Source organism: Mauremys mutica, chromosome 7 (assembly GCF_020497125.1).
Source record: "Mauremys mutica isolate MM-2020 ecotype Southern chromosome 7, ASM2049712v1, whole genome shotgun sequence".
In the NCBI taxonomy this organism is placed as follows: domain Eukaryota; kingdom Metazoa; phylum Chordata; order Testudines; family Geoemydidae; genus Mauremys; species Mauremys mutica.
This window is the reverse complement of record NC_059078.1, coordinates 106,184,553-106,472,910: the sequence shown is the minus strand read 5'-3', so window position 1 is coordinate 106,472,910 and position 288,358 is coordinate 106,184,553. Positions and strand designations below refer to the sequence as shown.

Here is a 288,358-nt window from a genome sequence, read left to right as displayed (position 1 = left end):
GGGAGGTGGGGCTGATGAGGGGCTGCTGACGTATTACTGTGGCTCTTTGGGAATGTACATTGGTAAATTCTGGCTCCTTTTCAGGCTCAGGTTGGCTGCCCCTGCTCTATAGGCTCTGGGGTGTAAACTAGGGCAGCCCATGTGCACCAATGGCTGAACTAGCCTCCAGCAGCCCCCAAAATGGGAGCACACAAATCAGGCTTCGCACCCGTGCAGGGATGAACTGGGTTCTGTGTGTGGTTAGTGCCCTTTTTTGTTTGTTCTAGCCCCAATTCATTCTTGGTCTCAGTCTCCAGCCCAGTTCTACTTGCCACTGCTAAGTCTTCTGAATCCTGCCATGCACAGGCCAACCGACAGCAATTCCGGGCCCCAGTGCAGAACAGTCAATGGACACTTCTGGCACGGCCATGGCTTCTGCATGCCCGCCTGGCTGCCACCCAGCGCCTGTCTAGGAGCCCTGCGGCCTGCCTGGGAGATTTAAAAGGGCCCAGGGCTCCCAGCTGCAGCAGTGGTGGTGGCTGGGGGCTCCTGGGCCTTTTTAAATCACCTGGGCAATTGCACTCTTTGCCCCCGCCCCACCCCATTGGCAGACCTGTCCGTGCAAAAACGTTCCAGACCTTCAGAGTGTAGTAAATTCACACTGGACCAGTTAATCCCCACACAGAGTAAATAGGAAACAGCAAAAGCAACTAAAGTTGTTACCCAGTTAGTGTCATTTTGGTTGATTTAAAAAGGCATGAGATCTGACCAACATAAATAGGGCCTTACCAAATTCAAGGCTGTGAAAAATGCGTTGTGGACAGTGAAATCTGATCTCCCCCCGGAAAAGCTGGCTATTGTAGGAGGCAGGGGCGGCTCTAGCCATTTCGCTGCCCCAAGCACGGCAGCACGCCGCGGGGGGCGCTCTGCTGGTCGCTGGTCCCGCGGCTCCGGTGGACCTCCCACAGGGTGTGCCTGCGGCAGGTCCACCAGAGCCACGGGAGCAGCGGACCCTCCGCAGGCACGCCTGCGAGAGGTCCACCGGAGCCGCCTGCCGCCCTCCAGGCGACCGGCAGAGCACCCCCCGCAGCATGCCGCCCCAAGCATGTGCTTGGCATGCTGGGGCCTGGAGCCGCCCCTGGTAGGAGGATCGCAGTATTGCCACCCTGACTTCTGTGCTGCTGCTGGCAGCAGTGCTGCCTTCAGAGCTGGACAGCCAGAGAGCAGTGGCAGCACCCAGCTCTGAAGGCAGCACTGCCACCAGCAGAAGCGCAGAAGTGAGGGTGGCATGGTATGGGGAGACATCACTTTTTGGGGCGGGGCAGGGCCAGCCATATGGGTGGGCACTGGAATTGGGGGGCACTGTGGTCGCCCCACCTGCCACACACATACAGCCAGCCCAGGGCCTCTTTAACCTCTGAGCACTGGGAAGGAGTAGGGCTGGGGGCGCCTTGGCTGGGGCTCCTCCTGTTCACTGGGCTCCAGTTGCTAGTCCTGGCCAGGCTTTGGAGGGATGGGACTTCCTCTTCTTCTGTATGGGCCTCTTCTGAGGCTGGGTCTGACCCACCTGCGGCAGTGGCACAGACGTAAGGGTGGCAATACCATACCACGTCACTCTCACTTCTGCACTGCTGCTGATGGTGAGCAGTTGCCAGCAGTTGCCACTCTGAAGGCACAGCAATACCGTGACCTAGCAACTCCTCCTACAACCCCTTTTTGAGTCAGGACCCCCACAGTTACAACACCATGAAATTTCAGATTTAAATATCTGAAACTGTGAAATTTAAGATTTTTAAAATCCTATGACCATGAAATTTACCAAAATGGACTATGAATTTGGTAGGGCCCTAAACTTAATACTGCTTTTGGACCTGTAGTGTAGCTCCCATTAGAACAGGAAGTAGTATTTTTGTGGGGAGTTTCAGTAATTGTATGAAAGTGAATGTAAGAAGGAAAAAAAAAGGAAAATTAAACTTTTTAAATACTTTAAAAAATGCAGCAGGCCTGATCCTTAACTTCAGTGGAGCTATGCCAATTTATACGAGCTGATGATCTGGCCAATATTGGCATATTTTTGGAAGCACCTTGAAACAGATCTAGAATCTGTGATTAACTTCAGCAAGTGATTGACGAGAGGCCGAGTTCTTCCGGAGTTCTCAACTGTTTGGTCTTAATATGAGTTGAGGAACTTCCGCACCTCACAGAATCAGGCTCTAAGTCTCCAGTTCACACATCTTGCAATGATTGGTTCTTGGAAATATGCTGGTACCATCATCTGTAACTTCCTGATCAGATTCTTCTTATGATAAAAGTTCCTAATGCTAATCTGACTTGCCTAGGAGAAGGAAAGTACCTAGCACTTTTAATGCTTTTAGTGCTAAAGACTTAACTTGGGAAGCATTTCTGATAAATACTGGAAGTTAGCAGTAGGATTGAGAGATACTAGCAAGTAAAAAGGTATCAACGGAAAATCTCTTGCACAACTTACATAAAGAAACAAATGAGAACAGGTTGCATATTGAACATGTCTGGAAATAGATAACTATTTTATATAGGAAAATCATGAATCCCTAAAACTAAGAAACCTTGATCAGCATGTACAGGTTTGGCTGTTACTAACTGGTAACACTGTTCTTTATTACAGACAGTGTGCAGAAAGAGAGAGCATAGTAAAAAAGGCCTTCTATGTCAAATGTCATGGATTAACCTCATCTCCTTTCAAGTCCTAAAACAGATGATAGCGCGATCAGAAAAAGAAGACCTCAAGCATTGCTGGGAAGAATGCTGTTTAGAAGAAGCTTTGTATAAGTAGAGGTAAAAGGATGAAATTTAATAATGGGGAAAATCAGCTAGATATCAGGAGACTTCCTGACAGTAGGGTCTGTTAGCATTGTCTTCAAGTGGTGGAAACTCCATAGTTTGTGACATTTAACACTGTCAGACAAAACACTGAAATATATACCTTTGAGGAGACTCTTGCTTTGGCAGGAAAGTACAATGGGTGAGTTAATAGGGGTTTGTCTACATGGCACTGCCAAAGCACTCTAGAGGGGCGTGATTTGTAGAGCGCTCTGTGTTGCCCTCTGACTGCCTCATATAGCTCCTGCTGGTCTAAAATGTACATAGTTTGCGTTACCATAGTCCTGTGAACTAAGTACCTTTTAGAGCACACCAGCAAGGTCTTCATGGGACAGTTAGAGGGCAAAGTGTTAGTGCTTTACAAATCACATCCTCTAGAGCACTTGCTGCTCCATGTAGAGAAGCCCTAAGTCTTTTCCACCTTCAGTTTCTGTCATTGTATGAAAATGCTAGTGGATATTTCAGAATGAAATATGCATCTGCACACTCATGCAGGGTCTTCATTTCTCCAGGCAAAATCTCAAAACTACAGGTTTTCTGTTTTTTTAGAACTGGGATGTGCTTGTATTTCTGTGGTATTTGTCCTTTTTACAAAATGCTGTTGTCAGACGCTCCTGGTGTGGTGCTCTGCTCTGTTCAATGTTGATATCAATCGGCTGCGTGCGTGTGTTCCCTCTGTGTGCTGCCCCAGCTCTGCGCAGATAGCTGACACAGCAGACCCCGAGAGAACCCCCAATGACCACGGACTCTAGTAAGGTACGAAGGCACGTCGGCCAGGTTTATTGTCGAAGAGAAACACAGTCTCCAGCTCCTTGGCAAACGAAGTCCAAGGTGCTGCTAAGGTGCAGCTAGCGAGTACTTATGTGCTCCCTGGAATGGACTCAGCTCAGTCAGTGGCGGGACTTTCCACTGCCCCCCCGGCTGGACAAAGACACTGCCCCAGGGATGCATTCTTATACACAGGTACAAACAAGTTACACATCACTCCTGATGTATTGAGGTGCAACCCTTCTACGTAGCAAGGTACAACCCCTCTACGTAGTAAGGTGTCGCCTCTCACCTTGTACATGTTGGTTTGAACAAAACAACTCTACCATCATATTACCCTTTTGGCCCTGTCATTGGGATGGGTCAGCTTGTTCCTTGTTATCTGTGTGGAGTGTACAAGTATGTGAATGTTCTAATATCTGGTGTCCAGTACCTTTTAGTATGTCTCTTTTTGCAGCATCAGCCCTTTCCTTGGCAGCTTCTGTGAGCAGGGCCTGCCTCTGGCTCAGAGCTTCACTTCGCTTTATGTTAGCAAAGTCTTGTCCATTACTTTAGTTCAGGCCTTAGGCCTCATACCAGGCCTCTGATACCAAGGTTTATATCTCAGGGCCTCCTCTTACTACAGGTGCCACTGGCCAAAGAGAAAACTGAGGTAAAAACAGAAATGTATTGTAATTCAATAAAACACCTATTATAATAAACTATATTTGAAGGACTGTGAAAATAATCTAAGTGGTTAATATTGTGTATAAGGTGTATTATGTGTCCTATTCAATGAGTGCTGAAATAATAATGAGTCTAGATGACCGCGGGAACAGAATACAGATTGGAGCATGAAAGAGACTGTATAAACTTGTGTGCAAAGAGTATGGCTCTTCACCTTGTTACCTAAACTAGTCAACAGTTTTGTAAAAAATAAAAAAGTAATCTCTCTCTCGCTCTCACTGACTTTGACTCACACACACACACACACACACACACACACACACACACACACACACACACACACACACACACACACACACACACACACACACACACACACACACACACACACACACACACACCTACACCTGTAACAGGATACTGTCAAAGTTGACAGGCCCAAAGTCTAACCCCCTTCTAACAAATGCTTCTTTTAAAGTGTCGCTTGGATACTTGGACATTGTGGTGATGAACGTGGTATAAAGATATGGACAGTCCCCTCCTCCCACTAAATGGGGAACATCTATCAGTGTTAGAATTGCAGTCCTGGGGCATCAATCCAAGGTGAAGATTATTGTGTGTTTTTATGGGTGGTCATACAGGGTCTGAGCCAAAGCCCACTTAGGAAAATGAAAAGGTTTCCACTGACTTCAATGGGCTATAGTTCAGACCCACATACCATAAGTCATGTCACTTCTCCACACTCCTTTCCCTGCCTCTTCTGTTCTTTTGAACTAGCAAAGTACTGACAATGATGACCTTGAGACTCAAGATCTGTTCATAAGCATGTGGTCCTAGCCAAGGATCTTCATGAGGACAGGGCTCAGCTTTTCTAAGCCTGTTGGTATCTTGTGTAGAAATGGTCCTGTGAGTGTGACTTCACTCCAGAAGTTTATTACTAAATGCTCTCAAACAATATTTTTGTTGTTTTATCTGCACTATGTGCTTCTCATCTAGGCATTGGGTGCTTATTAGATGGTATCATACAATGCTTTCCTTTGCTCCTGATGTTTATCGCTCATGTTTTCACAGATCTCTGGTCCCTTAGTTTTGTTTGTCATAGGAGAAGGCATTCATCTCCTTTTGAAAATATATTGCCTCATTCGTGATTCTATAGGATGACTAGAATGGCACTCAAGATTTGAATCAGGATAAAACTAGTGTCTGGACAATTTTGAGAGTTCATAATTGAAGACTTATTTCTAGTGAGTTGTTTTAAATCAATCATTTTCTTATCATTTTTTGCCTTTGTGTAGAGAACTGTATTTTCTTGGTTTCAGTGTAGTTCTCTTACTACACCAGGTGTATTTTAATCTGTTTCTTGGAAGGGTAGTGCACATTTTAATTCTTCCTTCACATTCATAGAAAGAAACTTAGTACAAACAACAATCCTTCATCGTCGCAGTAAATGACTAGGTAATTTATTTATTTTGAAAATCTTTAAATCATATTGATTTGTAGGCTATAGCTAAATGCTGAGGTTTTCGTTGTATTCCTAAATTTCTTGAGTTGAAATCTTCAAGTTCCAGTGTTCTAATATAAAATTTTTGGGGTAAAGGCTTGAATTTAGTATCCATTGTTTTGGATATCACTAACTTTCCTAACACATTTATTATTTTACATATTTCTTTATTAACAATTTACACTTATTTTTTTCTCATCCAGATTACTCACCCTGAGAACTTGTAGCTGTTTTTTAAAAAAAAAATACTTAACCTTAAAATCTTCCTCCACAGACTTCATCTGTATTGATTGTTCCATCATTTCCTGCCTCATCCTACTTTTTCCCCAAACTATTTCCCCTTTTAATAAATCCTATCTTCTTCACTTCCTTTCATTTCTTTACTAGTGTTTGAATTTCATTCCTTATTATCTCTCTGTTCATCTTTCTTTCTTTGCCTTTCTAGTCCTAAACCCTGCCCATAATATATCTGATATATTTGCCTGTGCTACAAAGACAAGCTTCTTTCCAGCTATTAGAATACTTCTGATTTGAGCAAGCAATGAGTACTGTCTACATCCAAATTCCAAGCATCTGGACAAATTTAAAATGTTTCGGTTTCTTTAAATCTAGATTTACATTTTGAACATCTGTTTGTACAGAGCAAAAGGATGCATCTAGCTCTTGTGATGACCGTGCATATTGTCACTTAAAATATTAAATTTACTGAGCAACATGAATTTCTCTGATGCTCTTTCATTTTGCTAATCTTGTACTATTGAATTGGTTTATGAATTGTCACCGAGTGCAAGGTCATGGTAAAACAGCTTTCATACTGCAGAAGAAAAGGCTGTGTATAACCATGCTAAAATTAGCTTTGCTTTCCTGTTAAATATCACAGATCAGTTTAAATGGATTTCATTACCATTTTGTTTGCAAGTGTCAAAATCTCATTAATTTTAAGTCAAACTACCTAGCTTGCTGTTTCAATTTACTTTTAAATTACACATGTGCTGATCAGTCTTGAAAAGCTAAATTAAAACCTGAACTAGGGCACATCTCAAGACCACAGCTACCAGGGCCGGCTCTAGGCACCAGCAAACGAAGCACATGCATGGGGCTGCACATTTTCAAGGGCAGCATTCTGGCCATCTTTTTTTTGCTTCCGGTGGCAAAAGCCTAGAGCCGGCCCTGGCAGCAGCAGTGCGTCTGCGTGGGAGGCGCCCTGGGGCTGCTGCGGTTCACTCCGCGGGGAATCCGTGCCGCACCATGTGGCTGGAATGGGCAGGCTCCAAGTGGGGGACACTTGGGCTGGGGGCAGCCCCACATGGTGCACGGAGCCTCCGGCAGGTGCTGCAGGGTGGCTGCCCTCCCAGCGCCACAGCCGGGGCTGGGCGAAGTGGCCTGAGCCGCCCAGGAATTGCGGTAGGGCGGCCAGAAGCAGAAGCAGCGGGGCTATGGAGTGCGGGATGCTGCTGTGCAGGGCCCGCGTCCCGCTCTCCGGGGCTCCGCTCCCTCTGGGGCTCCTCAGCCCCCTGCTGGGCCGGTCCCCTGGTTCTGCCCTCCCGGGTCCCGACTGGTCCCCTGGTTCTGCCCTCCCGGGTCTTGGCCGGACCTGGAGGGACCCTGGGCCAAGGCGCAGCCCAGGAGCCCTGCTGCTTACCCTGACCCTGCCAGCGCTGGACCGGCTGGAGGCGAGGGGACAACGGCCAGAGTCATCACTGGTGGGGGGATCCCAGGGCTGGGGCAGCAGAGGGTGCGGGTAGGGTGGAGAGCCCAGCGCTGGGGCCTCAGGGCCTGGGGGGGGGGAGAGAGCCCAGGGCTGGGGTGACAGGGGGTGCGGGTGGCGGGGGAGAGAGAGCCCAGGGCTGGGCTGGGGGGCAGCCAACTTTTTTTTTTTTTTGTTTTGCTTGGGGCGGCAAAAAACCTAGAGCCAGCCCTGACAGGTACTAATCTACTGGCCGAACCCCCAAAGGATGTTTTGGGGTGTGGATTCTTGGTAACTTAAAATCTCTTTGGAAGAGAGCATGTAAAGGTGGGAGCTTAACATACTTTGAAAGGCTCCAGCCCTGCTGGCCGGGCTGCTGTAGAAGGGGGTGGTGGTGGCTCTGCCTCATCCCTGCTCACCTTTTTTGGGCTTTCTAGCACCTATGCATGCTTTTTGCCACGCTTTTCAGAGAAGTATGTCTTATACCTCGGGTGTAGTTTTTAAATAATTTTATGGGACCAATTCTTCATATTTTTGCATACTGGAACTTCCTAACATAAAATATTAGGATGCAAAGTATTCATAGTCTACTGTAGCTGCAAAAGTAGTAGTAATCAAGGCACACGTGCATTTTATTACAATGAGACTGAGTCTATTAACCTGTTTAAACAGCCTAATTTATCTGTGTCACAAAAATAAAATACAAACGCTTAAAAATGCATTGTCATCATTTGTAAGCAGCATGTATATAACTAATTTCAAGTGCTGTAGCTATCCTAATTTCTATAGTATTGGGTATAACACGGTTCAGGAATATAGTCGAGGCTGGTTCTAGATTGGAAGACCAAACCATGTTTTAACTCTGTCAGGACATTTACTTGTTGCAGTCAGGATCTCTTATCCCAATACATATTACAATGTAGATGTGACTTTAAATGTCAGTATTAAATTAAGAATTTATGCAAAGATGAAACAGCATATATGACAGGTTATTGTGGTTAACATTTGAATCAGCTTTCCAGGAGAGGACTTACTTCCATTGCATTACATGGAGTTTATTTTTTTAGTTATAAGAAGTAGTGTATATAACTTTTTATCAAAACTCAATGCTGATATGACCGATTTTTGTAACATTTTTAATGTTCAAGGAGACTGTCATGCTCCTTCCATCCTATCTCTCCTCTCATCCTCATTCCCTTGACATCAAATGATGTAATATGCAAGAAGCTTCTGTTATTCAACCCTCAGTCTACCTCACTTTTACTTCATTAAGTGTTTGGGGCAGGAAAACTCAGGGCTCAGTTGGATCCTGCTTAGATAATGCGTGTGTATACGTTGTATTTTGGCCCCATTGCACTGATAAGACACAGAAATTGCCATACTGTGTCAGATCAGATCAGTGATCCATCCAGTCCAGCCTGTATTACCAGATCCTTCAGAGGAAGTTGCAAGAAAACTTGGAGTGGACATTTATGGAACAGTCTGCCCATGGGGAAAGCAGAACTCCATCAGTTTATGCCTTGAAGCATGAAAGTTTATGCCCCTCTACATTTTAAAAATCCTATCTAATGTAACAGTGCGTAACCATGGCCACGAATCTATTAGGACAGGATGTTAGCATTGACTATTCTTGGACTACTACACTTCCTCTCTGCAGCTAGCATTGTGGAGAGGAGGATTGGTTAAAGCAATGTTGTTGGCCCTTGTGGCTGTTACAGGTTGGTGTAAATTAGAGTTGACCTCAGGCTGTTCTAGCCCAGCTCAGGGAGGAGGGCAAACACAGAGCAACATCAGGATCAGAGCAATGGAAGGGAGAGTTTTACACCACCTCTGCGCACCATCCCCTGAATTACACTCTGTTCTTTTGGCCATACATGAGGATCTAAAGTACATTGTTCTCTTTATTCCATTAAAAAAAAAGACTTCTAGGGTCATTACAGGCAGAATTGAATCACAGGGGAAAATATAAAAAATGAAAGGAGCAAGTGCATCACTGATATTAACTGAGGGTGTTAAACTTTTTCTAGAAAGGCTACAGAAAAATAACTTTGTATTACAAATTATAGATGATGTACGAATGTAGAAAAAATGAACTGGGTTCTTCAGTTTTCAGTTGGGAGAGGCGGTTGTTGACAGATCTTTCAAATGGATCCTTGTTTACCGATCTAATATGTGAATCGAATCACATGTGAACATTATGCCTTGTACATAATTAAAGTATTAAATGCTTTTTTGAAAACCACTTCAGCTATCTAAATGTGGTTTATTTTTTAGTAGAAATAAACATTTGACAGGGTTTAAGTTTCAAATGACTTGAATTGAAGCTTTCTAGTCCCAGGGCCAAGAAGGTTGTGAACTCAAATCCCAAACTGGGACTTGAATTCATACCTAATTTTGACAATCCAGTGGGGCAGTATGTAAGTGGGATTCTTACTGCCAGAAATGTCATCCTTTGGATAAAATGTTAATCTAAGATCCCTTCAGTTCCTTGCTGGTGGCTGTCTTGATGTAAGTTAAGACCATATGGTGTGTTCAGAAAGAGAGAATAGCCCTGGTGGCTTGGCCAGCATTCTCTTTCTGTCCGTGAGGTGTTGTCTATCAGCTGTTGCTGGGTGCTTAACATTTTCTGTCTGCATACATTGCAGTACTAACGCTTATATAATAAATACAATATGGAAAGCACTTTCAGATGCCTGCAGTATGAAAGGTGCTCTATCAAACTATATTTTACTCTGAGTGCTTTCATTTAATTTTGATTAGACTTTCACTTAGAGGTAAGTTGCCTATGGAATGTTGATTGGAAATGCAATCATGAGAGGAAGAATATGTTTATATTAGCCAGTTCAGTTTGAACAAATTGGGTTGTCATACGTAATAGAACAAAGGTAATTTGATTGCTGAATAAGTTGGGAGAAGTTGCTGGAAGAGCTGATGTTGCATACTATGTACTAGAAGACTTCTGAGCTTCTTTGAATGAAGGACACTCGTGCTTTGCTTTGCTTTATGAAGAGTTAGATTGTCCTTGGCCCTGCGCCTAAAGGCAAGGCATGAAAAGCCACTGTATGTTTTTGGGAGCACAACTTACTCCAAAGGGTAGGGGAGGAGACGAAGTAATAATCCCACTTCTTCTCCTGCTGGGAGAGAAACATGCTGCACCGCCTGGACAGGAGCCCAGAGCACAGGGGCACCGCCTGGACAGGGCACAGAGCCTCCTCTGCTTCCTGTGTTGGACAGAGTCTCCTTTTGACCCCGGCTCTTCTGCACCTGAGCTGGGAACAGGTTGCTTTCATCCCCCTGCATTCCCGGGGAGCAGAGGTGACGTGTGCAGGGAGGAGGTACTGGCGGTTGCTGCTGGCAGATCTGTGTCTCATTGTCTAGGATCTGATGGAGCAGTGTTGGGTATCAATTGCAGGATTATTTCCTGTTTGTTCATATCCTTCCCCTGCACATCTCCCACCCTCTAGCTCTACCTCTCCCCTCTGCCATGTTTTCCCTTGCTCTCTCCTGGCTTTCAGCCACTGCGTCCCACTTGTGTGACAGGAGAGATTATGATTTTAGGATGAGGTTATGCTCCATTTCTTGTTTACACTGAAGCCCTTTACATGAAGTATCAGACACCAACAGGAAGTTGTTCTAAAAAAAAGAAAAGTTTTATTTTTGTAATGTGAATTAGAGGTAATGGTTTCATAAACTCTTAGTTTTCTCGATTTGTTGCTTTTTTTCCCCTGTCGTCCCGCCCGTCAATATTAATCCCAATATTTACCTTGGCTGCAAAGTTAATTTTCTGCACTGATATTCACCCATTTTTATTTGTTTGGTCCTGCTTTGAGCAGCGGGTTAGACTAGATGATCTCCTGAGGTCCCTTCCAACCCTGATATTCTATGATTCTATTCTATGATTCTAAACACTGATATTACATGCTTGCTGAACTCCTTGGTTAACATTCTTAATATTCCTGTTTTGGTACTACCTGTCTCACAACTTCTCTGAAGTATTTTATTTAGCAGAGCCACTTTTATATGACTTGGCTTCTTTCTCTTGCTAACGATACATTTGTCAGTGATTGGATCAATCCATATTAGACCTTATTTATTCTCTTATTAAGCTTATTTATTCTCTTATTCTCTTATTAAGCTTCTTTCTGTAGCTGCCAGTAACTCAGACATACTATTGGGTATTTCCGAGGGTGTATGGACTGTTCCTGATATTGATCAGTTGGGGACTCAATTCCTCATTTTGCAGCCTTTCATGTTTAATTATAAAAGATATGAATAGTTCTCCATGAATGATGGTGATCTGATCCCACGAATGATACAAATGGAAGAAGGAGCATTGTACCACTAGTTACAGAATAAGTAGAGGCCTGACATAGTTCCAAGGGTTTTTGTTTAGTCATGCTTATGTCTTTAAATAAAGCCTCAATTACTCTACACAGCAGGTGCACTAGAGTATGTTAAAAAAATGTCTGCTGCTAGTTGCAGAATATCTGTCCAGGAGCTGATATTTGAATGGATGTGTATCACTAAAACTGCTATTGAGTTGCATGCTATCGTGGCAGCATTGAAAGAATGCTACTACTCTAATATTCTTGATGCCAATAATATTTGCCTAGCTGTTTACGCTTGCAAAGTGTTTTACAAACGTTAAGAGCCTGATCCTGCAAATCCTGCATAGATCAGCTGCTGATTAGTGATTCCTCACTAAAGTTGTTAAGTAAATATCCCCATTTAAACAATGGGAGAAATTGAGCCTCAAAGAGGTAAAGTGCCAGTTCCAAAGGTCCCCCATCCACTGAGAAAGTGTTAGAAGCAAGACTGGTACTGAGACATTCCTGGCTCCCACTGCTGCGGCCCGACCATTCTGCTTCTCTCTGTGGGGCAACAAAGAAATCACTCTTGCATGTGTGGGAGAAATACAACAGTTGAAATGACCAATCTCTTCTGAGAAATGTGTGTGTTGTGTTCTTAATATATCAGTATATTACTTTTCTTCATTGGAGGCAGATCTGGCTCCTATTGAAATCAAGGGGAGTTTTGCTGCTGACTTCAGTGGGAGCAGGTTCAGAGCCTAGAACTTTTTCTGCACCCAGTTTCATTAGGTATTCTTACACAACACTGCTGAATTAACATATAAATGAAATACATATTCAAACTGCTTATTTTTTTGCCATAATCAGACTGGAAAACTGATTATGGGGTTATTTTCAGACTATATTATGTAAGTGTATATAGTATACTTGGGTTTACAGGTTCATTAGCTTTCATCAGGTTCATGGCTTATTATTACATACTTCTATATTAATTTCACTTATTCACTTGTATTTGTTTCTCTCAAACAAATTCTCTTTGAATAATCTCACATGATTAAAGCCAGTTCCAAGGAGCATGGATGTATCGCTATCTTAATATTAGTGTAATTTAAGTGACTTGGAGTTTCCCAGCTTCATAGGAATACGTTATCTTGGAGTAAGGCCACTTTATAAACAGCTTTTATATGACTAAGGGCATGCTTATAAAAAATCACCAGAATAATCATTTATTCTTCTACTCTCCCCTCCCTTTCCCACTATCCTCCAGTCTGAAGTATCAATTCTGATTTATAACCAAATATTCTGAAATAAGGGCCAAAATAGTTTTTTAATGTATTATATTTAGTGTATGCATCTCAAAATAAACTTGTTAAACATACAATGTGCTTGGCCAGCAGGGACCTATTACAGGGCCCCTAGTATTAATACCTACCTCTTACATAGTGGTTTTCATCTATAGATCTCAGTCTTTTACAAAGGAGGCAGGGATCATTATCCCTATTTGACAGGTGGGGAAACTGACGCAGAGAGGGAAAGTGACTTGTGCAAGTCTAGGCTAGTGGCAGAGCTGGGAATAGAACCCAGGTCTTTGCAGTTCTAGTCCAGTGCTCTCTCCAGTAGGCTTCTGAGGTTGCTATTATTTCTATTGCAGTTGTGTCCAAAGGCCCCTTTCAGGATTGGGGCCTCATTATACAGGCAGTATAGATATAAAATAAGAACAGTTCTTGCCCTAAATAGTGACAAGATACAGCAATGGTGCGCAGAACTCAGCCTGGGCCACGGGTAGGGAGGGTGAAGATAAGTGTGATAGTAATTTAAAATATTCGGACAAGAAAGATTAATGTATGCTTCTTGGATTTGTGCTGGGAAGTATGGGATATGTTCTCAGAGTGGGGGCACTGCAGCTGAAACAATTTAAAACAGCCCCGGTGTGGTTGCAGGTGAGACTGCAGCTGTTGTCAAACTGAATCACCATGGCTAATGTGGACAAATTGAATCATTAATTCTTGAACTGGTTCTCTCCAATCAGTTCATCTTTCTATTGCTGACAGTGATTATTAGAAAGGACAGGAGAGAGGAAAATATGGGGCAACAAGCAAGGGCTATTTATTTATATGATAGGGAAAAACAGAGCTAAATTAAAAACGAAAATTAGAACACAGACAAGAATTAAATAAGCAGGAGGTGAGGCATTGTACGTTAAATGTGTGAATAAAAATAATGAACAAAATTAGGAAAGGTTGTTCTAAAATTGTAAGAAAATATATTTGGGTTGTATCCTTTCCCACTCATTGGTGTATAGATTGTCTACTACTTTATATATTAAGCTCTTTGTAGCAGAATCCTATTGTTTGTGGCTGTATAGCACATAGGTTGATTTTGGATGCCATATACCATTGGCCTAAATTTCCAACATGCTGTGCACCTTGAGCTCCCACAGTTGTTCAGCACCTCTGAAAATCAGACCACAACTCTCACGAGTTTAAAATATTGTGCCAGTTCTGACAACGGATGGGTACATGAAATGTGTACAGTGTCCCTCATACTTTTTTCTAGTGTAATGTAAAGTGTTCGTATATTCTGCGATTTAAGGTCAGCTTACTTGGGACTCTAGAGGTATGTCTACACTGCAATTAAAAACCCACGGCTGGCCCGTACCAGCTGACTTGGGCTGGGGCTGCGGGGCTTTTTAATTGCAGTGTGGACTGGAAGCCTATACTGCTATTAAACAGCCCTGCAGCACAAGCCCCACGAGCCTGAGTCAGCTGACATGGGCTAGCTGCAGGTGTCTAACTGCAGTGTAGACATATCTTCAAGGAACAGAATAGTATTCTGAATCTAGAATGGGAGTTTCAGGAAGGTTATATTTAGGTATTGCAGAATAAATATTTTACTTTAAGACTATTGCAACCCCTCTTTCAGAGGTCTTGATAATCTTTTTGATAATGTTACAGATGATATCTTTGCACATGTGTATCCACCAGTTTCAAATCCTCAACATTAAACTTTTTAAAAAAAATGTTCTTTCATTGTGTTTGGGGGATTCTGGGTCAACCAGTAGTATTTATTTGTGTTTCTATAGTGCCTAGGAGCCCTGGTCCTGGAGCAGGACCCCACTGTGCTAGATGCTGTAAAAACATAGAATAAAAAGCTGCCCTGCCCGAAAGAGCTTACAATCCAAGTATAAGACTAGGGAACAGGTGAATGCAGACAGATAGGCAGTGGAATATAAGAAAACAATGAGACACCGTGATAGACAGTGGTCTCAGTACTCCAGCAGCCCAGCTGTTCACAATTGTTTTTGTACGCATCATGGAAAAGGAGAGTTATAAGGACAATAACGAGGTAGCTTTGTAGATGTTCTAGGGAGCTTCTTCCAAGCGTCAGGGGCAGCATGGAAGAAAGCACAAAGATGCTTGTATGAAAACTTAGAAGAGGGTGAATAGAGGCTGGCATATTGGGCCAGTCAGAGTCAGGAGTACTTGATGGTGAATGAGAGCCATGAAGATTCATGAAAGTGAAGACAAGCAGCTATGTTTGATGTGATAGAGAAGCGGGAGCTAGTAGTGGGATGCAAACAGAGGATGACATGGTCAAAGCGATGGACTAGGATCAGAATCTTTGCAGCAGCATCCTGAATGGATGCGAATGGGGCAAGCTAGCATTTGTCAAGGCAAGCAAGAAGGATGTTGCAGTAATTAAAATGATGAGAGCCTGGATGTGAGTTTTAGCTGTGTGGATGGATAGGAAAGGCTGTATCTTAGAGGTGTGATGTGGAAAGAATGTGCAAGATGTAGACATTGCCCAGATGTGAGGACCTAGAGAGTGGTCCAAGCTGAAGATGACACCTGCGTTATGAGCCTGAATGACATGTGCAGGATAGTGGTGTTGGCCACAGTGATCGAGAAAGGAGATAGTGGGGAAGGCTTGGGAGAAGACTTAGCTCTGTTTTTGCCATGAGCTGGAGCTGACTGCTAGATACGCACAAGGAGATATCAGAGAGACAGGCAGAGATTTTAGTTTGGTCTGTCTGAGAGCAAAGAGCTGGAGGGAGCAAGATATGAAGGGGTAATTGAAGGCTGTGATCTTTTCAGAGATGGTGTGTGAATGATACAGAGATAGCAAGGGCCAGGGGCTGAAGGAGAAGAAGGATGGGTGTGGTGAGCAGCAGGTGGACGAGTGTTTTTGTTTTGTTTTTTTTTGTTTTGTTTTTTGTTTTTAAGCAGAGTTTGAAAAGTGCTTTGAACATACAATTGCAGACAAAGGCGGATTAGGAGTTTGTGGGGCCTTGGGCCAGAGCAAGTGGGGACCCCTCCCTACCCCTTCAACCTGCAGTCACAAACCCCCACCCCCCGGTGCTTCTGCCGGAGAGTGGTGTCAGGGTGCAGGGACTTCCCCTGCTCCCCAGCCGGAGCGCTGGGCGGGGCAACCCCCCGACCCCACTCCCTGGCTGGAGCACTGGGCAGGCGGAGTGGGGGAAGTCCCCGCTCCCCGGCTGGAGCGCCAGGAGGGCAGAGCAGGGGACGCTGCCGTGCCTCGACCCTGCTCCGTGGCAGGAGTGCCGGGCTGGTCGGGCGCACCTGTTTTTCCAGGGGCCCCCAGTTGGCCCAGTGGCTAATCCACCACTGATTGCAGGTACTCCTGATTGCAGTTGATCAGCTTCTGAATTAGGCGTGTAGCCAGCCATGATGATATAGAGGTTACAGCTGCTAATACACTGCCGCAGTAGAGGCCCAGAATACAGCAGATAACTACAGGAGAGAAATTTTCCACCCTGAAAACAAATACAAGTTAGTGAAGGCTTTCCTGTAGAAAGCCTTAGGGAATCACTCCTACCACAAATATATTTCAATGGAAAATCAGCAGAGTGTCCAACTGTGGTAATAATTTACCAGGTGTTCCAATAAAAATAATTGTAAAAGTAAATCAGGCAGATTTAATGGGGTTTTAGGGTAAAAGTAATTGTAGAAAGTTTTCCTATTTCAACACAATAGTCCAGATGCTTCCCCCAGAATACAGTACACCTGCATAACTGCTTACATGCTTATGGTTGCAGGCAGAATTTGGCCCTAAAAGTGCATAGTAGTCAAAACTAGAGCTGGTTGGAAATTTTTCAGTGAAACTCTGCTATGGGCAAAAATGCCTATTCAAAGATGCCGAAATGTTTTGCAGTAACAGCTTGGGTTTGATGTAGGGGTTTCAGGTTAAGGTGAGAGCCAGAAAGACCTGGGATCCCTGGCTCTAGTTGCGGCTCAGCTCCCAGCTCTGCAGCAGGGAGCCTGGAAGCTCTGTGAACCCTGGCATGAGCACTTATGGGCTTGTCCTCAGTGGGACTACTTACATGATGAAAGTTAAGCAGACTTTTAAGTGTTGACAGCATAAACTAGAATAAAAATAGAACAATGTCAAACGAGCATTTTGGTGGCAAAAGTGTAGGCCCAGGTGCTTTAGAATTTAGAAACACAATATTTCAAAAGCATCAGCTGGTAACCAGCTCTCATTGGCTATCACATTGTATCAAAGGGATAAATATGGAGGAACTTCTGTCCTCAAATGATAACTTAAAGAGAGAACCTGGTTTTTTTGTTTTGTCTTTCTTTTAGTACGACAGCTCAAAGAGAAGACAACCTGCTACGAGACAATGGCACCTAAAATATGGTCTATGGACCACTTGTAGTTCATAAAACCTTCCGAGTAGTTTGGAGATTAAAACATTTTGCGAACCTAGCAGTAGAGAATTGGATGTTAGGAGGGAAAGGATTATTCTTTTCTGAAGTGGTGCTATTATTTATGCAGTACTCTAAGTCCATATTAATAAAGGGAACTTAACATATACATTCTCGTATAAGGAAAGATGCTTTGAGATGTAATTTGGTAATTAAAAACACACCCACCCACCTCCCACCCAAAAAAAGCATGCTAGAAACACCATGGTAACATCTTTGCAGCTGAAGGGAGGTCCTTGTGCATTTTCATAATGTTCCTTTCTAGCAATGGAAAATAAATGCATAATACACTGAACCAATGTATGCAAACTTGCTGTGCATGCCAGCAAAATTGTAGTTGTGTTACTGTTATAAACTGCTCTGCAGATGAGATGACATAAACTATGAGAAAAATAAAGCTGGAGTGAAATGATTTTAAAAACAATCGACTTTTTTTCTGTATCATGCCCTGAGATGCTCCCAATCAGTGTAGTTCTGTTGAATAGCTGTATTATTGGAAATTGATGGCTTAATAAGATATTTTAAAAACAAAAATTGAATGCTTTGAGTTTTATAGAAAAAGAGTTTGTATTTTGACAATATTTTTAAACCACAGGTGCTAAAACCACATTTGTAGATGCTTGCTAACTGCTCAGGCTCTGACAGCAAAAATGACAAATAACCATTGTTTGATGCCCTGCAGCTTTCTCCTAATATAGCCTTTGACACTGAAGCCATTCATACTGTCTGGTTCAGGAGGTTGACAACAATCTTTAACTTTGCATAGAAACTAGAATTCGTCTCTCGGTCAGAAGCAGAAAAAGCTTAAGAAAAATGACCGTTCAGCATCCATTAGCTCCATTTTTGTCAACAGCAGGGCAGGTGTGGGGAGATGCTTTCTATCATACAAAAAGCAGGTGGTGGTACAAGCCCCTCCAGCTGCCTGGTTTTGCAGTCCTATTTTATCTTCATTTGTGATTCCATGGAAATTGACTGTTTTTAACAAACAAATGAGTTGAAAGAGGGGGGTGGGGGGTTATGATCTGGAAGTATTTTTTCCCAAGGTTCTTTGTAGTATTATACTTTTTGAAATGAGACGATTTAATTGTTGTTTTGGCCCTGCCAATGCTGATGAATCAAACACAGTGCCATAGAAATATAGTTCTTATATCCAAGGTAATGATATCTTATTTTTTTAGAGGAAATTAGTAGTGTGAATATAAGTATCTTTGTTGCCAGGGAATTTGACTTTAGAGGCATTCTAAAAATATGGAGGAAGATAGTTACTAGAACAATGCAATAAAGTAAAAAAATAAATAATATATGCTGTAACAGATATGACAATATCCCGGACAAACTGGAATGAAATTAAACAGTTTAGTATCTTTGGGGCCTATTGTGTTGAAAATGCAAACGTTTTTGTGTGTACTAATTTTGGATTGTATAGAACTTTGTTAGAAGGAATGTAGGATTTAATGCAATCTCTGGGAGATATTAGGAACGTCAAAGGATTTGTTTGGGACCATACACATAAAGTGGATTTTCTAGGAAATACTTGTGGGGGAATACAATACTCAGGGGAATACAAATGACTCATGTCGAATCCGTCCTTTTGAAACTGCATTTTGCACAGAGGCCTGTTCTCTATCTGATTTAGCTATTCACAGTCTCTTCAAAGCGCCAAACTGGATAAATGAGTGATACTTTTACTCATGAGGGCTCTTGTTCGGAGCAAAGGGTGTGATAAACTTGAAACCACAGGAAAACCCTTGGGTGGAGGTTCAAGGACTTCTGCTCCTGCTAGAGCCCAGGTTGCAGTTGAGGTTATTTCAGGTAAGCTTATTAGCATTCGTGTAGATTCTTTTATTGTTTTTAGTATGTTTTTTCTCTGTAATGCTTCCACCTTCAGAATAAAATGTGCTTGCTTATAAAGAGCAGCATGGCAACTTAAATCTTTGGCAATTACATTGTAAACTGCCTCTGAGGAGAGAAGCGAAGCAGGCCGCCTTAGGCAGACTGTCCTTTGCTGGGAATAACACAGTGAAGGCAAGGAACTGTTCAGCCTGGAAATATCAGAATGTAAAGAGACAGATCTCCACCCAAGAAAGGCAATGTCCAAGGAGCTGGAAGCCTAGAGTGGGTGCCTTTGCTGGACCATAAGGGGGAATACAGGTGCAGTTGACCTGAACTGTGACACATGCACAATTAGAAGTGAATGTTTCAAAATACTTGCTGATAAATGTTTAATGAGCTTATTTGGGTTGGTTAAATAAATGCATTACTGTAGCTTTTTCACTAATGGTTATGTAAAGGCATTAGGTAGTAGGATCTATTATCTTTGTGTGCTGCATAAGAGGGAGGAGGAGTTCCACATCAAAGTCTCAGGTTTCCTTCTTCTCCCCATACATTAGAGATGGGATTTCAAGAGGTGAGGAAGAGGAGCAGCAGCAGGAGAATGTGCCCCGCTCTTGTAGCTGCGCATGCTGGCTCCTTTGCACGGGTAGTTGTACCCAACGGATGACCTCCTGTTTCCTATCACTGGCTGGACTGAGGACCAACTGCAGAATTAAGGGTTTGCTTGCACATGTCCGAAATAGATTGCGGTTCGTTAAAGCTTGGTATTGAGTGAGGAAAAACAGGCAGGACCAGAATAACAGTGAAAAGCCAAGTGGCTGCGTTTATTTGGGGGATAATTACAACTTGGGCCGGGGGAGCAGGCAACTTTGGCTGGGATGGTATCAAAATTACAAACACACCCCAAAACACAGTAATAATACACTTTATACTGCTCACCACACCACACCAAATAGGCAGACACACCAATCACACAAGATGAGAATTGGGTTCGTCAGGGCGGTGCCCGGTGCAACACAGAGAAAGAGACCCACGGGCCACTGCCTCAGCCACCCTTGCTTTCACACTAAGGTAACCCAGAGTGTGGGTGCGGCTGCAGCTGGGCAGATTCCACTCATTCAGACCGCGGGGACAGGAACCCCTTGGTCAGCTAATCTCCAGGTGGAGACAGCTCCCAGATTCATTCACTCCGGACAAAGACAGAGCAGTGATTCACACACATAAAACAGTTTGCAATTAACAATTCAATTAACAATTCATTAACAAATAGAACAATTATACAAACTAGTTAAGCAATTGTGTAATTCTGAGCTCATTAATACAATCCTGATATCCTGAGTAGATACTTGGTACCGAGTTAGGGAGGGGAAAAATAAGAGGCTAGATAAGCTAACTGTCAGATATTAAAAAACAAATACCGCACTCCAGGCGCAGCTGACCAGCAGAACAGACACCAGAAGCATGACGAGTTGACAGGGATTGGGTCCAAACGACAACGAATCCAAACGATACGACACGAGCTAGCTATACCGGGAGGAGACCCTGTCCGAAAGGGTGATCAGGTCCTTCAGCTAACACGCGGATGCTCCACACAAATTTTGGGGGGAAACCTAGTTTTATTGAGAGGTCTCATTCCCTCGTGTCAGCATCTGATTGGCTCCCTGGTCCCTCCTCCCTTCAGGCTTCGAGCTGTTGCCACCCCACGTCGGCAGGATTTGCATACGGCACACTGGAGTTGACAAGTAAACAAACTTGACCCTTAGATGACTGGGTCCAAAAAGAGCGGGAAAGTGAGTCGCTGGGCAGAATTAACCTGACCTCCAGACGACCGGCCCCAAAAAAACAGGTTGCCGGGCAGAATCAGACCTTCACACACAGAACTAGCCTGACCTTTAGATGGCCCAGCAGGAGAGAGAGAGAAAAAAAAAGAAAACAGGAGAGCATACACAGCCAGTATTGCTGGGCAGGATTGAGTCTCTGCCCTCTCCTATACAACAAGAACCTGGTTCAAGATGGAGGCAGTCCTGTCCTTTTAACAGGACAAGATGGCTGTGGACTGACAATTGGCCATTCAACGCCATAACTTCGTATCGGATTGCGACAGCACACAGGGTGATCCTTGGTGCAGAAGGGAGAAGTAAGAGACAGGTAAAGGAGGAAAATATGATTAGCTTGCTAGTTAAAAAGCCTTGCCCATATTAAGTGCTCTTCAATCAGAAAGACCTTTGCGTTGCCTTACAACTGCTTCTACTACTTACTGAATCTACTAACTTATGAATAATGCTACATACTGCTATGTGCCAGTAGAGGGTGCCCTTTCTTTTAACTCGTATAACAGCTCCTTCTTGCTTAGCCATTTCATTCTGTTTTTAAAGTGGGTGTGATAAATTTCAAGGCCAGAAGGGACCATTATGATCATTTAGGCTTTTTCTACACTGCACTTTGATCATTAAACTTTTGTCGTTAAAACTTTTCCGCTAAGGGGTGTGAAAAAACCACCCTCCCGAATGACAAAAGTTGTAATGGCGAAAAGCGCCGGTGTGGTCAGCCCTTTGTCCGTGGGAGCCACTCTCCCCGTCGGTGAAGCCGCCACCACTCATTGGATGTAGTTGTATTTGGTTGCCAGGAGATCTCTCCCAGTGACAAAGAGCAGGTGCGCTGCTTATCTTACAGGGGCACAGCTGCAGTGACACAGCCGCACTGTTGTAAAGTGTGCAGTGTAGACTTCAGTTAAGTTCTTCAGTTAAGAATTCTCCAGGCAACCCATAAAGCGTAACTTTTTTGACTATTTTTAAGTGTTTTAAAATTGATTTTAGGTCCCTATGGTGATGTGTAAATACTTGCAGTGTGTGTTCATTCTTTGAATAGAAGTTTAGTTTTGAATCCACAAGATTTGAAGGACTTTTCTTAAATTACAACTCAACTGTTTAGTTTTCAACATATGAAAAAGTGTTTAACCAGGGCTAGACCTGGGACCAACATAATCAGACGTAAGATGTGCACTAAAATGTTTTGTTTTTTGTTTCTCCTTGTTTCTAGTTTTGTGGGGAGGATGGGATGAGGTCACATTGGGGTAGGGAAGGTGAAACTCACTGCTGGGGCACATGGACAGCAGTTGATGGGGAGGCAGTTGCTTTATTTAAAAAAATTGCAGCACCTTTTCCTTTTATATTCTTGATTTGTTTCTTGTTTTTGCCTAATTAGATTAAAAACTCTTTGGGCAAGGATTATCTATTTATACAGTTCCCCAAACTTGTGTGAGGTCTGTAGGTGCTATTGGCATGCAAATAAAAATGATCTTCATACTGGAATGCTCTATATTGCCCAGGTAGTCTGATAATTGTGGTCAGGAATTTTGATTTCAAATCAATTTAAGATTAACATGTACTGTGGTACTGCCCTAATATGGATGAAATTATTAATCCTCTCTAGGTTTCTGATGAACTCTTTGGCAGTTGGGATGAGTCTGTGTAACCCAAGTCCCTTTTAGATTTGGTGTATTTGTTTTGGCAGTGCCCGAGTGGGGAATTAGCCTGGACGCACACATTTACAAAACCTAAACAGAGTAGAAATGTTTACCTGACTTAAAATCAAACAAAACCACACACTTTTACCCTGTATTTTGCAAACATAGGATCATTGTGCTGGTGTCTGAGCACCTGAAAATGAAGTTCACTAGAAATGGAATCTAAATGCAGATGACATTGACTTGACTATTTTCATAGTCCAAACTAAAAGTTAAGCAAAAACTAGCAAATAACATGTCCCTGCCAGCAGGTATATGGGATCTTGGGGAGCAATTACCACACGAGTGGGGTGCAAAATAAACTTTATTAATAAAATGCAAAAACAGGGAAAATTCAATAGTGAGGGGTATGGGGTTTAAGGTAGACAATTGGGGAGGGGTTTCTTTTTGGTGAACAGTAAGGGGGTTTCAATAGTGGGGTACAACACAGCAGGATACAATACAGTGGGTAATCAGTTAACACTGAGGTATAAATATAACAGGTAGCTAGCAATTTCTATGTAAAAAGGTGTGTCATAGCAGCATATAACCAACTAACAGTTATGGATAAAATGTGTTAAATAACAAACAATTTTAGGTAAAAATGTGTCACAGTGGTGTAAATGTAGAATGTGAGGGGTATCAGAGAGAAAAAAGTAACCAATGGGGTTTTGTGCTAGACTTCAGCAATACAATTGAGTTTTGGCAGTAGGAGCACAGACACACAGAGAACAAGCAGGCTAGGAAGACACAGAGAACAAGCGGGGGGGGGGGTGTTTGCAGTGGGAAGACAGACAATTACAATTATACAGAACACAGCAAAAATCTTATCTATGAGCTAACTTAACCAAGACTACACAAATTAAAACACAATGCAACAATTCTCTAAGCCTAACTTACAAAGTAAATGCTAAACTTAACTTAATGGGTGCACCTTATGCTAAGGATAGTTCCAGAGGGCTGAGTGGTGTGTGTCCAGGACACAGCTCCAAAGAGGGGGGGGGTGACTGCAGCAGTGGATACAGCTGAAAACAGTCCAAGGCAAAGCCCACAGGAGCAGAACTTAGCAGCAGCACAAACTTATATTCAGTGGCAGAGTGCCACGGGGTTTAAGAGAGAGGTTTTAAAACACAGACCAAGGTTTAGCTTGAGTCTGTGTGCTGGGGAGACAGAGCCAGCAGCCAGGATGGGGGGGGGGTAAGAGAGGTTTTAGGACACAGACCAAGGTTTAGCTTGAGTCTGTGTGCTGGGGAGACAGAGCCAGCAGCTAAAATAATAAAATAAAAGTACAGAAAGTTTCACAGAGGGATTCTTACCATCCCCCAAGGCAGCAACAGAGGCAGAAGCAGCAAGAACATCAGAAGGCTCGGTACAGTCTTGATAATCAGGAGATCTCTCAGGCAGTAATTCGTTCTTCGTGGGGGGGGTTCAAAAACGGGGGTACGCTCAAAAATAAAACGAGAGCGGAGAAAGGACCCCCAGAACCCCTGGCTGATCAGACCAGGCAGCAATGCAAGAACCTTTCTGAAGTCTGTTCAAAAAATGTCTGTTTATAAAGGCAAACCCTGGCAGCTTCCCGCCAGTAACTCTGATTGGCTCCCCCTCTTACAGGTAGGAGAGAAGGCAGAGAACAAAAACTGCAGGCAGCCACCAAGACATGTTAGGACTAGTCCTGAGCCCAGAGGTATGACTCATGCCCAGGATCTTAAAAACACAATAGGTCTTGCAGCTCTGAACAGAGCCTACCCTACACCAAGCCCAGGTTTTAACAAGGTGATAACAGGACTAACCCTTTGAACAGGGCAGTGGTCCCACTTAGCATAAATGGCCATCCCTTTGAGAAGGGCAATGGCTTTTGTTGAACAACTTAAGGGGCCCTCCCTTCGAGAAGGGCAGAGGCCCTGGTAAACAACTTAACAGCCAGGGAGGGGCGGCCACAGAGGAAAACAAGAACAAAATGGAGTAAGGGGACAGCTTTAAAAAACAAAATGGAGCTGTAACAGACATAACATATTTAGAGAAAATAAATAAGAGATGGCATGAAGAGGCAGTGTTGAAATCTGAGTGAGGTTTAGGTGAGGATTTGCTGTTCTCTTTGGGTATGTCTTCGCTGCAGCTGGGAGCAAGCCTGACTCAAACTCAAGCTAGCATGCTAAAAATAGCACTGTGCATGTAATGGCTCTGGCAGAGATTCGGGCTAGCCATCTGAGCTCAGACCGGGCAGGGGGATGGGGATACAGGTGGGGTTTGAGCTTGAGAGCCGGAGCTGCATCATCTGCACTGCTATTTTTAGTGTGCTAGCTCAAGCAGAACTAGTGCATGCATGTATATCTACCTGGTCTGGGAGGTATATTCCCAGCTGCATTGTAGGCATACCTGTGATGCCCTCTTGAATGGCAGCAGTCTCATGAGCTTTCTGCTATCCAGAGACAAATTTCACAGGAATATCTGTGTTCACATTTCAGCTGAACTGGACATAGCGAATAGATCCCTTGGTTCTGGATCTCGCCTAGAACGAAAACCATAAAAGCAGGTTATAATCCAGCGATTTGAGTCTGAACATTTCTCGCCTCTCTTCCCTTCTCCCACTCTTCCAAATTTGTATGAAAGGGAATGATTTGGTCCATCTCTAAGGTAAAGTGAAAGTAAGATTTAAAAATATGATTTAACCTGACATTCCCTTTGAAGACTGTACAAATTCCTGAAGATATATTAAGGATTCATAACATGCAAAGGAAATTAAGCCTCTCAAATACAATGTTAGACCTGCATTTACCTTTATTTAATTGCCGACATCCCCCTCTTAAATCCCCCGGGCCCACATGTACTTTAATTGGTCTTGGTAATGCACAGTACAGTGCCAAGATCTTAATTTACCAGTGTTTTTAAAACAAGCAAACAAAAATCCTCCAGAACTCTCCTTTTGTTGCTCAGATTTAATTCTGTAATACTTTCTAAAATCCTGTACATGTATCCTGGCGTTCTTCAAAAATCCTGACTGAATGAAGGGACATTATTTAATACCTTGCGGTTACAACAAAATATACCATGTCACGTGTGCTAAGAGCTTAAGATGACACTAGCCAACTGCTGTTTGAGTAACGGTCTGTGCTTTTGGTACTCTTTTTTTGTTACAATATTTTTTCTCTCAGATATTTTAGTACTTTTCAAACAAAGCTCAAAACGTACCTTTTGTACCAGATTTTAACTGGCTGTGGTTAAATAAATTTAAAAAAAGGGGTGGGAAGGGACAAAACAAAATACCCAAACTGTTCTGCTCACTTGCTCAAAAGGAAAAACGTTACATTTTCTGTCTTGCAGAATATGATGTAAATATCAGAGAAATTTGTTTTATTTTAATACAGTAACTGTAACTAAAAAGCTGAAATTTTGCCAATGGTTACCCTCAGATTTTCTTTGTCATATGAACAAGAAATAGCTGCCACTGTGAGACAACTATTGGCACATTTCAATGGCAATAACTGTGCAAGTGGAATTGCATATGGTGAAAATGAGGCAGAGAAACTGTATCAAGGGAAAAGTGTTGACTGAAATCAGCAAGTTTATTGAAATTCTTTACTTTGACCTTTTAAATTGTGGGTGCAAAAATTAAAGCTGCCTCGGATACAAACTCAGGTTACTATCTCAGAGATCTTGGCAACATTAAGAGGTCATAATTTTGCATGGATGAGTTGTGCTTGATTGGCTTTCCTTTCGGTTATGCACAAAGATGCTTTCCTTCAGTGTCAGGCAGACATGCCTTCTTTCCACCTTTTGTGTTGTCAACTGAAATGTTTATTATGGATATCTTAAAGAAATACTAGTGATCTTATTTTTATGTTCTTTTTATGGTGTGTCAGTATAATGCTGGAACATATCTTCCTTCACATTTCTGCTGTGTTAGATTTTGTTTTATTTCTCGACGAAACACGTGTGCCCTCACACTGTTAGCTGCTGATATTAGTAGGCTTTCTTCTGTAGTATGTCCATTTCCTTTGGGTTATCCAGCTTGCTTACTGTGAGCATTCTGAATATATTTTTGTCTTATATCTAACAAGACAACAGGCTTTCAGGCATCATAAGTATCAGAGGCCAGCATTAAGCCAATTGTACCACTCATTTCTCTTGATTTTAAATTTCCCTTGATTACCTAATTTTGGAGGTAATTTAAGATTTTGTTCATTACCTAATTGTGAAGGCTTTATTTGGTTATGTCCATACTGGACCATATTACTGTTGCAAGGTGATCAGTTGCATGAATATATGGAGATATACCTATCTCATAGAGCTGGAAGGGACCCTGAAAGGTCATCAAGTCCAGCCCCCTGCCTTCACTAGCAGGACCAAGTACTGATTTTGCCCCAGATCCCTAAATGGCCCCCTCAAGGATTGAACTCACAACCCTGGGTTTAGCAGGCTAATGCTCAAACCACTGAGTTATCCCTCCCCCTTTTAATATTAGGGTTGGAAAGGACCTCAGGAGGTTATCTAGTCCAACCGCCTGCTCAAAGCAGGACCAATCCCCAGACATGGGCGGCAGGTTATATATTTGTGTGGGGCCCGGGCCCCAGCAATATTCAGGGCTGGGCGCCCTGCTCCAGCAATAGTTGGAGCTGGGTCTCTTCCCGCCCCCCCCCCCCCCGGTCCTGCCTGGATCGGCCACGGCCACCGCAGGTCTCCCCCCGCCGCCGCGACCCTGCCTGGAGCAGGTCCCAGCCCCCGCCTGCCACCCCCCCTCCGCGTGTTCCCCCCCCTCCGCCGCGTTGTGATGCGTCCCTGCCTGACAGAACGCAGCGCGCCTCTCCCCTGCCTGCTGCCCGGAGGGCTCCCAGCAGATTTGCTGTCTGCTGCCGCAGGGTCCTAGTGCCTGCCCTCCGCCAGTACTGGCAAGGCAGGCTGCCCTTACCCTGAGCCTCTCCAACCCCAAACCCTCAGCCCCAGCCAGAGCCCTCATTCCCCGCACCCTAATCCTCTGCCCCAGCCCTGAGCGCCCCCACATCATGAACCCCTCATCCCCTCGCACCCTAATCCTCAGCCCCAGCCAGAGCCCTCATTCCCCCCGCACCCTAATTCTCAGCCCCAGGCCTGAGCACCCCCACATCATGAACCCCTCATCCCCCTGCACCCTAATCCTCAGCCCCAGCCAGAGCCCTCATCCCCCGCACCCTAATCCTCTGCCCCAGCCCTGAGCGCCCCCACATCATGAACCCCTCATCCCCCTGCACCCTAATCCTCAGCCCCAGCCAGAGCCCTCATCCCCCGCACCCTAATCCTCTGCCCCAGCCCTGAGCGCCCCCACATCATGAACCCCTCATCCCCTCGCACTCTAATCCTCAGCCCCAGCCAGAGCCCTCATCCCCCTCACCATTATCCTCTGCCCCAGCCCTGAGCGCCCCCACATCATGAACCCCTCATCCCCCTGCACCCTAATCCTCAGCCCCAGCCAGAGCCCTCATCCCCCGCACCCTAATCCTCTGCCCCAGCCCTGAGCGCCCCCACATCATGAACCCCTCATCCCCTCGCACCCTAATCCTCTGCCCCAGCCCTGAGCGCCCCCACATCATGAACCCCTCATCCACAGCCCTCACCCCGCACTCCAACCCTCTTCCCTAGCCCTGAGCCCCCTCGCATCATGAACCCCTCATCCACAGCCCTCACCCCACAGCCCAACCCTCTTCCCTAGCCCTGAGCCCCCTCCTGCATCATGTACCCCTCATCCTCAGCCCCACAGTGCTCACCCTGCACTCCCTCCTATCCCCAAACTCCCTCCCCCTTCCCACACACCCCTTCCCAACCCCAAACTCCATCCCAAAGCCTGCACCCTTCACCTCCTCCTGCACACCCACCCCCTGCCCCAGCCCAGAGCCTGCACCCAGCACCCTTCCTGCACCCTAATCCCCAGCCCAGGATCTGCACCCCAGACCTCCCCCGCCGAGCCCCCTCCCAGAGCCTTAGGCAGGTGGGGGCGGAGTTGGGGGGGCGGAGTTGGGGGCGGGTTCTGGGCCCCACCAAAATTTTTACAAACTTGCCACCCATGTCCCCAGACAGATTTTTACCCAAGTTCCCTAAATGGCCCCTTAAGGATTGAACTCACAACAGTTCAATGCATTCACACAGCAATGCTATTACAAGAGTGTAGCTACTCCATGGTGCACTCCCTCTGCAGCTGGCTGAGCATGGCACTGGGGGACTCCCTGCCTCATCCAAGGTGGGTCTCTTTGGTTTTCCAGATACTGATCTGTGTAAGAATGGCCTACTCTTTGTTCATAGATGCACACATTTACATTTAACTGTTTTAAAATGCATATTATTTGCTTGTGCTGAGCTTATCAAGCAATCCAGATCACTCTGTATCGATGACTTGTCCTCTTCATTATTTACCATTCCCCAAGGAAGGAAGAAGGAAATTCCCTGTTACTATTTCCTCGACAATTTTTCTGATCAGGTCCCTGTAAAGAGAGAGAGCTGTAATAAACACCCAGTGATACATTTCAGAGTTTTTCCTATTTTAAAAAAACCTGTTAAGTGCATAAAGTTTTCCTTTTCTGTCTTCTTCGGCTGTGGCTCCTTCTTATTAAAATTCACCATAACTTTATGCAGTTTTGTTCAGATTGTCAGATCAGAATTGGAGATATTTTCTTAAAAATAACATGGAAACTGATTTGAAAAGAAAGACGAACACATAGGTAAACCAAAGGAATTGAATAGTAACAACAGTGCATTGGTTTTCAGCATGAAACTCAGTTTTGAGTTCTAAATTTATGCTTTTGTGGTTTTTGTAAGCGCACAGGAAAGGTGTTGTATCAAGGTACCATAGCTGACAGTGTTTACAGAACTTATGGAATGGTGGCACTGCCTAATCCATGCTTCTTTAGCTACATTATTTGATAGCTGCCCACTGACAACCTTGTTTTTGGTACAGCATTTTGTTCTCTTGGTTTCCCATCTTTATTTTTGAAAGACGTCTTGCTGTTTTAGTTTGAGATGTAAAAACTGATCTGATTGCTTGGGGAAAAATTGTTAGTCAGTGATCCCTTCAGAATGAATGTAGAATATTACCCTAAACATTTCAGAAATTCATTGAGCAATCAGGGTTATTCTCCAGATGTCTATTCTATGAGAATTTATGTAGAATTTATTGAACCATCTATTAAAACTTCCACTGTCAACTTGTTTAATAGATATTGTCCCTTCCAGAGCACAATGTGGGTTGTTAATGACAATTGTATCACTCTGACGTCTATTTAAAAAGAAAGAAATGTTTCTATCTCAGGTGACTAGGTCACCTATTCCTGTTTTATACTCTCCCCCCTCTCCCCACCCGCATGTATGTCAGAATTGCTGTTTCTCCAACATGTGACACAAGTGGTAAATCCAGTAGAGCCCCAAGATGATTACTGTATACACACATCCCTTGTAAACCAATATTTACATAAAGCATGCTGATGCCAATTTTGGGAGATTGAGTAGGATGCTTTCTCAGCTGTTGCAATTTGCACATGAGATGGAAGATGTTTTGATTAAAAAAGTTGGCTGCCTTTTTTCTTTTATTCCTGTGTGTCAAAATCAAAGCAATGTTCTACAGGCATTTTGCCATCTCCCTCTTTTGTTCAGTTTTAGAGATTTTTTTCAAGGTTAAGAATTTAGTCTTCCTTCCCCCATGTGGGAGAATTCAAGAGATGAAACAGATAAATAATACATGTAAAGGAAAATTGCTTTTTCAGACAAAAATATTCCTGACCTGCATATTTTTGATAGTGCTTATCCTTTAGTGAATATATGTAATTTCACCCAATGTTTTATTCCTAGAAATCAATGAGTATCCAACATAAACCCTGTTGGGTTTAATTTGAACTTCAGTATTTACTGATAAAAGAGCATTGGCCCCTTTTAGAAACTAGATCAGTGTCTGAACTGAATGTTCATAATAAGCCTGAAAATCCAAGGATTCTGACTTTCCACTGGAAAAAGATAATAATTGGAGATCCCTCCTAGCCCTCCCCACTGCTGATAAAATTTCAAGGATCTACATTTAAAAATGAACATGTCCCTCTAGATTTACTACTGTTTCTCAGATTAGCAGGCCTTTTAACTTACTTTTAATTATAATGACTCTCATTTATATAGAGTCTTTCATCAGAAGACTCCCAAGATACTCTGCAAACTCAGTCTGATTATATAAGTAATGCAAAAATCTATGTTAATGCAGTGTTTAGGTTTCACAATTAAGTCAGGAAATGTGAAAGTTAAGGATGAGCCCAGCTCTTGCCTGCTTTTGTGTGTATTTTGGAACAGTCTAGTGTGATCCCATAGTATTTTACAAGTCCCGTACAATGCGTTTTTAAACAACCTCACTTACATATGTGTGTGAAAAGTAATCTCTTATCACACAGATTTTTGTCCAGATTTTCAAAGTTAGGCATGCACCAAATCTATATGCATTAATATTCAGATGGTGCTTGCAAATCAGATCTTAAATGGAAGTATATTTTTGTATTCTTCCTGACAGCAGAAAGAACTTAACAAAAGAACTTAAACTTAAAAATTCATCTCTGGGCAGGAACCAATCATAGAAAATTTCAGGCCAAAGGGTGACTATTTTTAAAAGTTCTGAGCATGTGAAAACTGTGTGTTAAAATGGAAACTTATTTTACAACCCAAAATTCTGGCAGGTGATCGCATTCATTTAAACAAACAAACAAAAAAAAGTTGGCCATAATTTAATGCGAAGGTTGAGAAATCAAGGCCAATAACATTAAAATTGGTCTTGAAGCTCTACCACATTGCACATATTGTACGTTTAATGGCGTACATTAATAATCAGCATTACAGTAAAATTTATACTTGAAAGGAAATCAGGACTAGGGAATGCTACATGTGTGAACTTTCAGGATGTACATATATTAAAATTCAGAATATGCAGCCACCTCTGGATTGAAATGTTTTAACAATACACTACAACGCTAGGCCAGCTTGACAGAAGGTGAAAAATACTGTATTTTGTTGCAGAAGTTTTAAATAATGCAAACTGACAGTTGGCCTGGAGCCCCCTAACCTGGCAAACAGTGCCATGTGGTTTTTTAATAGCCGCATATCATAAATTGCTCAGTTTTGCATCCCATCTGGAAGATAACATAGTGCCCACTTGCCACCATTCTGGGGTATTTGATTTAATACTGAATATGTGGGGGTATGTACTCAATTTTCAGTTCCATTTCTAGCAGCACTGCGACTTCCTTGGAAGTCTCCCAGTCAAGTATTGATTTTGCCCAGCCTTGTCTAATTAATGCAATTTTAGGTGATACAGTTTGTCACCTTCCCCTTTATCGTATAGACCTCCAGGTCTCTGTGGTCCTTTTATTCTTCTCCAGACTTACTTTCCCTGTCATTTATATTGGATTAAGGCTTCCTGAGCCGTGCTTCAGAGATCAGAGTTCTACTGCATTTTCCCCCCGTTTTTTTCTCACTGTATGTTGAGTGTGAGAGGCAGAGCAGGGGATACCAAGTAAGAATGGAAATCTTTTAAAAGGAAGTCTTTAAGGCTTGTAAAAAATAACACCCTCTAAACAGTCTTAAACTAAGAAAGAACTAAGATAAGTGAGTAAAAAGATCTGTTTTTAAAGTTAGTCGTATTTTTTTATAAAAATCCAGTTTGCAGACAGTTCATAGTGAAGCCTTGTACTAAGAAATGGTGTGTTACAGCAGATATCCTGTTAATCATCTGTGTATTTTTGAGGATTAGTTGGAGATCAAGCAGTGATAATTTTGCCTAGCATCTAACAGCTTAGCATTTTAAAATCAATGTAAACAGAGTTTTCATTATTTCAGTTTTTGCAGTGGGTAATCCCAGACACTGATTGATTTTTTTTTTCCCTCTCGTACAAACGCAAAGAAGGGACTGAAAAGTATGGTTATAGAAAGTGGAGAAGGAGTTTTATGAATTTCTCAGTTCCACATCTAGGCCCAGGTCAGCACATGCTGAACTGTAAACATTTGTTTAAGCATTTTGCAGAATAGAAATGAATTCAAACACATGTCAATGCTTTGTTGACTTTCGTATCTTCATGACATACATTCAGGAGAAGGTGATAAAAGAAAAATGAATGCTGATTCTTCCTGGATACTGAAAAGGCATCTTTACGATGCCCAGATTCTTATTTTGATTTCTTTGTGGTAGTATAAAGTACCAACTGCTGAGCTATCAAGTTGACCTGAAATGAACTTTCCTTTCACGTTCATCTGGTCAGACACTCCTAAATTGAAATCTTTATATACCGGTAGTCCTTTCATTTGAAGCTATAATGCAGGCTGATGTAATAAAAGTACGGCTTGTTTGGGGTAGGTGTTTTCTGTTTAAATATAATTGTGTATATGTATAATTTTTAGTACATGGCAGTGAAGGAATGAACAATAAAATACAGAAAGACAAAATAGTTATTCAGACATCTTCATTTTATAGCACAGCATATCATATCTTGTAAAATTTAGTGCTGCAGTGTAAAAGGGGAAAAAAACCAAAACACTAATATATTACAGTTGTTGTTTTATAGTGGAAGAAGTTTGATTGTTTTAGGTAGGCTGAGCAGAATGCCATTTCTAACATTACACTTTTGTTGGAGGATATTGCACCAGAATGGAGAGCAGCATATTTTCCTATAATACAGTTTTTGTTTTCTAAATGAATACAGCAGTGTTCATTTATGTGGAGGAGGTATTCATGATGAGTTCACAAAACTTTCTCAGTGAATTGGGGAAAAATAGGTGCTTGTGCTCAGCAGTTCAAGTGAAGATAAGATTATTTTGTTGACTTTGAGGAAAAAGTTGGAATTATTTGAGATTTTTTTTCTCATGTATAACATTAAAATATCCTTTCTATCTGAATTTTAATGAGAATTTCTAGTATTAAATTGCCTAAGTACTAGCGTACAAGATATAAAATGGTGCTTTAAAGAAAGAATAGAGATTGTAGTGTAAATATGACAGAACTGGGGACACATATCCAAACCCCAGCTGACTTGGGAGGTAGATTACAGTGGGATTCCAATGCAAATCTGTTTTGGTTTGTCAGTTTGCCAAAGAAAAAATCCTGACCAACCTGGATTTACAGAAATCCTTTGCCCCTTTTCCTTTCCCCAGCCCCTCTTGCTCTGAAACTGCAGGTACGTCTACATGCTGTTTGGGCGCTGATTTTAACTAAATTGGTTGCATTTTTGGCGTACCTTCTGATTTGGACACTCTTATTTTGGATGAAGAGTGCCCTATTTTGACTTAGTTAAATTGGTGTGTCCACGGGCCTGACTTGACAGCTCAGCAGCAGTTCATATCCACCCCATTACATCCTCCTTAACACTCCTCTCTGCCATGATGCCTCAAAATCTGACAATGGCTGATGTGCCGAGCACATTTCATAATAATCCTAGTGCTTTCCCTGTCTGTCTGTATACGTCTGTTGTCGCTTGTTTTATACTTAGTCCCTTCCCCGAAGAATCTGTAATCTATCTTTTTATGTGTCTGTGCGCTGCATAGCCCAATAGGGCCCTTATCCCTAGTAGGAGCCCCTAGGCACTTTCTTAATAATAATAGAGTAACTAATAAAAGCTATTCACGGTATTGGTTTAGAATTTAGATGGTTATCCCATAGGCTAGGCTTAGACATAACTTTTTATGGACTGAAACAGCCAGTTACAGTGACCTGGCCTACCATTCACGGACTGACCTCAGTTCCCTGCCCCAACACTGGCTTACGCTAGCTTCTTACAATTCCCACAACTCCCTTGCCTTTCACCAAGTACATAGCTCTTCCTCTGAGGATCATACCTCAGCCTGAAACTGGTCTGCTGCTGCTTTTGTCTTTTGCTCTGATAGGCTCTGTCCCTATTGTGACGTTGCACTCTATATGATTTTATGAAAATGTTAATGAGTGTGAATATAATGTAACTGGAATATGCTTCATGCAAAAGTTCTCTTGTAAGATATCATTACAAAATTTATAATCTGAGTGGTCGTCATATTTGTATGTATGTATCATTCTTGTATCTAGTATCAGAGGGGTAGCTGTGTTAGTCTGGATCTGTAAAAGCAGCAAAGAGGACTTATAGACTAACAGACGTTTTGGAGCATGAACTTTCGTGGGTGAATACCCACTTTGTTGGATGCATGTAGTGGAAATTTCCAGGGGCAGGTATATATAAGCAAGCAAGAAGCAGACTAGAGATAACGAGTTTAGTTCAATCAGGGAGGATGAGGCTCTCTTCTAGCAGCTGAGGTGTGAAAACCAAGAGAGGAGAAACGGGTTTTGTAGTTGGCAAGCCATTCACAGTCTTTGTTTAATCCTGAGCTGATGGTGTCAAATTTGCAAATGAACTGAAGCTCAGCAGTTTCTCTTTGAAGTCTGGTCCTGAAGATTTTTGCTGCAGGATGGCCACCTTAAGATCTGCTATTGTGTGGTCAGGGAGGTTGAAGTCTTCTCCTACAGGTTTTTGTATATTGCCATTCCTAATATCTAATTTGTGTCCATATATCCTTTTCCGTAGAGACTGTCCAGTTTGGCCGATGTACATAGCAGAGGGGCATTGCTGGCATATGATGGCGTATATTACATTGGTGGATGTGCAGGTGAATGAACCGGTGATGGTGTGGCTGATCTGGTTAGGTCCTGTAATGGTGTTGCTGGTGTAGATATGTGGGCAGAGTTGGCATCGAGGTTTGTTGCATGGATTGGTTCCTGAGTTAGAGTTACTATGGTGCAGTGTGCAGTTACTGGTGAGAATATGCTTCAGGTTGGCAGGTTGTCTGTGGGCGAGGACTGGCCTGCCACCCAAGGCCTGTGAAAGTGTGCGATCATTGTCCAGGATGGGTTGTAGGTCCCTGATGATGCGTTGGAGGGGTTTTAGCTGGGGACTGTATGTGATGGCCAGTGGAGTCCTGTTGGTTTCTTTCTTGGGTTTGTCTTGCAGTAGGAGGCTTCTGGGTACACGTTGGCTCTGTTGATCTGTTTCCTTATTTCCTTGTGCGGATATTGTAGTTTTGAGAATGCTTGATGGAGATTTTGTAGGTGTTGGTCTCTGTCTGAGGGGTTAGAGCAGATATGGTTGTACCTCAGTGCTTGGCTGTAGACAATGGATCGTGTGGTGTGCCCGGGATGGAAGCTGGAGACAGGAACACTTCTTAAGCTGTTTTCAGTTAAGCCTGCAGCTTTTGGGGGACCTGGTTCAGACCTGGGTCTCTGTTTGTAGCACACTAGAGTGTCTGGCACAACCAGGCAAGGTTCTGAAGTCCCAAGCTGCCAGGGAAAACAGGCTCGGGGTAGTCCCAAAGGGGTTTCAGTGACCGAACCCATCACACCTACTTGTTCCTAGACAATTCATGCCCAGCGCTGCCCTTTTCCCCCCCCTGCAGCCCATACTGTCTCCCATTTCGCATGCAGTTACTAATGATGGCTCAGAGAGCTCTTGAGTGGAGTGTAGCTTCACCCTGGGCTACAGCAGCAACCTCCAGGAGAGTGCACCAAGTGCTGTGGCTCCTTTGAATCATGCCTGGTATAGTCTGTGGCAGGACCTTCTTGTCCAGGTGACCATTTTGGGGCAGACATCAGCCAAGTCAGTCTGTCTGGCTTGGAAGGAGATGGGGCCAGTGAATGGCTCAGTTATCTAATGAGGACCGAATGACCCTCCACTTCAATTCCAAACTCTCTCTGCCTAGTTTTCCTTCTTAACATCTGCTCAGGCCAATTTATGGTCTAGACATCTCTCATGCTACCCTGATTCCTCAAGCTGCAGTGGAACACGAGGCCTGTGAGTCAGGCAGTAGAGCGTTCTCCCCCTCCTCTTCCAAGGTGCCATTAAGGTGAATTAAACCCTAATCTTTCTACTTATGTTGGGCACCATCAGAAGTCCTCAGGCAGAGCAGGAGTACCAATCCCACCAGCACAGGCAAACTCGCCTTCCTCTTCTAGCGTGATTGGCCAATAGAGCTGAATAGATGGGCATATGGGGTAGAGTACAAATATTTTCTCTGGGCTGGCAGTCAGCCTCACAGAAAGCTACTGTAGCTGGACATCTAAAAGCAAAGGACACCAGATTCAGCTAGGAGAAAAACATTTTGAGGCATTGGTATATCATAGAAGCAGCTGTGCACAGGTTCTCCGGGATCCCTATTCTGGCTATGTTTTTTGGGGTTCCCAGCTCTTATGATGAGCACAGCCCTCTGATTGTTGGGCATCCTTCATGGATCTAAACTTTCTGGGTCCTAGGAGAAATAAATTGGGGCCCTTGTGTGAGGTTCCATGGACCCTGGCTGAAGCCTTCCCTGAATAGGTACTAAGAGTGTTCTGTGTTAAGGTCACAAATATCAGATCTGGTTTGTTGCCCCACCCATGCTATGTAAGGTTTTAAATCCCTAAAAGCAAAAAAGCCTTTAATATATTCTTTTTACCTACTCTTGCCTTACAATCTACTGCTGTCTGACATTTGATTGAGCCAAACAGCCAGTTGCAAGCCTCTTATGGTGTATAGTGGGCACCATCCTTCTGTAAATTCGTTATAGCAAAAACTTACCTATTCCCAGAGAACACTCTGAGATTCTGAATGAACTGTTAGACTGAGATTTTGTTTTATGCAGGATGTTCCAGAAAACTAAAGGAAGGGATGCTGAGAGCAATTTTTTAGTTATGACAATTCGTGTTCCAGTTTATGGATCTGAAGTGAGAACCACAGCAACTATATATTGCAGATGACTTGGCTAGCCATCTGTACCGCATCCAGTATGTGTCATTCAGGCACAGATGTTAGAAAAATGACTGTAGACGAGCAGACTCAGCCCTGCAGCACCTCCTGCTTGTGACTCCTGGGAATTAGCTCGTTCCAGCTCTGGAGCGCCCTCTGCAGGCCGGTGATCCACCTGTCCTCTGGCCCCCGTGTCCCTCCCTGGACCTGGTGCCCTTTTACATGGGGTGCTGCCCCCTGGCAGTAACCCCATTCTCTCAGGGTCTCCCCTCCCTGGGGAACCCCCACCCTCTAGCCCCACCTTGCCTCAGTATTGGCTACTGCCAGTCATTGTCTATCCCCACACTCTGGGGCAGACTGCAGTATCAGCCTACTCATCACTGGCAAGGAGGGTTTGGACCTGCTGCCTTGGCCTACCCCTGGGCTGCCTCTGCAACCCCCAGTACCTATTAGCCCAATGCTAGGCCTCAACCTGGGGCTTTCCAGGCTAGAGCTCCCCAGCTCCTCTGCCTTTCCCCAGCCCTGCTTCACTCAGGTACCTTATGTCCAGCTCCCTGCAGCCAGGCCCATCTCCCTCTATAGCTAGAGAGAGACTGTTTTGGGCTTCTGGCTCACAGCCTCTTATAGGGGCCAGCTGGGCCTGATTGGCGCATGGCCACAGTGAGCCTACTTTCCCCAATCAGCCCAGGCTTCTTGCCCCAGCCACAGCCCTCTCCTGGGCTGTTTTAACCCCTTCAGGGCAGGAGCAGGGGACCGCCCTGCTACAATGACCAAATCCAGTTCTTTCATAAGCCAGTGTAGATTGTTGTTGTCTTTGTGATTCAGGTGGTTGCTTCTTGCACCAGTTCCAAAGAGCCCAAATTAAATCAGCTTGCTAGACCAACATCAACTATCGTTCTCGGCATTTGTGCATGACACAGAATGATTTATAGTGCCATGTGATAGGACAGCACTGTGCGTCAGTATAGTGGAGTTGTATGCTTTGGGTCATTGCTATGTGGTAGGAAATCTCCTGAATCCAGTAAACAGTAGTAACATGGGCAAATCTTGAAGTCATGGCAAAATGGAAGTGGAAAGGTGGCTGCATCACTTACAGAGATGATGCCTTGTTTTAAGTTTTTCCAAGGAGCAGAATACTTTGTCCTCTGGATGGTAGGATGCTACAATCATGCTTTGAAGACATGAAAGGGGGGAAATGTACCTAGATGTGAAGTGGTTGATCAGGTTTTTTCCTCTGAAATTGTGGAGGTTCCCCCCCCCCCCTGTAAATTATACTAATTTAATAGTCACTTTGTGACTCTGCCTTGATGTTAAGCTAAATAAATTAGAATGTAGTTTCAGTGCTATAGTGTGAAACTAATGATTCTGATCAGGATGACTCATTTTGAAAGTCTCAGTTTCTAGCTAAGAGAATGCAAGTTGGAATTCTGGAGCTCTAGCTATTCCCTGATGCTTGCAACCAACGTTTGAGGATCGTTTAAGGATAATTAACAGGGTAGTCAGCTACCTCTATTATGACCTTGGAGTCTGACCTTTTTGTCTGGTAGTGATTTCATTTCTTTCATGCTAATGTGGAGGTTTCTTAATGACTGTGTGGATAACTAATTCATTCTCCATAATTACTTGTCTGAAGCATATTTAGGGTTTCAAACAGCTTCTTGTAATCTTTACACTGGGCGTCGATTCCTTCTCAGCAGATGTAAATCATAGACTTTCTGGTGGGGAAAAAGTGCTTGACAGTATCCTTGAAGGGACAAATGTAAGCTTGGATGAGCCAAAATTGTGTCTAGGCTACATTTTAAAAAAAATCAATCCCAAAATCTTTAAATTAGCTGTCATCAAGATATATGTAAATGAGTTAAGCAGTGTCAACAGTACCCAAACGTATAAAACTAACTCCAGGCACAGCGCTGATTACCAGGTATGTGCCTGCATCTGATCTAAGTTGTCGGCATCTGCTCTATTGTGAATCAGTAGCAAATGGTCAAAAGGTAAGAGACAAGCAGGGCCTGCCAACATGACAGAGGCTCTTGGAGCATTTCTCTTTTCTGATTTCCAGGGAAGTGGAGGTAGGTTTGGATGTTGTTTTGGTCCCAGTTGTGTTCTTTGCGTACCCCAAACCACCCACTGAGCCTGGTGAGAATGTGAATTGTACAAGGAATGTGGATTTGGGCCCTTGGTAAGGGTGATTATTTTCCTCTTTAATATTGGTCATGACATACTCTTATCCTGTCATGGATTATTAGACTTAACAGAAAATAACAGCTTTGCCAGTGCCTGGGAGGTAAACAGTGAAACTGTGAAACTTAGCATGGTCAGCGTATATCAGAGAGGATCAGAGTCCCAAGAGATCATTCAGAAATACGGTTTGATTACATTTCTTTTTCATCATTTCTGTAACCACCCGGAATCAAAATGGAATTGCCCGCTGGTAGAGTGTTATAACAGTAAATAGTGAAATCAATGTTGCATGAGATCTATTCCTCATTGTATTGTGAATGCTCTGCATTCTCTGCTCATTGATGATAATTCATCCATACAGTATTACTGCTCACCTAAAATACTTTTCTGGAAACTGTACTTGTGTATATACTACTTGATATGATTAACTCAGAATTAAAAAAAAATTTAAAAAAAAACCATAAAAACCCCACACGGAAATAGTGATACTTGGAATCATTTATCAAAGAGAATCAACATCTGAGTGTAATAGGGACACTAAGAGGAGAACTTATTACATAGTTAATACGGACTGCATTGCTGAATATGCACTGTTACTATAGTTATGGTACAACATTTGAAAGTTATAGCTCTTTGATACTTTAATTGTTTTAGTCTCATGAAATCCTTCAAAATCTCTTATGGTCTGAGTTTGTAAGGATAGAAACATTTTAGCTATGAAAGTAAATACAAGTTTCCATTATTTAACAGTACATATGGGATATTTCATAATTTTCGAGACATAATATTTTGTGCATGTATAAATTCTATATAATGTAATAACATTTTGAGGCAAACTTACTGTACTAGAAATTGTTCAGTGAGCTGGGATAGAAGTTGGGTTTCCTACAGCAAAAAAGCTGTTATGCCTCATATGCTTTGCTTAGCCATTCATTTTAGCTTTAGAGGATTCAAACCTTCATGCATGGCCTAAACTTTTAAAATTTTCTTTTTTTTTTTTGCCTCATAACTCAGTATATATATTTGTTTCCAGAAAGATGTTTGTCATTTTCAGTAACTGAATAGTATCAGAAGAAAACATGACAAAATAATTAATGGTGTATTTTCAGCTAGAAAAAACTGATGTCATATTTTTCAAGAAATGTTGGAAAATAATGCCTGAGTATAAACATTAGATTAAATGCCATATTTAGTGATAAATCATCATACACAAAATCATCATTACAGTTTATAATTATCACTTTTTCAGAAATTGAAAAATTAGTGCATATTCGAGTGGTCAGATTGAAATATGTGAATGACCACTGGCTTGGCACAAAACGTTCATTATTATATTTTTAACTGGTTGACTCTTATTTTCTTAGTTTTTGTTTAAAAAGCATTCTACTGGCAACATGCCTAACCAGTCTAACCATGATATGTAAGACCAGAAGCTCAAAGAGTGCTTTGGTATAATGAGTGGTCAGTTTTGAAGTTGGCAAGAGTTGGTGAGTATAACCCAAGATGATCAGTTTGTCTCTTAAGGAATATCTAAACCTGTTTGGTTTTTTTTGGAGTTTTTTTAATATGTGCTAATTAACATGTTAATTCATTAAAAATGTCTTGTGGTAAGAAAATAAAGAAGATTAAGTCTTCAATCATTTTTAATCATACATTAAATTAATAAATGTTTCTTGTAAGATGTTTTAGGGAAGAAAATGAAATGTGTGTCAGTAGAGTTTTTGTATTAATCTCAAGAAATTACCTGTTATACATTTTTGGACTTTAAAATACAAAATAGCAGTCTTTTTTGTGTGTTTGCAGATTAAAACATTAAGGGTGGTAATATTTATCTCTTTGAATACTAAATCTCTTATTGGAACTTAAATAATGCTAAGAATGAAAGAGGCTCCACACAGACTTGCTTTAAGTGAAATTTAAGCCATACGCCTTAACTGGGGTTGGAGTGATGCATGGGGCCTCCTTTAGTTCTTTGCACTAGAATAAATTTCACCCTTATAAAGTATGGTAATCTCACTGACCATAAGTCATGTCATATCCCCAAGCAGGAAACACCTGTGTAGGACTCAGGAAACGCTAATAGTTTCCTTCAGATCTTTCAGATGAGTGGGGGAAAGGTTGATCTCTGTATACTGGGAAGCAGTGTTTTACCCACTTGAAATTGAATTGAAAATGGGGATGGGAGGGGGGAGAGGGAGAGTTCGATTGTACAGGAGGGCTGAGGGCCGACAAGTGTTGAGACCATGAAGGTGAAAGTGGGCTGTATGGCACCATAGTAAAAACTGAAACTTTCCAAAGCCAGTAGTAACTGTTGCAGTAATTTTTAAACAACAGCCAAGAACTGCTCAGGAGAAAGCCAGCACGTTTTCCCAGGGCGGACTAATTTGAACTTCAGTCCCAGTGTATCTTCTATTTGTTTCCAAGATGTTCAGTCCTTTTGGACTCTTACTGAAAAAAGAATATAACAAAGCAATTAAATTTATGGCTTTTTAATGTCTTTTGAAGATTCTGTAGCTTGTACTAGCGCTGGCTAGAGTAGATGGCCTCTGTAGTGTGTATAGGAGAGATTAGCATTACACTTTTTCTGTGAGCAAAGCTTGTACTCCACTATGTCTTCCAGAGAAGTTTGTAGCTCCATCAAATGCACAAGCATCTATCTGTTTGGGGTTCAATTTACAAGCATTTAACTCTTCTAAGATGTCACAGATGCAGCTGATGTGTCTTCTATAACCTCAATTTAGAATGCATCTAGTGGCCTACCACGGACATCAAGATAACATATGCAGTGACTTAATACTTGATGCCTATTTGCATTGGTGCATTCATCAGCCATGTATGCACATATTTTGAATGTGGTGAGAGAGTTCTTCACTTTTTCAGCTGCTGAGTCTTTCACTGTTGCACCGCATGCTTCTAGACAGACAGCTGAATTTTTTTGCCAAAAGATAGCAAGCACTTGCCAGTCTTGTTTATCCTGAAGTTGGACACTGGTTCTGAACAAGTGACAATGCATTTAACACTGGCCTCCAGTTTGTAGTGTGTGGCATCTCTTGCTTAAATAGAAAGTATGATGCAACAGCCATGTTGGTTCACATAAACTGAGTTGTCTCCAGCATTCTTAACAGCCTCAATAAGTTCTTCTAAAAGTGAATTTTACAGCAACTGTCTTAAGCTTTTCTGCATGTTGATGCAGTCCAGAGGCATGGTGTTTTGCAGCCTTTTCATGTAGGTTGTCAGTATTGGCTTGGCTGATCAGTCTGGCAAACCAAGCTCTGCCACTTTTATTATATAAATCCATGATATGCTCACATCTTGAATACTGCATGCAGTTCTGGTCACCCCATCTCAAGAAAGATATATTGGAATTGGGAAAGGTACAGAGAAGGGCAACAAAAATGATTAGGGGTATGGTACAGATTACCTAGGAGAAGAAATTAAAAAGACTGAAAAATTAAAAAGACTTTTCAGCTTGGAAAAGAGACGATTAAGAGGTGATGTGATAGAGGTGATATGATAGAGGCCTAGAAAATCTTGACTGGTGTGGAGACAATGAATAAGGAAGTGTTCACTTAACACAAGAACATGGGGTTACCCAATGAAATTAATAGATAGCAAGTTTAAAACAAACCAAAGGAAGTATTTCTTCACACAATGCACAGTCACTTGTGGAACATCTTGCCGGGGATGCTGTGAAGGCCAAAATAATAACAGGGTTCAAAAATAACTAAGTTAATTCATGGAGGTTAGGTCCATCAATGACTATTAGCCAGGATGGGTAGGGATACAACACCATGCTCTGAGTGGTCCTAGCCTCTGTTTGCCAGAAGCTGGGAGTGAACGACATGGGATGGCTCACTGGATGATTCTCTGTTCTGTTCATTCCCTCTGAAGCACCTGGCATTGGCCACTGTTGGAAGACAGGACACTGGGGTAGATGGACCATTGGTCTGACCCAATATGCCCATTCTTACATAAAAATTAATTATAATAAAAAGTTTAGTACAGAAACTCCCCAAGATAATGACCTCTTGAGATAATGATGATGTGAGATAACGACCTTGGGAAATAATGCATTTTAAAAATCTTGGCCTACTCGGAAACATATATTTATGTTTCCCAGTCAAAAATCCAGTATTCTGGAGTGAAGTCACTAAAACATAGTCCAACAAACAAATACTCTGGCTACTGTTGTTCGTTGTGCCACTGTTCATTCCACTGCTCCGTCCACAACGGCCATGCACCATCACCTTCTGCTGCCATTGTGACCTGTGTGAGTTGGTCTCTCGAGGTTTCACCCAGCTCTCAGTTATTTCAGCTCTGAGTGGGGGAACCTCGCTGCTAGTGCAGTCTGGGCTGTCTCTTCCACAGAAACACTGTCCCACAGCATGTCCAAGCACATGGCAAGAAACCATGGAAGATAATGTGGACAAGTTTAATACTGTATTACCTTTGGTGGGGGGAATCTCTGGAAGTAGAGGACCGGTGATGTAGTAATAACTGGGTTAAGTTCTATTAACTGTGTTATGTAGGAAGTGAAACAGAATTGTCATAATGGTCCCTTGTACATGGGCAACGTGTGAACCGCCAGCTGGAGAAGGCAGGTGGCGGCGTGGCCCCAGCCTTCCCACCTCCTGAGCACGGGAAGGCGCATAGGGGGCAGGGTCACATCTGGCTGTATGGGGAGGCAAAGCCTCCCCCAGCCTATGCAACCCGCCCCCTCCATGTGATACTGCCTCCTCACCAGCCTTGGCATAGGGAGTGCTGGGAACAGGGCTTGAGTGCAGGGGTCTTGGGAATGAGACAAAGCGGCAACTCTGTGGCCCAAAAGGCAGCTCTAATTTAGACAGGACCCCAGGGTTGTGTAATTTACACGGGGCTCTCCAGTCCCCGGAGCAGCCCAGGACTGGGAAGGTGCAGAGATGGCTTAAGGACCCTTTTTGCTCCAGCCTTGCCCCTGGTCTTCAAGTTCTGCGCTGTGCCTCTGAGAATCTGTGACTTCAGGGATGTAGGCAGAGGGGCTTCTTTGGAAGAGATGAGACGTGGAAACCATGCTGCTGCTCCTCCTGTGCTCTCCCGATTAGTTGCTACTGGTATTCCTCCCACTCCCCCCCCCCCGCCCCCACTTGCCTTAGAGAAGGGAAGAATATGGGACCATGACTTTCATATCCATGTACTTAGTAACCCTTTGCTAAACAGTGTGCTGTACAGTACATGGCCTATTTTAGCTCAGTTTGTTTCTCTTTAATAAATATTTAAATATGATGTATTTATAGGCCTGCAAACACATGCTGCAGGTCTTAAACACTTACTTGCCTTAACCCACTTCCTGTATGAAACTAATTAATACTTAGCTGTTACACAGAGTGTGTCCCAATCAAACTTTGCCTCACCCACCTTGTCTATCATTAAAGTTGGGGGAAGGAAGTTTATTTGCAAAAAAAATTATTTTTGTGAAGTCATAACTTTAATTAAAAGTTTTTTGCTTTTGAATAAAGACCATTTTCAACATTGCATTCAAATATTTCATTTGAAAAATTTTGACCAGATATATAGTTAAACTGTGAGTGTAAATAGTTATGGGAGCAAAATTGTCTCTGCTTATTTATGAAGCAGCAAAGAATCCTGTGGCACCTTATAAACTAAGAGACGTTTTGCAGCATGAGCTTTCGTGGGTGAATACCCACTTCTTCGGATGCAAGGACCTGGGTTGGGTCGGTGGGTGCGGGGGTGACGCCCGGTCTTCCGCATGCAGCTGTCGTCTGGGGGGTTGCTGTAGGAGCGCGTGACCTTCTGGCGGCAGGAATCGGCCTGGTGTCTTTTGGGGCCGTGTCGGCCCGTCTGTCAATGGGGGTCCGGTCCTGTGGTCTGTTCGTGGCGTTGGCTCCTCTGACGGTAGAAGTGTGCGGGGCAGACCGGGAGGTGATCCCCGTTTCCCCGACGGGTGGGGTTCGCGGTGCGAGCTGACGAGTCGTGTTGGCGCCCCTTGTGGCTGGTGCTCGCAGGGTGGACCGAGGGCCGGCGTTGGTGCCCCCAGAGGCAGGGTCTTGGGCGGACATGCACGGTGGGGCACTGATTCTTCTTGGAGTGGGGTCTCGCTGGTTGGGCTTCGAGAAGGCACTGAGACGTCTCAGCTCAGAGAGCTTCCGGGCGACCTGGGACGATGTGACAAGTCTCCTGCTGGCAGGTGCTCGGGCGACGTTTCCCGCTTCGGTGGGTGCCGTCCCGACGGCAGGGCCCTGCTCCACCGGCCCGGGGACTGGAGTGGGCTTCTGACTGGCGGTTGGTCCCCCCTTACCTGTCGTGGCGGTGGGGATGCTGGTTGGGGTGCCAAAGCCGGACCATCGGTGGGGGTCGGGGTTGGAGCCCGCAGGACGTCAGCAGGGTTCACCTTCGTGATCGTGAGGGGTCCCTTGCATGTGGCGTAATGGGACTTGCATTTCTTCTGGGTCTCGAAGGGGGCATTGCAGCGGCTACACCGGAAAGCAATCTGTTTGTTGTAGGTCTTGCGAACGTGCTTGCTGAGGGCCCTGAGGGTCTGGACTCCATGGACGGGGAGGCAGAATGGGCAGAGGAGGAGGCCTGTAGGGAGTGGGTACGGGAGGTAGATGTGGTCGTCGTCCCCTGCCTCACCCTCCGTGGGGTGGACTACTGTATTCACCCACGAAAGCTCATGCTGCAAAACGTCTGTTAGTCTATAAGGTGCCACAGGATTCTTTGCTGCTTCTACAGAACCAGACTAACACGGCTACCCCTCTGATACTTATTTATGCTGGTAGGTCACATTCACAAATTGGAGGATAGTGGCTGAAGGGTTTAGTGTGGTGGCAGAAGTTAAGAGCATAGTAGGAAAGGAGGACAAATGCACAGGGCAGGATGGTATTGTGCAGAATGTACAGGAAAAATAATTGTTTGTTGAATTCAGTGGGCTATTGGAAGGATTTGTAGCCTGTTAATATTTATAATGCAGAATTATTATAGAATTACCGGTAGTTACTTCCATTTCTTTTTGATGTGCAATAAAATCAGCTACAGTAATGATGGTATAAAGCAGTATTCTGCAGACTACTTATGCACCTTCTAATTCACCCACCAGGAATGGATAATTGCTTCTGGATCACTTGGAATAAAGTGTAGCTCTGATAAACTGGCAAACATTTCTGTTGCTCCGGATTCATCTCCCTCTTTGTTCTGCCTTCTGCCCCCTTTTTGTGCTCTATTTTCTAACCTCAGTTAGTTGAATGTGAACTAGATTATGGCAAATTTCTCTGTTGTTCAAGAAGTATTTCATAGAGCTCCTTAACCAGGCACTGAAAGAGGCTATAGAGAAGAGGAGGGTTCAGTGCCAGCTGTATTCAATTGATTGAAGACAGGCGAAACTTTTAGATTGTGTATTGCTGTTATATGAAAAAGGAGATCCCTGGGTATGTTTGAGACCCCTTGGAGCCAGGTGCTGTATGAATTGCTCCTTTCAGCATTCCTTCACAAGAAGAAAAGGGCCTGTCAGAGGAGATGTAATCCTCTTACTAGATGGACATTTTTGGCATCTTCATTGGTACTACTTGGCATACAGAGAAATCAGACTGCAACCAGTTAATCCTGAATTTGTGTGCCCAAAAGTCACAAACATTTACAGGCAAAATCTTGTTCCTGCTCTGTATAAATATGTAATGTAGAAACCTAAATAATTCACAGGCATAGATTTGGAAGCTTCCTCTCCATGTCCAAACAGCACACACTTGTTTTCTCTGGGGATGCATAGGATAGATACTGGCTCTTTAGCAACTAAAGATGTTTTAAGAATAGGCATTTTGCATGAAGTAGGCTGTATTACTGATATCGTTTCATCTCTTTCCTTATTTATATATAAAAAATAATTGATTCTGCTCCTTTTACACACAGCTAGTCAGATATCCTCATCCTCCATCCCACATTTCCCTCTGTTTGCTACACCCACTTGTTAGTCTTCTTTTAATTTATATTATAATCTTTGTGGGTCAGGGACTGTATTTTACTACGTTTGTTCATTGCTCTGTACAATGGGGCCCTATTGCTGGCTGTTGACACTACTACAATACAAATAAGCTGATGTTTTGGGACAAAGTTTTAAAATCAGAGATAGAGCCTTGTGTTGGACAACTTTCTAGTTCTACATTACTGTCATTCTAAAATAATAAAGTTTTGAAAATGGAGAACAAGTGACAACTTTTTAACCTCTCCCTTTGTTTTCTTTTCTTACAGCGTATAGCTGCTTCTTTCTTCAGGTGAGTACTCTATTTTCCTTTATTTAATATTGCAACACCTGGCTGAGAACACCACATGTAATATGCTGCTGGCATTAAAAATTACTCAACTTGTGGATGAAATCAGTAACTCCAGGCTATAGTGCCACCCATGTTATATTTAATCTTATACTTTGCTATGTGGGTTACACTCTTTGTTAAGTTATATATCGGAGCCCACTATTGCTTTACTATTGAATACTCACTAAATGCATTCTTCAGAACATATCTTCAGCATGCTTAACTTTCATTAGTTTGTAGGCACTTTAAAGAAGGTATTGCGTTATCTCAGTGACACACATTTGAAAACCATTAGGGAGCACACTCAGATAATTGCATTAATGGTAATTGCTTCTTAAAATTGAGCTGCTGTTGGGAAAACTACTGAAAATGAAGTATTCTAGATCTTGATATCAGCAAAACAGTGCTGCCTTCTTTGTAATTGCATTCCTGTTGGGGGGTCAGTTGATAATAGTGTTGTGCAAAAATGGTCTTATTCTGAGGAAAAAAGAGACTTTTAATCATAACTGACTTGGTTTTTGATTGACAGGGTGGGTGTGGTAATATCTTTTATTGGATCAACTTCTGTGGTGAGAGAGAAGTTCATGCGTGACCTGTTCTCTGAAAGACTTGAAAGTCAAAATTAAATTGTGTGTGTGTGAGAGAGAGAGTGAGAGGACGCGTGCACGCAGTTCCCTTGTTGGCCGTGTTCTAGTACAGGGGTTCTCAAACTGGGGGTTGGGACCCCTCAGGGGGTCGCAAGGCTATTACATGCGGGGGGGGGTCATGAACTGTCAGCCTCCAACCCAAACCCTGCTTTGCCTTCAGCATTTATAATGGTGTTAAATATATAAAAAAGTGGTTTTAATGTATAAGGGAGGTTGCACTCAGAGGCTTGCTATATGAAAGGGGTCACCAGTACAAAAGTCTGAGAACCCAGAAAGGGATCTAGGGGTTATAGTGGACCACAAGCTGTTGCAAAAAAAGCAAACGTGATTCTGGGATGCATTAACAGGTGCGTTGTGAGCAAGACATGAGAAGTCATTCTTCCACTCTACTCTGCGTTGGTTAGGCCTCAACTGGAGTATTGTGTCCAGTTCTGGGCACCACAATTCAAGAAAGATGTGGAGAAATTGGAGAGGGTCCAGAGAAGAGCAACAAGAATGATTAAAGGTCTAGAGAGCATGACCTATGAAGGAACGCTGAAAGAATTGGGTTTGTTTAGTTTGGAAAAGAGAAGACTGAGAGGGGACATGATAGCAGTTTTCAGGTATCTAAAAGGGTGTCATAAGGAGGTGGGAGAAAACTTGTTCATTTTAGCCTCTAAGGATAGAACAAGAAGCAATGAGCTTAAACTGCAGCAAGGGAGGTTTAGGTTGGACATTAGGAAAAAGTTCCTAACTGTCAGGGTGGTTAAACATTGGAATAAACTGCCTAGGGAGGTTGTGGAATCTCCATCTCTGGAGATATTTAAGAGTACGTTAGATAAATGTCTATCAGGGATGGTCTAGACAGTATTTGGTCCTGCCTCTCGAGGTCCCTTCCAGTCCTAGAGTCTATGAATCTATGAACCCCTGTTCTAGTACTTCCATAAAATTGAAGTCAGCAATCTTTCTCATCATACTTCTACATCTGTATTTTAATATTTTGTGTGGGCTTCCAAAAGATGGTCTGAACATGATGGGCACCATTTTTCTCCAACCAACTCTTTTCTTACTAATTGACTCTTTACTAATTGTAAAGCGGGGGTGTTGCAAATGTATGTTCTCTTCTCCCAGTGGATCAGGGGACAGAGTAGAAGTGTAGCTTTTCACCAAGCTGGATAAAAATTGATGATTTTAAAAAAAATCTGTTTTTCTTATTTAAATTGAATTATTTTATTTAAATTAAAGGTTTATTTTTTAAAAATTTAATTTGACAACCTATGTTTAAGGCCTGAACTTATAACCATTTAATATTATTGTTTGTATTTAATATAAACAGTATGTATTAGCTGCCAAGTTTTAAAGAAAGTCATACCACTGAACTGGTGGAAGTAACTGGAACCTGGAAGCTAAACCAGCTTCTGACAGCAGTAGTCTGTTCTGCAGGTGCAGAGGGAACATTTTCTTTATTTCAGTTTATTCAAATAGTTTTCTTCAATGATCAGTTCATTCAAAGTTAAGAAACTAATTGGTAATTGAAAAAGTAGGAAAGCTTGTTTTCCCCTTCCCATCTATGAATGAAAACTAGATTTGAGAGGACTACATCTACTAGTTCTAACATCTTGAAGGACATGGTGACCGGAAACAATCCAGTCAATTCACTAACTACAATCAGTATTTCCTTTGTTTAATAAATCGATTAAAAATGAAGAACATGTTCTGATAAACTTTTTTTCTTATGTATCCAGCACATTTAAGGAAATGTTTTATGTAATGATAAATATAAAATAAACTTTAAAATGCTGTTTTTGTGTATTGAATTTGAATTTCCATCCAAATAGAGCTTCACACAAATTGCAAGTAAAAAAAAATTAACCATATAAATACAAAATGCATCATTCACCATTTTCTAATATAATAAAAATGTAAAAATCTGAAAAAAAATGTAAGTTAAGCTATGCAATTTCTTCAATAAATGTGCATTGATGTATTGTATCCTCCTGATTGGCAAAAAGAAGCACCAAATTTTGTGTGAAGGCCATATTTAGTTGTATATCATCATGTTTGGATGGTTACCAACCAATGAGAATCAACTTTTATTTAGGAAAATAACTTTTCTTTAGGAAAAGTACAAATGCAAAACCCAATTAAAATGATTATTTAAATTATTTTTTTCTGCTAGCTGATATAAATCATTATTTAAAATTATTTAAATTGCTTTGATTTAAATCTATCCACCCTTCTTTGCACACTTTTCTCATCCCAAAAAGAATTCTCACCAATGTTTGCCTTTTCAACCCTTATCCTTGAGATGAGGAGGGGAATGGGAGCTGCAGGAAGCGGAGCAGGCCGGGCCACCGCTTCCCGCAGCTCCCGTTAGCTGGGAATGGCGAACCGCAGCCACTGGTTGCTGCGAGCGGCCGCACCTGCGGACACTCAGGTAAACAAAGCATCTCACGGCCCACCAGGGGCTTACCCTGAACAAGCCGTGAACCAAGTTTGGGAACCACTGATCTAGATCATACTTGTTGTTATAGTACTATCTGATAGTCTGCAATGGCTTGTTGATTTTGATTGAGATTAGTCTCTATATACTAAAGCTCTGGAACTAGAAGAGCAAAAATTGAAAAGACAATGAAATAAATCAAAGTGGGCAAAGAAAATTGAAGAAATAGAAGTAGACTGAAATTAAGTTGGCAGTCCAGTTTTTTTTCTTATTTACTTTGCCAGATAACTTTCTTTGGGTGCAGGGAAGTGGATAGCATTAAATAGTCATCCTCCCAAATAAATTTATACTCCATCCCTAAATCCCTCCTTTGCCACCACACTTGCACGCTGTGTCTTAATCTTGTGCTAGGCAACTTTTTCACACTGCATTTCATTACCAGTAGCAGTCTTAGGCTCTGAGTTTGACAGAATTTGATAGCCTGATAACAAAGACAACTGCAGTTGTATGCTTCTTCAAGTACCTCCGTGACAGGAAGCAGTCTTGACTAAGAGAGGGAGACTATTTTTACTCTAGCATTATAAGCAAGCATAATATTGTAGTTCTTGATGGTAGTTCTTGAGGATGATTATGATGATAATACTTAACTCTAGAAAGAGAAGAGTTCTGCTAAAAACATACCTCTTTTGTTGTTCTGACATGAAACAAATTATATTTTTTACATGAACAAAAATAGAGAAAATGTTTTCTTTCAAAATAAGAGTGGTTAAATATTTAAAATAATGAAATCTATAAACTGCCACAAATGCCAGCATTGCAACACTATGGAGAGAATGTCTCCAGTTCTTTGACATGTTTATTCTGTATCTGCTGGTGCTAATATGAAACTGGAATGATTTTGTATATACTACATTGGAAAGATTTTCAGGGCTACTTGTAAGCATTAAAGGAGATCTGTGCATTCTCCCACTAAATAAAAAAGTAAAAGTCACATTTGACCTCAAACACAAAAAGTTGTTTGTGGGGTTTTTTTATTTATCAATACATTGTTACTGAGCAATCAAGGCCCATGCATGTTGGGTTCTGAGAATTGAGTCATGCTAAATTCCTGTTTACTGGAGTTTGGGAAGGATTTGTGTAAATGCATATGGGCTATGAAGTTCCCTGAATTTTCACTGAAAGAGTTGTTTGCACTGTTCCATGTGGAAATTGCTTTTGAATACAGTATATTTATAAACCTTGAAATATTGTATTAACACATGTAAAGGTAAACTACGTTAATAGTCTGGCAAAGACACAAAGTTATAATCATATAGTTGTGGCACCTGGCTATGCATAACCATTACTCTAGTTTCTTGACTGACTGGCCTTGCTTTTGTGGATTTGTTAAAATAATAATGTTAGATAATATTTTAATTTCTTCCAGTGCCTCGAGGAAAAAATGACTTTTATATTGGTATGAAATTATTCAATTCAGCTAGAATCGACTAGTGATATCTGTGAAAAGCCTGAGAAATCACTATACAATGAAAGGCAGACTGGCCTACAGGTTAACTATAGCAAAGTTAGTGAGCAGTGGAAAAAGAATCTAATGCAGGGATAGGCAACCTATGGCATGCATGCCGGAGGCGGCACGCGAGCTGATTTTTCAATGGCACTCACACTGCCCGGGTCCTGGCCACCGGTCTGGGGAGCTCGGCATTTTAATGTAATTTTAAATGAAGCTTCTTAAACATTTTAAAAACCTTATTTACTTTACATACAATAGTTTAGTTATATATTATAGACTTATAGAAAGAGACCTTCTAAAAACATTAAAATGTATGACTGGCACGCAAAACCTTAAATCAGAGTGAATAAATGAAGACTTGGCACAGCACTTCTAAAAGGTTGCCGAACCCTGATCTAATTGATAGAATATCAGCACAGTTGTATCTGGACTAGGCATGTGTCTAAATAATGTACAAATAGAAGGCATGGATGGGGGTGGGAGGAATACCTTTTTTTTTCTTTTTGTTACTACTTTAACTCTTGATTTGCCCAGAAACTATAGTGATGAGGACTATATTAGTATCTAGATAACTCTCACTAAACATTGGATGAATGACTTAAACCACATAAAAATCATAAATACAAAATATACAGACGATAGTTTGACAGATCTGGTAGCTACTGTCTGACACACAGGATAAAAAAAGAGAGATGCTTTCAGACAGAAACCACAAAGGCAATTCACTCAAAGAAAACTCAGCTGGTTTAGAGAATTAAAAAACAACTGTCCATTATAAACACACAGGATCTGATTTTTTTTCAGAGGTGCTGAGCACTCATAGCTACCACTGAAGTCATTGTTTGTTTTTTATCTGAATGTTGCTGTGCTGCGTGTTCTTGAAGTCTGTTGGAAGTACAGGTTCACGACACCTGAAAATCGTGTCTACGTATACAGTGGAGAGGCACAATTTATTGGTGACAGGTTTCAGAGCGGTAGCCATGTTAGTCTGTATCAGCAAAAACAACAAGGAGTCCTTGTGGCACCTTAGAAACTAACAAATTTTATTTATTTATTGGGGTTTTTTTTGTTTGTTTCAGCATATACATACTATCACGTAAACAAATCTTCATGGCCTCATCAAAGTCAATGGGAGTTTTGCCATTAGCTTCAATAGGGCCAGAATTTCACCTTTTCAATGGCTGCTTGCTAAGCTGTTTCCTTGCTCTCCTAAATGTGCTGACTTCAGTTCCACCCAGAGATGTTCTGGGGTGGTGTCTCTCTCTCTTAAAACAGAGTGGAAGTTCTCCTTCATTAGACAAAACATATGATAACTATTCCAAAAAAGTTCCAAAGAAGCAGGATTACTGATGAGCCTGAGATGCAAAATTCAAATCCAGATATGAAACTCCTCAAAGTCTGGCATGCTTATGATTCAGAAGATGACTAAGTTGCCTCTGTGCTCTCTTAAACCTGATTGGCTTATTTGGTCTTCTCACTGTATGAAAGCCTTTTAACTCTCTCAGTATATGCAATAGTTTACAAAAGCAATCCTGACACTTTAAAGTAAATCTTTCCCCAGATCGAATCGTAACTTCCCTAACTTGGAGATGAGCTCCTGGTTTATTTTTCCTGAAGGTGCAGAAGAGAAAAGGAAGCTTTTAAACACTCTGTTAGCACAATGTTACAAATTTTCTGGAACTTTTCAAGTGTAAAACATACTCTTCCCTTCCCCTATATATTTTACTGAGGGTACATCTGCACTGTGATAAAAGAACGACGGCGGCAGCCATGGCTTGCCCAGGTTAGCTGACTTGGGTTCACAGGGTGTGGGCTTCCCGGCTATAAAACTGAAGTGTAGATATTTGGGCTTGGGTTAGAGCCCAAGCTCTGAGACCCTATGAGCAGAGTGGGTATAATCAGCTGACCTGGACTCTGAGACTCCATGCTGTGGGTTTTTTATCTCAGTGGAGACGATCCTAAATGATAGAAGGAATATTTACATTGGGGATCAGCCTTGAAATTCAGTTCCATGCTTGTGAATTGTAGGAAATGTCTCAGACCTCTTGGATAGGAATGTCTTTCCAAAGGCCCATCTGAGTAGTTCTTCTAATCTGTAGAGGCTAGATGCGATAGGACTGGGAGCCAGTCAACTGGAGTAGATTTGAGCGTCCCTGACACTATGTGCATAGCATTGAGTTGAGCATCAAGAAGTTTAGTGTGACTGCTATGAGACCATACTGGTGCACAATATTCAGCTGCAGAATATAGCAAGGCAGTTGTTGTGGTTCATAAGGTCTGTGGACTGGAGCCCAATGATGTTCTGGCCAATTTTCTGATAAGCGTGACATGAGACCTGACCTTATCATGGGTGTTCTCGAGATGTTGTCGAAAGGTCAGACTCTGGTCCAGTGTTACGCCAAGATACTTTGGATTAGCTTTGTGGTTAATGCTCTCACCACAGAACTGCACATCATGTTTGGTATTAGCCATTTTATTGTTCAGATGGAAAGCAGTTACTATGGGGTTTTTTTTTATTGGGCCTAAGTTTCCAGCATTGGAAATAATCAGCCATTGTGCTAGGATCTCGAGTTAGGGTGCAGCTGATGGTATGGAGGCTTGTATGCTGAACAGCCGGGGCAATATCATCCGCATACATGAATTATCTTGACTCCATCACTGATATATCTATGGTGTATAGATTAAAAAGTACTGGGGCCAGGACATAGCCCTCAGGGATGCCCGAGTTAAGAGTTTTTGGTCTACTGATCTGGCCATTAAGGTGTACCTTAAAGCGGAGGTCCCCAGTCATTGCCACCAGGAGGCAGATCGTTTGCTGACAGTGAATAACACGGGAGACCTTGAGGAGGAGGCCCTGTCTCCAGGCAGTGTCATTGCTGAGGATAGATCAACAAGGGCAGTTCCTGTCTTCAATTTATGTTGGAATCGTACCTCAGTGTGGCTGGTAAGCTAAGCTACTTGGTCACAGCAGTTCCTCTTTGGGTGAAATCCTGCCTGCTCCACTAGGAGGATGTCTTCAATGATATCAGGCAGATGATGGAGCAGCACCCGTTCCATGAGCTTATTGGGTGGTGGGGAGTGGGAAGACATTGAGTTTCTTCTATAAAATTGGTCAGCAGCACTGGGCTAATGTATTCTGAAATAAGTTTGACAGAAAACTACTTTCAGCTGATAGAAAAAAATGAGTCCTATGCTGCTGCATTGGTTCTCAATCACTGCTACCCTGAATGGCAGAGATAAGTGAAAAAAGGAAGTCATTAGTTTAACTTAGCCAAGTTATCATATGTTTTGTCTAATGAAGGAGAACTTCCACTCTGTTTTAAGAGAGAGAGACACCACCCCAGAACATCTCTGGGTGGAACTGAAGTCAGCACATTTAGGAGAGCAAGGAAACAGCTTAGCAAGCACATACATAAGCGCACGCACACACTTATAAAATTCTGTCTCTAATATGTAATAGAAGTAACTTATTTCCTAGTTTTTTTTTTTATTACATCAAAGCATGTTTTTAGTAAACTGCTATGACTTGCTAAGCTGTCAGGTATTTCTACAGCCCTGAAGTGATCTCAATAGAAGATATAAAATGGGGACTCATTGTAAAACTACAAATCATGTGCCATTTAAAATTTTTGAATTATTCTATTGAGAAGGGAAGGGTGAGAAATCTCAGAATTTAAGGAACTATTACCTAAATCCAAGAGAGTGGTTCTCTAAGGCCCTATCCTCCAAAGGTTAACACACATGTATAACTTTAAACACACGACTAGTCCCTTTGAAGTTAGTGGGACCAGTCCTTCTTATTATTAATCATATGCATAAGTCTTTGTAGGATCAAGGTCTAGGATTTCAGATAATAGGTAGTTTTGTTTTGTGCTACAAGAAAATAGAGACCTGAGAAGGTATTTTAAATATTTATTGCTTTAATTATTATTCTCAGTATTAGAGAATTGCTGCTGCTGTGTTGTTCAAAGTATTGCTCTAACCTGCTGCTTGAAATATAAAATGAAATGTAAAAAACTTTTTTCTACCTACAATGTTACTAACCATGCATATGTAAATTACATTACTTTCATATTGAAGATGCTCCCTGATGCTATTGCTAATCTGTTTCATCAGAAAAGATTATGAAAATATAGCAAGTTTGACCACTGTTTAGTTTCCCATGCAATGGAGTTAAAAATATCATTTAATGTAAGTTGCAGTGCTTTGCTGAACCTGAAAAAATCTAAAAGGAAGTGCTTATGGTCCTCTAAAGAACAGCCTTAGGGGAGCTCTGCTCAACTGAAGCTTTTACATTTTTTCTTTAAAAAATTACTGTTTAATTAGATCTTCATACTTACTGACTCATTTGTTATGTCAGACTAAGTGAAAGGAAGATGTAATCATTCTGATATGGGAAAATCTGTAGTGATACTGCTAAATCTTTCTATTAATGAAAAAATTATGAATATTCCCCTTTCCAGTTTATTGCTAGTTAGGCTGTACAAAGCCAGAGAAATTCAATTTTGCATGGCGAGCTGCATTAAAAACTGGTGAAGATAAAACTTGCTGCCCCAGTGTGTGGTCCCCTGACCCATGGATTGGAATAGTAGCTTTAGCTCTTTCATACACTGTGTGTGGGATTCTCAGACACTGAAATCATGTGGTCATGGATCCAGTGGTCTCTCCACATTTCCTTTAGCACTAACTGGGCCCAGAGGACCTCCTCTCTTCACCTGCACAGCAGGTCTGTCCATGTTCCCCTCCCCCATATACTCAGACAGTGAGGTTCAAGTGGTAATCAGGAGCCTTCCAGTTGCTGTCTACACCTGAATGAATTTCACCCTTGATCCATAAATATGAAATGACAAGAGAACAAAATGCAATATAACTCAATGTCTGGATGATAAACTTGTTTTAGGCCTTGTCTACACAGACAGAGTTTTGTCTAAAGTCATGTCGACACTCAAAAAGCGCTATAATAAAAATTGGTATTGAATCTTCGCACTCACTCTCTTTGTCAGCAGAGCGTGTCCACAGTTGGGGCACTATCCTTGACAGTGTGAGCAATGCACTGTGGGTACTTATCCCACAGTCCACCTCAACACCTTCTGCCGCTAGGTCTTGTGGGAAGGCGGAGTGGATCACGGCGTATCTTGGGACCGGGCTCAGTGTCCCACAATGAAATGTGTTCTGTCCCAGCATTCCATGGGCTTCCAGCTTTCTTTCGTGGCATTTTTAAATGGCCTTTGTGTGCTGTGCACTCTGGCATCTTTGTGAGAAGGGATGGTGTGAAGAGTTGCCCCTCACTTTCCGGGGTGCCACTTGATATAATGGGGTCCCACTAAGCCCGCCCATTCTACCAGCCTGGGCTCCCTCACCCTGTCCTGTTGTGCCCGGCCCTCAAGCCTCCTGTAGCGCGCACACACAGGTAGGGCCACACCCAGCTGCAAAAGGACACAGGCACTGAAATCAGCTCTTTGTGGAAGACTCAGCTGGGGGATTGCCCAGTACTCAAGTGCACAGCCAAAATGGGATTGTCTTGTGCTGCACAGAAATCTGTACAGTAATGTATTCTCTGTGATTGGTGCTGCAGTGTTGCATTACATGTAGTTTTCATGAAGCAATGGTGAAATTTGGGGCCTTACATTCCAGTAACCAAATGATTAAATTGCCTGTGTATGTATTGGTAGTGCTTGCTGTCTCAGTTTTGTAGGAAATGAATAAAGATGAGTTACTCTTCAAAAACTTTGCTTTTATTGCGCAAGAAACACACACACACACACAACCACACACACACACACACACACACACACACAACCACACACACACACAACCACAAGGCATTTTTGCTGCCAAAAGTTGCATCGCAGTGTGTACGCAGTTACTTTTTTTTCGACAAAAGCCGAGGCCGGTGCAACCATTTAGGTGACCTAGGTGGTCGCCTAGGGCGCTGGGATTTGGGGGGCACCATTTTCTTCGGCAGCGACCGCAGCAGCTGGATCTTCGGCCGCCCCGGTCGCCGCTGGCATTTAGGCGGAGGGAGCTGGGGCAGGGGAGCACAGGGGGCAGCAAGTGGGGGGGGAGGGGGCAGCACGCAGGGGAATTCCCCGCCCCAGCTCACCCCTACCCCGTCTCCTCCCTGAGCACGCCGTGGCTGCTTCACTTCTCCCACCTCCCAGGCTTGCGGCGCCTAAGCTGATTGGTGCTGCAAGCCTGGGAGGCGGGAGAAGTGAAGCAGCGACGGTGTGCTCGTGCACGGCACAGGGGTGAGCTGAGGCGGGGGTGGGAGGGTGTGCCTCAGGACGGAGAGCTGCCGCGGGGAGGCGCAAGGTGGAAGTTTCGCCTAGGGCGCGAAACATTCTTGCACGGGCCCTGACAAAAGCCTTTTGTCAACAAAACTCTTTAGTGTAGACAAGGCCTTAAATTCACTGAAGTGTGTATTTTTGCATTGTAAATGGGGAGCGTTGTGGCACACAAACAGGTTTTTCTTGTCTGTGTTGCTTAGTAAGTAGAAACAGATGGCTCTGGCAGAAACAGATCTCTTGTCAGCTTCCTTTGTAAATTGGTGCCATAATTCACATTGAGACAGAGCAAACTGGAAATCTAAAAAGTATTTTGAATTTGTTACCCCACCAGGAAACAGGAAATCACTCCTAGAAGGCTCAATGAGGTGCTAAGCGCCCTCCTCTCCCAATGACTGTAGTGGTATTTGATGGTACTCAGATAAATTCTCCCTTTACAGCCGAAGTCTTTTTTTGAGTTAAATATTTGTATAGACTTTTAATTGTGGAAAAATAAAAATGAAGTTCTTGGTACTGATGATTATTGGTATCGATGCAATGCTCTGTAAAATACTGAACATATCTGAGAGGTTGCTATTAAGAATTAGGCCCCTTTGCTCATCATTGGGGCAAGGTATGAAAGGGAGCAAATAAGAAGTAAAATAGGATGACAAATGCACCAAAATGCAAGAAGGTGGGAAGTGCCAATGAGAAATGACTCTCCTTGTCTTGTCTTGGTAGTGCACAGCAGCCCCTCACCCCCAGCCCAGCCAGTTCTACTTCATTTGGCGAGAGAGACTATGGGTAGACAGTGTCAAACCAAGGGGTTTGTTTTGTTCATTTTGGGTAGGGGTTTGGCTACATCACATGAATGTATAAGCTAAAAGTTTGTCATGTAGGTCATCCCAAGCAGGTGCCAATCAACCTTGACACCACACACTTACAGAAAAGCCTATTTAAATAATATTTAAATAATATTAGGGAATGCCTGGAATAGATTGGAACTAATCTTTTTCTCTTTCTCTTTCTCTCTCTTCTCTCTCCCCGCTCCCCAGCCCCCAGTAAAGGGAAGCTTTCTTTGAATTAGGAACCCAACTTGACAGAGCTCGGAGAAGGAAATTCATTATTTTTTTAGAACCTTTACAAAATTGAATTTCTATGGGTTATGGAAAAGTCTGCTGGTGAATGATTTCATAGAGACAATGGTTTTAAGACTAGTTAAACCTGCTTGTGGCCAAGATTCCCCCCCCCCCCGTTTCTGTTATATTCTTACAGATCTATTAATCAGATACAATTTTTCTAATTTCCCTTTAGGAAGATATTCACTTAGTATAATGTAATGACCAACAGCTTCAAACCCTGCAGACATTATCTCCACTGTTACAATGATCAACATCCCCCGCAAACACACCTTTCAAGATCCATGAATCTTACACGTGCCTATCACAACATGTGGTGTACCTCATCCAGACACTGCCCCAATAACTATGTGGGTGAAACCATGCAGTCACAATGCTCTTGAATGAGCTCACCCAGGAAAATAATTAAAGACAAAAACACCACATCACCTGTGGCTGAACGCTTTTCACCAAGTAATCACTCTGTATCTGACCTATCAGATAAGTCCCCATAGTCTTTATCCTCAAAGGAAACCTGCACAATGAGCCTGAGAGCTTAATTTCATAACTTTGCTGGAGATTAAGAATAATGGACTGCATAGAAACACTGGAGTTATGACTTATTACAACAATCTATAACCCACTAACAACCCTCCTCTTGCTGTTTCCCCCTCCCCCTTTCCTTTCACTCATGTGACTGAAGGAGTGTTAACAGGCCACTTCACCTCCAATGGGCCCTTGAAATATGGGTTAACGGCTTATGCTAAACAATCTGTACTACCTTGTATTTAGCTGTGGATCTCTCTCTGCAATGGAATTTGTTGATTTTTGTAGTGCATATTGTAGCTGCAATAGACAATGGGGCTTTTAAATACCCTGAGTTTAAAAACACACATGCTGCTCTGAACAAGTAACACAAATAAATCTAGACTCAGCCTTACTGTCACCAGCTTGTCCTTGTAAAGCACTGAAAAATAATAAAGAACAAAACAAAACTCAACCCAATCAGCCAAACAATAAACAAAATAAACGAGATATTTGTTATCCTCTGTACTTTGCCAAACAACATGATCCTCAAACCCGTCGATGAGGTTGCTTTAAATCAGTGTATGTTTGGGCAAATATTTCCTAATTACAATGTTCATTTTCATGGCAAAGTAAAACAAGATTGCAAAGTGAATTAGTACATAAATTACAAATCCAGTTGTATATGTGCATTCAAGAAAAAATCTGTTTATGGTTGAATTGGATAGTGCCAGTGACAGCTCTTTTTGCAGCAGCACATTGTAGACCATTCCACAATTATAATTCATTATAAACCTTTTGTCACTGTGTCTCAGTAGGTCACAGCTGAGAATACCAAATTCAGGACAAACTGCTGAGAAATAAGGCAGACTCACCCCAAACTGGTGGTTATTCTCTCATTAGATTACACGAAACCAGTAACAGAAGTGAACTTCTCTTTCACCACGCTGGTTAAGAAGAAGCCAAAAATGCTGTCTCCTTAGGCATCCCAGCCCTTGGCTCACCACCCAGACACTAGACTCTGATGAGTGGTTACTGAAAACCAGTTTAATCAAATATAGGGTCCTTCTAATCCCAAGGGATCAGCCATTTAGCCAGGTCAATATATAAATCAGATACTCCTCAGTAATCACACCACTGCCAATCCTTTAGTAACTAAAAAGAAGAGAGTTATAAATGGTTAATAGATCATATAGAAACAAGTGTTCAGTGTGCCTAGATCAGGATCATAGCAGTAATAGAATAAACGGTTAGCTTGCAAAAGCCTCTTCCTGTAATTACTCAAACATATTGGGGGTCATCAGTCTTTGTTCAAAGCTTCCTTGCTAGAAAGCAAGTCCAGAGAAATTAAGCAGGAAATAAAGACAAAATGGAGATGTTTTAGGGGCCTTTTTTTAATATCCTTTGCCTGTCTCGAACAAAGTTTTCAGACCAGGTAGCTGGAAAATTACTGTTCTAAGATGGAGTCCAGGGTCACATGAGCATATCACATGTGCTTACATGTTTTGATGACTTACAGGGGCAGACACTGGTCCCCTGGAAACTGAGGTGTCCACAGGAAGAGCTGTCTGGGTGGGATGTGTTTCTTCTAGGGCCCGTTGTGAAAGTTAAGTGTCCTTGATGGGCTATCAATACACAGCTGTCTGGCACAAATGTAAATTGTATCTGGCGGGTGTTACCCAGGAATACAACTCATATATAAGATACTAATCCATGGCCTATATTCATATATTTAGATACAAAGATGATACATGCGTATAAAGAGGATAATCATATTCAGCAAATTATAACTTTTCCATTGACATGTTATGTGACATATTTTGTACAAGTTTTGTTGCAGTTGTATAACAGTGGTAAATCAGGAGCTGTGGAAGCTCCCTAAAAGTGGGGAACCAAGGATCCACCCCTTCCCCCCGAGGCCACGCCCCTGCCCTGTCCCTTCCCTCTGGACCCGGCCCCTGCTCTGCCCATTCTTCTGAGGCCCTGCTCCCACATTGCCTCTTCTCTCCCGCCCCCTGCCCCCGCTCGCTCATCTCCACCCTCTCCACTTGTTGCTCGCCCTTACAGCTGGTGAAAAGTAATGGGGTCATGGCTTCCTGACCCCAGCCTCTTCTGGCACCCCTGGTGGTAATATCAATGATATAAATCAGGGGTCTCAAAGTCCCGGCCCACGGGCCATCTGCAGCCGGAGAACCTCCCCCATTGGTACCCGAGGAGAGGAGAACCATGCTGCCAGCTCTGTCTGCTGCAGGTGCTGCCCCCCGCAGCGCCCCTTTGCTGCGGGAGAGGGACAGAGATACCATCACTAATCGGCAGGCAGAGTCAGCCATGGAGACAGCATCATTAGTTGCCGGGCACTCTCCAAGCTTTTCTGGCTGTGCTCACATGTTCTTAGTACCACGGTGATGGCAGCTTCTGCTGTCACCCCTGCCACTCTGACCAGTGTGAGAGCAGTACTTTAAATGTTTGTGTGTTGTTATTTTGCCATATTCCCAAAATATTCCTGAGCAAGCTAGAGAAGATGGTATAGTGATTTTTAACAGCAATGGTGATTTTTGTCAGCAGAAGCTGGATATAATTTCATGGAATTACTCCTGTAACTGGAAGGTGTTCTCCCTGCCAAACGTCATAACAATGAGAGTTTATCAGGGAATATATCACAATAATGGAAAATGTTAGTTACTACCGGCTCCCCCTTTAATAGTCACTTGAGATGTTTCCTTGGCCATATTTTAATCTTAATTTTTATTATAGACTGAATTTCGTGTCCTAAGATTACTTTAAACATCAGGCAGCTGCAATAAATAGGTCTCCTCAACTGTGTGGACTCCATAGACAATCTAAAAAAGCATTTCTGTCTCCCAAGTCCAGCAATGAGCATTTTGCCTGTTGGGTCACTTCTGGCCCCCTGGAAAAAAAAAGTTGTTTGCGTATTTCTAGTGCCAGTAGAATTTTTTTTAAATTGCATGTAGTCACTGAATACATATTGTAATGTATTATTAGCTAATTGAGAAAGTCATTTACTATGGATGTAGAGTTAGTATGCTAAATTAAAATGTCATCTCGGCTGAATGCATTGTAAAAGGTGGGGGGAAATTACATAATTTCTAACAAGTATTTGTCATGTAGCTTTTGTTTTGTTGGCTTGAGAAATAAGGGATTTCCAAAAGGGGTCACTAAGTAACATGGGTTAAATAATGCTCTTGGCAGCTGATAAACAAGTTGCACAGCTTTATGCATTTTTGCTTCTGTTGCTTTGATACAAACATTTCAATTGAGTTATAGAAATGAGCAAGCCTGGGTTGTGTATTTATAAATCCTAACATGAAACTACCACACATTACAGAAGGAACACAGTATAAGGGTACGTCCATACTACCCGCCCGGATCGATGGGTAGCGATCAACTTCTCGGAGTTCGATATATTGCGTCTCATCTAGACGCGATATATCGAACTCCGAACGCGCTCCCATCGACTCCGGAACTCCACCGCCGCGAATGGCGGTGGCGGAGTCGACGGGGGAGCCGCGGACTTTGATCCCGTGCCGTGAGGATGGGTAAGTACTTCGAACTAAGGTACTTCGAGTTCAGCTACGCTATTCGCGTAGCTGAACTTGCATACCTTAGTTCGAACCCCCCCCCAGTGTAGACCAGGCCTAACTGAGCAATACAACCAAAAAAAGTGGAGGATGGAACTTATCAAGGAACACAGTGCAGCTGTTAAGCTGGTCAGTTTTCAGATGCTTGTCCCTGAAGGATGACAGTTCCGTGAACCTCCCCTCCACTTATCTTCCTTTATCTTTCCCCAGTCCAGCCTCTGGACTCTATGCCCCCTCACCTGTTTTCCTTGCTTCACCTGTTCCAGTGTTAAGGAAGAGCTTGGGCCTCTACTGTGTTTGTAATAAGCCACAGACAACTGTTTAATTGTTATATCACCCAGTTAGCAATTGAATCTGTATCTCTGCTGATCCTGTGGAGTGTGAGGCTGTGATTTTGAAAAGCCCTGGTCTCAAACTAAGAGCATATATATGTCAATTGCAAGGCACCATACTAGAAATTTTGAAAATGGTCTTGAAAAAGCCAAACTTCAGCATTTGGGAATGAATAACTCATTATCTAGGCTTGCCAACTAGACCTGAGATTATATGTGTTTGGGGTTATATTCAATGATATAGAATATACTAACCCACAACTTGTATGCGCAGTCCATTCTATTGTCTGTATGTAAGCAGAGTCAGGATGAGCTCTACCCTGACATCTGGTGGTGAATTATGGCGAGTGTGGTAAAGAACTTAGGGGGCTGATCTTGTTTGCATAGGCACACCCACTCCACCTAGCATGAGCCCACAACAGCCCCAAGTGGTCACTTTGACAGCTGTGGGATCCCCAATTTATCAGTTATTGCGGTAGGAGGATAATGTGGTGTTACCCTGATTATGTGAATGAAGGACTATGAGACTGTTTTATGACAGAGGGTCTCACCATCAACTAAGTAGCACTCGCTAGACAAGGGACACGAGTTCCAAAACCCAGTGAATTGAGGGAGATTAGAGACAGGTGTGTGTACCTGATGGTATAGGTCCCTTTTGAGGGCCTGGCACACCAATTGCACCTCCACTCCCTCCCCCTCCCCCCCCCACTGTTGAATAGCAGAGCTAATTTTGATTCCATTAGGAGCCTAGCTAGAGGCTGCTGAGCTGAATTCACTTTGGGCCAATGGTGCACCGGCATTGGGGCTCCCTTACTACAAGTTGAAATTGCTAAGAGCTGAAACCACTAAAAGAGCTAAAATTATTGAGCTGAGATCACTGAGTGCTGTGTTAACTAGTGGGGGAGCTGAAGATATATTGCTAAGTGGCTGGCAGAGCAGTTTGCAGTACGGTTGGAGTGGCCAGCAGAGTGGAGCTGAGCAGTTTGCGGGGACAGCTGGAGTGATTCATGGGATGGCTGGTGGAGCGGAGCAGCTGGTGGAGTGGAGCGGCTTGTGGGACAGTTGGACCAGCCCATGGAACAGCGAGTGGAGCAGAGCAGTTTGTGGGGACAGCTGGAGGAGCGGAGCAGCCGGAGGAGCAGAGCCATTTGTGGTGAAGGCTGCAGCAGACCTCCACGGAGAGGTGGGGCAGTCGGCCTCGGCCCACGTAAGGTGCCCCTTAACACCCTGTGTGCCCCCTCCCCAATTCCACCCAGGTTGGGGGGGTAAAACTCTGCAGATGAACTTTTGAACTCTGGGGCAGCACTGACCAGGGACAGAGACTTTTGGGTTGTTGGACTTTGGGGTGATTTGGACTTAAGACCCTTAGGGGAAAAGGACATTGCCAAACTTACTTGGAGGTGGGTCTTTTGCTCATGGTTTGTTATGAATCCTGTTTGTGATGTTTCCCCAACGTAGTGCCTCATTGTTTCCCTCCTTTATTAAAAGGATTTTGCTACCCTCTGACTCCGTGCTTGCGAGAGGCTATGTATTGCCTCCTAGAGGCGCCCGGGGTGGGTGATGTGTAATTGTCCCAGGTCACTGGGTGGGGACTCGAGCCGGTTTTGCATTGCGTTATTGAAACGGAACCCCTGGATACTGAACCCGGCCCTTGTTGCTGCCAATTCAGAGGGGCAGAAGGGTTACGTGTACATTGATTTCTAGGTTGACTAACTTGCTTCCTTTGTAAACTATCCCCTTTTATCTTTTATTCATGGTGAGTGCATATAAATCTCAGGTAGAATTCTGATCTCTTTCCCCTGAGTTCTTGCCCTTTAAAATAACTCTCCTTTTTGTGTAGAATAGACATTAAAATGTAGTAGAAATATCAGTTTGGGAAATGGAGACAAATGGGGGAGACAGTTGGATGGACCTCACTTCCCTGAGGTGAGCCTTCAGTTTTTGTCACATGGGACAGAGGAAGCTATATGAGGGGAAGGAAGCTAGGCAAAGTGTAGCCATTCCCTAATGGGTTTTGGGAGGCTCCCTGGACAGTTTGAAGTACACAGTCCATGCAAGGAGATTTCCTTGCTGCATCTGCAGCAGAAGTAATATGTTGCTTTGGAGTGTTCATTATCATCGAACCCTTAAACACTACCCAAGACCTGTCATACTAGGGTCTCAAAATGAACTTAAGTTCCTATTCTTTTGCTACTAATAAACATTTAAACTCCTCACTCTAGCATACATAATGCTGTAATGAATGTTCATCCATATTATCTTGTTTGTGAAGTATACTATTTTAATAATTTTGGATGTCATATACAGTTTTAAAGGTTGCATTACATTAAGTAGTAGTTAGCTCAGCAAGAGTAGAAATATTTCCGTGCAACAACCTGATCATGCTTGGTTTGTATTCTGTTCACTCCCATCAGTACTGGATTTAGACGATAACCAATATGTACATTCGCAGTCACCTTGAGCTAAATTGATTCGACCTCTGTTTTTTAAAATGCACTTGACAGAAATGGGTAGCTTTCTTCAACAATTTTCAGGCTGTGTGTTACATCTTACACTTTGTATGCCTGCTACATTTAAGTAGTGCAGTTTGTTGTCTGGCAAATTGATGTCATTGACATATTGCTGCAAGGAACTGCACATGATAGGCGCTTCATTAAAAATCTAATGATTTAAAATCTAATATTTTATTCTCAGCATGGTTCTGGTAATGACTTGTAATTATTATGAAGGGGAGGAGTTTCAAATGAAGCATGGAGGTTGTAGGGGTCTTTCTGTTGCTTTGTGTCTTGTAAGATTTTAAATAGATCTTGCCAAACTTAAGACACGTATGTGTCATATCCTTAAGGAAATGTTGATGGGGAGTTTTAAAGAAAGATTTGTTCAGTCTAGTATCCTTTATTAATGAATGAAAAGAATAAATTTGTCCTGAAAATGTGTGTCCCCAAGATGAATACAAGGCTATAATTCAGTTTGATTTTTGTCCCCACTCTAAATGTGAAACAATTTGTGTAAAATCTAAAGCAGGGGTGAGCAAACTTTTTGTCCTGAGGGCCACATCTCGGTATGGAAATTGTATGCCGGGCCATGAATGCTCACGAAATTGGGGGTTGGGGTGCAGGAGGGTGTGAGGGCTCCGGCTGGGGGTGTGGGCTCTGGGGTGGGGCTGTGGATGAGGAGTTGAGGGGGTGCAGGAGGGTGCTCTGGGCTGGGACCGAGGAGTTTGGAGGGTGGGAGGGGGATCAGGGCTGGGGCAGGGGGTTGGGGCACAGGAGGGGGTCAGGCTCCAGGCAGCGCTTACTTCAAGCAGCTCCCAGAAACAGTGGCATGTCCCCTCTCCAGGTCCTATGTGGAGGAGCAGCCAGGCGGCTCTGCGCATTGCCCTGTGTGCAGGCATCGCCCCTGCAGCTCCCATTGGCTGCTGTTCCCTGGCTGCCCCTATGGGTAGGAGCCAGAGTGGGGACGTGCTGCTGCTTCCGGGAGCCATGGGGAGTGGGGCAAGACCCCGACCCTGCTCCCCAGCTAGAGTGCCGGAGCGGGGCAAGCCCCAAACCTTGCTTCCTGGCTGGAGCTCGAGGGCCGTAGTTTGCCAACCTCTGATCTAAAGGATTGGTCAGTTGCATAGACTGGTCTGGATTTCTTTAAACTGGGCTCACTTGAACAAGATGCCTTTGACTACAGCTAAATCAGGGGTGGGCAGATTACAGCCTGTGGGCCACATCCAGCCCATCAGCCGTTTAATCCAGCCCTGAAGGTCCCACTGGATAGCGAGGTCTGGGGCTTGCCGTACCTCAGCGCTCCAGCTGGGGAGCAGGGATGGGGGCTTGCCCCGGTCTGTGTGGCTCACTGAAGCAGCGGTATGTCTCCCCTCTGGCGCCTACACGTAGGGACAGCTGGGGGCTCTGCATGCTGCCCCCACCCCAAGCCCTGCCCCTGCAGCTCCTATTGGCCAATGGGAGCTGCTGGTGTGGTGTCTGCGGATGGGGCAGCACACAGAGCCGCCCAGCCGTGCCTCGACGTAGAAGCTAGAGGGTGTCATGCTGCTGCTTCTGAGATCTGCTTGAGGTAAGTACCACCCACAGCCTGCACCCCTGAAATCCTCCTGGGCTCCAACCCCCCACCCCAGCCCTGAGCCCCGTTCTGCAACCCAAACCCCTCATCCCCAGCCCCAACCCAGAGTCTGCACCCCCCAGCCAGAATCCTCTCCCCCCTCCGCGGCCCAACCCTTGCCCCAGGCCTGATCCCCTTCCTGCTCTCCTAATCCCTCGGTCCCAGCCCGGAGCACCCTCCTGTACGCAAAACCCCTCATCCCTGGCTGTACCCCAGAGCCCGCACCCCAGGTACAGCCCTCATCTCCCCCCTGCCCCAGCCCTGATCCCCCTCCTGCACCCGGAACTGCTCATTTCTGGCCCCACCCCAGAGCCCGCACCCCCACCCACTCCCCAACCCCAATTTCGTGAGCATTCGTGGCCCGCCATACAATTTCCATACCCAGATGTGGGCCTCAGGCCAAAAAGATTGCCTATCCCTGAGCTAAATGCAAGGTTATACATATAGGAACAAAGAATGCAGGTTGAGGGAATAGGAAATCATGCTTATATTTATAATTGGGGAAAAAAAACTTTTATATAATGAAGAATTCATGTCAAAGCTCCTGATGAAACTAAAAATAAATCTATTGATCTCTCAAAAATGAGATTTGCAACACTGTTTAAATTTCCCAACTCCTCTGCTGGGTATCCCTCCAGCAACAAACCTAGAACCCTGGGGCAGGGTGTGGTATAACTGCATACAGGTGCACTACAACAGTGCCCACTTGTTTTTTCCTATTCTTAAGTAGAGTATTGATATTTACAAGTACTTTCATGGCCAGCAGGATTGCAAGCAGGGAAGAGGCAAAGAGATGGGAGGAATGGTGACATGTATGACTAATATAATAAGTTTGGCACTTTTTACTCATGAGGGAATTCTGCGCTAAAAAATTAAATATTATGTGCACAATATTTTAAAATTCTGCATATTTTGTCAAAATAACACAATATATTCATACCATTTTTTTATTTACTGACAAGTATTTTGAAATAAATTACCAAAATAATTGAAAATGGTGTAATTATATTGTTGCTGTGTTTCTCTGTTATTTTCACAATTAAAATATGCAGAACTTTGCAAAATTAAATTTTTTTTTTAAATTTTTGGGGCAGAATTCCCTCAAGATTACTAGGGTTCTGTATGGCTCAATCTGGGTGCAGGGGTCTGGATGCAGGCGGAAATCTGGATGCACAGGGTCTCGGTGCAGGGTTCTGGGTGCATGGGGAATGGGAATTTGCAGGGGAGTCCAGGTGAAGGTGGTTAGGGCTCATTGGGGGGGTAGCCTGGTGGAGTGGGGTTTCGTGGGGAGGTCAGGGTGCAGCTGGTTGGAGCTCAGTGGAGTTGGGGTCCGGGTGTGGTGGGGGCTCTTGATGCATGGGGTGAGGCTCAGCAGGGTGGGGTTTGGGGGGGTTTGGTGTGTGCGGGATTCTGGGTGTGGGGGAGGGGTCACCGTACAGGGAGCTTGAGAAGGGAAAAAAACATGAGATGTTCTGGGGTTGTAAGGACCCTCACAAGAGATTGATTTAGAATGGCTGTTAAAGTGGGTCACTGAAAATCATCAGCAACAAGCCACCCTGCAGCAGCAGCTGCTGTAACAGCTCGCTGCCCAGCAGCAACAACAGCAGCAGATGAAAAGGGAATTAGCCATGTGCCAATAGGAGCAACAACAGAATGTTGTCTGCTCTGTGGGAGTCCTGGGAAAGCCATGGACCTCGAGCAGAAAACCTGATCCAATATGTCCTCCCGTTATGTGAGTGGCTTAAAAAGTTGTAGACATTTGCCTGGAAGAACCTGTAGGGGGCCCAGTAACACTAAGCAAAAGCATATAACCGAGGAGCATGGTTATGAGTATTCAAGCCAGGGGATTGAATTCCACTACTGTTGCAAAGCACAGACTGTAAGTTATTTGCCTGATGGTAGGGCCATTCCTGGTGCTGTGATGCATATGTCTTGTCAATTACAAGGTACAACACCTGGAAAAGAGAGGGGACTCCCAAATCTACTTCATCAGTGTTTCTCAAACTTTTGTATTGGTGACCCCTTTCATACAGCAAACCTATGAGTGCAACCTCCCCTTATAAATTTGTGTGTTTCCCCGGGGCCCAGTCATGAGTTAACCTGGTCCTGAGTGGACAAATGATTCAATTTATTTACTTGGGGAATTTAGACAATCTTTATCTCGTTCTCATCTACTGTTTGAAAGACAAAAATTTCTTTTCTAATGTACTAGGTGAAAATGCTTCTCTTTTTCTGAAACCAGGCAATTGCAAAGTTGTTGATATGGCTTAGAGGGTGTGAATTGTGTTGACGCCTGGTTTGTGGTGGGTGGAGGTTTTGACTGAAAACCTCAACACAAGCAAACTGATTTCTGCTGATGGCCCAAGGCACCCAGAGACTGCACTATGCAGAGAGCCCTGGAATCTATATATATAACAAATAGAAGAAAGGTAAAGTTGATAGTAATGAATATAAACAAAAAGTTATGAATTGTAGAAAATAGATAAAGGAAGCAAAGAGACACAAGGAGAAATCCATGGCCAGTAGAATTAGGGACAATAAGAAGGAGTGTTTTAAAAATGTTAGGAACAGAAAGAATCCTGACAAAGGTATTGGTCCATTACTAGATGGAAATAGTAACATTATCAATAATAATGCAGAAGAGGCAAAAATGTTCAATAAATATTTCTGTTCCATATTTTTGCGGAAAACAGATGATATAGTCTCATCATATGGTGGTAACACTCTTTCCATTCCACTAGTATCTTTGGAGGATGTTAAACAGATGCTATTAAAGTAAGACACTTTGAAATCAGGAGGTCTGGATAACTCTAATCCAAGAGTTTTAAAAGAACTGGCTGAGAAACTCACTGGACTCTTACGTTGATTTTCAATAAGTCTTCGAGCATTGGGGAAGTTTGAGAAGACTTAAATATTGTTACAACATTAGTTTTCTTTCAAACAGATAAACAGGATGTCCTGGGTAGTTATAGGCCTGTCAGCTTGACATCGATCCTGGGCAAAATAATGGAATTGCTGATATGGAACTTGATTAATAAAGAACTAAAGGGGAGTAATGTAGCTAATGCAAATCAGCATGGGTTTATGGAATATAGAGCCTGTCAACCTAACTTGATATCTTTTTTGATGAGATTACAATTTTTTTTTATAAAGGTTTTAGTGTTGACTTAATATACGTAAACTACTGTAAGTCATTTGACCTGGTACTGCATAACGTGATTAAAAAAACTAAAACAATATAAAATTAACACAGAACACATTAAATGGATTAAAAACTGGCTAACTGATAAATCTCAAAATATAATTGTGAATGGGGAGTCAACATGAAGCAGGTGTTTCCCCAGTGGAGTCCCACAGTGATCGGTTCTAGGCCCTACACTATTGAACATTTTTATCAGTGACCTGGAAGAAAATATAAAAGCATCACTGATAAAGTTTGCAGATGATACAGAAACTGGGGGAGTGGTAGATTATGAAGAGGACAGGTCACTGGTTCAGAATGATCTGTATATCGCTTGGTAAACTGGGCACAAGTAAACAATATACATTTTAATATAGCTGCATGTAAATGTATACACCTGGGAACAAAGAATGTAGGCCATACTTACACCATGGGGTACCCTTTACTGGGAAGCAGTGACTTTGAAAAAGATTTGGGGTTCCTGGTGAATAATCAGTTGAACATGAGCTCCCAATGTGATGCTGTGGCCAAAAGAGCTAATGCAATCCTGGGATGCATAAATAGAAGATTCTTAAATAAGAGTAGAGAGGTTATTTTACCTCTGTATTTGGCACCGGTGCCACTACTGCTGCAACGTTATGTCCAGATCTGGGGCCCAATTTAGGAAGGATGTTGATAAATAAGGATTCAGAGAAGAGCCATGAGAATGACTAAAGGATTAGAAAGGTAATATCTTTTATTGGACCTTCTGTTTATCTTCAGTTGATGAGAGCGACAAGCTTTCAAGTTTACACACAACTCTTCTTCAGGACTGGGAAACTAAAGAGTCACTGCTAAATACAAGATGGAACAGATGTGTTAACTACTTACGTTAAACAATAAGTCCCTTGAAATATGTCACCATCCCCTGTGATCACAGAGGTGATTTATGTCCAAAGTATTTGAGAGTGTTGGAAAAGGGGTTAATGCAAAGGCACAGTAGTGTCTTCCCACAGTCTGAGGAAAGAATTTGCTTCCTGGAACTTGAAGAAAGTTTTTTTGATGAAGATCTGAAAATGTTGCTGCATCTGTGATTTATAAGATGCAGTTTGCTTTTCCCATCTAATATTCCCACTCAGAAGTGTACAGACTTGTCAATAGATCAGACTAATGTCCACTCATTTCTCTTCCATCTTTCATTCCTTTAGAAGTGAAGAGAAATATAGAAGTTAGTATTTAAAAGGCTGTTCTTTGGATGTCTGTGTTGGGCATGTTTTAGCAAAGGACTTTGTAACTCAGTTCAGTAATTTAGAAGCTTGAGTGTGCAGTCCTACTTGCAGCCTGTAACTAACTGTGTGGGCCCCAAAGCTAAAAGCATTTAGAAAGAGAATACTGAATGAGTTTTAACAGCAGACCCAATGTTTTTCTCCTCCTTCCTCCTCCTCCTCAAACTCTACAGTAGTGACTGCTAAAATAAATAGACAACATACTCAAATAGGACATATCTGTGTATTTGGTTGTGTTATATCTAGGATACATGGTTCCGCAAAGAGGAGCCTTGTTAGAAAGCAGTTTGGGGCAAGCTGCTGCCTTGCCTTGCTGATTTGAAATTGAAAGATGGAAGAATCTAATTTAGTGTCACTGTTTAAACTGTGATGCCCTTGCAAAGCTCTGTAGCTATAGTTTTTAATATACCACATAGCAATAGTGGAGATACATTTCTAATTAATGTTGGTCATAAGGTCAGAGAGGTGGTTAAATTGTCTTGTGTTTAGAATTATAGCCTCTGGCATTTAATATGTCTAATTTAAGGACTTGCATAATGTATTAGTATACTGTAATGTTAAGCTCAGTGATGCGGCAGAATTGTGTGGTTCACTAATGAAGTTTTACATTATAGTTGTGTATACAATTTGTTCAGGAAACTGTACTATGTGAAACAAATGGGTTGATTTAAGTTTTTCATATGACTGCAATGGGAAGCAGCAGAACACGCACAGCAACTATACTGCAGCATCACCATGGCAACCATTGGAAATAATGGCACCCTTTGGGAATACTAGAGATCTCAAATTCTGTTGCAGCCAAGTATTATTATTAGTCTGTGATGATAGCACTATTAGATTATTGTTTCAAAATTCCTCATCAGTAAAAATGAATTGGAGCTGCTACTTTTCTAAAGCCTCTGGGAAGGTACTCAGAAGCAACTAATACTGTGCTGTAGGTCAGTTAAAAATAAATTTTAAAAAATGCCAGAAATAAATGACAAATATAGAGTGAACTACATTTACAGAGCTATTAGATGCAAGGCTGAAAGCTGAATAACAGATTGTGCTATGGGTCCTGAATCCTTCGAGTAGTCCCATTGAAATTAATGGATGTACTTGTGTGAGTAAGGTCTACTTCTTGTGTGTGAAGGCTTACAGGATCAAGGCCGTAGATAGAAAATATCTTGAATAATGACAAGAGAAATACTGTGCTGTTCTTCTCTGGCTGTGCTCTTTAGAGGAAAATGTATTCCTTAGTAAATGAAATAATAATAATGCTTCCTCTCCCCACTAAAAAAATCTGTACCTAATTTAAAATATGGAAGTAGGATTTGTATTTTGTTTGTTTAAATATTGGAAAATTTAGCCATGCTATTATATTTTATTTTGAGCTGTTTTTGCTAGCTTTCTGGTTTTCAGTTTACTCTATATGCATCTTTATATTCAAAAAAGTGAATGTGGTGTTTTTTGTCTTTTACTTAGGTAACTGATTTACTTTGTCTTTTTTCAAACTATTCACTATAAAATTAAAAAAAGTTTTAAATGCATTTAAGTAATTACAAGAGATGTGCTAACTGAAGCAATGCCTACTTTTGCATAGATGTATTATTTGATGCCTTACTTTGTGGTGGTAAGAAATTACGCGATATTTCTGAAAACGGTAACACATTTAATAGCCCAAGTGTGCTTTAAAGTAATAGTGCTATTTTATATATTCCTGCTGGTTTAAAATAATGTAAAGAAATTTGAACATTCTAAAGCAATCTTCACATTAATTGAAAATGAACTAGCCTGGCCAAAAGATAACTGTTTAAAAGTATGGGGTGTGGGAACTAAGTTTATGCACTCAGAGGAATAATGCCACTTTTATATTGTGTCATTCATTTATCACCTTGCTTCAAGCTGCTTCAGTTTACTGATTTGTGCCTTTGAATCTCAGGAGGTTGAGAGTAATTCCTAGTAATTCCAGTACTGCTCCCCTAAGATTCTTTTTTCAATTCTGTATTATACTGAAGGGGTTTGATTACACAGCTGGGATTCCATACTGTGTCTGCAAGCAACAAGGTTGTATTGATATGACTAGCTACATTAATTTCTACACTGCATTTATTATTGACCTCATTTCTTCTTTACTTTGTTTAATCACAGTTAATGATAGGTCTTTTTTTTTTAAGTTAGTTCAATCGAAGATTAAGAGATTCTTTCACTTTATTTACTGCTGCTGAATTTTATCTACTAAACTTTGGTTACTGTTGAGAGAGGGAGGGAAGGCATGAGAAAGCATGAGAGCCAATAGCCAGAGAATGAAAACTGTGAAGGAGATACATCTGTATATATATTTTGAACACACATCAATAGACTGGTCAGATGCTTTAAGATTTTATGCTGTGGTTGTGGATTTGACTGAATTGATCATCTAAATACTTATCAGCCTACATTTCCATGTGAGTATCTTTACAGATATTCAAGTGATAAAGGGTTGCAGTTACATTCCATCAGTTAAAGTAATGTTTATACTAGGGTAATGAATGTATCCTACAGCAATGATTTAATAATGTGCTGGCTATTTTGCTGTTCAGTATTTCGGATAATTAGCATAGTGTGTATTTTAAACTATTATTTGGTATTAAACCAATTTTTCCTGGCTTTCATTTAATCTTTCATCGTTATTTATTTGGCTTTTGTGCCACACTTACATTAGTGTTTGGCATGTATATATTAATGGATTTACATAAAACATACTTTCATTTTATTTTATGATACTCTGTATTTTTCACACATTGAAGGATTTATTTTGTAAAATGCTATGCTATAATTCAGCTGGTTTGAACAGTTTTGCTGTTATAAATTAAAAGAAGCATTTCAGTGAAACATCTGATTTTATGAAAGCTGATTTAGCCATTGAATTGGAAATTGATAGCACAATATTAAGGTTGAAATGAGAAGGGATACTAGAGTTTTTTCTCCTTGTTTCATTAAAAGTTGTTACTGTGAACTTCTATCTGGGCAATATATTTATAGTTTCATTAAAGTAAATATCATGATGTGTTTTTTTTAGTATCAAGATGCTTGATATTTGATGAACCCTTGAAGCTTGCATCCAATTAGTAGATAGACTGTCAGATACATCTGTATTTCCAGAAATATACTGTAAAAGTATCATAAACACGTTGTCTGTGCAGATAAATGCCATAACTTGCCTAATGAATAGAAATGTATATTTGTTTGTTTTTAATTTTTATGATGTATTTAGCTAGCCAGTATTTGAGATCTTTATTAAATAGACCACTAATGTGTAATTGGCATATATATGTGTGTATAATATAGCAAATTTCCCCAGAGCAGCATACAATCTGGAAAAGTTGTTTATTATATACTATTATATAACGTGATATTGATTCAAATGTAGCTTTTCTTCCATAAGGAACGTGTAACAGATTTTTATGTTGAGCTTGAAATTGTCTATCCTAAGATTATTTATAAAGAAACAGCAAAGAATCCTGTGGCACCTTATAGACTAACAGACGTTTTGCAGCATGAGCTTTCGTGGGTGAATACCCACTTCTTCGGATGCAAGTAGTGGAAATTTCCAGGGGCAGGTTTATATATGCAAGCAAGAAGCAAGCTAGAGATAACGAGGTGTACCCAGAAGCCTCCTACTGCAAGACAAACCCAAGAAAGAAACCAACAGGACTCCACTGGCCATCACATACAGTCCCCAGCTAAAACCCCTCCAGCGCATCATCAGGGACCTACAACCCATCCTGGACAATGATCGCACACTTTCACAGGCCTTGGGTGGCAGGCCAGTCCTCGCCCACAGACAACCTGCCAACCTGAAGCATATTCTCACCAGTAACTGCAGACCGCACCATAGTAACTCTAACTCAGAACCAATCCATGCAACAAACCTCGATGCCAACTCTGCCCACATATCTACACCAGCGACACCATCACAGGACCTAACCAGATCAGCCACACCATCACCGGTTCATTCACCTGCACGTCCACCAATGTAATATATGCCATCATATGCCAGCAATGCCCCTCTGCTATGTACATCGGCCAAACTGGACAGTCTCTAAGGAAAAGGATAAATGGACACAAATCAGATATTAGGAATGGCAATATACAAAAACCTGTAGGAGAACACTTCAACATCCCTGGCCACACAATAGCAGATCTTAAGGTGGCCATCCTGCAGCAAAAAAACTTCAGGACCAGACTTCAAAGAGAAACTGCTGAGCTCCAGTTCATCTGCAAATTTGACACCATCAGCTCAGGATTAAACAAAGACTGTGAATGGCTTGCCAACTACAGAACCAGTTTCTCCTCCCTTGGTTTTCACTCAGCTGCTAGAACAGGGCCTCATCCTCCCTGATTGAACTAACCTCGTTATCTCTAGCTTGCTTCTTGCTTGCATATATAAACCTGCCCCTGGAAATTTCCACTACTTGCATCCGAAGAAGTGGGTATTCACCCACGAAAGCTCATGCTGCAAAACGTCTGTTAGTCTATAAGGTGCCACAGGATTCTTTGCTGCTTCTACAGAACCAGACTAACACGGCTACCCCTCTGATACTTTATAAAGAAAGTACATATTCAGCAGTATACAGGAGATATAGATCTGGGTTAGGGTTTTGGTGACAAAACTACTATCTGTGACTAACTTCATTTGAACTCAGGCTGAAACAGTTCATGTTCCCACATTTCTTTTAATTCCTCCATTTTTTTTCATCAAAAGTTTTAAGGATATTAATGAAGCAGCAAAGAATCCTGTGGCACCTTATAGACTAACAGACGTTTTGCAGCATGAGCTTTCGTGGGTGAATACCCACTTCTTTGGATGCAAGGATATTAATGGAAGCTGTAAGATAAAGCAGGGAGTTCTCAAGTTTTCTCTGCGGGAGCCCAGGTTCAACCATTCAACAGCTCTCTTTAAATGCACTCCAGAATCCTGTGTGCTCTTCACAGGAGATGCAACCACAATTGCTACAGTTGGCACAAGCAGGAATAGTATCTTTGATGCTGCAGGCTGTCCAGTTACATGTGCATGGCTCATTCTATTTCTGCAAAATCGGAGAAAGGATTTTGAATTAGGTTTGTCATCCCCTTAACAAATAACTGCTGATGGCCACCTTTGGTGTTGCAACCCACAAACTGAGAACAACTGTGATTAAACTATTCAACTACTACTGTGGAATAGAGCTACCCCAGTTAGTCCAACCTGGATTTTCTATTAATCAAGGGTATTGTCACTTCCCCATGATAGAAAAAAGGTGGAATCCTAAAACTGCACCCATCCTTTTATACTGAGTTTTCCCCATATGTTTGCTTATTCCTGCTATGACTCTATACTGGTTCTGATAGTAACACTTGTCCTATGCTAGAAGAGTAAGGGGGTCCCATCTGACTGCAGTACCGTTCTATAATGAACCTGTCGGACAAGCAAAATCAAAGCTGTGCTCATATCATAAAATGTCTCCAAATGCAGACAGTTTCATGAATGGGAAAAATTGCTGCTATATATATCCAATATCCTTCCATCTTGGAAAGATGAAGTACACTACATTGTGGGAGAGAATTACAAGTAAAGATTAAACGATTAATTCTCTCATAGAAAGGTACTGTACTGGAACAGCATTAATGGTACATGTTCTCAAAAAGACAGTCATAAACTACAGGAAAGTGTATAAAGAGGTTTGAAGGTGAAATTAGAAGAGCAGTGGATCAGTGGCCGAGGGGAAGAGGGAGTGAGCTCTGGATGGGACAGGGAAGGAAGCAGAATGAGTGGCACGTGGCTGTCATGGGGACCAGAAGAGTGAAGTGGCATGAGCCTGTGAACAGTTTTGATAGATTGAAAGATTAAAAAGAACCTTGTGAAGAAGATGAAGGGAGGGATGTTGTGAGCTATAGTCATGTAATGTTAACAATGGACTTTACACTACCTTTTTGTTCTTTTTAATTACTGCTTTATCTTTAAATCCTTCTAAATGTCTTGACAGAAAATAAAAATCAAGTCTTGCTGAACACAAGCCATACTTCGGGAGACATGTTCATTTTAATTGGCCATTTAGAGACTCATCATGAGAGAAACATCTGTGGTTTAAAATGAAAACAATAAAACCTCAAACAATATATCTTACAAATAACTGAGAGAGAGAGAGAGAACAGTGTTGCTGTAGATTGAGCAGAGAATGTAAATGAAATGAGAAAGTAAAGTACAGACCAGTTTAAATAACTATTGCAATATTTTGTTGAAATTAAAAATATACTTTAGATTTGTAAAAGAGAGAGAGATCTCCATTAATTCTGTTAGTGTAACACATGAGCAGATGTTAGAAGTCCGGGATTTTGTCTGTTTTAGAATTAGAGATGAAGAAATAAAGCTAAAACTTTTTAGTGCAAATGTTGCATTATTAATTGAAATAGTTATAATTTGCATTCCAAACTTCTTATGTAGAGAGACAAGGTGGGCGAGGTAATATCTTTTATTGGACCAGCTTCTGTTGGTGGAAAAGGCAAGCTTCACAGAGCTCTTCTTTAGGTCTTTCGAGCTCTGTGAAGCTCAGAAGTTGGTCCAATAAAAGGTATTACCTCACCCACCTTGTGTGTGTCTCGTATCTTGGGACCAACCCAGCTACAACAGCAGTGCAAACGACATACAGGTTAGCACAATAGGATGCAACTGGTAATGGCTAGTGGTGTTTAATTTAGGGACGCTTGAGAATGTAGCCCTTTTAAGATATATTTTTAAACAAGGCAGAGCTTTTGTTGGCACTGTTCAATTTATAACTAGTATGTCAGTCCTTTCAGCAGTTTGGTTTTTCAGCCCTGGTACCTTCCAGGAAGTCGAGAGGAAGGAGGAGAGGAGGTCTTGTTGGGATTCTGGACTAGCAACTCGGATCTCGGTTCAGTTCCTGGCTCTGCCACAGACTTTCTGAGTTACCTTGGGCTCCTCAGTCACTTAAGGGCAGATTTTAAAAGGCGTGTTGGTGCTAAAGAAGGTGACTTAGGGAGTTTAAGTGCCTAGGCGCTTTTGAAAATCCCACTAAGCACCTATCTGCCTTTAGACACCTCAAATGCCTTTAAAAATCTGGCCCTTAATATCACTGTACCTTAGTTCCCCATCTGTAAAGTGGGGATTATAATTCCTCTCTCCCACTCTTTGTCGGCCTTGTCTATTTAGATTTTTGTAGGGGGTTGTTTGTTGCAATATGTTTGCATAGTGCCTAGCACAATGGAGCCTTTATCTCAGTTGGGGCTGGCATATGCTACCATAATACAAATAATTAATAAATTTATAAGTATAAATGCTCATTTCCAGAAGTGAGTATTGAGCACTGGGCGTTACTGTAAGGCTGTCAGCTCTGTCCTCAAAAGAACTAACGTGTTCAGAAACTATCTGAATCCAATTAACCTATGACATACTTTTACCAAAAATTGATAATCAGGATATTTTCTTCATGACTTATCTGTGAATGTATATAAACTATACTGTGTGAGGATTTAAGTATCTGTCTACCCCAAATAGTTATGAAGAAAATACCCTGTTTTTTAATTCTTTGCAAAAACATGTTCAAGTGTCCTTATATTCAGATCACTTTTCTGGGGAAGTCTGACCAAATAGACTTGGTCCACTAGTATAGTCTACAGATTGATCTATGATCATTACCAAAGAGATTTTGTTTCCACACCATGGCTAAGTGTTACTTTCAGACTGCTTCATTTGCAGATAAAGATCAACTTCCCTTCCACTGAGCTTTGCTTTTAGGTAGTTTTTGAAAATGCACTTGCAAAAATAGGATTGTGAATAATTCTACTTGGAGCTTTTGGAAAGTTCTTGTTGTAATGTCAGAACTACTGGCCTGTGCAAGGGTGCAGTCTGTATGAGCCACTGTCTGACTAGATCTGCTGGCCACTGCAGAGAGGTTACATTGCCTTGCTGTCACACTGTCCCCTTTAACAGGCTAGATCTGCTTCCAAGTGTTAATATGGAACTGTAGCTCTGCTCCCTGGCCATGTTGTGGCAGCCCCAGCATAGGACTTCAAGGGGACAGAAAAAAACAACGAGGAGTCCTTGTGGCACCTTAGAGACTAACACATTTATTTGGGCATAAACTTTCATGGGCTAGAACCCACTTCATCAGATGCATGAAGTGAAAAATACAGGAGCAGGTATAAATACATGAAAGGATGGGGGTTGCTTTACCAGGTGTGAGGTCAGTCTAATGAGATAAATCAATTAACAGCAGGATACCAAGGGAGGAAAAATAACTTTTGAAGTGGTAAGAGGGTGGCCCATTACAGACAGTTGACAAGAAGGTGTGAGTAACAGTAGAGAGAAATTAGTATTGTGGAAATTAAGTTTAGGTTTTGTAATGACCCAACCACTCCCCGTCTTTATTCAGGCCTAATCTGATGATATCCAGTTTGCAAATTAACTCCAGTTTGCAGCTTCACATTGGAGTCTGTTTTTGAAGGTTTTTTTGTTGAAGAATTGCCACTTAGAGGTTTGTTACTGAGTGACCAGAGAGGTTGAAGTGTTCTCCTACTGGTTTTTGAATGTTGTTATTCCTGATGTCATATTTGTGTCCATTTATTCTTTTGCATAGAGACTGTCCAGTTTGTCCAATGTACATGGCAGAGGGGCATTGCTGGCACATGATGGCATATATCACATTGATTGATGTGCAGGTGAACGAGCCCCAGATGGTGTGGCTGATGTGGTTAGGTCCTAAGAGGGTGTCCTTTGAATAGATATGTGGACAGAGTTGGCACTGGGGTTTGTAGCAGGGTTTGGTTCCTGGGTTAGTGTTTTTGTTGTATGGTGTGTGGTTGCTGGTGAGTATTTGCTTCAGGTTGCGGGGGCTGTCTGTAGGCAAGGACTGGCCTGTCTCCCAAGGTCTGTGAGAGTGAGGGATCATCCTTCAGGATAGGTTGTAGATCTTTGATGATGCGCTGGAGAGGTTTTAGTTGGGGGTTGTAGGTGACGGCTGCTGGCGTTCTGTTACTTTCTTTGTTGGGCCTGTCTTGTAGTAGGTGACTTCTCAGTACCCTTCTGGCTCTGTCAGTCTGTTTCTTCACTTCACCAGGTTGGTATTGCAATCTTAAGAATGCTTGATAGAGATTCTGTAGGTGTTTGTCTCCATCTGAGGGACTGGAGCAAATGTGGTTGTATCTTAGAACTTGGCTGTAGACAATGGATCGTGTGATGTGGACTGGATGAAAGCTGGAGGCATGTAGGTAAGTATAGCAGTCAGTAGGTTTCCGGTATAGCGTGATGATTATGTGACCATCGCTTTTTAGCACTGTAGTGCCTAGGACAGGGGTAGGCAACCTATGGCACGGGTGCCGAAGGCGGCATGCAAGCTGATTTTCAGTGGCACTCTCTCTGCCCGGGTCCTGGCCACGGGTCCAGGGGCCCCCGCATTTTAGTTTAATTTTAAATGAAGCTTCTTAAACATTTTAAAAACCTTATTTACTTTACATACAACAATAGTTTAGTTATATATTATAGACTTATAGAAAGAGACCTTCTGAAAACATTAAAATGTATTACTGGCACGTGAAACCTTAAATTAGAGTGAATAAATGAAGATTCAGCACATCACTTCTGAAAGGTTGCCGACCCCTGTACTATATCAGAGATAAGCCAAAAACTTATGAATACAAAGGGCCAGATTCTCATTAACAATTAGGACCCCATGACGGGGGAGGGTTCGAGAGCCCAGGCTCAAGCTTGAGCCCAAATGTCTACACCTCAGTTAAACAGCCTTGTAGCCTGAACCGTGTGAACTTGAGTCAGCTGAAACAGGCCACCTGCAGGTATTTAATTGCAGCATAGACATACCCTAATGGGTTTACACGTCGTCAAAAAGGCACCTCTTTAAATGTTTATAAATTGGATTTAGTTGAATTAAGTTGAGAAAGCCATAAGGAAAGAAATCTGACAGTGGAATTGCATTATAGTTATTATTCCAGTTAAGATTGCAAAACAGTTTCTAGTACAATGCTCTATTTTATAGCTTTCTGACTTTCAATAAGAAAAAAATCTTTTGAGGTTAAAATTTTCCAGGCTTGATTTCAACTCCAGAGCATATTTTAACCACAGATTTAAACATGGCGATTGCAAAAACGGCTAATATTGGAAATTTGGCATGGGTTAAATAATCCTCATTGTGATCTAATATCTTTGTTTGTTTTGAAAAAAGTAGCATTTGATTTGTTCTGAGTTATTAGACTTTGAAATTGCATACTGAACACATGTAATAGAAAATCCCTTAAATCTTCAGGAGCACACTTAAAAATAGAGGTACTGTGCATGTGTACATAGGTGTTTAAATGAACCTTTACTGGTTGGAAACCCACACTGGGTAAAATTTATGCATTCATAAGCCATAAACTCTGCTGCTGCTCTATAGCATGGATCTTATAAATTCCACAAGTCAAATCTTTGGTTTTTTGAAACCAGTTACAAGATTCAATGCCACAGTTGTGTTGTACATTTAAAATCACAAAAAAGGTACAGAAATGTTTACGTTCCAACAGCAATATTAACTTGGCTACATGGCACAGTTCTATTAATTTCTGTTCCTGGCTTTCTTCTTAAGGGGTAGATCATTTCTACACTTGGGAAGTGCAGGGAGAGATTGCTTCCTGTTTGCACCCACAAGTATGCAAATTGTCAGAAGGGGTGGAAGCAAGACTATGACCCCATTACCCACTGAAGACTAGCTTGCAAAGCTGGCTGGGATGAAAGGGATGGGAGCAAGATGTAGTAATTCACAGGAGTGATGCAGCTTGCTTTCTGCCCTGTGAACACAAGTTAAGAAGGGATTATGCCTTCTGATACAATCCTCCCTAGAACTCCTTGTTGGCTGGTGTGGTTCTGCACCAAGGTCACCACCCCAATGTGGGCCAAAGTCTAAATGTCTCAATTTTGCCATAAGTATGTAACTTGATATCTTACTCTTTTATATCATGAAATAATGTACTGTGGAGCATGCAAGATATGCAATTCAGTTACAGTAATGTTGAAATTAACACTTCCTGGTTTTTATTTTTATTTCACTTGTTTTTGGTTATTTTAACCATGCAAGCTTAACATTGCAGTAGTATCAGGTTTATTTGTATTTACTTTATATAAAGCTGAAGCTTTACAACATATGAAATCACTTGTATGGGAATTAAATGTAGATGTTTTCTCGTTTCAGCACTTTTTGTGCACTTTGTTAGAACAAACCAGTTATGGGCCTCATTCTCAATTTGGCCTGAGTCAGCTATTGGCAAATCCCACAGAGCTGTAAGCACGAGGGTTGGCACTTAACTGCAGTAAGACTTCTTGTATAAGTAAGTGTACTTGAATGGGTATGGCTTTACAGCATGGAACTCAGCTTTTGGCCCCATAGTTGATTAGTCTGTTATGGGTTGGTTGCTTTAGATATTTTGAAAAGGAAAACAGGAGAAAAAAGCCAATTTATTGACGCGTTTGTCTAGAAGTGAGATTGAACAATGTAGAGAGAAGACGACTACAATGTGAAGTAAATATCTCAGAGAAACTTAACAGGAAGTGAGGTCAGAGGGGGATTGTTTTCAGAGGTCATTGAGGATGACTCAAGAATTGGAGGACTACAATTAAAGTAAGGAAACTGTATTTGAAAGCAATAGATGACAGAGAAATCAGCATGCTGTAGGAAGGAGTTGTGAATACATATAATGCTGAAAATTCAGCTATACAAGACAAAGCCTTCTCAGCAGGCAGTAGCTATGAACATTACCCTGCAGCAATCTTATCAAACCTTGTATATTCTATGAAAAATATTTTCTGCACTTAACGATTTGTTAAGTAATATATACATTGGGCTTCCACAGTACGCAAAGCCACAAAAACTCTTTCCTCTCTCACTCCTGAATTAGATTTCATGAGCACAAGTGACATGAAAAATCTTATTTGATTTCACAGTGAGTCCTACCCATTTATAATCATTTTTTCCTTATATTTTCATAAGGATGCTCACTATGGATATAGTAGTATTGGTTCTAATTATGTAAGTACGCAGCTGACCAGAAAGCCTATTCCTAGATTACAGGATTTTTTTTTTATTAACTTAGGTTCACTTTTGAAACTAATTGATCAACAACAAATTTAGTGAAGCAACCAGAGCAACATAAATACATTTTTGGTTGTCTGTCATAATTACATATTTATCTAAGAGATCCAAAGCCTCCCATTTTGAAGTGTTCCTTTATTTGGGTAGGTGGCATATACCATTTTGGAGAGGGAGAGATCATTGACCTAAATACGTGTTTACCTGAGAGCCAAGCTGTTCCATGAAGGAGGTTTTTTAAAATAATAGTAATAAATAAGTTAAATAATAGAAAGCTTTAGTACTAAGCCATGTATGTGTTCAGAGAATATTTAAGGTCACACAAACCAACAAAAGTCCTTAACTCACACAGCTTTCCTTCCTGTTCAGCTTCCTTCCTTTACTCTTCATAGTTCATTATGAAATTCAGTATTAACTGTGAATTTTCTGAATTTTGTCACAACCGTACCATTATTTCTGACATGCCTTGAATCAGTCAGGATCAGTATTATCAGTATTAATGTAAAGAGCTAGTTTAAAGTACTATTCTAATATGCTATTGGACTGGGTGTTGCACAGAATTCACTTTGGTTCAAGCTTTAGTCAGTAATACAAAGAGGGTCTTTCTATGATGTTACAATTCAGATATAATTTTTCTGTTAAGGCTGAGAGGTGCTGGGTGCATAACTTGATTTGGCAGATGGTGGCTGGGAAACATTTTTAGTAGGAGAATATATGAAATATTTTTCTAAACTCAAGAGAAATTCAGACAAAATTATGAGAGGTTTTTAAAAAATAAAACATAAGCCTTAGTTTTCTGGCTTTCTGGTTATAAAAAATTCATAAATACGGTCCCTGAAAGACTAAGGATGCTTTCGAAACAGTTGAACCTACTAATACACTTCTTGGCTTGCATCACACGGGCCAAATTCTGAAGTCAGTGCGGTTGCATAGATGTGAGGACAAAATTTGTGTGGCACGCTATTTGTCATGGCTGGGAAGACACATTCTGCCAAGTTTGTTGCCCTCAGACTATGGGTATGGCTACACTTGCAGCTGTACAGCGCTGCCGCGCTTTGAAGTGCGAGTGTCGTCACGGCGCCAGCGCTGGGAGAGAGCTCTCCCAGCGCTGCACGTACTCCACCTCCCCGTGGGGATTAGCTTACAGCGCTGGGAGCTGAGGCACTGTTACACTGGCGCTTTACAGCGCTGTAACTTGCTGTGCTCAAGGGAGTGTTTTTTCGCACCCCTGAGCGAGAAAGTTGCAGCGCTGTAAAGCGCCAGTGTAGCCAAGGCCTATGTAGAAGAGATGTAGATGCACAGCAGTATGTTCGATTTTGCAAGCATTGGTGAATTGCAACCTTACCACTGTGTTTTTTGTTGTGTGTGTGTGTGTGTGTGTGTGTGTGTGTGTGTGTGGTGGTAGGGGGGGATGATTTAGTTTCCAACTTGTTTTTAATCTTTCTGTAATGTTTTGAAAGGCACTATACATTCCAAACACTAACAAATGTGCATGCAACTTTAACTTCAATTTAAATGGGAATGTTTATATATTTTGCCTGTATTTTTCTACTTAAACTCACTATCTTCCCTGGTCTTGTCTGCCAGCAACTTACTTTGCCTCTCCCATAAGCCTCATATTTAATCCCCTCCCTTTAGCTTGACAGTAAACTGCCTCTCCCTGCTAGGGCCTCTGCAGTTGCTGCCTTGTGATGTCTCCATCCTTTCTAGGCAGGGCCGGCTCCAGGCATCAGCCAAGCAAGCTCATGCTTGGGGCGGCAGATTCTAAGGGGCGGCATTCCGCCCAATCCTAGGGCGGCACAGCTGCCCTTTTTTTTTTTCATTCACTGCTCAGGCCCCCCTGTAGGGGGCAGCGGCGCGGACGAGAGGAGCGCTCTGTTGGGAGCCGGCTGCACACTCCGTCTTCCCCAGCCGGTGCCAGGTCTGCAGCCAGCCCAGCAGCCTGCGTCCTTCCCTCCTCGCCGACTGGAGCAGCGCGGAGTCCTCCCGGCAGGCGGCGCGGTGGTTGGGGCTGAGTGGTGAGCGCCCTGGCTGAAGGAAGCCCTGGCCGCCCCCTTCTCTCTCTCTCCCCCCACTCCCTCCCCCCCCCGCTAGCCGGGGTGCGAACTCCACTGCCCGGGACATGTCTGCAGCGCAGGGAGTCCCGCTAGCCGAAAGTTTGCGCCCTTGCTCTGGCCGCCCTGCAGGGTTTTTTTTCTTCTTGGGCAGCAAAAAAGCCAGTTCCGGCCCTGTTTCTAGGGCTGGTTCTACACATTTTTGTATAGCACTAGTTGTGGAGGCAGCAGAGTCTGTGCAGAGAGAAGCACTATGCATAGTAGTAGGATTGGGGTCTTTTCAGGGGCCAGAACTGTGCGGAGTACCCTCTGCTGGGCAGTATTGGCTCTGGAGTCACCTAACCTGTGGTGCCTGTTCTCCCAGAAGCATTTCAAATCATACACATGAGGTTAGGATGATGAAGTTTTATTAATCTATAACAAATTAAAATACTATTCCTTTTCTCTCTTTTTATGGGGACAAACTCAGTTCTTTCCCATCATAATGCATCATCTGTTGGGCATTAAAATAAAAAACACAAAGTCCAGCCATCTCAGCCCCTAAATCTAGTGAATAATAAGTCCAGTTGTCTCGGCTGCTGTTCCAGATCCATTTTTCATAAGACTAAGCAGCCTGCCCCCTTCTTCCAGCAGAACTCCACAAAATTCCCTAACCCTCGTTCCAGGGCTTCCCCTTCAGGAGCCCAGCCCCTGGCTTTGTCTCTAGCTTGTACTGAGGTCTCTTCCCCCCCATGAGCGTGGCCTGCTCCCTGTGGTCCCTTCCTACAAGAATGTCCTTGCTTGTCTGCCATTCCCTTACTGGGCTTCTAGTTCTCATCGTCCTTTTATCCCCACACCTGGGATTAAGCATCACAATTAAGCTCCTTTGCTCGTAAGGTACTCATGCCAAATGCCCTTGCTCTCCGGCCTAACTTGAAGGGTGTGCAGATTAGACACAGGTGAATTGATCCTATCTTATTATCTCATGGCCAGTCATCCTGTGCCAGGTCTAAACTTCAGTCAGAAATTGTTGTTTGAAAAGCTTTCAGATACCCTCCTCACCTTATATTGTTTTTTCTGCCACTGAATAATTTGCTGAAACTCCTTTTGGGTCAGAACAAGACTTTACATGAATAGTTTAATTTGTTTGTGTTAGGGATAGGCAAACAGGTACCAGCCATTATGAGATGGAGGGATAGAAATGGTTAGTTTTGAATTTGAAAGAGGAGTTTTACTATATTACAGCTATTATAACTAGGTTTTGAGTACTGCTAGATGGAATTAATACATATTTTTTGGTCTTTGATACAAAGAAATCATTTGATTCAGAATGTTCCAGGGTGTCTCTAAATATGTCATTCATGAAGTGTTGAAAGGTCACAGGAGCTTTGGTCAGACCAAATGGCATTACTAAGTTCCTACAGCATGTCTTCCATTTGTCTTCTGCCCTAATGCACACTAGATTGTAAGCCCTGTGGCAGTCCTGTTTGGAGAAAATTCTGGTGGACTGGACACAATCTAGCACCTCCATGACTGGGGCAGGGGATACCAGTTTCAGACCGTCACCTGGTTTAGGGCCCGATAGTCTATGCAGAAACATAGTATTCTATCCTTTTTCTTAACCAAAAGTACTGGAGTCCTAGCTGGGGAGGTGGAAAGCTGGATTAAGCCTATGGCCAAGTTTTCGTGGATGTACATGAGAAGGGCTGCCACTTCTGCCTAGATTTGTCTGTGAGGGATCTTTGCCCTGGGTTGCAGATCTATAGGGCAGTCACTGTCCTGGTGCACCGGTAGCATGTCTACATTTTAATCTTCAAAAATGCCTGCATATTCCCAAAACTTATCAGGGAGACTCAGGCTATTGGATTGGTCGCAGGAGTTTGGGATCTTTCAGCAGTGTTCAGAGGGGAAGCAGATCCTTTTCTCTTGTCAAGAGATGCAAGGTCGTTTTGCTCCAGGCAGATGATATGGAGAATTAGGGAAAAGTGTGGAGAATGGATCACACTGAATTGTAGCAATTGCCAATGACCCTGGAATATGGCTTCTGGGGTACTGATTCCTGTTGCACTGGCCCCGAGGACAGGAGTGACCCATCTATTGTCTCTACAACAACGGATGTAGCTTTAAACAGAGGAGGATTTGTAGTGCTTGAGCAGCTTCTGCATCTATGAAATTATCAGCAGTCCCAGAAGTGATCACAGCCCACTGTGAGCCTGGGCTAAATGGGGGAGAGGGCTGTCGGCTTGGGCCTCATATATGGTACATAACTGTATCTGTACTTGGAAGCAAGGGGAGGATCCGTATGTCCTGGATCAGGTTTTCTTCAAGCTCTGGGGGTTAGTTCCAAAGTGCCCAGGGTGCCCCATCCATATAGCCTGGGCTCACTTGTTTCCTGATTCCTTGCTGTTGAGGTCCATGAGGGGCAAAAAGTCAGGGCATGTTCTGGCGCGCTGCAATAAAAGCATACGTTATTGCACAGTTGCTGTTCCTCTTCTTCCAGGATTAAGCATTGGTGGCCCAGGTCAACCTGCATTGCTTCATGGCTGGGTCCTAGGTTTTTTGTCATGGGGGTAGGCGAAGTGGCAGCATGTTGGTACTTCTCTCCTCCTTTTGCTCACATAGCTAGTTGTTGATATGGAAAGAGAGAGAGGTCAATAAAAGCATCCATGCTGTTCAAGGTCTTGATGCATGCTAGTTCATCCTTTACCTCACTAAGTCCACACCGAAATTGGTTCAGTTGGGCTGCCTCGTTCTACTCAACGTCGTCTGCGAGTTGCAGGAACTGGGCTGCATATGAAGCAGCTGGACCTTGCCCTTGCTGGAGCCTCATAGCACGGCTTCTGCTGAGCGAGCATGATGAGGGTTATCAAAAATTGTGGAAAACACTCGCAGGAAGTTTGTCTGTCATTCTGGTCCTTGGGGTGGGTATTTTCTGCGGCACCTATTCTACCCAGTGTTCCTTGGATGTGGCTCTGCATGGCAGACCTGGGTTCTAACCCCATGGATCCGTATGATTCCAAGATAGACATGTCACTACTTTTCTAAATAAGATTCAGCCACGTGCAGAAATGATAATATATGTCCCACACTTGAAGAGATTTAACTGTCATGTAGCTTTTGCACCTATTGCTTCTGTGTATAATAATTACTTGCACTTGGAAAATGGACCGGACATATGTATAATGTCTGGACCTACTATAAGCAGCACACTTTTACAGCAACCTCTGAAAGGATATTGGCAAGATTACAGCCCAACTGTATTTTTGTGGCTTTATTATTTCCTGATAATATGGCAACAACAATTACTAAGTCAAAGCAGAAGTATTTAGTCAGAAGAGAATGAAACCAGGAAATTAGGAAATGAGAAGCTTCCGGTATCAGAGGCAGCCGCTAGGAAAAACTGGAAGGATAGTTCATCAGAAAACAGATGCTTTACAATGCTGGAAACTGAGAGAATGAAACTGAAGAGCCATTAGGTAACTGGATGAGATGTGCAGAAGAGAAAATTTAGACTGGATCTACAGAACATGCTCAGGAAGGTAGGAGACTTGAGATGTGGGCCTGATTAAAGACCAGGAGGAGATCAAGGCAGGATAAAGAAATTGGAGCAGGTAGGTCAGCACTTATAGGAGGAACAGGTACATCATTAATCAGAAATATAAGCACTCCTAGCTCCATGCCTTTTTGATGTACTATCATGTGTTGAGGGTGGGGCAGAACTGTGTCAGAAGACTGTTACAAATGTATATTTTACTTTTTGATCTGAGCATCTTCAGATGAGCTCAGTCTGATTTCTTACATGGAAGGGCACAATGTTATCAGGAAAGTGGACAGCATGATTGCATTAACAGGATTATTACCTATTTCTCTCCTTCCTCTTCACTCACCCCCAAAATTTCTAAGTTAGGGTGTGTCTACACTTAAAATGCTATAGCAGCACAGCTACACTGTTGCAGCTGTGCCACTGTTGTGCTTCAGTGTAGACACTACCAATGCTGATGGGATGGTTTCTCCCATCGACATAGGTAATCCACCTCCCCAAGAGGCAGTAGTTAGGTTGACAGAACAATTCTTTTGTCCACCTAGTGCTGTATACACTGGGAGCTAGGTCAGTACCGCTCTGTCTTTCAGGAAGGTGTATTTTTCATATCCCTGAGAGATGTAGCTATACCAATGTAAATTCCTAGTGTAGACCAGGCCTTAGCTCAGTTGGTAGTTCAGAAGAGTAGACGACATCCAGCATCCTACTCTTTCCAACTAAAAATGAAGATAGTGACTAATTACTTAATACTCCATTTCACCCTATGAGACCCTGAATGTTAGTTCCTCCAGGCAATGAAATCCTTATTGGAAAGCGATCGCTGGCAATACTTAAATCAGCTACTTGAAATAGATCATGAATGTGATTTCGAATTTGACATAAAAAAGTAGATCCACTGTAGAAATATATCTCAATTGATACCATAGGCAGGCACACCTAATACTGTAACCACTGAAGGATCCCTGTCTTAACCTCCATGAATAGGTACTAGCTCAAGTAATCAGGGTTTTTTCTTTCAAGAGTGAATGCACTCAGGCATTTCTGAGATGGTCAATGGTAATAATGTACTTTGTACCACCTGTGGTAATTTTTTAACATAAATTGTAGTCTTTAATGTAAACCTTTTGTGTCTTGTATAACCATTACATGCTCTTGGCACAGTCATAGCAAGGCAAAGAAAAGTACATCTAAATTGTGTACAGCTCTTTTCTCCTTTTTTTAGCTTGATGGAAGATTCATTACAGTTTACTGTATATCACATACTGGCAGCTTATGGTTATAAATGCCAGTGTCCTTTAATAGCATTCAGACAGAGGAAAATAGATGGGGTGCATCTGCATGGCATTTTTCTAAACTGTAATTCTTTCTTGTTAGTTATTTTCATATCTGTATCATACTTCCTTTAGATTGTCCACTTCACAGTCCCACTGCACACAGATTTTATTGATATAGTCAAAAACTAAATGTATGTAAGCATGGTAAGTTCAGGAGTTGCTTTGTTTTAATCGGCATTAAAATATGAGAAAATGTGTAAATCAACAAAATGTTGCAGATATTGGTCTCTGTGTGCACTATGAGCATATATTGTACTGTGTGGAAAAGGAGGAGCAGCGATCTGTTTAATGGATTTGTTTTCTTCTACTAATCCATACATCTTTCAGTCACTAGTTTGAAGAAAGCCCAGGCTGATAGACTATCTGACTGCTCTTCAGTGGTGTATGTGATGTGAGTATGGTGATCTCAATCCAGCCCAAACCAGACAAGTGATCACATCACATAGAAACATAGCTGGCACCTATGGGGTCTACGAGTCTCACTAGGAAGGCAAAGGATTGAATGGACATAAAGACTGAACTGCTTCCTACCCATCGACAATTATAGGTCAAAGTTCAAACACATTAGCTGAAGCAAGGTGTGGAAGTTTGCTACTGTGTTGCCACTTTTGTTCTGAGGCTAAATAGAAGAGGTCCTCCTCTTCTCAAAGGTTATCAATCAAGAACTTTTCATAAGTACTAGATTTACGTATAGCTTGGACAGCATCCCTTCAAACTTAATGGAAAGACTTCCATTGACTTCAACAGAGGGTGGATCAGGGCTTTAAAGAAATAAACTATGCTCTAGAAAAGCTGTTTATGCAGTTTGGGTGAAATTTGCCTCTGTGCCAAGAGCAAAAGCACTGTACTGTTTAAGTCCCACTTAAACTGTGCTTTGAGGGCATTAGTGGTACTGAAGTATTGCATAGCCCTTTTGTGGGCCCCCTTCATATGAGTGAATTTCATCCTAGTCTATCAGAGAACGATGCTCACAGCTGACATCTCCATGAGAGAATTTTTTTTTAAATAGCCTTTTTAATAACTTGCTCTTTCCCTTATCAAAAACGAAGGCTGTTTGAACAAAATTCATAAATTCAAGGACATAGTTCCAGTATTCTATGCCAGCTAGGGAAATATAGGCAATGCCTGCTCTCATTGCACTCCTTGAGTGGCTGTCCCCATATCAGCTCAAATATCCAGGAATAACAGTGTATTTATATCAGCATTTCCTCCTTTACTCGCAATTTTCCTTGTTTTACTCATTTAAACTGGTAGTTTTACACAAAATTACTAACAGTCTGGAGTGTTTAAATTATATATCCCTGTGAATTAATCTACATGAATAAATATAATCAATATGGTGGCATGAATTAGACAGATGAGACAGTTTTTTGTAACATTTCTTTACTTAACTCTACTGTTTCTCTATTAATGTTATCGTTTGCAGTAGGTTTTAGTTGAGGTCAGCATAATTGGTGATTGGCAGTATTAAAAACTACAGTTGTCATGGACACTTTATAGATTAGTAGAGAAAAATTGTTGGTCTAGATGAGAAGATAAATCTAGGCTTCCTGACAAACATCTTAGAGGAAATGTCTTCTCCAGCTTCCACTGGATATCCATACAGATTATTTAAGGGCTGTTTTCTGGCAGATCTTTTTTTTCTATTAAAAACGATCAATAAATGTGTTTAAAAATTTTAAGGCAATTCTCTGGAGCTATACATACATAAGAACAAACAAACACAAATCCAGTGTTTTGCATTTTGAATGCTATAAATGATTCAAATTGGCATGACTTGCTAAAAAACTAATAAAAATGTAGCCTTCCAAAGATTTTCAAGTAAATTGTTTTTCCTTTTAGTATTTTCTGTATGAATAGGTTTTATTATTGCTTTCTTTTTCACTTAAGTGTTATGAAAAATAGTAAATAGCTGACAAACTCTTTTTGTGGAACAATCCTAATTTGGAAATTACTGTCCCAACTAGGTAAAAGGCATTGTGACCTATAGCCACCATTAATAATCCTGACTGCAGTGCAGAGATTTTAAATAGAACCGCATAGAAAACAAACCCTCTTCCTCAAAAAGTGCCCCATTCTTTAAGAGTTTTAAGTTTCTGGAAGAGATGATTACTAAAATGAGTGGGAATAGCTCCCAAATAGTATCCCTTAGAGTACCACAGAACTGGTAAATTTGTGTATTGCAAGAGTTTCAGAAAGGACTGCCTTCCAAAGACTGTAAAATAACTTGTTTCCTACCTGACTGTTTTCTATGTTTGGTGTTGCAAACCAGATATTTTAGCCTAGCTGTAGCCCACCAAATTCGAGGTGAATTTAAAGACCTTCTCAGTTTTCCCTTTCGATGGTTTGAAATTGCTTCAGACTTCCAAAGGCAAAAGAATATTATAAAACAGAGCTTTCGAGCTTGTTTATAGATTCATAAACTTTAAGCCCAGAAGAGACCGTTATGATCCTTTGGTCTGACATGCATAAAGCAGGCCAACGAATCTGACCCAATAATTTCTGCATCACACCTATAGCTTATCTTCAAGCTATAATATATCTTTGTTTTAAAAAAAAATACTGTCTTTACTTAGCCTGCAAGTGATGGAAAATTTACCACACATTCTCAGGTAAGTTGTTCTAGTGGTTAATTGTCTTCACTGTTAAAAATTTGTACCTTATTTCTAGTGTGAATTTGTCTAGCTTCAACTTCCAGCCACTAGATAGCATATGAGGGGTAAAGTCTCTGCTGCATCTAAATTCCACTGAGTACAATAGAACAGGGGACTGTTAGCCTGTTAATACTCCAGTTCTCTGCCCAGCTGCAACCTTGAGAGCAGCTGCCTCTGGTCCACTAAATGTCAAGTAGGGATTCCAGGAGAAATTTTACTTCAGCTACTCTTTCCTCACCCCCAACATGAAGGAACAGCAGAATAATTTCAGTTTTGACTTTGATGAGGCCCCACACAGACGCATCAGTCTGCCCACATGCAACAAACTGCAGGATCAGAGTCTTAAGTAACCAAGCTAAACTCACATAGTGGCTTTAGACCCTGACCCTGCAATTTGGTGTTACTGGAGGGAATGCTTTGCCTTCACTGTCAGTTCGGCTCCACCTTTACTAAGCGCTCTACCTGCACAAAACAAGTTGCAGGATTGGGCCCTTATTTTCTAATGATGATTTATAGTCTGGCCTAAGTAAGGACTTTGGGAAGTGATGCAGGAGTATTCTGATGATGTGATGTGCATAAACCAGTACTGTGCTTAATATTGACTCATAGTGTACATATCGGCCTCAGTATAATTTATTATGACTGAGGCATATCTGTTGGTTTAATATCATATAGTTTAGCATAAATTAATATAGTGCAGATTTGATTTTGAGATCAGTGCAGATAAATAATATGTTGAGGATGTGATGTTGTTCGTATGAAAAGCTAATGAATTGTTGGTCCCCTGGAAACAGTTGCCTAATTGGATCCATGCAGGTTGACTCCCACTGAAGTCAGTGGGGATCTGTGTGGGGAAAAAAGATCCACTCTCAGGGATCAATGCACTGACTAAAAAAAATTGAATTTCTGATATCAAAACTTCTTATTTATTAAAGTTGCTGCCTCTTGGATCAAAAGTATAGTTACAAAAAGCAAATGCATCACCTGACTCGGTGAATTATTCCACAGCATCTCAGTGAAAAAAGTCTAGTAAAATGGGGCAATATCCAAATCTATGACAAAAGGTACAACATGCCAGTGTATACATATTGATAGTATTTACTTCTGTTTTATTTTTTTAGTGACAGGGAAGCCCCAGAGCTTCTTTCTGTCCCTAATAAAGCTTTGTCTTTTAGAAAGATAAATGAGAGTATCAGATGCTTACTGCATGCCCAATAGGTGAATAAATTCAGAAACAGATGTTACTCTTCAGTCCTTGTGTAATTAATGCTGCTTTATTGTAATAAAAACACCAGTCACATAACAGGTGCCCTTCAGACAATTCCATGTAACAAGTTCAACATCTGGTATATCAATTTCAGTTTGTTCCTTATATATTTAATTCACCGGTGGTATTTCTGTCCAATTCAAAGTGCCTTTGTTATAGATGTTCTTTTGTTTGGAGATGCATGATTCAGTAAATAGCTAATTAAATTAAATATATGTCTTTATGGTCTGATTTAGTACATCTGCCTTTCAATATGAATATGAGATTCAAGAAAATATTTCAGTATGTCAAGTATAATCGGTAAATGCTGGCAAACATTGATTTCACCATACAAACACCAACTGAGGAAAATATATTTCTATCAATAACAATAAAAATTTACAGAGGCAAAGTAAGGAAAATGCTGCTTGACAGCTTGAGTCAAAATCTGGTGATTTTGACTTATGACTTAGGCTTGTGATAAATGGAGTAGGGGGTGAATAGTAAAAACAGGTATGATTTGCAGCTTTAAGGCTATTTATTTTGTATATTTTGATGTGATGTTTTCTGTTTTAACCATTCATAAAGCTTTAATTTTTGAATCTCAATATCTACTGTCATTAAATAATTGTCTGACTCCCATAATTTCCTGTAATTGTGAAAAAATAAATTGATAAAAATTGAAAAAAATGCTTCAAAATAAACATTGATATCTATCAAAATTATATATTTTAAAAAATCAAATTCTGCCAAGCCTAAGTATAAGTACTTTCGATTTTCTTCTAGTGGCTAGAGTTGTATAGTATTTCCATGCTATTTCTCAACTGTAAAGCAAACATACGTCCACATTTTGCATAAATGGGGACCACAATGTGAATTTGCCAAGAAATAGCTACAGATACTTGACATAAAATGGAGTGGACGTCATCTGTTATAGGTCCAAGTGTAAGGTGTTTTGAGACCTATGCCATCTGTGGGCCACACATCCCTATTACATATGAGGTCAGTCTATGGATGTATCATAGAATGCTGTTAGCCACATTTGGTCCACAGGCTGCGGCTTGTCTACCCCGGGACAGTGCTGATAGGTGAATGCTAATACCTGTACACTGTTAAGTGAATGTTCTAGTACTGAAAAAGAACACTGAACAGTACATATATAGTATTAACATTTATTTGAGGACCATAATGCGGTGATATCTTTTTATATTTTGATAGGATTTGATTTTCTGTCTCTGATTACTCCTAATGCTAATATACCTGGATACAGAAGAAATAACATGAAGCAGCATATAGCTATGTATTTTGACTGTTTTTTGCATTTAAATACCTCTGCATCAAAAATTATTTTAAAATAAAGCACTAAAGGAATTTTATTATTAATATTAATATCTCTTTTGGTGGCTGGCCAAATCCTACAAATCACTACTTTTGTGAGTAGTTCCATTGAAGTTAATGGACTGTTAGCATGAATCAGGTTCAGCATTTCACTGGTCCAAAAATAATCTGTCAATTAACTAGTCAGATATTGGTCAAATAATGTCAGAATGGTCAGATATTTTAAAGCTTTAATTTATTAAAACAAAAACAAGTAATACTTATACTCTCAAATAAGGTTAGTTTTAGATACTTATGCTTCATTACAAAAACAAATTACTTAACTGAATTATTTTAGCTGATAAAAATGCAGAACACAATGAAATCATGTACTAAAAGAGTTATTATTACCACCATTTGTATCAATGTTAGATTGGTGTTGAAACGTGAACATTATTCAAGATTGAACAGTCACAAATGAAAAGAAAAATGAAATTAAAGAGAAATTAAAAACACATCACAATTACAGTAACTCCTCACTTAACGTTGTAGTTATGTTTCTGAAAAATGCAACTTTAAGTGAAACGATGTTAAACGAATCCAAATTTCCCATAAGATTTAATGTAAATGCTGGGGGTTAGGTTCCAAGGAAATTTTTTGGGGCAGACGAAACACATTATATACTGTACAGTACTGTACTGTGGTTGGGAAGTGCCCCTGGCCAAACAGCTGTTTAGCGTCGCTTAGGACTTTCGGGGAGGGAGGGGGAGGAGCGAAGATGCGGCTCTGGGAGGGAGCTTGGGTGTGGGAGGGGGCTCAGGGCTGGGGCAGGAGTGGGGGGGGTGAGAGCTCTGGCTGTGGGTATGGGCTCTAGGGTGGGGCCAGAGATGAGGGGTTTGGGGTATAGAAGCGGGCCCTGGGCTGGGGGGGTTTGGAGTGCAGGGGGGGACTCAGGGTTGGGATGGGGGTTGGGAGACGGGATGGGGTTCGGGGTGTGGGCTCCAGGTGGTGCTTACATCAGGCGGCTCCCGGGAAGTGGCTGGCATGTCTAGCTCTGAGGTGGAGTGGTGGCCACGGGGGCTCCGCACGCTGCCCCTGGCTGCAGGTGCTGCCCCCTGAAGCTCCCATTGGCTGTGGTGCCCTGAGCTGGAGGGACATGTCGGCCGCTTCCCGGGAGCTGCGCGGAGCTGGGCAGGGAGCCTGCTAGTCCAGGCAGTTAAAAGCTGGTGGCACAGCAGGTCAGTAGTGCTGACTGGAGCCGCCGGGGTCCCTTTTCAACTGGGTGTTCTGGTTGAAAACTCGACACCTGGTAACCCTTCTTAGAGGGCAGTCTTTAGTTTGGGTAGATCTGCAAAGGCATTTCACTCAGGCCATTTTAAGATCTGTGCATAACCCAGATCATATTCAAAATCTTTATTGCCATCTCACAAGATGAATTCTTTGGGTGTAGCCATCTGAATAATAGTGGGCTGTGGGGGAGGGATAGAAGGGGAGTGGAAGTTTAAGAACTCATTTAAATAAAAAAAGACAGTAAAAATAACTGCTTCTGTTGGCTAGAAATAAATCAATTCTAATTCTTCAGGAACATCAGATTTTGTTCAATATAGTTCAGCTGCAGGAAAAATGAACCATTATGATGTGAGTTTCTCTATTCATATATAGGACATAGAATAGGTGACAAAAGAGCTCTTTCGTGATCTCCTTGCTCCATTATGAACAGAGACATGTCTTTGTTTAGCTGTTTTATAGCCGTTGTCCAGCTATACCAAAAGAAGGACAGGAGACACTTGATATGGATTTAATTAGGCTGCAACTTTATTATTAGATGTCTGAGACTACATCTAAGTGTACAGTGCAGGCAACTCCATGTTTATCCCATAATTACCTGGGGGGCTTCCACCACTCCCCCTCTTTTTCCATCCAGGTCCCTCTAGCACATCTGTTGCTGGGGCCTTACCATCCACCCCCCTTATAGGAGGGTTAAGGTGGGCTATAAGAAAGGGGGGTTGGCTCCCTGCCATACCAATCATAGGAGCCCTGAACCAGCCCACCCCTGTTCTGTTCCTTTAACCAGCACCTCCTTTTTAAGTCTTTACCAGGCCATTTATCTGGTCACTGGATGCCTTCCCTATGCACTGGACATCTGCCCCCACACTTACCAAATAAGTTGCGACATATAGCCTACCACACCTTTTGTGCTTACCATAATAGGTCTTTCCTGACACCCACTGTGGGGAAGATGGAAAAAACCCCACTCCACCAAAGCCAGTATTGTGGTGAGGTAAAAATACCTTCCCTGCCTCCCTAAAAGGATTGACTAGTGCAATGCCCACAGCAGGTTCAAACCCGACCTGATAATCACACCTCAGGGGGATGGAGAGTGGGTGCTGCCTTGCTTGCTGTGTGGAGAAAGAGGTGTCCAATGCCAGAGCTTGCACTTTTAAAGCTTTCCGCCCTTACATTCACGGGGGATGAGTCAGTGCTGCAAAGATGACCAACACCAACTTCTTGCAGCAGTTTCTGACCTTGTTCCCCCCTACCATCTTAAAGCACTGCTGCCTTCCTCCGGCAAGCCTGGACAACATATCCACCCCACTTTAGGCGCGGTGCGGTCAGTGTTGCAAACTAGCTAGTGTAAGGAGGAGAGGTATACTTAATAGAATACAGTTCTGAAGACACCTGTATTTGTACTAGCCTCTACTGCTGAGTTAGCTTTACTAAAACTAAATTAATTTGAAACTGTTGTGTTTATCAAGCCCGATTTAAAAAAAAAGTTTTCAGGAGACAGCATTTTTTAAAAGGCACATTGAAGAATATTTACTGTTATCTAACATTAGTTCCTCTTTTCTTTTGTCTTTATGTAATAGAAGCTGACTTTTCTCCAATACAAATTTCTTTGTCTCTCCCTTTCCCCCTTCTCCCTCCATGTTGTAGATGTGAAGGGGGCTTAGGGAAGAGGAGACGATGGAGCCATTCTCCTTTTCCTGAAGTCTGCAGAAGCAGAGAATCTCCAGTAAGGTTTGGGATGCCCCCTCAATTCCCACAAGCTTATATGCACACTGAACACACTTCACCAGCTCTTAGCCTTAGATGGCCAGTCCTTGGGGACCATTCCTGACTGTCTCTGAAGTTCAATAGACTAGTTAGCTGTCTGAAGACTTTACTTTGACTATTTGAGTCTGACAGGCCTCGTTGGCTCACTGTGGGGGTCGCTGATGACTCTCCTAAGGCTCCTCAGGGTTGGGGTCTTTACCTAAAATTAGATTAAAGAGTATAGGATAATGTGTACTTAAAGCTTCATTAAAATAACCCGGTATATGACTAGATGTGAAACCAGAATGTAAAAATTGTATCTCTAGCATGTGTCAGTCAATAGCTAATCAAGACCTAACACATTTAGAGTTGTACACATTTTTCGTTCCATCATCACCATAATGTATTTCCAAATATATTAATTGCAACTCAGAATAAAACGGGTCAAACTCTGTTCTTGGATAAGTGTGTCTAGACATAACTCTTATGAGTTAAGTAGGATGGAGCCAGTTGTGTACATTTTGACTCAATGTGTTTTCACAACATTGAGTATGACAGGTCTGCAGCATTACAACATGGTCTGTTGTGAAGGCATAAAACAGAGTGATAAACCATTAGATGCATCACCAGTTCTCAACCAGGGGTACAAGTACCCTTGGGGGTATACAGATGTCTTCCAAGGGGTACATCAGCTCATCTAGATATTTGCCTAGTTTTACAACAGGCTACATAAAATGCAGTGGTGAAATTAGCACAAACTCAAATTTAATTTGACTTGTTTATACTGCTCTCTATATTATTCACTGAAATTTAAGTACAATATATATATTCTATTTGATTTATTTTATAATTATATGGTAAAAATGAGAAAGTAAGCAATTTTTCAGTAATAGTGTACTGTGACAATTTTTTATTTTTATGTCTGATTTGTAAGCAAGTGGTTTTTAAGTGAGGTGAAACTTGGGGGTACGCAAGACAGATCAGACTCCTGAAGGGGGGTACAGTAGTCTGGAAAGATTGAGAGCCACTGAGTTATATTACTGACTGAGTCATAGATTTCCTTGTGACTTTGGACAAGTCACAATCCCGTTGTTACTGAATCTACTCACTTATAAAATGGGGGAAAACGTGTTTTTCTGGTTCACAGTTTTGTTAAATCTAGAATTCATTGTTTCTATAGCTTTTTAAAATTTTCGGATGGAAGGTAGAAATTAAGGTCAAAGTATTATTTATTAGCATGCTCACATTTAGGATTTTATTCAGCTCTTGTAAGTACAGGTGACAGTCATATGATAAGAAGGCAGAAAGTATAAAAAAGATTTGAAGATCTTACTTAATATTCCACGCTAAAAAAGAAAACCAATGCTTTTACTTGCTTTCATTTGAAATTATGTTGCTTAACTCACTCAGGGGGGCTCTGTGTGCTCAAAAATGAGTTATGGGATTTTACCAAATTCACACAAAAAATTTAAAGTGTGATTATATGTTTGTTTGCAGATCTCAGTGATACAGCATATTACAATGCGTATTTTTTTCCCTAAGTATTCTATTACAATGGCTGATAACTCACTATGATACTGAAATTTAGGTATTGGCCGTACTAAAGAGAGAAAAGGAGTACAGATTTGTTTTAAGAGATTCTGTGCTAATTTGGTGTTTCACAATTCTTCCCCCCCCCCTCCCTCCCCTGCATGTAGGCCATTTCAGTTTTTAAACGGATGCATGTTCTTGCATGCCTGATTTAGACTCTGAAATCAAAACTATTAGACATGGGAAATAATTGCAATTTTTTTTTATAATTTGAAACTGGGTTCTTGTCATGGAATAAAAGAATATCTAAAAAGGTGGAATTTGGGTAGCCCTTCAAAAATATCATATTAAAATGCTGATCCACAATACTCAGAATCCAAACTATGGAGAGAGAGAATTTTTATCACTCAGCCATTACACCAAGGAAATAAGCTAGACTCTACACTCAAGAGCAAGACTAAGAAGAAAAAATGGTATTTTGATGAAATCTGACAAGGTAAGGAAGCATAATTACGCAAAAAGCAAAGGGCTTATAGCTTTAGAGTGGCTATTGTATGAATTGCATAGAGGTGATGTAGAAAACTTCATGTTGGAGTGTAATGGCTTTAAAATTTAGTAAAAATACAAATGGGCTTAATGATGAAACATTGCAGTTATGATGAGCTGCTTCTTAAGATTTCAGCTACTTAACCTTCAGACTTTAAATTCTGCATTTACAGTTAGTGGGTTAATGCCACTCAAAATCATTAAAAATTTTGATTTTGGTCAATTGTTCCTTTAAGAAAAAAAAAGTAGATAATCAGACTCTCATTGTGAAATTTTTCCTTGTTACAGACAGAGTGGTGGTGAAGTTAGAATAGTCTGTCACAGCAATTCAGATCTAAAGCAGGAATGGGAAAAGCTGTAAGGTCAGAATAAAAACAGTATTAAATGCAACTACTGTAGGAATTATACATCACTCAGAGTGCACTGGATGCAGGCCAAGCATGTTTACAGTCTTTAGGAAATGATCTGCTTCAGCAAATTAGTTCTAAGATGCTTTCTGTAGTTTACCAATAAATCAATGGAATTAGAAGTTCCTGAAGCTTGATTGGTTAGAGAAATTAGGGCAGAAAAGTTCAGGATTTGGGAGATGTCACAGCTTTGAAGACTTCAGTACACTGATGCAGTATGAATATTAGTTTTGTTTAGGCCCTAATTTGAAGTTAGATCCTCATCAGCAGACCCCTGCACCTGCGTGGAGACTCATTTAAAGGCAGTGGGGTTCCACCTGGCACCAAGGGTCTACCTGTGTGAAAATGATTGCAGGGTTGGGGTCCAGAATGGTAGAGTGGCATGCGATTACTTTGTCAAACACTATAAGGTGCTGTACATTTAAAATATCCTATCATACTTCTTTATAAAAGTTGGATTTAGTGACGGTCATTGTAGACATAAAATAAGGCCTAGCACTTGTTACACAAAAGAGTTCAGGTAAGATACTGTGTGAAACATGCTCTTTCATACTTTCATAGACATAGTCTTCTTTAGTGATCTCCTATAAATTATTTTCAGTACTGACTCATTCGGACTTTACCCAATAATTATTAAATAGCAAAGAAAGAAACAAGGGTTTGATTTAATGTTTTATATTTTTGCTCTTCAAGCAATAATAATAGCATATACACGAGTGAAAATTGCATAGCCAGAATCAGCTTTTAGCAGATTTTGTCAGATGGTAAATCCAGCATATTACCGGTATTAGTGGGCTGTTTCTGTAGGGGATGCATTTTTCTTAATAAATGGACATTGTAACAATAGAGACAACAAAAATGAAAGATGATCCATTAATAATAAAGCTAATTGCTTAAGAAAAGCAATTTAACTTAAAATGTGAAAATTTTAAATGTATCCAGTTAAAACCCTAAAGGAAGGTAATTTAGTATTTATCTACACTTGGAAGTTTATCAGAATAGAGAGACAAGGGAGGCAGACGTGAAAGCAAGCCACTACTGTCTGATACGGCGTACTGGCAAGAGCGCCGTGCCGGACTGGACCTGCTTCTCCCGCGATGATTTAAAGGGCCCAGGGCTCCAGCTGCTGCGGGGAGCCTCAGGCCCTTTAAATCACCGCTGGAGTTCCGGTAGCCAGGCTCGGGCGGTGATTTAAAGGGCCCGGAGCTCCAGCCCCTGCGCGGAGCCCCGGGCCCTTTAAAGTGTCACCCAAGCCCGGCTGCTGGAGTTCCAGCGGCGCTTTAAAGGGCCCAGGGCTCCCTGCAGCAGCAGGAGCCTCTGGCCCTTTAAATCGCTGTCGGATTCCCGGGGCTCCTGCAGCTGGGCTCGTGCGGGGATTTAAAGGGCCCAGTGCTCCTGCCAATGCAGGGAGCAGTGGGCCTTTTAAATCACCGCGGAAGTTCAGCTGCTGCTACCCCGGGGCGGCAGGGCTCTGGTGGCGATTTAAAGGGCCCAGAGCTCCGCTCGGCCCCTTTAATTTGCCTCTGAGCCCCAGGACTCCCAGCCGCCTCTGCAGCTAGAAGCACCGGGGTGATTTAAAGGTCCTGGAGCTCACAGCCGGAGCCCCAGGGCCTTTAAATCTTGAAATGCCCTGCCTCTTCCAATTGAGGCCACATCCCCACTCAGGTCTCCAGCATACCAGTATGTCCTTTAAGTTACTTTCACCCCTGAAGGGAGTGAGGTAATATCGTTTATTGAACCAGCTTCTGCTGGTGAGAGAAACAAGCTTTCCAGAATAATAATTTTGGTATAATCCCCCGTGTGGACGCTCCTATTCAGGAATAAAAGCACCTTTTTCTCATTAGCTTAAGTCACATTGGCTCCACACTGTTCACATGCAGTTTTCAAAGGTCACTTGATAAACTAGGAAGATGATTAAGTGGGTGATTGACTAGGTTCTCCCTCTTCCTGGGCCCGTGGTACATATGTGGCAGTAGGATTGCCACCATTCAATAAGGCAAACACTGAAGTAAACTTCACCTATAGCTGTCCTTCAACTCCTCCAGGAAATCCACACACTCTTTAAAAAGGCTATTTTTCCTGTCCTGGTCAAAAATGTATTGCACTGCTGATATTTATTTTTAAATCAAAAGTGGCATTTTACTTTCATAGACATCAGAATAATAAAGTCAGCATAAAAATGGGAAATGTTGTGCAAAAATACTAACAAGTTTTTGTTTCTCCATGTAACACGGTTCAATACAGTCTCTCTGCCGTACTTACTGCTATGAAGAAAGGATCCCGATGACACTGGTCCGTTTGCTCAATGTGGATACTAACACTCTGCTGTCTGATGTATTAGGGCAGTCAGGGCTATGCTTCTCTTCTTGACGCTCTGCTTGCTGGGCTTGACATCAGGTAGAGTGAGATGAATCCTGATCAACTGTGTGAAATTCCACAAGAGGTGCATGTGGGATCACAAATTGCATATTGTTTCCCTAAGGGGTAAACTAACCAGTTATTGGTGACATTTATACTCAGCTAGCAGATATGGCAATGTCCTGCAATTTCCTTGGAAGACCTTATTGTATTAAGTTTATGTATTATTGTGGGCCAGGACTGTATGTAAAATGTGACAGATATTGCAACCCATTGCGGTGTCTTTGGGGTCCATTGTTTTAAATGAATGGTTTTGTGTATGATTGTGTTCTGCTTGATGGGAGAAGGCTACCAAAGCTCCTTCAGGAACTAAAAACTGTGTGGTCATTAAGGCAACTCAGCCAGGCTGTAACTCCTCCACCTCACCCCCACAGAGGCTCATATATACTAGTTCAAACTGGAGTATCCAGAGACCGGTAGACAAAGGAAGGACTTCTGGACAAATAGTCTGAGTCTAAACTGACTCGGGGCCTTTTTTCTGAACCAACAAATGGTCAGGACTTTTTGTCGAGGGGGCAGAGGGTGGGGGTGAGAGAGAGGATCCTTGTGGAAGGGTTGGAAGGACTGACACCTACCAGAGCCTGAGGTTGTAGTTGAGATAACCTCTGGTAAGCTTTTTCGCGTGTGTGTAGGTTCTTTTCTCGTTTTTAATACATTTTCTCTGTAATGTTTTCATCTTAAAAATAAATGTGCTCGGTTGGAAGGAGCTGTGAGGTAACTTGCAACTGTGGGCAATTACTGTGTTCATAGCCTCTAGAGAGGAATCCAAGTGCAGATGCTGGTCCATTTAGGCAGTCTGGCTTGCTGGGAATATCACAGAGTAAATCAGGGAGCTGTGCAGCCTGAAAACTCCTGGTCTGGCAGGAGAGAGACATGGATCTCTACCCAAAAGACATGACACCTGGGAGCCAGGGACCTTAAGTGAGTGTCCTTAGTGGACCACGGAGGGGGAATACAGGTGCAGTTACTAACAACTTCCTCAGTTTCAGAGGAACATTTATACTGAGCTAGCTATATTCTTTCTTTGTCCATGGTTATGCAATCCCACTGATGCTCATTTTCCATCACTAACAATGGGGATAGGAGTTGTAACTGGTTGCTATTACAGACTACTGTGACTTGTTCTTGGTTCAGTAAGTGTTGAAGGTGATAATTTATAACTTTTTCTTTCATCTTAAAGTTTTAATTCATTATCTGTATATAATTTCCTCTCCTCTAGGTGCCTGTCACGCAACCTTTAAAAATTCCCCGAGGAATCAGGCTGTAAATTAGAATTTCCAAATATATAGGTTGTGTGATAAAAATGAAATTCTGAAGCTCCTTGATGTTAGTAGTGCTGTGCTAAGGCAATTTAAATATCTGTTCTGCCAAAAAGCTTATGATGAAGCTCTTTTTCCCTCACTGCCTTCAAACAGATTTTCATCTCATTGTACAATCCAAAAGCTGAAGCCCTTAAAATGTGTGCCAAAGGCACTAGTAGAAGCTTGAAGAGGAAGTAATGTTCTCTTGTTGAAACTTACATGAAAAAAGTCTATTTGTTAACCTTTCCAAGAATACTTATTTAAAAGTGTCTGATTAGCTCATGAGACTGGTAATAGAATATGAAGTCTTTCACTTCTGTTGACTAGTTTGATTCTGCCTAAGCCCTAAGGTCAGCAGTACCTACAGTAGTCATCATTTTATGGTTGTTTGGGTTGACTTAGAGCTTACCTACACTTAGTGGGGGATTGACGTGCTGTGATTGGTGCATCGGTGTTGATTTAGCGGGTCTAGTGAAGACCCGCTAAATCAACTGCCGATCTCTCTCTCGTCAATACCTGTACTCCACCTGAACGAGAACACAAGGGGAGTTGATGGGAGAGCGTCTCCTGTCGACATACCGTAGTGTGGACCCTGCGGTAAGTAGATCTAAGTGTGTCAACTTCAGCTATGTTATTCACCTAGCTGAAGTTGTGTAACTTAGATCGATCTCCCCCCACAGTGTAGACAAGGGCTCACATAACACTAATTGTTTATCTCACTCCTTCAGTTCAGAGGCATACTTCAGCTAAGATACAGCTGCAAATAGCACCCATACTGGGAGTCCTAGCAGAGAGTCCCAGGTTTAAATGGGCATGGAAAAGGAAATAGCTTTAGAGTTGTTAGTCCCATCTACACAGCAAAATGTACTGAGTCAGGATATCATGCTGGTGACATGAACTTGTTAATGCATGGTTTGGTCTTCACTGCGTGGAGATATAGATATATATATAGATAGATAGATAGATTTTTTTAAATCCCTATTTCATTGCTCCAAAATGAGAGCTGCGGTGGCCTTAAAAGTAGAACTGGGTAAACTTTTTTGAACAAAACTTTTTTCAGTGAAAAATGTAAATTTGGGGAAAACCATAATGTTTCGTGAATTCATGTTGATTTTGTCAAATTGTTTAGAAAAATTTTTTAAAACAAAACATTTTAATTTTTTTAGTTTGAAATGACTTTGTTTCAAAATTTCTTTAAATTTAAAAACATTTAAAAATGTCCAAAATCAAAACAAAACATTCTGATTTTTCAAAATTTTGTTTGACTCAATCTAATTTTTTTCCAACTCTGTTATTTGCCCAAATCATCTTTAAAAGTAGCAGGGTACAATCAAAAGAAACCCAGGAACAATGCTGTTTTTTGTTGAATTACAGAAATGCGGGTGAGGCATGGTTTGGTCTTTGTTAGTCTCTAAGGTGCCACAAGGACTCCTCATTGTTTTTGGCAGTGGGAGGGTGGGAGGATGAAGGGAAAGCCCTCTAACAAGTTGATGCCTACAGTGTGCATATTTCAAAAATAGCCCTATTACTGTACTGTACACCATCCTTGAACGCATGTACCATGACTGATATCTGAAAATGATAACCTCAAGAAGTAGCCACTGGCAAATCTGGAACCATTAGTCCCCAACTGGGTAGCATTTACCTAATTTGTGAAGAGTAAGCATTACTCTGCCTACATCATTAGCCCCCTTGCAAAGAAAGAGAAGTGAGGCTAAGCATTTGACTAACCTCCAGTGAAGGAAAGGGTAACTGGATTATTAGGTATCAGGGGTAGCCGTGTTAGTCTGTATCCACAAAAACAACAAGGAGTCCGGTGGCACCTTAAAGACACCCCATTAAGCTTTGACTGGTCTCAAATAAAAAACACCTTTCATTAGTTTAGTTTGGTGCTTTGCTTCACTCATCCCTCACATATAAAATGATTATCTCTAATTTGTGAAAATTAATCTGATATTGTTTCTACCCTTCAGAAGCTCGTTTTATTACATAGGTTGCTACATACATCAAGCAAACTACTTTCTGTAAACCAGCCTTTCACTAACTAGGAGACAATGCAGGCAGAAGCCCAGCAGCAGAGTGGGGGCTATCCAGTTTATTGCACTGAGTGTAGCATGTATGATTACCTGCCCTGTGGGCGGGTTGCGTATGTGTGCAGTCGGTGCAAGGAGCTCCTGGCCCTCAGAGACCATGTACAGACTTTGGAGGCCAGGGTGGCAGAACTGGAGGAGCTGAGAGAGGCAGAGAGGTATGTTGATGAGGCTTTCCGGGACACTGTAGAATTGTCCCACCTCCGCTTAGACAGCACCTGTGTTGTTGAGGAGGAAGAAGGGCCCAGGGAAGTAGAGCAGGCAATGGGAGCAGAGGGAAACCTTCCCGTAGTTGGGACCCTCCTTCCAGATGGTGCTGGGGTTGCCTCTCGCACTGAGGTTGCCTCTCCGGGGGAGGGAACTCCAGTTTCTAGGAAAAGGCAGGTGTTAGTTATGGGAGATTCGATTATTAGAAATGTAGATAGCTGGGTCTGTGATGACCGGGAGAACCGTATGGTGACTTGCCTGCCTGGTGCGAAGGTTGCGGATCTCTCGAGGCATCTAGATAGACTTATGTGTAGTGCTGGGGAGGAGCCGGTGGTCGTGGTACATGTAGGTACCAATGACATAGGGAAGGGTAGGAGAGATGTCCTGGAAGCCAAATTTAGGCTGCTAGGGAAGAGACTGAAATCCAGGACCTCTATGGTGGCATTTTCAGAAATGCTCCCAGTTCCACGCGCAGGGCCAGGTAGGCAGGCAGAGCTTCAGAGTCTCAATGCGTGGATGAGACGATGGTGTAGAGAGGAGGGGTTCACGTTCATTAGGAACTGGGGAAACTTCTGGGATGGGAGGAGCCTATACAGGAGAGATGGGCTCCACCTAAACCAAAGTGGAACCAGACTGCTGGCGCTAAACATTAAAAAGGTTGTAGAGCAGTTTTTAAACTAGGTGATGGGGGAAAGCCGACTGCTGCAGAGAAGCGTGTGGATCGGACACAGACTTCTCTTAGGGGAGAGTCTGATGATAGAGAATCTCCAGGTTATAGTCAGGAGCAGAGGAATGAGAAATATAATGTAAGGGCCGGATCAGATGATGAACAGTCACATAAAAAAGAATCTGGCACATCAGAAAAAGGCAGGCTAATAAACAGGGACAAGTTTTTAAAGTGCTTGTACACAAATGCCAGAAGTCTAAATAATAAGATGGGTGAACTAGAGTGCCTTGTGATAAAGGAGGATATTGATATAATAGGCATCACAGAAACCTGGTGGACTGAGAGCAATCAATGGGACACAATCATTCCGGGGTACAAAATATATCGGAAGGACAGAACAGGCCGTGCAGGGGGAGGAGTGGCACTATATGTTAAAGAAAGTGTAGATTCAAATGAAGTAAAAATCTTAAGCGAATCCACAGGTTCCATAGAGTCTCTATGGATAGAAATTTCATGCTCTAGTAAAAATATAACATTAGGGATCTATTATCGACCACCTGACCAGGACAGTAATAGTGATGATGAAATGCTAAGGGAAATTAGAGAGGCTATCAAAATTAAGAACCCAATAATAGTGGGGGATTTCAATTATCCCCATATTGACTGGGAACATTTCACTTCAGGACGAAATGCAGAGATAAAATTTCTCGATACTTTAAATGACTGCTTCATGGAGCAGCTGGTACGGGAACCCACAAGGGGCGAGGCGACTCTAGATTTAATCCTGAGTGGAGCGCAGGAGCTGGTCCAAGAGGTAACTATAGCAGGACCGCTTGGAAATAGTGACCATAATACAATAGCATTCAACATCCCTGTGGTGGGAAGAACATCCCAACTGCCTACCACTGTGGCCTTTAATTTCAAAAGGGGGAACTATACAAAAATGAGGGGGTTAGTTAGACAAAAGTTGAAAGGTACATTGACTAAAGTGAAATCCCTGCAAGTTGCGTGGGCCCTTTTTAAAGACACCATAATAGAGGCCCAACTTCAATGTATACCCCAAATTAAGAAAAACTGTAAAAGAACTAAAAAAGAGCCACCGTGGCTTAACCACCATGTAAAAGAAGCAGTGAAAGATAAAAAGACTTCCTTTAAAAAGTGGAAGTCAAATCCTAGTGAGGCAAATAGAAAGGAGCACAAACGCTGCCAACTTAAGTGCAAGAGTGTAATAAGAAAAGCCAAAGAGGAGTTTGAAGAACGGCTAGCCAAAAACTCCAAAGGTAATAACAAAATGTTTTTTAAGTACATCAGAAGCAGGAAGCCTGCTAAACAACCAGTGGGGCCCCTTGATGATGAAAATACAAAAGGAGCGCTTAAAGATGATAAAGTCATTGCGGAGAAACTAAATGGATTCTTTGCCTCAGTCTTCACGGCTGAGGATGTTAGGGAGATTCCCAAACCTGAGCTGGCGTTTGTAGGTGACAAATCTGAGGAACTGTCACAGATTGAAGTATCAGTAGAGGAGGTTTTGGAATTAATTGATAAACTCAACATTAACAAGTCACCGGGACCAGATGGCATTCACCCAAGAGTTCTGAAAGAACTCAAATGTGAAGTTGCGGAACTATTAACTAAGGTTTGTAACCTGTCCTTTAAATCGGCTTCGGTACCCAATGACTGGAAGTTAGCTAATGTAACGCCAATATTTAAAAAGGGCTCTAGGGGTGATCCCGGCAATTACAGACCGGTAAGTCTAACGTCGGTACCGGGCAAATTAGTTGAAACAATAGTAAAGAATAAAATTGTCAGACACATAGAAAAACATAAACTCTTGAGCAATAGTCAACATGGTTTCTGTAAAGGGAAATCGTGTCTTACTAATCTATTAGAGTTCTTTGAAGGGGTCAACAAACATGTGGACAAGGGGGATCCGGTGGACATAGTGTACTTAGATTTCCAGAAAGCCTTTGACAAGGTCCCTCACCAAAGGCTCTTACGTAAATTAAGCTGTCATGGGATAAAAGGAAAGGTCCTTTCATGGATTGAGAACTGGTTAAAGGACAGGGAACAAAGGGTAGGAATTAATGGTAAATTCTCAGAATGGAGAGGGGTAACTAGTGGTGTTCCCCAAGGGTCAGTCCTAGGACCAATCCTATTCAATTTATTCATAAATGATCTGGAGAAAGGGGTAAACAGTGAGGTGGCAAAGTTTGCAGATGATACTAAACTGCTCAAGATAGTTAAGACCAAAGCAGATTGTGAAGAACTTCAAAAAGATCTCACAAAACTAAGTGATTGGGCAACAAAATGGCAAATGAAATTTAATGTGGATAAATGTAAAGTAATGCACATTGGAAAAAATAACCCCAACTATACATACAACATGATGGGGGCTAATTTAGCTACAACGAGTCAGGAAAAAGATCTTGGAGTTATCGTGGATAGTTCTCTGAAGATGTCCACGCAGTGTGCAGAGGCGGTCAAAAAAGCAAACAGGATGTTAGGAATCATTAAAAAGGGGATAGAGAATAAGACTGAGAATATATTATTGCCCTTATATAAATCCATGGTACGCCCACATCTCGAATACTGTGTACAGATGTGGTCTCCTCACCTCAAAAAAGATATTCTAGCACTAGAAAAGGTTCAGAAAAGAGCAACTAAAATGATTAGGGGTTTAGAGAAGGTCCCATATGAGGAAAGATTAAAGAGGCTAGGACTCTTCAGTTTGGAAAAGAGAAGACTAAGGGGGGACATGATAGAGGTATATAAAATCATGAGTGATGTTGAGAAAGTGGATAAGGAAAAGTTATTTACTTATTCACATAATATAAGAACTAGGGGTCACCAAATGAAATTAATAGGCAGCAGGTTTAAAACAAATAAAAGGAAGTTCTTCTTCACGCAGCGCACAGTCAACTTGTGGAACTCCTTACCTGAGGAGGTTGTGAAGGCTAGGACTATAACAATGTTTAAAAGGGGACTGGATAAATTCATGGTGGCTAAGTCCATAAATGGCTATTAGCCAGGATGGGTAAGGAATGGTGTCCCTAGCCTCTGTTCGTCAGAGGATGGAGATGGATGGCAGGAGAGAGATCACTTGATCATTGCCTGTTAGGTTCACTCTCTCTGGGGCACCTGGCATTGGCCACTGTCGGTAGACAGATACTGGGCTAGATGGACCTTTGGTCTGACCCGGTATGGCCTTTCTTATGTTCTTATGTTCTAATCATTTCTGCTAGGTGCAATTCAGTGAACAGTTACATTAAATATGGATTTTTCCTTTGTTTCAATGTATCCCTTTTTAAACCTATCCTACTGTATTGCTGAGGACTTTTAAAACAAGACTGTTTGTTTATATGTGAAAAAAATGACAGTTGTACACACTGTCTTTTTAAAACCGATGTATGCTTTTGTGACTGAATTAAACTATTCAGCCCCCAGAATATTTCCAATTGACTTCCAAAGAATGCACATGCAGCAAATTGAGCTCTTGACTTCTTTTTATTTGTGGTACAGTTCTTAAATGAAGAGGTCTCTTGAAAGAGTGTTGCTTGTTTGCTGGTTGCTTATGCTGAGTAAATGCATAGCTAATCATTGCAACGCAAGTCACTTGGACAGTGCTAAATTTGAGGATCAGTCGACAGTAGGTCTGACATCTCTGTAATGGGTTGGGTTGTAAAATGAAGCTCCTTGAAGAAGAAATTAATGTCCTTCTGAATAGCTCAGGGTAATAAATTTTAGTTTCTTTCAACAGACATTTTTTTTCTTTTTTATGACACCTAGAAGAAAGAAATGAGAAAAATGTTCTTTCAGCATATACTGAACTCACCAAAAGCTTAATTCTACATCACTGCATTTTTTTCATCTGAGAAATCCTACTACTTGTGAAAAAACCCAATATCCTAATTGTTTTTATTAGATTTTGGAGATTTTTGCCTCATAAAGATGACTGTTGAGTGAAGACTGTTATTGAACGTAGAACTCTCTTTACATTTTCTTTTAATATATAAAGGAATGCCCCTTTTCCTTACCTGGTTTATTGGCACTACACATGCGGTGCAGCAGTTTACTCACATTTCCGATGTCTTGCCCACTCACAGTTGTATGCTGACAGTGTTTGAATTGAGCTTAGTGCGTGTGGTTGGCACTTAATTTGACTGCTCTTCATAAAATGTCCTGGGGATCCTTCAACTGGCAAGGCAAAGACCTGGCAAAATTCTCACATCCATACGGCACATGGTTTTTTTCACCCACTTTGTAATGTGCGTGCACACACAGACACACGTTTTCTCATTTCTTTGCTAACACCTCTACATTGTTGGCTCTGTAAATTGTGTTGAGTTTGACAGGGCAAGAGGCTGTCTGCCTGACATTTTTAACATTATTTTGCCTCTTTCATTTAAAAATGGAGTTTTCTGAACTCTTGTGATGTTTATCACAAATGTTGTAATCATAGAATATTAGGGATGGAAGGGCCCTCAGGAGGTCATCTAGTCCAACCCCCTGCTCAAAGCAGGACCAATCTCCAGACAGATTTTTATGCCAGTTCTCCAAATGGCCCCCTGAGGGATTGAACTCACAATTCTGGGTTTAACAGGCCAATGCTCAAATCACTGAGCTATTCCCTCCCCCCAAATAAGAGCCATACAACAAGGCACCACTGGGAGTAGAACCCAGGATCTCCTGTTTACTAGACAGGTGCTTTAGCCAGTTAAGTCATGGTGCCTACCTAATATTTTTGTCTGTCTTAAAGCCTCTTTTCTTTTCTTTTTTCTTTTTTAAATGAAAGTTTCTAGCCCACATAGCTTCAGAGAAAAACTGGAAAATATAATTCAAGTGTAGTCCCCAAAGGGTCACAGAACAGAAATTAAAGAAGAAATAAAAAATGATTTTTTTAAAAATGCTCATTTTTAAACTGGTCTTGTGATTTTGGAGGCCTGACTCATGATTTTTGAACATTTTAATGCTGAAAATGTTAGGTAGCAGAGTTAATCATTACTTTAGATTTTGCTTCTTTCTGTTGCTTGCTTCCTCTGCCTTTTTCCCCTGAAGTAGACTTAGTGACACCAGAAAATTCACAATGGATGTTGAAACCTCAATGAAGTGTTACATTATTAGGTTTTGAAATTTTGTGTCTCCTTACTTCCTTTACCGGCAACAGAATTAATGAAGCACAGTTGTTTCACAGGCTTTATTGCCAAATGGTAAAGGTCAAAATGCATGCAATAAAATTTTATTCCTTCCCCAAGGAGGTTTAGCTAGACACTATTTTTGATATGTTACACTCTACCATACTTTTGTAATAGCTTTTTAAAATGCAGAAGGTAAAGACATTCTGAACACACAATCATCACAAATGTGTCTGTTATCTAACATTTGGTTCAATTCATAGTTTATGTAGCAAAGAAATCTTGTCTAACTTCTTCCTTTGAACTAAGTACAATGCACAGCAGAGTCTGTTTGCTTAATTATCTTACCGATAGCCCTGGTTTTGGGTCACTTTACTTTCATTACCTTTGAGACAAACTTTTTTACTCCTTCTTCATGCCATTTATCAGAAGACATAGTTTCCACATGTGTATTTAGAGATGAATCTTGTTAGGATAGATTTGACCAAGAAGCCTTCACTAGAGGGCAGTATACAGTGTGGACCTGGTTTTCAGTCTTGGGATTCAAACTGGGAACTTACATCCCGTGTTTTGGGCACGCATCCACTTACACACCTGAGAACAAAAATGTCTGTTTTATGCACTGTTAATTTGTGCATCCAAAGTGGGATTTTGATATCTTAATAAGTTATCAACATTTAAAAACAGGGCTTTTTAAAAAGTGTTTGTGAAAATTGTCTGAGAGGTACCTATTAAAAATGTATAATTGAGATTAATTTTATCACTAGTCTGATAGAGTTATAGTCATTTCATTTAGTAATAGAATTTTGGTGTCATTACTCATTACTGTTGAATTGTCACTTGTAATTTGGGGGATCACTTATATAGGAAGAGCACAGGTGACAGAGTTTGCAAGTAGATAAACTGTTTATTGCTCTGTTAATAATTATACTATGCACTTTTAAGGTGAAATTTGTTATAGTGTATCACCGTGCCTTTGCGGGTTACAACTGAAAATACCAAATTCAAGACAAACTGCTGAGAAATAGGGCAGACTCCCTCCAAAACTGGTGGTTATTCTCCCATAAGATATACCAAACCAGCAACAAAAATAAACTTCTGTTTCACCACACTCGCTAACAAGAAGTCAGAAAAGCAGTTTTCTTGGGCATCCCAGTCCTGAGTTCAACACCCAGACACTAAACTTAAAGGTGAGTGGTTATTTAAAACCAATTTAATCAAACAAAAAGATTCTTCTGATCCCAAAGGACCAGCCACATTACCCAGGTCAATATGTAACTCAGATCTTAACCAATAATCATGCTGTTACCAATCCTTTAGTATCTAAAATCTGAAGGTTATTTATAAAAAGAAAGAAAGAAAGGTGAGAGTTAAAATTGGTTAAAGGAATCAAATACATACAATAATGGCAGATTTCCTGGATTACGCTTATAGCAGTGATGGAATAAACTGTTGGCTTGTTAAGTCTCTGGTTGCTTCCAAACCATTGGGAGGTCCTCAGTCCTTTGGTTAGAATGCTCCCGTTAGTACAAGTTCATAGTCCAGAGATTTGAGCAGGAAAGAAGCAAAATGGAGATGTTTTCAGCACCTTTTATAACTTCTCTCAAGTGAAGGGAAACCCATTGTTCTCACTGTGGAAAATTACAGGTAGCAAGATGGGTCATGTGGGCAGTCATATGTCCATGCATGATTTTGCTTAGTCATAGCAGGAAAGTCCTCCTCTCCTGTGGTCCACTGTGAGTTAAGTGCTCCTTGATGAGCCACTTAACTTGAATAGTCTCTCCCGGATGTGCACGGTAAATGCCTTGTGGGCGTTACCCCAGGAGCAAACATATTTGAAATATAGGTATAGACCCAATGCTCATAACTTCAAATACAAAAATGATACATGCATGCAAATGCATAATCATATTCAGCAAATCATAACCTTTCCATGGAAACCTTACTTGACATACTTTGTACAAGATTTGTTGCAATTATATAACAGTGGTAGCAACAATGATCTGCATGGTCATATTTTATCAGATAACATCACATAGAGTGATGGTATTTCTTGACTTTTCCTCTCCACTGATGTGGTAATTGTAAGTAGGAAAGCAGATATGTTACAGATGGTCAGTTTGGAACTTAAATGTAGACAAAACCGCAACAGCTGCAGATGAGCAACAATACCTTGTTTATTGTTTTTCTGCAGAAATTACAGATTTGACGGCTACTTTCATACAACAATTTTTAAGGTGGACTATTAAGATACACTATTCACCTGTGAATCACTAGCTGTTACAGCAGAACATAACCATTTAGCACTTCATATAGTAGATAGAAGTAATCACATAAAACTCTGGCCAGTGAGTAAGAATCAGTGACTACCAAGAAATATGTCCTCTTAAAGGACAAACAATATTGTCATGGATGTGCTGCCTTGGATTGCCAAGATGTGACCACAAGTATAGGAGTATGTTCTGGCATATTTCTTGCACTCTGATGCCAAGGACAAGCTTTTGTTTTCTCTTCAATGATATAATCTAGCTCAGGCCACAAAGTAACTTTTGGCATTTTTCCTTTACATATAATCATAGAAGTGTAACACTGGAAGGGACCTCACCAGGTCATCTAATCCAGTCTCCTGCACTAAGGCAGGACTAAGTATTATCTAGAACCATCCCTGATAGGTGTTAGTCTAACCTGTTCTTAAGAACCTCCAAAAACAGATTCAACAACCTCCTTATGTAATTTGTTCCTTTGCTTAACTACCCTTACATCAATGAAGTTTTTCCTAATGTATAACCTAAATCTCCCTTGCTGCAATTTAAGCCCATTCCTACTTCTTCTGTCATCAGTGGTTCAGGAGAACAATTTATCACCCTCCTCTGTATAACAACCGTTTATGTACTTGAAGACTGTTATCATATCCTTCCCTCAGCCTCCTTTTCTGCAGATTAAACAAATCCATTTTTTTCAATCTTTCCTTGTGTGGCACCCAGAATTGGACACAGTACTCCAGTTGGGGCCTTATCAGTGCTGAGAAGAGTGGAAGAATTACTTCTCATGTCTTGCTTACTACAATCCTGCTAATACATCCCTGACTGATGGTCACTTTTTTTGCAACTGTATTACCTTGTTGATTTATATTTAATTTGTGACCCACCACAACCCCAGATCCTTTTCTGCAGTACTCCTTCCTAGGCAGTCATTTCCCATTTTGTATTTGTGCAATTGATCATTCTTTCCTAAGTAGTGCTTTGCATTTGTCCTTATTGAATGTCACCCTCTTTATTTCAGACAGTTTCTCCAGTTTGTCAAGAACATTTTGAATTGTAATCTTGTCCTCCAAAGTACTTGCAATCCCTCTAAGCTTGGTGGTATGCACAGACTCAGGAGAGATCCCTGTGGTACGCCATTTGATATGCCCTTCCAGCTTGATTGTGAACTATTGATAACTACTTTCTGAATATGCTTTCCCAACTAGTTGTGCACCCACCTTATAGTAAATTCATCTAGACCAGTGGTGGGCAACCTGCAGCCCATCAGGCTAATTTGCTGGTGGTTCGCCAGACTATTTGTTTACATTTGCACGTCCCTCTGCAGCTCCCAGTGGCCACGGTTTGCTGTTCCCGGCCATGGGGAACTTCGAACGGACCTGAGTAGAGGCACCCAGGATTGGGTCTCCATCTGGAACAGGTGCCGGTGTAGGAGCCAAAATCGGTGTTGGCATTAGTGATGTGGCCTTCCAAAACCATGCTATTTTATAAATAATTATATCATACTCTCTTACTTTGTACTGCCCAGTGGGAAATGAAATCAGTATCTGTTATCTTAAAAGTTATGAGTAATAAAGCTAGGACCCTGTAATATTTGCTGAGCCATGGTCATGTATATGTAACGCTGACAGACCCTGGTCGTCAGTGGGCAGGATTGAACCTGGGACCTCTGGAGCTAAATGCATGAGCCTCTACTAAATGCATGAGTCTATACTGCATGAGCTAAAAGCCATATGGCTGTTGGCTAAGGCTGTAGAGCGCTCATTAATCTCTCTCTCTAAGTGGTCTGAGTGCCAGTACATGGGACAGAACACCCTACCTAGGAGGTGTGTGGGTTACATATACTCCACGATCATCAGCTTCGGCTGCTCACTAGTAGTAATCTGTCATAGTATCTGGGGCCAGTCTCTGTGGTGGATAATGATCACATGCACTAAGCCAGTGTGTGACAAATAAACATTCAGGCCATGTCTACACAAACACCTACAGTCTGGCAAGTTGGGGTGTAGATCTGCAGTGCTCCAGTGTGCTGTGCACTAACTGTCAGGTGGACCTTGCTGCTGTGCACTGAAAGTTTACCAGTATGCATTGACATACTGCAAGGGTGCAGGGTGGGGAGCTGTTTGTGTTGGGATTATTTTCAGCCAGCTCTATGAAATCAATGGCTATAGTCATCTGGAATAATACTACATAAAATCTCATTTTCCTGCTGTTTTCACATTCAGTACCAGATTGAAAAGCTATTTAATCTGCCTATTTTCTTACTTGTGAAGCCTTCACAGGCGAGTCTTCACCGAACTAGAAAAATATTAGCTAGAAAATTCTTTCCATGCTTGAATGGCAAAACTAATCTATACGAGTCTCTGTGTTGCCATATAATGTGACCTCTCCATCCTAGGGCAGTTAAAAATAGAATCTCACTTTTATATTCTTCTGGAAACCAGATACAGGTTGAAGTTTTCTATAACATGGAAATCAATGGCCAAATTCCTAACAACTTCAGTAAGACTAGGATTTCACCCAGTTTCCATCAAAGGTGATGTGGATGATTGATCTGTCAGGAGGTCAGATATTCATGTCCACTGCTTCCCATCCAATTTATTCATTTTTTATTTTTGCTTTGTCTAGTATCCCTTTGCCAACTGGATTTTCCTCCTCTGTCAGTATAATGTGAGTTATGTCTTTTCCTTCCTATGGGACACATCACATGCCCACTGAAATACCAAATCAGGATCAGCATGAGAACAGCTATCAAAGAATTCTTAGCCTTTTTAAAAAACTCTTTAACATGCCTGTGCCCAAGCCCAATATTTATACTTCATCTGTCTGATCACAAAGACCATTCAGTTCTGTAGCCTGATGAGTAATCCTTGAAAATAATGTAACTGACTCATGTTTTTTGGAACTGAAGTATCCACTTTGATGCTTGCTGGTGCCAGGTGAAGACAATTGCGAACAATCACATGAGCCAAATACTCAGCAGAGCTCTGAAAAACTTCACATCTCTTTGTGAATTCTAACACTAACCCTCTGTTAGGTTGTATCAAGATTTTGCGTGCTATGCTTCACTTGCATGATTTTGGTTGGCTACACTGTGTAACGATTGGCTCCACAGTGATTTTTTTCCTGCAATGCAGTTCTTCATCGAAAACAGAAGTATGTTTCAGTAACACACCAGTTAGATCTTTTCAACTGTGGCTTTCCTGGCAATTGCTGGCAAACTTTAAATCTTTTTAAGACACTGACCCAGTTGAGATGGCTAATCATTTTTCAGCACAAAAAGTGGGAATGTTGTTTTTTCCATGGCGTTAAATCTACACCACCCAAATCCCCAGCATAGTCCCTAGGAACCCTATGGATGTCCACAGAACAACTCTGCAACGTTCAGGAAAAGACTGAGTGTACCCTGATGTGCTCTATAAAGACTATAATGTATTGCATCCTGATACAACCATTAATGCATTTCCTATATCTGCTTCCAGCCAAACTGGAGGTCCTTTAAAGTGGAGCTCACCTTCCCCTGGATCTATGGGAAAGCCATTACATAATGAGGGTAGGTGTCTTCTCTCTTTAGTCGTCTTGCTCTGAGTTTAGGAAATGGAAAGCCTTTTTTCTTGCTATACCTTCATTACTTGTTTTTCTCATTTGCCAGTGCCAGTCTCTTACAGGCATGTTCTTCTGCCTGCAGGTGACTTCATCTTTGTGTTTCCAAATAAATAAATAAAAAGCATTTCAGGCCTTTATACCAATACATTGCTTCTCACTGAGCAAGCGTGCCACATGAGCAATATTCCTGAATACCTTTGGTTTATCTTGAAAATTCTGCTGTCTTGTGCACTTTTTGTAAATAAATTCAGCGCTTGGGATTTCCTTGCAGTAATTTCCACAGCTTCTGGCATGTGAAACCATGCTCAGATACACACTATTTCTGTATTGCCTCACTTTGTACACCAGCCTACCATGAAAAGTGTCTTTTAAGACAGCATTGAGTTCACAGTAAGTCTGTTACAATTCAGTTGCAGCCCTCCCAAGTCTGCTACAATCTGTGCAATTATTTCCCCCCATTTCTTGGTTTCTTTTATGAAACGGAAATCTCCAAGATTAACAGAGTGAAATTTTACCTTCTATCATGCTCAGGAGAGTGGGTACAAACTGGTCTTTGGCATGGCATGTGCAGTTATAAATACAATGTTTTATGTAAGCACTCTTGCTGTTCCTTATTCTCATCAAATGTTTTGAAAACCTGCCAACACCTTTATCAGTGTCCAATGTCAATTGCTTTTCAAAGGTATTCAAGAGAAGTCATTGTAAGTGCTAAAACAGATCAGCTGAAGCTCCAATTGATAGAAGGTTTCTTTACTGACCATGTAAAGTAAAAGAGAAGTTTATCAACTGTAGAATTCATCCCATTCACTCATGGAAGCTCCAGCAGTTTACCTACTGACTCCACCTTTATCCCTGACTTCATTTCAAGTTGAGGAACTGCAGAAAGTTCTTCTTCCAAGCTAATGTCTCCTATTGTATGTGTAGAGTTTTTAACTTTAGCATCATGTTGCATTATAGTGCTAACCTGCTGAAATTTATATTTCGGGTAGGCCATGTGTAATGATAAATGTAATGTAGCCTAATTTTTATTTTTATGTATTTTTTTTTTTATGAAGTGGACGACATCCAAAATAAATACCAAATTCCATTGGGGTATTCATTGCACTAAATGCAGGAATTTTCTGTGTAGAACAATGGGCTTAATATATATCCTTATCGGGTAATTACTGCTTGTTTCTTCCAGCAAGTCCTCCTCATCCTAGTACTCATCTCCATAGCAAGAAAGGACAATATGAAGTGGTAAATTAAGGCTATGGCTACACTTGCACTTGAAGCGCTAAGTGTAGTCAAAGCGCCAGCGCTGGGAGAGAGTTCTCCCAGCGCTGTCCGTACTCCATCTCCCTGTGGGGAATAACATACAGCACTGGGAGCCGCGCTCCCAGCGCTGGGGCTTTGACCACACTGGCGCTTTGCAGCGCCGCAGTTTGCAGCGCTGGAGAGGGTGTGTTTTCACACCCTGCTGCAGCGCTGCAAATTTGCAAGTGTAGCCATGGCCTAAGATGCAAGTGTGGCAAGTTGAGTCAATGTAAGTTTTGCCCTCATGTAGTCTGGATGTAAATCTTCATATGATCAACAGCAATATGTTCACCATGATGAATATATTGTATGATGGTATCAAAGGATTCAGTTTAAGTAGACATCCAATTAGACCTAGTTAATCCAATTTCTGAAAGCCAAATGTCAATAGAATATTTCAAAATAATATAGAGCAGTGCTACCAGCTGCTTACTCCTTCAGATCAAAACAAGACAAAATCTAATTCAGAGTCCTCATAGGAAAGCAGCATGTGAATGTAATGGTTATCCATCTTGTAAAAGGCCGTTGTGTGATTAGTTATCTAATCTAAGAATGGACCGTGAGAGAATAGAGCAGTATTCATGATGAACCTGTTAGTGTATTGAAACTGTAGGATAAATTGGCACAAAAAAGTAAGCATGTATCCTCACTATGTTTAGTATACTCATAGTCAAAGAATTTATAGACGAGGTATGAGCAAGCGTGTAGAAGGAGAGAAAAGAAAATGTAAGATGATGCTTAATGACCCCCTTTTTATCTGCTTTGTCATACACTTATAGCTTTATTATTTTTAAAATTATTGTTCCAACCAAATCCATTAAGTTCTCAAGAACCTTTAGGAATGGATACAAGGACTAAGGAAAGATTTTTTTAGCATTCACATTTATACAATAGCTCTAATCAAGGAGTCATTCACATTCTTTGGTTTAAAAATATATTTTTGTTATTTGCTTATTTGCCATGTTTCTCATGTTCTGATTTCTTTCTGATTGAGCCTTTTCTTTCCTCTATGCCTCATGTTATCTCACTGTATTTATCCTTCTTAAACTCTCATTCCCAAGACGAAGAAAATGTATTTTTGCTGATTGAGTTTTTTCTAAGTTTAGTAATTATTTTTTATATGTTGACACTGTAAAAGCATAAACTTGGATTATTCAATGCATGTTTTATCTTTCCCTTAATTCTGTATAAGATAGTGGAAATGCATTGATTGTTTTTGCAGCATCTGTTATTTTTTCCATCCTTCTGTCTAACTAAGAATTAATCATTAATTAAAACATTCTTTAGTAACCACAGTTGCATGTTTTTCTTGTCAATATAGGAACTCTTCTGCAGCACTTCATTGTTGTTTTGATGGAGTTTAACTTTGCAGATTTCATATCGCTGCTGGTTGTTTAAGAATTTTGGCACCTAATTTGTGATAACTGGGAGAGAGGAACTTGTAATGATTATAACAATCAGTGTGTCTTTCCTCTGAAGTTGGAGTTTTTGCTGTTGATCCCTAGGGTATGTCTATCCTACCTACCAGATTGGTGGGCAGCGATTGATCCAGCGGGGGTTGATTTATTGTGTCTAGTCTAGACACGATAAATCGATCCCTGAGTGCTCTCCCGTCAACTCCTGTACTCCGCCGCCGCAAGAGGCGCAGGCAGAATCGACGGGGGAGCAGCAGCAGTCGACTGACCGCAGTGACGACACCGTGGTGAGTAGGTCTAAGTACGTCGACTTCAGCTACATTATTCACGTAGCTGAAGTTGCGTAACTTAGATTGATTCCTCTCCTCCCCCCCCCCAGTGATGCTAGGTGGGGCCTCTAATGATTAGCGAAGGTTTGAGGAGGTTGGATCCCACTCCCTGATTTTAGCAATGGAAGGGAATGAAAGAACAGAAAACTGAATCAAACACCCCAAAAAATCTGTCAAGAGGAAGTGGAATTGATCCCACTCATTGTCCTGCCTCCCTTCCTATAACCTCCGGATGCTCTTCTGCATGAGTTTAGAATGAAGACAGTGGTATCATCCCCCTGAAAATCCACTGGAAAATTCCCAAGGGAGTTGTTAATGCTGACTATGTCCTACCAGGGATGTCAGGGCAGCAATAACTCTTAATAAACCCTGTTGTTCTCTGTGAAACTTTCCCCTGGATGTCAGGAGAAAGGAGAGCCCTGCCACCTGTCTTTTCCCTGAGCTACTAAATCATTCCCACTGAAGGGCATGGAATGCAGAGGAAACCAGCAGCTTCAGGGCCACACAGTTTTCTACATTTTGGCCCTCCTTTGCCTTTGCATGGGGAGAGTGTATGAGCTGGCAGAGATAGTATGTAAGGCCTGGTCTACACTCCGGGGGGGGGGGTGTCGAACTAAGGTACGCGACTTCAGCTACGCGACTTCAGCTACGCGAACTACCTTAGTTCGACTGACTTACCTGTCCAGACGCCGCAGGGTCGAACTCCGCGGCTCCAGGGTCGACTCCGCCACCGCCGTTCGCGGTGGTGGAGTTCCGGAGTCGACCGGAGCGCGTGGGGAGTTCGAACTATCGCGTCTTGATTAGACGCGATAGTTCAAACTCCGAGAAGTCGAACTCTCCGCGTCGACCCGCGCGGTAAGTATGGACCTACCCTAACAGACTACTTACATTGCAGCATGCAGGTTGCAAAGAAACAGATCTTTCAGTCTATTCTGAGAAGTGATATCTGGGTATCTTAGGTTAGATAATATCAGTGGACACACTGAGCTGCTGAAAGGCGATCTTGAAATTACAATTTATTTTGGCAAATCCTAAGCAGTAATACAAACAGGTGTCAAAACTGAACACATAATAAAAAAAACAGAATGGTGTTTTGATTTAAATAAGTAACAAGCCACAATACTGAATTAATTGGCTTTACCTAAAATTCTTTATACCTCTTTCATTGGAAGTTAAACACTTCAGAGAATCACTGCATAATTTTTAATAGGCATTACTCATAAAAATGAGCCTATGTAGCATAATACTGTGTACATGATATTGGAGCATATTGGTATGCTTGTGTGTGATTTGAGACCTTTGTCCTAGACTGTAGATATAGTGCCCTCTTCTGAACAAGTATATGGACAACTTGTATTTCCCGAGTTGATGAAAATGTTGCTACACTTGAAGTCTTCTTCAAAGTTCAGTGGAACAAAATGTTTTTCTCTTTTGATTCCTCTTCTCAGCTGAGTAACATTGCTAATATTGCTGATTGCAACACATTGCAAATGCAGTGTCAGAGGAAAAGTATGACAAAAACTCCTGGGATAATGGGAATCAGCTGCTGTTCCTAATCGGCCATGAATACTGAATTTATCTGCTTATGGGATTGTTGTAAATATTGCTTGTCTCTAGGTGCCATGAGAACTGCAACAGTGGTCATTCAGCACAGAGGTGAATAACTTGTCTTTGTCATGGTCCAGGTTAAAGTGTGGCTGCATATGGAGAGTACTAGGCTAAATTTCTGCTTTGTACATTAATTTATATAAATTATACTACTTCCTCAAAAGTTTTATAGTCTGGGATTCTAAGAATGTTTTAAATAGCAGTTTAAACTGAAATAAATAATTATTAAAGTATTCACATCAGTCCAGATTTTTTTTCAGTTTAACAGCATTAATTCTTGTCTCCATTTGGTTTGTGGACCACCACAATTTCCAACAGACCACTGTCACATTTTAATCACTCTTGAGTATAGTGAAATAGGGAGGGTAAGTAAGGTTGACCCCTGAATAGCATACAAGACAGCCCAGAGTAAGGCAGTTACTGTGAAAGTTATATAGTACCTTATTATACAGTCAAGCATCCTCAAAGAGATTACTTTAGATGAATCTTACACTGAAACCAAAGACTTTATGTTGGTTAATGTCATGTTATTAATTATAACGATTACAGAGTTGTTAGAATTTTTCCATTGCCGATTACTGAAATTTTAGTCACTACTGTATAGTATTTTCTGTAATTCTGTGACATTAGTGATTATCATTATGATGTGGCTTCCAGGGTGGTTGTTTTGCAGTATTCCTCACTATTGTCATAATAACTTTAGGACGTGTTGCAGAGATACACCATAGGGCCGTATCTCCCTGTGTAAATATATGTTTTGCTGTTTGTGGGGAGGGGAGAAGTTGTGTGTGGGTTGTTCTTTTTTAAGTATGTATTTTAAGAAAGATTGATGATTGAATAATTCTAGAGTTTCATTTTATCCTGTAATTATTGAGATGATCAATGAAGAGGGAACTGTAAAGAAAACTTCTACCTAACTCTAACAACGTTTTGGTTGAAGCTTTTTCCCAAGTCCAGATAGCACTCACAGCTGATGTAATATTTATGGGTCACAGCCCTCGACTCTGAGCTATGCACTTATACCCTTCCGCCAGTAAGTTTCTTTCCTGACTTTGTCTCTCATCTTCAGAGAGACAGGAAGTTTTCATAACTGATAGTGGAGCATTAATCCCTATCCATCTCTTATGCACCAGTTGACTGGGAAACATTTTTTTTTCTGAAGCCAGTAAATCTGAACTTCTCTTTATTTGAAAGCCTTCAATTAAATTATTTTAAAGCTGCTAGATTTCAGCTGTTATTTTACAACTGTCCATCTTCAAAAGGAAAATATTTTGAACCTTAATATCATAAGTCTCAGCAAATGGGGCTATTACTTTTACAGACATGTCAACCAGTTTTGCAGATAACCAGTAAATTGAACAGTACAAGTGTAGTTCTTCTTACTCTTTTCAAGTCCTGTGGCTTCACAATGACAAGAAAACATTTCACTTTGATAATGCCTCCATTTTAAATAACTATGGGTAAAAGTATATGTGTAAGTTTGCATCCTGTAGAAGATGTTACTTGAAGCTGAAGCCACCTGTTCCAAGGTGGTTGTTTTGGGTTGCTCAGAGTTGTACCAGCAACCCACAACTCTAAAGGGCTATTTGGCAGCTGTGAATCACTGCACCAGAGATGCCTCAGGCACATTGCCTTACTCCTGGCTATGCTCTTTACATAAAGGGTTAGGAGGTGTACCCACTGCACTGCTCTAGGATTCTGCCACACTGGGGAAATCCTTAGACAGATAGATTGGCTTTGGGAAGACAGATCCATTGACTTACTGACCACTTTGCTTAGCTGACCAGTACAAAATGTAGGGGTATTGTAACGCTTGGTCAGTTGTTTATACTCTGTGAATCAGTGCCGGAAGGGACCATTAGATCAGTGGTTTTCAAACTTTGGGTCACAACCGAGTACTGGGTCGCAGAATGCAAGGCACTGGGTCACCTTGCTCAGCACCCAGGGACCCTGGTGGCCAGCCAGTAAAAACTAGTAGTCCCTACCTGTCTCTACCGGGTGTGCTGCACCCCGGAAGCGGGCAGCAGCAGGTCCGGCTCCTAGGCAGGAGGGCCACGTGGCTCCGCATGTTGCCCCTGCCCCGAGCACTGGCTGGGCGGATGGTGCCTGTGGGCAAGAGCCACATGGCGCTGCTTGCGTGCCTCCGCCTAGGAGCCGGACCTGCCTCTGCACCGCAGCTGCGCCACTGACCAGGAAGTGCCGGAAGTAAGCCCATGCCCCAACCCTGGAGCCCCCTGCTCTACCTCAAACTCCTCATCCTTGACCCCACCCCAGAGCCTGCACCCCACAGCCCTGACCCCCCTCCTCCAGCCCCATCCCCTTCCCCAGCCCAGAGCTCCCTCCCACAGCCTGAACCCTTAAATTCCCGGATCTAACTCACAGCCCTTACCCCCGTACCCTAGCCCTGAGCCCCCTCCCACACCCAAATCCCTCATCCCCAGCTCTGTTGGGTCGCGGGCATCAACAAGTTTCTTCAACTGGGTCACCAGAAAAAAAGTTTGAAAACCACTGCATTAGATCATGTAGTTTGACCTCTTGTATAACATATACTATTAAATTTTTGCCTGTTACCCATGTATTGAGTCCAATCGCTCTTTGACTAAAGCATATCTACCCAGAAAGATGTCCAGTAGTGTTTAGAAGCCATCACGAGATGGAGAATCCACCAGTTTCCATCGTAGTTTGTTCTAGGGGTTAATCATCCCTACTGTTAAAAATGAGTGTTTTATTTCTTATTTTAGTTAGTCTAGCTTCAGCTGCCAGCCATTGGTTCTTGTTATGCTTTTCTCTGCTGAGATCCTGAAGATCTTTGCTATCCTTTGCTTACAGGTTCTTGTACCACAGTGGGCACTCTTACCTTGGGGTGCTGCCCCTTCTCTCAGGGGCAGACTGCAGTCTGAAGTGGCCACTCATCATCGGCAAGGGGGTTTGGACCTGCTGCCTTTCCAGCCCCAGCTGCCTCCCTGCAGCCCTAGTACCTCCCCTGGCCTTTAGCAAGGCCTCAGGCTGGGGACTTGCCAGGCCAGAGCTCCTCAGCTCTGCCTGCCTTTCCCCAGCCCTGCTCTGCCTCAGGTACCCTGCTTGCTCTCCCAGGCAGACTGGTCCGCTCTGCTCCTCCGCTGGAGCAAGAGTCTTCTCTCACTCCCTCAGCCTGTCCTTTTATCAGGGCCAGCTGTGCCCTAATTGGGTGCAACCACATCTGTGGCTGACTACCCAAACAGCCTCCCTTGGCTACTTTTAAGCTTTCCTAACCGAAGTGGGGTGACCGCTCCACTACAGTTCTCAAAATGTGTTTTTTATTACTTTCCAGTTGCTTTTCACATCTGATTCTGTGGTAGCGAGGGTCTTGAATGCTAGCTAATAAATCTTTTGTTGAATTATTTTTAAAGAATTTCTAATTAATACATGTGCTTGCTTCTTTTTTCTCTTCCATCGTAGATTAAGATTAAACAATAAGAACGCAGGAGAGAATAAAATATATTTTAAATCTTTTGTAGATTATGAATGATTTTTTTACCCTGTTTTAAGAGGAAAAAATTAATAATTTGCCTTTAAATTTTTTTCTATATTTTCTTTGCTTTACAGATCCATGATGGAACAGTCCAATTCATTCTTGATTGTTTGTATTAGTTTTCTACTTGTTGAAGCTTCAGCGCACAATGGAACCACACCATCAAATAACACAACAACAAGTAAGGAAGCATTTAATTCTTTGGGTCAGTAACGGGTAAGATTCATACTCACAAAATCCTGAATATTTCTCTGTTCCCTTTAACTCCACTGATGCACTCTCACCCATACTTTTGTTTGTTTGTTTGGTAACTTTTTATTAAGACAAAGTTACAATAAAATATCAACATAGTATATTGTACATTACTGATTACTTATTCAGGATCAGGTTAATATTCAAAGAACCGAGATAAATATTTTGGCTTGTTGGCATGCTCCTCTGTGTACACTAAATAGGGTGACCAAAAACTAAATAGCTATCCTGTTTCTGGAGCTTCTCTTGTATATTATGTACTTGGTATGAAAGTTTTTCCATTACAAGGACAGTCCATATTTTACTATACCACAATTCCATAGGAAGAGAAGTCACATTTTTCCAATAATGTGCAATCAAAGTCATACTGCTAACAATAAAAAATAACTTAATTTTGTCATTCTGTTTAAAATGTAGATCCTTTACTGGAGCATTAAGTAAGCAGGTTGGGGAGCTCTAAGAAGCTGGCATTTTGTCATGAGATGAATCTCTTAAATAATTTCCTTCTAAAATAAGTATATTTGGACATGTGATTTTGACAATTTGTGTTTTAGCAGTTAAAGCTTTAACTTTTGAATCTCAATGTCTACTGTCATTCAGTAATTATTGTCTGACACTCCCATTGTCTGTCACCCCTTCATAATTTTGCACAACTCTGAAAATTTAAATGCATAAAAATTAAAATGTACTTTAAAATAAACGTTGATATCTGTTGAAATTATAAAAAAAAATTGAATTCTTCCAAGCCTATTCTTTGTTAACCCGATTGATCACATATTTTAATTGTGATGCATAACAATAATAATAATAATTAATAATAAGCCGAATTAGGGAAAAGCTACTCCATCCCACTTAACAGGCTTTTACAAAACTGGAGAACTCACCCTTTGTCTTGTATGTTTCCATATGTATTTTAATATGCATCCTGCCATGTTGTTAATGTAATGTCAGGGTTACCAACAGAGATGCACTGAAAAAAAAATAGTACTTATGGTAGGAAATTCATCTTTATCAAGGCTACCCTACCTAGCCAAGAAATTTCATATGTATTCCATTTTTCTATGCCTTTTATTATTTTATTCCACAGTGGAAGATAATTTGTCTTTAAAAGTTTTTGTTTCTCTACATACAGGGGTTCTTAAACTGGGGGTCGCGACCCTTCAGAGGATGGAAAGGTTATTACATGGGGTTGTGAGTACATGCCTTCCAGCTAGCTAAGTCTGCTGTGAAGTCTGTGCTAGTAAGTCTGCTATGAAAAGTGATATTAACAAGGGGGTAGCACTCCAGGGGTATGCTGTGTGAAAGGGGTCGCCAGTTTAAAAAAAAAAAAAAAAGTTTGAGAAGCAATGTCTACAATACTTATTCCTAAATATTTTAAAGATTCCTTTATCCATTTTAGTTTATGTAGCTGACAACGGTTTGTTTTGATGTTTTCAGAAATATTAATTCCTAAAATTTCAGAGTACTCTGTTGAATCCCAGAGTACTAAATAGCAAGAAGATGCAACAGATGGATGTTGAACATAATGGAGAGAGGACAAGGGTGACAGCATTAGCAACACAAGGTTGCTTATATTAACAAAGTGTCAGCTGAGATTTGGAGGTGGTGGGGTTTATAGATCTTCATCCGTTTTGATTTAAAAAAAAAGGAAGTGATGAGTGAGTGAAGATGTTTTTGTGTACACACCATTTAAGAAGATCACAAGTTATTTATTTAAAATGTCTACTCTGCTGTATTTTTAGACAGTCTTAAAACAAGATAGCTTATTATATATTACTACTTCTTATGTGGAATCCCCATTACTGGAGGTTTACAACTATGGTAGCCCATTCTATATAGTCCTCTGCTAATCTCCTTTTGCTCGACCCAGGATACCACATCATCCATCCAAGATCATCTTTTTCTGCTTCATGTTCTTCTGCCATCAACTTTTCCTTCCAGTGCCTATAAACATGCATCCCTTGCTGAACTTCGTAAAATGTGCCCTGCAAATTGAATCTTTCTTTTCAAAAGATCTCTAACTAATGTTTGCTGAGTTACAGCCATCTCTAGTATTTTTCATTGGGTACGCTGTCTATCCATGATATTTTCAGAATTATTCTATAACAGGGATCGGCAACCTTTGGCACGTGGTCTGTAGGGCCAGCTGTGGCACCCCCTGGAGTGTCGCACTCATGTGTCGGTATATTAGGCCCTACGTCCTCTCAGTCCCTTCTTACCGCCCATGTTGGTTAGTCAGAGTGCCTTTCTTTGCATAGCAGGGGTGACAGTTAAATGGAGCTCTTACCGGTACGGGGCCAGCTCTGGACCCCCCAGACGGGGCGGGACCTCGGGCAGAAGGAGCAGGGCTGGGGTCAGCGTCCCCCAGCCAGCTCATTTGCGCTGCTTGGTCCGCGCTGCCTGCGGCTCCAGCGGTGATTTAAAGGGCCCGGGGCTCCGGCTGCCGCTACTGCAGCAGCCAGAGCCCCGGGCTCTTTTAAATCGCAGCCCCGGTGCAGCTACTTCTTTTGCTTTAATGTCGCTGCCCCTTTTGCGCCCCCTCCATCGGCGGCCCTGCCAGGTCGTCGCTGCCCCTTTTGCTCCCCTCTGTCGGCGGCCCTGCCAGTAGGGACCTGGCAGGGCCGCCGATGGGGGGCGCAAAAGGGGCAGCGATGTTAAAGCACTCCTGCGGCAGCACTTTAAGCAGGGTCCTTAAAGCGCTGCCGCAGCTGCGCTTTAAAGTCAGTGGTATGGGCCGGTACTGGCGGGTGCTTTGTACCAGTATGCCGTACCGGCCCGTACCGCTGTACTTTCACCCCTGTTGAATAGCAAGGGCTAGTGGCTTCATCTCTTCTGACTTCGAGCCTTAGGGTCTTGTAAATAGTTTGTTTATCATAGTTAGCATTAAGTAGTTGTTAAGTGTAGTTAGTAGTTAAACGCTAGAGTCCCAGAGGGGACTTCGCTCAGGCCGGGCATGCCCTGGTCTCCCGGCTTTAAGATCTGTGTGGACTGTAACAGGCCTATGTCTGTTAATGACCCCCTCAGCAGCTGCCTCAAGTGCTTGGGGTAGTCACATGTGAAGGACAAGTGTATTTGTAAAAATTTTGAATTCAGGACTCAGGAAGAATGGGATATTTGTTTGCGGGCTCTCCTCAGGGAGGCTTCCCTTCGTCCAGCTTCCGATCTGTGCCACCAAGACTCGCCTAGCACCTCGGCCTTGGTGCGCAGCGCACCCCCAGCACTGGATTCTGCCCGGCACCACTCCCCATCGCCCAAAAAGAAAATAAAGAAGCACAGCTCCCTGGTACTGAGCAAGTAGGGCCATGAGACATCAGGCAAAGGACCCAGTTCAGGCTGCCTCGCCACTGTGGAGCCACATGGACGTGCCTCCTTGGCCGGGGCCCTTAGCCCCTTAAAGAATTCACCACTGACTCCCGGGAGCGGTAGAAGACCCAAACTCATGGCAGCATTGACTCCTTCCCAAGCTCCCGCAGCGCCAAGAGAGCAGAGACCTCTGCCCACACCACCCGCAACGGCAAAGGCTTCCCACGAGGGCAAGCCAGCCACTAAGATCCCTCAGAGGGAAGTGGAGTTCCTCCGAGACAAGGCAGTGCTCTCCTCCATGCAGCAGATCTCCAGAATTGCAGCCCAGATCCTCTGGGGCTTGCCCTCGATCTCTGGCACCATGATTGTGGTCTCGGCCATCTTGACACAGATCACTTAAGGGGAGGCGTCGGTCTCTATATTGCTAGCACCATTCGCCCTCCCACCTGTCATCCTCTTGGCACAGATCTCAGTCGCCTGCACTGTGGGAGTGCTCCCTGTCACAACTGTGGTCCCCCTCTCTCCCTCCCCCGGGCCTGATCCCTCGATACCAGCACCAGTCCTCTCACTCCAGGAACTGGTCTCCGGTGGCAACAGTCAGCAGGCAGATGCAAGCGTCAATGGCCCCACCATGGTCACCGGAAGGGGATGCCTCCATCTCGGAAGGGCAGTTCAGCCCCTCGCCCAGACTCCACCAGCGCGATTGGACTCCTGAGGCTGCATCGACATTGATGGTGCTGCCTTGGCAGCATGGCCAGTGGCCAATGCAGGGGCTTTATTGGAGTGCATGGGGCATGCTGGTCATGATGATGCTCCCTTCGCACTTCTCATCTGCCGCTGCTTTGGAGCAACAGGTGGCAGCACCGATGGCACCGGGCATGGTGCATGAGTCATGCTCGGAGGTCAGGGTAGAGGAGACTGCACCCACCCCCAAACCCTTCCTCCCTCCTTCCCTCCCTCCCTCACAGGGGACGATGCCCTGGGGCCTCTCTTGGTGGTACAGTCGTCGTCTTCATCCCTGGATGAGGCGGTCATAGAGTCATAGACTTTAAGGTCAGAAGGGACCATTATGATAGTCTAGTCTGACCTCCTGCACAATGCAGGCCACAGACTAGCCTGTAATAAACCCCTAACCTATGTCTGAGCTATTGAAGTCCTCAAATCATGGTTTAAAGACTTCAAGGTGCCGAGAATCCTCCAGCAAGTAACCCGTGCCCCACGCTACAGAGGAAGGCAAAAAACCCCCAGGGCCTCTGTCAATCTGCCCGGGAGGAAAATTCCTTCCCGACCTCAAATATGGCGAGCAGCTAAACCCTGAGCATGTGGGCAAGACTCATCAGCCAAACACCCAGGAAAGAATTCTCTGTAGTAACTCAGATCCCACCCCATCTAACATCTAACATCGCAGGACCCTTGAGGGCCAGCCCGCCTCATGACTTTAAAGAACAACAGGGCCTGCTTCGACAAATGGCCAAGAACTTGGGCCTAGAGGTAGAGGAATCGGCCAAGCAGGCAGACACCTTGTTCAGCGTCCTCTCAGCCTCTACCCAGCCCGTGTTGCACTACCAGTGCATGACCGGGTCCTCAAAATTGCCAAGGCCCTCTGGCAAACCCCATCTTCCATCCCTCCCACCTCCCAAAGGGCTGAAAAGAAGTACTTTGTCCCGGCCAAAGACTCATACCCACCCACCTCTGGGCTTGCTGGTTGTCTCTGCGGCCAATGAAAAAAGACAAGCAGGGGCACACCAGCTCAACTCCCAAAAATAAAGAGGCTGAAAGCATCAACTAGGGCACAAGCATCATCAACGGCCTTCCTGGCACATTGTGGACCTTTTGGGGAGAAAAATTTATTCCACTACCAGCACATCATCTTACAGACCAAAAAGCTGCAGTTATGCCAGGCAGCAAAGATTAGATTGAAAGAGGAACACATTTTTTCCTTTTCCATTTGCTTAAACATGCTTAGATAGATTCACTATAGGATTAAGTATGTGTGATCAGTCCTGCTCCAGCTTCTGATGTTGGCATCTGTCCCAGTTTTCTTTCATGTGTTCCACCAGCAGTTTGCAGAACACTAGAGATTCTTCTTCTCCATTATTTAAATGTGAGGTTTTGCAACATTACAATGAATTACATGAGGATGTTGCATCTCAGCTTGTGTTATTGGTTCACAATGTGACAATCTAACACACTGTGAGACGAACTCATAGCTTTGTTTCACAACCAGTTCACCTTAGATGTAATTTTGTAATTGCAACAAAGCTGTAAATGAAATTAGGTTGAAATCTCTCTAAATCTTGAATCTTTTGATGAGAAAATAAGGGAAGGTGGTTTTTAAAAAAATTCTCTCACGCCAGTGTTTATTTTCAGTTCCTATTCTGCTTCTGCTGGTACTACAACTATACAGAAATGATATTGAAAGTACTTAGGTGATGTAATTTCAAAAGGACTTCAAGACAAGAGACTAGTTTCACTGGTGCACTCTGGCTTGCTTTCTGCTTTCCTGACCTGCAATTAATTAAATTGTAACCAATTTGCATTCCATATATAGAAACTATATTAATAATTACATTTGCAGAGTGGAACATTCAAAAACTCAGAAAATGTTGAAGCAAGGTTAAATGTGGAAAGCTGTGAGTTTTACTGCAATAAGAAACATTTTTTTCAGTATCTCTTCATAACATTGAACAATTTTGTCTCAACTTAAAAAAAAAAATTCCTTGGCTGAGGACAAGCATGACAAATTTGAGCCAGAAAAGTAAATGAATTAAAAAGTTATAAGCACCTAATGACCTTTTGTGCAACTGTAACGATATATATTGCCCCAGCATTAGTTACTAATTCTGTTACGTCTGTCAGGCAGTCTGTATTCTGTTACCATTGCTTAAATAAGTAAATCATAATAGACTCTCTGTTACCATGTGCTCCCCACGTCAGTTTGTCGCATCTATCTGCTGTCTCTCATCAGGTAGCTAGATTGGAAACTCTTGGCAGCAGGGACTGTGTTCTCATTATGAGTGTTTACAATCCTAGCACAGTGGGATACTTGAGATCTGATTGGGCCCCTAATACAGTAACTACCCACTTAACATCCTCTCGCTTAACATTGTTTTGATCTTACATCCCTGTTCAGTTACAGAACATGCTCCATTTAAAGTTGTGCAATGCTTCACTATGACATCTTTTGGCTGCCTGCTTTGTCCACAGCTGGCAGCCCCCCATCAGCTCTCCTATGCCTCTCCCCAGCTGCCGGCTGACCCCACGGATCAGCGCCTTCCCCCTCCTCCCACCCGCAGCAATCAGCTGGCTTGCGGCGTTCAGGAGGGAGGGGGGAGGAGCAAGGACTCGGCACGCAGGCTCCCCCTGCCTCCCGAATGCCGCAAGCCAGCTGATTGCCACGGGCAGGAGGCAGGGGAGGGAGGGGGGAGCCTGTGCGCCGAGTCCTCACTCCTCCCCCTCCCTCCTGCCCCCTGATTGTTGCAAGCCACCTGATTGCCACAGGCAGGAGGGAGGGGAGAGGAGTGAGGACATGGCACAAGGGTTGAGCCCCCCACCCCTGGTGCTTGCAGAGTAGGGGAAGCTGCCACTGCTGCTGCGCAACGTGCTTCTCCGAGCCTACAGCACCTTCAGTCTCCTTGCCTGCCTCATTGTCTGCAGTGCCAATGGGCTGTGCCTATGTGGGGTAAGGCGGGGGCATCTCCCAACTATAGTACTGTATTGTACTGTATGGCAAAAAAAAAAAATTTCCCTGGAACCTAACCCTCCCCCATTTACATTCATTTTTATGGGGAAATTGGATTAGCTTAACATTGTTTCACTTAAAGTTGCTTTTTTCAGGAACCTAACTACAATGGTAAGTGAGGAGTTACTGTACAAATAAAAATAGTAATCTTTTATTTCTTAAAAACATGGTGTATAAACCAAAAGAGCACATTGGCTTAATGATATCTGTTCAGTTACATTACACCTTTCAAATGTTACATTATCTTTTAATTTATTGCCAGTGATCTGTCTTCAAAACTAATTAAGACCTGTCAAATTACTGTTATTTATTATTAATGTAGTTCTATAAGTACGCATGACTCATTACAGAACATATAAAATCCTGTGATGAAATCGTAGCCTCATAGAAGTCAGTGGCAAAACTCTCATTCATTTCAGTAAAAGCAGCAGAGTGTCCTGTGGCACCTTATAGACTAACAGACATTTTGGAGCATGAGCTTTCGTGGGTGAATACCCACTTTGTCGGATGCATGATGACGAAGTGGGTATTCACCCACGAAAGCTCATGCTCCAAAATGTCTGTTAGTCTATAAGGTGCCACTGGACACTCTGCTGCTTTTACAGATCCAGACTAACACAGCTACCCCTCTGATACATTCATTTCAGTGAGGCCAGGATTTCATTCCAATTCCCTACTCCAGTCTAGTGTACATTCATGTGTATAGCAATCATTTTCAGCCCCAGAGAGGCCAGTCCTGCTGTGGTGTCCAACTCTCCTATGAGAGTAGAGAGCCCCCACAGAGGAAGCTAAGAATCAAGTATCAAGAATGCCTAGGGTTCCAGGTCGGTGAAGAGGAAAAGGCTGAGAGTCAGGCATGCCCTGCCTGGGGTTCCCACTGCATGTGCAGAGGAAGGGGAGGTTGTCATGTCCCAGCCCCACATCAGTCTTCCTCTGATGATTATAATCTTTACCAGTTCTAAGGAATACTGGCATAGATCTTCAGGATATTTGTCCTCTCCTATCTTACCTCTTTTGATGAGGAGTGAAAAGTTACCAAGGTTGGCATTTAAAGTACTATTATTGGTATCTATGTTAGTACCCACTGAAATGGATACAGCAGTTCACGTTTCAGCGCTGTTCCTTCAGGCTGTCTGAAAACTCAGGTAGACATCATTCGATTGGTTTTGCTTGTATCACATTTTTGAGTGGTTTTTCCACAATCTTAACAACTAGTGACTAGCCTTTTGTTTTAAATGAAAGCCAGGTGGATTCCAGAAGAAAAAAGATAGATGCCTGCCTGTGCTAATTCCTGCCCTCCAGTGGCACACCCCATCATAGGGGAAATGTGGGCTCTAGGACCAGGTCTTTTTGCTTTAGGGCATCCAAACATAGACCTGCGAAATCAAACGGCCTTTCTGAAATACAGTCTAGTAATTAAATAAGGAAAATGGGAAAGAGAAGTGGCTTGACACACTTGTATCACTTCTTAAACATATTAATAAAATTGGAAAAGTCAGTTTGTACAAAGAGACGCTGTTCATCTTCAAAGTTTCACACTTAAATTCAATCCAATTTTGAGTAAATGTGGATAAAAGAAAACACATATTCAGTGTTTTAATTAAATCTTAATTTAAATGATACAAGCAAGATGTGTAGTAGAAACTAAATTGGATTTTTAAGAAGTACCAAAGTCCTCATTATTTAAATATATATTAAGTACATATGTATAGAAAAAAAATGAACATTGACTGATAGACAAAAATGCATATATGGCAAAAATGCTTTCCTGTATAAAGAGCCCAAGTTAATAGGATTATGCACTTATCTCAGGCTTTCAATAGCCGTTGAACTGTGCAATAAGTCATTTTAAATCCAAAAATAAAGATTACTTGTTCCAGTGCCAAATATTCTTCATTTGAAGAGATTATTCATACAGAAGGAGCTGAAGGATAGTAACAATTCCATTTAATCCCACTGTCCTTCTGCATGTTTTCAAATTTTATGAAGGATGCAAAAGTCACCATGAAAAGTGTGTGCTAGTTTTGCTGTATGTCGGTATTCCAGAGATGTAATTAAAAAAAAATGTTTACTGACTACTTGTTAAACAGGCAGACATATAACATTTATATTAACCACTGCTCAACAAGACTAATGCCATTCTTGTCCTTGGTCAGAGAGAGAACCATATTAAAGTGTGTACTCTATTTTACAAAATATAGGTATTCTGTTCTGTCAGCATTCTCATTTGCTGAAGACAAAGCATCCCAAAAAATGTAGTAATATGCCAATAAGCCAAAACTAACCTAATTAATATTTTATTTATTTTACTGATTTGGAATTACATTTAATAAGTGTCTGTCTATTGCTCTGGGCACCTTCACAGTAGATTAAAACTTATGCTAACAAATACAATTCAACAAATAAATACAATATTTATAGTTTATAGTATTGAAATAATAACTCAGTAACCCATGATAATTGAAATGCTCTTCAGTCTTAGGGTATGTCTACACTACAAGACTATTTCGAATCAACTTAATTCGAATTTGTGGAATCGACCTTATGAAGTCGAAGTTGTGTATCCACACTAAATACACTAGTTCGACTGTGTGAGTCCACAGTAACGGGGCCAGTGTCGACTTTGGAAGCGGTGCACTGTGGGAAGCTATCCCACAGTTCCCGCACTCCCCGCTGCCCATTGGAATTCTGGGATTTCCCCCCAATGCATGCTGGGGGGAAAAATGTGTCGAGGGTGGTTTTGGGTAACTGTCATCATTGAACCGTCAATCACGCCCTCCCTCCCTCCCTGAAAGCGCCTGCGGGCAATCTGTTCGTGCACTTTTCTGCTCAGTGACAGCACGGGCGCCACAGCACTTTGAGCACGGATCCCGCTGCAGTTATGGCCATTGTCAACTCCTCGCACCTTATCGTCCACCTCTTCCACAGTTAGCTGCTGAGAAATAGGGCTACATTTCAATGGTGCTGCGAGCACTGGTGGACCATGGGGGACGTTTTACCAACATCAACGTCGGGTGGCCAGGCAAAGTTCATGACGTGCGTGTTTTCAGGAACTGTGGTCTGTTTAGACGCCTGCAGGAAGGTAGTTTCTTCCCGGACCACAAAATAAGTCTTGGGGATGTGCAGATGCCTATAGTGATCGTCGGGGACCCAGCCTACCCGCTAATGCCCTGGCTCGTGAAGCTCTGTGCAGGCGCCTTGCACAGCGACAAGGAACTCTTCAAGTACCAGCGAGCAGTGAGCAGCGTGACCTGTGACTGTTCAGTTTCTTTACAGAGAAGCTGAACCTGCCCCTGTTTCTTTACCCAGTGACTGTTGACTAGCATCTGCAGTTACATACCCCGCCCACCCCGCTTCCCCAACACACGTTTAAAAATAAAATACATGTTCCACTGTAACTTTACAAAGGTTTCTTTATTGATGACTTTGCATTACAGGGTTGAAACCGGGACACGGACTGTGCTGGGTAGGGTGTGCAGTGATGTAAAGACCGCCTGTAAACTCGAGGAATGACAGGCTCCTGCTCCCAGAGCGGTCTGCAGTGCCGGACTGGATGTTTCAACGGAGCCTGCCATCCCTTCTTTTTGGGACTCTGTGTGCGGGGGCTATGTGGCCTTTTGGCAGGGGAGGACGGATACAGATTCCTCTGCTGCGTGGCTCTGTGCTCCAGGACAGGGACCGTTGCATGAGATCTGTAACCTCCCTCCCCCGCTACAAAGTCACGTACCCCCCCACCCACACAGAACCTGCAAACCACCTCCCATACCGACCAGGGTGCGTACTGACAGCAGTGTGTGTGTGACCTGCTGCTGATCCTGCCCCCATGTCTGTACCCTGGTAAAGGTGATTGTCCTGTCCAATTACCAACCCCGTTCCCCCCCTTCAAACACAGTCTCCTCTAAAAGAACATGACGGAAACAGTAATTAACAGAAAAGTATTTTTTATCATCAACTAGACAGTTAGGGGATGAAACTGGGATGGGGGCTTGGGTGAGGCGGGAAGGAAAGGACTTCTCAAAATTTAGGGTATGAGAGCTTTTGGGTACTTGAGCACTCTGCTGGGGTGCAGTGACAGTTTACATGGCCTCTGGCGCCCCTCCTTCTGGTTATTTTGGGTGAGGGGGGTATGGGACTTTGTGGCGGGGGAGGGCGGTTGCAGATACACTGCAGGGGGGCTCTGTCCTCCTGCCTGAGGTCCTGCAGAACATGCACAAGGCGCAGGAGCATGTCCGTTTGCTCCCTCATTAGTCCAAGCAGCATTTGAGTCGCCTGCTTGTCTTCCTCACGCCACCTCTCCTCCCGTTCGCTGTGTGAGCGCTGGTACAGAGAGAGGGTCTCCCTCCACTGGCTCTGCTGGTCCGCCTCGTCTCGGGAGCACCCCATAAGTTCAGCGAACATCTCGTCCCCTGTCTTTTTCTTTCGCCGCCTAATCTTTGCCAGCCTCTGTGAGGGGGATGCTGTGGCAGGTCTGGAGACAGTCGAAGCTGTGTGATGGGAAAAAGGGAGTGAATTCCTTGCAAAGATAAATTTTTGAGAACAATGAACACAGTCTAGTCTGTCTCTGTGAATTCTGGGTTGAGATCCCAGTGTCTGATGGGGCAAAAACCATTTTCGCGGGTGGTTCTGGGTAAATGTCGTCAGTCATCCCTTCCTCCGGGAAAGGGACAGCAGACAATCATTTCAAGCCCGTTTTCCCTGGATTGCCCTGGCAGACGCCACAGCGTGGAAACCATGGAGCCTGTTTTGCCTTTTGTGCCTGTCACCGTATGTGTACTAGATGCCGCTGACAGAGGCGGTCCAGCAGCGCTACATAGCAGCATGCTTTTGCTTTTGCATGACAGCAGAGATGGTTACCAGCCATACTGTACCATCTACCATACCATAAATTGGTAATAAGATGGGCATAGTTACCAGTCCTTTTGCACTGCACCATTTGCTGCTGTCATAAGTGCCCCTGGCTGCTCTTAGCCAGGGGCGCAAAAGCCAAAATTGGGAATGACTCCCTGAGTCAATCCCTCCTTTTTGGTATCTAAAAATAGAATCAGTCCTGCCTAGAATATGGGCAAGTGTACTAGAGAACCACTGTATCAGAGAACCAGAGAGCACAGCTGCTCTGTGTCAGATCCTGCATAGATTATGAGCTGTATGCTATTCACAGGGGGTGCTCCTGCAACAACCCCACCTGTTCATTCCATTCTTCCCCAGCCTTCCTGGGCTACTATAGCATTGTCCCCCCACTTGTGTGATGAAGTAATAAAGAATGCAGGAATAAGACACAGTGACTTGTTAGTGAGAAATGAGTGGAAGGCAGCCTCCAGTTGCTATGATAGTCCAGATAGGACATTAAGGAGTGTGGAGGAGAGGAGCCCAGCATCCTGCTGCTAGTCCAGGGGCAATTGAATCTTTTCTTGACACATGAAGGGTGGGGGCTGATGAAGCTCAGCCCCCTGTTGCTATGATGACGATGGTTATCAGCCATACTGTACCATCTACCAGGAAAAATTAGGGCCAGGCGCCCTTGATCGACCTAACGGATGGTAGTCTGCATGGTTACCAGTCCTTTTGCACTGCCCCATGTGCCAATAGGCTGATGATGACAATGGATATCAGTCTTATTGTACCATCAGCCATCCATAGCGTGGGGGGAGCAAGGATGTTGGTGTTGAGTGCTGCACCATTGCGTCTATCTGCAGCATTCATTAAAGATAGGGTGACATGTAAAAGAGTCGAGAGGATTGTTTTCCCTTTCACTTCTGGGGGTGGGTGGGGGGCTGCGTAAATTGCCGAGTTATGCCCTGACCCACCGCGGACACCGTTTTTGACCCTAGAAGCATTTGGAGCTCAGCCAAGAATGCAAATCCTTTTCGGAGACAGCAGGAACTGTGGGATACCTTGCGTCCTCAGTCCCCCCTCCCTCCATGAGCGTCCATTTGATTCTTTGGGTTTCCGTTACGCTCGTCACGCAGCAGCGTGCTGAGTCTCTGCTATGCCGTCTGTCCGGGGATTTTTTAAAAATACTTTGGACCGGGTGTAACATTACAGTAATTCCCCTAATTAGATGCAGGAGTCTCCGAGCGAGATCACCCTGAGGACGGTCACTGAAGGAGATAGAGAGCGCATGCTGCGTGAAAGCCAGCACAAACCAGGGCCCTGTGCAGCCGTGCTCGGGGAGGCAATGCTCCCTGAGTACCTCATGAAAGCCTCGCGCGGAAAAGTGTGCTACCACGGAGCACCCAATAAGGCAGCTCTCCCCAGGAACCTCCTGCGGAGGCTTTTCGATTACCTCCAGGAGAGCTTCGTGGAGATCTCCCAGGAGGATTTCTGTTCTATCCCCATATATAGAGAGACCTCCTTTTCACATACTTCAGATTCCTGTTATATTAAGAATAAAAGTTTACATGGTTAAAGCACTTACCGACTGCTCCTTCCCCTGATTCAGGATCCGGGTTAATGGCCGGGGACGGTTGGTAGGGGATCTCCGTGACGGTGATGAAGAGATCCTGGCTGTCGGGGAAAGCAGCGTTGTAAGCGCTGTCGCCTGCCTCGTCCTCCACAAACCCTTCCTCATCTTCCCCGTCCGCGAACATCGCCGAGGAACTGGCCGTCGACACTGTCCCATCGTCAGAGTCCATGGTCACTGGTGGGGCAGTGGTGGCAGGCTCCGTAGCGTCCGTTTGCCGCTTTGATTTTTTGGTAGCCTTGTCTGGGGTCCTTGATTTTCATGCGGCGCTGCGTTGCATCCCGCCTGTATCCTCTGTCTCTCATGGCTTTGGAGACCTTCTCGTAGGTCTTTGCATTCCGTTTTTTGGAGCGCAGCTCCGAAAGCACAGACTCCTCGCCCCACACACTGATCAGATCCAAGAGTTCCCGGTCAGTCTATGCTGGGTCCCTCTTTCTATTCAGAGATTACATGAACTCCTCTGCTGGAGAGCTCTGCATCGCTGCCGGTGCTGCTGAGCTCGCCCCGATGTCCAACCACAAAATGAGATTCTAACTGTCCAGACAGGAAAAGGAATTCAAATTTTCCCGGGACTTTTCCTGTATGGCTGGTCAGAGCATCCAAGCTCGGACTGCTGTCCAGAGCGTCAACAGAGTGGTGCAGTGTGGGATAGCTCCCGGAGCTAGTAAGTTCGATTTGCATCCACACCTAGCCTAATTCGACATAGCCATGTCGAATTTAGCGCTACTCCCCTCGTCGGGGTGGAGTACCGAATTCGAACTAAAGAGCCCTCTAGGTCGAATTAAATGGCTTCCTGGTGTGGATGGGTGCACGGTTAATTCGAATTAACGCTGCTAAATTCGAATTAAAGTCCTAGTGTGGACCAGGCCTTAAGAGTATGTCTACACTAGAAACTCTACAGCAGCACAGCTACAGCTGCGCCTCTGAAGTGCAGTACTGTAGACACTTACTACAGAAATAGAAGGTTGGAAGTAATGTAAATGCACTATGGAATAGGTTTCAAAGCCCTTTTCACTGGTCAGTCTTTCATATTAAAGCAGTCAACAATTATCCAACAGTTCTCTCCAGTGCTAATACACCAATCTAGGCATCATCTATGGATTGAGTTACATTGAGTTACTACCCTGCTCTTTTCATGTAATAAAATGAGGCACAGTCAGAAATTCAGCATCATTAAAGGAGGTGCTGAGACAAGTTCTTGAATATTTATCAAGACAGTGCAGGAGAGTCTTGGACTCCTTGCTGAAACACACTTTCAGACTTATACTTCTTTAAAACCCAGGTTTTTTAACAAATATATTATTTAGTTGTATTGCAGCAGCGCCAAGGAGCCCAGCCACAGACCAGCACCCCATTTTGTTAGACATTTTACAAACACAGAACAAGTCTCTTTTGTTTCTTCATTCTTCCTCAGTTACTACAGACTTCATATATTGTTGTGTTATCCTTCAGTGGGTTTTGATATCTTAATTCGCTGCAGTTTCTTTCCTTGTTCCTTCTTCTATGTCCCTTCTCTGTTTTTTCCTTTCATTTTAGTATTTTTCAGTCTGCTTGACTACTTGTTTCATGTATATGTGTGCGTGTTGCTCATTACTGTCAGTCACTGCAAAAAAGCAGAAACAAGTTACTTCCATGACACTGTTGATTCCCCTGCCCCGCCAAATGTAGGTTGAGAGAGGTTATTTCGGGCCATTGCGGATTGCACCATTGGCATACATTTTTTCCACACAATAGTCACAATTCTTACTTCACAAGTTCACTCATACCTCAGGTAGATAGAGTAGCTGTATGGCTTTTAAACAAGGAGAAGAGCTTGCTGTGTGAGAATGAAGTAAATGAGCTCCAGTGTGCAGCATAGGTACACATTGACCATGCTTGCCTGTCTCCATTACACTCAAGGTGATTCTCAGAATATGGGCTGAAGATCTATTTTTATTGAGCTATCATACATTTTTAAACATAAGCACACTAAAACAGAGCTAATGCATGGAGGAGTCCATCCTATTGAATCATTCATTGTGGTCACACAGTGGATTCAAGCAGAAGGGAAGCATCTGTAGTGCTTTTTACAACACACAGGAAATTGGCTTGAACTAGCTTTCAACTTCACTTTTGAATTAGCTTTTAACTTAATTATCAAGCTCAGTTAGCAGCCAACATTATACTATCTAATTGATCTCATCTTATATATTTTTGTTTACAGGAAATGTGACAAGGTTCCTCCTCTGCCTTGGTGGGTCCCGTGCTTATTGGCACATTTGCTCGCCTCAGAGGTTCACGGCAGCCCTCAGTTTGGTCACTTTTGCTAGTGGCTCCAACCTGCTGTTCGCTCAGCTAACCTCAGCACTAGTCAGCATGGGAAAGGGAGGAGAATGATCCCCCCAGTCTTTGCTGACCCACCTAGTGGGTCAGGGGGACAGGCCAGGGCAGGGACAGCTCTATGTATTTTGCCGCCCCAAGCATGGCAGTCAGGCGGCCTTCGGCAGTACGCCTGTGGGCAGTCCGCTGGTCACGTGGATTCGGCGACGTTTCTGCGGGTGATCTGCCAGTACCGCGCCTTCGGCGTACCTGCCGCCGAAGCTACGGGACTGGAAGATCACTTGCAGAAGGCTGCCTGATTGTCACCCTCACAGCGACTGGCAGGCCGCCCCAGGCACGCGCTTGCTGCGCTGGTGCCTGGAGCTGCCTCTGGGCCAGGGATCTTCCCCTCTGGTGGGACCCATGGTCCCGGTCAACTCCTCTTGTATCAAATAGGGAGTTGGGGGGATGGGAGGGAACCCGGGCCCGCCCACTACTCTGGGTTCCAGCCCAGGGGCTTGTAGATCGCAGCTGTCTACAGTGTTTCCTGTAACAGCTGCGTGACAGCTACAACTCCCTGGGCTACTTCCCCATGGCCTCTGCCCAACACCTTCTTTATTCTTACCACAGGACCTTCCTCCTGATATCTGATGATGCTTCTACTCCTCAGTCCTCCAGCAGTACACCGTCTCACTCTCAGCTCCTTGTGGGCCTCTTGCTCCCAGCTCCTCGCATGCACCTCACTAACTGAAGTGAGATCCTTTTTAAACCAGATGACCTGATTAGCTTGCCTGTCCTAATTGATTCTAGTAGCTTCTTAATTGGCTCCAGGCGTCCTAATTAGCCTGCCTGCCATAATTGGTTCCAGCAACATCCTGATTATTCTGGAACAGCCTATTATTTTACGCAGGGAAAAGGGACCTGCATAATCTGGGGCTAATGTATCTACCTTCTATCACTCTCCTGTAGCCATCTGGCCTGATCCTGTCACAGAAAATATGAATATAACAAACAGTAGTGTACTGAACTGTAATACTTATACAAACTATCCAATTCCTGGCATGATAAAAACCAGTATAATAATAAAATGCTAATATCAGCAGACAGACAAATTTGGGTCTTAAAAAAACACAAATATTTCATTTTAGGAATTTTCTATATTTTTGTCCTGTGTTAGAAGTCATTTACAGTGTTTGGATTTAAAACAAATAGTATGTTTTATAAATGTGTGTTAGGGGAAAAATACTGTTGCTCCTTTTTGACCCGAGTGATCAGCCAAATATCAGGGTCCTGCGAGTTCACTAGCAGGAGAAATTGATGCCGGAGTCTGGTATCTATAATGCAATCCTGTTTATTTACAAAAAATGTATAAAGTCCTTTTTCTCAAAACACAGTAACAATCAAACAAAAGGAGACAGCTTCTTTGCTCCCAGCTCCCAGCTTCTTTCAGCCAACACTTAACTCAAAAACTTTCTCTCTTATCTTTTTCTTAGGGTCACACCAGTGATGAGCTGCCAAAATCTTAACAACCAGTTCCCTATAAAAAGTTCTGATTTAAGGGGGGGAACGGGAGAGGGGCCCAGGCAGGGGGACACATACTTGTGGGGCTGGGGGCCCTTGCAGGGCCTGGGGCAAATTGCCCCACTTGCCCTCCCCCCCCGGCAGCCCTAGAGCTTGCAGCCCCCTCCCCCCTTACCTTGCCGGCAGCTCAAAGCAGCAGGACGACTCCGGAGCTCAGCAGAGCTGCCCAGTTGGTGCTGGCGGCTGGGCACGCTGCAGCTGGGGGGAAGCGGGGAAAGGGCTGGGGGAGCCTCAGCCTCCCCTGCTGGGAATCCTGGGAGCAACAGGATGGTCCGGCCCACAGACTAGAGTTCTTTGCCCACCCCCTGGCCCTTTAACAACCGGTTCTCCACAGAGGTCTAATTTTAGCAACCGGTTCTTGCTAAACCGGTTCTTGTGGGAATCTGCTCCAGCTCACCACTGGGTCACACTACCAGTGCTTTTGTGGCTGCCTTCTGTTTCCTAACCTTCTGGTGATTTTCCTGCTTGTGCTTTTCCCCACCTGTCTCACCCCTCCTCAACCCGCTCTCTACTAAAATACCTACTGAAGCCCCTCTGCCACCTGGTTCAAGTTGCTGAGAGGCCTCGTGTGCCTTTTTGTTTCGGGCTGTGACATGTGCCTGTGTTCTAGTTGGAGTCCCCTGTTGTTTCAGCTGCCTGGTTCCATAAAGGAGCTTAATGCTTCTTTAGAATGATTTATATCCACCCACCCCCGAGTTTCAAAAAGATTTAACCCAACCCATAATAGTTCTATTTAACAAGTACTGGGTTGGTATCACTGAGGGTATAGCTACACTAGCAATGTTAAAGTGCTGCTGCACTCGTGTGCACCAGTGTTGGGAGAGAGCTCTCCCAGCGCTGTAAAAAAACCACCCTCACGAGGGGAGTAGCTCCCAGCACTGGTGCACTGTCTACACTGCCACTTTACAGCGCTGAAACTTGCAGTGCTGAGGGGGGTGTTTTTCACATCCTTGAGCGAGAAAGTTGCAGCGCTGTAAAGTGGCAGTGTAGACAAGGCCATCGGAAGGTGCACCCTCCTCAACACTAACCTGCCTCCATTACCATGGAAGCTCACAGCACTCGCTGTGGGGCTGTTGTAGAAGCTGAAAATAATCAGAGTGCAGTAACAGCCCAGCTGTGCCCTAGACTGCAAGGGAGTCCCCGTAGAACCATTCTTCCAGGTCCATGCCTCTCAGGGAATCTCCTTATCCTGGGGCTGATTCTACCAGCTTTCTAGCCCTTTTATACTGGTTACTTGGGTCTGAAGGGGCTGCATTGGCCAGAATTACATCCTTGCCCAAGGAGTTTATAATCTAAGGGCCTGAATCTTCGGGACCAAGCCCTTGCACCTGCTAGGCTCTACATTCAACATAAAACAGGCAGGGATGACGACAAGGTGTGGCAGAGGAGGAGGAAGAAAGATCACCAGGATACACTTATTGTTACGTATGCTGCTTTTGGTTCCTAGTTTGGTTTGATTTTGATTTTAATTAGCATACTGTAATTAGGAACAGAACGAAGCCGGGGGAACATTACAAGATAAGGAGCACTAGCACCAGAAAAAGCAAATCAGGCATCTGGAAACGTGGCAATAGTGACAAAGCGATGCAAAATCACATGGCCCAAACTTTGGGGAAAACCAGTGTCATGGCCCTAATTTCTTCTCAAAGTGGAACACTGGGTATTTCAACACATTTCTGGAAAATCCCTGGGTTTATGATTTTAAAGCTGCCATTCCAAGCAGAGTTTTACATGGTTACTGGACCACTGTTTATTATATCTGTTTGTGGTGTAATGGTTGAAAACTTTCCATGGCAATGACCAGAATGAGGATCTACAGTCAAAGTAATTTGCTTCCTCAGCATGTACTTGTCTGTGTCAGTTCCCTGCAGCAGCACTGATTAAAGAAGTAGCTTTGGTGCTACAATCATTCAGTCTGCCCTTGAAGTGTTTAATTTCTCTTACTATATAGATGGCTGTCTGGCTAAAGGCCACTGTCAGGCCTCTGAATTTATAAAAGGTCTGGGGCAAAGTAATCTTGCTCTTTAATTTCAGAATGTTTTTAGTAAATTAGCAGCCCAAACTTTGGGGAAAATACAAAATAATAAATGTGATCAACATTTAAAAAGCACGTGATACCTGCATGCAGCTCTCACACATAGTGTAAGGCTGCTGGTCTGACATCACTGTTTTGTTTAAATTCATGGGACTGTCATGGAGGACAGAGGAAGGGGACATCTGTCTTTTCCAAGCTAACTTCTTTGACATCATGTTGCCAGGCAGGAGCGGCTCTACAAATTTGGCCGCCCCAAGCAGTCATGCCCGGGAGGCGCCCCCGAGCCGCGGGAGCAGCGGACCTCCCGCGGGCATGACTGCGGAGGGTCCGCTGGTCGCGCGGCTCGGCTGGACCTCCCGCAGCTGCGGGCAGTTCGCTGGTCCGGCGGCTCCGGTTGAGCTACCGCAGTCATGCCTGCGGGAGGTCCAGCCGAGCCGCGGGACCAGTGAACCGTCCGCAGTCATGCCTGCGGGAGGTCCACTGGAGCCGCCGGCCGAGCGCCCCCTCCGCAGTCATGCCTGCGGCAGGTCCGCTGCTCCCGGGGCTCCAGTTGACCTCCCGCAGGCATGACTGCGGCAGGTCCGCCGGCCCAGCCTGCCGCCCCCCGGGAAAGGGCCGCCCCAGGTGGGTGCTTGCCCCGCTGGGCTCTGGAGCCGGCCCTGTTGCCAGGGGAGAAACAAGACTGTGATGTGGCACTCATAGAGCTGCTTAAGCCATCCTTGCCATGCTCTGTCCCTTGAAATCAGGATATGTAAGCAGGGTTGACATATACCAGTCACCATCCTGTGGCAGAAAATCTCTCAGCAGTGGTATTTCCTAATATTGCTACATGGGACTACATCTTAAGTCAATGCAGAACCTTGAGGTGGAGCAGAATGCAACCTACTTATTAAGCAGTGCTTCCTGGTGACAGTGCATGACACTTGAGCTCTGAGATCTGCTCTGGCTGCCTAATGATTTCCAGACTGAATTTGAGATGGTGTTTTTGAGCTGTAAAGCCCTAAATAGTGTGGGACACTGCTGCTTGAGAGACCACCTCTTTCCTCATGTCACACTGCTACAGCAGAGGGGTTTGAGTTGGATCCCCCTCAGTTTAAAAGGGGGATGACTCTAGAGGGCTCTCCATGAGGGTCTTCAGTTCTGAAACCAGCTATCTGATGTGGTCCAAATTAGCCCAAGAAGGCATACTGCAAGGCACATCCATTGGGTTGGGTGGTGCCAGAAGAAAGGGTTATGTCTGTGTCAGGGAGGGGAGTTTTGTGCTTGGGGGCGGGGGGAGAATTCCTTGAGGAGGGTTTTTTTTGTTTGTTTTTTTTGCTGTGGGAGGTGGTAAGCTGCTATTTTTTATTTTTTGTTCTTGTAACTTGTGTCAGTACATATCGTGCTTTGGGTAGACAGTCCTTTTTGTGCTCCTATAAATAAAATATCACATGTTGGGACATCCTCCACGGTACTCTCCAGCTGAATTTCCCAGTGTCTGAAGAGGGGAAGCGTATGATGGCCTCCATAACTAGAGTTGGTTATTTCATTGTTTTGTTTGTTCTCTGCTAAGCCTTAATTACTGTGCAGAAAACACTATTGTTGCTATGAATTAGTGGCTGACTGATGCACGCTCCATCTGGGTCGTGCTGCAACATAGAGATCGTGAAACCTAACAAAATAAACGTTTTATGTTTTTTTCTTGCCTATCATTTCTTGTTCTTTCATCTTACATGTCGTTTTTATGCTTTATTTCCCATATCACATTAGCCTACCAGTTTCTCTGTAATATTATGTTGATGGAGTCATTCCTTCCTAGAATAGCTTTCTACCTCAAATTATATATGCCTAAATCTTATTTTCTGTCCCAATTCCTTATCTACCCAGTGATGTAGCCTCTTTCTACATCCATATTGTATTTTCTTTTCTTCTTATCCCAGTCTATTCTTTTCTCTTCCATTTTATATAATCCTCACTCTAACATGGTCAGCTTGTACTGTGAAGCAGTACTGTGAAGTACTTAGAGCAGGAAACTGGGAGTAAGGCTCATGGGGCTTATGCTCTTCTCTGTGCATGTATGCACAGGATGTACCTGCAAAAAGAGAAGAATTCTACCTTTAGAACATGGTTTCTCTTTTCCCCCCACTGCGGGGACCTCAGGAGGTTTTGGCTGTGTGGGATTAGGAGAGTTGGATATGATTCTCCTCACTTTCTACCCCATGCGGGGAAGCAGCACAGCTAAAGCCTAGGGCTGGTGGAGTTTTTGGTTTTGTTTGAACCGCGTGGTTGTCTAGAGCATGAGATACTGTAAGTCAAACTGTGGACTACTATTAAAAGTTACTACTAGCACAAAGAAATAGAGGAAATAAAAATTCAATATTAAAATCAACTTCATTTTGCAGTATTCAGTATTGGCAAGTAGCAGCATAAGCCCTAAAACTATATGTGTAATTGATGCCAGGTACAGTAGAACCTCAGAGTTACCAACACCTCAGGAATGGAGGTTGTTTATAATGCTGAACAAAACATTATGGTTGTTCTTTCAAAAGTTTACAACTGCACATTGACTTAATGCAGTTTTGAAACTTTACCATGCAGAAGAAAAATGCTGCTTTCCCTTTTGTCAAGGTTCCTCCCCCACTCTGAACTTTAGGGTACAGATGTGGGGACCTGCATGGACACTTCTAAGCTTAATTACTAGCTTAGATCTGGTAACACTGCCACCATCCAGAAATTTTAGTGTCTGGATCACTTTCTGTCCCCCCAAAACCTTCCCCTCCCTGGGCAGCCTTGAGAGGCTTTTTCACCAAGTTCCTGGTGAACACTGATCCAACCCCTTGGATCTTAACACAAGGAGAATTTAACCATTCCCCCTCCCTTCCCCCACCAATTCCTGGTGAGTCCAGATCCAATCCCCTTGGATCTTAACACAAGGGAAAGAATCAATCAGGTTCTTAAAAAGAAAGTTTTTAATTAAAGAAAGAAAGGTAAAAATTATCTCTGTAAAATCAGGATGGAAAATACTTTACAGGGTAATCAGATTCATATAGCCCAGAGGAACCCCCTCTAGCCTTAGGTTCAAAGTTACAGTAAACAGAGGTAAAATCCTCTCAGCAAAAAAGGAACATTTACAAGTTGAGAAAACAAAAATAAGACTAACACGCCTTGCCTGGCTATTACTTACAAGTTTGAAACATGAGAGACTGATTCAGAAAGATTTGGAGAGCCTGGATTGATGTCTGTTCGCTCTTGGGACTAAGAGGGACCAACCCCCCAAACAAAGAGCACAAACAAAAGACTTCACTTCACCAAGATTTGAAAGTATCTTGTCCCCTTATGGGTCCTCTGGTCAGGTGTCAGCCAGGTTTACTGAGCTTTTTAACCCTTTACAGGTAAAAGAGACATTAACCCTTAACTATCTTATTTTTCTAGTAGTTTACTACTACTGTACAGTATTTGCCTTTTTTTTTTTTGGTCTCTGCTGATGCCTGATTGCATACCTCCAATTCCAAACGAGGTGTACGGTTGACTGATCAGTTTGTAACTCTGGTGTTCATAACTCTGAGGTTCTATTGTAGCTTGTACCAGATATGTACCAAAAGAGCACCTCGTGTGCTGTATTACATCTGTTGAGCAAAGTAAATATTCTTGACCAGATCCTCAACTAGTATAAATCGGCATAACTTCATTGACTTCACTAGAATTCTCACCCCTCCGCCTGTATCTGGTGCTCTGTACATTGCACATTAGGTGCATTACAAACCAGCAACTAGCCACCTGCAAAAGCAGCCAAACAAGAAATTATATGTCAGTCTAATGCCTGGAACCTTTGAATATAATTCTAAAATCTTGCATCAAATATCTTAGCCTGGTAAATTTATACTGGGGAGGGCGGGAGGGGAGAATATGCTTTCTCGTTCACCAGGTCTTCACACTTCTTGTAATTAACTTTGCAATTCTCTCAGTTGCTCCCACAAATATAAATGACATATTAAAGAGCTATATGCAATGTCGTTGTAGCCGTGTTGGTCCTAGGATATTAGAGAAGGTGAGTCAGGTAATATCTTTTATTGGACCAACTTCTACTGGTGAGAGAGACTTTTGAGCTACATAGAGCTCTTCCTCAGGTCTGGGAAAGGTACTTGGAATGTCACAACTAAATACAAGGTCAAACAGTTTAGCATAAGTAATAATATTCTTACAGGTCCATTAATCAGATAAAAATTTTCTAATATCCCTTCAGGAAAATACTCACCAAGTATAATGTAATGAAGAAACATGCAAAACCTACAGACATATCTCCACTGCTACAATGATCAACACCCCCCAGAACATGCCTTTCAAGATCCTACACATGCCTATCGCAACATGTGTTATACCTCATCCAGTGCACTAAGTGCCCCAGTAACAGTTATGTGGGTGAAACCAAACAGTCGCTATGCTCTTGAATGAACTCACACGGGAAAATGATAAAAGATGAAAAACATCACATCACCTGTGGGAGAACACTTTTCATGAAGTGATCGCTCTATATCTGACCTACCAGTCCTCATCCTCAATGGAAACCTGCACAACATTTTCAGAAGATGAGCTTGGAAGTTAAAATTCATGACTTTTCTTGATAATAAAAATCATGATCTTAATTAAGATACTGGATTTATAGCTCATTACAACAATCTGTAACCACTCTAACCCCATTTTTGTCCTATGACTACAGGGGTGTTTAACAGGCCACTTCAACTTGAATGGTTCTTTAGAATATGTGCTAACTAAATATGCTAAACTACCTTTTTGATCTTCTGTTTAGCTGTGACACTCAGAATACCTGTCCAAGAACTGAGGAAGAGCTTTGTATATCTTGAAAGCTTGTCTCTCTCTCACCAACAGAAGCTGGTCCAGTAAAAGATATTATCTTGCTCACCATATTCAAGAGCTGACAGTTGGTAGCACAGATTTTAAAAACATGTTCCCTTAATTGTGGGTTTCAGCTTTGTATTTATTCACTAAAAAGCATTGTTGATATTTTTTACAAATTGATACAGTCAAAACACCACACACAGCCACCAAATCTATGTTCCATGGGAACTTTGGCCCTAGAGGTAGGCCTTTTGGAAACTGTACAGTGTATTTAAATCAGTTTTTGAAAGTATTAGGTATGTTTGCCCAATTTTATCTTTGCTACACTGAGAATTCCATCACAACAATCTGTCACTCTTGGTATTATTTTTAATTTATAGAGCCTCCAGAAGTGAACAATTCACACCAGCAACTACTGACTTCAATGTTGATCCTGCTTCTTGTGTTCATCATTTTCATTCTTCTGGCTGGCTATTTTTTCAGGTAGGGAGCTGTTAAGTGCTGCACTCAAAACTAGATTGGTCATGTTTTGATATGATCTAATAAGGAAATGAAAGCGGTTCTACGTATATGCGGTAACTGAAGTCTCAGACCACAGTTTAGAGTAGCGGAGGATGCCGCATGTTGTATTTTATCATTAATCATTACCATCTGAAGATGAACAGAAAAAGTTTCTCCAGAATTACATGGTTTGTACAAGTTAATCTGGAAGAGTATTTGTTACCTTTTAAATGCAATTATTCAGATTAATTTGGTTTTGTGCAATTTAAGGTTCAGAAAACATAGGAAAGCTGTTGTGACCTCCAGTGACAAAAAGATGCCAAATGGAATCTTAGAAGAGCAAGGTAATGAAATGTTGGCTTTGTTTTTTAGAATGGATTTTACTCTCTCTGTGTGTGTGTGTGTGTGTGTGTGTGTGTGTGTGTACACTTTAATTTTGAAAGTTAAGAATTCAATTCTTTAAACTTTGAGGAGTAGTTGTATCTTTTTATTGTATCATTTTAGTGCTGGCTTTATTTATTTAAAAGAAAACAAAGAAGAAAACTTCCCTCTCTCTTCCTTCTCCTTTCTGTTTAATAATTTGCAGCTTAAAGTTGTAACTTTACCAGATTTTGTTTTTCCATGGCAATTCTCATAACTGGTTTGTTAGTGAAGGATTACTCATGACAGCTGAGTTATCTGCACCAGTTTTCATCTGAAGGAAAAAAGGATAGAAACATTTGTGTTTAAAAAAAGAAAAAAGACATATGTATGAAGAACTACTTTGTTACTCTGTGACTAGATTAAAAAGTAAAAGGTGGATGAGTGGGAAGGTACTATAAGAGAATAGCATTTTTAAAAAAAGATGAAGTCCAGAAATTGAAAATATTCACCAATACATTTTCAGATGTTTTTATTAAGAGCATAGCAAATTAGACTTAGATTTGGATCATCAAGCACAATAAAGATTAAAAGATGGCAAAGTTGTTGGGGAATTATAGGTCATCCATATATTACTCTTGCCATAATGACAAGGGAGTAAACAATTTTAAAAAAAAAGTAATCACAAGGGAGAATTACCTGCATTTTCTGTGGCTTTCATGTTGTTACGTGCAAACTGAAAAACTTCACAGTTCTAAATATAAACCAAATGAGTGTAACTTCCTGTTCAGTGTTAAATTTCCTAACATCAGTTAAAAGAGCATTGATGTTTCCAGTGTATTGAGATATACTAGCCATCAAGCAGAACGCTGTTACTCTGTAGAATGGCTACTACATGAACTATTAGGCAGCATGGTTGTTGAAAGTAGCATTGTCACTGTCTGTTTCTAGGGAAGTGTTTTGTTTTTCTTTTAAACGAAGTTTCTAATCTCAGGGAAACTTCCTCTACTATGATTTCAAAACTCTTCAACTTCACTGTTGTTTTAAAATGCAATATGTTTGCATACTGGATCTAATTTTCTAACCAGTCTACCTGTGCACAATTGTCATAAAGCTAGCAGATCTAGCTGGCTGGTTCAAGGGAATTCCTGGGTGTCAGGTGCTACACAAAATCATTCCATAGGGAGGTAATTGCTGTAAAAGAAACATGCTGGAGCACCTTAAAGTACTGATGCTTCCTATACTTTTGGTTAAAGATGCAATAGGAATGCTTCAAACAAGTCTCATGAATTTGTTACCTTCTTAAAGCAGTTTATTGAGACGAAAACACTTACCTAATTGTAGTTATTGTAAATATTACAGCATTTCTGGTGTCTGGCAAGGTGTGGCTTATTTTGGAGAAATAAAACCATTTGTAAAATAGATTTACAAATTATTTTCCTTAAATTGAGTATCTTAAACAAATTTCCCCTTCAATCCCTACATCTCCCAGCGAGTGTGAGGAACTGATAGATCCTATTGCCTCCCCATATGATGTTTCATCACATTTTTATTCTGTTACAAAGTAAAGTCAGAAACTCTAATTATTAACATTAGGACCCAAGTTTCTGGGCATTGTTTTAATCAAGGGGGTGTTCAGAGAAATCTCTCGGCTTTTTACTATATTGTTATGGAAATCAACTCTGTCATTAGTTTGACTGTAGTATAATTGTAGCCGTGTCAGTCTTAGGATGTTGGCTCAGTCAGAGATATTACCTCACCCACCTTGTCTCACTAGTTTGATTCACATTTCGTAAGAGGCATTCTGTTCCTTTTTCCAAGATGTTTCACAAAACTAATTGGCTCATCATTTGATTAATGGAAAACACCTCTACCCCGATAGAACGCAATCCGATATAACACGAATTCGGATATAACGTGGTAAAGCAGCAGGAAGCCCCGCGCCCTTTAAAGTTCCACCTGAGCCCACTGCTTTACTGCATTATCGCTGAATTCATGTGGCTCCCTGGGCCCTTTAAATCCCTACCTGAGTCCCGCTGCCAGAGCTCCGGCGGTGATTTAAAGGGACCAGGACTCCCCACAGCTGGAGCACCAGGCCCTTTAAATCCCTGACAGGGCTCTGGCAGCCAGGCTCGGGTGGTAATTTAAAGGGCCCGGGGCTCTGGCCGCTGCGGGGAGCCCTGGGCCCTTTAATTCCCTGCCCAAGCCCCACTGCCGGAGCTCCGGCAGTGATTTAAAGGGCCCGGGGCTCCCCACAGTGGCTGGAGCACCGGGCCCTTTAAATCACCGCCAGAGAAGATGGTCCAGTCCGGTGTACCGGCCCAAACCTGATATAACGCGGTCTCACCTATAAGGCGGTGAGATTTTTTGGCTCCCGAGGACCGCGTTATATCGGGGTAAAGATGTAACTAGTTGTCCCTCATTCTGAATATACATTTGACATTTATTTTCTCTGGTTTGACAGAACAGCAAAGGGTGATGCTGCTCAGCAGGTCTCCCTCTGGCCCAAAGAAGTACTTTCCTATTCCAGTGGAGCATCTGGAGGAAGAAATACGGATAAGGTCAGCAGATGATGGGAAAAGGTTTCGGGAAGAATTTAATGTAAGTCTGCTTGTTTTCTGTGTCATTTTTTATCACAGGGAAGAGACATAGGAAATCAAGAATGGATATGAACCCAAAAAATGTTGTTGGGTTTTTGTAATTAAATGTGTGTGACATTGGCACTTATAGCATGGGGAATGCTGGGCAAGTGTAACCCACACACCTTCTGAGTGTGATGTTCTCTCCCCTCTAGTGGCACTGAGACGGTCCAGGGCAGGATTGACCTTTTGTGGGCCTGGTGCCAAACATATTTGTGGGCCCCCATGTGGTTGTGATGACCCCCTTCCAATTGTGGGCCTGGCATGACATAGTAAATGTGGTATTGCCAGGATGGGGATGAAAACATTTATTCAAAACCAAAATAAGATATTTGAAGCCACACCTGATAGAGACCTCCACTCAGCCCATAGAGAACAAACTGGACTAACATCAGTGAACCCAGAATACCACTGAATTTGGTTTGTGTGGAGGGGAGTTGTTTGTTAGTTTTCTTTTTTGTTTAAACACTCAGGGCCTGCTTGGGGCCCTGAACACAAGTGCATAATTAGCACACTTATGAGCCATATTAAGCCCGGATGCAGCAGTCAGTGATATCGCACCTGCATCTTCTCACCACTGCCTCCTCTACCCAGAGTTACGTTTCGTAAATACATTTTTTGAAAGCTGCATTTTCTACTTTGGTACAAGGTTTACAAAACTTTGGGGCAGAGTGGGGGGAGGAAAATTGCTGGTTCCCATCTTTTGCAAGGAGGAAAGGCCACTGGGAGACACACACACACACACTTTACCACAAATGCTACCACAGTCCAGCCTCAAGCTCCTACCCCAACCTTCACACCTTGTCTCTCCTCCCCCCTTCCCGTCCCTCCTACTGTTCCCACCCCACACAACTAACCCCCAAAGAAAGGCTCTCCTCAATCTCCCTGCTACTGCCCACTGCCCCACACTTCCCACCCAGGGCTGTCACTTCCCTCCCTTCTACTATCTCCCAACAATGAGCCAACCCCCACCTTCAACTCAGACTTTCCTCTCCCTTCCTCCGCCCCCTGCCACACCAACCCCCACCTTAACACCTTTTTTTTTTTTTTAAATTGGAGAAATACCAATCTCCTAGAACTGGAAGGGACCTTGAAAGGTCATCGAGTCCAGCCCCCTGCTTACACTAGCAGGACCAATATTTGCCCCAGATCCCTAAGTGACCCCCTCAAGGATTAAACTCACAACCCTGGGTTTAGCAGGCCAATGCTCAAACCACTGAGCTATCCCTCCCCCCTGCTTCTCCTACACCCCCCACACAGAGTCATTACCAGCTCCCTGATTGCCGCACAACTGCCCCTTTCCCCCCAAACCGTGCTGCTCCCCCTCCCCTCCCTGGATTGCAGGGGGGCAGTTTCTGGGCATTCCCATTGGCAGGGGGCGCAGCAGCCAGCACTGACAAGCTCCACTGTCACTCCCCCCCTTGCTCCCAGGGAACACAGACAACCACCCGCCACCCTGAAGTTGCAGGGTCGAGACAGTGCCCAGGAGCCTCCAGGCATCACAGTCGCTGGGGAGCTGCACACCACCCAGGAGTCACAGTACCGCAGCTGCCTCCAGCTCCCCACTGCCCAGGAAAATGGGAGAGATTTGCAGATTGGGGGAGCCAGGAGCTCCCACCCCGTGCCCCAAGGGGGAGGGGAGGGTGCAGCGGGATTAGCGCCAGGAATCCTCTCCCTGCACCAGACCATTTCCTTGCTTGGGATTTCTTTTTGGTCCACTCCACCCACTTCAGCTGGGGCAGCTGGCAACATGGCACAGAGCATTCTGGGACTAGTAGTGCAGCTGTCTGTGGAGGTCCCAGGGCCCCAGCGGAACACAGCAGCGTGCAAACCACAACTCCCTTCCAAGTGTGGGCCTGGCACCATGGCAACACCAGAGCCATTGTAAACCGCTGAGACCACTTAGCAATTAATGAGTCTGCTCTACAGTCTTAGCTAAGAGCCAGTTGGCTTTTAGTTCATGAAGGAGAGGCTCAGGTTCAGTCCCGTCTGCTGACAACCAGGATCTGTCGGTGTTACACAAGTACAGTATAAGCTTCTCCACACAGCTTGCCAATGATCTTCATTACTCATGTTTAACACCCAGTTATTTCAGTTCTGGTCCTTAGAGATACTGCTACATGTGTTGGATTGTACAGTTGTTTAGCCATGGGGACAAATGTCCAGTAGAGCTTATGGTGGAGAACTAAATTGATTCTCATTTGTGCTCTTTCCTGAGTTTGAACACAGAAGTGTCTCAAAGTAGAACTCTAATCCACTGAGCTGTCTCTCTCTCTTTCTCTCCCTTCCTTGATGCTAAAGAGTACAGGCACCCGTTTTACTGAAAAAGTTATAAATTCTAATTAGTGTTGTGATACCGAGGCACCACATTTGGAAAAACTGAACTGTTTTATTTTATCAGAGTCTGGGATCTTAAACTCTTCTGTCTTGATGCCCTCCTCCCCCAGAGGAAGGGGAAGGAAGATAGAAAGCTCCGCAGCATTCAAGCCTCTGAGAATGACAGTCTCCCCTCTGTAGGGAGAAGCTTATGGCATAGGGGACAAGAGAGCCACGGCCTTTTAAACCAGTATAGCTCAGTGATCTTTGGGAAACTCTGCTCTTTGGGGTTCTGCTCAGATCTACGTGGCATTTGTAAGGAGTGTGAGTGCCTCCTTACAAACAGCAGTTCTCCAGTAAACCCACTTCTCAGCAGCATTATTGGCAGAGGAGCCCTGGTTCAATTGGGTGCCTGAGCAAGAAGGCTTTCCTGAAGTATTTCGCTTTGTCAGAAAGACAGCGTGTTTACTCCCCATTACCCCAGATTGACAGTTGTATGGTGTATGGTGGCTGTATAGATGGGTTTTACCCAGCTCTTGTGGAGGTAGGGGGAAGTACAGTAACTCTTCACTTTAAGTTGTCCCGGTTAACGTTGTTTCATTGTTATGTTGCTGATCAGTTAGGGAACATGCTCGTTTAAAGTTGTGCAATGCTCCACTCTTACGTTGTTTGGCTGCCTGCTTTCTCCACAGCTGGCAGCCTCCCTCCCCACAGTGCCTCCCGCCCGCCGGCAGACCCCATAGATCAGCGCCTCCCCTCCCCACTGCTGCAATCAGCTGGCTTGCGGCATTTTGGGGGCAGAAGGGAGAGGGGAGGAGCGAGGACTCAGCGTGCAGTCTGCCCCTCCCTCCCCTGCCTCCTGAATGCCACAAGCCAGCTGATTGCCCTAGGCAGGAGGCGGGGGGGAGGGAGGGGGAGCCTGCACGCTGAGTCCTCTCTTCTCCCCACTCCCTCCTGTCCCCATAACACTGCAAGCCAGCTGACTGCCCCAGGCAGGAGGGAGGGGGGAGGAGCGAGGCATTTAGAAGGGAGGGGAGGGAGGAGCGAGGATGCAGCGTGGGAAGTAAAGGGGGAGGAGGTAGGGGGGGAGAAGAGGCAGGTCAAGAACGGGAGCCTGGGGGGAGGGAGGGAGTGGGCAGGCTGAGGGTTGAGGAGCCCCGCACCAGCCCCTGGTGCTTGCAGAGTAGGGGAAGCTGCTGCTGCTGCGCAATGTGCTTCTCCGAACCTGCACACCTTCAGCCTCCTTGCCTGCCTCATTGTCTGCAGTGCCAATGGGCTGTGCCTGTGTGGGGTAAGGAAGGGGCACCTCCCAACTACAGTACTGTATTGTATGTACAGTATGTTTGTAAGCACACAGCACATGCACACTACTCCCCCCAGCGTAGTATTAAATTGCTTGTTTAAAAATTGTTTAAAACTTATATAATGCTTTTTGTCTGCCAAAAAAAAATTCCCTGGAACCTAACCCCCTTATTTACATTAATTTTTATGGGGAAATTGGATTTGCTTAACATCGTTTCACTTAGTCGCATTTTTCAGGAACTTAACTACAACGTGAAGTGAGGAGTTACTGTATTCCATGTTGGGTCCACTCCCTTCTGCAATTTCAGGGGCCATTCCACACCCACTTATTATTCATTTTCACTTCCCTCAACACCACATGGCAGAACTGAGCAGCTTAGAACCGTATATAGTATATTAAACGCAGACTCAACTGGGCCAATACGCAACTATTATTAGGGTATGTCTACACTTGCAGAGTTTTTCCACTGTAAGTTTCACCGGTGATAGGGAACCCGCAAAAGAAAAGAGCTGGTTTGTGTACTCACTTAATTCCTCAGGCATCAGAGAGTGTTTACATTAGCAGCACTTCCATCGCTGATAAGAGCAGTGCACTGAGGGCAGCTATCCCACAGTGCAGCTCTCTCCATTTTGACGATGGGCCTTGGCACGGGGGGAGGGGGATCCTGGGGCATCTTGGGTCCCTGCACAGCCTCCTCTCCCCAAACACTGATCAGCTCCGGTAGCTCTGCATTGCTCCAAGGAGGGGATTGTTTGCTCCATGGAGCAGGCATTGTCACCTGGCCAGATGATCAGTGAGCACTTGCCAAGAAAACAGGAAGGCGAATTTCAAAGGTCCCGGGCCTATACAGGGTGGGGGGTGGATATCTGTTTACCTGGCATCAGAGCAGTAGAGCTGCTGGCCAGAGTGGTCACCTAGGCACTGTGGGATATCCTCAGGAGGCTAAAAGCTCTGTAAACAAGAAGAACATGTCTTCACTTGCACATCACTGCAAAAGCATCACCAGTAAGAGCAGTATGACTCTCAGGGATGTGGTTCAGTTTCACCGCAAAAAGTCATTGATAAGTGTCGATGTTCCCACGGGTTTTGCGCAAAAAAGAGACTTTTTCCACTTTAAATGGCAAGTGTAGACATGCCCTTAGATAGCATAAGGTGGTGCCCTTAGGAGTGAAAAACAGTATTAAGTGAGCTTCATAATTGGCAGCACTTTTATTATGTTGGTGATTTGATTATGTTTGACATGTGTTTGTACTGCTGCTGCATGTGCAATGTAGTCACTATCAAATGACAGGGTTACCTGAGTAACATTTTTTTTAAATGTTAATTTAAGAAGAGTTGTATCCCAGTGCACTAGCACTTTTGTGAATTTTGACTCTCCTAATTAAAAACCCCGGTATAGTCAGTGGTGAAACCTGGCAATCTATTTTTGTTTTAAAATGTGTGTTGCTTTGCTCGTATTCTACAGTGTTCTCTAAATATGTGAACTTTTGCTTGCAAACTGAATGAGTCTGACCATCATGGTCAGAGATCTATTTATGTAGGTTCACATGCAAAGAAAGATATTAAAACATTGAGGAGAATGGTCAATGAGGTATTCTTGATGGCTTTTTAGCATTATAATAACCACACTGCTGCTTGCAGCTGCTTGCATGGAAGAGGCGGATTACATTCTATCAGTTGTTTGCTCTACACTTGGTATTGTCAGAGACCAGGATGTGAGCAGTTGTCCCTAGAGGTTGGAGCAGGAGTCATACTTAGCTCCTATTCCTGGCTCCTGTTCCAACTGCTAAGGATCAGAGCTGGAATTAGAGGCCAAGGGTCAGAGTAGGAGCAGAGTTGAAGTCATTGGTCAGAGCCAAGCTTCAAATCTGAGGCTGCAATGAGGCAAGGCCGGGGTAGGGTTGGAACAAGGCGGGAGCAAGACTGGGAATAAGCAGAAGCAGTCGCAGCCATGGGTGAATGCTTTGAACAGTCGCTGAACTGCTGCTGGGATTAAGAGCCGGTCTGTTGATTTTTCCAACCAATCAGGTGGCATACCCAATCAGGCAGCCTACTACAGGCCAGTTATGCTAATTTGGTTGCCTGGAGACTGGTTCTGCTGCAGGCCCCGCTTTCAAATTGACTCTGCTGCAAGCCCTCAAGGACAACTCTTAGTGGCCTCGGGGCCCGGTTTCTAGGGGTACCTCCAGCAAAACTTTCAGAACAGGTCCAGGGTGTGGATATTCTGTACTGGTTCCCAAGACCACTCATCCGGACTGCATCCTTCCGAGTCCACCATGTACCAGAATCTTCCCTTAATTTTCCAAGAGTTGAGGACTCAGAGGACCAAGTACTCCTCCTGTCCATGGACTGTTATGGGTGGCAGTGGAGGATTGGAGCAGTTTGGGTATGAATTCTCAGTATAGGGCTTTAAAAGTGAGATGTGAAAGATGGGTGATCTTCAAGGATTTGTGGAGCTGTAACCAGAAGGCCACTGGGTTCACCTGTTATATAATCTTGAAAGGATTCAGGTATTAACAGTCTAGTTTGGCAGATGGGCAGCTTGATTTAAGGTTCTGGGCAGAGAGCCACACCTTATCTCCTACAGCCAGATTTGGCCCGGTCTATATGATGTTTGTAGGCTTCTTTGGCAGACTGCAGGTGTTCTGTGCGCTCCCAGTGCACCCGGTATAGGTGGGCAGCTGAATCCGCAGTGGTCAGTACTGGAGATCTCATGGGCAAGTCTAGGTGGAAGTGGGTCTGAAAGCCATTGTTTGCAAAGAATGGGATATGTTGTCTTAAGGTGTGGATTGCATTGTTACATGCGAATTCAGCATAGCGTAGCAAGGGAAGCCAGTCATCCTGGTGGAAACTCAAAAGAAGGCAGTAAAGATACTGCTTCAAGATTTGACTGGCCTTTTCTGTTTGCCCATTAGTATGCCAAAGATAAGTGGATGAGAAGAGGGATTCGATGCCAAGGAGTCTGAGAAATTCCAGCTAGAGTCAGGAGATAAACTGAGACCCCCAGTCTGATAACAATGCCTGTTGTTAACCCATGGTAGCAGAAGACATTTTGCAAGAAGAACTGAGCCATGTCCCGTGTGGTAGGAACAGTATTGTACGGGTTAAAGAGTGCCATTGTTGTTAGGAGGTCGACAACAACCAGGATTACAGTGTGTCCCTGGGAGCATGGCAGTTCTACAATAAAGTCAACTGATATAGTAGATAAAGGTTGCGGAGGCATGGGCAGAGGCTGAAAGAGATGATCATGGTTTCTGGGTATAGTTGCAGGACCTTATATAATTCTTGATGTAAGCTTGTAGGCCTGTCCACCAGAAGCTCCACAAGCCCAGATTGCAGGTCTTGAATTGTCCAAAATGGCCTGCAATAGGTTCAATATCTGAAGCTTAGGTTGTCCCTCCAGAACATAAATACAGTCCTTGAGGTAGGGGAGGCCATTCTGTAGTTTTAACTAACCACATTGTTCAGGGTCTGGTGGATCTGGGTTGCAAACTGGTCATCGGTAGCAGGAAGTGGATGAGGATGGCACGGCAAAGGCACCTGGAGCCTTTGATAGGCCTTTTTTTAATGTTCAATGTAAATCTAGATAAATGAAATGAAAGTAGGATCTTGAAAGTGAGTTACAGAATTCTGCCCTATAGGTGTTTCATTTTTCTGTTTGTCCATGGAAAAAAACAGCATTCATCTGCTGCCTTTCTTCACAGCAAATAATTAAATACAAATATGTTATCCAGTTTGCTTGGGTTTTTGCACCCCCCGCCCTCAATGTGCCTTATTTATATTTATTATTATTTATTTACATAGCAGAAAGTGCGCTTGGTGCTTTGCAGACATGTATGAGGACCAGGTTACTGCCTCAGAGAATTTGATTTAAGGCCCTGATCCTGAAATTTAAGGCCCTGATTAACTTGAAGCATATCCGTAGTCCCGTTGGAGCCAATGAGATTCCTCATGTAAATACATGAGTCAGACAAAAATACAAATAGAGCACGAGAGAAGGAGTATGACATGAGGGCAGTGACTGAGCAGATATGTTTGGCATGTGTATTCTTTATCCCATTTTATTTTTCTAAGCACACTCAATGCGATTTGCCACATGTATAAATGTTGGCAGGATCAGGCCTCACTAAAAATACAGTTATAATTAAAGTGGAGATGTTGAACATTATAGTGTATAAGCATTCTTTTCTGAAAGTTATACAGGAACTCCTCACTTAAAGTCGTCCCGGTTAACGTTGTTTCGATGTTAAGTTGCTGATCAGTTAGGGAACATGCTCATTTAAAGTTGTGAAATGCTCCCTTCTAACGTTGCCTGTTTTGTCCACTGCTTGCAGGAAGAGCAGCCCGTTGCAGCTAGCTGGTGGGTGGTTGGAACCAGGGTGGACCAGCAGCCCCTCTATCAGCTTCCCCTATCAGCTCCCCACTCCCCTAAGTTCCCTATGCAGCAGCTGTCCCTCCCCCCACTGCCATGTGCTGCTCCTGCCCTCTGCCTTGGAGCTGCTCCCAGAGACTCCTGCTTACTGTATGGGGGGAGGGGGAGAAAAGGGGGGCTAATGTCAGGGTGTCTCTCCCTCCCCCCTGCTCCTGCACCCCACTTACCCCATCTTCCATAGAGCGGGTGGGGGGACACGAAGGAGGGAGGGAGCTTCTAGGCAGTAGCTGCCATCTCAGGTCTCAGCAAGCTGATTTAATTAACAAGGCAGTGTACTTAAGCCTGGGGTCAGCTACTTAAAGGGGAAATGCGCATTTTTTTCTCTCACGCACAGGGTGTGTGTCTCTGTCTTCCCTCCCGCTTTCCTGCTGCCTTGTAGAGTGTTGTGAGGGTTAACCCTTGAGAGCTCCGTCAATTGCTAGTTCATTTAGCAGGAAGGCATTCCCTGGGAAATATCCCACCCTCTGACTCCTCCACCTCAACCAAGCTTCACAATCATCATCACTGTGTACCAGTATTAAATTGTTTGTTTAAAACTTATACTCTGTGTGTGTGTATGTATGTACACCCCTCTACCCTGATATAATGCCACACGATATAACACGAATTCGGATATAACACGGTAAAGCAGCGCTCTGGTGCGGGGGGGACTGCGCACTCTGGTGGATCAAAGCAAGTTCGATGTAACGCAGTTTCACCTAAAACATGGTAAGAATTTTTGGCTCCCGAGGACAGCGTTATATCGAGGTAGAGATATGTGTGTGTGTATATATGTATTTGTACTATAAAATATAGTATTTTTTCTGGTGAAAAAAATTTCCCTGGAACCTAACCCCCTCATTTACATTAATTCTTATGGGGAAATTGGATTCACTTAACATCGTTTCACTTAAAGTCGCATTTTTCAGGAACATAACTACAACATTAAGTGAGGAGTTCCTGTAAAACATTTCACTGTGGTTTGGTTCAGGTGCCATTCAAACTCAGAGAGAAGAAAGAATGACTTTTTAAACAATGTAAACATGTTGGGCGAGATCATGGCCTCCAGATGGATCTCATATGAGAGTGAGTGCATGGGGGGAGGGGACTCAGCTGTCTTCACGGCAGAACCGCCTTCTCCAGGATTCCTCTAAGTCCTCAGGATCTGAATTGGAAAAGGGTGTGTGGACTAGGCAGGACAGATGCACCATGGGGCATGCATGTTTAATGGGGACAGATGCGCTGTGTCCCCTTGTGGAGATAGGTAGAAAAGATTAATGCTCCTTCACAGTTCAATCCCCCACCCCCCTTTAGGCAACATAGCAAGGCACCTATGGTCACAGGAAACTCTGGAAGTATGGTTCCAATGGAGACATGTTACCAGGCAGACAGGGGCTGTCAGGAGTAATGAGCAGACACAAAGCATTTGGTCTCATCATAGGAGTTGTCTCAAATGCAATGTTAACTTAAATTATAACTCGAGTGTTGCTCCTAATTTGAGTCCTGTCCACACATACAAACCCTTAACTCGTCTGTGGTGGTGCTTTTAACTTGATTTGACTGAAGAGGGGATATAGGCTAAACTTAAAGCTTGAATGAACATAACTCATCAACAACTAATACTCTCTCATGTGGATACAGTCTAGTGCTACTCAATTGCCACTGGTTATCCAGTGCCTTCCACGGTTCCCCCAGTTTGACCAAAAAGGACAGACAAGTTTTCCCATAATTTATTGGGAAAGAATTCATAGAGCAGCTTAGCTTATTGCAGCACTAAGAATCATGGGATATGTTCTCCAAAAGTCTTAGCACAACACAAGAACCAGTTCAGTACCAGTATGGACACAGCAACTTGAATGTGGTTTCTCAGTATGGCTGCTCCCTCTTGAGGTAGGCTAACTTGAGAGGAGTTACTTGAGTGTAGATAATTTGAGTGAAGACATACCCACGCATGGTCTTGTCATCCTTCGATCCTGGAGGATCCTTGTTCTGAAGGACCAAATCTTGTCTCATAAGAGAAGAATTCTTTAAGAAGTCATTGCAGAGGTTTTCTCTCCTTTTGCTATTTTCCGTGTGGCTGGGGGAGGAAAGAAGGGGTTATTGTGGGAAGAGGCAATCCAGCCCATTGCACTGTTTTTATGTGCTCTTTTAGTGAAAATGCAGCATTGTGGGACAGGATGTCCAAGAATATTTTGACTCACTTTTCAAGTTGAAAAGCACTGTTTAAAGAGGAAGTAAGTATTTTGTGCTTTATTGAAAATATTTACTGGTAATTAAGTTAGATTTTCTGGTGTTTATTAATGCAAGTCCTTTTTTATTGTTGTACATTTTAAGTTCTTCTTGAATGATTTTCATAACAGTTAAAAATTTGTGGACTTTATTTGTAGAGGGAAATAAGGGAATAAGTTTATATGCAAAAACAAAATAAATTACTTTTATTTATGTTTAAAATGTTCTAGTTAACTTTTTCTTGACCTTTTAAATAAAATGTTCATAAGTTTGTGAGTAGTGTACAGAAACCAAACACAAAAAACATGCTACTATTCCATGATGAAAATTAACACCAAAGCAATTTATATTCATCGTTATATTCATTCATTGTTCAGTCCTGAGAACTCTGCTTCATCGGTGTTTTTAAGGGGGAATTCCACATAATGCATTGCCAGAATCAGGCAGGGAGTGCTGCATTGAATGTTTCTTGAAATAGATACTCTGTCATCTTTCTCTTAAGTGATTCACATTATGTTCCGTTTGATCAAGTTCCTGAAAAAAAAAAAAAAAGCTTGAAAAAAGGGTGGGAAAAAGCAGAATTAGTGACTGTGGTTCTGAAATATAGAACTACTGCGACTGTGGTGAGAGGGCATAAAAATTGTCAGGATTGTGACATAGGCAAAGATCTTGAACCTGATTCTCATTTACACTAAGTCCATTTTATACTATTCTGGTAGCATAAAGGGGCCCTGTAGCAGGCAGTGACCCTGAATCAGCTTCTCCCAGCTGGCCCTTTAAATTACTCCCAATTGGGCTCTGTCCAGACTAGCAGCAAAATCTCTCAAATAAACAAAAATTTGGAATGAAAACTCCACATCCAAATATCCCTTTCTCCGTCCCCTCCGCCCCCGAATCCCACAGGTGTTCATGCGGGGTGGGAGTGTTTTCACATGCCCTTCCACAGTTTTGGAGGCAGTCCAGCAGGTTCCATCTCATTCTCTCTGGTCAGGGAGTTATTGCTGTCTCCTTCCTCTTCTCCCTATCCTTTTTTCTTCACATAATAATATTTTCCTGTTAATTTCCTGTTAATTAATCTCATTTTGATTGTCCTGACAAAAGCATTTATTTTCAGGTACTTAGTATGTGACTAAGAGTTTATTCACAATCCCAGGTTTTTCTGATTACTGCCAGGTTGGTTAAACTTTGGGTACCATTTCAGTCATCCTAATGGGCCAGCAGCCCCCAAGGCCATCCCTAGGCTTAGGGCATAAAGGCGATACAAACTCACCTTTGGATCCCCCTTGCCCAGGCCCTGAACTGAATGGAGTGGATGTTTGAAATTCAGTTTTCTTAACATTTTTTAACCTTCTTTGCTAATATTCAAATGTATTCATGTATTAAGATCAAATTTGATCCATACAACCAAATTTCTAAGTCAGAGCCCTGGGGCCCCACATCTTGCTGACTGGGTCACAGTATAATGAGTCATCATGTGATATGGTGTTTTCCAGTAGCAGCCTAAATTTCAATAATTTATTTACTCTCTTAAATAGCAAAAGTCACAGTGTTCTTCAAAGCTATAATTTAAAAAGTAGTGTTGAAGTTCTGAGTTATCGAAAGGTTATGAGCTATTTTAGAAAGATGAGGAAAAATCGCTTTTTTCCAAGAATTACAGTGTACTGAGAAATTACTTATCTTAGATGTAGGCCATTGTGTGTTATCGCATCTTTTCTTAAGTCCTGTGCAGCTAACATTTATTACAGGATGTTCTTGCATTTCCTTGACTTTACACATTTTCGTTGTAGTCATTGCCAGCCCGATGCATGCAAGGAACATTTGAAATGGCAAATAAAGAAGAAAACAGAGAGAAAAACAGATATCCAAACATCCTTCCTTGTAAGACTTTACAGTTTATTTTCTAAATATCAGTCAAATGTTTGGATGCCTCTTACACCAATAATGCCTGTAATGTCTGCATTCACTGAGTATACCTGAGTAAAGCTGATTAATTGACCCAAAAAATGTATTTATATGTTACCAATCACACATCTGCAAAGTAAGCTTCTTTTGGAGTGGTGTCTCTTTGGATAATAATTGCCTTCCATTAAATTTGTCTTTAATTTCAGAGGGTTTGGTATGAATCCTTAGAATCACCCCAAAATGTAAGATGGTTCTCTTGAAACTCAGTTCAGATTTGTGCAATAAAAAAGAAAAGAGCTTTGAGTATATGGGCCAAGCTTGAAGTATCTAACAAACCTTATCTATTACAAATGTTTTGCACACTATGCAAAAAGTATTGCATTCTCAGTAACCCAGTATAAGTATGGAGGTGGAGCAGGGTTTTTATAATGAAGGCTTGTTAACCTGCTATCCAAAACCTCTGTGCACTGTACAATTACAATACAATTCAAAGAGACCTCTTCACAACTACCTTAAACAAATTATTCCCTGTCTATTCACCTAAAACTCCCTTTGAAACAGATGAGCCTTGCAGCATGTCTTCAAGGTCACTGTTTGCAGGCTCTGGTGAAACAAGACTGTAAGGGACCAAAATCTTCCATAAGTTTTACATCAGCAAGGTCAGCATGATATGGCCCATATGACATTTCTGTTATATACACTGTATTGCTCAGTCTTTTATGGTATTTAATAATGGTGGAATAATAATGCAAATACTATGGTTCATAAAAGTGCAGATCTATCACTGGTTAAAGGGCTTTGTATTTTGAGAAAATTTCTGATTGATGTTAATAATATAACTTTATCTACAATACAGCCTCTAATAACAATTTCTTTCTTCTCAGATGATCATTCCAGAGTCATTCTGACCCAAATAGATGGAGTTCAATCTTCAGACTATATTAACGCTTCATACATAGATGTAAGCTAATAGTTTTTCACTTTCATTCAGATTGCTAATTTTAATTGTAAACTAAATGTCAAATAGACATTTGTCTTACAGCACATCTTGGCATTTCATTCTTTAACTAGCCATAAATTTTATTTCTGTAGGGTTACAAAGAAAAGAATAAATTTATAGCTGCTCAAGGTAATGTATTTTCCTGTCTCCATTTTTGTACTTACATGCACCAGAATGCAACCCTCCCACTCATCCCACCACTCCCTCCCCCCACACACACACTAAAAAAAACTCACAGCCCACATCAAGGTTAATATGTTACAAGATCAAAAATTCCTTCCTAAGCATAAATAAGTTGGTCTGCTAAATCATGGTCATTGAAGTGAGAGTTGTAAGTTAGACACACTAAACTGAGCCCATTGCCTGACCTACTGCACATAGTGTATCTAGAGGGAGGGGGGGATAGCTGCTGCTCATAGAAAGGTGGGACAAGCCTGCTCCCCATGCAGAGAAGTTAATTATGCATTTATGTCTCCAAGAGCTGTGGAGCATGGACTGTGTTTGAAATGCCAGCCTACTGCTGGAAATAGTCTGAGTCCACTCACCCCACCCAATCAATCCGGAAGCTAGATACACCCAACTCAGTTTCTGCCTCTACTGGGGCAGACCTATTTGATGATGATATATTACAACTGGTCAAACTTCCAGTCATGCCAGTTGGAGCTATCATGCTGGGTCTTGCAAGCAATCCTAGAGTAAATACAAAAATCCCCATTGTTTCAAGAAGTACTTAGTGATTACAGTGATTGTATAACATAGTAAATGTTTTCTGTAAATTGATAGAGTTCATATAGCTGTGCTTCAAAGAAGTGATTTTCAATGTACATATAGTGCATTTGTAAAACTGAGGCATTTACAATTAGTATATTTTCATGAGATATGAGCTGGTAACTCATGAGTGGAAGAGAAAAATGTTCTTGTGTACTGTGATATTGCTTGTTTTCTTTATGTCTCTTGAGTATAGAACTGTATTCTATGTGCAGGACCTAAACAAGAAACAGTTAATGATTTCTGGAGGCTGATATGGGAGCAGAAATCTTCAATTATTGTTATGTTAACAAACTTGAAAGAAAGAAAAGAGGTAAGTAACTTTTATTTCAGTTTTGATCCGCCTGAAATAATCCCCACATTAAGTAGCCTCTGGCTGCAATGCACTGCTTAGCATCTGACTGTTAATGGCTGTCACCACTTCCTTTTCCAGTCCTTTCTGAGGTTTTAAGTCTCTGCTAAAAATGTAGTTGTAACTTACGAAATTTCAAGCTTATAAATATTCCCTGGTGACTAATTTCCTCATAACGAATCTTTTATCATGTGCTACACTGCCTCACTGTCAGACTTTAAGTCAAAGGCAAATTGAAATGAGGGCCTTTTTTGCTTCTGCTGCAATGTATGTGAGACTGGCCTTATAGGTTGGATTGAGAATAAGAATGAATGTTGAATCGATATTACTCTCTTTTAAAAGTTTTCAGTTAAAAGAATGATTACATTCATAGTGTGATCACTACAGTTGGATATGGCGAATCTGAAAACAACCTATTTTATTGTGAAAGGCTGCATTACAACTCTGTTTGTGGTTTGCTGTTCTCACATCCATCCCCTCATTCTGGATTGTTCCTCCCCTCCCCTCCGTTCCTATTTCATATGTATCCTTCCTTGTGTATAAGTTGAACAGTAAAATTTAATGAAATTATGTAGAGTAACACTTAAGACCTCAAGATTGTTACATAATTAACTTCCCTGCTGACTCACCAGAAGTGATTTAAAAAAACGATAAGAAGCCTGATAAAAAACAAAAAAAACCCTACCAATGCACCATCACAAATTTTGCTCTTGGGCAATTTTCTTTTAAATGCCTATTTATCCTCATGGGCTAGTTAGTTAAACATTCCAAACACTCAAAAGTGCACGTTTGGAGCTTGGATTCCTCAGGCAATGTGAACTGGGGGTGCAGTGAAAGCAATATGCCAAGTTACTGAGAACAATGTACCGTGTTCTGCTGAAGAGTGACCTCTCCTGCCAGGTAAAGAGTAGTGTCGATAAACTCCAAAATAACTCCCAACAATTCCTCCTTAAGATCAAAGGATAATTATTCTAGAGGGTGAGGGTACACATCATAAGCATTGAGATAGTTAATGTGCATTAGTGGTGTTAATTAATTTACACAGCAGCTCTTTACAGTTAAATAGCTTTTCCTTATTCTGATAAAAATATATAAGTCTGATTGCGCCTAACAGCTATGAAGGAGGTACTCCCTGTTTGCATATACAAGGCCCTCTCCCTTTCCTGCAATCTTAACATTACCAGCCTTCCTGCATGGTCAAACAGCATACTCATACCAAGGCCTGACATACTAATGCTAGTGTTGTGTATTTGGTTGTCATGGTTTTGTTGCTATGGCAACTGAGTTAGATTATTATGGGCTAGCTCAACCGGTTTCAACCGGCTGAGGTGCTCTCTGTGTATATGTAAATAAAATGGAGGTTTTGGTTAGCTGCCTGCTCTCTGGCCTCAAGTGATTGCTTCCTACACCGGCTGCCCCAAGGATATAACAGCTAGTGCCCACAAATGTCACCAGATCTCATTTGAACAGATTGGAGACTCCTCATCAGGCCATAATGGTTGGTAAAATGCTTATTCCACAGAAGGAGACATATTGCTATCTTTTATCCTACTGCTAGAATCCCCATGCAACTGATGACTCTCACCCAAGGTTACCTGACTTTTCTCACCTATTAACCAGCCCTATATCTGGAGTTGGGGGTTAAAGCTGTCAGATAAATGCATGCTATCAGAAAAATAAACAAAATAAAAGGATGGAACAGTCATTGAAACAAAACAAGCAAACAAAAAAACCAAAAGCCTCCTTCCTCATGATCTGGCTTCCAAAGGAGCATGTGAAGACTCCATTCAAACCATATATTTCTTGTTGTGTAATTGTGTAATAATGCAGATAACTAACATAACTAACATTGAGAGCATTAGCACAAAACTTTAAAATCATGTCCTAGTTTAGATTAAAAAACAAAACATCCTCTAAATTAGGGCTGTCAAGCGATTAATTTTTTTAAATCATGATTAATTGTGCGATTAATCATGCTGTTAAACAGTAATAGAATACCATTTATTTAAATATTTTTGGATGTTTTCCACATTTTCATATATATTGATTTCAATTTCAACACAGAATACAAAGTGTACATATTTATATTTATTTTTTATTATAAATGCACTGTAAAAATAAAAAGTATTTTTCAGTTCACTTTATACAAGTACTGTAGTGCTCTTTATCATCTCTTTATCATGAAAGTTGAATTTACAAATGTAAAATTATGCACACACAAAAAATTGCATTCAAAAATAAAACAATGTCAAATTTTAGAGCCTACAAGTCCGCATGTCTCCTGGAATGGTGGTTGAAGCATAAAGGGATATATGAATCTTTAGCTCATCTGGCACGTATATCTTGCAACGTCAGCTACAACAGTGCTATGTGAATGTCTGTTCTCACTTTCAGGTGACATTGTACCGGGCAGCATTGTCTTCTGCACATGTAAACAAACTTGTTTGTCTAAGTGATTGGCTGAACAAGAAGTAGGACTGAGTGGACTTGTAAGCTCTAAAGTTTGACATTGTTTTGTTTTTGAGTGCAGTTATGTAACAAAAAAATCTACATTTGTAAGTTGCACTTTTACAAAAAAGAGATGGCACTACAGTACTTGTATGAGGTGAATTGAAAAATACTATTTCTTTTATCATTTTGAATCAAATGTAGAAAAACATCCAAAATATTTAATAAATTCCAATTGGCATTCTGTTGTTTAACAGTGTGATTAAAACTGCTATTTATCGTGATTAATTATAATAAAGTTAATCATGCGAGTTAACTGCGATTAACCAACAGCCTTACTCTAAATATTGATAGAGGTTTAATTTTATTACTTTAAAATAATTTTATAGCTATATGCCATCAGTAATGGAAGTAGGCACACAATGTTTAAAAGTACTAAATGTATCTACTGCATGTTTGCATAGGATAAATGTTATCAGTACTGGCCAGATCAAGGATGCTGGACTTATGGAAATATCAGAGTTTCTGTGGAAGATACTATCGTTCTCGTGGACTACACCATTCGCAAGTTTTGTATACAGTCAGTAAGTAATAGCACTCTTGCTATTCCTTAAGATTGGTTTTTATTTTATTTTTTAAAGCAAAGTATAACAGAAGTTCAGGCTTTTGTTTAAAATGAATTTAACTGGAAATTTAGTTTTTAACTAAAATTGAGTTGAAACATATATGTAGACTAAGGGAGCAGTAAGTTCATGGAATCAGTTTCCACTTGAGTTGTTGGAGTAAAAGAGAATTAATTATGCAAATATTGATGGCTGTATAGAAGAATGTGGAAGCTGTAACCTTCTTTGCCTGCGTTTGGGCTATATGGGACTTAAGTTTAAAGAGAGATCAGTCAAACTGGATCCTCTGAGTAGGTAACCATCCTTGGAAGGTATTTTCCACTGATTAATTATGTGTTATTTTGGAGGAACTTGGGAGTGTGTTTCCCCTCCTTTGTGCAAAAATATTTTTGAAGTTAGGGAAAGTTTTCAAATAATTAAAAATGTAAAAGATATTAAAATTATCTAGAGATGGAAGAGGTCTTATCACAGCCCACATGAAGGGCCAAACCAGGCAAAGAGGAGAGGGGGGGTTACAGCTCCCTGATTTTCTGCCATAGCTTGGCCCCAGCATTGGTTGGGGACTGTACATCATCTGGGGATAGCTGAAGTACATTGTGTTCTGGCCACCCTTCCTTCCCTCTCTTGACATGCCCCGTGCACCAGGGAGTGCAGTGAAGGGAAACACATAAATTGACTTCTCCATTGATGCTGTGAGGCACCCTCAATTGCAGAGTTGTGGTCAGTCTTCCCTCCTTTTGCGCTGCCTGAGCAGGCCAGAAAATCTGGCCTGAATTGCCCACACCTCCTTCTGGTCCTACACTGCTGTTTTACTAAGTTTATTTTTTTTAAAGATTCTAATTGTGTAATCTTTTCTTTTGCCAAGAATAACCCTCACTATATAAATTAAATGCACTAGTGGCTTGCTTAGCATGCTTTCAGAGGGATTAAGGCCTTGTCTGTGCAAGAATTTTCACCTGTCTAACTTAAGATCAGTTTTAAAAAACTGATTTAGTTAAAATGGTGAAAAACCCAGTTTAATTTAATCAGTGAAACATTAATATTTAGACTAGGCCTTAGAATTGCAGCAAGGTTGCATCTTTTAAAATTACCATGTTAAGTATTGTTTTATTCTTCTCCTCTTCTACCTGTTACATTCCAGTTCTCATTCTCATTGGGACTTTTTGCTTCCCAGCAAAACAAAAATGAACTGAGTGGACTATTTATGTATTTATAAAGCACCTTCACATCATCTCTGGCCATCAAACAGTATTAAAAGCAACTGCAACAGACCACCAGCCGTCCCTCCAGGAAGGTCACAATACCTTGAAATTAAGTCTCAAAAAAGGAGAAAAAATTTTTAGTCTCAGGCAGAGGAAAATAAGTCCTGTGGCAGCTTGTCCACAAATCCAAGTAAAACAAAGCAAAGGGCAATTTCCTTCCACCTTGTCCGCAGTTGTCAGTTCCACATCCTGGATGTTTACCGGGGAACAACTGCCAGCTCTTCTCTCTAGATCTGACTGCTCAAGCAGTTTTTCAAAACTAGCTTCCTCCTTTCTGCCCATTGAAGGGGTTTAAACACCTTCCTGGGTCAAACAGGGAGGAGACACACACACTCTGTCACAATAATATACATAACTTGCTGAAAAATATTAGCTGTGGGAGACTCTCATCCACCATTACATCATTTACCAAGCCCATAATCACCCTAAAAACCTGAGTAAAGAGGTGGTTTGGTCTTAACTGTGCCTTGAAAGCTAACAGTTAAGGTTCTTGAGGGCAAGTAGGGTATCTGGGTACCCTACCAGCAGCTGCCAGATATTCAGCTCTAAGTTCCCCAGCTAATGGCAGTTGGTGTGTTGCCACATGGGGAGAGGGGCAATTTCTCAGGTGGTCTAAACCCTTCTGAACAGGGATTGTTTCTCTTGCATGTTTGTACAGAACGCAGCTCTTTGGGTTCTACCATAGATGTATTTATTACTACTACTAGTAGTAGCCAGGACCCAAACTACAGACAGCTGAATAGAGCAGAGTCACTTGGAAGAGCATAGCGAGTCAGTGAAGCTTTCAGAAAACTGATAATGTAATATGTTCCTGGCAGCTTTCATGGTGTAAATGGTTGGGTCGGGGCTCAACCCTCCTGTCGGTGGGAGGGGAGCCACACCGACTCGCTCCTCATCTCCTCTAACTGGCCGAGTGTCAGGGAAACAGGCAAGGGGTGAGCCGCCCTTTGGCAACACTAGCTCAGGCCCTGTGAAGCCGGGCTGAGCAACAAACAGTCTCTAGGCTTCAGGCACTAGGAAGCAGGGGCTGAGCAGCACACAGTTCAATAAGGAACTCAGGCCCTCTGGGGCAGGGGCTGAGTAGCAATCAGTCTCTAGGCTTCAGGCCCTAGGAAGCAGGGGCTGAGCAGCACACAGTTCAATAAGGAACTCAGGCCCTCTGGGACAGGGGCTGAGCAGCAATCGGTCTCTATAAAGCCCAAGCCCTAGCTCAGGGCGGGGCAGCAATAGACACAGGGCTCAGACCCTCAGGCAGGGCTGAGCAGACAAACAGTTAAGTTCAGGCTTCTAAGCCTGAGCATTGGAGTTGAGGGGGAGACTGCCACCCGTGAATGGGGTGGCAGGGGGGACACAGGCCCACCCACTCCACTGTGTCCCAGCCCGGGGCCCTAACAGCGGCTAGCACTGACCGCAACACACTGACATGACTTCTGCCTCGACAGCCTGACAGGGGTCGGCTACCCCCGGGCTACTTCCTATCTCCCCCTCCGGGCCTACCTCCTCCGTGGCACTGGACTCAGGCCAGTCGAGCTGCATGGGCTCCTCGGGACCAGGGCTTGGGGGCAGGTCCGGTAACTCCTGTTGGAAGTCCGGCCAGGCGTGCTCAGGCGGCTCCTCCGGGTAACAGCAGGGCCGAAGCGGGGCCAGCGGCTCCTCTTCGTAGTTGGTGCGAGGGAGTTCCAGCGGCTCCTCTGGGTACCGATCCCGGGGAAGCTCCGCTGGTTCCTCGTCGTACCGGGCGCGAGGAAGGTCTGGCCAGTCAGGATAGCCGCCTCGGGTCCTAGAGAGTTCCCAGTCTGGAGCTCCTGTCGGCACGTCTGCTCGCGGCGGTGGCTGGGCTCCTACTGAGCTCTTGCTGCCGCCTTTTCTACTTCCTGTCCCACCCCTTGACTTCCGGGGGGCGGGGACAGGGGGCGGTGGCTCCGCCCACTTGGGTGTTTGGAAGGGAGCTCCTTCTGCTGGGCAGGAGGGGAGCCACACCGACTCGCTACACATGGCTAATCAGATGGGCAGCTGCATTCACCGCTAGTTGTAGCTTCTGAGCAGTCCCTGTATAAAGTACACTGGAGTAATCTAATCTGAAGACCATTCAGGCATGTCTAAGTGTAACAAGGGCCATATGAGAGAGGCTGCTAAGACTCTTATTTAAAAAGAACTCTCGGCAGGAAGCTGTATGAAAAATATAGCAAAAAAAAAGTTATAAAATTAATCTGGATTAGAAATAGCTGAGAGTCTAGATGGCTAGTGGTATTTGGTGTCTTTCATGTGTAGATTCATATCTCCAATTTTACTATGGAACATATTAGTGGTGATAACATTTGGTCACCAGTTGATGGAGACTGAGTGGCCTTTATGAAACAAACTGGTGGTCTTTGTCCAATTCAAAGTAGAAAAGTCTTCCTGTATTAATTGGTGCTAATTAGCAGCCTTCTTGGGGGTCTGAGAAAGAGGTCAAGGACTGACAGAGCATGGAGACTGAATTTACTGTCTTAGCCCAAGAGGAGGTTCCTCCAGATCATGATTGGAAAACATTGGTGGAGCTTTCATTGCCATTGCCTGTGCTGCTCCTGTTCTGTGCTTAAACAGAGTACGTGGGTCTCTGAGGCTGGTAAGGCTGTACCTTTAATAGTTAGCACTGAAAATGTAAATTAAAAATAAAAGGAGAAAAGATAAAATATAAACTTACAGGATTCATTGTATTAGAGCAGTCTCAGCTTCATGTGGTGTGGTATCCTGAGTCTGATGATGGACCATCCTTATGTATGTTGTTATGAGGCAGTTCATAGATAATTTGGCATCTTGCATCTCTCAGTGGTATACAGGGCTGGCTCCAGACCCCAGCGCGCCAAGCGCGCGCTTGGGGCGGCATTTTGCCGGCAGGGCGGCAGGCGGCTCCGGCGGACCTCCCGCAGGCATGACTGCGGAAGGTTCGCTGGTCCCGCGGCTCGGGTGGACCTCCCGCAGGCATGCCAGCGGATGCTCCACTGGAGCCGCGGGACCAGCGGAACCTCCGCAGGCACGTCTGCAAGAGGTCCCCCGGAGCTGCGGGACCGGCGACTGTCAGAGCGCGCCCCGCAGTGCGCCGCCCTGCTTGGGGCGGCGGGATTCCTAGAGCTGCCCCTGGTGGTATAAATCCTGAAGTTCTTACTCAGACTAACTCCAGTGAGAGTTTTTTGTCAGAGTCAGGATGGAGTAAAAAGTGAAGAAGGACTTCAGGATTTGGCCCAGGGTTAATAGAAATTGTGAATCTCATTTCTCATGAACAGTACCCTGGTGCCACTCAAATTTAAATGGCAAGGATATGGGTTAGTCAGCCTATGGTAACTAATCTGTTTGCAAATCTTAACATAGGACATAAAATGTCACACTCACAGTCTGTTTGTGTGTTTCTAGCAGCTTCATGATGGCTGTAAAGTTCCAAGGCTTGTAACACAGCTCCATTTTACCAGCTGGCCTGATTTTGGCGTGCCTTTCACACCCATTGGGATGCTGAAGTTTCTGAAAAAAGTCAAAACATTGAATCCTTCACATGCTGGACCAATTGTGGTTCACTGTAGGTATGTACGCACTCTAAACTATTCTGTCTTCTTGAGCTTTAACGGTTTGTAAAGTGCTTTGTGTAGGTCAAAACTACCTTTCTGTCTCTTCTTTGAAAATGCCATAGTTTGCATAAAAGTCAGAACTTGCAAAGGTATTTTAGTATCAGAGGGGTAGCCGTGTTAGTCTGGATGCATCTGACGAAGTGGGTATTCACCCACGAAAGCTCATGCTCCAAAACTTCTGTTAGTCTATAAGGTGCCACAGGACTCTTTGCTGCTTTTAAAAGTATTTTAGGCTCCATCATAGCCAGGGAGAGGAATGAATTAAAAAATTCTGCCTTTTCTCTCATTTTAATATTGAAACTTCAGTTTGTTGTTCCCAGAGTGATAGGCAATCTGTGACATCAGCATAGTCCCTGTCAGAAAACCAGATTTGTAACAAATGGGCTTACTCTGCCATTGAATGCTCCTCAGAGAATACATCCCCCAGTTTTCTCACAGTAGAAATGTTGTTTGCTCTTATAGTTTGCCCATATGCTGTCCTGTAGACTTGTACTTGAGATAATTTGTTTAACACTATGATGTTGGCAGTCTAGATGTCCCATTACTACATGTACAGAGTGTGTTCCAATTCATGTACAAACATTTGAGCCTCTTGCCAGTAAGGGGTTAATGATAAACCGGTGAAAATGTGTTATAAAAATGAACAAAAATAGATCAGGTTTTTGTAGAAGTTCAAAACAAATGTTACAACTTTTACATTCAGAACTGCTGTATTTTAGACATCAAGCAAGAAATAGTCTTTTCTCAGGAACAATATATCTACGTAAGATTAGAATAAAAAGAATAAAATAAGTGGCTTTGTGGGTTTTGTTTTTTTTTAAGGAAATCACTTTTTTATTTTTGGTCTGTTGATTTGTTTTCAGTTGCTCATGTTTGACATTTATGAATATTCTCAATGGGCTTTAAAACATACTCTTCAATGTGGGGCAGCATGTATTCCTTTATCAGGCATCAGCCGTCCTTTTGTTCATTGTTCATCAGACAAACACCTGTTTTAGGCCTGGTCTACATTACGACTTTAGGTTGAATTTAGCAGCGTTATCTCGATTTAACCCTGGACCTGTCCACACGATGAAGCCTTTTTTTTGACTTAAAGGGCTCTTTAAATCGATTTTTTTTACGCCACCTCTGATGAGGGGATTAGCACTGAAATCAGCCTTGCCAGGTCGAATTTGGGATAGTGTGGACGCAGTTCAACGGTATTGGCCTCCAGGAGCTATCCCAGAGTACTCCATTGTGACGGCTCTGGACAGCGCTCTCAATTCAGATGCACTGGCCAGGTAGACAGGAAAAGGCCCGCGAACTTCTGAATTTCATTTCCTGTTTGGCCAGCGTGTTTGCAGAGCTCATGCAGAGCGCATCAGCATGATGTGCACATTGCCGGGGCACGTTGCCCGGCCCGTACTTTGTGAGAAGTCTGTGACCATGTCCCTCTTGTCACCACACTGCCATCGCCTCCTCGCCTGGTTTTGCGTGAAACAATTGTCTGCCATTGCTCTGACGGAGGGAGAGGTGACTGACGACATGGCTTACAGGGAATTAAAATCAACAAAAGGGGTGGCTTTGCATCAAGGAGAACTCAAAACCCTGGGTTTAGCAGGCCATTGATTTCACAAAACAAATTGGGTCAATTTTTTGTTTTGATCCATCTATCTTTTACATCTTAGGCTGGCAGCGGACGGTGCAGTACGACTGAAAGCCATCATCATCTCCTGGCTGCTTGCCAGAAGACGGTAGGACTGCTAGCCATCTGCTAGGACTGCTAGCCATCGTCATCTCCTGGATGCTTGGCAGAAGATGGGAATGACCTGGCTGAGTCACTCCCATGTCTGCCCAGGCACCCCTGACCGATCTCACCGAGGTCGGCTAAAAGAGCACCCAGGAATATGACGACGATGGCTACCAATCATAATGCACCGTCTGCTGCCAAAAGGCAATGCAGTCCCATGTCTGCCAGCACCCAGGAGACATATGGTGATGCTGAGCTGAGCGGGCTCCATGCTTGCCGTGGTAACCCAGGAAAAAAGGCGCGAAACGATTGTCTGCTGTTGCTTTCACAGAGGGAGGGAGAGAGAGGGGGGCCTGACGACATGTACCCAGAACCACCTGCGACACTGTTTTTGCCCCATCAGGCATTGGGATTTCAACCCAGAATCCCAATGGGCAGCGGAGACTGTGGGAACTGTGGGATAGCTACTCACAGCTACCCACAGTGCAACGCTCCGGAAGTCGACGCTAGCCTCGGTACTGTGACTTAATGTGCTTAGAGCATTTTGTGTGGGGACACACACAATCGACTGTATAAAAACGATTTCTAAAAAACCGACTTCTATAAATTCGACCTAATTTCGTAGTGTAGTCATACCCTTAGTAAGAAATCCTGTTCTCGACTGTATGTACATCACAATTTTTTTTAAGATTTAGAAGGAAAAAGATTTTAGTAGTCTCTCATGATTTTCCCCTTTGAGAGAGCCATATTTTTTATATTCCTTTGCCCAGATGTTCTATACAGAGTAATATTAGGGCCATGCTTCATTCTTCACCAGCAGGAAATTCTGTTCTTAATCTAATTGGCACCAAAATGCACACAAGGCTCTGAGAGTAATTAAAAAAAAAGAAGCAGATATCTAAATGTAATGGCCAAATCCAAAGCGCACCGCAATAGCTCTACTATGAGTCACAGTGTTTTGGACTAGTTTGGTACTTTCATATTGCTTGAAAAATGTAGACTGAAAATCATGGCATCTAATTTCCTTTTCAGTCCAGGATATGATGCCATTGAATTGTTGGAAAAAGGAAAGGGAAACTCATCCATAATGAGTAACACTGTATTTCTCGGTGGGCTTTTATAAAAACAACATACTGTGCTGAACACAAAGTGCTCGACCAGAACAAACATGATATTGAAAAAGTTTTAAGCTAAATCAGCATTTAGAGGAAATGAAGGAGAAGCAGGCAGAACAAGGAGAAGGGAGGAAAAAAGGAATGTTTCTGACAAATTATATCGTTCATTTTTTTAAAATGCCACTCTCCTGATCAGGGAAGGAAGTTAAGGAGGAAGGGCTGAGAAAAAGCTTTCAGAAAGAGTCCAAGAATCAGCAGGAGTTTGACACACAAGTCAGTCAGAGAGGAGATGTTGAAAGAGACAGATGACAGAGCTGAGGAAAGAGAGTGGAGTAGTCTTGGGGCAGAGAGGGATAGCTCCGTGATTTGAACATTGGCCTGCTAAACCCAGGGTTGTGAGTTCAATCCCTGAGGAGGCCATTTAGGGATCTGGGGCAAAAATCTGTCTGGGAATTGGTGCTGCTTTGAGCAGGGGGTTGGACTGGATGACCTCCTAAGGTCTCTTCCAACCCTGATATTCTATGATTCTATGAGAGAGGGCAGTGAAGGAGTTAATAATATTAGAGAAAGAAGGTAGCACTGAAAATAGAGCTCATGGAGTCTGTGGAGGGGAGAGAGATCAGGGAGCAAGGGAATCAGAGGGCTGACAGCAAAGATTGATGGACAGGATGGAGGAAAGGCGAACTGTAAATGAACAAGCCATATTCAGAGAGGGGGAATTCTGAGACAGGTCAGAACAAGAAAATGTCTGGTAAATTCTGAGTCAAGGAAGTAGGAGAGAGTGAGAAGTGGAGGGAGCCCAAAGGTGGAGCTGAAATATTAATAGAAGGAAGTCAGAGGTGTAGGAGAGGTAAACTTAGTCATAAATGTGGAAGCTGCTCTGTCATTAAATAACCGTTTGGTGGTAAAGGTACAGGAGTGAAAGTAAAATTGGCGGCTCTGGGGGGGGAGGGGAAACAACATTAAAGCAATGCCATGGCAGTGCTTTAAGCAGGGTCCTTTGCCACGGCAGTGCTTTAAAGTCAGCTGTACAGGCCAGTACTGGCCCGTACCACGTTACTTTCACCCCTGTAAAGGTGATAGGAGATGGGTGGGAGAGGAGTAGGAGGGGAAAGAGAAAGGACCGATGAAGGAGAGAGGATCAGTGTGGTGCAGCTATCAGAGCCTTCAAACTAGGGTAAGTGATGAAAAGGCAAGTAAGAAAGGCCACACCAATCAGAAAATTAAATGTTATTTGTGGAGGAATCTTTCAGACATAAGGTGGTTATGGGCACTGGTCTCTCTATTATAAGGATGTGTTTTGTGACACGTCATTATCAGTGAGGAACTCAGCTGGTTTTAGTTTGTCATTTCAGCATTCCCACAAGTGGAATTGGTTGCGATTAGTATTAAGTGAATCATTCTACTTTACTTACATCAGACCATGCTAAGGGATTAAGATTTTCGGGCAGCATGAATTTCTATTCAGACAAAAAAGGACTCCGTGTGTGCATGTGCAGGAGTGTGTCTAAAAATATATATAATCAACCATATAGTTTATATAATAAATTATATAACCGATTTGAAAATAATAAGAGGTGCTTATTTGAACACTGTATGTGGCATAATTAAAAATACAATAAATCAAAGGAACTCCAACCCCTTACCATATACTGTAATACTCAGGAACCAGACAACAGAAAAAAATATACATATAAGTGCACATACCATATACATGGTAATAATTATGTTCTCTTTGCTCAGTATGTCTGTGAGAAAACTTTGCGTGTTTGCAATATGGTGACATGACTTCTGTGGAAAATACTATAATTAATAGCAAAATATAGTTTCTTGTTCTCAAGAGAGCCATGGATGGTTCATAAATTCTCAAAGAATATTTTAGATTCCTCGTAATTGCACATCAGTGTCTTATGAACTAAACATTCATTTCATGAAGTCTATATTTCTGACTTTATTTTAAAACTAAATTTTTCTTTGATGAAAGTCAGATTGAATCTGTGAGTATGTTGGGGGAAAAATATTTTTACATTTTTAGAAGGTGATACTATGACATTTTAATAGCCACAGGGTAAAATAAGCAAACAGAAGGTTAGAGGAAAGTTGTTAATGCCGAACACAGGATGCCATGCCCTTTTCCTCTGAAAGGAAGAGCTCAAAATCATCTATGATTGTATCATTTGTAATTATCTTGCTCCCTCTGGTGGCAACTGGAAGACATGTTAAAAACAATAATATTTTTGCGTGTACATGTTGAAAACCTTAGCACTTAAAAAAGGCTTAACATTTGCCAACTGATGTATGACATAAAACATGTTACTTCAGTATTAGTAAACCAAAAAGATTCAATAATCAGATTTAGCATGTGTTATGCTTTATCTTACATCTAATATCTAGATCTAGTTGAAAAATGGGAAACATTTTGGAAAAAAGATTGTACCTTTTTTCCTTTTAAAAGAAATTAAAAAATCATAATTTTTTCAACCAGCTCTGCTGCTCCTCAAAAAGAGGATACGTTTTTGTGAAAGCTTTCTGAAAAAAATTAAAATTCAAAATTTTTCAACCTGCTCTACTAATATCACTATTAAAATCAAAAGTGAATTGTTACAAAATGTAACACCAGTGTGGATTTCAGTCAAATGTAAACAAAATTTGGGCCAGCTGTGGTTTACTGCAGCAATCTATCTGGACTTCATAGCTCACTTATGCGTCTCTCTTCTTTTTAAGCGCTGGCGTGGGTCGAACAGGCACATTTATAGTGATTGATGCCATACTAGATATGATGCATGCTGAACAGAAAGTTGATGTTTTTGAGTTTGTTACAAGAATCCGTAATCAGCGCCCACAGATGGTTCAGACTGATGTAAGTAAGCATAAATCTGTTGTGATCTTTTGTTCATTTATCATGTTTGAAACAAAGAATACATTTGTTTCTCAAACACTGGTGAATGTCCCAGAACTTCCTCCCCTCATTCGTCCACAGCAGGAATCACAGCGAGAGTAGGGCAAGCTGGAGAGTAACGTGGAGAGGGCGATGGGGGGGGTGAGGATAGGTGGTAAGGAAGGTTGTGACAATGCAGTCCTTTCTGACTAGTTTCCAAATCAAATTTTGAGGGACTACTGCTGTGCTCCTCCCATTCATGTTCCCCTGTAGTTCAGAATGTGCATGATCTAATAGGAAGCCATTGTTACAGCCACAGTCTTACTCTGTTAATCAGTAAAATGACCTAAAACATAGGAAACCACGATAGCAAAAAGCATGTGCCAGATTTTGTCAAATTGTATTTAATTGCTTTATGTTTAGTGTGCTTGTTGCTTATTCATTCCAGATGCAGTATTCATTCATTTATCAAGCCTTACTTGAATACTACCTCTACGGTGACACGGAACTAGATGTGTCCTCCTTAGAAAAGCATCTTCAAGCATCGAACACCACAACACCACATCTTGTCAAAACAGGGGTAGAGGAAGAATTTAAAGTAAGTAAAGAAGAGGGCTTGCTTCAAGATTTTAGGGATCAGGCCAACCAGACAACATGGTTTGTAGAGAAAAGTATGACATGGTTGAAAAAGTGTCAAAACTAAGCAGCTCAGTTATTTCTGTTTTATTCCAGTAATGGGAAAGATGAGGGAGGCTTTTCATGTATGAATTCTCAGGAGTGAGAATATTATAATGTGGTGGTGCCCTCATCTTTAAAGTGAGTTTCTCCTCTGAAAAGTGACCTCTAAAAATGACACCTTCTTAGTCAGCAGACCTACTCCCTGTGGGTCTTGAATAATGTTTACTACTTCTTCGAGTAGTGTCCCTATGGGTACTCCACTGTAGGTGCGCTTGCGTCCCTGCTCTGCTGATTGGAGAACTTTGGTATCAGTGTCCGCACACACGCTGTTCCCCATCCTGCTCTGCAACAAGACTAACCAGTGTTGTGTGGACAAACCCCCCTTAGTTCCTTCTCAAATGCCCCTGGCTAGAGACGGAGCTGTTAGCAGTCCATTCATCAGATCATTAATTCTATTAGAATTCAAATATCTAGTTAGTCCTTTTCTTAGTCTTAAAGTGCCTCTAGTTCTTTTTATTTCCCTAAACAAAAAGAAAATAAAAGAAAACTTTTCTCTTTGTCTGAGGATTGCATGGGATATGCCTAGTTCACCAGGTTTTAAGAGGTGCCTCTTGTGCAAAGAGGCCCTCCCAGTAGCTGATGGACATTCCTGCTGTACCTGTTGCCTCAGGGAAAGCCACTTTTCCCCTGCAATTTAATTTGCCAGCAAGTAAAGTCCAGATCTTGGAAGGACCGAAAACTAAGACTAAAACTCCTCCTCATGGAGGCCGCTCTCCAGCCATCCCTGGACCTGTGCCAGGAGTCACCCTGGCAGCATGAATCTTCCCCATAGCCCTTGACATCTCAGGACTGTGAGTTGAGGAGACAACTGTGGACCCCTCACGTAAGGCTTCAAAAAAAGAACCATGAGTTCCCAGAGTGAGCCCCAGACTAGCTGAAAAAGATTTCCGGCACGTTTAGTATCGTCGGTACCAATGGCACCAAAGCCATAGAGCCACAGTACCCATAGCTCATGAGGATCCAGTGTGGCAGGTACTATTGATGTGCCTAAAGACCTGATGGGCACAGGCATCAAAGCAATAGTACTCGCAGGGAAAGGTGAGGACAGGGACCGCACTGCTTCCAGGAAGACGCTGCCAGTGTGGGCATTAGTCTCGGCATTGTCAGTGGGATGCCATCCAGCCTTAGAGTGCCTGGTATGGCCCGGATTGCTGATCCCTTCAGTGCCATCGATCCAGCAACGACAACTGCCAACGTTAATGACTATGACAGCACGGCAAAGGTTCAGATACTCAAACCTTGCGGTATCTGAAATACCAGAGTCTCCCCTGCTCGGTATCGGGGCCCAAGAGCAGAATAATTCTCGAACATGGGAATCTCCACTGGTCAAATACTTCCATTCTCTAGTAAAGAATTGGATAGTGAACAGGAGAAGATCATCTCCCATCACTCCTCCCGTGATCCTTATAGTGCCCGTTACCAACCCGGGCCCCTTCATTCATATCCTTTGTCTGTTCCTCAACCACCACGGTATGTCCAACCACCGACAGATCGCCCTCCCTCTGTGCGGAAGAGCTAAAGCTGTGGAATTGGTGCATTTCCCACAATGTTACAATATCAGCAGCCTGCCTTCCAGGAGCACAGAACATGACAGCGAACAGTGTCAGCTGGAAATTCCCACACGACCATGAAGGGGAGATGAACCCAGCAGTACTATATGACATATTCAGACAGTGGGGGACACTGATTATAGACTTATTCACCACTTACCTGAACCAAGAAATGTCCATGCTACTGCTCCAGGGCAGGCCCTAGACAACACTCTTCAGGGGATGCCCTCCTTCTTTTGTGGCACAATGTCCTTCCCCCATTCCCTCTATTATGAAAAGTCCTCTTAAAAATAAAAAGAGAGAGAGAGCAAACGTCATACTGATTGCTCCCACCTGGGCGAGACAGACATAGTACCCTTACCTGTCATTGCTGGCAACATGTCCAATGATCCCTCTGCAATCCACCCCGTACCTCCTCTCACAGAATGAAAGACGCGCTGTCCACCCCAACCTATGGATACTCCAGTTCAAGGCCTGGCTTCTTCATGGTTACAACACATAGATTCTGCTCCAAGGAGGTACAGAAAGTGTTACTACACAGTAAGAAATCGGCTATGTGTCACACTTACTTGCAAAAGAAAACCAGATTTCAGATTTGGGGTAATTCCAGGCAAATTACCCCAACATCTGCTACTCTCATAAGAACATAAGAATGGCTATACTGGGTCAGACCAAAGGTCCATCCAGCCCAGGAACCTGTCTTCTGACAGTGGCCAATGCCAGGTGCCCCAGAGGGAGTGAACCTAACAGGTAATGATCAAGTGATCTCTCTCCTGCCATCCATCTCCACCCTCTGATAAACAGAGGCTAGGGACACCATTCCTTACCCATCCTGGCTAATAGCCATTAATGGACTTAATCTCCATGAATTTATCTAGTTCTCTTTTAAACCGTGTTATAGTCCTAGCCTTCACAACCTCCTCAGGCAAGGAGTTCCACAGGTTGACTCTGCACTGTGTGAAGAACTTCCTTTTATTTGTTTTAAACCTGCTGCCCATTAATTTCATTTGGTGGCCCCTAGTTCTTATATTATGGGAACAAGTAAATAACTTTTCCTTATTCACTTTCTCCACACCACTCATGATTTTATATACCTCTATCATATCCCCGCTTAGTCTCCTCTTTTCCAAGCTGAAAAGTCTTAGCCTCTTTAATTTCTCCTCATATGGGACCTGTCCCAAACTCCTAATCATTTTAGTTGCCCTTCTCTGAACCTTTTCTAATGCCAGTATATCTTTTTTGAGATGAGGAGATCACATCTGTATGCAGTATTCAAGATTTTGGCCTACTATGGATTTATATAAAGGCAATAAAATATTCTCTGTCTTATTCTCTATCCCTTTTTTAATGATTCCTAACATCCTGTTTGCTTTTTTGACTGCCGCTGCACACTGTGTGGACATCTTCAGAGAATTATCCATGATGACTCCAAGATCTCATTCCTGATTAGTTGTAGCTAAATTAGCCCCCATCATATTGTGTGTGTATAGTTGGGGTTATTTTTTCCAATGCGCATTACTTTACATTTATCCACATTAAATTTCATTTACAATTTTGTTGCCCAATCACTTAGTTTTGTGAGATCTTTTTGAAGTTCTTCACAGTCTGCTTTGGTGTTAACTATCTTGAGCAGTTTAGTATCATCTGCAAACTTTTCCACCTCGCTGCCACTGTCCTAATGGTCTTGGACTATATATTGATTCTCAAGAAGTCAAGACTATCCTAGGGCTGTAGCGACCTTCCATCAACAGAGGGATATTCAGTATTCTCACACCCAACTACAAAGCATATGCCCTCAATTGTATTTCAGTTTAATCCAGCAATACATCAAATCCTAACTGTTGTTTTGTTGTTGTTCACTGTAGAAATTAACAAATGTTCGAATAATGAAGGAAAACATGAGAACTGGCAATCTGCCAGCGAATATGAAGAAAGCCAGAGTCATCCAGATAATTCCATGTAAGACAAGCTATCTTTTACAGATCTTTTATATGTATTTAAAGTTATAAATATGACAAATTATTTCACTGCTGTAATAATTTCTTAATGAGTAAACACCATTACCAGAAGAAGACAACAGTGTTGTAGTGAGCTCACCAGTCGGTGCCCCTGCTAGGGCTGCAATTTGAATAAACTAATTTGTGAATTTAACTCTTAGAAAAGACTGTGGAACTTACCGTATATAGAGTTACAGGCTATTTATTGATTTTTAAGGTATCACTATAGATGTGTGCAAATATATAAAACATTAAAGAAACAAATTCCTATTCAGAAGAAAAAGAAAACCCTTGCACTGTAAAGCACAGACCCATCCAACCCTGTTATACCTGCTTCTATCCAGAGTAGTAGGCCATTTCCCCCCATGTCATGTCACTTTCCGCGCCAAGATCCCCAAACTGCAGCATTAACAGAGAGGTGGTTAAAATCACTGTTCCCATAGCCACCATCCTCCCCCTCCCCCAGCCTCGCTGCAAGGCTCTCCTCTGCGTGCAGCACTGTGCTCTCCAGCCATGTCTATTACCTTCTCTCCCTTGAATTCTCCTGCCCCTCATCCACCCCTTGGTGTAGTTCCAACTCACCCCTCCGACTCATCACTCACCAGCAGTGATTGTATTTCTTGCCATTCTCATGCTCTGCCTGCTGGGTCCTAGAGGTCACTCATCCCCCTGGTCTGGCTCCACTTGTCCTATAGCAACCTTTAACCCTATCCGGATAGCTCAGTGGTTTGAGCATTGGCTTGCTAAACCCAGGGTTGTGAGCTCAATCCTTGAGGGGCCCATTTAGGGAACTGAGGTAAAAATTTGTCTGGGTATTGGTCCTGCTTTGAGCAGGGGGTTGGACTAGATGATCTTCTGAAGTCCCTTCCAACTCTGATATTTTATGATTCTATAATTGGTCCCTATGTGCTGGGAGGGGGGAATGCCCCCTCCCCCTCTCGTTGGGGCCTTCATTTCTGAGGGGGACCCTTTCCTCCTCTTGATCTGCCTTATGAAGTGACATATAGTTTGTACATTTAGTATGTCTGCTTGCAGTTAGTTGTGCTTTTTGCTGTTTTAGTTTCAGGTTAAAATATGTGAAATTCATTCATCATTCAGGACTGACTGAAATAATTTAGCTATATAACTTCTTAGACGCTGTACATCAATAAGACCCATGTAATTTGTATATGAAAACTGTAATATCTGTATGTGAAAATATAATTCTCAGTTTTTGCTTGGAATTACTGTTTGGCAAACAAAAATCATGTTACTGAATACTGACTGTGCTTTTCAGTTCATTCACTGAATTCAATTTAAATGTAAGACCTGATTCCACATACTCTTAGGCCTTGTCTACACTACAGGACTATTTCGAATCTACTTAATTCGAATTTGTGGATTCGACCTTATGAAGTCGAATTTGTGTATCCATACTAAATACACTAATTCGAACTTCTGAGTCCACATTAACGGGGCCGGCGTCGACTTTCGAAGCGGTGCACTGTGGGAAGCTATCCCACAGTTCCCGCAGTCCCCGCTGCCCATTGGAATGCTGGGTAGAGCCCCCAATGCCTGCTGGGGGAAAAAATGTGTCGAGGGTGGTTTTGGGTAACTGTCGTCATTGAACCGTCAATCATGCCCTCACTCCCTCCCTCCCTGAAAGCGCCTGCGGGCAATCTGTTCGTGCACTTTTCTGGTCAGTGACAGCGTGGACGCCACAGCACTGCAAGCATGGAGCCCGCTGCGATCCTCGCCGTTTTCTCCTCCTCGCACTTTATCGTCCACCTCTTCCACATTCAGCTGCTGAGAAATTGGGCTACTTTTCAATGGTTCTGCAAGCACTGGGGGACCATAGGGGACGTTTTACCAACATGAACGTCGTATGGCCGGGCAAGGTTCCTGATGCGTGTGTTCTCAGGAACTGTGGGCTGCTCAGACGCCTGCTGGAAGGTAGTTTCTTCCCGTACCACGAAATAACTGTTGTGGATGTGCATTTGCCTATAGTGATCCTCGGTGACCCAGCCTGCCCGCTAATGCACTTGCTCATGAAGCCCTATACAGGCGCCTGGGACAGCGACAAGGAACTCTTTAAATACCAGCGAGCAGCGTGACCTGTGACTGTTCAGTTTCTTTACAGAGAAGCTGAACCTGCCCCTGTTTCTTTACCCAGTTACTGTTGACTCTCCTCTTCGGTTAAATACCCCGTTCTCCCCGTTTCCTCCACTTCCAAGACACGTGTAAAAATAAAATACATGTCACACTGTTACTGAGGAGAGGTTTCTTTATTCATGACTTTTCGTTAAAGGGTCGAAACTGGAACGCAGACTGCGGTGGGTAGGGTGTGCGCTGATGTAAAGACCGCCTCTAAACTCAAGGAATGACAGGCTCCTGCTCCTACAGCGGTCCGCATTGCCGGACTGCTTGTTTCAACGGAGCCTGCCATCCCTCCTTTTTGGGATTCTGTGTGCGGGGGGCTATGTGGCCTTGTGGCGGAGGAGGACGGATACAGATTCCTCTGCTGCGTGACTCAGCGGTCCACGACAAGGACCGCTGTATAAGATCTGTACCTGCCCTCCCCCGCTAAAAAGTCACATCCCCACCGCCCACACAGAACCTGGAAACCACCTCCCATACCGACCACGGTGCCTGCTGACTGCACTGTGTGTGTTACCCGCTGCTGATCCGGCCCCCGTGTCTGTACCCTGCGAAAGGTGCCTGTCCTATGCAATTAGCAACGCACTTCCCCACGCACCCCATTCAAACACAGTCTTCAGTGAAGAAACATGACGGAAACAGTACTTAACAGCAAAGTATTTTTATTACTTAAGTACACAGTTATGGGATGGGACTGGGATTGGGACTTGTTTGAGTCTGGAAGGGAAGGACTTATGCAAATGTAGGGTAGGAGAGCTTTTGGTTACTTGAGCACTCTGCTGGGGTGCAGTGACAGTATTCACGGCCCAGGGCGGGCATCCTCCTGGTTATTTGAGGTGAGGGGGGAATGTGACTTTGTGGCGGGGGAGGGCAGTTGCAGAGATACTGCCGGGGGCTCTGTCCTGCAGCGGTCCTGCAGAACATACACAAGTCGCCGGAGCGTGTCCGTTTGCTCCCTCAGTAGTACAAGCATTGCTTGAGTCGCCTGCTTGTGTTCCTCACGCCACCTCTCCTCCCATTCGCTGTGTGAGCGCTGGTACAGAGAGACTTTCTCCCTCCACTGCCTCTGCTGGTCCGCCTCGGCTAGGTAGCAGCCCACACCGAAAATCGTGTCCCTTGTCTTTTTCTTTCGCCGCCTAATCTTCGCCAGCCTCTGCGAGGTGGATGCTGTGGCAGGTCTGGAGACAGTGGAAGCTGTGAGATGGGAAACAGTTAGTTAATTCCTTGCAATGATACTTTTTTGCGAACAATTAACTGAGTCTAGGCTGTCTCTGTGAATTTTTTGTTGAGACCCCTGTGCCTGCTGTTGCACAAATCATTTGCGCGGTGGATTCTGGGTAAATGTCGCCAGTCATTCCTTCCTCCGGGAAAGCAATGGCAGACAATCATTTCGAGCACGTTTTCCATGAAATGCCCTGGCACACGCCATAGCGTGGCAACAATGGACCCTATTTTGCCTTTTGTATATGTCACCGTATGTGTACTGGATGCCGCTGACAGAGGCGGACCAGCAGCGCTACACAGCAGCATGCTTATGCTTTTGCATGACAGCAGCGATGGTTACCAGGCATACTGCACCGTCTACCATACCATGAACTGGTAAGAAGACGGTAATAAGATGGTCATGGTTACCTGTCCTTTTGCACTGCGCCATTTGGTGCTGTCATAAGTGCCCCTGGTCGATCAGCCAGGGGCGCAAAAGCAAAATTTGGGAATGACTCCCCGAGTCAATCCCTCCTTTTTGGGTATCTAAAAATAGAATCAGTCCTGCCTAGATTATGGGCAAGTGTACTAGAGAACCACTGTATCATACAACCAGAGACCACAGCTGCTCTCTGTCCAATCCTGCATAAATTTTGAGCTGAACGCTATTCACAGGGTGTGCTCCTGAAACAACCCCAGCTGTTCATTCCGTTCTTCCCCCAGCCTTCCTGGGTTCCAATACCATTGTCCCCCCACTTGTGTGATGAAGTAATATAGAATGCATGAACAAGACACAGGTAGTCGTTTGTGAGAAATGAGTGGAAGGAAGCCTCCAGCTGCAATGATAGTCCAGAGATGACATTAAGGGGTGTGGAGGAGGGAGCCACTCATCCCTCTGCTAGTCCAGGGGCAATTGAATCTTTTCTTTACAATGAAGGGTGGGGGCTGATGGAGCTCAGCCCCCTGTTGCAATGATGAGGACGGTTACCAGCCATACTGCACCATCTACCATGAAAAATTAGCAACAGGCGGCCTTGACCGACCGGTCCCAAGCAAGTTGGTACGGTTGTCATGGTTACCAGCCCTTTTGCACTGCCCCATGTGCCAATAGGCTGATGGTACAAAAAGATGGAAATGCATCCTCATCATCAGCCATCCATAGCGTGGGGGGAGCAAGGATGTTGGTGTTGAGTGCTGCACCATCGCGTCTATCTGCAGCATTCAGTACAGATACGGTGACATGTAAAAGAGTCAACAGAGGATTGTTTTCCTTAACTTCTGGGGGTCGGGGGGCTGCGTAAATTGCCGAGCTATGCCCCGACCCACCGCGGACACTGTGTTTGACCCTAGAAGCATTTGGAGATCAGCCAAGAATGCAAATGCTTTTCGGAGACAGCAGGAACTGTGGGATACCTTGCGTCCTCGTTCCCCCCTCCCTCCATGAGCGTCCATTTGATTCTTTGGCTTTCCGTTACGCTCGTCACGCAGCTGCGTGCTGAGTCTGTGCTATGCCGTCTGTCCGTTTATTTATTAAAAATACTTTGGACCAGGCGTAACGTAACATTTCTTCCCCTACTTAGATGCAGGAGTCTCCGAGCGAGATCACCGTGAGGACGGGCACTGAAGGAGATAGAGAGCGCATGCTGCGTGAAATCTAGCACGAACCACGGACCTATGCAGCCGTGCTCTGGGAGGCAGTGCTCCCTGAATACCGCGTGAAAGCCTCGCGCGGAAAAGTGTGCTACCACGGAGCACCCAATAAGGCAGCTCTCCCCAGGAACCTCCTGCTGATGCTTATCGATTAACGGCAGGAGAGCTTCGTGGCATTCTCCCAGGAGGATTTCTGTTCTATCACCATATGTACAGAGACCTCCTTTTCACACACTTCAGATTCCTGTTATATTAAGAATAAAAGTTAACATGGTTAAAGCACTTACCGACAGCTCCTACCCCTGATTCAGGATCCGGGTTCCTGGCCGGGGAGGGTTGGTAGGGGATCTCCGTGACGGTGATGAATAGATCCTGGCTGTCGGGGAAACCAGCGTTGTAAGCGCTATCGCCTGCCTCGTCCTCCACAAACCCTTCCTCATCTTCCCCGTCCGTGAACATCGTCGAGGAACTGTCCGTCGACACTGTCCCATCATCAGAGTCCATGGTCACTGGTGGGGCAGTGGTGGCAGGCTCCGTAGCGTCCGTTGGCCGCTTTGATTTTTTGGTAGGCTTGTCTGGGGTCCTTGATTTTCACGCGGCGCTGCGTTGCATGACGGCTGTATCCTCTGTCTGGATCATGGCTTTGGAGACCTTCTCATAGGTCTTTGCATTCCGTTCGTTGGAGCGCAGCTCCGAAAGCACAGACTCCTCGCCCCACACACCGATCAGATCGAAGAGTTCCCGGTCAGTCTATGCCGGGTCCCTCTTTCTATTCAGAGATTACATGAACTCCTCTGCTGGAGAGCTCTGCATTGCTGCCGGTGCTGCGGAGCTCGCCCCGATGTGCAACCAGAACGTCAGATTCAAACCGCCCAGACAGGAAAATGAATTCAAATTTTCGCGGGTCATTTCCTGTGTGGCTGGGCAGAGAATCCAAGCTCGGGCTGCTGTCCAGAGCGTCAACAGAGTGGTGCAGTGTGGGATAGCTCCCGGAGCTACTAAGTTCGATTTGCATCCACACCTAGCCTAATTCGAACTAGCCATGTCGAATTTAGCGTTACTCCACCTGCCGGGGTGGAGTACCAAATTCGAACTAAAGAGCCCTCTAGTTCGAATTAAATGGCTTCCTGGTGTGGACGGTTGAGCGGTTAGTTCGAATTAACGCTGCTAAATTCGAATTAAAGTCCTAGTGTAGACCAGGCCTCACTCATTTAAACAGTCCCACTGACTTACAGGACCAAGCCTCATGCCACTTGTTTTCTTTCAGACAGGGAATTTTGTTGTTATATATGTGAAAGTACAAGGAAGCAATTAATCTATGATCAGCAAAAGAAAACTAATAATGTGGAGGGTTTTTTTGTTTTTAGATGACTTTAATAGAGTGATTCTTTCAATGAAAAGAGGTCAGGAATATACAGACTACATCAATGCCTCCTTCATAGATGTAAGTACATATTTTATATACTTAAATTGTTTACATTTGACTATTATGGTATAGAAGTGTTTTTAAAGAGACTTTAGGAGCAACATTTATGTTTTGTCAAAAAAACAAAAGATGTGTGTGTTCAGGGGATGACTTGTAAGAGCAAATAGGGATAGTTGTTTTTTCCTTTGGTGTTTTCAATTTCAGAGAAAACAGTTTTTTGTAATTTAAACATTCTCTTATGCTCTGAAACCCAAAATACAACAATACTGTAGTGCCTAAGAGCCAAACAGTGAAATAGACTCGCAACAGAAGTGAAACTTATTGACTTACATTTTTGTAACCCTTCTGCCAGGCTGAGTTGATAGCAGCAAGGGCTGGGTTCAGTACATAGGGGTCCCCTCCCAACAACGTAACGCAAAATCAGCTTGAGCCCCCACCCAGTGACCTGGGAAAGTCTTACACGCACCCCTGGGTGCCTCAAAGAGGAAATACTTCCCCTCTCGCAAGCACAGAGTCTCGGTGTAGCAGAAAATGTTTAATAACATGAGGTAAATGACATCAGCATTAAATTGGGAAAACACCACAACTAGAGTTCATAGACCAAACCATGAGCAAAGACCCACCCTAGCAAATTCTTCACTAACAGAAACATCTAAGTGGTCTTCAACATCCAAGTGGTTAGTTCCACCTAGGTAGAGCGTGTTATAATAATCCAGCCTACAGGTTACAAAGATGTGGATGACCAAAATAAAGCTAGCATCTGAGAAAAAGAGCACCATCCTTTGCCTGCTCACAGATGTACATCAGCATTTCTCGCCATGGATGCAACCTATGTTTAGGAGCCCATGAGGGATCACCTTGGGAATAAGTGGACAGATAACCTCAGTGAAAGGAGCAGTTATAGAACCTGATTCTTCTCCTGCGTTGTTTTTACACTGGCTTAACTCCACTGAAATCAGTGGAGCCCCTCCTGATTTTCACCAGTGTAAGTTACATAGAATCGGTCACTTAGGCTCTGACAAATCCTCAGAATGCTTCCCCCTTTCTCACTCCATTGAGAACTGCAGATACATAGCACCTTTACAAGTCCAGGCAACTTTTAATTAGTTGCCTATACTTAGACTTGAGTTCCTAACTTTAGGTACCCAAATTTTAAAAATGTTGGCCATGGAGTTGATTGTTGTTGGAATATTGATGGCACTATAGCCATATTGCTGCATGGTCATGCTTCACATAGACAAAAGAGGTGACGGAATGAGCCCAGCAGGACTCCATAACTGAGAACCCCAGGGAAGAAGGAGCAGCCATTCAGCATCAAATTCTGGGAATGCTCTGAAAGGAGTGAGTGGAATCTCTCTAAAGCAATTCTATCTACTCCTACTGTGGCTTGCAGTCATATCAGCAGTACTGAAGATAGTTTACAGATATAAATAAATCACCAAGAGAATTTGGCCTTTGTCCAGGGCACTAAGGAAATGGATGACCGTACCATTTCAGTGCCATTCCCAAGAAAAAACGGTTAATCTTTCTGTAACTGTTCTTCGAGATATGTTGCACATGTCCATTCCAATGGACTCAAGCACAGTGGCCAGAATTTTTTCCCCTAGTGGTATCCATTGGGTCAACTGTAGCACCCCCTGGTGTTGCACACTCATAGTGCCAGTATAAAGGGCCTTGCCAACCCCTCTCGCCTTCAGTTTCTTCTTGCCAACCACCTCTGAGAGAGGGGCTGGAGGGTGGGTTTTGGAATGGACATGTGCAACTCATCTCGAAGAACAACAATTACAGAAAGGTTAGTACCCATGCTTGTATATGTCCATTCCAATGTATATGACTCACAAGCAGTTGCACTGGAGGTGGGTTCGGAAATTAAGGACTGTCTGACTATAACACAGCCCAGCCGAAGCTGGCATCATCTCTAGCCTATTGTATAATGGCATAGTGTGTTGTGAATGGGTGAACTGATGACCAAGTTACCGCACTGCAGGTGTCCTGAGTTGAAACTTGTGCCAAAAATGCAGCAGAAAAGGCTTGAGACCTCATAGAGTGAGCTGTTAGGTTAGCCAGGGGTGAGATGTTCGGGAGATCATAACATGCCCTGATACATGAAATAATCCATGACAAGATTCTCTGTGCAGAAATGGGGAGAGATCTTTCATTCTTTCTGCTATTGCTATGGCCAGCTGAGTGGATCTGCAGAATGGTTTAATTATTGTATGTAGAAAGCCAAGCCACATCGAATGTCCGAGTGGAGGCGTTGTCCCTCTCTGTTGGCATGTGGCTTAGGGTAGGACACTGGCAGAAAACTTGCTTGACTGCAATTGAATTAAGAGACTGATTTTGAAAGGAACGAGTGTGGTGGCAACTGGACCTTCTCCTTGAAAAAGATTGTGTATGGGCATTTCAAAGTGAGGGCTCGGATCTTCGAAACCTACCTGGCTATTGTGATGGCCACCAGGAAGGCTACTTTTCAGGAGAGGAGTAACAGCAAGGGTCCGGTGAGTTTTGACAGGACAAGGTTTAGGTCCCATGTAGGGGTGGAATCCCTTACCTGGAGGTACACCATTTCTAGACCTTTGAGAAACTGGACAACCATGTTGTGTGAAAAGACAGAACGATTGTTGATCTTGAGATGGAAGGCCAGGATAGCTGTTAAATGGACCTTGACTGAGGAAAGGGCTAGACCTTGTTGTCTTAGAAGCAGGTAGTCTAGAATGAGTTGTAGGGATGACTACAGGGGCAGGACTTGTCGTTGGAAACACCAGATGGAGAACCATTTTTGCAAGGTAGGTAGCTCTGGTGGATGGCTTTTTACTGCCCATTAGGACCTCACAGACTTGCTCCAAGCAAACTTGCTCCTCCGGATTCAGCCATGGAGCTTCCAGCATATCAGAGACACATGGTTTGGGTGCAGCAGCCAACTGGGATCCTGGAATATCAAGTTTGGGTGCAAGGGAAGCTGCAGTGGTGTCTCTACCAACATGCCTGGGGGGTGGAGAACCAATGTTGCCTGGGCCATGCTGAGGCTATGACGATGACCTATGCTTGGTCCCATTTGACCTTCATCAGAACCTTGTGAATAAGCAGCAAAGGAGGAAATGTATAGTACGGGTGCCTTATCCACAGTAACAGGAACGCATCTGCGACTGTGACTTCTCAGGGAGCAGAACTGGTGGCATTTCCTGTTGGTTTGGGTGGCAAACAGGTCTATGAGGTGAATCCCCCACTATTGGAAGATGTCCCTCACAATGTCTGGACAGAGAAACCACTCATGGTGAAAGGAGAAAGACATGCTGAGGTGGTCTGCTAACTGGTTCTGAGTTCCAGGAAGGCAAGATGCCTCTAGATTGATGGAGTGATCAATGCAGAGCTCCCACAGGCAGATTGCTTCCTGACATGGGGAGAGAATGTGCCCTGCCCTGTCTGTTTATGTAGAACATAGCTGTCATATTGTCCTTGAGGATCAAAAATGGATTTGGCCTGGCAAGTTAGACCTACTGCCCTGAACTCCCTGACATTGATGTGCAGGGGAAGCTCTTCTTGAGTCCAAAGACCTTGAGTTCTGATAGACCCTAGGTGGGTTCCCCTTCCGAGGGCCGATGCATTGCATACCAGAGATAAGGATGGCTGGGGTTTTGAGAAGGTTACCCCTCCGCATACCATGTGAGTGAGTTGAGCACCTGGGCCAGAACCATGACCACTGAGTCCAGGTGATGGCGAGATGGGGAGTAGACCGTAGCTAGCTAGGCTTGCAGAGGTCTGAGTAGTAGCCTCACATGTTGCACTATGTATGTGCATGATACCATGTGACCAGGAAACTCAGGCACTTTCTCGCAATCCTGATCCGATGACCTTGGAGAGATCTTATCAGGGATGCAATCAAGAGGAGCCGGTCATTTGGAAGTAGTGTCCTTGCTTACACCAAGTTGAGCACTGCCCAAGTGAACTCTATCCCTTGAACCAGGATCAAGATGGAGTTCTGGACGTTTAACAGAAGGCCCAATGCATTGAAGGTTGATTGAATGAGACAGGTGTTCGCTTCCACTTGAGCTCTAGACCAGCCCTTGACCTGCCAGTCATCAAGGTATGGGAATACGTGGTATCCCTTTTTTCTGAGGAAGGCCACTACTACTGACATGCACTTTGTGAAAATCCACAGGATGACTGACAGGCTGAATGGGAGAACCATGAACTGGTAGTGACCTTGGGTTCACTACAAACCTTAGGAAAGATCGAAATGTGAAGTAAGCATCCTTTAGCTCAAGGGTAGCATACCAATTCTTGGGATCCAGTGAAAGAATGATGGACGCCAAGGAAACCATGCAGAACGTCAGGTTCTTGAGATATCAGTTGTGACGTTGCAGGTCTAGAATGGGAGTGACTCCCTTTGGCTTTCAGAATTAGGAAGCTGTGGAAATAGAACCCCTTTCCTCTAAAGTGAGAGTGAACCTCTTCCATGTCTCCCACGCGAAGGAGGAATTGGACATCTTGCTCCAACAGGAGCTTGTGAGAAGGGGGAATGAGAAGCTGGTGTGGACAGGAATTAGTTGGTGTACCCTAGCTCTGTCGTACTGAGAACCCAGCGGTCTAAGGTGATATGGGTCCAGGCATCCAGGAAATAGGAAAGACGGTTGGAAAACAAGGGGCAGCTGGATCCAATGCAGAGGGGATTGCGATGTCAACCTCAAGTGTCTTGTCAAAATGAGTGATTTGATGACCTGGGGTGCCAGGGAGCTGACTGCGTAGGGCCTGATGAGGAAGATTGGGGCTCCTTCTCCTCCTTCCCCTGCTCCTTCTCCTCCTTTGGTCCTGCCTGGCAGTCTGAGGGAAGTAACGGCTCATCTGCTGTGGCTTATACTGTTTACTTACCATCTGTACCTTGTTTTCCTATGTTATACAGTTTAAGAAGGAGAATAATATATTTTTGTGCTTTGTTTTATATAAATGACTATAATGAGTTGAAAACTAGCAAAACAAAAAAAAAAGAAGCTACAATTTACATTATGAAGGTCAGTTTGTCTGTCCAGCTGGTACTTACAAGGCCCCTATCTGCATAGTACCTGAGCACCTCCGAAGTGTTTAAAAATAGAAATAAATATAATAATGTCTATTTGGAAATCTAAAGCCTTCACTTTCCCTGAAGCCATTTTGGCTACATCCTGTTAAAACTTGTCCTCGGTGATTTAAAATGAAGGAAGTGTTGCACTCTGGACAGATGGGAGGAATATACCGGAACATAAATACTCGTTTCAGAAGCTGAACTAAACTTTGCTGCAGTATGAATGAAACATTCACAGCCACTTCTCTTGCATCTTTACCTTCCCTTTGCAGGGCTGTCTTCTCTATACAGAACTGTCCCCTATCTTATTTTGTCCTGGTCCTTTTTGGATTGGGCTTCTCCGACTTTTCCAAGAGTTGACCCAGTAAAGGGTAAAGCTCTGCCCTCCAATGTCCCAGCTGTACCCAGCCACTGCTCATTGCTCCCTCACTTTTCCTTCAAGAGCCAACTTCCCTGTTCCCACTTAACATGTTTTTCCCAAAATGGCGCTGCTAGTCTTCAGGATGGGAGCTACAATGAACAGCTTCCCTGGTGGCCCAGTTTGGAACTGTGCTCTCCCATTTTAACTTTATCTTTGAACAACAATATTGATATTGTTGATTATAACAATATCAATATCTGCTTTATTTTACCACCTTTTAGATATATTCACTAGCAGCATGAAACAGCCTATGTTAACTTGGCATTCTAACAGGGGATTATTCTACTTTGCAGATTCTCTCTGCCTTCCAGCTATGTAGAGAATTCTATTAAAACACTAATGCAACAGAAGCACATGAAACATTTGAAACGTTTTTGACAATTTTCCACAATTACATTTTTAGCTAATTTAATGCTCTTGAAAGGTGTCAAACTGACAGTTCTAGAGATTTAGGTCCTCCATTCATCCACATAACCAGTGTAGTACAGGCAGCAAGTGATTTCCCACATTGCAACTCAAATGCAAGATTCCCCACTCTGTCCACCAATGTGCACCCACCCTAACTTGGAGGAATTCATCTCTAGTGACAAGGGGAATTAAGTCTCCATCCTCATTCTTCTTTGACTTCGCTATTCCTCTCAATATTTTTTCTAATGGTGTATTTCTTAAAGTAATGTTGTAAGATGATTAAAATTGAGTCAGAAATAGTGGTACATTTAAACTAACTGGTGGGGCTGTGTAATGCCGACTTAGGTAGCTGATCACATTCCTAATTTAAATTTGCTTCCTCTACTTTCTTTTTCAAACACAGATGTTCTTTTTCTGAAATAAAAGCAAATGAGCATTTATTAAGAAAGCAGTAGGGTCTTTTGGAGGAGTGGGTAGAGGAGGGGAGAGGTGAGTGTGGTCTTAGAATTGAAGGGAGTTTTTATTTCCTTATACATTTTAATATAGTTCATATATAGTTAGCTTCCAAATTTGTCATGAGTAGTATGTACAGTGAGGTAAAAAAGTTATCCTTCCCAGGGGTACTAACCGCTGTCTTAAGATATTGCTTTCCAGATGTTACTACAAATCTGGTAAGTCATTCTGCAGTGCTAGCAATGTTAACTTGCCATGGCAAAAAGCCATTTAATGATTTCAGAAAGTTTTTGTCATAATGCTTATGCAGTATTAGTTTAAACTATTTTAAGCATAGTTTTTCAAAGTTGTGTAATTTTAACATATTTTAAGATCTTTTTATATTTTTTCACTCATATTTAAAAATGGATTCTAAGGTTTCCCACTTTCCAGGGATCATGAAGAAAGTAACTAAAATGTCTATTTATTTATATCAAATGTGTGATTATTAATTTTAATAATACCTTAATTTGGGTTTTTGCTGGCGATAATGATTGTGTGAGATCACAGGCACAAATTTGGAGCTGTTTTGAAGCCCCTTTGAGATTTTGGCTATAACTGTACAAGATCAGCTTAAAATGAAATGAACATAAAGTACCATAATAGGGTTCTGTCATCACTACTTAAACTACAGTAATAATATGCAAATATGCATAACAAAGCAATTTCTAGGTCTTCTAAGGCTTTTTCGTATTTGTATATTTGCTTCTGCATTCAGGTTTTGGAATTTTCTCCAAGACTGTTTTAACCTGAGTGCTTTTCAACTGTGAAAACAATTTTTTACAACCAAACTAAACAATGTATTGCATTTAGAAAACTCCAACAAGAAAATTGGAACATGTGTTTCTGTGTACCATGTAATCTATATTTGCCCATGCAGAGAGTTTCTGTTTGACAAAATAGCATATAATTCTCTTGCTGACAGAATGGTTTGTTTTGTTGCATACAGTTTAACTAAAATTGTTTTTATATTATCTTTAGAAAAGCAAATTATTTAGGGCAGGAACCCTTACGGGGTCACAAGGTGGTTACATGGGGGTAGCGAGCTGTCAGTTCCATGGGGCTGACAGCCCCAAGCTTCCATTAAATTAAACTCCCCCATTTTTAATTTATAAGGGGGGAGGTCACGCTCAGAGGCTTGCTGCATGAAAGGGGTCACCAGTACAAACGTTTGAAAACCAGTGATTTAGGGCTTGATTCTGTCACATTTACTCATGGTGAATACTATCTTACTCTGAAAGTGGCCCCACTGAAATCAGTGTGACTAGTTGTGGAGTACTAACATGAGTGAAGGTGACAGAATCCGGCCCTAAGTATTAATAAATGTTACTCAGGCTTCAGAACAAATGATGATGCAGTATTTCTAGATAACTAGGAGATACTGATAAGAGTGGGTCAGAATTTAAAATATGAAAAAGAAAAGTTGCTGTATTCAAAACTGTATCAGTGATGAGTTATCTTCTATCTTTCTGTGAAGGGCTATCGCCAGAAGGATTATTTCATTGCAACCCAAGGCCCACTTCCTCATACAGTGGAAGACTTCTGGCGAATGGTGTGGGAGTGGAAATGTCACACGATTGTTATGCTTACAGAAGTTCAAGAAAGGGAGCAGGTATAATTCAGTTGTGCAAAGTTTGTAATTATAAAGTCCAAGTTCTTTCTGTTAATACATCCTTTTTCCTTTCCTGCCTTGAATCTCCCTGCATTGATTATTCTGTGCCCTTTGCCCCACTGGGCTCACCATCCTACAAGCAAAGGGCTTGTGCACACTAAATTTTGTCCATTTAACTTACAGCTACATTCATAGACATCAAGTGTAATATAATGTCTTATTCAGGGGACTAAAAATTCATGAAAATGAATTGCACAAACTATTGTTGTTGTTATATGTAGTGCCGGTAATGATCCTATGCCATGGAATCACCGGTCCGGTGCTCTTTCTTGGCTCTGTATGTCCCTGGTGCTTCTGTGATAGCCTCAAGAATAGAAAGTTACAGCATAGTCCAACTGGGTCTGTCCCCAGTCCAAGTTGGCTCAGACCTCTCTTTGTCCCCAGTCCAGAATCGATCTTCCTTTCTGCTGACCACACTATATCACCTTCCCAGAAGCCCCTCCTTTGTCTTCTTTCCTGGGCAAACAGATCACCTGAGCTCGCTCTCTTCAGCCCTTTGTTCTCCCACTGGCCAAAACCAGCTGGCTTCCAAATCGAGGAGAGCCTTTGGATCACCAGTTGCTAAGTTCCAAAGTGTCCAGGCTGTTGTCAGGGGTCCAGGCTGCTAGGCAGTGTCACACCTGCTCATCTGCAACAATAAACACTCTTCCCCACCACCTGATTAAACATGCAGCACATAGGGGAAACTGAGGCACACGTAATATTCATACAAAACTTTAAGAAAATTCCCTACTTCGTCACACCCTTATATTTAGGTTGCATAACACTTCCTTATAAAATATTCTGGCTGCCTCTTTTAGAGACGTGCTAACTCTTCCACTGTTTGCAGCAGGTATTTAATATATGGCAGGGGGGAAGACCTTGGGCTACAGAAGTGCCTTTTCTTTGTCTCATGAAATTCCACTCAGGTTTAGCTGAGATATATATGCTTTGGAACATTGCCACTTCTGTTGCTTGAATTGTCAGCAAAATTTCAGCAACATTCAAAACCGTCATAGAATCACAGAATTGTAGGACTGGAAGGGGCCTAGAGAAGTCCTCTAGTCCAGTCCCCTGCACTCATGGCAGGACTAAGTATTATCTAGACCATCCGTGACAGGTGTTTGTCTAACTTGCTCTTAAAAATCTCCAGTGATAGAGATTTCACAACCTCCCTAGGCAATTTATTCCAGTGCTTAACTACCCTGACAGGAAGTTTGATCTAATGTTCAACCTAAACCACCCTTGCTGCAATTTAAGTCCATTGCTTCTTATCCTATCCTTAAAGGTCTAGGAGAACAATTTTTCCCCCTCCTTGTGACAACCTTTTATGTGCTTGAAAACTGTTATCATATCTCCTCTGTCTTCTCTTCTCCAGACTAAACAAACCCAGTTTTTTCAATCTTCCCTGATAGGTCATTTTTTCTAGACCTTTAATCATTTTTGTTGCTCTTCTCTGGACTTTCTCCAATTGTCCACATCTTTCCTGAAATGTGGCACCCAGAACTGGACACAATACTCCAGTTGAGGTCTAATCAGCGTGGAGTTGAGTGAAAGAATTCTCATGTCTTGCTTACAACACTCCTGCTAATATATCCCAGAGTGATGTGTGCTTTTTTTGCAACACTGTTACACTGTTAACTCATATTTAGGTTGTGATCCACTATAACCCCCAGATCCTTTTCTGCAGTACTCTTTCCTAGGCAGTCATTTCCCATTTTGTATGTATGCAACTGACTGTTCCTTCTTAAGTGGAGTACACTGCATTTGTCCTTACTGAATTTCAGACTATTTACTTCAGACCATTTCTCCAGTTTGTCCAGATAATTTTCCATTTTAATCCTATCCTCCAAAGCACTTGCAACTCTTCCTAGCTTGATATTATCCACAGACTTTATAAGTGTACTCTCTATGCCATTATCTAAATCATTGATGAAGATATAGATTAGAACCAGACCCAGAACTGATCCCTGCAGGACCCCACTTGTTATGCCCTTCCAGCTTGACTGTGAACCACTGATGATTACTTTCTGGGAACAGTTTTCCAACCAATTATGCATCCACATTATAGTAGCTCCATCTAGGTTGTATTTCCCTAGTTTGTTGAGAGGGTCATGCGAGATAGTATCAAAAGCCTTACTAAAGTCAAGATAGACCCTATAATAGGAACTCCAGAAGTAAACATTCTGGCTGCTGCCATACAGCTGTAGTGGATTGTGGGGAAAGTTGGGCCAAGCTTCCCTGACAAATCCTCTCCCCATCCCACCAGTAAATGGACCCAAAGGCTTATCCACCCATCCCTGTTGGAGACCATGTGGACAGCAGCTCCCCCCACCTCATTGTGGGAGACGATAACAATGTTTAAAAGGGGACTGGATAAATTCATGGTGGCTAAGTCCATAAATGGCTATTAGCCAGGATGGGTAAGAATGGTGTCCCTAGCCTCTGTTCGTCAGAGGATGGAGATGGATGGCAGGAGAGAGATCACTTGATCATTGCCTGTTAGGTTCACTCCCTCAGGGGCACCTGGCATTGGCCACTGTCGGTAGACAGATACTGGGCTAGATGGACCTTTGGTCTGACCCGGTACGGCCTTTCTTATGTTCTTAACTGAGCCAGATTCCACCTAGTAACCCTGAACCCTCGCTCTAGTGGCTCTTCTCCCTCTAGGATAACACTCTTTTCTTTTGATAAGCTAATGAAGGGAGTCCTGTAGTACAAGCTGTGCTGCAGTGCTGAAAGTTCAGGGTTCAAACCCTGAGGATGGTGCATGATGGGACCTTTTTTTACAGTAGTACATAATTAAATTTGGTTTTACCTTTTTACTTTTTAAAAAAGCCTAGGAAACTACATACAAAAAATTAAAAGAATGTTATTTAGTTTGCAAAGTCAAGAACAAAGTTAGGTAATGCAAGAATTACAATTGTCTGTGCAAGCTTTTAATTTGGTCCTCTTGTACATATGCATTTAATTACATGATCATATAGTAAAACCATGTAGTTTCAAATGGACTCCTGCCTGTTTCAGGACAACGGTGCTCAGGGGATGAATCAGGGTTATGTAGTGAATGAGGCTGTTTGTAGGATCTCTACCTTGTTTGCTGTACAAAATTGGAAGGTGTGTAGCAAACAAGGCAGGAGACTGCAGGAAGAAAAAGGATGCTCTTGTAGTTAAGGCAGGTGACTGCCACAGAGGAGAACTCACTGCTATCCCTGCCTCTGCCATAGTTTTCCAATGCAATGCCGAGCAAGTATTTTAAGCCACAATTTTGGCAGGTGGCTACTACTTGTGTGTTCGTTTTCTGGTTGTCGAACTTGACATACATGGGCCTGTTTTGCAAAAGTGTGGAACACTTACAACTGCGCATGAAGTATATGCTTGATGTTGATGCTCAAAAATTCTTGTAATAAGGCAATGTGGTCTGGAGGAATCTGTACAGGGCTGGGAGCCATCCTAGCTCTGTGTGCCACTGGCAAGGTTTTTTTGTCTCACTTTTCTCCATCTGTAAAATGAGGCAAATAATGTTTTGTTATCTCACAGGGGAGATGTGGTATAAAATTCATTAATATTAGTGAGCCACTCAGATATTGTGGTGATGAGTGCCCTAGAGAAGACAGAAGAAATGAATAATTATGTATTCAGTTTTGGGTTTGGATAGCATGCAGTAAATAAGGCAGGAGGTCACACTGAATGATAAGGATAAAAAGAAAAACTGAATAACTTTTATTCCCTGAGCACTATCCATCCTGTGCATTGAACGAGGCAAAGGTCCCATGGAAAAAAATAGTAAGGGATAATGTAGTTAAAGACTATCATAATGCATGTGCACAAGGGGGATGAATTATGGTTGCACAAGCAACCTTTGTATAGTATCTCACACAGTGGCATGACTGATCTGAAGAGTTGGTTTTTGGACTTAGTCCCAGGTTTGTTTGTCTTTAGTTTTGGGGGGGAGGGAATTAATCCCCCATTTTTACTTCCACCAGTGTTTTCATACATTAGCATCACTAATAATTGTTTTACTTTTTCCTTTGTCCCAAATCCAGCATAGTTATCACCTATATTTTGTATATTGGCTTGTTTTCTAACAGCCTGAAGTGCTAATTAACTTACTACTACTGTCTTAAATAGTGCAAGGAGTTTACGAAATAGCTGGTTTAGGCTAGACACTGAATAGGCATTTAACTGCAGAACTTCTGTAGAACAAGTTTAAAATGCTGGTCATGACCTTCTAAGATGTGCACAACAGCTTAGAGCTTAGCAGAAGAATGTTGCAAGGAACATTTACTATTCTGTTTCAATTTTACAGGAAAAATGTTTTCAGTACTGGCCATCAGAGGGCTCTGTAACTCATGGAGAGATAAATATAGAGCTAAAGAATGACAGTCTTTTGGATGCCATAAGCGTAAGGGACTTCATAATCACATTCAATCAGGTATTGTCTTGAAAGTATAGTGTTTCCTACACTTTTAATTATTTATAACCATGATAGATTTATGAACTTGTGCATTTGTGTCTGTGTGGTAAGCCAAGACAATACATTACATAGGTTTTGTGAGAAATAAAGTGTGTTTTATATCAGCTAACTGTCAGCTAGCCTTTTATTAATTAAGAGAAAGTACTTGTATAAAACAGTTTGTTTAAGGAGTCATATCACATTAATCAAATGGAAATTCTGGCCAATTCAGCATTCCCTCTTTTAATCTAGTGGTTTTATTTTGTGCTAAACAAAAATGCAGTTCTTTTTATAGTTGTTGAGAGTTGTAGTAAAATAAATGCACATACATGTTGCTGAAAATTTGCCCAAATGTATTAAATTATAATGAAATCTCTTTATAACACAAATACCTCTGCCCACCATCAACTGTTTCCAGACAAGTAGGATCCTGTAGTTGAATGAGTGATACTCTCAGGGCCATTCTTGAACCTTGTGTGGTTGTTATGGACCAGGATGTAGGCAGTCTGGTCTAGTAGTCAGACCAGGAATCCAGATTGGGGAACAAGCCAAGGGTCAGCACGAGAGTCAACTAACTGCTAGTTACCAGAGCCGGGGCTCAAGCCAGAGTCAGAACCAGGAATTGATAATGAGGGTCAGAGATCAAATGCCTGAGCCAAAGATCAAACCAGAGTCAGAAGTTGAAGGCTGGGTGAGAGCCATGACTGCTAACTGATGATTGGAGGCAAGGCACAAGGGCAGGAACTGGAGGAGAGGCAAGGATAATATACGGAGATAAACTTATCTCATAGAACTGGAAGGGCCCCTAAAAGGTCCAGCCCCCTGCCTTCACTAGCAGGACCAAGTACTGATTTTTATCCCCAGATCCCTAAGTGGCCCCCTCAAGGATTGAACTCACAACCCTGGATTTAGGAGGCCAGTGCTCAAACCACTGAGCTTTCCCTCCCCAGGATCAAGCACAGAGCAGGAGTATGGTGGGAACAGGAGCAAAGACGGGATGAGGCAGGAGCCAGAAGCAGAGTAGGAATCAGGAACAGGGTTGGTGCAAGAGGCAGGCACAAGCAGGGTCCTATGCAGCTACAACAGGAAATCACCTTGTTGCTCAGACATTCTTCCTGTGCCTGCTTCTGGCTTAAATAGCATAGTTGGACTAATCAGCGGAGCAGGGTGATCCTCCAGTCAGCGTCCCCATGGATAGTGCCTGGGCTGAGGCTATTGTCCTACTAGCTTCTCAGCCCACCAGATTTCAGCAGACATTGAGTGGCTGTCTGGGGACTCCCAGGCCTTGGTTCAAGACCTAGGAAATCACAGTGTTATAAATATCACTAGAAATGTCATAATTTGTTTGGCAAATGACTGCATCGTTGTTTTTTGAAAACTCTTAGTTTTCCTGCAGTAAAAGTTTAGAATCTGACTATGACTAAAGTTTATGTGCGCGCACACATGCACAAGACAGAAGGAACTAAGCTAAAGCAATGAGTTTATGAAGTATAGTAAGGGATTGTTATAGGTATCCTGCTACACAGACATCCATTCCTGGCATGCTTTGACTTCTGACTGTGATATTGTAAACCATTAGAAGCACAAATAACACAATTCCTTTTGTGTTCACACAGCAGCTCTTTCACCATCACTATCATGCTCTGCATCCCCACCTACCATGCTGCCTAACAGTGTTAATGTCAGTGCAACCTGGGTACATCTGGATGAGTATCCTATAATGCCTGTGCAGAGGATAGGGAACCCAGAGAACAAACACACAAAGCAGCAGCAGCAACATTTGAGGCAGTGCATTCTAGAATATCCTACTGCACACACAGCTGAGAAGGAGGACAGGACAAACCATTTGCACAAATATGATTAAGTGGTCTAGTCTTCATAGCACAAAACAGTGTGCCAAATAGGATGAGTTTGCCTGCACTGAGCTTTTTCTCAAAATGTCCCTCTGGTGCACTGCTACCTACCTGTGGTGGCAACCTTGGAAATTCTAGTATGGAGCAGGAGTTGCTGTTTTTACCTATAAGTCATCTACATTTGCTTTTGAGGAAGGTTGGATGATCTGAGCTCCCACCATTGTTACCAGCAATGGAGCAATACCAGTAATAGTGCAACAGTGGGAAATGTTAAAATATATATATATACATATAATCTCAGTGTAGTTAAGGTCTAATAGGGTGCAGAGGCCACATTTTTCCAAGCCTGGCCAGTTCTAACCCCATCTTTTGTGGTGGCTTGTTGGTTAGCCAGGAATAGCCCTTGTGCCCAGGGGAACATAAGCACAACAATGGAGTTTGGCCTCTGCGTCAAAGAGGCAAGAAGCTCTTTCCAACTTCTCCATATGTGCCAACACAGTCTATCCAGACAGGAGCCAAGCACAATCTAGCCCTAAATTTTAGTCAACAGGTACTGAACTCATTCTTCTCATAGTGATTTCTAGAGTAATGGAATAATATTTCTCTGTGTATTGTTCAAATCATCTCAAAGAGGTTATAAAATTCTACAGAACTATCAGTTTTTGACTGCCCTGTATTTTTCCTACATTACCTTGCCTCTTTCACACCAAGATCTATGAGTGTGCAGTTGTGACAGCGCTTTGCATGCTCCCCCTTCTGGTGCACCCTTGTTGCACTCCGTCAGACCTGGCTCATAGTAATTATATTTGGAATAATCATGCAATAGTGAGAAGTCATAATAGAAAACTGTAATGAAATAAATACCCATCTATGCCCTTTCTGTAAGAATGCTTAAATAATCAACATCTCTAGGGGCAAAGGTGGTTAATTTTTCAGATAACAAATAAAGTTGGACAAAACTGAATAAAAGGGTTTAGACTACAAAAAGGTCCTCAGTTTGTGAGCTTGACGTTTTCACTGACATTTTGGATACAGCCTTGATAGTGATGAAAACCCTAAGCCATTGATTTTCATATTTGAAATTAATAGTCTCTACAATATGCCCTTAGAACTAGCTAGATGAAACAGTTGCGGAAATCAAAGGGGAAATTATAGGGTCAATTTTCAGTATACCACACAGGGCATTAAGAGATACAACTACCTGAGCTGCACGATTAATTTGTCATGCACCAGGTTGAAAATGGCCCTATATCATCACGTTACAAATTTTTGTATAAGAAATGTTAAAAGTAAAAAAAAAAAAATGTCCTTGCATTTTAAACTGACAACTATATTAAATCTGTTCCTGCCACACTTTTGAATTATCAGGAGAAGCAGAGCAGACTTGTCCGACAATTTCATTTTCATGGATGGCCTGAAATTGGAATTCCTGCTGAAGGAAAAGGAATGATTGACCTCATTGCAGCTGTCCAAAAACAGCAGCAGCAGACAGGAAACCATCCAATTACTGTGCATTGCAGGTAAGACTTATTTCTTCTCTGCTTTTTTAAAATTTTGTAATCATTCCTATTATTTATGATCTGCATAACATTCTCCATCTGCCCTTTCTTCTGGTTTGATGATTATCATGGCAATGTTCTATTCCAAGGGACTGGACAGTACTTTTTAAAACAAAACAAAACCAAAACTCTGTTTCTTCCTGGATTAGTTAGTAAACAATGCAAACCATTAGCCCAAGCCTTGCTCCCCTAGTGGTGAGAAGATATGTGTCGATGTGAGGAATAAAACATTTGAATACACACTTGCACCTTAACTTCATTTAGTCTTGTGATTGGGAAAGTACAACTGCAGTGAAATTTAAAAACAATGTATATTGCAATAGCACCCAGAGCTCCCAATCAGGATCAGAATCCCATTGTGCTATACGTTGTCAAGACATATAGTAAAATGTGGTCCCTGCATGAAGTCTGATTTTAAGGCACACAAGTGAGTTTAACAAACAGGAAGGAGAAGGAGTTGAGAGAAAAAAGAGAACAGTGATAAGATCACACTCTTACATTGCTAGCGTACAGCTTAATGAATGTGATGCAATTGTCCTCAGACATTTTCCATTTCATTTATTTGCTTCCCCTTTAATTTCTGCCCAGTTCATTTAAAAAAATGTATTTGCCTTTGCCTGGATATTTTATTTTCTTCAAACCCCTGTCCTTTTTCAGGGGGTTTTAAAGTCTGTTTCTTTTTTGTTTTAAACTTTCACTTTTGCCAGTTTTTAGTTTTGGGTTTTGGGTATTTTTTTATTGTTTGGGTTCCTCATTCCAATAGAATAAAAATTAATTTTTTTAATCCTTTACCTATTTTAGATATTTTTTAAAAATCAAAATAACAATACACTCAGTTCCCCTGATAACCCTTTTCTATGTCCATGTCCTTACCAAGGTTACTGCTGTCTCCCCCACAAAGAGTCGAGTACTCTTTAACAAGACAAACTGAAGCCCACTGTTAACAAACGATGATATCACTGGAGCTCGTGAGGCACTGAAGGGGAAGTTGCCATATTCCTCAAGTGAGGGGTTATTAAGCTCATGCTTAACATTGACATCTCTTGACATTGGCGACTTTACCAACTATTGATTACTTGGCATTATTCTAAAACCTGTTGAAGGAAATTTAACAGTTTGTAATTAGCACGTAAGCTCTTTAGGGCATGTCTTTATTCTATGTCTGCTCTGTGACTGGTGCTCCCAGGCATTACCTTGATACAAATAATAAATATCACCTGTCTCTAATTTCCCCTTTTGGGGGAAGATTATTCAGCAGTTTGTGGGAGGACAACTCTGGTGACATCTGGAGTCCTCAGATTACCCCCTTTTAATCTGGCTGTTGACTTGGGTGTGGTGCACAAACTGCACTAATTTCATTGGTTGATTATCCCTTAGAAATGGACAGAGGTCAAGTTCCCATGCTGATTCTTTTAGATCTAACTGTAGCCTTTTATAGTATTGACCCTGAGGTTTTCAGCACCTGTCTGTGGTCTCCAGCAGGGGAGACACTTAGCATCTGCAGTATGATGGTGACAGTGACTGTTATTTGTAGAGGTACGCCAGTCTTTTTTTTCCAGTAAGGTCTGCAAACTGGAAGTGCCTTTGGATTTTGGCAGCAGCCATTTGCCTTTGGATAATAAGCAATTGATTATTTCCCTCTCTGCAGAAATGTTATCTCAGCTCTTGTGACCTCCAAATTGGTTGTTGCAATGTGCTCTACAGGGAATTACCCTCAAAGACCATTTGGAAGCTACAGCTAGTGCAGAATGCAGCTGCCCACTTATCAGCTATGAGTTAGTGATGGAGAGCATATTACACCTATTCTCTGAAGTGTGCACTGACTTTCAGTTTGCTCTGGGAACAATTAAAGGTACTGGTCTTGATCCATGAAGCCTATGATTTGGGTTTGGGTTACTTGAAAGATCTGTGTTCTCATGCACCGTTGGAACAAACAGCTGTGGTGACACTTTTGCTAACAGTCCCTTTATTTGAATGTCTTGGAACTTGCGTCTGTCGACATTCAGGACATGGTCTAAGATTATGCACATTAATTAACAGAATAAGCAATTCCTCTCTCCTACTTTTTGCTTCTGATTTGTTTTGTTCTTTGTTATTTTCACATATTTTTTCTAAAGGCTTATTTTCTCTGTACCAACTGAACTCATGGACACTAACAGTTTTAGTGCCTGATTCTGCAGTTTGACAGTGGATTCCAGCAACTACTTTTTGAAATCTGTTAGTAAGTCAGGACATTGAATGCTATTTAAAGCGGGTAAAATATGGGACAGTTTTAGCCAATCAGTAAGGGAGAAAAGCCCTTTTTGCCTAACTGTATTCCTTTGGTTAATGCAACATGTTGGAAATCAAAGAACTAGAACCACATATTACATCTAATATTTCCATCCTCTCAGACCCACAAAAGCTTTGAAGAATTAGGTTAATGTTGTAGGCCACATTTCTCCCTGAATTTTAACATATGTTTATTTCAAAACACCACTAGAATAATAAAAACAGTATTCCAAAATCCTTAAGACTTAGAACTCTCTACTCTTCTCAGTTACATAGAGTCATATGAGAGTATATTTTGGAAAATCAGCTGCTATACTTGAAAAGTCTCACATCCACATTCTTAAGACTTATGACTAGAACCTTCTCTCAAATACACATAGATTCAAATCTTGAAAAACCAACTAGTGCATTTCAAGTCCAGCAGCTGATTTTCCAAGATGTACAGTTGAACCCTGTTATGTCGCCGGCCTAGGGGTTTGCCAAAAATAGTCCAGATAACCGATGATCGAGATAAACCCCTATCCACCCCCCACCCCTGAACTCCCCTGCCCTCTCTCCAACACCCCCTCCCTGCCCCCTTACCGCGGTGCCTGCACGTGGCTGGATCCGGCGAAGCGGGACGGGGACCCGGAGCCGGGCAGCCAAAGAAGCGGGACCCGGTAAGCGGGCCGGGCGGCAGGCGAAGCGGGACCGGGTAAGCGGGGCCGGGCGGCGGGGCCGGGCAGGGACCGGGTATGCGGGGCCGGGCGGCGGGGACGGGCAGGGACCGGGTATGCGGGGGGGGACGGGCGGGCGGGGACGGGCAGGGACCGGGTATGCCGGGACGGGCGGGCGGCGAAGCGAAGCCGGGCGGAGGGGCGGGCGGCAAAGCGGGGACCGGCGAAGCGGAGCCGGGCGGGCAGGCGGCAGGCAAAGCGGGGACCAGGTATGCGGGGCCGGGCTGGCGGGGACGGGCAGGGACCGGGTATGCGGGGACGGGCTGGCGGGGACGGGCAGGGACCGGGTATGCTGGGACGGGCGGGCGGGGACGGGCAGGGACCGGGTATGCGGGGCCGGGCGGGCGGGCGGGGACGGGCAGGGACCGGGTATGCGGGGACGGGCGGGCGGGCGGGGACGGGCAGGGACCGGGTATGCGGGGCCGGGCGGGCGGGCGGCGACGCGAAGCCGGGCGGAGGGGCGGGCAGCAAAGCGGGGACCGGCGAAGCGGAGCCGGGCGGACCGGCGGCAGGCACAGCGGGGACCAGGTATGCGGTGGGGACGCGGGGAGCGGGCGGCTGGGGAACCGCGCGGCTGGAGAGCCAGGGAGCGGGCGGCTGGGGACGCGGGGAGCCGGGCTCGAGATATTAGGGTTGGGCAAATCGACATAACGGATGAGAAACCCATAAGATAAAGAGGGAGTTTGGCGGTTCCACTTGTAAAACCTCGAGTTAATAGGATTGGCAAGTTAACCGAGGTCGAGATAAATGGGTTCGACTGTATGTTAATGTGAGCCCATGTATTTTGAGGATTAAATGCTAAGCCTTTAGGAATTTAGGAATTTTCTGTGCAAGTGTGAGCTTGCAATTGCAGAAGCTCCTTGCCCAAGGTGATTTCCACATGCTTAAGGTAGGGGAAGGAAGCCAATGGGGCAGATCCTCAGATGGTATAAATTGTTTACTGAAGTCAATGGAATTATGCCAATTTATACCAGCTGAAGACCTGCCCCCTGGCTTGATTTCCCTCTTAAGTATGTGTTTTAGTGTCTTTATTTGTGGGAAGTTCAGCTTTCACCTTCTAAGTAGAAGGATCTAATTTAGCCATTATTATCCATGAATGTTATGTCTGTAAAGCAGAATGCACTCTTATTTAATTTTTGAGCTGTGTACTTTTGATTATAATCTCTGTGACCTGCAGTAGCATACATTTAGTCAAGTATTTGGTTTAATTTTTTTGTTTAAATCATATTGCATACAGAAAATTAAATGTCTAATGTAGCAACTGTTAAAGCAGGTTTTGGTTATCCAGTGTGATGCGTTTTTCTGACAGAGAAACATGACACTAATAATCATGGGTGAGCTGTTTGTATTTGTATGCAAATTATTATCAACAAACATAGGCTTTCCTTATCCCTTAAAATATAGGCACATTACTGGTTCATATATCACCAAAATCATTGTTTGTCATTTAGAGTACTTGCAAATTAAAACAAAAACTGCTTAGAGCAAATCTGTTTAACATGCCTATGACTTATTAAACATTACAATCAAGTTCTTAAAAACAGAACTGGGCAATGAAAAGTAGTGAAGAGCTGGAAGGTGCTGGTGGTTCATACATGAGACAGTGATTTTTCTTTTTTAGTTGTGCCTCCAAAAAGGGCAAAAGAGGAACTCCCAAATGCTGACTGTCTACTTTGGTTCTTGAGAGCGGCATCTCTGGTTACAAGGGAGGAATGCAGTAACTGGAGATTTACTGGGAAATGTCTAAAGTTTAGACGGGAGTAAAAAATGAAAACCTAAAATCCTTGGCCCCAAGTCATGTTTCCTACCTTATCTGCAGTTTTAAAATGCCTCTCAGATGAGGAAGAAGTGATGGTTTAAAAGGTGAGGAGAGGCAAGGTTATGATATTCTCTGCAATTTCATAAATAACTTATCAACGGAGGAAACATCTCACAGTGCACAGGAGCAATTCTTTCCCTGGCCAAAATATGTATTATCTTAGAAGGAAAAAAACAGACATTTTCACTGAGTATGATGAGGCAGAATCCTCTTAAATAAAATATTTCTCGAGAGCTCTGATGATATGAAACCTGACAATGAGGAGGGCGTGATATGGTTTTGTTACTTTGTTTATCTCAGAATTTTGTGTAAGGAAGTTTAACGTAACCCAGATTTTTCCCCTCTTTTTTGATGCAGTCTGTGAATTGTTTTTCAATCTCTAGTATGTGTATATATGTGGGTAAAGAGGTTGTACTAATTAGCATTTATTCCTACTTTTTAAAAAATAATACATCCTACTTGAAATGTGAGAATTGTGGAAAAACTGGAATATATTTTCTTACATGGTAATATTAGTGCCCTAGAGATCAACATGACGAAATCTAGTGCCACCTCATACAATATCATTTCCGTTTTTTAGCCCTGACCTACTAGACGCTCCTTCAAATGGCTGCATAGGGAGCAAGACCAGTGGTTGAAAGCTCTCTCATACCTTGGGATTTTTGCAACTAAGTTAATGCAGATCTTATCAGCATTAATTCACCTGCCATTCCCTTCCACAATATTGAACACGCCTCTTCCAAAGGATGGATATGGTAGCAGAACCTCTGAGAGCACAGCGTCACTGCCAGGGACACTGGAAGAGGGGACAGAACTTAGTCCAGATTCACAGGGCTGCTGAGCAAATGGTTGTGTGTGCGTTCATGCATGTGTGTGTGTATTCCAGATCTTCTGAGTTTGGGAACCAAACATCTTTTGGCAAATAGCCCATATAGGGGACAATAAGGCCTGTTGTTATCTACAGCTCATAAATGAATGTATTATATGTATCTGGATTACATTTTTCCTTTGACAAGAATTATAAATAGCATTTTAAAATAAAATAATAACATTGATACAGTTAAATCTCCTTGGGCTGAAATGTGTATTTGAAGAAGGGCTTAATGACTTTAGCTGGCACAAATAGACATATAGCAACACACACACTTATAAGATACTGCAATTAACATTGGAAAATCTAAAACAAATCCAAATAATGTATCATCATTTTACTAGATTATTCCAGATTTCCTGCTGGAATTTGCTCATATCCCTGGACCATATCGTTGGAGCTTTGCTTGAGTGAGAATTGAGGTGCCTGTTCCTTCACTCCTTGCTCAGGTACAAGTCCCATTGAAGTTAATGGGTGTTTTGCTAGAGTGAGGTGTGCAAGATTTGGCCCGTTGTGTCTTGTTCAGATATACCATGAATTTCCAGCATTCACATTCACTCTGTGTCTGTGTGAATCTTAGAATTTAAGCCAAGATTATTTTAAAAAACTCTGTTAGTTGCTTTTTGTTTATAGTCCATATCATACCAACAAGAACGTGAAGACCTCTAAAGCAGAAATACTGCTGTATTGGCCACTGGCTAACAGTTACAGGGACATGTCCATTACTTTTAAAATCTTACTGTATATTTTGTATAATATTCTGTAATCAGGTGAGATGTTTCTTCGTGTACATTCAGCTGAGATGTTTAAATAGGTCACATGTTAAACTAAGAAGTGCAAGCTAAGGAACTTCCCCATTGCCTCGGATACAATGCCCAACGTACTGGGCCAAATACATTACCAGTCCAGTGAATTAATGGAGTTAGGTATGGATGAATGTGTCTCTCCACATTTAAATAAAACAATAATGTAATAAAACAAATGAAATTATATTATTTGCATGTTTCTATCTAGATTAAATATTACCAGTTTTCAGAACACAGGTTTCTATTTATTTTCCTCATTCTATTTACAGAAGATTTAAGAGTGGCAAGGGCTGACCACAACAATTATAACAGATAATAAAAATATCAAACTACTTAATATTTAAGGGTTTTACTAAGAGTGTTGTCTAGAGACAGTTTTTATAATTCTTTGTCCTCCATAGTGTCTTTGTAGCTGCCCTCTGTTCTCAGTCTCTTCCTCTCTATAGATGCCTGAGTTTTTCTCTTCAAGAAACAAATTAAAAGAGGCCATCATCCTAAAAGATTTTTTCTTTTAAACCTCTTTAGATTCAGTAAAGGGTTGTTGAGGAAAAGAGGGAAGAACAAACATGAAGGGGAGAGTACTGTACTGTAAACCATACAACATATATATTTTATCTTGCATTTCTAAGGGAAGTTGAACCTACATGCTATCACACTTAAATTATTTTTTAGAGATAAATGTGTGGGTGTAGTGGAGTTTTGCCCTAAGTGTTTCTCAAGTTGGGGATGGGAGGACAGATGGTATGGGGAAGAATAAAAGGGGATTCTTCCTTTTTTTTGCCCATTTAGACATAAGGGAATGAGTAGCATATTTAACTGTTTCTGTGTACATGTTTACAAAGCAGGGCTTTGGAGTTGTGCTCCGGCTCCGCTCCAGCTCCAGGCAAAAACCTGTAGCTCTACTGCTCCGGAGCTGCTCCGCGCTCCAGCTCCAGGCTCCGCTCCAAAGCCTTGTTACAAAGTATTTCATGTTATTATATTCTTGTAGCATTTTTTCATCTTCCTGCAGCTATGGACCTATTCCAGAATGAGTCATTCACCAACCTTTTAGACAGTTTCTCTAGGGATTGGCTAATTACATATAAATCTGAACCTTTTTAGATTTTGCAGCTGCTTTTAATCTGATAAAAGTAGTTTTCTATAGGGAATTGCACAACTAATACATTTTACCTGTTCACTTTTGCCTCCCACTAAACTTTAATGTATCCAGTTGAGGATACATGCATTTGTACTTAATCTTTTCATAAGGACCTGCTTATCAGAAAGATTTCTTATTTGATGGAAATAAAGTAAAAGCAATGACCGTTGATGGTGATTACAATTCATCTTGCTTATAAATGATTAAGATATGTTAAAAATTCAAACATAATGAATTATTTTGTAGTTATCCTTGGTTTAGGGACATGAATTAAACTTTTCTGTCTTTCATTTAGCTCTATCACAGATTCCCAGAATCAACCAGATTTTTATGACTATTCCCTCATTGTGCCTGTGTGCCTCACAGTTCCTAATCACTGTTACTTGGCCTCTACTAGTTGTGACTGGTTACTTTGAACCATAGTGAAATTAGGAGACAAAATATAAAGTCATTTTTGACATTGGTCAAATGGTCATTAGTCAAATGGCAGTGAAAGGAGCTCCACCCTATTTTAATTTCACTAATAATGGCAGCAAACATCTAACCAGCTGCTGAAATTTGAAAAACAAGGGAAATGCGAGTGTAAAGGTAGAAAGTGGACACAGTCACTTTGTGCATTCAACAGCAACAGCAGATATTAACCTATTGCTATTCTGCATGATCAGGGCTAGATTTCAAATTAGATGGATTTTATCCATAATAGGATTTAGGAATTGTACTTTTTATTTGAATATATAATATGGAGTATCAGTTCTGATTCTTAGCTTCAGACTTGGTAGCAGCCATAACATTTTAGTCTGTATTAAATTGAGGATAAAGCTAAATCTATTAGATGAAATGAGAGTCAAACACACTAAAAATAAGAAAATAAAAATGAGAAACCTGGTAAAGGAGTCCAGAACAAAACAAACAATGCAGGGAAAAGCCTTTAGACAGTCACAGCAGCAGCAGCAATAAGGCCAGAGCCTGACAACTGGGACAACCACATTTTCTTGTTGGACAATCAAATATGAAGTCTTACCTGCTTACAGAAAAGTGGTTAAGAAGGAAAAAAATACCAATACAGATCAATTCCATCATATCACATAATTTGGAACAATGAGCCATCACTGATCAAGAGAGAGACATAGCTAGAATAATAAAGTGTAGGTCAGGAATTAGTTTCATTGACAGGAATGTTTGGGGATGGTGTACTATGTAATATGATTCAGTTACTGACAAGTCTTCCCTTTCATAAGCAACAAAGAATTTGCCCAAATCTTTAAAGATAACAGTGATAGTACCATAAATTTCAATTGGTTTGGAGACAAATACAGATTAGAAACGTTTCAAGTCTACAGGACTATGGCCCCAGTTCTACAATCATATACTGTATACATGTGCTTAATTTTATGCACACGTAGTGCATTTGATTTCTATAGAATTTTTCACTTGTATAAATAAGCATGTAAGTGTTCGCAGGAGACAGGACTTTATCAGAACTGGCCTGGTTGAGAATTAATTTTTATTAATTCTTGATTATAACATGGAAAGTTATGCCATGCATATGACAGCAATAAACTTAGTAAGCAAGAGACTTTTAGTCTGCTAATAACAGTACTTGAATATTCTGCATTAATTATTATTTAAAGTATCTTTGTTGCTCTTTATTGTAATTTGGATGGGTATGTCCTGACATTTTGTTAAGCAAAAGAAATGTTTGTCTTGCAGTGCTGGAGCTGGAAGAACAGGTACATTCATAGCACTCAGCAATGTTCTGGAACGAGTAAAGGCTGAAGGGCTCTTAGATGTATTTCAAGCTGTGAAGAGCTTAAGAATGCAAAGGCCACATATGGTGCAAACACTGGTATGATATTTAACAATAAGAATCTTTGTCTAATGATGTAAGTTTTCTAAATGTTCTGGTGGGAAGAGAACAAAGGCTCATTTTACTAGCTGCAATAAATATATTATGGGACTACTTTTAACAACTATATACTTATGTTGAAAGAGGTGTTTCATTATAAACTTCTATTTTATTTTGTAATAGGCTTTCTAAAAAATAATTTTGGGGTAAAAGTTGCTGTTTGTTGTTAGTGAACTGCTGATTTTGGTTTGTTTGTTTTGGGGGAGGGGGTTTATGAAAGATTTTTTTTATAAAATCCATGGGGACATTCTTGAGTTGTGATCATTAAAAAAACATACATTAGTTCTTTTTTAAATAAAATGTTGATAATTTTATCTAAAAAATGGCTTAAACACATCTAACTGACTTGCAGTTTAGTTCTCACAGAGGAGAAGTGCCTTTGGAACATTAGAAGAATTTAGGTTATATTTATTTAACAAAGTTATGAATATTTATTTAACAAAGTTTTTCAACAAACATCAAGCACAGAATCCTGGAGAGCTACAAACTTTAATAAATAATAGCAATACATTGCATTTCTAGCACTTTCCATTCAACAGTCTCACAGTGCCTACAAACAGTAATCTCAAAACTAGGGCTGTCAGCAATTAAAAAAATGAATCGCGATTAATCATGCAATTAAAAAAAAAATCATGATTAAACAATAATAGAATACCATTTATATAAATATTCGTGGATGTTTTCTAGATTTTCAAATATTGATTTCAATTACAACACAGAATACAAAGTGTACATATTTAAATTTACTTTTTATTACAAATATTTGCGCTGTATAAAACAAAAGAAATAGTATATTTCAATGCACCTAATACAAGTATTGTAGTGCAATCTCTTTATAATGAAAGTTGAACTTACAAATGTAGAATTATGTACAAAAAATAACTGCTTTCAAAAATAAAACAACGTAAAACTTTAGAACCTAGAAGTCCACTCAGTCCTACTTCTTGTTTGGCCAATCGCTCAGACAATCAAGTTTGGTTACAATTGGCAGGAGATAATGCTGCCCACGTCTTGTTTACAATGTTACCTGAAAGTGAGAACAGGTGTTCACATGGCACTGTTGTAGCCATCATTGCAAGATATTAATGTGCCAGATGTGCTAAAGATTCATATGTCCCTTCATTCTTCAACCACCATTCAAGAAGACATGCATCCATGCTGATGACAGGTTCTGCTCAATAATGATCCAAAGCAGAGCGGACCGACACATGTTCATTTTTATCATCTGAGTTAGATGCCACCAGCAGAAGGTTGATTTTCTTTTTTGGTGGTTCAGGTTCTGTAGTTTCCGCATTGGAGTGTTGCTTTTTTAAGACATCTGAAAGCATTCTCCACACCTCGTCACACTCAGATTTTGAAAGGCATTTCAGATTCTTAAACCTTGGGTTGAAAGTTGTATCTGTCCATAGAAATCTCACATTAGTACCTTCTTTGTGTTTTGTCAAATCTGCTGTGAAAGTGTTCTTAAAACGAATATGTGCTGGGTCATCATCTGAGACTGCTATAACATGATATATATGGCAGAATGCAGGTAAAACAGAACAGGAGGCATAAAATTCTCCCCCCAAGGAGTTCAATCACAAATTTAATTAACCCATTATTTTTTTTAACAAGCATCATCAGCATGGAAGCATGTCATCTGGAATGGTGGCCGAAGCATGAAGGGGCATATAAATGTTTAGCATATCTGGCACATAAATACCTTGCAAAGCTGGCTACAAAAGTGCCATGTGAATGCCTGTTCTCAATTTCAGGTGACTCTGTAAATAAGAAGTGGTCATCAGTATCTCCTGTAAATGTAAACAAACTTGTTTCTCTTAGCAATTGGCTGAAAAAGAAGTAGGACTGAATGGACTTGTAGGGTCTAAAGTTTTACACTGTTTTGTTTTTGAGTATAGGGGATAGTGGAAGATATATAAATATAAGATGGATAGGTCTTTAGTGACAAATGGCAGCATTTCAAGGCAGGATTGGTTTCATTTTTCTGGAGTGGGACTCAGCTTTCAAAAGTTTGGGAAACACTGTATTATGGGTCTATGACCTTGGAAGAAGATGAGGTCAGTGTTATCACTGGGGAGAGCAAGGAGAAAATATTTAGTGTTGCTGTATGCTGTTAAATAACTGTTACCCAGAAGTGATTGCATTTCATTTTGTTTGCCAGAAGCTGGGAATGGGCGATGGGATGGATCACTTGATGATTACCTGTTCTGTTCATTCCCTCTGGGGCACCTGGCATTGGCCACTGTCGGAAGACAGGATACTGGGCTAGATGGACCTTTCGTCTGACCCAGTATGGCTCGTTTATTTATGATTGGGAGGTGTGCATTTCATTTGTAACTGGGATAGGTTTCTCTGTGTGTGTAAGTATAAATATGAGAGAGAATATTCTTATTTTTAGGTCTTTAGGGCAGGAATTCAACAGGGCCGCACTTGGTCTCTGTGTGCTACTACAACATAATTGTTTAATAATCATAATATCTATGCATAGAGAGTTTGCAAGGTGCTTTGAGGTTGTTTGAAAGGCACTGTGAACCCAGTTCTGGAAGATGTTGATCACCCCAGAGCTCATATTGACATCAATGGGACTTGAGGATGCTTTGCACCTCCCAAAATGTACTTTGTACTTAGCAGGATTGGGCTCAGTAGTTTGCAAGTTCTTTCATATTATAAATGTCCACTAAGTTTTGAGAGAGAGCCTCTTGTGGACCTCCTCTATTTCAACCTCCCAGTTCCAGTTCCATCATCTTCCCTGAAGCTACTATCAGGCTCAGTTACATACAAATAGCATCAGTTAATAAAGACCATGAAACTTGCAAGTTAATAAAATTGAGCATAAAAACCTTTTGTGCAAAGAGCAGAACTACAAAAATTAGCATCAACGGGGTAGATTATTTGTTTTGTCATAAACTTGCTGTTGTCCAATTTAGAATATGTTGTACTTTATGGATTTACCTAAATCTGATTATTCCAATTTAATCATAATGTACAATCAAAGTAAATCTGAATTTCTCTTTTTTTATTTTTTTAGGAACAGTATGAATTCTGCTACAGAGTGGTACAAGATTTCATTGATATATATTCTGATTATGCTAATTTCAAATAAAACTTCCTGCCTTATTTTTTAATTTAATAGTCTGTATAAATATTTGTAAATCATGTTAATTTATACCATATTTTCCATTATGATAATTCCTACTGTAAATGATATTGTCTGTTTTGCTTTAAAATTCACTTTTGCTGTATAAAATTATAAATTACTCAAATAGAAATATCTTTTAATTATAATAAATGTTCATATACAAAATATCACTATATATGTTGTTGAATGTTATATACATGTTTTACCAAATCTTGGTTTCATTTCTCTCTTTGCATTTTCCAGTACATTAAAATATTTATCAATATTAATTTTATTTCCCAAGTTTAGCAGCCCCTACATTTTACAAAGCTATTTTTTATTTTATATTAAATAATTATACATAGCGAATATGTTTAAAGCTAAATTATTTTGCCTCTGACCTTTCTTTCACTGAAGTCAATAACACACAATTGATTTCATGAGTAGTAATGTTTATTAGGAGCCAGATTCTGATACCCTTACTCATCTTCAATAGCACCTTACTCTACAAATAGTCCCATTGAAGGCAATGAGATAAGGTGCTATTTAGTGTGATTAAGGGTGTCAGAATCTGGCCCTCAGAGTGTAATAACATATGCTCCAACTACAGCTTAAAAACAAACATTAACAGCCATGATTTTTAAAGTCAGTATATTGTACAGCTTTATTTCAAGATAAGCTGTCAGTTAGAAATAATTCAGTGTAAATACAGAGTTTAATAAATTATTTGATTTAAATGTAGTCTTGAAAGTTCATTTTACTTTGTTTTTCTTACTAAATCTAATGTATTTTAAGTGTTCCTTACTGAAATACAGTTTTGTAATTTGAATGAGTTTCACTGTTTTGAAGATCTTTTGCATGTCAGAAGATTAAATTCTGCTGAGAATATTTTTGCTGCACCTGAGCTTCTGTCAACTATTGCAAGAGGCTTTATTCCTGTTGCCACAAACAGACACAGTGCTTGATATAATATGTATAATAGAGAGAGAGACTGAGACTTTCTGCTTTACTAGAATATAAAAACTTCTTAAATTTTTTGAAAAAGCATTTTAATATTGAAATCCCACTGGTATCTTTCCTGTTGATAGGAAAGAGCTCTTTTAAAATGTATATTCTTAAAATAATGTCTCCATAGTTAAAAAGCAGATCTTTCCCTAATAAAAAAGGGGGTATCTATGTGTTTGCATGTGTATATATAATGAAATATTTCATAGACCTAAACAGGATTTGGGGGACAGAAAGTACAAAAGACACGAGGCATCTGAATGTTGAATATTTTAAAAAATATCTTTCTCATCCTTTAAAAAGCTTATATAAATTAATGAGCACAAATAAATATGAAAATATGTAATGTATATTAATATCTAATATGCAATAGTTCTGTCTTGTTTAATTGGTTGATTTTTGAATGCAAGCATAAAAGCCTTATTTAAAAATAAGCAAGAACATTCTAGTTCTTGCACTATTTATCCCATGTTCCTTTATGATATCTGGAAATAAACAAAAATTAGTTATTCTTTTACTAATGCAAAGAGTAACAAAGGTGTTCACACCTCTCCTTTTATTACATAGTGAACTGAAAATGGTTCAGGTTGAAAGTCTTTAAGCACAGTTTTGAACACTGCCATTTACTGCTTATTGTCTTCCCAGTACTGCACTGCTGTATATTTATTTGTACAGTAATTATGCACTTAACAACTAAAACAATTTGTTGCAAGACTAAACAGTTTGAGGTTAATGGATTAATTCAAAATGCAAAAATCTGTATTTGACTAAAGAAAAGAATGTTAAATAAGCTTTCAATTCTGGCATGGTGTGAAAATGGAAAATATATTAAAATAAAAGGCATCAAATACATGCAGGTACAAAAAGCCAATACACTAAGGTGGTCAATATAAATATTTGTAGCATAGGGAGCATGTAAGTAAGATACTAAATTTGATGATGATACACTTAATAATTTCATCCCTCAGTCTTTACAGAATTATTCCCAACAATAAATCTCAAATGATGGCTCAGTCTAGTTTTAAATACAAACAGTTATGCTTCCACCATTTCTCTTGGGAGTATATTCTACGATCTAAGTAGATTTCACTGTTGAGATTTTTTTCCCCTAGTAATCAGCCTACATATTTTGTTTCACATTTTCCCATTATTCTGTAGTGCTCCTTGGACAGCCCTTAAGATCTGGCTGTGTTCAGATGTTTGGTAGATTTGTCTTGATATTGCCTAACAATTGCCTCCTGGAGTAGAACTCACGTTAGAGAGGGAGACAACCTTGTTAGATAATTTAAATTATCCTGAAGTGAGATCTGCCAATTCAGACCTATATGCCAGTACAGTTACATTGACTTCCGTGTGTTCAGAAGGGTCCACTCTTACAGATCCTTTTGCAGGTTTAGGACTCAGCTCTCTGTCTGATTAATGACTGCAAGACAAGGCAGCAAGTTAGCCTCCTGATGCAGGAAGTATCAGATACTAAACAAAAACTATGATTAATATTAACCAAAATGCCAAGAAATCCCTGTTGTCTTTAATATAAAGACATCTAAGGTGTAACAGAAGTACCCATAAAAATATTTCAGAAGTGAGAAATATGGCTAAGCAATGACATGTTCTTATTATAATTTAGAAAGCTTGTTTTCCAATTCTTTTTAGCCAAATAAGGTTGTTGTACTTAATACAACAGTCTAATAAATATATAGAAGGATTATCTCTTTATAATTTTTTTGTATTGCATGTAATTGAATTAAAATGCCAAATATTGATCAGAAAATGTAAATTCTGGTCCGTATGTGTTATTGGTCACTATGTGACTTACTTTACTGTCTATTTTCATGTGTTACATTAGGCCCCAATTCATTAAAGTATTTAAATATATACTTTAAGTCTATCTCTACTCAGCAAATCACTTAAGCATGTGCTGAAGTACCATTGGCTTTTGTGCTGCTGAAACATGCACTTAAGTGCTTTGCTGAATTGGGGCCTTAATAAAGAATGCATACTGTAATTACCAGTGTTTTTTAAAGTATTTTTATGTATCAGTTTTTTAAACTTTTAAAATGAGCCTAACCACCTGTATTTTCAATGTTTTGAAATGTTTTCATTTCCCTGGTATCATTTTTAAAGTAAAGTTACTGAAACTTTTCTGTGTTACAAATTGTATTTAATTTGTCAAATCTTTATAATGTATGTACGTATTGTACAGTTTCAGCTATCATTGATATTTTCTTTTATTACATTTATAATTTGATCTTGCTGTGTTTATAATGCCAGTGAATGTTGCTGAATTATTTGTATATGCAAATTGCAAGATCTAATACATTCTGATGCAAGAACAAAGCTTCATTTTTATTTTCAGACTGTTTTTCTTTCTTTAAATCTCTTAATTTAATTCCTGTGCTATGTGCTCATTTATATTAAGTATTCTAAAGGAGTTAGAAATCCATTACCTAGATGAATTATTTTCCATTACTTTTAATCTGTAGTTCTTGCAGACTCAGAGTAATATTCTGACTAAAGTAAGTACTATGCATACAAAGTTCAGTAATTTGGTATTGCAATTTAGAGCCCAGTCCTGCAAACCTCTACTACTGTGCATAGTCCCGTGAAGTCGCTCTTACTGATATGAATAGTCCCATTATAGTCCTCCCCCAAAATAATCTCAATGACTAAAATCCTGGCCTGATTGACTTTTGTCAGTCCAGGATTACACTCAATATTCTTGACTAAAGAATTCTATTCCACTTATAACCATGTTCAGGCAGACCCCTGAATATACCAACTCCTACTCAACAAATGTATCTACAAAGTGGATGGATGCCCACACTTCTCAGCCAATATTACCAGTAGTTAAAAGGAATGAAAAAATTGGTACCTCACAGGAGGAGGAAACTTGGAAACTAATCTGGCACAATTTAAAATATATTTCCTTATATCCAACCTATGCCTTAACCTGAAAGGATGCTACTTAACATCAGCCAGATTAAGTCAATGACCTCATAGAATATGAAAAATTATAAATATAAAACCACTTACATGCCAGATACCCTTTGGTCATGATATGTGGACAGCCACCTTCACCCATGTCACAGAAACACTAAACTTCCCCACTACTCTTCTTTAGACCCTACATCTCTGTAAATAATGATAATTTTACTATCACTCTTAATAGTAATAAAAACAATTTTCCTTATGAGGCTTGAGGATCATGAAACCTTCAGTATCTGCTGAAACTAACATTTTCATGTATTTTTGCTGAAAGTGAGTACAACCAAATTGTTTAACCTGTTAGTTTCTCCCAGGAGAAAGCCCAACCTTCCAACCTCCTGCAGACTCTCAAAGCTGTTGCTCAAACACCACAATGGGACTGCAACTGAAAGCACCAAATTTAGCTAATACTTAAGGTTAGATTTCTGTAGCATCCAGTTGTTATTACCATCGTGCCTAGGTTCCTAGTCAAGGACCAGGACCCCATTGTGCTAGACACTATACAAACACAAAACAAAAATACACTCCCTGCGCCAAGGAGCTTACAAACTAAGTATAAGACAAGGAACAACAGATGGATACAGACACAAGGGAAAGCACAAGGAAACAATGAAACAATACAGGTCAGCATGATAGGCTGCTGTCTCAGAACACCAATAGCCTAGCTGTAGTCAACTTTCTTGCAGACATCACAGAAGAGGAGGGTTTTGAAGGAGAATAATGATTTTGTTTTGCAGATGTTGAGGGGGAGCTCCTCCAAAGAGGTGGAAATGATTAAGGAAAGAACGATGACCTGACCTGTATGACTTATTGCTCGGTAGTTCCCAGATGAGCTGAAGTTGTGGCCTAATAAAATCATATTCCTTGTCTTTCTTCCTGCAGGGCTAGGACAGTGTTGGTATTCTGATAAACATTTTAGGGGACTTAACAAACAAGATTTCTTGTTAAATGTTGCAATTAGGTATTGGTCTAAAATCTGGATCATTCATTGTATAATTAGTACATTGTATAAATGTAAGAAAGTAAATAAAGTGCAGGCTGTCTTGTCACTATTAGGGCAATAAGGTGGATAGAACTATGGACTATACAGTGGATAGAAAGCTGGCTAGATCATCGGGCTCAAGGGGTAGTGATCAATGACTCCATGTCTAGTTGGCATCTGGCATCAAGCGGAGTGCCCCAAGAGTCGGTTTTGTTCAATATCTTCATTAATGGTCTGGAGGATGGCGTGGATTGCACCCTCAGCAAGCTTGTGGACGAGGAGTGGTAGATACACTGGAGGGTAGGGATAGGATACAGAGGGACCTAGACAAATTAGAGGATTGGGCCAAAAGAAATCTGATGAGGTTCAACAAGGACAAGTGCAGATGGAAGAATCATATGCACTGCTAAAGACTAGGGACCGAGTGGCTAGGTAGCAGTTCTGCAGAAAAGGACTTAAGAGTTACAGTGTACGAGAAGCTGGATATGAGTGTGCCCTTGTTGCCAAGAAGATTAACAGCATTTTGGGCTGTATAAGTAGGAGCATTGCCAGCAGATCGAGGGACGTGATCATTCCCCTCTATTCAGCCTTGGTGAGGCCTCATCTGGAGTTCTGTGTCCAGTTTTGGGCCCACACTACAAGAAGGATGTGGAAAAATTGGAAAAAGTCCAGTGGAGGGCAACAAAAAATATTAGGGGGCTGGAGCACATGACTTCTGAGGAGAGGCTGAGAGAACTGGGATTATTTCGTGTGCAGAAGAGAAGAATGAGGGGGGATTTGATAGCTGCTTTCAACAACCTGAAAGAGGGTTCCAAAGAGGATGGATCTAGGCTGTTCTGAGTGGTAGCAGATGACAAAACAAGGAGTAATGGTCTCAAGTTGCAGTGGGAAAGGTTTAGGTTGGATATTAGGAAAAACTTTTTCACTAGGAGAGTGGTGAAGCAGTGGAATGAGTTGCCTAGGGAGGTGGTGGAGTCTCCTTCCTTAGAGGTTTTTAAGGTCAGGCTTGATAAAGCCCTGGCTGGGATGATTTAGTTGGGGATTGGTCCTGCTTTGAGCAGGGGGTTGGACTAGATGACCTCCTGAGGTCGCTTCCAACCCTGAGATTCTATGATTCTATTCTTGCAGCCCACATGAGGCAGGATCTCACAAGGTCTGGAGAAGCATTAGCCCCTGCAGAAGTTTGCTATCAGAAATCAGAACTATAGTATTCAACATATCAAAGTTCTCTTTGGACTTGACCCAATGAGTTTGATTCTTTTCCCACTTACACTGGTGTAAACCAGGAGTAATTTCACTGTAATTAATAGTTATTCTGGTTTAAAATGAGAGGAGGAGAATAAGGTAAGTAGAGGATGACTTGGTGCAGCATTATTTGCAGGGCTTAACCACACTAACCTCTAATGATCAGCCACACTGGATATTTGCAAGGTCTCTTGTATATGGGATAATTTTCTGATTCTTCCAGAACTAAGTTCCAAATAATACTTTGTGCACATCCTTCATGTACACTACAGATGAAATTGTTACAATTTTTTCTTTCCGTTTTTTCATCTGTTTTCTGACTGCTAATTGCCCTCACTATCAATAATGAAATCAAAATGTGCATACTTCATTTTATTCACTCTGGTATATAATTGAGTGAACTATCCAACTTTTCTAAAACTAGAATTACAAAATTTTGTAAAATGAACATTTTGAAAAGCAATTGAACTTTTTCAAAGAGTACTGTAACAAAATGTCTGTCAGCACTTAATTTTCTGAACAGGTGCTACCAAAAAGTTGAGAGAGCGATGCGCCTCCTGAAGTGGTGCCTCTGCTTATTTAAATAGATATGTTCACTGGTCAACAATTTGACTAGAAAAGAAAACACTTATCTGGTCCAACCATTTATTAAATCCATGAACAAGGTCCTCTGGAAAATATTACTATTTCCTGTTGTGATATTACAAGGTACAAAACTAATATTGTTTTTTCACATGATATTAAAACTAAAGCTATCAATGTTGAGTATTTATGGTTCAGCTAATAAAAATATTGTGCAATTGGATCATATTCCTTTGGCATGTGTCAGGATGCCAATTTTCATGAATCCAAAGATAAACAGATTTGTGGAAGAATAGACAGGTTCCTTTTTTGTGTGGGTTCTTGAAGAGGCAGGAAGCTCTTTGGGGACAGTGAATCATGCTTACTATATGTTTGTAGTATGTGATGCTAAACACTACACCCTGCTTACCATTTGTGGTATTCCTGCCAAAACCAGCATTCGTACTGCTGCCAGGGCCGGCTCCAGGGGTTTTGCTGCCCCAAGCAGACAAAAAAAAAAAAAGCCGCGATTGTGATCTGCGGCAATTCAGCTGGAGGTCCTTCGCTCCAAGCGGGAGTGAGGGACCCTCCGCCGAATTGCCACCGAATACTTGAAAGTGCCGCCCCGCTCCGGAGTGGCCGCCCCAAGCACCTGCTTGATAAGCTAGTGCCTGGAGCCAGCCCTGACTGCTGCACACAGCCTAGAAAGACTTGAGATCACCTCATCTCTGTCCTCTTAAACTAACCAATATGGAGGTGCTTGGAGATGGTCTTCAACTCAAGGCTTCTTTCCTTTCTTTCATATTTCGAAAAGGGTTTCACTCTGCAAGGTCCCAAGCATTCTCAGCTGTCACTGACTTCAGTAAGAGTGTGCTCAGCACCTTGTATAATCGGGTTCTAGGCGAGTGGAAGCAAAATATAAGCTATATTGTCTGACACACCAGATGCCCCCCAGATTTCCAGCAATTCACATATTAACACATTACTTTTTAATCCCCTAGCAGCCATATACCAAATAACTTCACCCTTGCCGAAGCATGGGGGGGCGGTGAGTAAAGAAACTACTTTAAAAAAACTTCTTAAAAGTCTCTGCTGGAGTTCAAAGAGAATGCTAACTAATGCAGGGAACCTGATAGAGGAGTACCGAACCTGCAAAGGCAATTCCATGAGTTGGTGTTCAGTCATATGCGTCAAATGGCTATTAGCTAACATAGTCAGGGATGCAATCTCATTCTCTGGGTCAGTGGTTTTCCAACTTTTTAGGCTGTGTACCCCTTTCCAAATAACATAGTCTACCATGTGCCCCCTTCTGAGATAGGATCATAACATGCCTATTAGATTGCCAAGTCTTACTAAATAAAATGTGCTGTCCGCCATTATAGGATTTTTCTCACATACCCACGATGAGAGCTCACATACCCGTAGGAGTATGTACCGCAGTTTGAAAACCACTCTTCTGGGTGTCCCTCAGCTTCTGACTGCCAGTTGTTGGGACTGCATGATGAGATGGCTCACTCAATAGTTGCCATCTTCTGTTCATTCTCTCTGAAGCAACTGGTATTGGCCACTGTTGGAAGACAGGACACTGGGCTATATGGACCATTGGTCTGGCCCAGTATGGCCATTCTTATGTTTATTTTTGCAGATCCTTCTTCAAGTAAATACTAGAATATCTCATGTTGTCATATATAGTATAGTCTTACACAAGTTATTTTTTCATAAGCTTGCAACATGAAAACTTAAGCACATTATTCAACTTCTGAACATTATAAACTGAACAAAGATTGCATGACATACAGTACCTACATTTGTTTAGGGCTGATCTCTCTATCCAATGTTGGGAGTGCTGTAGCTTTTATTCTATATGAAGCTTGACTCAGAAACAAGTACAAATCTTAATTATGCAATTGCTCTTAAATTAACTATTAAAATAGGCTGTTACTTTTAATGCAAAGTATGGTAAATTTAAGTTTACTTTATTCTGTATATATCTAAGTGATTATATATATCAAATCCAAGTAAGACCTTCCTTAATACAAGAACAGCTTAATGCAGTTTTTTTTCCAAGCAATTAAGGTTCACTGTGTCTGCTCTTCACCTTACATACTAGAGGATTATGTTGTAATTCTAGACATTTTAATAAGTGCTTTCTTTTGACAATTTTTATGCATTTTCTGGGCCATTTTATAAAAAGCATGAGAATTAACAATTCAACTTTCAGGCAGATGAAAGCTTTGCCTAAGTTATTTTCAAAAATAATAAAATATTGGTTGATTGTTAATTTTGGAATTACTTACATTGCATTAGCAACTATTATGCCATTGCTGTTTTGAATATAGCTTTCAAACTATTTATATATGTTGAAGAAAAGTGTGAAATTTACAATTTATGCCATATAGACGCAGCAGCTACTAAGGGGCAGAGTGGCATCTCTCTCACCTATGGGAGCTTGGGGAGGAATACTTTAGCACACCTGTAGTTACACCTCTTCATTGGGTTCAATGTATTCCCTCTGCTAGTCCCACTCCATGGACATGTGTGGAGGGGAGCAGGGCTGTGGTCCCACCTCTTATCTGCTCCCCAGGGAGTAGAGTGAGCACTCAGGGACTGCAATTGTCTGGCCCTTACATGGGCTGCACAAAGAGGGAGTAAGATGTAGAAAATTTCTTGTGCTTTCCTTACACCAGGAATACCAGCACTAGCTAGTCCTTAAAAGAAAAGTCTTGTTTTTTGTAAAAGTATTCTTAAAGATCATAGTGAAGTATATAGTTAATTCAGTCTTATGGTGTCACTGCATTCCCTATTTTCATGTCAAGCTTTGCTTTATGATGGTTAGCTTTCTGGGGTACTAGGTGACTCAGGGGGTAGGTAATGGGATATAAAGCCTTTTTGCATCTTTGTGTTGCTAGTTGGAATCCAGCCCAGCTTTGTAATGACTGAGGTCTAGTCTACACTACAAAGGCTTTGCCAGTATAGTTATACCTGCAAAACTGCCCAGTAAAGCTGCAGCATAGAGGGCAAAAGGAGCTCTTTTGCTGATACAGTTAAACCACTTCCTGACATGACAAACTATACAGGCGATAGGACCCTGTTACTGGTCTAAGCTGCAGCTACACATAGGGGGTTGTGGAAATAGCTATGTTGGTTAGGGGCATGATTTTTCACACTCCTACCTGACATAGCTACACCAGCAAAACTTTGTAGCGTAGACTTGGCCTGAAAGTTTAGACGTTTCGATGAATGCTCACTGGTCTGGTAGTCTCAGTCCCATTCCCAGTGTACAAATGTCCACATCGCTAAATCCAGCACAAATGGCAGATTTGCAAAGGGGCTCACTGGGCCACAGAAACTACCGGTATATTCCTCGCTCTTACAGGCTCTGCCTTCAGGTCACTGTTAAAATACATACGGCAAAATCCTGGTTCCAATGAAGTTAATGGCAAAACTCCCATTGACCTCAGGATTTCACCCAGAGTGTGGAGAAGCTTTCACTGCTGCAACGTGTTACATGCTTAAAGGATTTTTGTTTTCAGGGTTGTTGGTATTATACCTTTAGTGAGCAAGAGTCACATGTAAAAGTTTACATTTATGATCAGTAACAAATTTAAAAGATTTTGCAAGTTTGTAATCTACACATAGAAAAATTCAGAGCCTGATTCCCCTCAACTAGAATATAATGGGCAACGAAGTATATATTTGCATTTTAAATATACACTGATAGACTACATAATTGTGATGCTGCACCCCATATTCTTTATAAACATATTGTTATAATATGAATATGGCATAAATAAGGTATGTTTTCTGCAAGATGGGTCATGTGAGGTATCATTGGAAAGGTTATGAATTACCGAATATGATTATCCTAGTTGTATACATTATCATTTCTGTATCGGCAGTTAGGAATATTGACTATGTAACAATTACACCTGTGGTTACATCTGGGAAACGCCCACCAGACAGTAAGCAATCAGCCTGGATGAGCCATTAGGAAAGACAATGGGTCTTTGAAGATGCTGATGTCTCATCTTCCTGGAGTTCTTTCCTGTGGATGTTACAAATAAACCTTGTCTCATGGTTGCTTTAACACTGCAAGATCATGTGATGATGTCACCTGGTACAGAGTCCCACCTTGGACACTGCTGGTATTTTTCCACTGGAAACAAAGGATTCCTGCCTTATGTAAATCCTATTTAAGTCTGGGAAGTGAGTCAATCAAGGCTTTTCTCCATTGCCTCCCCACCTAAGAAGGAAGATTGCTGAAAGTGTACGGGGAGACTTTGGCAAACCAGTAAAGTGCCTGAAACCACTATGTCTTATTGTTAAAGACAGCCTAGTCAGCAAGCTGTTAAAAGCAAGTCTCAGCTTGACCAAGGCAGGAGGGGAGGGGGGTTTAGGGTGCCACCGAAAGGGCAGCTTGACCCCGCATCCTCCCTGATAAGAATTGTGTTGAAGTTGCTGATACATGCATTTTAAAAGAGTAGGATATGCCCCAGGAATGTCTATTGAGGTCTTAAGGCTGCAAATTCTGGAAAAACCCAAACCTGGTCATTCAATAATCAGAAGGAGCCTCTTGCTTGATCATTGAAACTGCTTACTTAACAAGGTTTCTTTACGGGACATGTCATTCTGTTACTAATGTATAAATAAGGGGACTCGTTTGGGGCCTCTTTGGGACTGGTCTCTACCTCTGAATGCATCTTGTGTTCCCCAGAGGCAGACGGGCTGCCGCTGTATCACTCGAAAGCCACATTCAGCTTTGGTAATTATCAAGGGTTAGGTGTGTCTTACTAATCTTGTTGCGGACGTGTGTAAGTGCTTGAGACTAGTAAAGTTTAGCTTTAAGTGAAAGCACTCTTGTGTTGTCCTGTTTGTGCCAGCCATCTATCGGTCAGACGGCTGTGTCTCCCCTGATTTATGTCCTGACACCTCCTTGCACAGAGTAAAGTTACTAAGAGCTCTGGGTAGAAAGAACCCCGGGTAACAAAAGCATCTGAAGAAACAAAGGAACTAAGCTGGGGAAAAGCAAGGGCTGAGTCCAGGGTGAGACATGAGTCTAGCCTATGAAGAGAAATAACTGGAACTCTAAGCTGCAGAAACTCTGCAACCTGCCTAAAACAACATTTAGGGTGTGAAATTACTGTGTGTAACCTGTTTCTTTAGTGAATTAAGCTTAGGTCGCATGTTTTGTTTTATTTGCTCATTAATCTGCTTTGTTCTGTTTGCTATCCCTTGTGATCACCTAAAATTTACTTCCAGAGCGGACACAGGCATGGGAACAGCAGTTTTGCAATTCTTATTTCAATAGACTCCTAGCTCCACCTCCCTGGATGGAGTATGGCTTGTGAGTCCCTTAGTGGAATACACATCTGCATCTACTCAAAGAAGAAGAAACTGCTATTTACTGTAACTGTGATCAGGGTGGATTTGATTTAAATCAATTTGATTTAAATCATGATTTAAATCACTAGTCAGGAAGACTAGTCACTGATTTTTATCAACCCTGACTGTGATTCTTCGAGATGTGATGCAGACGAGTATTCCATGACCCACTCTCCGTCCCCTCTGCATCGGAGTCTCCTCTCATGGGCTTTCTGTGCAAAGGAATTGAGGGGGTTAGGGCGGCACCATCTCATGTAGCCAGGGAAGGGGCCACAGCCACAAGGCGGAAGTGCTGCCCCTCTGTGGGTACTGCTAGCAAAAGTCTCTGACTACACTGCACTGGGCACACACACCCCTAAGTGGAATACACATCTGCATCACATTTTGAAGAACTCACAGTTACAGCAAGTAACCATTTCTATATAAAGCCACACCATCAAGTTAAAATCACAATTCTGTTTGAACATTTTTACCTACTTGAGTTACAAGTACCCTGTGAAATTCCTCTAACTGGGAAGGGCTAGGATTAAGAAGCTTTCCACTGTAAAAATATTTCAGCTGTGTGGAGCTCTCAAGACCACCATATTGTCCTTGGTAGATTTCCAAAATGGGGCCTCCCACTCTAACAGAAGTGGGTATAGGTTTTAAAAATATAATGCTAAATTGTCCTCTTATTCAGCTGACTGGCTTTACTACATGTTTTGACAGAATGGTCAAGTCTTCTGAAATTTATTCAACATTTACTGTTATGAATTTTAGCTCTCTGGGTTTAAAAACATGGCTGTGTCAATTTGCACGGCATTTTGGCACTTATACAGGTACAGAGGTCACTTGTCACACATACCTTAAATAACACACCACATTAAACCAAAAACACGCAAGATAAAACCTACACTTAAAAATCATACAGAACACGCACAAAAATCAGTCATACATATTTATGAATGGAAACACAATTTTATATTTTTTTTAAAAAAGCTTATTAGAAGTAAACTTGCCAAACTATATAAACCATTAAAAAAATATGGGCCCCAGTCTGATGTGCATATATGCCCCTGCATGGACCCCCATTTATTTCCTGGTTTGTCCCAAGCAGGTCTCTTTCAGCAGCAAAATGTCAGTGCTATATCATTTGTTACACCCCACTTTCTCAGGGCTGAGTCAAACAGACTAGGCCAGGCTTTGTCACCCTGGCAGAACAGGTGGTTACTGTGACAGTGCTGCCCGTAGGAGCCAGCTGAGGTCACTCAATTAGGGTGAACTGTAAACAAAATGGGGCAGACAAATCCCAGAAGCTGGTGGTTATTCCAATACTTAGATTTACCAAGCCAGCACAGAACAGCTTCTACCATACCTCACTGGTTACTTAGAAGTTCAAACACCACAGTCCCCTTAAAGTGCCCAGCCTCAGGCCTCCATCCAGACACACACATCAGATATAATGATGATTACTGAAAATCGTATCTCATCATATAAAGAAAAGGTTCTTTCAGTCCCAAAGATCAGCCACATACCTAGGTCCAATTATAACTTAGATCTTACTCAAAATACACACTATTAGCCAATTCTTATTAACCAAGCTAAAATTTATTAAAAAAGAAAAAAGAGTGTGTTGGTTAAAAGATCAATATACATACAGACTTGAATTCAATTCTTGAGGTTCAGATACATAGTAGAGATGAGCTTGTAGTTGCCAAAAGTCCTTTTAGAAATAGTCTATAGCAGCAGTCCCCAACGCGGTGCCCGCGGGGGCATCTAAATGCGCCCGCGTCCTGGCCGGCGGTCGAGAGGCGTCGCTGCCGAAATTCAGCGGCATTTCGGTGGATGCTCGACCACCGCCACGGTCCTTCATCTGGCACCCGCCAGACGAAAAGGTTGGGGACCGCTAGTCTATAGGTTATAGTCTAATGTCCATATTCAGGGTGACTCCAGTCAGTGACTGAGGATCTCAATCATTATGGCTTAAGGTTTCCCCTTCTTCAAACCCAGAGCAGATCTGAGATGAAGTAGGATCGTGTCCCAGGGTTTTTATATATTTCCATCAGCCTTTTGGCCTGAGAAAACAATAGGCTTAACTCTCCTTCTCTCAAACATCCTGGCAATTAGCACAGGGTAATTTATCCATTAAGCAGTTCAGATACAGGTTACCACAACCTTCAAAGAGACATATAGACAATAATACTATTTCACTCAAGTATTTTCCTAAATGTTAATATTCCTTTTTTGATCTTTGAATCAAAGCTATAGCAATAGACAAGACTTGTTTGCTTACATCCCAAGACCTGAGCAAACACCTACCCTTCTACCTCTAACAATGCTAGGGTGACCAGATGTCCCGATAAAATCGGGACCATCCCGATATTTAAGTCTCGCGTCCTGATCGATCTTTGGTCGGGACACAATTTGTCCCGATATTTTGTTCCGCCAGCAGCACTCGCCTTTTTTTATTAAATTAATTTTTTTATTGCTGCTCCACCGGTAGCACTCGGCTTTTTCCCCCAATCCACTCGCTGCTCCGCTGGCAGCACTCAGCTTCCCCCCCACAACCCTTGCTGCTCCACCGGCAGCACTCTGCTTTTTTTATTTTTTCCTCTTGCTGTTCTGCTGGCAGCACTCAGCTTTTTTTTTTTCTTTTCTGCTGGTGGACCACCTCTCCCTCCCCATGTGTCCTGATATTTTCTCCCTCTCATCTGGTCACCCTAAACCAGTGGTTCCCAAACTTTAACAACCTGTGAACCCCTTTCACTAAAATGTCAAGTCTCGCAAAGCTCCTCCTAAACATGAATATTTCCAGGGATTTTCTCATTTACCCGAGTATAAATTATAAAAGCAGTGATCTTGGAAATATAAAATTAGTTTTTATGACATGCTTATTACAAGCTTAAACTTGTTCTTCATAATAATTTTAAAAACAATATTAGCTGCCTATTTAATTTTAAAAACAGAAAAAATATCCACCTCCCTTTCTTATAAGGAGTCTTGAAGTTTAAATCTCCTCAATGTGATAGATAAGTTTGCTTTGATCTGCTTAGCTCTTGGAAGTCCAGAGGCTCTAGGCTGCTGGCCCCTAGGGACAGCTCTGTCTGCCATTAGGGAATTTTTCTCCAAGAACCCCCCTGTAACATTTTGTGAACCCCCAGGGGTTCACAAACCCCCGTTTGGGAACCACGGCCCTAAACAATGCAGACTTGCATTTCAAAACTCTATTCATTTACATATATTCCTAACCCGTTTCTAAAGTTCGGCCATGGGTCAGGTCACTCTGTGAGTTAATGAAATCTTTCTGGCCCTGTCATCTTTCAGTGAGATATATCACACTCATAACGTCACAGTTACCTAGGGCAGGGTAAGGGCCAGTCGTTTCCAGCACCAGTGAGGGGTAAACCCGTGGAGTGCCACATGCTCCACTTCGCCAGGTCAGAGACAACCCAGGCGCTGGTGTGAAGGTCTCACAGCCTTAGGAAAGGGATGCTGGGCCCACACACTGGAATCTCCCATGGTGGCCAGCAGCAGGAGCTACTCCCACAGGCCTGCCCAATCAGCCAAAGGAAAAGGAGTGAAAGTCAGCAGGGCGCGCGGGGTCCAGGAGCAGGAGGGCCCTGGCCAGGATGTTAACCCTGGGGGAGACGGGGGAGGTAGCATTAGGCGTAGGCTAAGGCAGAACAGGCTGAAGGGAGCGGGCTACTGGGGAGGGGCGGTGAAGCGGCGAGGAGACTGGGGCTAAAACAATGCAGCGAAGCAGAGACGCGCTCTGGGGTGCGGGAAGGTAACGGCGATGTGAGGGGCGGAGGGCTCCGGGGCGCGTGCGGGACAGTTGGAGGCTCCCTCTGGTGAAGGTCTGGCGGGAGCAGCTTTCAGATTTGTAGGAAAAGACGTAGCCGTACGAAAGCACTTCCCGGACAGCGTTTGAAAGGGTCAGAGGAGAAGCGGCGATGGCGCGCGCGCGATCCCGCCCTTCTCCGTCTGTTTCCCTACAGTCAGTCCCGGCGCGTCTACCGCCAGTTTGAAAATTAAACAGCCCCAGCGCTTTCCATTGGGCCCTCTTTGCCATCACGTGATTTTGCTTCCACCACTCAGACCGTTTCGCGCGCCTTTTCGAATTGGATTTTCATCGATAGTCCCTGTATCCTTCCGCCTCACTCGCCCAGGAGGGAGGGAAATAAAATAGTCCCGGAAAGATGTCTGTCCCGGCGGCCGGAATTTCTGCAGCTCCAGAAGGGTGATTTCTGTCAGCAGGTGAGTGAAGGAAGCAGGCCAGTATTGTGGGGGCTGCTGGGGTTTGTTTTATGTGCTGGTTGGTGAAGGGATACGTAGGGCGGAGTGAGGCGGCCTCGGTACCGGGTCCGACCTGTAGCCGTGCCGTGGGCGGTGAGTGACTAGGTCACTGGAGCTGAGAGTCTACGCGCGCGCGGAGACGCTCAGGCATCGCGGTGAAGGGACCGGGCTGGGGGCTGAATGTGGCCCTGCCGGCGAGATCTGGATGAACGGACCGTGAGGGACAATCGGACAGGTAGGAGCCCGTCTCTTTGGCACCCCAATCTGAAGGGATGTTGTAAGTGGTAGGTCGCTGCGGGGGGTATCTCCGCCCCGCGTCTGTCTACAGGGGGGCGCCGGGAGCCGGTGTGCGAGGAAGCGGAACGAATAACTGGTTTCTGGGTTGTGGCTGGGAATGGAGGAGGGAGACCTGAGGGGAAAGCGGGGGCGCCGCTGGGCTGTGTTGATCTGGGGGAGGGGGCGACGCTGGGCTGTGTTGATTTTTGGGAGGGGGGGATGGAGGAGGACAGGTTCCCGGCGGCGAGCGGCATGGATGGGTTGTGGAGATTTCACGGGAGAGGGTCCAGCTGCTTAAATAGCTCGGGGCATGGGTGTATTGTAGCTTTTTGGTAGGTGGCTCAGGTAATGATTTCTATTGTAACTGTCAAAGTCTCCTCATCTTCACATTGACAGTCTCGTTTCAAGCAGAGCCCATGCTGATTTGTCATTTTCTCAAGCGGTTATCCTCCAGCTGGTTCTATAAACGTCTCGCTGTGGTTGACATATAATCCCTCCTCCCGGTGTCTTGTTTTTGTTTTTAACTACTGTACATAGGCGCATCAGGCTGTCCTCTAACATCCTCTGAGAGTATTTCTTTGCAAATGATTAAGTAGTTTAGAAACCTGTACAGATGATGTGGCGTTTTATTTTATGCTTGCATTTGGCCTGAATCCTCAAGTTGGGGGACAATTAGGATAAGTGTTAAAAGAAGTTTCATTTAAATTCATACAGCACAAAAATGAAGATTCTGTTAAAGGGACACTATCAAATTTGACACAATATTTGAAAATTTTAAAAACAATCTTAGATAAAATGAGATCAATAGGAATTCATGTTTACAAAAAATAGGAAAGGTGAGTACTTTTAATTGAGTCTGTTTCTTGTTTTCCATTCTAATACTGCAGTTTTGTGCTGGTGCATGAATCTAAAATTGAAATGGATCAAAACAAACTGAAACTACCTGTTCTGCTGTCCTTGTGAGGAGGGAAATACAAAAAAAGGGTGAAAAGTAAATGGTCTTATACATTTCTTTCAGTTTAAATAATGTAAGGTGGTTTTTGTAACATACGTATGCTAGAGATGCTTGAATTTTTTTAAATTAATGCATTTATGCCACAATAATGTGAAATTTAAAAAAACCTGTTATAAACAGGGTTTTCTGCTCCCATCTTTTCAGCAACGGAGAAACTGGCAATATATAGTGGAACAGTGAAAGTAAACTCGGTAAATAGAAAATGTGATTTTCAAGTTATCCCTTAATTGTATGTTTACCTGCAAATTTTATCCTGAATGTCTGCAGATTTTAATGATCGAAATTGTATGACAACTAATCTTAAATTAGGCAGTCATTCTTTTCCAAATGACTGAGATTTGGCAGGGTTGTTTTTGTAATATACACAACTTTACACAGGCACAGTCAATTTAAAAAGTCATGCATTTATTTAAAAATTTGTTCCCTATTATAACATCTTACATTTATATAACTGAAATAAATGGAAGAAAATAATTGTATTTTTCTGTTTGTATTTTCTTTTTTCTTTTCTGCATTTTCTTTTCAGTGTTTTGTTATATGTGTCCATTCAAATGATTTCCTTTTTTCTATAGTCATTTTCCCTCTGTTTGAATGAGACACACACAGCATTAGAGAGGGAAAAACATTTTGGCACATAGGAAAGCTAATAATCATAAACACATTAAGAATAGTTGGGGGCAGATTTTGTATCTGAAAAAACTTTCAAGTCACTTCATTTATATCAATATAGTTTATATTGCCCCCTTTTAAAGCATTCAGTTATGGAAACGTTGTGATACTTAGATACCAAACATATGTAAACATAGAAAAGGAATTCTTTACATCAACCTGATACAGTTACTCCTGGGGGAATTCTGCACCAAAAAAAAAAAATGCGCACAATATTTTAAAATTCTGCATGTTTTGTCAAAACAGCACAGTATTTTCTGGGAAAGAGCCTGGGTGTGAACTTGGAGAATTGTTGGGTTTGGGTGGGAGAAGTATGGAACACGTTTTTTTGCCGGGGGAGAGATTGTTAGGGAGCTTCCCCCATGCAGACCCTGTCGGACACCCAGCCTGTCTCATTCAGTCAGGCACACGTGTCCCTGTACTGCTCCATATCCATGTGTCTTTGCACCCCCACTTAGGCACTCCCTCATTCCCTCATCTCCATGTATCCCTGCATCCCTCCTCTCCTGATCCCCATGTGGCGCTGCACCCCCACTCCCATTCAGCTCCTGCGCCAGTCAGTCCCCCCCACTAGCCCTTCTGAACCCCAGTCTGTGACCCCCCCAGCAACCCCATGTGTCCCATGCTATCGGTTCCCACAATAACACCTGCCTCCTGCCTGGCCCCATGGGCAGGGCGCTGTGAGGAAGGCACCCTCTTTCTCTTCCCTATCCGCAACTGGGGCTGCTCCCGCCTGGGAGTGGCTGCTTTCTGTTCTGGCACCACAGTGACCCCTTGTGAGTGAAAGGAGTGTGTGGAGCACCTTTTCATCAGAATGTGTTTTCTGTTGGGGGAAACATAATTCTGCATGGCCCATGAATTCTGTGTGTGTGCCTTTCTACGAACATATGCCGACTTTCACCTCCTGTTATTAGGTATCATTTAACAGTTCCCACGAACCCTTGTGAGTGAAAAAACTTTGGGATCTTTCTGCATGTAAATGGTAGAGAATTTGTCTTTTGAACATAATTTAGGTAACCAAGGTACCTATGTTCATAAATATGTAGAGCTTAATTTGGGATAGTAAATTTGATACTCCTTTACAGGTAAGATTTCCAGTTTCAAAGATGCCGCTCTTTGGAAAAATTGTTGTTATTAAAAGGAATGGGACCGATGGAATCCATTTTCCACTCACTGCAAGTTCTTGTTTATTTGGAAGGTAAGAATTGGTAATGTTCTCTTGATGTACATAAATACATTTCTAACATGTTATTAACTTTTTGTTCTTCTTAGTGTTATATTTTTCTTTATTTTATAAGCTTTGCTGTATAATACAAATAAATGTTTGAATATTTGCAAATAGTGGGGGAATGTTTAATAGAGGAAAAAAAGCTCAAGCTAGTTCCCAGGATAAACAGTTGAATTTCCATCCTCTGACTGCACAGCATAGCTGCTTTTCTCAGCTTCACTTTGTAGTAAAGGTGAATCTAGAGGAAGCAGGGAGCTTGTGGGGAAGAAAAGTCCCAACTGGACTCACGCTTGGCCAGCAGGGGACAGAAGCCTAATAAGAGGGAGGAGGTCACTAAAGGAAAAAACAAGGCTGAGTTGGGACTAGAGGTAAAAGTCAGAAGAGATCTTTTGCTGCCACTGGGGATACAGACTGAGTCAATACATGGTGGTACAGTGTACCGACCCATCTCTTGAACTCCTGTCTTGCTCTTCAGAATCTATGCTTTCGTTTAAAAAATAAACAGATATGAAGAGTAACTCTAGTTGTTAAGGTTTCAAAAGAAAATGTAAAAAGTGTCAACAGAGTTAAACTGATGAAGAGATATCTGCAGGAGTCTGCAGAGAGCATGAAATAGCTCTGAGAGGTGTGTACTGCATCATATCTGTTAAGTATGTTACATACTCAGTGATAAAAATTTAATGTCAGCATTAACTATTTCATTCCTCATGTAAGAAAGGAGAGGAAAAATTGTAGATTTGTGCAATTTGCTAAGATCGACAGTCTGATTTTGGTGCTCCAAGTGGCTTTAGGGATATTTCTTTTATTGCCAGTCAAAAAAGGAATCAAGCCCAAGGAGTCTAACCAGAACCCATGGGCAGATGCAAGCCTCGCCAAAAAGGAGCCAAGCTCAAGAAGCTTTGAGAACCTGTATGATCATATTTTGAGAATCTGTAAAATATACTTTGAGTGGCATCTTATTTGGATTGTTCTCTTGTGTGGAAATGGTATTCTACTGAATATCTGGCAAGCTGCTCAGGCAGGAAGGGGCAGATTGAGAAGTCAGCATGCTGATGTGTGATGTTTGTTACTAAGCATGAACAGAAGTTGAGCTGTCCTTAGAACTAATAAAAACAAATTTTCTTAAAAGTTGATAAATTGTTTTATATATGAATTGTTTGAATGTTACTCAAAAGAAAAAGTGAAACAAACATAGGTTTGTGTATTTAAATAATAGAGCACCAAACAAATATTTAAAATTTTAGTTTTGAATACAACACTTTATTTTATACTGGAAGAGGAAATTCTTATAGTAGACAGAATACAGCTAGCTGGATCCTGGACTCTGATGCCCCCACCTCACCCCCATGAGCCTGATTGTCTACACTGCAATTTTATAGCCCCAAGAGTCCGAGTCAGCTGACTCGGACCGGTAGTGGGAACTTTTATTGCAGTGTAAACATACCCTAAGTGCCATATCTGAGAGCCTTATATAAGGCAGTCAAATCCACTATAGGACTCCTTTGTTCACATGGACCCCATTGGTTTTAGTGAGGCTGTTCATGTGTCTGCACTGATCCAATTCTAAGATGAGGGCCCACAATTTTAAAGTTTCCTAATATTTAGTTTCTACCAGATATACACAGGTAAATCTGTCAGGACTCCAAACTCAATCTGGGCTCTGAAAGTTAAGTTGTGTTCTTTCTGTTGCACATATTAGCAGCAAGAAAGATTTTGTAGGCCTAAGTTTGCTTTTTTGTTTGCCTCTGACTTCAAATTTGGCCCTGCAACTGGAATTTAGTAAACAATTCTGATGATATGAGCCAGAATAGATAAATTCATTTCTTACTTGCAATCCTTAGATTTCATATTTCTTTCTCTGCTTCGTCTATTTTTTTCTGTCTTTAAATTTCAGGACTGGTTCTTTGACCGTTTTAGACATTAGCACGAAAACCAAACACCCTAAAAGTACCTAAGCAGTTTAGCCAGCATATTGCCTTCTTTTCTCTTGTATTGCATCCAGGAATTAAGTACTAACGGTGTGAATCCTGTAGTCTGAAAAGAATACTCTGATAATGTAGGTAAATGTGTGGATAAATAAATAACAGAATATCATTCACTAAAGCTGTCAAGTTAGAGTAAATATTTGATTGAAAAGCAACATTTCTTCGAGTGCTTGCTCATATCGATTCCAATTAGGCATGCGCGTGCCGCGTGCACGTTGGTCGGAAGATTTTTACCCTAGCAACATTCAGTGGGTCGGCTGGGTCGCCCCCTGGAATGGCGCCATTATGGCGCCGGATATATACCCCTGCCAACGCAACGGCCCTTCAGTTCCTTCTTACCGCCCGTGACAGTCTTTGGAACTGTGGAGCGCGGCTTTGCTGATCTCCACATCCCTAGCTACTCGTAGTTCTTTACTGTTTATTGTGTGTATAGTTCGAGTTCTTGTAGTTATAGTTAGTATTAGTTGTTGTATTTATAGTTAGTGTAGATAGTTTAAGGGGGGATCGGGGATTAGCCCCTTTCCTCCACCACGGTACGGGCCCATGCCCAAGGCACTGGGGTTCAAAACGTGCTCGGCGTGCCAAAAGCCGATGCCAATAGGGGGTCCCCACGATTCCTGCCTCAAGTGCCTAGGGGAATCCCACCTTACCGATAAGTGCTGCATTTGCAAGTCCTTTAAACCAAGGACGGAGAAGGAGCAGGACTTTCTATTGAAACAGCTCCTCATGGAGTCGGCACTTAGTCCTGCAGCGTCGGTACCGAGCGCCCAACAGACTGCTTCGGTAAGGAGCGCCCCTTCGGCCCCGGACCGCTCCGGTACTGAGAAGGAGCCCTGGCACCGACCCTTACCAGCACCGACATCTGCTCGGCACCGCTCCCTGTCTCCGAGTCCCAGGAAGCAACATAGCGCTCCAGCTGCTTCAGCTCAACAGAAGGAGCGCTCTTCGAAGACGGTTCGTCCGGCACCGTCGGCTGTGTCACCACTGATTGCGGCTCCACCGAGCACGGCACCATCGATTCCGGTCCCACAAGGGCCATTGAGTCCAGTGCCTGACAGCTCCCCGGCTCATGCTGTGGTTGAGCTTTCCCTCCCTTCTACACCGGAGACCTCCACGGCAAGGGAGCTCATCGCCATGACGGAGTCGACATGGCCTCAACCCCCGGCACCGCCGGTGCGGGTTATACAATCCATCGGACAACCGGCCCTAGTAAGGCCACCTTCTGTTGGTCCAACAGAGAGACGTCGTTCAAGATCACGGTCTCTCAGACGCTCTCGATCACGCCATTCCCGCTCCCGGCGCCACTCGCAGTCCCGGCACCGCTCTCCATCGCGGTACCGGTCGCACTCGCGGCACCGTTCGACATCTCTGCCACCGGCCAGGTACTCCCGGTACTGATCCGACTCACGGCACTGCTCTCGGCACTGTGTTTCCCGCAGTCGTTCCAGACGAAGGGACTCGAGATTCCGGTCGACCTCCCAGCACCGCTATGGTAGAAGGTCCCGGTCTCGCTCGCGGTACCGTTATAGCTCACGGTACCACTCCCCGGTACCGCCCCGGGATCGAGCATCCAGAACAGTGGCGCCCTCCCAGGGTCTATCGGCACCGCTGTGGCCATCCAGACACACATTGGTGTCCTCACAGGCTGGTAGCGCATCCTACCCTCAGGAGCGTGACTCTGACGTCCCCAGCCACATATTTCCAGAGAGCCACGAGCAAGGGCCTCATCACTGGTCCTTCTGGACACCGTGGGCATACCACCAATCCCAAGGTGCTCCATCAGTGGCTCCACGGTTGGTCCCGTCAGAACACCGGCGACAGTAAGCCGCCCTCCCCCTACGGGCACGGATGAGGCTCCGATACCATCTGAGGACACCCAGGCTCCACCTGACGCAGATGACGCTCCTCAAGTACAGGAGCCCCCATAGGACCCCTTGGTCCCAGACCTCTCCTCATCCTCGCCTGACGAGGCGGTGGCGGGAACATCCTCCTCAGGCCCTCCACCGATTGATCTCAGGGCCCATCAAGACCTCTTGAGATGAGTGGCTCAGGATATGAACTTACAGGTGGAGGAGGTCCCTGAAATAAAGGACCCTGTTGTGGACATCTGTCATAGGTTTATTCCCCACTTTGAACTTTAGCATCCACAAGATGGGGACCTGCATGGACTCCTCTAAACTTAAATTCTAGTTTAGATCTGGTTCTTGCTGCCACCAGCAAGGTTTCAGTGTCTGGCACACTCTCTGTTCCCCCAAACCTTTCCCTGGGGAACATAGACCCAAACTCCTTGGATCATAACACAAAGGGAAATAAACCATTCCCCCACTTTCTTCCCACTCCCCTAGTTATTGGGAGAGAGCACCTTGATTCAAACTCCTTGAATCAAACAAAGAGGGATTCTCTTTCCCCCCTCCCTCCTCCTCCTCTTCCCCTGAGATTCCAAACAAGGGAAGAAATCAATCAGGTTCCAAAAGAAAAGATTTTATTAAAAGAAAGAAAGTACACTATTTCTGTAACACCAGGATGAAAAAATACAGGGTCTAACTTATAAACCTGGAGAGACTTCCCTCCCCCCTTTTCTCAGAATAATCAAAGTAACAGCAAACAGAAATAAAGAGATTTCTCCAGCCAACACATATTTGCAAATACAGAAATTAATTATAAGACTAATCCGCCTTTCTAATACTCACTATACTGAATAGAAGAACTACTTCAGGAAACTTGGAGAGCCTGGAGATACATCTGGCCCCTCTTAGATCCAAAGAGAGAACAACCCCCAAACAAAGAACACAAACAAAGACTTCCCTCCACAGAGATTTGAAATTATCTTGTCCCTTGATTGGTCCTCTGGTCAGGTGTCCGTCAGGTTACTGAGCTTGTTAACTCTTTACAGGTAAAAGAGACCTTAACTATCTGTTTATGACAACATCCTATCAGCTGATGCACCTACTAGAGTGGCTCTTCCATTTATCCGCACCATACAGTCTAATGCGGATACCATTTGGCAATCCCCCGCCTCGATTCCACCTACAGCAAGGGGAGTTGAGAGAAAATATATGGTCCCCTCAAAGGGGTATGAATATCTCTACATTCACCCACCTCCTTGCTCTTTAGTGGTGCAGTCAGTGAACAAAAGGGAGCGTCATGGCCAGCAAGTCCCGGCTCCTAAGGCGCATGGACCTCCTAGGCCGTAAAATATACTCGGCCGGGGGCCTCCAACTTAGGGTGGCAAACCAACAAGCCCTCCTAAGTAGGTATAACTTTAACACGTGGGTGTCCTTGGGGAAGTTTACGGAGCTTCTTCCACAGGAGTCCCATCAAGAATTTAGGGCTCTACTTGAGGAGGGTAAAAAGGTAGCAAGAACCTCCCTCCAAGCTTCTCTGGATGCAGCGGACTCTGCAGCCAGAACTCTGGCGTCAGGAGTGAAGATGAGGCGTATCTCCTGGCTCCAAGTATCAGGCCTTCTCCCCCGAATTACAACAAACTATTCAGGATTTGCCCTTTGAAGGCCAGGGCCTGTTCTCAGATAAGACTGACCCCAGACTGCAAAGTCTGAAGGACAATCGCGTTATAATGCGCTCGCTGGGTATGCACATGCCAGTGACCCAACGCAGGACCTTCCAGCCACACTGCCCTTACGCCCCGCCTAGGCTGCATCAGGACTTTAGCAGAAGGCATGGTAGAGGCAATTGTTGAAGGCATTCTGGCCCTGAAGGAGGTAAAAATCAGGTGCCCCCTAAACCACCAGCGGGGACAAGCAGAACTTTTGATGGGACGCCCGAAGACGGCCCATCAGTTACTTTCCCGGATCCTTTTCCTCCATTTGTCAACCGCCTCTCCCATTTCCTCCCTGCCTGGTCCCAGCTCACTTCCAACCATTGGGTCCTGCGCACGGTGGAATTGGGATACCACCTCCAGTTTGTTTCAACCCCACCTTCCCACCCTCCCTCCCTGTCCCTCGTCAGGGACCCCTCTCATGAGCAATTCCTCTTGGAAGAGGTCCAGTCACTCCTAGCCATGGGAGCCATAGAGGAGGTGCCAAAAGACATGAGGGGCAAGGGGTTTTATTCCCGCTACTTCCTAATCTCCAAGGCAAAGGGAGGTCTACGACCCATCTTAGACCTGCGAGAACTCAACAAATTCATGATAAAGCTGAAGTTCCGCATGGTAACCCTGGGGACTATTATCCCATCCCTGGATCCGGGAGACTGGTATGCCGCCCTCGATATGAAGGACGCATATTTCCAAATCGCAATTTACCCATCACACAGACGGTACCTCCATTTTGTGGTCAACCATCAACACTTTCAGTTCACTGTACTCCCGTTTGGCCTTTCTGCGGCTGCGTGTGTGTTCACAAAATGCATGGCTGTAGTCGCCGCCGCCTCCCTCCGGTGTCGTCGGGTACACATCTACCCGTATCTCGACGATTGGCTCATTCGAGGGACTTCCCAGTTACAAGTGTCGCAGCACCTGTGCATCGTCGAAGACTTCTTCGGGAGCCTCGGCCTGATGATCAACACAGAGAAGTCTACTCTGACACCCACAAAGAGAACAGACTTCATCGGAGCGATTCTGGACTCCAATCTGGCCAGAGCCTGCCTCCCGCAGTTGCGTTTTCAAGCAATGGCTTCAATTATTCGAGGTCTTCAAACCTTCCCGACAACGTCGGTGCGCAACTGCCTCAGACTGGTAGGTCACATGGCCTCCTGCACCTTCGTGACCAAGCACGCGAGGCTACGCCTCCGTCCCTTTCAAACCTGGCTTGCTTCAATATACCGACCACGCAGAGACAGCCTGGACTCGGTGCTCACCATTCCCCAGGAGGTTCCCTAACCTGGTGGCTTAACCGCACTCTAGTTTGTGCAGGGATGCCATTCCACCCACCGCAACCCTCGATGGCTCTAACCACGGACGCGTCATCTCTGGGTTGGGGTGCCCACCTCGAGGGCCTTCGCACTCAGGCCTCTGGTCACCTCAAGAGCTGGCCTTACACATCAATGTGCGGGAGCTGAGAGCGGTCCGTCTAGCATGCCAAGTGTTTTGAGACCATCTCCAAGGCCGTTGTGTATCAGTATTCATGGACAACACAACGGCCATGTTTTACATAAACAAGCGGGGTGGAGCTCGCTCCTCCCTCCTTTGTCAAGAAGCCTTCCACCTCTGGGACTTTTGCATAGCCCACTCGATTGACTTGGTAGCATCTTTTCTCCCAGGAGTCCAGAACACTCTGGCGGATCACCTCAGCAGATCCTTCCTGTCTCACGAGTGGTCGATTCGTCCGGACGTCATCCATTCTGTTTTCCAAAAGTGGTGGTTTCCCCACATCGACCTCTTTGCCTCCCGAGAGAACAGGAAATGCCAGGTGTTCTGCTCCTTCCAGGGATGCTCCCCAGGCTCCCTCTCAGACGCATTCCTGATTCCGTGGAAGAGGCACCTACTCTATGCCTTCCCACTGTTTCTGCTCATCCACAGAGTCCTAGTCAAGCTCCGCAGGGACAGCGCCCACCTGATCCTGATTGCTCCAGTGTGGCCGAGGCAGCATTGGTACACCATGTTGTTCGACCTCTCAGTGGCAGACCCGATTCTCCTGCCACTCTGGCCAGATCTCATAACACAGGACTTCGGCAGGCTTCACCATCCGGACCTACAGTCTCTTCATCTCACAGCGTGATTGCTGCGTGGTTGAGCCAGTCTGAGTTGCGTTGCTCTGCCTCGGTCCAACAGGTGCTCTTGGGCAGTAGGAAGCCTTCCACTAGGATGACATACCTGGCCAAGTGGAAGCGTTTCTCCTGCTGGTGCGCTCAGCGTAACTCAGTCCCCACACAGGTGTCCATTCCTACTGTCCTGGACTACCTCTGGTCCCTGAAAGAACAGGGCCTAGCGGTCTCTTCCATAAAGGTCCATCTGGCAGCCATCTCCACCTTCCACCCAGGGGAAAATGGCCGATCAATCTTCTCTCACCCCATAGTTTCGAGGTTCCTCAAGGGATTGGAACGTTTGTACCCTCAAGTCAGACACCCGATCCCTACCTGTGATCTCAACCTGGTGCTAGCCAAGCTTATGGGTGCTCCTTTCGAACCACTGGCCACCTGCTCGCTGCTGTACCTTTCCTGGAAGACAGCCTGCCTCGTCACTATTACTTCGGCAAGACGAGTATCTGAGCCTCGGGCCTTGACAGCGGACCCCTCGTATACGGTATTCCATAAGGACAAGGTACAGCTGCGACCACACTCCTCCTTCCTCCCTAAGGTGGTGTCCGCCTTTCATGTCAGTCAAGACATCTTCCTCCCAGTCTTTTTCCCGAAGCCGCACCCATTGCGTCGGGAACAACAGCTGCACACCCTAGACGTTCGCAGGGCTCTCGCCTTTTATAGCGAGAGAACAAAACCCTTCCGAAGGTCACCTCAGCTCTTTGTAGCTGTGGCAGACCGGATGAAAGGCCTTCCGGTCTCATCCCAACGAATTTCTTCTTGGGTAACATCCTGCATCCATACATGCTATGATTTGGCTCACGTTCCGGCTAGCCACCTCACCGCCCATTCTACTCGGGCTCAAGTTTCATCTGCCTCCTTCCTGGCCCATGTTCCCATCCAGGATATATGTCGAGCAGCCACTTGGTCATCGATTCACACCTTTGCCTCACATTACACATTGGTTCAACAGTCCAGAGATGATGCAGCATTTGGCTCAGCAGTTTTGCATTCTGCAACATCTCACTCCGACCCCACCGCCTAGGTAAGGTTTGGGAATCACCTAATTGGAATCGATATGAGCAAGCACTCGAAGAAGAAAAGACTGTTACTCACCTTTGTAACTGTTGTTCTTCGAGATGTGTTGCTTATATCCATTCCAAACCCACCCTCCTTCCCCTCTGTCGGAGTAGCCGGCAAGAAGGAACTGAAGGGCCGTTGGGTCGGCAGGGGTATATATCCAGTGCCATAACGGCGCCACTCCAGGGGGCGACCCACCAAGTGTTGCTAGGGTAAAAATCTTCCGACGAACATGCACGCTGCGCGCGCACACCTAATTGGAATGGATATGAGCAACACATCTCGAAGAACAACAGTTACAAAGGTGAGTAACCATCTTTTGTGGGAGGGAGAAATCTTCTGTAACTTACCGGTAGTTATTTTGTTTTTGATTTTTTTGGGAAACTTTCCACTGTTGCTAGCAATAGTGGAGCTGCAACAGTGCTTGTGCAGCAGTGAAAGATTTTTCAGAATTGTCTATGTACGTGCATCTGGTGGACATATATCCAGCCAGTTCTTAGTTTAAGAAGCTGTAAATTTTAATAGTGTATATTTAGTTTAAAATTTGCTATAGGTTTTCACAGTCCTTGTGCTGACTTTAAATATTTTTATATTGCATTTTCAAACAGCATCATAACATTTTTGCAGATATTAAATGATCACCTGCTCAGAAGCAAATTCTCTAAAATAAAGTTTTTCTGTTCTCTTAATTACTTGCTTAAAACTAAAGTTGTGCTTTTCAACCAAAGGAAAACGGAGTGCGATATCCGCATACAGCTGCCTCAGGTCTCAAAAGAACATTGTAAAATTGAAGTCAATGAGAACAAGGAGGTAAGTTTTGTTTTTAATTGTATTATATTCCATAATTGCATTTCTTCAGGTTACTGAACTAGCTATTTTTGTTTCATTTGTAGGCAATCTTAATTAATTTAAGTACTGTAAATCCAACGCAATTGAATGGTAACAGTTTTCAGCAACCTGCACATCTGAAGCATGGAGATGTGTTCACTATTGTTGATCGTTCTTTCAGGTCAGTAGCAATGAAGGAGGCAAGGAACTATGGCACTGATTTTGTAGTGAAATTTACAAAAGCACACTCTTACATCTTCAAGGAGCTCCATTGATTTCAGTGTGCTTCCTAAGGGTCCACCTACCCACATCTCATTGTGGGATTAGAGACAAAGAGGGTATCTTTTCCCCCTTTAATCTGAGGTTTACACATTTTCTTCTTACTCCCTAAAATTTATTTTAATCTAATTTCATGCTTCATATTTCCTTAAAGAGTTTTTGCATAGTATGATCAGAAAGATGGGCTGTTAAAGCATTATGTCACCTTTAAACTATTTACCAATAAGCTATTCATGATGGTATTGTCTTGATATCCTGGTGTGACTTTCTCCTAAGGTTAGATGTGTTGTATTAATTCAGATGGAATATCTGGGCTAAAGGGTCAAAGGTGTTGATGTAATGCAGTCATTGTCCAACATTAAACAGTGGTAAACAAGGTTTGGAGTTTGGCATATAGAGACCACAGCCTGCTTAGAACCATAGCAAACGCACCATTAAAAATCATTTTAACCTTTATTAAGATAAAGAAAGGAAGGAAAAATAGTTGAAACGCTTTGAAATGTAGACTACTAAGTAAGGCTTTCATTTTAAAAACATGAATTTTTCCCTTTAGCTGGAGAGAAATTTTAGAAGGAAAATCCCCCTTGTTTAACATATCTTAGATTAAATTGTAATAATTGTCCTTTGAGGAGAAAAAAGAAGTCAGTTGATAGCTGTTGCAGCTGTTGTTAAAGTCCAATTGTGTTTCATCTCAGGTGGTGGTTGGGATTTGATGAGCTGGTAGAGGTGGTGATATCATCTGGTTCCCTCTCTCTGGCCTGGTCTGGTCAGGACATCTCTCAGGATCAGAATGATGAAGGCTTAGGGTCCCAGGAGATGGCAGGGGTGGCAACCATGATATGAAACTTGCTCCTCTAGCCAATTTTTCCCCCCAAATTTCTTTCTTTAAGGACCTCAAAAGGTAGTGGTGGGTTGAATAGTGCTTCCTGCATTATTTTGTCCAACAATTAGGCCTAGTTTCTGAAGTACCAATTTTGGTTCACGTTTCTCATGTTTACCAAGTTTCATCTTAACACAGTCCTTAAGCTAAATCAGTAAGCCTTTTTATTTGGATTAATTCAGTCTTTCTGTCTCCTTTTTATGCCTTTTCCCATGAACAATTGTTGTTATTGGTTATTGTAAAAAGATATCACAATTGAGGTCACAATTAGGGTAGATGTGTAGGCTCAATTATTACAACAGACTTTTGGAGAAAAATTCACAACTATGCCTCAGTGCAATTTATAACCAGTTAAATAATGGTATTATTGCTGGAAGGGGACAATTACTACAGGGTTTATGTATGTTTTACAGTTAGCCATCATAAATATAACATAAGCAAAGAGGTTTTCTTCTGTTAATTTTTTTGCAGGTTTGAATATCCTCCTCAATCAACTCCAAGAAAGAGACTTTCTAGAACTCCAAAAAATGAAACCCTACAGGTAATTTTAAGGCCACTGACTACATTTGCTGAACATATGCATGGTGTCATCTGTCGTGTCATATTAGTATTGCTTTAGTGATTTATCTTCCCTATTAGCTTGGCATCACACGCTAATCCAGTGATTTGAAGCTGTGAAGAAACTCTTGAGAAATATTGGTTTCTTACTATTTACTAATTCATATGGCTTGTGTCAGTTTTCAGCAGTGTAAATATTTAACTATAATACTCTAAACTTAGCATCAGAACTAAGGATTTTTTTAAAAAACAGTTTGGCTGTTTTAAGAGAGGACAGGGTACAGAGGTATTGAGACATTTGAGATCCTTGTACCTTAATTTTTACATTTTAAGAATTACAGGAGTAAATCATAGCTATATGTCCCTGTGTCAAAGTATTTCTAGTGTTCTTGCTTTCAATATAATCTTATTCTGAATAGCAGTAGATAAGTAATGCAGTGTTGTTAATGACATGCCTCTTTATCTTCCTGGTCAATGACAGTCTCAAGGAATTAAGTTAGCAAAACTGGGAAGCTTGTCTGCAAAACTGTGAACAGCCTCTTTTAGAAAATAATCTGTGATTGTTATTCCATATCCCCATTACATTAAAGTAATGTTGAGGTCTCTCTAAAGATTGATCAAAGCATACATTTTTAAATTTTATCTTCATGACTAGCAGGTTTTGTTAACCTTTTCTTTTACAGTCTCTTGCCCATATTATCAAAATACTTGTTGAAATGAATATCTTGTAGGGATATTGTTAATCAGCTGATTGTCATGAACATTGAAACACTTATGTAGGCTGCAATTCTTATATTTAAACTACTATCTGAAAGCCCATATTGTCACATAGGTGTGGTAGTTGGGCCAAGTAATCCATTATCTGTGCAGTGTCCTGCATACAAATTAGCTGTTACCTCTGATATCACAATGATCTAGGACTTTAGCATGGGATAAGTACATGCCCACTGTAGCTGAAAGCTTGTGCTGTCGCACAGATGTAATTCATAAAGTCAAAATTGCTGAGAACTTTGTAACAGACCACAAATGCCAGTGATGATTGAACCTGATACTCTAAGCAAAGAACTCTCAATCATGCTTGTAGTTGTTTCCGATGTTTCACGCTGGCTCAACAGACATTCTAGGCTTTACGGTGACAATCCTGGCGTCTTATTATATTGATGAGCAGGCTGCCCTGAAATCTAATAAGCATATCATCTCAGTTTTGTTCAGTTATCAGAATGTAGCTGTAATGCATGCTTAGGCTACAGTCTCTTTTGGAATTAACGACTATTCCAAAAATAAGACAAACTATAAAACTGTCTTCAAGAGCCTCAGATGTCTTACTCAAGTAGTAACCTGTGTGACCATCTTCAAATACTGTAAAATTTCATATAATGCGTGGATTTAAATTTGTTTTGTAAGCCTGGTGCTCAATTAAAATTTGTCTTGGTTATGAAGAGAGGCCAAATTCTGTAATCTTCTGAAAATGTAGCATAGAAAACTGTATTTGTGATAAAAATATGTTGCTTTATCATAACATTGTACAAATTTACAGGTTCTTCATGTTCAGCAGGTGGCAGAAGTGGAATTACAGAGCCCAACATCTAAAAGTCCTCATACGTCTGGTTGGTAGTTGTTTCATGTAGTTTGCTTTTTTCAGTATTATATAGTCACATTTTATTCTTAGTATGTTTGCAAAAAGAAGATGAGAAAATGTCTAAAGATTCATTTTACAAGTCAACCTGTTACCTCAGTTGAACTTTTATTTTAATGTTACCTAATAGATAGATTTGGCAGACCAAATTCTGCCTTTCAGTGGCATTACAGCAGTATAGTTGAAGACAAAATTAACCACTGCAATTAAAATTTCACTAATTCAGTTGGTATCTGAGGTAGAAAAGAATCATTACTCTCCATAGCAAATGTTATATCTGCTTTTGAGTACTAATAGGAAGAGAAAATTTAAAAAAAAATTATGATGGATTATAAAGTTACAGCTTTTGGATGCACCCAAGAAAAAGATCCATCAATTCAGAAGATGCCATTTATAGTTGCTTTTCGGAGCAGAACTGTGCATTTTAGCCCATACGACTGTGTGTAGTCTAGGCTTTTTTTAAACTTCACCACCACAAGTGCAGCTCCACTAGTATTGTGCAAATGCAGAGGTGCTGTGGGCTTTCTACCCTAGTATTTAACCCTAAGCAAGTCTATAGAATACAGTGATTCAAAATCTGTACTAGCATTGCTACCTTTACTCACCATCAGTAGATCTGCAGTAGATGGAGAAATAGAGGCTTTGTCTACACTAGGATCAGTTGACTGATGTACTTAGTCAGTGGGACGTGCCCATTCATCCACACAGATTTGCTACAATGGGTTTTTCAGAGAGGGTCAATCAATGCAAGTTATCCCTGTACCAAGTAGGAGTAGGTCTCAACTGATGTTAGTACAATAGATTAAGTACCTATTGTGGACACATCCTGCAATCATGGTAACACTGTCACCACAAAATGTCTTCCCACTAATGCAACAGTCTCTCCTGAAGTGTCCCGTCTCTTCATATCAACACCTGTTTTCAAAATCCAAGGTCTAAGGGTCACCTTGTCCACAATCTGCCTGCCCCATACTAATAATGCTATACTACATTCTGCATGGAGCTCAGTTTGAGCTATTTTAATCACAAAATGTGCTTTTTTTTCCCCCAAAAAAAGATTTTATAGAAAAGCTGTTATATGCTTCATCATGGTCCTTTGAGAGATCCTGCACCATCATTTTTCTGTGGGGTGAGGAACTTGTCCAATCACAGCAGGGAAGTCAAGGTATACCAGCATTTGTCAGCAGCCATCCAAGCTGGCCTCAAGCAATGCTGAGACAAGGGGAAGGACCTCAGTGGCAGTTGCCACAATCATGCGTCACAGAATCAATGTAGATTCCAGATGTTAATTTACCATGGTAATTCTGTATCAGTTTAAACAAACTTATTTGGAGTTTTAACAATCAGGTTCATCCAACTGATTTGAAATTACCATCCATTCACCTGTCTAATGTAGACAAAACCCTAAGAGGCCTGTGTGAACCATAATGATGCAGTCATTGATTTTGCAGATAGACGATATGTCTGAGGTATGAACTGCTGTATCTCAATGTGAGTCTAATTTAGAGGCTAAATACAATTTAAATATTAGCTTAAACAATTTAACTACTGATGAATGTATTAGAAAAATTCAAATTGGTTGCCAACAGAGCTTGACTAGTGGGCAAAACTTTAGTGCTGATCTTTTATCCCAGTATAACCCTGATTGGTGTTGCTGCTGCTTTATTCAAAAGAGCAAATCTTGTCCAAGGAGAAAATGTGTTTTTCCACCCATTTAATAACAGTCCTCCAGTTTTAAAATATATATGTATAAGGTTCTTTTTACCCTTTATTACTATCTAGATAAAAACATAGACAGTGAAGGCCAAAATTTTGGTGAAAATGACAAGCAAAGCACTGAGGAAGATATTTCCAGAGTTGTACCAGCCAAACAACATGCAACACCTAAATCAACATACAGAACAGCTAAATCTAACAGAAGAGAAAATGAGATGTCTCCTTTTAGCAAACTTTATGAATTGTTGAAAAATGAGATTGATGTGAAAACACAGAAAGATGGCAACGAAGAGATACTTATGCCACGACAAGCAGGTGATATATTTAAAAAAAAAGAGAGAGAGAGAGGATGGTGATATAATGTTGATGGACACTGTAGGAATTATTATTATTTATGCAGGATATTAGAACAACACTAATTTAACCATAGATTCCTTTATTAAATCCAAAGGCCAAATGGAATTTATAGTATTGCTCTAAACAGGCCTACAAAGCCTAATTAATAAACAATTTACTATATCCAAAGAGTAACAAAACATTTGATCAAACGGGCTAAATCCTGGGGTGCTGAGACTCATATTTGTCAGCTCCAACATTATCAGGCAGGTATTAGCAAAGTTTACCTTTTTTATACGCTTAAAAAAAAGTCATGTCATCCCCAAGTACAGACTTCAGCTAAACAGCAATTTGAGACAGTTCGCCTTTATTTCCAATCTTAATCTAGATGAGAGTTACAACCTCTTTTTTTCCCCAAGGTTTTTCCTCCCTATCTCTTTCCCTCCTTGCTGACCAACAGTTTTTTTCCTTTTCCCTAATTTTTGAGATCACACTGGTATGTGGGGTAGAAGGTCTATGTTGGCTCTTTTGTTTAAAATGATCTGCAGAAGCCACCTTTTTAGAAATGTACCCTTTTTTCATTAGTTATTCTTTTAATCAGACATGCTCCTTACTTCATTTTTTCTGGCTTTATATAACTCATTACTTTCCAAGCCTTTCTTTTACTTGCTAGTTAGGGTCTTTCTTTACAACATATTTCTTTAACCAAATGTAAAATAACTTCTGTTTTCTACTTTTATATTTATTCTACAGAGACTAATGCCCAGCAAATTTCATTATTGATATTTCCATCTGGTCAAGAGACCCAAACTAAGGAAAAAGAGACAATCATTGGTGAAGATATTGAACAGTCTAAAGTTAAAGAACAAGAAATAAACGATGTGGAACTTAATCAGATTTCTACTGAAGGAAATAGTTCTAAGACCAATGAAATAAGTTCTGCAAATTCAGGTGAACCACAGACTGGACAAGATCCATCATTAGGAGTTAAAGCAACAGAAATTGTAAATGAAATTCAAAAGAAAGATGTAGTGTGCAGTAGTGTTCGTGGGAATGAATCCTGTATTTTGGGAAAAAGTAATAAATATTCAAAGCAAAAGAGAAATAGTAAACAGCTTACACCAAGAAAATCCTTAAATGCAGAAGAAGTGCTAAAAGAAATTCATGATGAGACTTACTCAGTTAGCATAACTAAGGAGAGAGATTCTGAAACCGTTGGATTTTCTCCTGGGTATAGTGATTCCAAAAGCCCCAAAGGGAGTGTTAGACAAAGTAAAAAAATTTCAAATAAAAGTCCATTATCAGAGTTATTAACTCCGGAAAGGTTAACACCGAAAGATGAATCTTCTGCTAGCCATAAACATCACTCTGGAGCGCGAAGGGGAAGACGAATGAGCTCTGGAAAGATGGCTGAAGAAACATTGGAGAGAGATCCATCTCAAGAACATTACAAGAATGTAGATATTAAAGGTAGGGATGTTAAAGAAAAGCTGAGCACAGAGAACTACCAACAGAAATTAGAGGTGGAAGATGCTAATATTGTACTGGGACCTCACAGGTTGTCATCAAAAAGAAGGTGCTCTGAAAGTGTTGCACTTCTGAGAGATGATGAAGTAGCATCAGAAATAAATATTTCTAGCCTACCTATTGAAGAGAAAAAGTCAGGTAAATACTTTGTATGGTTAGGAGCTATATTTTAAATTTATTTGGGAGAGACTATCATGTTTTATGTAAGTGAAAAAATGTTTTGGTTTTTTTGCTGCACATATATCCTTAAGTATTGTATACACCTCTACGCCGAAATAACACAACCCAGTATAACACGGATTCGGATATAACGTGGTAAAGCAGTGCTCTGGAGAGGCGGGGCTGTGCGCTTCGGCGGATCAAAGCAAGTTCGATATAATGCAGTTGCACCTATAATGCAGTAAGATTTTTTTGGCTCCTGAGGACAGCGTTATATCGGGGTAGAGGTGTATGTAATTATGACTAACCATAATAAATACATTGAAATTGTTTGAGAAAATGTGAATGTAACTACATCTACTGAATCGTGCAAAAACTAAGTTATAAGGATTTGTGCTCATTAAATGTGGCTTGAAATGTGCTTCAGACTTTAAAATGAGTAAAAATTAATTTCTAATTTATATGTTGTAATGTTTTTTGACTCTTCATATATCTGAAGACATTTTTCAATTGTAATTTTTAAAAGGTGAGACAAAGAGGTTACCTCAAAAGCGGAAAAGTGGAGAGCTTGAGTTGTTACATCAGCCTTCTGGGAAAAGAAAGAGAGTGTCCTTTGGTGGTCATCTCAGTCCTGAACTTTTTGATAAAAGTCTACCACCCAATTCACCACTTAGAAGAGGTGCAATTCCAGCAAGGTTAAGCTTACCATTTGGAAATTCACCTCGTGCAGTTCTGAAGAAGGGACAGGGATTCAAACGTCTTGTAATCAAGGTAAACTTTAAAGATGAAAATTTAAACATTACCAAGGAAACAAAATAGAAATTTTAAGTTTGAAAATTACAGAAAAGGCATACATGAGGTAATGTAGATACTGTACCTTCAGCTTTAGATGGTATTTAAATACAGCTATTTCCAGTGTAACTAGCTCTTCAGTATTTTTGAACTCCCATGTTTGAAGGCCAGCTCATCAGTGTCTTATTTGAGATTGTATTTTTACTATAAATTACATTAACTGGAATTGACATTTATTGGGAAACTATTGCAATTTGGACTGAAAATTGACTAAAGGAATAAAATGCCATAAGCTACAAAATAACAAATTAATTGTAGCCTGAAAATGTTTATGCATTGCTTCCACCAACTTGTGAATTAAATTTAGTAAAAGATATGTATCAAACTTAATGTAACACAACTATTTAAAATTGAAGTTTTAACCTACGTTCAGGTAATAAATGATTTACTTCAATTCTCATTTCTTACCCTTTTTACAGCTATTTTGAAATGAAAATGTTAAACATCTTTTTAATTTCCAAATTTTATTTTAAATGAGTAAAACAAAGTTTATTTCAGTTAATTTGATATGTTGAGCATGTGCTTTTCAGAATTAGGTTAGAATTTGTATTTCTACTTTGTGAGAGAGCTGTTTTTTTTAACCCTATCAGGATCTTTCAGAACATTTGCAGAGACAAAAATCATCACAAAAAAACTTGCCCGCCAGGAGGTCCCCGGCTGCCTCGCCGCCCGCCAGGAGGTCCCCGGCTGCCTCGCCGCCCGCCAGGAGGTCCCCGGCTGCCTCGCCGCCCGCCAGGAGGTCCCCGGCTGCCTCGCCGCCCGCCAGAAGGTCCCCGGCTGCTTCGCCGCCTGCCCTTGAAAAAATGTCACCTAAGCTCACTGCAAACTCCCCATCAAATACACCATTCACAAAAGGACGTTTCTCTATTTCTCACATTAGCACACCATCTCCTACTTCAAAGGAGCAGGGTACTGCTGCAACAGAAGTTAAGGAAAGTGATGGAGATTTTACTGGAGTCAAGATACCTGAATCTTTACATATTAACCAGGAACATCAGGTGTCTGTGCCAACTACACCTAAACAATTAATAAGGCGTAGTATAAGATTTTCTGCAAAGAGAACTCCCATGAAGAGGAGGAGTGATGCTGTGGAAACAATTCATTCTAAAAGAAGAAGTGGTGCTTCTAAAGCCAATTTGCTAGGTTTGTTTAAGTAGTTGATTTTGGAGACTACTAATGCTTCTTTAAAAACTGAACAGAAGCCATTAATTCATGCATATGCATTATGATGTTCTTTAATTACATAATCACATACTATATTTTCTCCATGACCCCACTAGGGATTTAAACTGTTAACCAGTAAGCATTAGGGTTACCGGTTAACCAAATTTTATCATTAATACTAGTGGCCCCGTGTTGGACTGGGCCGGAGCGGCCTCAGCCCTGACCGGGCCAGCGGGCCCACGGCCATGCCACACCAGCCAGCGGGATCCGAGCCTCTGCCATGCCAGGGCTCTCCCCCCCCCCCCCCCGACAGCTACCTCAGTTAACCGAAATAATTTTAATTGTTTAACCGGTTTACTTTTTTAACCGATATTTACATCCCTAAACCCCTGCCTTTTTTAGTGCACAGGATGAATTTAATCCTCATCATTCAGTATGTGATGCGATGTGTTATTTTCTGTACATCCAAACTTTGCACTGAATATAGCTTTGAAGAGTTTAACGCTGGAAAGGACCATTAGATTATCTAGTTTGCCCTCCTGTATATAACAAGCCATTAAATTTCACCCAGTTATCTCTGTATTGAGCCCAATAACACGTTTGACTAAAGCATAACTTCCAGAAAGGCATCCAGATTTGATTCAAAGACCTCAGGAGTTGGAGAAACCACCACTTTCTTTGGTAGTTCATTCCAATGGTTAATCACCCTCATTAATAAAAATTTGTGCCTTGAATTTGTCTGGCTTCAGCTTCTAGCCACTGGTGGCTCTTATACATTTATCTTTTGGATGAGAGCCCTTTAGTATCTGGTATTTTCTCCTAGTGAAGGGTACTTAAGCACTATAATCAAGTAATCTCTCAACTTTTGTTTAATTAACTAAACATATTGAGCTCTTTGTGTCTCTCATTGTAAGGCTTTTTCTCCAGTCCTCAAGTCATTTTTGTGGCTTTTTGTGCATACTCTCAAATTTTTCAAGATCCTTTTTAAAATGTGGACATTGGAACTGTATGCAGTATTCTAGTATCTATATCATCAGAGGTAAAATCACCCCCCTACTCACTACTCCCCTGCATTGTGTTAGCCTTAGAATAGAATCCATTTCACTAAGATGACATTCAGTTGTCTTTAACCACAAGAACATCCTTTCTGTTCCTGCAGGCCCCCTGCTTGGGTCACTACATACTTTCAGCTTCTTCAACAAATGAGGCAGGTGTCCTGCATCATTCTGTGCATAGGATGGATGGTGCTCAGGGAATTAATCAGTTGTCTACAGGAGTCCTTTGCGTGGTGGGGGAGGGAGGGAAATGGATATGAACATGTAATTAATAAGTGTCATAATACATATAACAAATTGACTGAATTAAGAGTGGATGGATAATCTTATGTCTGGCAGTCCCCAACTTTTTATTGCTTGATTTTGTAATCTAATAATTCTTTAGAAATAGTTTTAAATGTAATTTCCTCAGCTTTCTAAAAATGCAAATTGAAAAGATAAATTCCATCCTGTGGAATCATATTCCCCCCCACCCCACTGGAACTTTTAGATACACAGTACAGACCTTAACCAGCAGAGCTAATAGTAACTGGTAGTAGGAGTAGGCTGTTATCTTTTGTGAGTGGAGGATATGCACGTTCCCAGTGGATTTTGCAGCTATTTGCTGACAGGGACTTGGCTGCTTGGGTATCCTGTCTCTTCCTTTCTCTCTTCACCCTCCCCCCACTGCCTCCAGGTTATGGGGAAGAGTGTGCTGTAGTTGTATAAACCAGTGGTTCTCAATCTTTTTGAGCACAGGACCCATTTATAGATGTGTATGGCCTGTTGCAACCCAATAAATAGTCTGAGGTGGAGACCTGGGGTGTTTTCGGTTGGGACCTGCCCAGAACTCACAATGGCAGCTCCTGAACTGTGGGCTGGCTGGGCTTGGCTCATGGCTCTGGGCATTGCATTCTCTGGTGTTGCAGTGCTGCTTAGGTTCAGTCCCACTCCCATAACTGGATCAAATTTGTGTGAATGGCGTTGCAACCAGGCTAATGAGGTTACAGTGCCACTCGCTCAGATTTGGCCTACCCAGAGTCCTGTTGTCATGATGACTGGGCCAAACCTGAGTGGTGCTGGGACCTCAGAGGTTGCAGTTCCTGGAGAGGCTCACCTAGCCCAAACAACTCTGGGACAGGAGCTGCCATGCGACCCTTTGAAACATTTTGGTGACCCAGTTTGGGGTCCCAACCCATAGGTTAATAAACCCTGGTGTTATCCTTACCAGTCTTCTCCCTCTGCTCCTATCCTTGTATGTTGTTCCATTCCCACTTTGCTCCTGTCTGTCCAAAACTTTCCTGTTCCCTTTCTGGCTATCATCTCTAGAGGAGCAATTGTAGAATATTTTGCTCAGCCCTGGTCAGGAGCATGCTCAATGTGGCTGGCACAGGGCTCAATGGAGATAGCGCATACCCAGTGTAGATGGAATCTTTGGTTAATTTTGTTGCCTACCTCTAATAAACCTCTGAGCATGTGCAAATAGCAATTATCAGAAGCCTATAATTCTGCCAAAATAGGGTGGATTTTCACAAGGACCAGCAGCCAAATTTCAAGTCCTTGCTCCAAAGCAAATGATTAAAGTTTTGCAAAGATAGAAGCAACAGAAAATAGGGCCTTATAATGGAAAGTGTTATACAACCTCAACTGTAAGTGTTACTGCCACCTCCACCTGTAATTACCAATCTGAACAAAGTTCCATAGGAAATGTACTTTAAATATGGGAATTATGAGGAAATAACTCTGGACTGCTGTTTGCACACTTGAGAACTGTTCTCAATCTAATTCTTTTTTTTGCATTCCAGTTGCAAAATCTTGGGCAGAAGTGGTGAAGTTGGGTGTTGCAAGACCACAAGTAAAGGCTGTTAAAAAATGTGTTCTCAAAGGAAAATCAACCAAGACATTAACAAAATCACCAAAGGTATTTTTATTTAAAATAAACCGTACTATTTTCTGAATGCATAGCCTCATCGGTGTTTAATAAATTTTTAGTCCGCTTCCTTGTCTGCTAAATAGCCTTCGAGCACTGATACACATCTCCTGGATGACTCTAAATGTGCTAGATTCCAAATATTCCTTCTTGATTTGTGAAAGGACAGGGCCAAATTTGCACCATTTTTTTATTGTATTGATATATTAAATACAGGATTTAATTGAAACTAAAGAATGTGTACCTTTAAAATATTTTGATATCCACAGTGAGATATAGTATTGTTCAGCAGAACTAATGGAAGAGACAAGGTTATCGGTGATCTCAAACTCTTTTATAATGTGGACCATTTCTGAAGATAAAGGTCTTGTGGATCGTCTTCTCTCACACACCCAGTTTTATATTTTCCTGTATCGACAGACTAGAAATGTAGGACTTTAAAGTTATTAGTACAATAAAAACGTAGGTGTTTATTGCTCTAACTTGTCTAAGGTTCTTTGGAATTTAGTCCTGTGTTTGCTACTTCTCCGGTGTAACTGTAGTGAAGGGGGAGATGCTTTGTTTATTAAAAGTGCTTTGGAAACACAAATGTTTCTGGACTGATATACAACTCTTGTCACAATTATTTCATATTACAAAGCAATTTCTGTTAAATGTGCCTTAGTAAAGAAAGCACTATTGCGTCTGTTTTTCTGCCTATTCAATTGTACAAAGACTATAATATATTGTTTTCTGCCTTATTTTAAGGACTTGAGGGGAGTATATGTGGAAGATAATTAGTCCGCTTCGGTGTATTGAATCTTTTCTAGTACAATTGAAACTGTGAATTTCTAATAAATTTTAATTTTGTCATAATAATATTTAGAAAATTTTCCTTCAGTTAAGTAGAGTGGTTCCGTATTAGTGTTCTGCAGTAGCATGTTGTAAACACAGTTTGATTCCCAGAATTTGGCTTTTTGTGTCCACAAAAACTGGGCCTTTGTCTAAAATCTGGGTTGTTGGGTTGTCAGCAGAAAGGAAGGTAGTCACACCTGCGGGGCCAGGAGGGGAAAAGAGGGAGGCAGCTTAACTTTTGTGTTCAGTAAGAAATTGATTATAACAAGCAGTAGAAAATGTTGATTTATTCAGAACTTTTTGAATTCTTAAATTGTTGTATGCAGAGTTTTCTAGAAGTTGATTACCTTTAGTACGTAGGCATTGCTTTTTGACGTATTTCTAGCCAAATTTTACCTTTGAGGTCACCATTAAATGGTTCTCCCATTCTGGGTGCCAAAACATTGATAGAGTGAGGTTTTTTTTCTCTTCCTCCCCATTTCCCAAACTTAACACATGATGGGAACTATAAGGAACAATTATAGCAGAAAAATGAAAATAGAGAGCCTTACAAAAATTTGTTTTAATCTTAAAAAGCTTTGTGATAGGGAATGGGCCAAATACGCATTTTATACTGCTCTGACTGGGGTGGAATGATTTAAATCAAAGTGATTGATTGAAATCAGCAATCAGGAAACATATATTTCAATAATTTATTTTAATCTTTATTTGTATTTCTTAATTGCTGCTTTCCTAAAGAACGGTTGATTTTTTTTTCCATTGCTTTGTAACTAATAAAACATGTTGATCTGCAATTAGATGTAGCCTTTACACCAGTGAGTCTCAACATAGTACACATTGTGGGCTGAATATACGGCTCAAAATGTGTAACCTGGCAGGACAGAGGGATCCAGGACCCTGAACCCCTGCTGTGTGGGCTGCCTCCCCTGGCTGGTTGCCCTCACCCATGCAGCTGTCCCGACCCCAGGACCATGCGGGGGTGGGGGCGGGGACGGAGCCTGCAGAGCGGGCTGGTGTCCCCAGGTTTCCACAGGGCCAGCTAACTGCCCCAGATCCCAGGACCCCCGCCACGCGGGCTGGGCCAGCCGCCCGCCCCAGTCCCCTGCTACATGGCTGCCCAGGCCCCTGGGGACGAGCAGCTGTCCTGGACCTCAGGGACTGCAGGGCCAGGCGGGAGCCTGACACCCCCCCCCCCCCCCCGGTCCGCGCCCCCCCCCCCCCGTGCTAGGTGGCGGGGCAGCCCAGGCCCCTCCCCCCGGGCAGCTGGAAACCTGGGATCCTGGACTTACCTGCAGCCTTTTGCACACAGGGGCTGCAGCTGTGTGCTAATTGGGCTGCATGCAAGCTATGAGTTGAGAACTGCTTTACACTGTATTTCAAGAATACTTGTGATATGTCAAGCTCTATTTGGATGGAAATTCAATTAAAAATGCACCAAACCGGTATTTTAAAAAAAAATTTTAGAAGTTCAGTATAACTACCTTTAACATGCTGGAATACATAAGAGTTTTGTCAAAACATGTTTTGCATTTAAAACTAACCAGTAAATTATTATCTATAGTTAGTGAATTGAACTGATTGATTCTGGTCATTGTGTGCTTCAAGGTCATCCACTCACATCAAGTTTTTATTTGTAGATTGGAAGACGAAAACAAGTTTTCCTGATTTTTTTTTCATCTCCCAATTGCATTCTTAGCTTTGCATGAACTATTTATTGAACTGAAGTGAAGAAAACTTTCTCTGTTTGCAGAAGAGACAACTGCTATCAAGAGCTGGTTTAGTACATCAACAAACTCTGGTTCTAGATTTACTGTATTTAGAAAAATAAACCTGAATTCATTTAATTAAAAAAGCCAATTTAAACTAAAAATCCATTTTTAAAAAATGCACAGTAACACTGGTGCAGGTTTGTGTGTGGATCTTATGCTGTTTTGGTTATTACAATAAATTCTCACTTACTGAGCAGCTCTGTTTTTCTTTCTACAGACTCCAGCAAGAAAAGTAAAGGGTCATTTTAGTACAGGTCATGCAGATTCTCCAGCTACAATAGTGATAGGAAGAGCTCATACCACCACAGTGAAGCTGGTTGGAGAGGCCCCTAGAGTGGTCAAGAATTGTGCTTTGAAACAAAACATGGATATAAATGAAAGCTTCACAGGTAATTTGCACACTTTTTAAAATTAAGCCACATAATCCTTGCCTTACTTCACTTCATGTTGGTTGATAAAAGCAATTTCTACTTAATACAGCCTATTGTGTAACTTGGAACATGTTAATCTCTTTTACATAGTAGAAAAAACTTTTATGTACTGCAGGGACCATAACTTTAATTTTTTTCGGCCTTGAGTTTAACATCTCAACTTGAACCTTGTATTAGGAGGGTTTGTATTTAATTTCAACTTCTTGAAAATGAGCAAACTTTGTCAAGGTCATCGCTGTCAAAGTCACTACCTTCTAGGTCCCTCTTCTGTTTCCCCCCTCTTCTGCTGCACCAAATACAAACTTCCTGTTCTACCCTTCAAAGCTGAACACAGTTAAGCTCTGCAGTATCTCTCCTTAAAACAAGGTTGACTGCTCTCTTAACTCCACCAATGATGCTAGAGTCTCCGTTGCCTGGTTTTCTACTTTCTTTACACTAGTGCCTTTATACTTTCTCCCATACTGCACTTGCACATGGGGAAAACTGCCAGTCAGATCTGTAAAACTACCACTTTACATGTCTTACTCATTACAATATAAGTGAGAGTTAAGGCTATGTTTTAGTCACGGGTATTTTTAGTAAAACTCATCAACAGGTCACTGGCAGTAAACAAACATTAGTTGTCCATGATTTGTGCTAAATAACCCTGACTAAATCTTGGGTGCTCTGGGGTAGAGGGCGGCAGTGCGTGGCCCAGGACCCCTGCTGATGCTGCTGGGGGAGGGGGAGGTTGGCCCAGGACCCCCCCCCCGCCACCCCCTCCGGCTGCTGGGGAGGAGGGCGCATGGCAACCCAAGATCCCTGCTGTTGGGGGAGGTGGAGGATGGTGGCCCAAACTGCTGGGGCAGCCCCCAGGCTAGACACACCGGCTGCTGCAGAGGTCCCGAAAAGTCAAAGAATCCGTAACTTCCATGACAGACTTAGTAATGAGTACTGAAAACTGCCATATAACAACTGGCAAGTAGTTAGCTGTAATTACTGCTACTGATTAGTATAATTTTTAGCCAATCACTACTAAAACATCCTCTGACTTCCTCTCCAACTGGGATCACTTTTTTGTTTGTTTGTTTTTAAATGCACCTGTTATGTCTTGGTGTCTAGATAGTAAGTTCTTTGGAGATGGACTTTCATGTACTATCTTTGTGCAGTGCCTAACACAATTGGACTCAAACTATATTTAGGCATCTGACAGCTGCTGCAGTGTAAATGTTATTTGAGTGGTATCTCAATCAAATATTATTTTAATGTATAGCTGTAATTATTTAAATTTGTGATGCTCCATACATGCATAGAATCATAGAATATTAGGGTTGGACGAGACCTCAAGAGGTCATCTAGTCCAATCCCCTGCTCAAAGCAAGACCAACACCAACTAAATCATCCCAGCATGTGTGCTTTCTGTATATCTGGAGCACAGTTGTGTATACAAATTGGGCCATCACACCTTGGTGCATCAGTAAAGTATGTCTCTAGATAAAACTTATATGTAGTTTAGTATAGTAGTGTTTCATTGTTTTACAAATAAAAATAATTACATTCAATTTATTTAAAATGAAGGTAGTGAAAAATTTAAAAGCAGGATGTATAGCTAACAGCAGAAAAATGTTAAACTTTACATTATATTTGGATGTCTTGCTGTATAAAGTGCTGTGTGTCCACTTTCTCTTTGTGGTTAATTTAGAGCTTCTCACAGTGAATTATCAATATCTCTTGAACTGAGTCTGACTCACACATACCTACACATACACACACCTGTTGTGCAGTGCTTACACATGTACGTGGTATTTTGCAGACAATTTCTACTACTCAGTTCTGCTGTACTACATCCTTATTGTTCTAGATTTGGGTTTTTTAAATCAGGGAAATTAGTCTTTATTCAATCTGGGATGAAACTACTAACCTGACTCTCATTTGTGACATAACATACTTCCAGAGGTGACTCGAACAATCAGTGTATTAACATATTATACCACCTACCTCCTGTTATAATGCCTCTACTGTGAAACAAAGGCATAAACGTGAAGCCATGTATGATTATCTGCCCCTAATGTTACATTGTGTGGTGTACTATTTGAAGAAAGGAACTAAGTCACAATGCTTCATTTTATTCTTTGTTCTGCCAACTGTATAACTGTTTTGTAAATCAAAGCATATTACATAGGGGGGAGGGATAGCTCAGTGGTTTGAGCATTGGCCTGCTAAACCCAGGGTTGTGAGTTCAATCCTTGAGGAGGCCACTTAGGGATCTGGGGCAAAAATTGGTCCTGCTAGTGAAGGCAGGGGGCTGGACTCAATGACCTTTCAAGGTCCCTTCCAGTTCTAGGAGATTGGTATATCTCCAATTATTACTTTATTACCATATGCTAATTACTTTAAATATAATTAATAGGAATGACTGAGATGTTTAGAACTCCAGTAAATGAAAATCAAAGAAGTCCATCTTTATCTGCTGCTCACAAGACTGATCTTACACCATCATGTGCTGAAGTAGAAGGTTCTGAGGTACACACTCCAGAGGAGTCTGGTATGTTTGTTTCTTTTTAATAACCCTGTGGAAAGGAAGTGAGGATTTATGGATTGCATACAAGAAAAGTAGACTAGTGCTACTAACCTAGATCTTTGAAGCTAAGCTTAGTCAATTATTGGTTTTGTTTGAACCTATGCAGACATAGTGTAGAGTGAGAATGGGGCAGGTGGCAGTTCGAGGTAATTCTGAGATAGAAAGCAGCATTCAACCACCTATCTTAAAAGATGTATTTGTAGTCCCAACTATTTCTGAACTGGGATGATCCGCTTCTTCATTAAATTATTGTCCCATGGAGTATGGTGCTTTCAGAATGTTGAAGCATGTATGGTTGTACAAAATGGGTTTAAAGCATTGAAGAGTTGGTCTGCTTCAACAAAATGCAATGAATTGTTGAATGCAGACATAACTAAGCCCAATGCTTGTGTTTTAAGATAGGGCGAGGGTGGTGGTGATGGAAAAGGTGAGGCCCAGCATGAGAAGTCCAAAGGCCATCCAAGGTGGAAGGATGATACTCAGCAGGTGTCCCTGATCATGCTCTTGTGTTCAGGTGTTGCACACGTCCCTAGATAGGAGATGCAGACAGCTGCATGGAAGGGATCGGAGCGGGACTGGGGCAGTATAGCCTCACCGGAGGAGCTGCCAGCAAAGGGTGCTGGCTCCTGGGAGCAGCAGCCCTATGTTCTGCTCCTTCTGCCACTGTGGTTCCCAGGAGACCCTTGCGGTCCTGCAGATACCAATTTATATCCACGGATATCCTCTTCCGCGGATATAAATTGGTATCCATGCAGGGCTCTACTGATCCAGTACCTTGCCTATGTTATAGCTATTTGTGTTAGCAACCTTGAGAAATTGTAGGGAAAATCTAGTAGATACAACTGTGGTTAACAACAAAAACCTTTCAAACAATATACCATATATGAACTTGACAATTTGTTTTCTGAGTCTACAGACAGACAAATAGCAGTTCGAAGTGAAGCAAATTTCAGTATCAACTTTTACTGCCTTACTGGTCACTTTAATGTGCTTATCTTGCACAAGTTTTTTTGTTCCCCACGCCTTTTCCAGTGCCAAAAATGCCAAATGTCCGTTTATGCCAAAAAATCAGCTTCCAACTGATGCTTATACAGTAACTCCTCACTTAACGTTGTAGTTATGTTCCTGAAAAATGCAACTTTAAGTGAAATAATGTTAAACGACTCCAATTGTCCCATAAGATTTAATGTAAATGTGGGGGGTTAGATTCCAAGGAAATTTTTTGGGGGCAGACAAAAGGCATTATACTGTACAGTACTGTATTGTACTGTGGTTGGGAAGTGTCCCTGGCTTACCCCACACAGGCACAGCTCTCTGCAGGCAAGCACGCTAGGAAGCAGCAGCGGCAGCTTCTCCGGAGAACAGGCTCGGATTTTGTTGGGAATGCTCCAGGCCTGCCTCTTCCTGTCCCTGCTCCACTCCAGGCCCACCTCTTCCCACCCCCACTCCACCTCCTCTCTGAAGCACACCACATCCCTCCCTCCCTCCCCCCACAAAGTCCTAAGTGCTTCCCTGCTCCTGCCCCTCCCTCCCAGAAAGTCCTAAGCGCGAAGTGCTGGGACGGAGAGGGAGGAGCAGGGAAGCACCACGTCTCCACTCCTCCCCCTCCCTCCCAGAAAATGCTAAGCACCGCTAAACAGCTGTTCGTCGGTGCTTAGGACTTTCTGGGAGGGAGGGGGAGGATCAGAGACATGGCTCTTCCCCGCTCCTGCCCCTCCCTCCCAGAAAGTCCTAAGCGCCGCCAAGCAGCTGTTTGGCGGTGGGGGAAGCGCTGGGAGGGAGTGGGAGGAGGTGGAGAAGCGGAACTTGTGCAATTCTCCCTTGTAAAGTTGCTGCTTTTCCACAGAATCTTACAAGCAGGCAGCCAAACGACATTATAAGGGAGCATTGCACAACTTTAAACGAGCATGTTCCCTACGGGACGTCTTCACTACCCGCCGGATTGGCGGGTAGCAATCGATTTCTCAGATTATCTAGACGCGATATATCGAACCCCGAACGCGCTCCCGTCGACTCCGGAACTCCACCGGAGCGAGTGGCGGTAGCGGAGTTGACGCAGACGTCGATTCTGCGCCGTGAGGACGGGTAAATAATTCGAGCTAAGGTACTTCGACTTCAGCTACGCTATTCACGTAGCTGAAGTTGCGTACCTTAGATTCCCCTCCTCCCTTCCCCCCCCCCCCGCCCGTGTAGACCAGGCCTAATTGAGCAGGGACATAACATTGAAACAACATTAAGTGGGACAATGTTAAATGAGGAGTTACTGTATGTTATGCAGTTTCAAAACAAAGTTTGCAGCATGTTTAAAATTTATGGACAGTATACAAGAAATTTAACTTAATATTGGATTAAATAAAAGAAGGAACACTAGTTATATTTATTTTTGTATTTAATTCAATTAAAAACTTAATTTTAAAATGAGTGTAGTGCCTTTGTGTTATTTTTCATTGTTAATTACCAAGTTACTTTTTTAAATAAGACTAGATTTTTGTGGGAGGGGCAGAATCTTTGCATACCTGATACTACTTTAGCAATTTGCATACTCGGCTTCCTTGCTTACATTTCCTTTAGAATTACATAAACCAATTTTATTACAGGAGAGATGGTAATATCACCATTAAGTACCTCAGGCATGTCACAACAGAGAAAAGATTGTCAAGATGTTGTATCTCGCTTCCTGAGAGTGGAGAAGTCTCCAAATTCTGCTTTTGTGGCTATTAAGTTAAAGCAGACTCCTAAAAAAGAGAGAACTGTACTGGAAGAGAAGATGGAAATGAGTAATCCGTTAGTAATGCCAGAAAAGCATGCAACTGAGATGAGAGTGGGAGTTAAAAGGCTTGTGAAGACTCCAAAGCAAAAGACGGAACCCGTCGAGGCTCTCTCGGGCGTCAAAAGGCTCTTGAGGACTCCAAAGCAAAAGACCGAACCCGTCGAGGCTCTCTCGGGCGTCAAAAGGCTCTTGAGGACTCCAAAGCAAAAGACTGAACCCGTCGAGGCTCTCTCGGGCGTCAAAAGGCTCTTGAGGACTCCAAAGCAAAAGACCGAACCTGTTGAGGCTCTCTCGGGCGTCAAAAGGCTCTTGAGGACTCCAAAGCAAAAGACCGAACCCGTCGAGGCTCTCTCGGGCATCAAAAGGCTCTTGAGGACTCCGGAGCAGAAGATGGAACCTCTTACAGATGAAATTGCCTTAAAAAGATTACTAAAGACTCCAGCACAAAAAAAGCAAATAGTAAATGATCTGGTGGGAGTTTCTTTTATGAAGAGAACACAAAAGCAGAAATGTCAGCCAGTAGAAGACATGATAGGGATCAGCCATATGAAAACATCTAAGCAGAAAATCCAATCAGAAGATACGGTAGGAATCAAAAGGCTATTGAAGACATCAAATGAAAGAGTTGAACCAGTAGAAGACATGTTTGGTATCAGCAGACTACTGAGGACACCAAGGGAAAAATATCTACCGGTTGATGATTTTGTGGGACTGCAAAAGTTTATGGCTGAGCCTAAACAAAAATATTCAAATTCTGAAGTGGATTATGCTGGTGTTAAAGAAATTTTTGATACACCAAAGGAAATTAAGGTAAAAGATCTTATGTTATTTTGATAATTTTAATTTTAGTCAAATTCATAAATGTTAAGACTAGAGGATACCATAAGATGATCTATACTGTCTTCTTGGCTATAAAATGTCATCCAGTTTATCCCTGTGTTGAGCTCAATAACTTATTTGGCTGATGCATGTGTTCCAAAAATAATGCTAAATAAGTTATTGAGCACAACACAGGTGCAGTGGTGGATTCTCCATCTCTTGATATCTTCTAATTAAGAATCCATCACTTCCCTTGGTAGCTTGTGCCCATGGTTGTTAATTGCTTTCATTATTAAAATTTATGCATTATTTCTAACTTGGATTTGTCTGGCTTCAGCTTCCAGCCACTGGTGATTCTTATGTGTTTCTTTGCTAGATTAGAGTTCTTGAGTACTTGAAATTTTCTTTCTGAGAACGTACTGTAATCAAATTGGCTTTCAACCATTTTTGATAAACTAAGCCGATTGAGCTTTTTTAATCTCTCACTTCACCCTTTCCAATTTTTTAACATTTTAAAAACATGGACATCAAAATTGTATGTGGTTTCCCAGTACGTGTCTCACCAATGCTTTCTACAGAGGTAAGATTATTTCCCAACTCTTGCTCACTATTCCCCTGTTCATATGTTTAAGGATCACAGTAGCCCTTTTTGTCACAGTGTACTGAGAACATGTTGTTTTGCCTTTCCTCTCTGACCTCCTAAATCCTTTTCAGAATTACTGCTTTCCATGATACAATCCCCCCATTCTGTAGATACGGCCTGCATTGCTTGTTTCCTAGATGTGTAAAACTTTCCATTTGGCTGCATTAAAACATATTGTGTTTGAATGGGACCAGTTTGCCAGGTGATCAAGACCACTCTCTATGATGTCAACCCTGTCCTGCTCGTTATTTATCACTCAGTCAGTCTGTGTCATATGTAAGTTTTATCAGCAATGATTTTATATTTAATTCTAGATCATTGATGAAAATGTTGAATAACATCAGGCCTATCACCAATCCCTGCAGAATTCTGCTATAAATACCCCCATTTGCTAACGATTCTCCATTGACCACTACTTTATTTTTTTTTTAAAGATCTGTCAGCTGGTTCTTATTCTATTTTATGTGCTTTTTTGATATTGTATAGTGCTATTTTTTTAATCAGAATGTTGAGTGATACTAAGTCAAAAATGCCTTACAAAATTCTTAAGTATCTAAACAATTACCTTTCTCAACCAAACTTGTAATCTCAAAAGTGGATTAAATCAGGTTTATTTGACAAGATCTGTTTTCCATAAAATCATGTTTACTGGAATTAGTTGTATTTCTATCCTTTAATTCTTTATCAGTTGAATCTCTTTTCAGTTATTTTGCCTGGGTTTGATGTAAGGCTAACCAGCCTATAGTTACCTGGGTCATCCCGCCTGTCCTTTTTAAATATTGGCACATGACCACTCTTCTGGACTTATGGCATTTCCCTGCTATTTCAAGATTTATTAACAATTATCATGAGCAGGCCAGAGATCTTCTCAGCTAAGCCTTCTAGGGCTCTTTGAGTGCAAGTTACCAGAGCCTGCCAATTTAAAATATTTAGTCATAGCAGATGTTTTTTAACATCCTTCTTAGTTAGTAATGGGCTGGAAAGTAGCTCATCATCCTCATGTGATTAAAAGTATATTTTCCTGCTTCTTTTCAAATATAGAACAGAAATGTTAATACTTCCTGCCTTTTTTGCATCATTAACTGTTTTAACATCTCCTTCTAGTAGGAGGTCTATACCATTATTAGCATTTCTTTTCTTCTTAATATACTTAAAATCTCCTTCTTGTCCTTAGCCCTGACAGCCACAGATATATTGATTACTATTTAATTTTGTTAGGTCAAAGTTACGGATCTCATGCAAGAAAATAATTCTCCTCATATTGATCCTAAAAGTGAACATGGTAAGTACAGATGTGAGCATTTTTAACGCTATAATTTATAATGTATCTTAAATATGTGTGTTTTTGGAAATGCCAGATTACACAGAAAATATTTAATTTAGTTTGTGCAGTGATAATTTTGAATACTTGCTGCTGGGAATTGGAATTTATGAATGTAGTATGCTGATAGTAACATCTGTAGATCCACCAGCATGAAAATCTTGCTGTTAAACTTCACTTAAAATTAAATCTCTTTTGAAAGACTTCCAAAAGCATATTATTCCGTTAACACTATGTTGGTTCAGAACTGAGTTGAAGGTAAGAATGCTATCTATTGACTCACCCTACACTATCTTGTGCATTTAGCTGTTATTTGTACTAAATACAGCGGTACCCTTTCCTTAATGCAGGATCAACTTTCACATTTCGTGACTTTTTTGGTTTAATATTGCCTTAATGTAGATTTTGCTAAATATATACAAATGAAATTAACAGGATTTTTTGCTGTGTATCATTGGGATCCCAGGTCACCTTTCTTCCAGCTCAGCCTTCTCTTCCTGGTTATGGATTCTCCTCTCTGACTCTTTGCAGCTAACTCTCATCAATTTGGGCTGGTCAGAGAGTTGAAAAGTTCTCTCTAGCTGAGAAAACATGTCCCAGAATGAACCTCCCAGCCTCACCGTCAGGGGCAGCTCCAGGCACCAGTGTGCCTGGGGCAGCAAGCCACGGGGGGCACTTTGCCGGTCGCCGTGAGGGCGGCAAGCAGGTTGCCTTCGGCGGCATGCCTGCGGATGATCCGTTGGTCCCGCGGCTTCGGCACAGCTTCCGCAGGTGTACTGCCGAATCCGCGGGACCGGGGACCTCCCGCAGGCAAGCCGCCAAAGGCAGCTTGCCTGCCATGCTTGGGGCTGCAAAATACCTAGAGCCGCACCTGCTCACCATTTTTAAAAGCCAGTTCTAACACCTCTTCTGTCCTGATAGAGAATATCCACTGCTGCAACCAGCCTCCCTGCAGACCACCTGGAATAACTGGATTCTTACAGCCCAAGCACCCTCTTTAGTATACCAATTGTCCTTCCAGAGCACAGTCTTTAAATGTTAAGGACTTCTTTTGATTTTTCTGTGTGGGAGAATCCTTCCACCAGTGTGTGGTATACAACAATGTCATTGTCAGCCAATGGCTGATTTAATGCATGAGAGTTAGAATTTTATACATAAAATCAATCAGAATTCATAAGTTGTACAGAGACAGATTCCCCAAATCATCATAGTAACCGTAATTATATCCTTTATCACTGGTTATTAAACAGTCATGAAATAATCATATCTAAAGTATCAGATGTATTCAAGTTTCTCTCATTCTAAAATATCCGTAGCCCAACCAATAAAATAACATTTGTTTCCTTTTACTGTGTAATCAAAAAGCATTCATTGTTGAATCTGTAGAAGTCACTCAGATATCTTATTTAGAATATTAAATATACGTTAACTTACCATTTTAATAGAATCAAATAGTCCTACCCTAAGCTTAGAGATAATTTTGATCAGGCATGTTGTGCAGTTATTTTACTAATTTTATTCTTGATCCTTTTGTTCTGTGTTTTTAATAAAAATGTTACTTGTTTTAGAATCCAGAGGAAATTATGAAAGAGAACTGAAGCGAGAGAAAAAAATGGAAGATTCACTTGAAAAAACATCACTCCCATTTGTGAGATCAAGGAATAGAAACATTAAAAATGAACAAGAATTGCAAGAAAGCCTTGAACATGCATGTATTTCACCTGAGTCAGAAATTGTGAAAAATATAGAAAATATTGAAAAAGAAAAAATGAGTGATAGCTCTCAGACAGAGAGCCATAATCTCTCAAATTCAGTAATCTCTCTTTTACTTACCAAAATGGATCCAGTTCAAGAACCAGCTGTGCAACTGCAAAGAGAATTAAACCAATATTTGAAAGATAGTGATGATAAAGAATTGCTTTTTGAAAATCCTGTTGCCCCACAATTAAATCTTATCCAGGAATCTATCGATTTGTCCAGTAAAGACAAAAAATCTACAAGGGCAAAACAGCAGAAAATAGAAATAAAAGAGAACCCCTCGTCACTAAGAGAATGTGAAGAAAATCTAAAGAAGAATGTAAATTTACTAGAATTACCAGTTCTGATGAAAGAGAGGATTGAAGACCAGAAGGAAGAGGCTGTTGCTTTCACTTCTGTAGTTAAAAATCTAGGAAGAAATGAGAGAACCAATCAGTGTATGCAAGAAGAAATTATTTCAAAAATTCATGTTCACAAACAACTTGACAAAAATAAGGAAGCTGTTTCCGCAGGAGAAATAAATGGAACTTTTCATAGCTCCAGAAGAGGTAAAAGGAGTCTTGAGTCTCATGATAAAGATTCTTTAATGCTACAAAGAGAAACTAAAAGTATGAAACAGAATTTGCAGACTGTGCATCAATCTGTCACAAATCACATTTTAATAATGGAAAATGATCAAAGTCTGAAGACAGCAAATGTATCTAGTAGCAGTAAAAATGTAAAAGGGCACCCTCTACAAACAGGGCTTATAGCACCTGAGGATAAGTCTGGTCAAGATAGTGTAAAAAATAATGAAAAGGTGGCTCTGTCAGTTAGGAAGAGGTCTACAGGGGAGAAAAAATTAGAAATGCTAGAATCATTAGTTCCAGCTAAAAGAACCAGAAGAGGGAAAACGGAAGATAACAAACAGGGATTTACAGAGGAACATGATGCAAAAGAAAAACCCCAAAGACAGACAACAAGGAACCCTGGTAGAGCAGAAACAGAAAAGTGCATACAAACAGATAAAAAGGATTTTGCCAACAGTATCATTGAGGCTGCTGCAGTAAAAGAATCTGAAATCAATAAACCAATAAACCTTGAAATTATAGTAACAGAAATGAAAGGAAGAAAATCTTTGAGAGTAAAATCTAGAAAGCAATTAGAGGAAACAAAGAACGTAAGTACAGAGATGGGACCTGAAAATGTAAGACGTGTCCAGGAAACCAAGAAAACATCAAAAGAAACTGTAGTTAAAACACACAAATCTATAAAAAATGAGACAAAAGCATCTCAGGGAAATAAGGAAGCAGAAACAGGTCAAAGCTTAAAGTTAAAGAAGTCACATTTTGAAAACACAAATGAACCACCACTTGATGTTCATAGCTTGCAAGCAAACAGGAATTCAATAAAAAAAACTAATCAAACTCATGGAAATAAGAGAGGTCAAAAAGGTATATTGGACATTAAGGAAGGTGAATTTGCCAAAAATGAAAAAATGATACCACAGAATATATCAGAAACTGAACCAGAGACAATTTCTACAAAAGACTCCCTAGGATCTCTACAGACAGTGCAAAGTTCCAAAACCACGGAAGCCCCAAACAATCCAACTGCTGCAATGGTATACGGTCCTAAAGATGATGAGAGAACTGTTCTTAGACGTGGAAAGAGGATAAGGAAAGGTGATGGCAAACAGGAAGCATCTGAAACCAAACAAATTGAGATTTTAGAAAATAATCCTACAGAAGCAAATGAAAATATACCAAGAAGAGACAGAGGGAAAAAAGTTCATTTTGAACTTGAGGAAGCCAGTTCTGCTTCTCTCAGAGGAAAACAAATTTTACCTGAAGGTAATGATAAAGACCAAAATGAGACTTCAGAAAACATTCCTTCTCAAGCAAATGAAAATCTCTCAAGAAGGGGCAGAAGGAAAGAAGTTGATCTCTCACCACATGCAGTTAGTTCCATTTCTCTTAGAGAAAAATACGGCTTGCCAGAAAGTGATGCCAAAAAAGAAGCTACTAAAAAAGACCAAGATGCAGCTTTGGAATCTAGTGCTTCCCCAACAAAAGAGAATACATCTAGAAGAGGCAGAAGGAAACAGGTTGATCATAGAGTACTGGCAGCTAATTCCACTTTTGGAGGAAAATTCAGCTTGCCAGGAGATAGCGGTAAAGAAGAGATGTCAGAAGATGAAAATGTGCCATTGGAAGCTATTGTTTCACCTACAAAAGAGAAGCTATCAAGAAGGGGCAGAAGGAACCAAGTTTCTCTCACATCTCAGGCAGCTAGTTGCACTTCTCTCAGAGGAAAAAGTAGCTTGACAGAAAATGGTGGTAAAGAGAAGGTCCCTAAAGAAGACCAAAATGTGTCTTTGGGAAATACAGCTGAGGTAAAAGCTAATCCACCAAGAAAGGGCAGAAGGAAACAGGTTGAGGTAACAACACAGGCAGCTAGTTCCACTTCTCTCCGAGGAAAAAGCAGCTTGCCAGAAAATGATGGTAAAGAGAAGGTCCCTAAAGAAGACCAAAATGTGCCTTTGGGAAATACTACTGAGGCAAAAGCTAATCCACCAAGAAAGGGCAGAAGGAAACAGGTTGAGGTCACAACACAGGCAGCTAGTTCCACCCCTCTCCGAGGAAAAAGCAGCTTGCCAGAAAATGATGGTAAAGAGAAGGTTCCGAAGGAAGACCAAAATGTGCCTTTGGAAAATATTACTGAGGCAAAAGCTAATCCACCAAGAAAGGGCAGAAGGAAACAGGTTGAGGTCACAACACAGGCAGCTAGTTCCACTTCTCTCCGAGGAAAAAGCAGCTTGCCAGAAAATGATGGTAAAGAGAAGGTTCCGAAGGAAGACCAAAATGTGCCTTTGGAAAATATTACTTCCCAGGCATCAAAAAGGGGCAGAAGGAAACAGGTTGATCTCACATCACAGGCAGCTAGTTCCACCCCTCTCCGAGGAAAAAGCAGCTTGCCAGAAAATGATGGTAAAGAGAAGGTCCCTAAAGAAGACCAAAATGTGCCTTTGGGAAATACTACTGAGGCAAAAGCTAATCCACCAAGAAAGGGCAGAAGGAAACAGGTTGAGGTCACAACACAGGCAGCTAGTTCCACTTCTCTCCGAGGAAAAAGCAGCTTGCCAGAAAATGATGGTAAAGAGAAGGTCCCTAAAGAAGACCAAAATGTGCCTTTGGGAAATACTACTGAGGCAAAAGCTAATCCACCAAGAAAGGGCAGAAGGAAACAGGTTGAGGTCACAACACAGGCAGCTAGTTCCACTTCTCTCCGAGGAAAAAGCAGCTTGCCAGAAAATGATGGTAAAGAGAAGGTTCCGAAGGAAGACCAAAATGTGCCTTTGGAAAATATTACTTCCCAGGCATCAAAAAGGGGCAGAAGGAAACAGGTTGATCTCACATCACAGGCAGCTAGTTCCACCCCTCTCCGAGGAAAAAGCAGCTTGCCAGAAAATGATGGTAAAGAGAAGGTTCCTAAAGAAGACCAAAATGTGCCTTTGGGAAATACAACCAAGGCAAAAGCTAATCCACCAAGAAAGGGCAGAAGGAAACAGGTTGATCTCGCATCTCAAGCAGCTAGTTCCACTTCTCTCAGGGGAAAACGCCACTTGCCAGAGGATGAAAAGGCAGCCAAAAAATTAAAATCAGGTATGGCAATGATTTATTTTCAGTTACCTAACATAATTGTTTAATTTTTGAAGGTGGGTGAATGCACACTATTGCATGCTTTAGATAAGAAAGTTTATCCTTGATCTTGCATGTAACTTAATGTTGTGAATAAAAGTGATAAAATTTACATTACTGTAGGTCCCAGTACTTCAGATTTACAGTAACAAAGGTGCTAGGTGCTATACAAACATGTACTAAGTATCCCTGAGGCAACAAACTTTTAAGATTGAAGTACTCAAAATTTTTCGTATTATGAATCACCTTCCCCTCAATCTATTTGCAATTGTACAACTTCTCTGTTGCAATTACAACAATTGTTAACATGAAAAAATATTAGGAAAATATTTAGATAACTTGTTTTCAATGTGATAGCTGTCAATTGTAAAAGATCACCGTCTTTTTCATCTTCATTTAATCTTCTCCACTTATGTATGTTCCTTCTCATCCTTCTCTGCCTGGTCCCCTCTTCCCCTGCATATGCTCTTTTGCTGTCTGATCCTCCAATCCCATGCTCATGCTACCCTCTCCCTTTTTTCCCTTTTACATTTGCCCTTTTGTCTTGTTCCTTTTTCTCATTCTTTTATCCTGCCGTCTGGTTCCCTTGCTTGCTTCCTGCTCCTGCTATACAGGCTTGCTTTGGTGCCTGATTCCTTTCTTGCCGTTCTTCTGGACAGTGTTCTTCTGCTGGAGGTCATCTTTCCACCAAGCAACTTCTGACGGTAGCTACCATCTCTGGTGCCATTAGTGACTTTTTTCTGGGATCAGCACCTGTTTCCTCTGGTTTCGAGATTCCTATGCAGGTGTCTAGTCTTTTCTTTACACTGAAGAGCCTGACCTGCCTCTCTTTGTGGACCCAAAACCACTGCTGTATATTCTAATGCAGGGTTTTCCTTGCTTTAATATTTTTATTGGGTGTCTTTTTTTAACTCGTATGTAAAAACTAAAAAAATCACTAAAATAAAATATCAAATTGGGTTTATGGTATAACTTTGGGACTAATACTGGACAAAGACCCCAAGAATCAAGTGCAGCCAGTTATTTTGGTTGGAACCTTAGCCTGTAGGCTTAAACCTACAAGGCAGCAGGAATGTTGGCAGCATGCTTACTGAACGGTGGCCTGCATTCACTATATCACAGCACTATCTTTGGACATTTATGGTGATTTATGAGTGTCATCTGCTGCTCCACCATAGCCTTTTAGTACAATCATCAAATTGTCCATGACTGCTTATTCAACAGGCTTCCCTGCATATATCACAGCTAACCACAGTATCTGAAGTCTATTTGTACAGAATGGACTACCATGGTTGCAAAATGCCACATAAGAAAAATAATTAGGTTTAGTGCACTTATTAATGTTAATCTGGTTTCAGAAATAGCTGTGAGCCTTCAGGGATCTATTTTAAAGGATGCTGGTTGTGCAGAAGTACAGCTTTCATAACTGGTTTCTTGTATTCCTGGGTATTGTCTCTGGGATATATTTATTAGGGATATTTTTCTTTAAAACAGCATAGCTGAAGATTTGAATTTCAGCTCAAAAGTTTGATTTATTATCCAAATTTACAATTAATATATTTTTTTTTTTACAAACAGAGTGTGGTGAAAGTATAACTCTGCAGAAAGAAACAAGAAACAAAACTAAAGGAGAACTTGGCAAAGGTGGTATAAGCATGATTCAGAGTGCTGGAGGAACAGAAAGGAAAACAAGAACAAGTGCAAGAACAAGAAAATAACCTTAATAGTTGTAGTTCCAGTTTTGAATTTTTTTCAGAATTTGATTTTGCAGGTTTTTTACGTACTTAGATTTCATAGAGTTGTAAAGCATTCCGTGAATTTAGGTATAATGGAGATATGTTTATCTGTTTATATAAGTAGAAGAGAGACCTCTTTTAATGGCATAATTCAGCCAAATATATTTGCTTTCCAAACTGTTGTGAGCTTGTGCAAAATTACAGCAACCAAAAAACTTTCTGTGGCAACACTGATGCCTCCTTTCATTGATGATCATTTCAGCAGTCTGGAAGTTGTATTACTTTGCTGAATCTGCCCATATGTAATTGTACGTTCTTATCTAGTTAGCTTAATTTTGGGATACTGAAGTTTTATTTTTTCATGAAAGTTCTGTAAATATCCTTTTAAAAAAGTCTACAGGTTTTTATTAGCAAAACTATTATGTGAGAATTCTGATTTAACAGCTTAAATTGACTACTGCAAAAAATGCAAATAGATTTTTATAAGAGTTAATAAATTTTGTAAATGTTAATTAGATGTGTGATTTTATTTTGTGATTTAAGCATACTTTTAGTTATAAGTATATTAGGAAAACTCAAGATTTATGTATCATTACTATTTTTTCTCACAAGCACAGTGTCAGTGTTATTCCCCCATTCCTCTAAATGACCCAGCAGGTTTATGGAAGCATGTCTTGTATATGGTGGGTCTCCTAGAATATTGGTTGTCCCCTAGTTTGTGGGGGAAGACTGCTGTTTGCTCTGCAGCAGGTCCAATTGTACATGATTGCTAACACCAGACAGCCTGCAGAACTAAATGGACAAAGAGTGGGCATCTTAAAGCAATGGGGCTGCTCTTTCCCCAACTCCTCTTTTTCAAAGGAGTGTTGTTCTGTGTTTTGTATGCAGTTAATTTAACATCATCCAAGTGTTTTCAGCATCCAAGCACCATGTAGATATGTACACACTAACTAAAGACTATTATTCTTCTTCGAGTGATTGCTCATGTGTATTCCACAGTAGGTGTGGATGCACGCCATGTGCACTGATGCTGGAGGTTTATCCCTTAGCAGTACCCGTACTGGGGGAGCATCGCTGCAACCCCTGGAGTGGTGCCTCTATATTGCGCTATAAGGGGAGCCGCGCGTTCCCCCCACCCTCAGTTCCTTCAAGTAGTTAGAGTGGGTTCGGGGCATGCCTCGTGCCCCAGGCTTCAAGTTGTGTGACTCCTGTCGCTGTTCTATGCCCAGCAGTGAGCCGCACGCTGAGTGTCTTCGCTGCTTGGGCGAAATTCACGTGAGTGAGCGCTGCAAGATCTCCAGGTCATACAAGCCGCAGATTAAGAAGGAGAGGGACATCAGGCTTCGCGCTCTCCTGATGGATTCGGCGCTGGCCCCTACCCTGGCATGCCAAGCGGACTCGGCGCCCAGCACCGCGTCTTCGGTGTGTAGTGAAGTCCCCTCCACTAGCCGGCACCGCTCCCCTTCCAAAAAGCAAGGGAAAACTTCCATCTCACAGCAGCGCCGAGAAAAGGAGAGGAGTGAGGCTGGTCCCGAGCTGGACAGCCCTCAATCCCGCCCTGGGCCCTAGGCCTCCGACTCACGTTGAGTGGAGCAGCCCAGTTCCAGCCGCACGTGCTTCCCCTGTGGAGAGGATGCTGTTGTTGCTGGAGGCTGCACAGGTTGCACAAGACATCTTGAGCTTATCGATACCTGGGGCACCGCCAGTGTCGGTCGTGAGGCAGGCCGCCACTGAGTGCTCATCAGACCTCTCCAGCACGGCGCAGCTCCTGCTCCGAGGACTGCTTCTTATCTCGTTCCATGTGGTCTTCTCACGGCTCATGCCAGCCCTCTACACCAGTCAGGTTGACCGGCTCGCCACTCGAACGGGAATCTTGAGGCCCCTCCACACTATGCAGTGACGGTCTCAGGCACCATGACAAGCGCTGCAGCACTCTTCCTCACATCGCAGCTACCGCAGCCAGTCCTGATGCCATCAACGTCGACACTCTCACTCGAGTTCCCGCTCTGCTAGGCATCGCACTCTGGACTCCTCTTACAATTCACCGGCACCATAACATCGTAGCTCCTGGTGCTGGGGCGAGTACTGGAGCAGCACTTCGGACAGGTACTGGTCCTCGGTGTCGAGGTCCCGATCCTGCGGAAGGCATCGTCGTAGGCACTGTTGCTCTCGCCGCTCCTATGAGACTGTGCGCTCGACAGTGACCTCAGCATCAGCAACTAGCCACCCATCACCAGGTCGTGCAGCTCAGCCGGAACAGACGGCAACACTGGATCCACAAATCGGTCAGTGGCAAGGGGCACCGTGGCAAGGACAGTGGTGTCAATGGGCACCGTGGCCACAGATGCCCGCCCAGACGGGAACCCGCTCAGTGCCCGGAGCATCCCAGACGCCTTCAGCCTCCTCTTCTCAGCAGAGGGACAAGTCAACAGGTCCCAAGTTGCTGGCCCCGCGCCTGGACTCCTACCTGGGGACCTACCTCCCGAGACTCTCGGCTCTGCACCAGATGATGCCATTATGGCACCACCACCCATTCCACAGGAGGACTTCAGGGCACATCAAGACCTCCTTAAGAAGGTGGCCTCCAACCTCCAGCTCCAGACTGAAGAGACGGAGGGCCCATCGGACTCCCTTTTCAATGTGCTGTTGTCCTCGGCACCGTGCCGTGTAGCCCTGCCTCTCCACTAGGGAGTAGCAAACATTTCCGCGACCTTGTGGCAAACTCCTGCTTCCTTGGCCCCCATTTCCAAAAAGGCAGAGAGGAAGTACTTTGTGCCGGCTAAGGACCATGAGTGCCTCTATTCCCACCCAGCCCCCAACTCTCTGGTCGTGGAATCGGTAAACCACCAAGAACGACACTGCCAGCCTGCACCCACCCCCAAGGATAAAGATGCCAGGAGATTGGATACTTTTGACAGGAAAGTTTATTCTTTGGCAAACTTCCAGCTCAGGGTGGCCAATCAGGTCCTACTGAGCCGGTATAACTAACTTATGAGGGTCCCTACCAAAGTTTGAACCTCTCCTCCGTGAGCGGGACAAAAAGGATTTCAAGGCTCCGGTAGAGGAAGGGGCAGCAGTGGCAAAAGCAACCCTCCAGGCGATGTCGGACGCAGCTGATACGGCAGCCCGCTCGATGGCTTCTGCCATTTCCATGCGCAGGGAGTCATGGCTCCTCCTGTCTGGGCTGTCGGCGGAGGCCCAGTCCCTCATGCAGGACCTGTCCTTTGACGGGAAAGCCTGTTTGTGGACCAATGGATGTCCATCTGCACATGATGAAGGATTCCCGAACCACCTTGCAAACCTCGGGTCTCTACATCCTGCCAGCTAAGGACAAGTCCAGGTTGCAAACTTCGGCTCTACCCGCACAGAGCAGATATGAGCCCCCGTCCAGGAGGCCGAGAGACCAGATGCGTCGGTCTCAACATCGGTCCCACTCTGCTCTGTGGCCTGGGCCCTCTAAAGGCAAGACGCAGGGAAAGAAGCAGTTTTGACTATTTGCAGGGGGGCACCAGGACTGTTGCCAGGGAGACCCCCCAATTAATAAAGTTTGTGTTCTGCAACTGATTGTCTGCCTTCCGAGTGGAGTGGTCCCATATAACATTGGACCAATGGGTCCTCAACACCATTTCCAAGGGCTACGTGTTGCAGTTCACTTCGCCCCCACTTTACCACCCCCCCATCTCTATTGAGCCAGAGCATGCCCGCCTTCTAGGGCAGGAGGTGGCGCGTCTGCTCCACCTGGGGGCGGTGGAAAGAGTACCAGTACACTTCCAGGGCAGAGGCTTCTACTCCCGATACTTCCTGATCCCAATGGCAAAAGGGGGGCTCAGGCCCATCATGGACCTACAGGAGCTCAACCAGTTTATGGTCCACTCCAAGTTCCGCATGGTGTCCCTGGCCTCTATCATTCCCTCCCTGGACCCAGGGGATTGGTACACGGTCCTGGACCTTCAGGACACGTATTTCCATATCCATATATTCGAGGGGCACAGGTGCTTCCTCAGGTTCCTGGTGGGGAATCACCAGTTCACAGTCCTCCCTGTTGGTCTATCCACGGCACCCAGGATTTTCACCAAGTGCATGGCAGTGGTAGTGGCCTACCTCCAGTGGAATGGAGTTCAGATCTTTCCATACTTCAACAATTGGCTTCTCAAAGGCAGCTCTTGGTCCCAGATGCAGGGCCATGTGGAACTGCTCCTGTCCACATGCGCAGATCTCGACCTAATGGTGAACGAGAACAAATCTACATTAGTCCCAGTTCAGTGCATAGAATTCATAGGGGCGCTGCTGGACTCCTTAAGGGCCACAGCCTCTCTCCCTCAAAGGCCTCATTGCCTCGGTCACAGCCTTCCCTGTGACAACGGCAAGAGCATGCCTTCAGATCCTCGGGCACATGGCGGCATGCATGTACATGGTCCACCTTGCCATGCTCAGAATGAGGCCCCTCCAGCTCTGGCTAGCCTCCCAGTACTCCCAGGCCCAGGACGGACTGGACAAGGTCATATAGGGAACATTCAAACCCAAGGGAGATTGTTGGCCTCGGACTTATCCCTCCACATACATGCCAGAGAGCTCAGGGCAATACAGTTGGCGTGCGTAGCTTTCATCATGCACCTCGTGGGAAGGTAGTCAGAGTCCTTACAGACAACACCGCTGCAATGTACTACATCAGGGGTTCTCAGACTTTTGTACTGGTGACCCCTTTCACACAGCAAGCCTTAGAGTGTGACCCCCCCCATATACATTAAAAACACTTCTTTATATGTTTAACACCATTATAAATGCTGGAGGCAAAGCAGGGTTTGGGGTGGAGGTTGACAGCTCACAACCCCCCATATAATAACCTCACAACCCCCAGTTTGAGAACACCTATACTACATCAACAGGCAAGGTGGGACTTGTTCCTCGGCCCTGTGCCTGGAAGCCCTGAGCCTATGGGAATTCTGTATATCCCACAATATCTCCCTGCAAGCCTTCCACCTACCC

The 288,358-nt window shown here is 42.4% G+C and overlaps 2 protein-coding genes across 5 annotated transcripts; both read left to right on the top strand.

The window, feature by feature from the left end:
* The first annotated feature begins 98,368 nt into the window (after nucleotides 1-98,368).
* Nucleotides 98,369-223,882, top strand: PTPRE (protein tyrosine phosphatase receptor type E). Of its 4 annotated transcripts, none has more exons than XM_045022543.1 (20): nucleotides 98,369-98,462; nucleotides 128,656-128,762; nucleotides 153,469-153,571; nucleotides 153,860-153,933; nucleotides 156,414-156,550; nucleotides 168,635-168,725; nucleotides 169,634-169,710; nucleotides 169,842-169,878; nucleotides 170,733-170,830; nucleotides 173,782-173,901; nucleotides 178,596-178,759; nucleotides 184,373-184,508; nucleotides 184,975-185,124; nucleotides 188,680-188,773; nucleotides 195,168-195,244; nucleotides 203,084-203,218; nucleotides 207,567-207,692; nucleotides 210,935-211,086; nucleotides 220,457-220,592; nucleotides 223,681-223,882. In XM_045022543.1, the coding sequence occupies exons 2-20, from the start codon at nucleotides 128,660-128,662 to the stop codon at nucleotides 223,753-223,755; spliced, it is 2,085 nt and encodes a 694-aa protein (XP_044878478.1). In that variant the 5' UTR covers nucleotides 98,369-98,462; nucleotides 128,656-128,659; the 3' UTR covers nucleotides 223,756-223,882. The 4 variants fall into 4 exon arrangements, with proteins under 4 accessions (XP_044878478.1, XP_044878477.1, XP_044878475.1 ...); XM_045022542.1 differs by lacking the exon at nucleotides 98,369-98,462 and adding an exon at nucleotides 98,807-98,862 and having other exon boundaries at nucleotides 178,599-178,759; XM_045022540.1 differs by lacking the exon at nucleotides 98,369-98,462 and adding an exon at nucleotides 98,807-98,862.
* Nucleotides 223,883-239,177: 15,295 nt separating this feature from the next.
* On the top strand, nucleotides 239,178-283,884 carry MKI67 (marker of proliferation Ki-67). The gene is made up of 18 exons (XM_045024603.1): nucleotides 239,178-239,186; nucleotides 240,008-240,166; nucleotides 243,251-243,363; nucleotides 252,881-252,962; nucleotides 253,046-253,161; nucleotides 254,611-254,680; nucleotides 256,235-256,304; nucleotides 258,116-258,364; nucleotides 259,139-260,050; nucleotides 260,598-260,842; nucleotides 261,514-262,066; nucleotides 264,927-265,042; nucleotides 267,872-268,043; nucleotides 270,475-270,609; nucleotides 273,243-274,225; nucleotides 276,096-276,159; nucleotides 277,767-281,600; nucleotides 283,215-283,884. The coding sequence occupies exons 1-18, from the start codon at nucleotides 239,178-239,180 to the stop codon at nucleotides 283,352-283,354; spliced, it is 8,022 nt and encodes a 2,673-aa protein (XP_044880538.1). The 3' UTR covers nucleotides 283,355-283,884.
* The last annotated feature ends 4,474 nt before the right edge of the window (nucleotides 283,885-288,358 follow it).

Excerpts from the sequence above, each read along its gene's own strand:
- PTPRE (XM_045022540.1), top strand. Across the intron at positions 188,774-195,167 it reads AGTCATCCAGATAATTCCAT|ATGACTTTAATAGAGTGATT; the intron begins GTAAGACAAGCT and ends TTTTGTTTTTAG. Across the intron at positions 211,087-220,456 it reads CCAATTACTGTGCATTGCAG|TGCTGGAGCTGGAAGAACAG; the intron begins GTAAGACTTATT and ends TTTGTCTTGCAG.
- MKI67 (XM_045024603.1), top strand. Across the intron at positions 262,067-264,926 it reads TTCTAAAGCCAATTTGCTAG|TTGCAAAATCTTGGGCAGAA; the intron begins GTTTGTTTAAGT and ends TTTGCATTCCAG. Across the intron at positions 270,610-273,242 it reads ACACACTCCAGAGGAGTCTG|GAGAGATGGTAATATCACCA; the intron begins GTATGTTTGTTT and ends ATTTTATTACAG.